This window comes from Pelophylax lessonae, assembly GCF_965119305.1.
Source record: "Pelophylax lessonae genome assembly, chromosome: 9".
Lineage (NCBI taxonomy): Eukaryota > Metazoa > Chordata > Amphibia > Anura > Ranidae > Pelophylax > Pelophylax lessonae.
Genome location: NC_138776.1, coordinates 172748601 through 173026613, shown reverse-complemented (window position 1 = coordinate 173026613; position 278013 = coordinate 172748601). Strand labels below are relative to the sequence as shown.

Here is a 278013-nt window from a genome sequence, read left to right as displayed (position 1 = left end):
AGACTGCTTTTGGAGACAATCTACTCAATTCCTTGCCTCTGATATGTTTTGTCCCCTTCTGGGATTTAGTCGTAAAACCTAGTCATAGAAGGACTAAGCCCATGTAGGAGGTGAAACATGTCAGAAAAAGGAGTGGTGTAAATCGTCTTCAGAAGCTGCCTATGCAGTAAAGTTTATTGAAATGCAGTATATGCAAAGCAGTGTAAGTAGTTAACTTCCATGAATCTACAAATGGATGGAGACCAGGGCATTGCTGGCAACCATGACGGGAGAGAGAGGCACAAGACCTGATACGGTGTCTGAGAACTGTAAGTGCATAGTAGAGATCCAGGAATAATTTCCCAGAAGGATATTCTCAGCCATGTTGGGGTTATGCTAATCATATTCTTTCCCTGTAGAAAAATTTGTGTACTTTTTTCATGGTGGGACTTCACTATTTTTGATCTTCTAAATCACATATTAAAAAAAAATGATGGTATCCTTATTGATGTTTTATTTGAATGACCAACCAACAAGATATCAAAATGCTAAATGCAATTCATAGTATATGATGATTTCCCTTTAAGTCTTGTCAGACAACAGAGCTGTATCCTCGTTGTCTGACTGTGGATGGAGAGTTGCTGACCTCTCAGCACTGAAGGTAGGAACTTGTTAATATCTAGCCAGCTGCTTTAGCTGTACCTCGGAGATACTTTTCTTGGTAGATATGAGACACCAGTTCTTTTTGTTGTTTTGGTTGTTACGTTTCTCTTCTTGAGCAGAGGTGAAGTAGTGAATATAGGTGTAATATAAAGGGCTTCCAAGGCTGGTGGCAGCATGGGAGACCTATATGTGTATCTACCCGTTGAAAAAAGTTACATAGGGAAAAAAGGAACATATCAGGATGTATAACTGTTGTAAAAGTTAAATGTTAGATAGTAGCATCCTGGGAAAGAAACTTTAGTTTGATCAGGCCTTCAAAAACTTTATAAGCAAGATTTCCTGTTATTTGAGTTTCATTGCTTGACTAAAACAATGATCCTGTTTTCACTAGTAGAATTATTGGCAGGAATGTGCATCATCTGATATACTCATTCCAAAGACTTGAGAAAAAAAATGTCAATTATGAAAATTGTTTTCTTCTGGTTTAAACCAGACCATGATAAACTTATGAATTTCTCCAATGAGCTTGGCAATTTCAGTGAGATAACAAATCCAACCAGATCCAGATATACAATTTTGCAAGCCATAGATATCCAAACAAAGAAGATGGATCAAACCCTTATCCAGACCTTTTATATTCTAGCAATGCGTGAAGCCTTGTAGCTCTATTCTTACTGGTCTACTGCAAATTCACATTTTCCAATCAGTAGTTACCTAGTATGCTTTCTAATACTGCTTATTAGTAATCTGATACTGGGAGTTGTGGCTCCATTGGTCATCCCTAATCTTTTGCTTATCTGCTGCTGTCCTGTGGCTGGTAGTGAATTTGAACAGTAGACTATATAAGTGAAATGACCAGTCCAGGATTTATAAAACTATTTATGGACTACTTCCTAAAACCTACCTTTTTTTTACAATACCAAAATATATTTAAAATGTTTGACATAATAATTGACATAAACACACACACCCACACACCATAGGTTGAACTGGATGGACTGGTGTCTTTTTTCAACCTATGTCAAATGACCACGTGACCACCTTTACCTCTTCTTCATAGGTGGTCCTAAAGCGTTTGTTTCCCCAACACTTGGGTACTTGTATGAGAAAGTATCCTGGTCTGTTTGTATTGCTTCCTTTATGGCAAATCCCTGGTGTTCCTGAAAGTCCCTCCGCTTTCCTATTAAAAACTGACCACACTAAGCAGGAGAGCACACGTGGTCAGTTCTCTAGCTATTCTGGGAACTCAACCATTCTCTCCTCCATTGATTAAACTTGTCCTGACATGTCCCTGCTGCACAGTTATTCACTGGGAGGCCCAGTGTGCTGCTGATTTTCCTCCCCAGCTATTTTACAGCTGAGAACAGAGGAAATGTGATCACTTAAAAAAAAATGGGAAAAAGATATTTATACTTTTTTTATATCTATACACAAATGTTTTGCCTTTCATTTCTATTTGAAACTGAATGGGTTGTTTTACAAGGTGATTGTTTACAATCACTTTAAATTGTACTTCTACGTTCTCACCTTTCAAAGTTAGGCACTGTCGGAAAGGTATTTTTTTTTCTGCACAAACAGATGGCAACTGGTCGAAATGTGGGGGGGTGGCTAGGTTATGTAAAGTATTTTTGGCCTTGAGAAATGTTGCGATGCTGCCAGGGCCATTATAACACAAACATGGCCTCAGCATGCACAGGTGGAGGTGGAGGTGGAGATGCAGCACTGATTTTATTATTGTAATAACAATGGTGTCTGGAATTCATCTTGAAAGTGTGTTTTGCAGTGGACCCATAGGAAACATTTATTACACAACAGCTGGCAAGGCTAGAGACGGTCACAAGCTAGAATAAATAAATCCGAGCAATATCCAATTAGATGGAGTCAGTTAGAGGTGGAAAAATGACTTCATTTTTATAATCATGGCCAATGCACTTGCATGGTTAATTAGAAATGTTCTAAATAATAAAAGAAAAGAAAGCAATGAAATAAATTCTCATCATTTGGAAACACTGTCTATAAAAAAATGTCTAGTAGTGGTATTGACCACACATTGTCTTTAAGTGATAAGGGGTGAAGAAAACTACTGAAAAAAGGCATAATGAATTACTATGCTATGCCAGCATCAGTAAGTGCTAATTGTAAACGTAACCAGAGTGAAAAATGTTTCTTGATAATCATGTCTTTATAAGTAATTGGTGTAAGATTTAATAGTCAAGAATGACTTTTGGTAAAAGACCAAGAAACCTGAAATGCAAGAGGGCCAAACACCCTTGCCAGTTATTAGTTACTGATTTCTGCGTGACACATTATAGTCTAATTTACTATGTATGATTATTAAACTATTACTATTGTATGATGAAAGGTAATGTGACACAATGATCTCAATAAATTATTTTAAATGAAGTATAACTATCTGGGACTTAACACTCTAGTATTCATTAGTCATTTACCCTGGTTCACACTGATGGGATTTTAGATACGCTCCAGAACTCATGGAATCCCATGACAAGTTAAGTAACATGAATTTCTGTGGAGGCTGTCCACATATACTGTATGCAGTGCGATTCTGATGCAATTTGAAAAAGGGTCCTGTGCGTGATTATTGCAATGCAGTGCGATTTTAAGCTTCATAGACTCTAATGGAAGCTGCAGGCAGATTGTCCTAAAGTATTACAGTTTAGCACATTTTCTAGTACTGTTTGTTGAGAGAGAGAGAGACCACAAAACAGAAATCACAGCTGTATCCAAATCACATGAAAAAAAGATCAAAATCGCATCTGAACCACATTAAATCGCACTGTGGCTGTTCCTTGAAATCCCACTACAAAATGGCTTCAAATCGCACTGCATCAGTGTGAACCTAGGCTTAAACACAATTAAAATATACAGAAAACAAGCACTCTAAAATATAGTAAAACACTGCATACAAAATACTTGAAGTATTCTTATATATATTTTTTATGACATTGTTCCAAGGCTTAACAACTATTTGGCAATGAAACAAGACAAACTAAATGGCATAGATGATTGGCACAGTAACTACCATCCTTCTAAAACACAGGAAACATTATCAATAAAGCTATTCTTCATGGTACTTATTTATTTCATTCACCCAACCTTTGAAACCTGGCCCAACCTTTATGTAATGCAGCCATTTTAACAACTGTTGCATGGAAGGCCTAGTTTTAGTTCAAAATGGTTCCTTTAATTGTACACAGCCATTTTAAAAGTCTGTATTTTTTACAGGAGCTCACGTCACTGAAATGCAATGGAAAAAATAAGGAAAAACATGGCTTTAAATGATTCCAGTTTAAAATAAATGTGATCATTTAGAAATTATTTAATTTTTGACACAAGATACACATGCTGGTCTGGCTGTGACCCCCCAAAGCTGAAATATGAAAATGTAGTTAGATGTTGAAATTTTCCATCTCCGCTAATAAATATCCTGTATTAAAGAAAATTCAGGTGTTTAAAAGAAAATAGTCTAGGAAGAGCCCTTGTTGATTAGGAAAATGCCTTGAAATTTTTAAGTGTATCAAGCAATGCCTCTTCTTTTTGTAGGAAAGAAAATGGCGATGAACCTAAAATTGACTTAAGAATTAAAGGTAAGGTAATCATTAGTTCAATACAAAGTTATAAAATCCTCACATTCACAGGTGCTTAAATGGCTTTGTCTTGTATTTTAATGCCTGTAGAGCAGATTTTATGGTTGAATTATTAACACAAACATTTGGCTTATTCCATAAAGCAGTAATGAGTGCATTAACATGCAAGTTGAGTAACCCAATACATTCAAACCTCAGTTTATTATCAGTGCTTATTTTACAAAATGTAAATAAAACTACCACTGCTAACATCAAGGCAACTCAATCACTTTTTTTTAAAAGTCATCAGCAATTTTTTTTTATTTTTTTTACATCTTGCATAATAAGCACATGTAAAACCTTTTGACATTTAAAATGTCACCATCTGTTAAATAATGTTCCAAGGAACTGCTGTCACAGCTATTGCATAGAACCTTTCTGCTCTAACCATTTATCAAGAACGGATCTTGTACAATGACCTGTTGCATGAGAATGAACAGTAAACAGATATGGAAACACAATCAAAACATGACGCAAAGAAGCAAATGTATACCTAGACTGTGCAGAAATGGCGCTAGATATAGTGGAGGCTGCAGCAGATATGTTCTTAGCGCCCAGGATGGGTTTGTTCTGTGAAGGAGAGATGCTGGCAGCAGTTGGAGCTCTGCAAATGACACAGCAATGCATGAGACACAAAACAGACAGACGGATGAAATGCAGCTGAGACCTCTCGTTTACCACAATTCCATGAAATGTCCACAGCAAGGCATTTACTAGCAATGAAAGTTCCAAACAACAAATATCACTAGATACTGTTCTACTTAATGCACTTTGATAATCATTGTTAAAATTTGCCTCCTCCTAATATTCTATTTCTTACTTTTGGCATATTATATATTTTATGAATAAACATAAAAATAACCACACATCACAAAATAATACTAAAAATATTGCTGAATATTGGTCATAAACATGGCAAGAGAAAAACAGGGGCTGTCCACCATTGCTGACCTCCTGAAAGTGCTAGTTGCCTGGTTGTTATCTTACTCATTGGGGTTGATTTACTAAAACTGGAGAGTGCAAAATCTAGTGCAGCTTCCAGTTTCTTTGACAAAGCTTAATTGAACAAGCTGAAGTTAGAAGCTGATTGGCTACCATGCACAGCTGTACCACATTTTGCACTCTCCAGTTTTTTGCAAATCAACCCCATTGACTTCAGTACCTTCTGAATCACTGACTAGGAATAGGTATGCAGCTCAGAAAAAGCCAGATCATTATTTGTACATTTGTAATGTAATATTGGAAAGCCATTGGATCAGCATCACTTCCAGACAACTAGCATTTTCAGATGGGGGGTCAGTAGTGGCATCCATGTTCCTCTCATGAAAAGTTGCCTTCAAGGCTCAATTAATCATAAAAATCCTTGATTCCATATCGCAATGGGAAATATATTGAAATTCTATTGGGTAAATTACATGGAAGCACTACACTATACGTAAATATACAGTATGTAGTAAAAGTTCTTGTGTGGCTTATAGAAATGCCTGACTTTTGGTCAAAGAGTACACCAACTAGACTTTAATGGTGTAGCAAAGCCCTTACAGTGGTCTAACTGTTCTATAATAAAACTTTAAGGATGCTCACTTGGATTGCTTGAAATAAACCTTGCCCAAGTTTGGCCGTCCCCCGTATCCACTCTCCAACTGATCTACATCATCACCCTTGCTAACCAGACCACAGTGATCCCTGCTTCTGTACGGTCATCTATGGCGATTTATGAGCTCTGGCACAGTTTGCACTCAAGCTAAACCAAACTGTACCAGACCACAAATGAACCGTGCCTGGGACCACATCTGGTCCAGGGCACAGTTTGCCTAAAAAGGTTGTAAACCTCAGACATGAAATATGAACAAAGCATATCCCTCTATAGTGTGTACTTGTCTCAATTAAAAGCACTAAGTGCTTTTTTGATCTGCTGCTTCTTTCCTCTGCTATCAGCGTGGATCACTTGTGACAAGTTGTCCTGACACCAAGAGAAAAATGGGGACAGGGGAGGGACCTCCAGGAGATTGACAGCCTCAGCTCTGTTCGTGTGAGCTGTGTCTCTTTCCTCCATTCAACTGTCAGAGCTCTCCTCACTGATCTCTACAAAGTGTAATTTCAGTTCTCCAACCCCTTTATATGATCTCACAGAGAAGCTTATAAATTCAGCAATTTAGGCGGATGTAGAAAAGAGAAGACTGCAGATAGACAGGTATAACACATGTAGGTGGATTTGTTTAATCTCTGTGTATCACCTGAGGATAGTGACTTCACTGGGTATATGTAAGGTAAGTGTCTACAACCACTTTACCTGATCCCAGGGGTGGTTCAGAGCTCTAATACTACACAAATGAACTAGACCGAGGTGAACTATGCCCAGTATGTGTTAAAACTGCCAGTTTGAGTGCACCCTTGATGAAAATTAAATTACAATTTTGGGTGTTGCATTTTTTGATTATTTGAGTAGAATAATTTTCTTGGGTTTTAGCTTCCCAGGATATTTTCTCTTGCGCTTAGCAAGCTACATGCTTCTTGTTTTTAGAAACATCTCTGCATGGTTGAGATGACCTTATACTATTTTGTATTGTGTGATTACTCAGAATGTTTTTCAATGTAATATTGGCTGCTAAACCAGCGGTAATTTGTATATGGCAAAGTAGAACGTGATCTTTAATGATTGCATGTCGTTAGTAACACACATAAAATACACAACATACATGTTAACATATATTACATGGTAAAAGAGACCAGACTATTTTACTTCATGGGCATCTTAAAATAAAGTTAAAAGCTAAAAAATCTTAACTCTTATTTGTGTATCTATATAGAATTTCCTAAACGTCATCTAGTGCTAGCTGCCTTTATCCCTAAAAGTGTCATTTAATTCCTAAACAGTGTTCTGAAAGCAGACACTTGTTCTGGATCCACATTTTTCTCTTTCTAAATAATGGCCATGGCTCATGCTCAGAAAATGGTTGATTGCACTCCTTAATTTATGTAAACATGACTTGTAAACCAACAAATGCCTGCTAATGTAAAATTTGTCATTATGGCAAGTTGATTTGACCAACAACACAATAATAGCAGCACTGCAAGGTGGCATTCTTTTTTTATTAAATGTCTTGCTGCTGAGGGATGTGGAATGTAAACAAATTCCAGCCTGGTCAAAGTTCAGAACTTTCCCCAACCCTGAGCAGAGACTCCTAGGTGTAAGAGGGGTGCAGACAAAATCTGTGTAGACACCTTCTGATACCTGCTATTAAGCATTTGGCCTAATCCATTTGCCATGGTGACATGCTAATTTTACAATAAATTTTATTTAATTGTTTTTTGGAAATATTTGTATTCTTCATAGCAAAATATAAAAAATATAAGCAAATAAAAAGCGTTACCTCTCGCTGAAAGGTGGGAAAGCAGCAGGGGGGGCAGAGGAAGGAGCCGCAGTTGGAAGCGGTGATGCTGGGTGTTGGGCTGTGTATAGCTCAGCAGTAGCAGTTTGATTTGCAGAAGCGGCAGGTTTGTTCACAAATTCTGCGTTGGCTGGTGCTGGTGCATGCTCAACTTGGCTACTGAGTAAAGTTAAAGCAAATAAGAATACAGGACATTCTAGGTTGTATGCTTTAGATGTGTTAAAAGCTAAAAGCGACTGCTGCTATCATACACAAATACATTTTATTTCACATATTGCAGTTTTCTTTATTATTGTCCTTTTGTATGAGTTTAAAGTACTTGTGAGAAGCAGCAAAAATCTAAGATAACTCTTTAAACCAGGGATTCCCAAACTACGGCCCTGCAGCTGTTGCAGAACTACACATCCCATGAGGCATTGTAAAACTCTGACATTCACATACATGACTAGGCAGGATGGGAATTGTAGTTCCTGAACAACTGCAGGGTTGTAGTTTTGGAATCCCTGCTTTAAACAATTAGGCAGGTAATGTTCTGTAGTTGGAAGGAAATATGAATACAGGATGCAACCTGAAAAAAATAAGGTTAAGGTTAATATAATCAATCAGATGTCAGCAGTATCACTGTACTAAACGGATTGGATTCTCCATGCAGGTAATTTGGAAAATGAAAAATTTACAGACCTTAGAATTTTTTTTTTTAATGAATGCAACGTCTAATAGATTCTATTCTGTCTTAGTAAACAGTACAGTCATACTGGTTACATTCATGATTCATAAGCATTTAGTGCAAAGCCATTCCAAGTATCCCTGCAACACCAGTGTTTTTTTCTACTGTAATATATATGGTATTCCAGTATACAGTAGATGGTTGTAGAATAACATTTATAGTGTTTAAAAAGGTTTAAAAAGTTGTAAGTTGGCATGAAATGCCAATTCTAAAACAAATTCTGTGTATTTAAAAAGCTATCATATTCTTTTTCGGCTGGGCACCAATAGGTTGAATCACCTGCTGGCTTTTTAGCAATTGATTCCACAAGAGACATTTCTTTACAGAAGTTTTACTGTAGCTCATTTTCACAGAGCCATAATGAAGGTTGCACTGACTGTCAACTATTTCTTCTATGAAGAATCTTTCAATGGCTCAACTCTTCCATTTTCACTAGCACTAGAAATGTTAATATTGCTGTTAACATGTTAAGTGCGGAGAAAAATACAAAGGCTGGGATTGCTGGCCCCGCCTTCTGAAAATTGGAGTTGCTTGACTCTCATGCTTATACAGTGGTTTCAATACTTTTTAATCTTTGAACAGGAACAATTATGCCGATGTGGTGTTTTGACCTTCTTTTCTGCTTCCAGTACTTGTTCCAGAACAGAGCAGATATTTCTCTCAGAACAGGCCTCCTTTAGGCTCGGTTCACATATATGCGAACCGGATATGTAATAGACTGCATCTGATTTGCATAACATGTGAACAAGACCAGTTTTTAATGCAGCTGGTACACATATATGCGGGTCGGTTGAGGTGCGAAATAAAAAAGAGTTCTGTGAGTTTTTGAGTCTAGTTTAGGTGCGATTTCAGTGTCAAATGCGCACCTGAATCCCATTTGAACAGCTGAATGGAAGCCGCACTGGACTCTGCACGAAAACCAGACCCACGCATATGTGAACCCAGACTCAATATAACCCCATTGCAGTTTTCGAACAACACCCTTTTCTATTAATAAAAATCAAATGATGCTATTCATACTTTATGGAATGTCATAGCTGAGCAGCTTTGGTTAAGGAACAAAACGATTTTGCTCCCACAAACTAATAGGAGCTTTAATTCTTGTTGTTCCATAGCAAAGCTTTGTCACTTAATGGTTTTAAAGAGTGGGAATCAGTTGCATAACACTAGCTATAGATGCTTACATGGCTGCTATGGGGCATGGGGTTGGAAGAAGGCCCCTTATGAAAGCTATTGGGGTACATGAAACATAAAAAAATTTGTATGCATGTGGATTTAGCACAATATCATGAATTGCTGCAAAGGTTGCTGCTGACATTGACCCTTAAAGTTACACTCTGATTTATAAAAAAAATAACAAACATGTCATACTTACCTGATCTTTGCAGTGGTTTTGCACAGAGCAGCCCCCATCTTCCTCTTCTTGGGGCCCCCACCGACATTCCTGGCTCCCCCCCTCTTGACCAGTGCCCCCAATAGCAAGCCACTTGCTATGGGGACACTGGTGCATGCTTGCTTCCGAGGCCAACTCTATGTCCATAAGACAAACAGAGGCACTGCCCAGCCCTGCCCCCGCTATCTCCTCATTGGCTCACTGGCTGTGATTGACAGCAGTGGGAACCAATGGTGCCCACTGCTTTCTCAGCCAATGAGGAGAGGGAACCCTAGGACAGCCAATCTCTCGCAAACATCACTGTATCAAGAGGCGGCTCAGGTGAGTATTAGGGGGACTGTGGGGGAGCAGCACACAGAAGGTTTTTTACCTTCATGCATAGAATACATGAAGGTAAAAAAAACCTTCAGCCTTTACAACCATTTTAACCTTGTGTGACATTTCCAATCAAGAATAGCTGATGTCAGAGCAAAGGAGGAGATTTAGGAATTGTCAATGTTCATAACATTGAAGTCTATGCAGTTCGCTCCGGGTCGCCCCAAAGAAGCTTCGGACCCTTTTTCTAAGTCGGAGCGACTTGTGTTGCTCCTATTACAACGGGTCCGCAGCTTCTCTATGGAAGGCGACCTGTCAGGAGACCAGGTCGCCTGACAGGTCGCCCCAGTGTGAACGGGGGCTTACGACATTTGTTTGAGGGTTTTAAAGTAATTGTGTCTAGGATGAGTACTACAGCTTCTGTGTTTTAACTTACTATTGGGCCAACTCTTTCAGCACTTGCTTTCTGTGGTAGTGGAAGTGGTGGGAGGACTTATAATGTACATCAAGTCCCTGAGATATGAGATTCTTAAAAAGACTGGAGAGCTACTGAGGACACAATAGTAATCTTCTGTCCACAGCTCTGGTAGTGTACTAATTACACTGACAGCTCTCCTGCTTCCTCTTCACGATATAGACATACTTGTTAAGAATAATTGTCAAGACATGTTAAAAGGAATGACAGTAGAGTAATTGCTTGGGGGGTGGTACCATCAAATTATTGTTTTGGGGCCCCATGATCTATAGTTATGCCCCTGTTGGAAACAAACAACAAATTGGATTCCTAGCCTATAAAATTATAAGTTGGTTATCCCATCTTCACAGACTGAGATAAAATATGTTACTACAGAATTGTTTTTCTGTGCAGTAGGTGTTTCTCCTTAAGAAAATTATAGATTATGGGCATGGGGCGAATATACCATTTGTGAGGATGATGCAGTAGCACAATGGCCCTATGGGACTTGGGGACTTATTTGTTGTAATTTAGATTACTGCTGGAGCCCCTCCCACTGTCATGTTGACCTATACAATCACTTTTATCCAGCTGTCAATCAATACATAGTAAGTTAATATTTTTACTTAGTCAATAGTTGACTAGGGGCTAAATGCTGGTTGTACACATGGGCCTTTTAGTGACTTTTGGGGTTTGGGAGTTTGTTGGTTTAGGGCGCTACCACCGTGCACAGGCAATTTTGTGCAAACACTATAGATTATAGAAAGTGCTCTGTGCTTAAAAAATTTTTTAAGCACAGAGCACTTTTTATAATCTATAGTGTTTGCACAAAATTGCCTGTGCACGTTGGTAGCGCCCTAAACCAACAAACTCCCAAACCTCAATTATCCTTTACCCTTAGTGGTAAGTTGGAGGCAGCACAACCACCTTTTTCCCCTATGTGCATGTATTTGTGTTGTATACACATTCCATAGCGCAGGTATACCCCATCTTTTTTCATTACTTTTAGTGACTTTGTCATCCGCTGCATGAACAAAAAGGAAAAGGTAGCAAACCATGAAAAGGTTTCAGAGTGGTCTTTTTTATTATATGTTGCTTCTGTAAACTGTGTTCTGTTGTTGGGGAGATGATGAGTACTAGATTAGGAATTATGTAAACCAAAGGCCATTGAGAGACTAGAATGGGAGAGCTTAAAGTGATACTAAACACGCACTGTTTAATTTACATTATCCCTTCTCTTTCTGTATGTGGATGATGGCACTGTAATTTTTTTAATTTACAAAAAAATAGACTTGTAAGTACCTTTTTCCTAATCAATAAACAGCTGTCACATAACTTTTTCTCAGCCTGTCTGCAAGGAAACATAAGGAGGAGGAGCTTCTAGTCCTTTGGGGTACAGAGTAAAAAAAAAAACAGTCTTTGGGATACAGAGTAAAACATAAATAATATCAAAAAAGGGTTTTAAATGATCATACAAATATATGTTTGAAAAATCTTTATTATTTAATGACAATGACATGGTGTGGATAGATTTCTGTCAGTCACAGGCTGTGTCATGCCCTTCTAGCCTGTGTCTTCGATTTAGAGGGAAGAGAAGCTTCCATCAATCAGTAATATCAGGTGATAAAGCATTAATTAGCTAAAGGCTGCTGGCAAGGGTGTTTGATTATTTTAAAGTAAGTAGTTGGGGAAAGTGGCCTCAATAGTAATTTGTGAATTAGGTTAGGGGGAACAATATTAAGATCCCATTTGAAGTGTCTTGGTGGCGTTAGGGAAGTAGTAAGAGAAGTCTTGGGACATTATCATGTGTGTGTGTGGGGGGGACCTCTTTTTTCCTTTTTTTTTTTTTTTGTCCTGAGTTGTGTTGGAGGGAGGGAGGGTGGGGAAGGGATGTTTTAAGATATTCTGTGTATGTTATATTGTGGTAAATAATAAAGAATACATTTTAAAAAAAACTGTGTTCTGTTGGAAGCAAGTTTAAGAAAAATAGGAGACACAGAAAATCCATGTAAATTATGTAAATGTTATTAAACTACAAAACGTAGAATTTATTATACATGTAGCACTGTCCCCGTAGGGCTTGCTGTATGATGATGACTTCTTGGGCTTTTTATAATTACAAGCATACAGTCACTAAGGGTACAGTTCACACATTTATCCTTACTCCCAATGGGGAGAAGGGAATAGTGGGATACTCTGACGAGAACTATATACATTTGATAAGGACAACCCTCACCAGGTTACTTGTGGAAGCAGTCTCACTGCCTAAACCATACTGCCACATGTATGGAAAGGGTTAAGTCTCCTTGCTCTTTCTCCAGCTATAGACTTGGTAATCTACTTTATCTTCAGGATACTCTCTAGCATTCCCTTTACTGACACCCATCCACTGACTCTTCTAGCTGCAGGGGTGGCCCCCCTCTGGTCAGGCCCCTTGACACAGATCTGTACTTACTGTACTGCAGAATCAGATTTTTCCAGTGTCTCCCATGCTAGTCAGCTTTACATGACCTCCGGGTTCAGTTCCTGTCTAGCTCTTTAGGCCCTCAGGATGGCCACCTGAGGCCACATGACACTTCTACAGAAGATGAGGCAGCTGCCCCCTCCCTCCAGAACTCTGCTCTCCAGCTGAAAGACCCAGAGCACATGTGCTCCTGGCATTTATACAGTATCCCAGCCTGCACTGAGGCATTTTCCTCTGAAAAATAACCAGGATTGTACCAAATGCCTGTGCACTCATTTGTCAGGTTTCCTCTCACTGTCCAATTTGCCTCCCTATTGGACCAGTGTGAAACACTCTTCAGATAGACTGAGTTGCACCTGAGCCAACATTGAGCAGACCTCACTAGCAGATTCTGCTCTCTGGTAGGCAGAGAACAATATAGATTTACCTGCAATCCTTCTGGTAATCAGGATTCAAAACTATACTCTCTTTAGCACCTACCTAGGAGGATGCTACATATATTTTCACCATTGTTTAAAATTATGTAGTAACTACCATACATTGCAAAATGAGAAATATTTGATAGGATATTGTAGTAGTGCGAGGCCCTGCTACGGTGAAAAATGTAGGAGAAAAGGACAAAGGGTTTCCAACCCAGGGTTCGGGTTTTGCCAGTAGCCAGAGGGCTAAGCATGCAGTAGGTTTTAACCCTTCTAATCTGGGACTTGACCATAGTCCAGGGCTCCAGCCTCCCAAAAATTCCATGTGTGATTACAAGGGAGCAGCCAGAGAGGTGTGCATGTCTGCAAAGTGCTGTCTGGGACAGGACAGACAGAAGCCTGAGCCTAAGAAAAAGAGCAGCAGGGAGCTGCAGGAAAGAGACAGAGAGCTAACAGAGCTATTGTGTTTGTATGAGATCACATTGGGGTTTTGTTAGGTGGTCAGGAGGACCAAAGCATGAGGCCTGAGCAGTAGGGCTGCCAAAGAAAGCAAGAAGGCTGAACATTGTTAATTTTGTATTGATGGTGGAAGACGCCTGCGAGGGAAGCTGTTTATTTGTTGGATTTTTCTTTGTGTTTAAATAAAAGTGGGCCAACATGTCCTTAAATGGCATATCTGGTGTGGACTAAACTCACTGCAAAGCACTACCAATGAGCTAAACAACCCCCAAGTTGTCACGATATGCATGGCCAAAATCTTTTTTTTTTTTTTTTTTTTTTTTTTTTTTTTAGTAAGCATGGGCAAGGATTACAACTTTCTTATCTGGTAAAAAGGTTGTTCCCACATCAGAAAGCTTGAGGAAATATCTCTAACAGCAACACATTAAGAAGTAATGTTTTGCATTGAGTAGGGGGAATTCTAGAAACCCTGTGAGCTTTATATTGATGTTTCTTCTCACTTCCTGTCTTATAAAACATTGCTCCCAAAACAGGAGCAATGTTTTATGCCTGCTCTCTAGGCTTGGATAACCGTAAAACCTGACAAGAGTTGTAATCTGTACCCATTCTTTTTAAAAATAAAAATAAAAAAAAAAGCTTTGGGTATAGTTAAACTTTAATTTAAGAGATTTTGGTTTCTAACAAATGTTGGAAGGGTTTGAAAATCCATACCTATGTTAACCCTAAATGTATGCTGCAATGCTTTTTAAAAATAACTGTGGAAACATAAGCTGTGGGACTTCTTAGTGATTACTTTATTTTTGAAAAGAACAGGAACTAGATATACAGTATGATAACCATGAGACCAAATATTTATCTGGTAGAATTTGCAGAATGTTAAATCTTTACACTCATAGATGATGACAAGATGGTTACATTTCTAAGAGCAAAAACTGTCTAAGGAAACTGAAAATAGAAAGGTACGAGAGTCTGGAAGGCAAAGATGGCATGGGTAGGGTGGGGAAAGCATAAAATACAGACTTGTACAATGTAGCAGGGAATGGAATGCTTACTGTAAGGCAGGTGTATGATATGAGGCAAATGTAGAAATCTACTGGGATGAAAAAGCCAAAAGCTGAAATGGCAAGGAAGTGCTGTGGAATAGAAAAGGCAAGTGAGCCCCATGCTGTGGAATGAAAGTGATAGGACGGCAGTATTATTTAGGAAAAGGACGGGCAAGCTCCAACTGTTCTCCCGGCCAGAAAATAAAACTGATAGGAGTGCTGAAATGATGACATAGGAATAATAGTTACATTTGATGACAGAAAAAAGAAAGGACAAGCAGGCTTCATGCTAGAAAAAAAAAGAAATGGAGAGTTCATGCAATAGAGCCCCAAGCTAGAGAGTAAAAAATAGAAGGGACTAGTGGCCTACAAGCAATAGAGTAGAAAGCGCAGGTGTGAAGCTAGAGAGCAGAACAAACAGGTGGGCTCTAAGCTAAAAAGTAGAAAGGACAGTTGGTTTGTAAGCTAGAGAGCAGAAAAGACAGGAGTGCGCAAAACTAGACAGTACAAAATACAGATAAGCTCCATTCAAGAGAGTAGAAAGCACAGATAGGCCCCAAGCTTTAAAATAGAAAGGACAGGTGAACCCCAAGATTGAACGCATAAAGGAAATGTGGGTTCCATTGTAGAAAGTAGAAAAGACAAGTGAGCTGAAGGCTAATAAATATATCAGAGTTGAGTATTATTTTATAGATAGAACAATGGAATATATGGAATAGGATAAACAGCATAGGAGAGCAAGACTAAGGAGTAGAATGAATAGGAGAGTTTCAAGCTGAAAACAACAAAAGGACAGTTGAGTCCCATGCTGTGACATAGAATGCACAATTGATCTACAATGTTCTCTATGGAACAGAAAGGGCAGGTGTTTTCTACACAACCAAAGATTATAGGGGAGATGGACAAAAGAGTCAAAAGAACAAGTTCTTTTCATTCTAATTAGTAAAATACTTTAATAAGTTACATGCCAAAGACTTGAACGTACTCCTTGCTATATAGTACAGTAGAAAGGGCAGGTGAAGTCCAGGCTTGGAAATAAAAAGGACAGGCATGCTATGTGCTTGGAAATAGAAAGAACAGATATGCTACATGCTTGGAAATTAAAAACTACAGGTATAATACAATGTGAGGAAATGAAAAGTATAGAGGCGCAATATTATGAGGAAAGAATAAATGGTATACTTCATGCTATAAACTAGAAAAGAGAGATGAGCTTCATGCTACAAAGGAAAGGAGGGTTCCGTGCAGTAGAGCCCCCAAATAGTAGAAAGGGCAAGAGAGCTCCAAGCTAGAGAGTTGAAAGAGCAAGTGAGCTGCATGCTAGGTAGTACAAATGGTAGGTGGGCTCCAAGCTAGATAGTAGAATAGAAAGGTGGGCTCTAAGCTAGAGAGTAGAAAAGATAGGTAAGCTGCACACTATAGAGTAGAAAGGACAAGTAAGCACCATAGTAGAGAGTAGAAATGACAGATGAGCTCCATGCTAGAAAGTAGAAAGTACAGATGGGCTCCAAATTAGAGTAGAAAAGGGCAGAACAGCTGCAAGCTGGAAAGTCAAAAAGGAAAGATGAACACCATACTATAGAATAAAAAGGTCAGATGAGCTCAATCCTAGAGAGTAGAAAGGACAGGTGGGCTCAATAATAAAGAGTAGAGCGGACATAGGGGCTGCATGCTAGAGAGTAAGATACACAGGTGGACTTCAAGTTAATCGATAGAATGAACATGTAAAGGCATGCCAGAAAATTGAAAGGACAGGTTAACTTCATGCTAGAGAATGTACAAAGGACAGATAAACTACAGAACAGAAAGGAAAGGTGATCTCTAGATTATAAGGTGGAAAGTGGAGTTAGGGTGTAGAAAAGAAAAGTCAGGTCGAAGCTAGAGAGTAATAAGGACAGATGGGTTGCAAGCTAGGTAGAAAGGGTAGGGTAATTTCCATGCTAGAAATTAGAACGTACAGGTAAGTTCTAGGGTAAAGAGTGGAAAGGACAGGTGAGCTCCAAGCTAGAAAGCAGAACAGGTGGGTGGACTTCAAGCTACTCAGGAGAAAGAGAATGTGATAATCACACTAGAATATGGAAAGGACAGGCGAGCTCCATGTCAAACAATATTGAGAAAGGACAGGTGGGCTCCAAGTTAGAGCATAGAAAGGACATGATATAGAATGGAAAGGACAGTTGGGCTCCATGCTAGACAGTAGAAGCGACAAGGAGATCGATGCTAAAAAGTAGATAGGACAGTAGAGAAAGCTGGAAAGCAGAATAGTCAGGTAGACTCCATGCTAGAGAGTGGAAAGGACAGGTGAATTCAAAATTAGGAATGAATTGGAGTTTGGCATTAATTATTAGAAAGGGCAAGTGAACTCTGTGCAATTAAAAAGACAATATAGGAGAGCAGGGCTAGGGAGTAGAAAGGACAGGACAGCTTCATGCTTGAGCACAGAAAGGACAGTTGACCATTCTGTGAAAGATAATGCACAAGTAAAATTGAAGTGAGCTTTATGGAACAGAAATGGCAGACCATTTCTGCACGGTGGAATGAAAAGTATAAGGAAGATAGGCAATGGAGTAGATGGAGATGTTCTCTTAATGCTAGAAAGTAGGAACGTAGATACATTCTATTCTACAGACTGCAAAGTACAGTTCAGCTCCTTAATAGTTAGTAAAAAGGACAGGTGAAATCTATGTTTTGAAATAGAGAACAGGCATTCTTTATGCAAGGAAATAGAATGGACAGGTGTGCTCCGTTATTGCAAATAGAAAGGATGGGTAGAATCCATGTTAAGAAATTAAAAGTGCAGGAAAGCTAAATTATAAAGTGGAAATAAAAGGTAAACATTGTGCTAAAAAGAAAAAAAGACAGATGAGCTCCATGGTAAAAAAAAGGAATAAAGGAAAGGAGGGTTAGAGGGTAGAAACATAGCTAAGATCCAAGTTAGAGAATAGAAAAGACAGGTGGGCTCCAAGCTAGGGGGTAGAACGTGTAGATGAAATCCATGCTAGAGAGCAGAAATGATAGGTGAGCACCATACTAGAGAGTAGAAAAAGTAGTTGTGCTCAGTGTTAGAGAGTGGAAAGGACAGGTGGGCTCGAAGTTAGATAGTTAAATGGGAAGCAGAGCTCCATGGTAGGGTGTAGGAAGGACAGGTAGGCGCAATGCCAAAAAGTAGAACAGTACAGTTGAGCTGCAAACTAGAGAGTAGAATGGACAGTTAAACTGAAGCTACAGAGCAGAAAGGCCAGATGATCTTTACATTAGATAGTAGAAAGGGCAAGTGGGTTTAAAGCTAGATAGTAGTGAGGTAAGCTCCAAGCTTAAGGGCGGAATAGACAGGTGGTCTCCAAGCTACAGAGTAGAAAGGCAGGTGAACTACAAGCTAGAAAGGAGAAAGGACAGGAAAACACACATACTAAAGAGTAGAAAGACCAAGTATTAACTGTGCTAGGGAGTAAAATGGGCATGTGAGAACAACTCTAGAGAGTAAAAACAAAAGATTGTGCCATGATTAAGAGTGAAGTGGACAGGTAGGCTCCATGCTAGACAGTATAAAGGGCATATGGGTCTTCAAGCTAATCAATAGAAGGTGACCTTCATGTCAGAAGATAGAAAGGACAGGTAAGCTCCAAGCTACAAAGTAGAAAGAACAGGTGAGCTTCAAGCTACAGAGTATAAAGGACAGGTGAGCTCCAAGCTAGAAAATAGAAAGGACAGATGGTCTCCAAGCTAAAAAGTTGAAAACACAGGTGGGCTCTGTGCTATAGGGTAGAATGGAGAGGACAACTTCAAGCTAGAGAATAGAAAGGGCAGGTAAGCGGGATGCTAGATAGCAGAAGGATGGATGAACTCCACACTAGGCAGCAGAAAGAACAGCTGGGCTCCAGGCTAGGAAATGGAAAGGACAGCTTAGCGCAAAGTGTTAAGGGCTGGCGGGCTCCATGCTAGAGAATGTAAAGGACAGATCAGCTCAAAGCTAGAGATTAAAAAAGGGTGGAAAGAACAGGTGGGCTCTATGCCAATTAGTAGAAGTTGGGCTTCAAGCTAGGGAGTAGAAAGGCCAGGTGATCTCACACTAGAGATTAGAAAGGACAGATGAGTTCTAAACTAGACAGGAGAAAAGACTGGTCAGCTCAAAGCTAGAAATGAGAAAGAACGGGTGGGCTTCATGCTATGGAGTGGAAAGGACAGGTCAGCTTCATAGCTAGAAAGTAGAAAGGACAGGTGAGCCTTAAGCTAGGGAGTCAAAAGGATAAGTAGGCTGAATGCTAGAGAATAGAAAGGACAGGTGGGCTTCAAGCTATTCAGAAGAAAGTGATCTCTATGCTGGAAAGTAAAAAGAAGAAAGGATGAGTGGCCTCCACATTAAAAAAAGCACAAAGGACAGGTAAGTTCTACGCTAGAGGATAGAAAAGGGCAAGTGGGCACCAGGCTCAAAAGTAGAAAGGACAAATAGCCTGCATGTTGGAGAGTAGAAAGTGCAGATGAGCTTCATGTTAGAAAGTGGAAAAGGCAGGGGGGCTTCAGGCTCGAGAGTAAAAAAGATAAGTGGACTTTTTGCTAGAGAGTAGAAATGAAAGGTGAGCCCCAAGCTAGAGAGTGCAAAGGAGAGGTGGGCTACATGCTACATGGTAGAAAGGGCACATGGGCTTCAAGCTACATACTGTGTTTCCCTGAAAATAAGACTGGGTCTTATATTACTTTTTGCTAAAAAAAAAAAACACACTAGGGCTTATTTTCAGGGGATGTCCTATTTGTTTAAGATATGTAAAAAAAAATTCCTGTGTCCCCTGTCTTCTCTCCTCTCTCCCCCTCTCCCCCTGTCAGCTCAGGAGTCAGCATTATGAAATTCTGGAAACCCAAAAATAAACCTTGGTTAAAGGCCTTGTAAAATCATGTAATCCGTTCTGTAAAAAGATTATATAATGTGCAGTTGTCTCCTTGTGTAACTTTATGGTGGAAAATACCTTATTTACAACACGTGTATGCAACGTGAGCCACTGGAGCTCTTCTTCCCTGCTCCAAATAATGCAGAGGGAGGGGCCAAGATCCTGCTGACATCAGAGGGAGGGGCTGCTGACTTTAGCCAGGAGGAGAAGAAAAGAGCTCTGGTCACATGGGCCCCCAATGGCGCTGTAAATAAGGTATTTTCCACAACAAAGTTACACAAGGAGACACACTGCACATTACATAATCTTTTTACAGAATGGATTACATGATTTTACAAGGACTTTAACTAGGGCTTATTTTCCGGGTATGGCTTATATTGCAGGCATTCCAGAAACTCATGCTAGGTCTTATTTTCCGGGTAGGGCATGTTCAGGGAAAAACGGTAGAAGAAAGGACAGGTCAGCTCCAAGCTAAAACAAAGTAAGGATAAGTGGACTCCAAACTACAAGGTAGAAAGGACAGGTGGACTGCATACTAGAGAGTAGAAATATCCCTGTGTTTTTTTCATAGAGATGACAGGTAATGCCCATGCTACTGTAAAGAGAGTGCAGTTGTCCTCTGTGCTAATGAAGGGTGCTGTGCAGTGGATACAAGAGGTTGGTAAGCTTTGTGCTATGGAATGGAAGAGACTGGTGATTTTGGTTCTGTGGAATGGGAGCAGAAGAAACAATCTCTGTTACAAAAAGAAGGGACAGGTGAACTCAATTATGGGGAGTGGAAGGGACAAGTGAGCTCTGTTCTGTGGAATAGAAGGGAAAGGGAAGCGCTATAATGTGGAATGGAAGGGACAAGTGAACTGTGTTTAGTGGAATAGAAGAGGCAGGTGAGCTCTGTGCTGTGGAATGGAAGGGGCAGGTAAGCTGTGTATTGTGGAATGCAGTGGACAGGAAAGTTGGGTACTATCAAACAGGACAGGTGAATGCCATACTACAAAATAAAAGGGTGTGTCCAAAATGGAATATAACATATAAGTGTGTTGTGGAGAACAAAGGATGGCAAGCAGATTATATGTAAACTAGGTACTGTTAAAAAAAGATGGCAGGACACCTTGCGGAATGATTGGATGACCTTCATGCTATTAAATGGAAAAGAATGCACTTTACAGACATTTGATGCGCAAAAAGACCCCCTGACTACCAGCTCCTGCCTATCGGGAGATTTACTGGGAGGCAAAACAATATATGGGCAGAATGGATATACTACTCTTATGAGATCAGACCCTTGATAGACACACACCTCATCAGTATTAGCCTTTTAAAGAACCCATTTTTTTCACCCACCGGATATTGATAACATAATGAAGTTCACCCGCATAGATCCTCTAATATAGCCATTGGGTTATGGTTTTATAGCTCCTCAAAATGATTTCTGGCACACGTTGACAAGTGGTTATATACCTGTGTATCTTATTACTATTGGACACTGATGTTTCAATGTACAATTCTAGAGCAAATGTTTTATGTGTTTCTTGTCTTTTTACTATAAATATTGATTACATAAAAATAAAAAAACAATGGAACAGAGCTGTCTATTCTCTAGATCAAGAAATAAGAAGCACAGCAGCTTAGCACCTAAAGTTAATAATATATATATTTTTTCCTTTCCTTTTTTTAACAGGCTAAAATAACAAAGTATGTATACAGTATAATATATTAGACCTGACTTAAACGATTTATGCTTTTTTCCCCAGAGGATTTCATTCATATTGCATGATTTACAATTTGTGATTAAAGCAAATTAGTTTTTTTTTTTACAATGGCTATTTTAAATCAATAGCTGGCTAGTAAGGTGGTTTATACATCTTTTATTTGATATAACATAGAAGGGGTAGTCAATAACTCCAGAACTTTGACTATAGTAAATTGTGTTGCTTGTAGATCCATCAAAGATATCCCTCTTACTGATATAGTCCCTAACGATGAAAATACCTCACTATTTTGAATGTCTTAGGCATAAATTATCCTATTTAGGAGAATTCTAAATATAGAAAAAAATCACTAGAATTATTCTTCATGACCATTTATTTGTGTTAAGGGATACTAGGAAAGTGCACACGCTTTTGAGCAAGGGGTGGGTTTAATTACTTTACATATGCAGCAAGATTAATTTGTGAAATCAGCAGAATTCTGTGTATTTTCACAAGCATGGTCTGCGAGCATGGAGTTTTCCTTATTAAATGTGCCAAAATGTGCTATAAAATATATGTTGGTTAAAATATATATATAAATATTTTCTGTCCATAGTTTCAATATGTTCCTATGACTAGCCATGTGCCTTGCTTCTGTGTAGCAAAATAGACTATAATTGGATTTACTAGTAATCATATTTCCACATATTTGACATGAAAGCACACCTGACAAAGTCCACCCAAGTGATGAAGGAGTTATTTTTACAACTCTTTCAAATTCATGAATGTTTGTTGTATGTTATCAAGCTACCAGATGAATGAGGTGCTAAAACATAATATGACTTGGAGATTTTGTGAGGGAATATTATGGGCTTTATTGGAACTATAATGACTAGCTGATGTAATAAATGTGTTGCTCTGTACTCCATGTCAACACACCTAAGAGAGATCACAGATAAAAAACCTAAGTTTAGGACATGAGAGAGAGGACAATGCTGGCCAATGCAAAAAAACAAAACAAAACAAAAAAAAAAACCCTCAAAACGTCATGTTTTAGGAAGATCTAGAAATTTTGATAACTTGTTTCCTTGCAGATCTGGACAACCTACTTATATGCCATGTAGTCTCAGGAGGTAGATATATCTTTATAGAATAGGCTTTTGGTGCCTAGCAGGACATTGTCAATTTCTAGGTATACTGAGCTGAGCATATGGCCTGTTTGATCCACTAAGCTTTTATTATCTCATGCATCCTTTGCCTCTGCCTTGAAATTGTATTCATTTTTTTTTCTCTGTTCCCTTGTCTCTGTTCAGAGAATTAGGGAGTTCTGAAAATGGGCAAGGGAGGGATCCTGTAATTTACCTGCCCCTGCTGTCTACTTGCCATTTTCAGCGAAAGGTAAATTAACAAAAAAAAAAAAAAATTACTTGAGTCCTGCTTTAGGAGGGTCAAAACGATTTATGCAGCACAGGTTCAGGACTTTGATCTCCAAGCCTAAGCAGCTTCATCACTTATATCTGGTCACCCAACTTGTAGATCCTAAGTAAGAACCAGGTGCAGGTCTGCTAAAAGCAACCATTGGGGAAGGGCTATTGCCATCTGCAATCCCCCACTCCATTAAAATGGACATTAAACTAAAGAGGGCTATCGGGAGCAGGTGGAAATATTCTAAAGCGTGCTGTCATGGACTACATGCAGAATAATAGCTTTGGGTTATTATCTCAAAGTAACTTAGGTGAAATTTGTTATATTTTTCTACATTTTTTATTATTTTTAATTTGAGATCACATAATTTACTTGGATACAGTAGATGCAAAATAAAAATCCTTTATTATATAAGATGAACTTGTATAAAAGCTTTGTCTATTTATTGGGTTGTGTGCTTATGTGATTTCTGATTATACTGTAAGATTTTTCAAGAGAGGAATATGTGCAGAAATGATTACAGCTTAGTTTAAACAAAATATACTACAACATGCATGATACTAATACTGATACTATTTCTTAGATTGTAACATCTGGAAAATTAAAATGGTGGTCATTATTCATTATGTCAGTAAAATAAATGAAAAAGTTCCTATACAACCAATGCACTTACATGTTATGTTTTAAAAGGGCCTAATTTTGTTAAAATTAAGTCCTGAGACCTTGTTTTTTTATCACAGGTCTGCACCTGTGTAGTGGAGAACCAGATGACTTTATGCAGAATTTTATGCCTTAAAATTATTATTTCGGTCTTCTCAATTCTTTGTCCAAATACCAAAAATACATTTTAAAAATGCTTGTATCGATTAAAAAAAAAAAAAAAAGCAGTAACCAATTAAGGCCATCAGGTACTACACATTTATTCCTAGTGGAAAAAATAATGCAATTTTAAAAACAATATATGTAAGCTAAAGAACTTGAAAAACGGAGGCAACTGCCTTATGTTGTAGTCATAATACTCTTTGAGAAAGATGAATCTTGTAAACCCTAGTTAAAGTGGGGCATTTGTAGTGTGAATTGATGGGCATATTCTAAAGATAAAATTATAAGAACTTTGAAGCATCACTAGAAACTCCATAAGCACATTTATTTGATCTAAATTTCAGAAGCTCTACTATAGAAGCATCAAAGAACTCTGCGATTTCAGAAACATTAGCAGTGTACCCCTAAATATTATACTTGTACTTCTCTGATGTGAGCATGTTGGGTTTTCATTGGTTAAATCATGAACTAAATTTTAAATATAAACATTAGTTGTGTTGCTGTTCAGTACATAATACGACTCACAACTTTTTACATTCAACTTTCATTGTTAGGAAGCTATTATAAAGAACTTCAATCTGCAAAACATTGATTATTATGTTAATATCTGTTACCTTAATACCTTAATACCTTTTATAAGAGGAAGTAATTGGGGGTGAGGGCTTAACCACTTTCTGGCTTGTATAAGTGGGTTTTCTTGGACTTGTGTCGGCACCAAACCTCACAGAATAACCTCTGGCAGACATTTCATTTGTTTGGGCAGGGGTAGCATTCATGGTAGTTGGCTTAGAAGGTTGCCAAACCTTTGAGGTGATACTTGGTGACACTGATGTACCTGCAGGCCTGGGTGACAGAAATGACGATGTGCTTTCAGCACACTCCAAAGAAGGGTTCAAATCATTTAACTATGACAGTTAATACAGGGTCGAGCTTTTGTAATAGCGTAACTAACCTATTAAATATATACATTTCCAAGACTGTAGCTTGGCTTGACTTTTTTCTGATAGTAGCAATACTGTTCAAAAGGACTATACTCATTAAATAAAAAAAAAATAAAAAATTGTATGACAACTCCATACCCCCCAGTAACATTATGGAGAGCATCCATTCTCTCCAACATTGTCAACCTAAACTAGAATATTTGCAATTACATATTTGAAATATAGCGAAAATGCCGGGCGCATGTAGTCATGCAAGGCAATATAAAAATCATATATTCATAAACATGGAAGAAATGGGCGCTTTGTGCTCCAAATGTGCAGTGGGACTAGTAGATAACCCCTTTATTCTTTGTCTATATATTGTAGAAGAATTTATCAGATTTGAAAGACTTACCAAGTGAACATCAAAACAATTTAAGTACAGTCTTTTGATCTTTTTTTTTTTCCCCCAAACATTTAAAGCAGCACATGGTTCATTTATCTAAAACCTTGACTAAAATAATTTGTAAATTATCACTAGAAAGTAAGGTAATGTTATGGCACCATTATGCCATTTGTTTTTGGTCAGTGACAACTGATATTTCAGTTATGGGTGAATACTGTTCAGATAAAATGCGCACAGATCTTGGGGACTCCTATCAGATTTAAAGGAACAGGAGTCTCTGCTGTGATTTGACCCCTTCTCCTCGGGGCCATTAGGTTACTTGTCATTTGCTCTGCCTCAGTAGAATATATTTGTATCATAATCAAGGTATATTACATACTGGGGCTGATTTAGGCAAACTGTCTGTTTACTTTGCAAGAGAGTTTGCCTTAGAGCCGGGTGAATGTGGTTAAGTTTCACTTTTCAAACACAACCCAATCACTTGCGAGGAAAATAAAAAAACAGCGTTTTGCTTGCACACAACTGGATGATGTATATCAGCAGAGCTTAACTTAGCTCACTAAACTCAGTGCCAAAATCTCTTGTGCAGTGAATAGCCTGTTTGCCTTTAGTTAATCAGTCACACTGTATATTGAAGCTTAATGTAAAGTTGTAGTGCCTGTGTGATAGTGCAGATCTTACTGCAGCTGAAAACCCTACAGTTAGAAATGTAAGAAATCCGCACTGATGGAGAAAAAGGGGGTGGGGGGAAGTGGGCGGCTGCGGCCTACCTTCAGTAAAAGTATATGCCTCTAAAAGGGGCAATATACCAAATATAGGAAGTAAAAAGGGAAGGTACTTGGTTCTGCCACAGTGATATTGTGTAAAAAAATAAATTAATGTAGATAGGTGGATATAAATAACATGTACTAATATCTCTCCAAAAAGTGGTATATTAAGATAATAAAGTGCTAAATGCAATAATAAAAACTGAATGCAATAGAAGATGAAAGAAGTGCAATAAATCATATACAAATAACCCACAAATTAATAGCATAGTGTATAGCGGTCATAGCGACTTGTTTACACACCGCTAATTTGTGAGTAATATTTTTATTTTCAATAAAGAATTTATTATACAATACTTCACTATATGAGCCTTTCCTCCCCATATATGATCAGGACCTCCAACCTTATTTATGACCGCTATACACTACGCTTTTAGGGTTAATGGAATGAAGGAGACGGTGCATATTCCCCTTTGATGCTGTGGAGGAGACTTACTCCTGATACATACCACGCCTGTCACCCCTGTAGGGGTACCATGATCTGGTGAGTGTGCAATTCACTAGGGGGACACAGAATTCACCTGCATGCGTTACCTTCTAAAAGTTCCACTTTAACCTGTGAAAGCTTGGGATCGGACGGTTGTCATCTTCTCCAAATTATGAACTTTTTATTTTTACACGGACTCATCTACCTAGCCACTTTCTTTTGATTTGACACTTACCACTTTAGGAGTGTCATTGGACTTCACCTGCTTGTCATTTTGTTATATTGACATTATAATTTATTTTCTTATTATTGTACCAGGATTTTTCTTCTTTTACCCCCTCTTTCACTTGGGGCACACCTTATTAATTTCTCTACACCTTTTTTATCACTCATCACATTTATGTGATTTATTGTATCCACTGCCCTGGCACATTCCCTTTGCTTGCCAATTTTGGGGACACTTCCACCCCCTCCTCCTTTTTTAAGGAGCACTGTCACTTTAATTTATTATTGCACCTCTTTGGAAGCACACTGTCACTTTATATTGCAACCACACTTATCACAGTTGCACTTGATTCAATTATTCATTTGTGGGATATTTGCTGCACTTTACTAATGTATTAATTTGTGGGTTATTTGTATATGATATTCATTTGTTTGTGCACTTTCATTTATTGCACTTCAGTTTTTATTATTGCATTTAGCACTTTATTGTCTTAATATACCACTTTTTGGAGAGATATTAGTACATGTTATTTATATCCACCTATCTACATTCATTTATTTTTTTTTACACAATATCACTGTGGCAGCGCCAAGTACCTTCTCTTTACTCTTTACTTCCGAAAACCCTACAGTGTCCACTGATGTCAAGTCTAATGTCTGACAATGACTCCAGACTCACCAAGTTCCCATCTTTCTTACACTATGGCATTTGAAATGCACCCTTGCACAACAGCATTACCAGCCAACAGAAAATAGTGACTGGTCATTGGAGTATTTCTTTGTATGTCTTTTTGCAAAGACATTCTTTGTATGTCTTTTTGCAAAAAACAAATTTACTTCTGCCAGCAAAGACGTTTGTGGGGTAAGTCTGCCATAATATGCAAGTATCCTCTACATACTTGCATATTATGACAAATGCTGTGCTAATCCTCAGTGGCTTTAGTTACACTTTAAACCATGCCTTTGACTTCTATGAAAATATTTAGCTGCTTAATTTCTTTCACACTCTTTCTACTCCTTCAACAACTGCATTGTAAAATAAAAGAACAGAAGAGATCATAATGGTTGGTTGACGTATAAACTAAGACAAAGATTTGTTCATTCATGATATCTGAGAAGACTATGTACAATTCAGTCTTCCGGTATCTAGTCAAAACTAAAATTTCAGGCTTGAGTGGACTGACATTTCTAGGAAGTGGAATAGTGGGTGTACCTAACTTCTTGAGTGTCTTTTGAATATTAAAAAAATTATTAGTGGTTTGATTTCCATCTTAGCAGTATTTTCTTAAATTGTTTAAACCAATTAATCAGTAAAATGTATGTTCATTTGATGGACTGTCACAATGATTTTGATTATTGTATTATAAATGTTAAAAAACATAAATGTGATTTTTTTTTAACACTCTTGTATTGGTAAACTAAGTGCATTTTTTTCCTTTGCTTAAATCTGTATTGTGGTGTTGTATAAGTCCCAGAGAAACAAAGTCCATTGTACAAGTTACCTTGCTTCAGGAGATTTGGGTACATTTTCCTTGCTGCTGCGAAAGAAGAGGACACAGTGAATGTGTTTCAAGATACTCAGATTATATCAATCACCTGTTCAGGGCAAGAGTCCCCAGTCGTGATGCCACTATGGATGAAGATGGATGGGGACATCCCTGCTATGTGTAATTAGCAACAGAACCATGACTCACTCACTTTGCCATTTATAAAATGTTTTTGATAGGAGGGGTCAATTTTTGTCCAAATTATAACTTTTTTTAGATAGTTTTAAAGCCAATTAGGATGTATAATATGTAGACCTTTAACTGCTAGTCAACATCAAAACACAAACAAAACGTTACCAAATTTATATTTTCACTTAGACCTTTAAATATTTTATCTTGATTTGATTTCTGTTTCTCAACCAAGGCTAATGGTGAGTCACGGAGGTAGATTGAAGCTGGTGGAATGAGAGATTACATAGTGGTAAAAGAGAAGTAAAAACAATAATATACCAAGAACCTCAAAAGTACATGCAGTGAAAGTTAAAGATCACTCAAAGCAAGAAAGTCAGAGGCGTGTCCAATAAAGCAAGAAGATGCTTCAAAAGTCCTAGAATCTATGTATAAAGCAAGCAGTTGGGTAAGGCTTCTAGCAGCATTAGGCCTTTAGTTATATACTCTACTTTTAGCTTAAAATTCAAGTTTCCCCAAACAATAGTATATCCTTTTTTTCCATTTTGTTCACCTATACATAATGTGGGACTTTAGAGACAGTGGCAGGGGAGTTGATTTGTGTTAAGAGAAAGAGACAGGATGGGAAGAAGAAACAATATTGGTTAATACACAATGATGACAAAGGGAATTTTTAAGGCCCAAAACACTGAAACCTAAAAAATTGCCAGTCATTTGTTAAAATATTATGTTAATACATAAGTAGCCTACTTTAATTTACTACAGATTCTTTTTAGGATTTAATATTTCATTTGTGATGAAAATATGTTATGATGCCTACTATGCAATAAGCATAGGAATATTTTTAGAAATAAATAATATCCAAATCTTTATTGTAAGAGTACTACCTTAAATTATCATTCCAGCTTATTTGTTAAAAAAATGTTACTATAGCTGAATCAAAATATTGTTTGCCTATTGTTATTACGATTATTATACTTAGATGTTAAGGAAGAACTCCACCAGAAAAGGGAAGATCTTTTTAACCCAACCCAAACCCCCTGGTTCTATCACTATTGGGAATTTTTTTTTTTTTCCTCAAGTGGGTACCTATTTCTGACAAGTACCTGTTCCCACTTCTGCTCAGCTCACCTAAGCAAACCAAGCAAAAGTTGTACCCACTTTTCCCCGAAAACCTGCAACCTCCTGGAACATGTCTCTTGTCCATTTAGAAGCGCAGATCAACTCGCACAGTCGGGAAATGGCTGTGCAGCCACAGGAAGTCACAGTTGCATTCCCACAAGCAAGATGGTGATGTCAGCAAAGAACTGGCCTGGGTAATGACAGCCCTGGTTTCCTGGGTTGGTTAGTGTCTTCTTATTAAAAGTCAGCAGCTAAAGTATTTGTAGCTGCTGACTTAAATCTTTTTTTTACCTGACCGGAGCTCCTTTTTAACAAATATTAATTATTATATGTAACATTAATTCAATTTAAGTTCTTCTTTGTAAGCTATTTTAAAATTTAAAAAATGAAATACCTCTCTACAAAACAATGAATCAAGTTACATTCTTTATTTTTAAATCAATTATTACATTATGGAAAACAGTTCAAAACAGCTAAATCAGGGAAGGTTCATTTATTTTTTGATAATAAAAATCGAAATATTTATATACATTAATTGTAACATGCTTTTTATATGGTTTAACTGGAAAAATCGAAACGAACAAAGTAACCTTTATTTAGCCAATCAGTTTTTAAAAGAGAAATATTTAGATGAACAATTGTGGCCCTAATTTCTAAAGGATTATCAGATTACTAAAGTTTAGTTCACTTCAAAAAGCTTCTTTAGTTAAGAAAATTTGAATATAAGATTACATTAATTTGTCTGGATTCATGCTATAAAGAAACTTAAGAAGTGTTCATTGGATAATGTTAAATGTTTCTGTATTATGAAAACAAATTATCCTTGAATAGAGACTATAACTAAATCTATTTAAAAGGAAGTTTAACATAAGCACATTCATATTATCAATTTATAGGTTATTCATTTTCGTTTCATCCTTTTTTTTACAAAGTCAAAAGTATGCACTTGGTAACACAGTTGTAAGAAAAATGAAAATAAATTATGCTTTTGATTGTTACATAGTCTATTTACATGCATTGCTAGGGGGAGGGGGGACTTTCTTATGAAGCACATACAGTCACTGTGCAGTGATAAAACCATGACAGTATAAGGTGAATTTTTAGAACACATCAAAACTCTTATACACATATGTATGTTAATGCACCATAGATGCTTCTGTTTTTTAATGCTCCAAGTAAATGGATGCATGTGTATTGTACAGTGACTGAACAGCTGCAAAAGTGTGTGCATAGGATCAGTGTATGGATTACATGACAAAAACAAGGCATTCTCTCTTCTCAGCCACTTTATAAAAACTAAAACAGCCCACGCTACAGGCCTTGATGAAAAAAAAATCACCTTTGAATTGACCAAATAAGGTGTACTTGCAAGCTAAACACAGGGACATATTCTTTGTACACTGTTATTAATATGAAAGCTCTAAACTACCGAAGCTTGTGATCATTTTCTTTAATACAGGCTATGAAAGTTTGTCTATCTGGCTAGGGTAAATTTAGTTTCTATTCTATCTATGCTGATTTAACTCCGGAATTTTTATGCAGTTAAATAAAAAGCATAGCTAAAAAATTTGCAATTTTCAGTAAGCTATCCTATAATTTCTTACATCCAATATATACGAGTGCCTGGCAATTGTGGTCTATTATATTAAATAATGTTTGGTAGGATTTCACCTATATCTTGTGGAGTATCTCTCAGATCATGTTGGTAACTGAGCAAAGAACAAAGCCCGACTGCTAGAGAGAGCACTGTGCTGCTCTTTGTATGAGCGCAGTGGTCTCTCAGTAGGGTTCCAACATGCTCACTGCTAAGTCAAAGTTAAAGCTGTGCAATCAATAGTGAACATAAGCACTGCTGACTGCCCAGGCCTATCTCTGACTCAATTGGTTGTCAGACCGATGCAGAGAGCAGCAGACCTCTCTACAGCTAAATGCCTGGGGACAGGTTGGGTTTCTCCTAAAGAAGTACAAGCATCCTTAAGATAAATGGTAGGACCTCAACAACTTAATGTTTGGCTTCTCTCTGGGTCCATTTATAGCAATTTATTAGAGACACACGTGTCCTTTTGAAAAAAAAAGGGCAATCATTATTTGAATTAAAGTCATAAAATCTTAAAAATTGATTTAAATGCATAGCTTAAAGTCATAAAATCTACAAAATGTCTAATCAAATTTATAAGGAAATGACGTATAAAGAAAAGAATTAGGCTGGAAAAGGTTTGCTTACAAAGCTGAAAAGTTAAGTTAAAAATGCTAACCTATGTTTATCAGGGTGAAAGATAATAAAGGATATGAGCCAAAAGCACAGAGAGAGAGAGAGAAGATAATCAGGAGATCGGTGTACATGATTACTGGATAGGGATAATTAGGATAGCTAGGAATATGTTTAATAAACAAATGTTTAATTAGTCAGGTTATGTATTTGATGGAATGCACATTTATGTATAGGCTAATGATTTCACATACAAGACAAAAAAGCAAAGAGGTTGAAAGTTTTTTGAAGCAGTTGTGGCACCTGTTGTATTTGCTTCAAGAGTAAATTTTTTTTCTTATGACTAATCTATACAAGTCCCTTGCCACCCCATTAAATTGATATGACATTTCTCCTTTTCGAAAAACAAAACTAAAGTGCAAAGATATTTGTCACAGGTTTAAGGGTGAAAGAGAGGAGATAAGACTAGTAATATTAACGTCTGTTGTTAACGTCTATTCTAGAAAGAAATCTTTGTGCAGGCATATTAAGCACTGTTAAAGAAAAAGGAAAGTATTATGGCAGAGCACATTTCAAGATCCAATGCAAGTGTCAGTGACCTAGGCAAGACAAAACTTAGTTATGGTAGATCTTTAAAGCAGGGAGCAGACACAATTTGGCTTCAAGGTCAGCCATGGAATACACTAGTATGCTATCAGTTCCAAAATGATAAATACAATTTTACTGGTGTATAAAGCATGCAGTCTTACTGCATTCACCACGTGCAATATATAAATTCAATTATATTGCATATCTAGCCAATGTAAAGCAAAAACTGGACAGCAGGATAGTGAGGAAAGAGGAAGGGAAAGGATAAGAGGTTAGTCCAATTAAACAAGCGCAGGCCACAGCAGATAAGGGTGTTTTCTATACAGGAACCAGTCAAGCAATTTTACCTTGTAGGTAGATATTTTTTTTGTATAGATTAACACTGGAAGCCCATTGGTAGCATCTTCATGGATGCACAAACTTGCGGCTTATCAGTTCAGTATGGGATGGTAGGATGGATTGGTTGCCCACGCGCTACATTTTATCTACTGAAGCTATTTAAGATTTCAAGGCCTGCTTACTCAAACTGGTGCGTTAAACAAACCCAGAATACTGGGCAGGAAAAAAATTCAGACTTCTAAAACTGAGCAGCTTGATCGTACCAGAAATGGTATTTACCCCAACAGAAGTGAAGTTGCCAAACCATGTAATCAGTATCTTGGAAAGCAATAAGGTCTTAATGTAGTAAAGACACACTGGGGCTCATTAATGGTGATACCCAAAGCAATTCATCTCACTGCTTACTATTGGTAGCATCTCTCTAATGTATTGTTGTAATCTCTTGTAAAAAATGTTTTAAGGTTTTTAAATTTTCCTTTTACACAGATTGTGACCATTAGAATAATTATTCAAATATAATTGGTAGGTACTTTATCTACTACATGATCTACTAAAATCAATCATATCTTTCCTATGTTCCTGTTACTGTGTATTAGGTATTTAGGGCAATATATGAAATGGAGTTAAAACAAAAAACATTTCAGCTATTTTTTTCTAACAGAGAAATAGAGCAATTACTGTATAAACAGTAGTTATTAGACTCTGCATAAAGTTGTGTAGTTGCCGTGCAGCTTTATGGTGGTAAATACAACTGCATATGCGTTAATTATAGTTAAAAGCTGCATGGAAAGTTGAAGCAGCTTTGATCAGGTTATTAGAATGTTGCAAGGATCAGAGCTAGCACTTTTGTATTTAAAATAAATAAATGTCCCATTATTTTATATAATATTTATGTCATAACCTTTTCCGAATGCAAGGTTGGCTGCTGAAGGGTAAAGAAAACATCTGCATGTTTTTTACCCACTATCTTTAATGGAATTTACACCTTGCTTTTGGATTTGTGATGGAAGCGATGCCTTTTAAATGTCTTAGGTTTTAGGAAGCCTTATGGAAAATAATACAATGTATAGAACGGTGGTGCACAGCAACCCATAGTAATCACACCAATGATGAAAAACAGTACACTACAAAAATGCCGATTGATGATTTGTTGCTTTACACTACTGCTTATTTTTGCTTTTTTCACCTTTTTGTTTTAAAAAGGTACTTTTAAAATTGTGACAGTTAAATATTAATGAAGCAACAGTTTAATGTTATGCAAAAACAAGGACCGCATTTGACAACTTCATGGAATTTGCTATATTATAGATTTTTTTAACTAATTACCTAGGTCTTTTTTTCTCTTTATAATGTTTAGTAAATTCAGCTGACGTACACTAATAAATGTTTAGTAACACTAGTAATGGATATAGGGCTTTTATATTTAAACATTTTGCATATATATATTTTAGTAAGATTAAAATACTTGACAAATGGTTTATCTATTCATTTGTGACTTTTGTTGACTTTTAGGTCATCATCATAGAAGCTCCGCTTCTCTAGTTCTCTTTATCACAATTACCCCTACTGTTTAATTTAAGCAAATACAGCATGATGTTTTTATGAACCACTTTATTATCACAACACAAAACACGAACAAATAATGTGGTTCTATTACAGAAAATCATCATGAGGAAAAAAGAATACAGGAAATGTAATTTGCAATTCAAACATCAAAGCAGTACAACATTGAATGCAATACATCTTATATTACATCATCCATCTTGGATTCCAATCATATAATGTCTATGAATACCCTAATGAATGAACCCTTATGTAACTATTACCTCTAGTCTAATTTTTAACAGTTACAAAATATATAATTGTTACTGAAGAGAAATATCATGTCTCTATTATATCTAGAAGCTTAAGCAATGCATACTGCCTTTAGCATTAGGTATATCAAATGTGTTAAAGTTTCTGTGGCATCTTTGCCATTGAAAAGAAACTGTGACCTAGATATCATCCAGTTAATCAATTATCATTTTAAGTGACAAATGAATGGATAACTATCAAGGCATGTCCATAAATCTTTGATATTTACTATATGTGAAAATTATGATTATAGAATCTATTTAGGTTCAAACAGTAAAACCATACACACACTATACAAACTAAAGGCTTAACCACTTCTTTAAAATTGTGTGCACTGTCATTAACATGGCTCCCAACTGTACAGATATTGCCAACATCCACCAGAAAAGGGATCAGAGAGTTAAAAGGGTGGCTAGAAAACTGCATTTACAAAAGAAAACCCAATCTACTACTATTTTACCTGTACAGGAAAGCAATTAAATAATTAAGCAACTTTATAACTGTTGGGAACTGCAATTCAACAACTAAGCAGGACCTGTTCCTCTACTTTATTTCACAATACACTGTGTAATATCTAAACTACATGAAAAAAACAGTCCCATCTACCTATATTTTCGTCAAGCTCGGCAACCTTGCATCACTTCCACTAAGATAGTGTCGATCATACACCTGCATAGCAGGCACGCATCCTACTGAAACCTACAGCAATCCCTACTTTCCAAATCATTAATGTCTAACAAGATCACACAACACCTGAAAAGGTTAGTTTTTTAGATTTTTTTTTATTCAAAGGAAACGAAATACAAGAGCAACTTGATTCCAAACAGCAGTTTTAGGATCTAAATGCAACACAAAGCAAATGCCAATAACTATTATATTATATTTATTTGACAATGGTGGGTTAAAAGGATAACAGGAAAATAAGGTAATGACAGGCACTAAAAGAACACATCCCTGTGGTTTATTTTTTATTTTTGTTATATTTATATATATTTATATTTTATGTATATGGTAGTTTGCCTCTGCATAGTGATGCAGAACATATTATTGTTTCATTGCTTTTCAATAGATATTGTGTTACACGTGGGCATTTAACTTTAAACATTAAGGATTTGTGCTGAAAGGCCATGATGCCAGGTGCGCAATTTGGCAAAGCGTGGGCTGTTACGTTCCGTTTCAAACTTTTCCCTGTGGCATGGAGAAACAGAGAGAAAGAGAAAGAGAGAGAGGAGGAATAAAGAAGGGGTTAGGGATAGTGAGCTTCACTCCCCTGCCTAGAAATACAGCAATTTATTTGGATAGTCAATTGTCAAGATGCCTCAGTAATTGAGAAGTCATTTTTAAGACTGTAACGCTGGCACACTGCTAAATGTTGCAATATGTTCTCTACACTAAGATTTTTGGTTTACTGCTGGGGTCTATAAAAATGTTTAGGGATCAGTTTTCTCTACCTACAGCAATTATGTTTCAGATAAGGTAAATGTAGGTTTCTGTAAAACAGGGAAAACGACTACAATTGCAAGCACATCACACAACCAGCCATCACTCCCAGGGATTCATTACAAAAGTAACAATAGATAAAGGGAAAAAAAGGAAGAAAAATAATCCAAAAATTGTAATTGGGGTGGTAAATTTATCTAGAGATATTTGATAAACACCAAGGAGATTAGCACTGCAAAACTGCATGGTAAGATAATACACGTCACTATTGTTGTGTTGCATTTCCATTCATTTTGAATGGCACTACAATGCATCTACACAGTGTACCACAATTCACATGTGGTTTCATTGTTTATTTAGTTTTCATAGCTAATTAAAGAAGGTTTCTACTTTAAATATGTAACATCTGCTGTACAGACTGAAATTAGTTTTTTTCTTATTCAAATGCACTAATCATATATTTTACATTGTGGCCTATACCTATTCTTGCATAATGGTTTACATTTCTTTTAGTTTTCTGACTGAGGAAAGAGGGAAACTGTTATTTAATAATAATTGCATTTTGGAAGATAAAAATTGTGGTCAGTCTATTCTACCCATTTGTCTTGGTAAACCTTGCTGACACCTCAACTGTATCTGCTACTATTTACAAAACCATTCAGAGTAAAGGTATAATAAATGAAGCAAAACACTGATTCAGAAATATTAACAATTTTTCACAAATTCAGAGGCTGCACATGTTCCAGAGCAGTAATTTAACTCAGTTAATGGCTGGTTATATCAAGGGATTCTGAGATTGGTATTTTGCTTCATGACAGATTATCCTCTATCGTCATAGGTGATGGTAGTAACTGAAGTGAGAACCACTACAGTCCTCTATACTACAGATATGACTTCTCCTGTATATGGTTCCTAAGTAACAGAAACAGGACACTTGATTTACGTGTAAAATATTTACCCGTTGTAAAATATGTACTGTATGCACTGTTAAAATGATAGCATGTGTATTTACATCTTTTTTACATTAGTGAGGGATTAGTGAGTGATGATTCAGTAGAAAATGCACAGCAGTTCTTCTACAATCCTACATATGTTCTTCTACAATCCTAAAATATGTGTGAAACCTTCATTAACTGCATGTCAGTATATTCTTGTAGACCTGTGTACGTGTACGATAATATTATCCAAATAAATTGCTCACATATCAACATGCCACAACATCATTTATAGATGAATTCTCTAAATTTTTTTTTTTTTTTAAATAGATCATCAATCGTTTGGGTGTACATAAAGTTGCCAATTTAAAAGCCAATAGCAGATTAACTTAGGTGTTAAATCTGATTTTAACTTTGCTTATTATTTTTGCTTCAGAGCTTTACGCATTTTGTTATCTATTAAGATGGCCACATAGTTCTGCTGCTAGTTGCCTACCTTGATCTTCTCAGTGCGTCTTCATCAGGGTCTTGCACTGTAGGAGGAGAAAAAAACAAAAATTATTTCTACATATCAGATGACTAACAGATAAATCACACATTGAGCATGGCATGACATTCTGATCTAGTCTACTAAGATTTTTGCTAAAAATGGTAGGCCAGGATAAGATAAGTTTCACCTATGTGATCTATATAGAGTGTTTAAAAAAGTTAAGAATTATCAGAAAAACCTAAAAATGTAACACAACTGATAGATCACCTGTACCAAAATATATTGCCTTTATGTTCAGCTAGCAAAACTGTATTGATTTCACAATAGGGATCCCAGCAGAGTGAAACCAAACCGTCCTAACTGGCACTTGCCCTCTGTGTCCCATTGGGGAGATTTCCCTTCACTTCCTGGCCCATAGTCAAAACAGAAAGTTAGAGGATATCCCTCAAAAGTCAGCCAATCCTGTGGTGTCACCATCGTCACCAGAATTTGTGTCCCCTTTCAAAGATTTCCCCTCTATTCTTGTTCTGTTGTCAACCTACAGCAATAAACACCTGTGTTTAATTATACTACAGTATAATAAAGGGGAAACTTACTGCTTTGTGTACTTAAAACATTTTTGTTTGGTGGTCTATTCACAACTGTTTTTATGCACACACTGGGGTTGATTTACTTAGGGCTCTTTCACACGGTCCGCTCGATCCGCGATCCCCGCTGAGCTGGGCGGATGACAGCTCCATCTCCGCTTGCAGAGCGGAGAGGGAGGTGTCTCAGCACCCGCTGCCCTCTATGGGGGATCGGATGAGAACGGACCGCTTGTCCGCTCTCATCAGATCCGCTCCGATTACTGAACGGATGGAAAAAAAGGGTTTCCATCCGTCCAGATTTCACGCACAGGATCGGATGCGGATGGCAGCGTGTGTCAGCGGAGGTGTCTCCGCTGACACCCGCTGCCCCATAGAGCTGCATGGAGGATCCGATCAGATCCGCCTAAAAAACTGACAGGCGGATCTGATCGGATCGCCCGTGTGAAAGAGCCCTTAGGGCAAACAGGTTGTACACATTGCAAGGGGAGTTTCCTTTAGCTAAGTGAATATAGTAAATATTCACTTTGCAAAGAATATCCAATCAAGTGCAATGTAAATATTAAGACAGTTTTTTTTTTATTCCAATTTTTATATTTAAGTTTTGTCAATAAGAGAAAATTACAAAAGTACAAAAATACTACAGATCATCAACCATTCACACTGTTGAAAAAGAGCTTCATAACAGTTTTGCATGGGGAACCTTGATGAAGTTCCTCAAAACATAGGCTAAAGCATATGTTAGGTCTATCTTTGCCAAGAAAAACATTTTTTTCCTGCACATGATGGATAATGAAAGTCAGCAGCTCTTCCATTCATCCTATAAGCTACTGGAAAATTCCTTTGCAAAGCAAAAATTCCCTTGCAAAGTGAACAACCTATTTCCCTTTAGTAAATCAAAACAACCATATAGGCTCTCTCTACTTTGTGTCGTAATTGTCTATCTGAACTTCAACAATGAGAATCTTGAATTAGAATTTCAGCTGTCCTTGCAACTATTGTCAGTAGTTGGCATGAATCAGGTGGGTCTAGCACTCTTCATCAAGTAGAAATCATTAAACCATTTCAAAATATAGTGTGCTTCTTATCTGATTGAGTAAAACGTGTGCACTAAAAGCAAGATATTAGCAGGTCTGCTCGTGAGCTTCCAGTGTTCGCTTTATGTTTTTAATGTCAATTTAATATACTGTGATACACTTTATCCAACTGTATAGTGGTAATGGTAGGCATAGAACAGGGTGACCCAACATATTTACTACAATAGACCAATAAAAAGTACAACCAAAATTTACTAGCATTAAAATATTTTTCTGCCACATTAGAGTTTCTACTTACTGTATTCTGTTCCTGTAATCTGCGCAAGGACACGGAATGACTTGGACTGCAGGTTGGCAGCACGACGTGCCCATTCTTCAATTTCACTTTCACTTTTGCCCTGATTTTTAAGCACAGCCTGATACACTGGAGAAGCAATGTCTACATGAGGATCTTTAACTGGGAGGTTACTGCAATGTAGAAAGAGGGGAGTTGAAGATCTGCTACAAAATGATTCCGGTCTCCAGTACATGCGGGTAAAAGATTATCAGTAAACACATTCACATACGCGATATTTTGGAGAAACATTAACAAATTAACTGAACAAATAAGAAGAATACAATTAGACTTTATCTATATAGGTCAACACAATTACTATCAAGGAAGAACAGATCCAAGTTTTGTATTTAGACAGGTGGCAAAAAATTTTATATAATATAATAATGGTTGGATTTAAAGAAAATGCTTTACTTTTTCAGTGTTTACTTTTTTAAAAGTAAAACATCCATATTGGTGTACTTTCTTAATATGCTGAAATTAAGTATTTAAAGATATATTTCACTTACTAAAGATGATTCTATAATAGATTGAGAATCACATTTACCATTTACAGATATGACGGAATTCCACTGATATTTTTTGAAATCTCCCTTTGCTTTTTTGGAATGATGAAGAAGTAGGTAGTTTTCACAGTTCTGCCTATTTACTAATATTCTATATTATACAACCTTAACAAATATTTAGCAGCATTTAAAAGGGTAATTCTGAATTAGTTTGTGTTTATCTTATGGTGCACATGATGACTCATATACAGTAATAAGTTTATGTTTTTTAATTTTGGATAGAGTCGTGATTTTGTTTTTGCAGTTTGTGTCCTGTGATCCTCCTTCACTTCCTGTCCCAGATATACAATAGGAAATGAAGAAAAAGGTGAAGGGAAAAGACGCAAAATCCTCTTTTAGCTTTTGCCAGAACAGGCTTTCTCAATAGAGGATTTCCCTCACCTACCTATGACAGCTCCAAAATTGTATCAAAGACAATGATCACCAGTCACAAATAAGCCAGAACACACAGCAATAAAAATTGGAGGATTTGCCCTTCCACACACTATCAAATACAAAAAAGTTTTGTTTTTAAAAAGTTTTAATTTTACATACATTTTAAAGAATGAAACTCAGCAGTGTTCTTACAAATAGGTTGTTATAAAGGAGTAGGATGGGGCATCATGAAGGACCACCATGCAAAACCCTCCTCCTGTTTTGGTAAAGTTGCACAGTTGCAATAAATTTTTACTACAGCAGAGAGATAACTGTCTATATGACCTACTCCGAACCAGTTCCTATACTTTTTTTTAATTCGTTTAATATGGCAAAGCTTCTCAGATACAACATAGCAAATTCTCACTGTACATTGTCTTATCAAAATAAAATTGCAGTGATTCAACGCTAGTTCGGGAAATAAATCTGACAGATAAACCCGAAGTAGAGGTTTACAAACCATCTGTATACAGCTTTGCATGAACTACAGAATGTAAGACAGTAACATCAAGGGGGCGCAAGGCCCAAGAGGGATCAAACCAAAATCTCACATTGAATTAAGGATAAATAAAACTAGATTTGATACGAAAATCAAGAAGAAGAATTGAGAAAAAAAAAAACTATAACACAAAAAGACCGGTATACTGGCACATCATGCATTTATGAATTATTTGTTTATCGATAAATATTGTCAATTTTTCTTCTCTTTCTATTATCTTTGTCTCTCCCCTCAATGATATCGCCCAGTAATCATTGTTGTTCCAAAAAAGTAGAAGTTAAAAAAAGACAATAGATGTGATAAGGGGAGTAAAAGAAACAGGGTGTGAAAGACAAGTGGGTAGCTGTCAATTCTTCCATACGGTGGATATCGTTTATTTTAGAATACCACAAAGCTCTGGTTGGCGGTTGGGTCTGCCTCCACAAGGCAAGGATGCAAGCCTTTGCTGCGTTGAGCAACTGCATAGGAAGTGATTTCCGGAGAGGTCTTTCCATCAGGTGGGGTAGGCATGCAGCTGGATTACCTTTCAAATCGACAGGCGTCAGGTGTTTTACGGTGTTCATCACCACCTCCCAAAAAGGCCCCAGGACAGGGCAGGACCAAAAAGTATGAAGTAACGTGCTAACTTCTGAATTACACCACTAGCATGTGTTGGGGATGGCACCGTCCATCTTGTGGAGTATGAAAGGTACCCTGTACCATCTTGAAAGAATTTTGTGCCCGACTTCCTGGTATTGGTTCGCTATGGAAGATTTGTCAGCCAAATAGAGAATTTTCTCTGTTTGTTTGGGCGTAAATTGAATGTTTAGGTTAGCTTCCCAGTGGCGGGTAAATGTCAGGGTCATTTCATCTATAGGGTCTTTTAAATGGCTATACAACAAGGACAGTGTGTGTGTCTGGAAGTTTCCCCCTTCCTACATAAGGATTCAAATAGATTATGAGGAATGTAATGTGCTTTCTGAAAATTTTGCAGAAAGTGTCCAAGTTGGTTAGTGCTCAGGGTATCCACGGGTGGATCAGAGAGCCTGGAAATGTCTGCAAGGGAGGGAAATCCACCCTGTGGCCACACATCCATCAGACGGGATTTCCCTTGTTGGTTCAGTCCTCTAATCTTGTCACTAGTGAGCCCGGGAATGAAATCGGGGTTACCTACAGTGGGCGTCATAGGGGAGGGTAATGGTGATATATCCATGGTGCAGAAGATAGACCTACCCTCTGCCAGTGTAGCGCCGATCAGGGGGTGTTTCTGCATGTCCCCAGGGGGTGGGAAGGTGGGCCATGATGCTCCCAGTAGGGGAATGGGGGCATCCTCAATCTCCATAGTCACTCACTGCCTGGAACTCATGTTACAATGCCAATCCTCAAAAGATGCCCTGCCATATAATACTTAAGTATGTCGGGGAGGCCAATGCCTCCTTTCACCTTGGGCAGAGATAAATACTGCAGTTTTATCCTCGGAGCTTTATAGGACCATATGAAGTCTAAAGAGGAAATGTAGCTGTTTGAAGAAAGTCAAGGGGATGCAGATTGGCATGGCTTGAAAAACATAAAGTAACCTTGGGAGAACCATCAGGGAATGCCAGTGTCGGAATTTGGATTTCAATACTTGAAGCATGGGCAGCAGGTTTGCAGAGTACAGGTTTGCAAGGTCAGGATTAATGTTTATACCCAGGTATCTTATAGATTTATCCACCCACTGAAATGTGAAAAAAGACCGAAGGCTATGAACATTTAGCGCTGTGGACTTGGCCAGATTTATCTTGAAATTTGATAATTTCACAAAGATACAAAGGGCCTCAAAGGTATTGGGAAGGGAGACATCCGGATTGGAGACAAAAAAGATCAAGTAGTCTGTGTAAGCTGCTATTTTATGGTGTCCTGAGGGCTTCTGTATACCCACGATATTGGAGTTGCCTCTGATGGAGCAGAGAAAGGGCTCCAGAGTCAAAATGAAAATATGGGGTGAAAGGGGGACAGCCCTGTATCATCTCATTTGCTATGTCAAAAAAAGTCAGAGCGCCATTCGTTTACCCGTATCGCTGCCGAAGGTGTGGAGTAGAGTGAGAAGATCCATCAAAGCATCTTAGGGCTCAGGCCGATATGAGACAGAGTGGCAGGCATAAAGTGCCAGGCCACCCTGTCAAAGGCCTTTTCTGCGTCTGTGGAAAGCAAAAGGAAGGAGCGTCTCAAAGTTCGGGCTGCGTGTTTTAGGTCAAAAACCCGAGTTGTATTGTCCCCCGAGATGGCACGAAGCCTGCCTGATCTAAATGTATCAATTTTGTGATGTGCAGTAGGAGCCTGTTTGCCAGCATTTTAGAAAAGAGTTTTAGATCTACGTTTAGTAAAGCGATTGGGCGGTATTTCCCGCAGTGGGCCGCGTCCTTTCCTTCCTTATGTATGAGTGAAATATATGCTCTCAATGAGTCTACTGGCATGAAACCTTCCCCTATTAAAGAATTATAAGCTGTCTGGATGGTAAGGGTCAGGTTACTCGAGAAAGCGTGGTAGTATGACAACTTGAATCCATCCAGCCCAGGCGCCTTCCGGGGTTTTGTTAAGGCTCAGTCCAAATTAAATTCCTCAGCCGTGATCTCAAAATCCAATGAGTTACTGATTTCATCAGATAGTGTGGGCATCCCCGAGGCTCAGATGTATGCACTCGCTTACACTGTCCGGTCCGCAACGGTCTCGAGGGTCAACTCTGAATGTAAATTATACAACCCCTGATAAAAACTACAGAATTCCTTCGCTATTTCTTTAGAGACCTTTGTTCCCTGTCTGGTGGTGATATGTGGGATAAAGGTATGTTTCCTCAGTCCACACAGGACTCTTGCTAGCATAGATCCCAGTTTATTTAAAAAATCAAATATGGAATGTCTGGCCCAGGCCAGGCGTTGTGTGGTCTTCCGATAAAGTAGACCATTCAGTTCTTCTCTGACCTTCAAGAGAGAAGTGTGGTGGGATTCTGCCAGGGATCGCTTATGCAATAAGTCGAGGGAATGCATCTGGGTAACAAGCTCATCAATCCACTGAGACTTCTCTCGTTTCCTTTGGGCATCTTTTTGAATCAGCGTGGCCCGTACAATGCACTTGTGTGCTTTCCAACGATTCATTAAGCCTCCAGGTCGGAGGACTGGACCAAGCAGCTTCCTATACCAAGGTCAAGTGTATTGGTGCATGATCAGAGAAGGAGATAAGGTCAATCTAGGAAGAGGCGACAAGCGCCAAATCTTTGTGTTGGATCAGGAAAAGTCAATCCTGGAATATGTATGATGTACCGAAGAATAATAAATATAACCCCTCTCTTTTGGGTGTATTATTCTCCAAGGGTCAACCAGGTTTAAATTTAAAAATTCAGTTTTTAACTTTTTAAGGTACGAATAAGAGATGTGAGAGGCTCCTGTCGATGCTCCTATACTTTAAAGTGATTACTACTGAATCACTTTTACATTTTATTAAAGCTGCAAAATGCATTTAAAAATACTCTATTATCTAGTATTTCTACTATACTATATTATCAATATTTCTGACCTTCAGCTTGATTGTGGCTGGTAAAAAGCTAATTTCAGAAAATAAGGCTAAGTTTTGTTCCATGGTACAGTTATTTTCTATCTACTTAGGGTTTTTGACAGTGATCTTACAGAGGCTGGAAAATACCACTTCACAATCCCTTTCAATTTCTACTAGTAAAAAAAAAGCACATTGGACAACCTGTGTCCTTTGTACTGCTGACCACTAATTGGATGTGGTAGGCTGTGGGGTCCAAAGTACCCCTTTATGTGTTCACAAAATAATAAATTTATTTTCCATGGTGAACCTGAAGTAATCATTCATTTATACCTAGCTGGGGTGATCCAGTGTAAACCAATCTCTAGTTGGGGATCGTTTTATTTTTTCCAAATGATGCCAGTCTAAATACAAAAACCTGACATTATATTAGTTGATACAAACTAGCATTTCAGTTTCTGAAGAAATGAATGCATTTAATATGCAAATAAGGCAAATCATTTAACTAATAATGTGTTATTTTACTATTTGTCATATTTTGAGAATTTGTAGCCATACATTATGCTTGCATGACATGCTTGCATATGTTTATAAAGTTCAGTATTATAATACATTTTTTGTAGAAGCCTTTTTTGCATATTTCAACAATCTTACCAAAAAAAAAAAAAAAAATCAAACCTCTAATAACTACATGTACTGTGTTATGACCATGCAAGATAGTACAAATTGTAAACATATTGGAATACATTTTACATTATGCATTGAGAAAATATAATTAAGTTTATGACCCATATTATATTTTTGCTATACAGCAGAGATCCTTATCCTTTGTCAGCTCAGAAGTCACATGCATAAATAAAAAAAGAAAGTGATCCACTATTAACATAATTAAAAACAGATAAGGAAACATTTTTAATAATGAAACTACATCATTTTAGGAACGTCTATTTGACCATCTGATTACTACTAGTGTGTAATGCAGCAGGTCTTGAGACAATTGTACAAAAAGATAAGCACCCATTGAGAGGCCTTATCATGAGAGGTAACTAAAAGCCATTTGTAAATTCTGAGCAACTGGTTGAGGATCTTTGCTTCAGAGGTTTGATTCAGAATTGTTCAGCATATCAGAATATGACACTGACTGTTGGTTCTTGGTATATATTGTTATATGTTCCATTGCAAATTGAAAATACATTTTTTTAAAAAATAATTTTACCCAAAGCACATTTAATTAAAAAATTCCTGGCATGAGCATGTGAAATATACTGGAATCACTTGAATGTATTAAATCACAGTGCTACTAGTAGTAAAGAAGGGTCAGAGCTCATTGACACCTCTGGACAAAAAAATGTATAATACAAGCTAAAAAGGGAAATGATTTAGGATGCACTTCTCTAGTTTGAAAGAATCTGATTTTTACTGTAAACACTACTTGTTGCGTTTGTAGGTTATAGACAATAATGCTTTTAAAATAAATCACACTTTAATTGCACTGTGTTCATCAGAGTTTGGAATATATTAATGTCAAGATCGCAAATAAAGACTAGCTGTACATATGAACAACTGGATTATACTAACATGAAGTTGAAATTACATTTACCAAAGCCTCTGGAAGGAAAACATTGTGGATTGCTTAAAACAACTGCAGTTATATACAGAGGTTCTATATATATATATATATATATATATATATATATATATATATATATATATATATATATATATATATGTATATACAGTATTTTTTTTATCTTGATCCTAAAAAGGGAGGAATTATATTGGCGAGGGTCAATACAGATTTTTTTATGTCTGAAATTTCCATACAAGATGTACACTATGACAATTTTAAATTGTTACCTTGTATCATTGTTTTCTTTTCAGTAACATAATGTTTAAAATAAAAAAAAAACACCAACTTTCATTCAATACTTTTTCAATAATCATTGATAGATCTGCACATATTTTTCTGGTACATTAAGTGCATATTCGAAATGTGCAGCTGACTATTTTACATCCCGAAACAAAGCAGAAGACTTTTGATAACATTTTTTCTTATGAACCCTCAGAATAATATATATGATATATCTATTATATGTGTAGGTAACACAAGAAAAGCACAGAGGCCAAAACACAGTTAACAGTATGCCAACATATGACAGTCACATACAGAATAAAGCAAGCACATGGAGTGGCCCCTGTACTGTGCAAGATGATGAAAATGACTGTAAACATTTATTGGAATCTTGCTATGACAGTATGGATCAAACAAGTCATGGCTTTTATATGTTCTCATCCACATGAGCACTGTATACAACTTTAAAATTAAATGTGAAAATGCATTGCTCTTCTTCTACTGTTTTGTGACCGTTTCATTCTGTTAGTTTAAAGTAAATACCTTTTATATTTACCTTAAGCTCCTTCAGGAGTTTAACCCCTAGGCGCCGACAGTACGCAAATATGCAGCCTCTTGGCAAGTGGGCCTTGGCGCCGAGCGGCGCTCCCGACACAGTTATGGGCAGCTAATGGAAAGCTCCCAATAGCTTTTTGTGATCAGGAGCTTTCCGCTCATGTGATCACCATGACAACCAATCACGACGGTCACATGATCATAAATCCTGCCCCGACTCTCAGCATCTGAAACTTCTTAAAGGGCCAGGAGGCGCCGGCGCAAAAAGGGTTAAAGTAACTAATGTTTTCGTAGTCTAAAAATCTACTTAAACATTACCCCATAAAACATTTGCTAGCCAATAAGCTTTACTACAGGCAATACAGCCTAAGGCCCCTTTCTCACTGATGTAGTACGGTTTGACCACAGGTATAGCACAGTGTACCTGTGGGTTTGGTGTGGTTTGCTCTGCTTTTCCCTTAGTTTTATTATGTCCCACAGTTTTGGTGTATTCTCTCTGAAAGCATACCAAACCTCCTGCATGCAGGAGGTTTGGTGCGTTTTCAGAAAGCACATTAAAACCACAAGAGATAATAGAAGTCAATAAGAAAGAACAGCTAACCCTCACCAAACCCATGGGTACACTGTGCTGCACCTGCGGTGCGGTCAAACCGCATTGCATCAATGTGGAAGGAGTCTAATTCCTGATTAACCTGCTTGATTTAACCTGCTTGATATGCTATTTTTTTACTCCAGCCACCTGCTAAGTTAAAATCTGGTAGTGTATAGTGTATAATATAGCAGGAAAATGATGAATTTTAATAGCAGGTGAGGAAGATGTAAGTTAATAATGCAGGGATACTTAGAATGGCTACTAGAACAAAAACACTGTGGAGAAAAAAAAACAGTTGAAGATTAATCTGAAAAGATGAATGTCCACCTAGGAAGAATAAGCCTATTCTTTGTAGTGATCAAGTTAGAAAATGTTTTCTACTTACACCTGGTTAGCTTCAGGGCCACTGAGAGTGATACGACCAAACCCAACAGACCAGTGCATTGAGGTTTGGTACCCAGCAATGTGATGATGTGATGGGCACAGAATAATGTTAGTATTAGAAGTGAGTTAATAAAGAAAGAATGGATAAAGAGGAAAAAAAGAAGAACATAGTCAGTAAAGGAAAACATAAGCATAATTAACATATTAAAGATACCTTAGTAAAGGAAACAAGATTGTCAAAACATAAAGAAAAGGTCAAAAGATCTGAAAAACCGCGATTACGTGACGATGGGGAAGAAGTTAAAGGTATAAGAGGAACAATTGAATAAAATGTTTTTGACAGATGACTGTATTATTGCTCTTTGAATTTTGTATTTCATCTTTGTATTGGGCACTGTTATTGGGTTAAAATAATGGGATTTTGACTTACCATAAAAACCATTTCTCTGATGTTCATTGATGGACACAGCTCCTTATATTTTGAACATTGGGGTTATACTGCCCCCTACAGGAGTAGGACACTAGGAAGGAAAAAGCTTGACTATGCCTATGGGGCAGTCCCAGAGGGTATACTCTCCCTTTCTGCTGTGTCCGTCAATGAACATCAGAGAAATTTATGGTAAGTAAAAAATCCCATTTTCTCTTCATTGATAGACACAGCTCCTTATCTTCGTGACCGTTTGGAACTTCCCAAAGCAGTGTTAAACATGAGGGGTGGAAACAGCAAGAAAAAATTCCCAAGGCTAAACCGTATCTGCCGGGTACACCCTGATTGCCCAAACCACATCCAGGGAATGCAAGGCAATTTCCTTAGGATGTTTAGGCCTGGGACATATGGAAGGCAACACAATGTCTTTATTCAAATGGAAATCAGAGATGACCTTTGGAAGGAACAATGGACAGGGAAGAAGAACCACCTTATCTCTGTGAATCACCAGGGAAGGTGAACGATAAGACAATGCCACCAGCTCCGACATCCTGCATGCAGAAGTAATAGCCACCAAAAAGGCCACCTTCTGAGACAACATAAGTAGGGGAACCTCCCAAAGAATTTCAAACTGAAGGCTTCTGAAGAACAGACGGCTTTAAATTGAGGTCCCACGGCGGCAATGGAGACTGCACTGGAGGAGCCAAGTGTCGAACTCTCTGGATAAAGGTGCACATCAAGGAATGTGTGGCCAATGGACCTTGAAAGAAAACCGCTAAGGCTGAAACCTGGCCCTTGATGGTACTAAAGGCCAGGCACTGCTCAACCCCCCCCCCCCCCCGTTGGAGGAAAGCCAATATCCGAGCCACTGATAAGGAGTGAGGGTGAATCCCAAGAGACACACCCCACACAATGTATGTCTTCCAAGTACGATGGTAGATCTTCCTAGAGGTGGATTTTCTAGCCTTTAACAACATAGGAATCACTGATTCAGACCTCTATCATTCAGCACCTGGCTTTCAACAGCCAAGCTGTTAAAGCCAGCGAGTGTAAAGCAGGGTGGAAGATTGGCCCTTGGGACAGCAGATTTTCCCTGAGAGAAAGTCTCCAAGGAGCATCGGCAACCAGCCATACCAGATTGGCGTACCAAGACCGGTGAGGCCAGTTTGGAGCCACTAGAAGGACCAGAATCGCTTCTGCCTCAATCCTGTGCAGGAGTCTTGGCAGAAGTTTGAGAGGGGGGAAGGCATAAATCAGATGATACTGGCTCCAAGGAGCCACTAAGGCATCTGTGGCATTGGCTAGAGGATCCCGAGACAATGCCACAAACCTCTGTACCTTCCTGTTGAGACGAGAGGCCAACAGGTCCATCTCTGGAGTACCCCACCAGAGACAAAACTGATGAAACACTTCCGGATAAAGCGACCATTTCCCCTGGTCCAACGCCTGTCGTCTGAGATATTTCGCTAGCCAATTTTCCACCCCTGGAATGTGTATAGCAGAGAGGGCTGGAACGAATTGTTCTGCCCACCTCGGAATACTGGCTACCCTCTGAGCACAATCTGTGCCAAGGACACCTCCCCACCCAGACAAGCTGGCATCCATGGTGACAACCGTCCAGTACAGGAGTGAAAGGATTTTCCTTGTCGAAGTGCCGGAGAATGAAGCCACCAGATCAGGGACCCTCTCGTACCCTCTCGTACCCCGGCTCAGCAGAATCAGGTTGTCTAGAGACTGAGAATTCTTGTCTCATTTCACCATAGCTACAAAGTTAGTCAGGTTGAAAAAAGAAACAGGACCATTTGGCTCAAACAATAAAAAACAAAAAAACAGTAAAAAAAAAACCCAACCATACAGTTCCATATACACAATCCTATACCCGCAGTTGATCCAGAGGGAAAAAAAAAGAAAACCCCCTGCAAGGCATGATCCAAATTGCTACATCAGAGGAGAAAAAATTATTCCTGATCCCCTGACAGGCAATTGGATATTCCCTGGATCAACTTTACCTATAAATATTAGTACCTATATGTATATGTATATATATATATATATATATATATATATATATATATATATATATATATATATATATATAGTACACCTAGGAAAGAATCCAGGCCTTTTTTAAAGCAATCTAGTGAGCTGGCCAGAACCCCCTCTGAAGGGAGTCTATTCCACATTTTCCCAGCTCTTACAGTGGATCCACCAGGATCCATCAGGATCTCTCTTTGCAGAGAGATCTTGTGTGGAACTGTGCAAATGGAACCGCCTCGAATGTAGACACCATCATACCCAGCACCCGCATGCAAGTCTGGAGGGATGACTGTCAGCTGGACAACAGAAGCCGGATTGCCTCCTGCAATTTCTGGAGTTTTTCCAGAGGAAGAAACAGAGGAAGAAACACTCTGGATGAGGCCAAGTCCAGAGTCAGTCAGTCAGACCCAGATAGTCCAGTCTCGTGGACGAAACCTGAGCAGACTTCTGAAGGTTCAGAATCCAACCGAACTCCCTCAGCGTTCGCAGAGTAATCTCAGAGTTGTCCATCAGAGCCTCCGCTCGCAGAAGTTGATCATCCAGGTACCCCAGTACAGCGATCCTCCGCTGACGAAACAATGCTAGTACCAGGGCCAAAACTTTTGTGAAGTCTTGAGGAGCAGAGGCGAGACCAAATGGTAACGCCACAAACTGATAATGCTCCTCTCCCACGGCAAAGCGAAGGAAGCTTTAGTGACCGGCACATATTGGAATGTGAAGGTAGGCGTCCTTGATGTCGATAGAAGCGAGAAAATTCCCCTGATGTAGGGACGCCACTACTGTGCGAATAGACTTCATTTGGAACCTCTGTACCTGCACAAAGCAATTTAGCGCCTCGAGGTCCAGAATTGGGCGTACCTTGCCTTCCTTTCTGGGAACTGTAAACAGGTTTGAGTAAAACCCCTAAAAATGTTCCGAAGTCGGAACCAGGACAATCATCCCTTGAAGTAACAAGTCTTGCACCGCCCCAAAGAGACCCCGTAGCGATCTGGGGACAAGCGCAGGTTGGAAGGGAAGAACCTTTCCTGAATATAAGACCGAAACTTAATTTTGTAGCCGGACTGAATGACTTTGTGGACCCACTTGTCCTTTACCAGGGAGGTCCACGAATTCCAAAACCAGCGAAGACATCCCCCCACCCCAGATATGGGTGAAGGTGCCCCTTCATGCAGAGGAAGCTGCAGCCCACTTGTGACTTGCCAGATCAGGTCCTTCTGGAACATCCGGTGGTGGCTCTAAAGGGCTTAGATCCCTTGTCTTGAGTCTCTGAGGGACGAAAAGGCCTCTTATGAGCCAGGAAGAATGGCCCCCGTCTACGACAGGGCTTCTTACCCTTGAAAGCCTGTGGAAGAAGAGTACTCTTCCCCCCTGTGAAGACCGTGATGATGCCATCCAAGGAAACTCCAAACAGGCGATCCCCAACAAATGGGAGATCAGACAAGGCCTTCTTAGAAGTCTGATCCGCAGACCAGCATTTCAGCCAGATAATACGCTGAAAGACCACAACTGAGACAGACAGTCTAGAAATCAAGGGAGCTACATCCAAAGAGGCATCACAGACAAACTGTAGACCCTGGACCAATTGATCTGCCAGCTCTGCAAAGGCAGGGGGAAGATTTCCCCCCTCTAGGTCCCAGGGTAATAGTTTAGTCCACTCGGTAAGAGTTTGCTACACCAGGGCAATTGTAAATAAGTGCTGAACAAGCCACTGTGAACATATGGCGGGTCAGAGCCTCTGAACTCCTATCAGCTGGATCTTTAAAAGCCGGGGACTCCTCAGCCAGAATTAAGGTGGCTTTAATGTTAACTGGAAAACGGCGAGTCCACTACAGGTGGGACCGTCCACTTTTTAAGCCAGGAATCCTCATACGGATACCGCATCGCAAAACGCTTAGGAACCGCAAAAGTGAATTTTGGACAGCCCCACTGTTTAGTGACAATATTATCAAAGTAAGGAAAGAGGAACATCCTCGCTGCCTTGGAGGGCCTGTGGGTGCCAAAAGAGACCGGCGCCTCTGATGCAACATTTGCCGCATCGTCCATCTTTAAAGTTTTACGCACTGACACAATCAGCGCATCCACCAGCGCCTTTTCATGCGTGGCTAGAGGAGCAGAGGAACTATCCTCACTAACTGAGCACGCAGGGTGCGTGTGCTCAGACCCAGAAGGGTAACTCGCATCCGCGGTGGCCCAATCAGATTCAGAATCTGATAAAACAGATGAAGCAGGTGAAGGCAGGGGACGCTTTTTGCTAGCCTGTTTTCCCAGGACCAAATCCACCTTGAACACTAAGGACTCCAGGACCGGAGTCAGTGCAGCCAGGGATTGGTGGGACCCAGAGGGCCCAGCAGCCTCTGAGAGGGGATCTGGTGGGGAAATGTGCTCCAGGGACTCCATTAGAGAAGAGGAGGACCCACGCACAAAAAGTGTATAACACTGCTAGAGACACACCCACCATGCTTGTGGTACCACAGGGTCCAGCACAGAGCACTAACACTGCTATAGCAGAGGGAGGTAGTGAACCGGGAAGAGAAAGATCCAGGAGTTAGCATTAGGGGATGAGGAGGGGCTCCCACCGCTGAAATCACCGCCCATATAGCTTCAAACACATGTTCGCAGCTATTTGTAATGGGAAAACCACAAGAAAATGGCTGCTGAGGCTAAACAAACATGGCTGCCCATTCACACCCCAAAAGGCTCCAAGAAAATGGTGGTGCCACAGCTCCCGGGGGCCCAGGGTGGACCCCAGGAGCACCGAAACAGGATCCCAGCAGGAAGGGGGGCCCTGGCAGGAGCCCTCACCATGCACTGCCCCCTCCTAAAGTTCAATCATCTGGTCGCCGGCAGCGCTTTTTTCACCTCACCCCCATTGCCAGCTCGACACACCAGACCAACCTAAAAGGTATGGGAGGGTAGGGGGGAGGCATGGTGTGGGCAGATGGGGGGCAACACGTCCGCAGAGGACCACCGAGAAGGGAGGGACGCTGAATGGGAAGGAGGGGAACTCAGGGGTCTGACCGTCCCAGGGAGGGGCCCACGTCCACCCCAAAAACCTCCAGGGTTAGAAGGGGACACCTACTTACCATACCAGGAATAGGGTGGGCACTGCTCCTGACAGACTAATGCTCTATCAAAATAAGGGGGCTGTCGGCCAGGAGGAATGCTGTGACTCAGGCTGAGGCCAGGTCATATGCACCCTCGTAAGGCGATTAATTAGCAGGCCAGCCTCTGCCCAGTGGGACAATGCAGTGGCTGACCTAGCGCAGGGCTGAGACCTGCGTGCGTTTGCTGGCCAGGCTGGGGGGGCCCTCTGGATCTAGATGATCCAGTCCGGCAGTTGATAGTAAATTCTCATAGGAACAAAATAGCAAAAGAAAAAAATTCCATTTGAAAGGAAAAAAATTGCCAGGACCAGAGATCCCAGCAAGGAACTAGGTCCTTACTCCTGACTAGGCAGGAAAAAGCTGAATGCCTATAGCTGAGAGTGGGAGTATACCCCCTGGGACTGCCCCATAGACGCAGTCAAGTTTTTTCCTGCCTAGTGTCCTACTCCTATAGGGGGCAGTATAACCCCAATGGTCAAGAAGATAAGGAACTGTGTCCGTAATGAACGAAAGAGAAAGTAGTTTTTTCCCCCCTCATAATATACAGTTTATTTATCTTTAGCTTAGTTCCAAACATACTAGACAGCTAGGATTTTAAAATACTAACATAGTGTGGTTGTATATATATATGTACAAATATTTTTTTATAAAATCATTGAAACCCGTGAAATACTTGATTCTCAATCTCTTGGTGGTACTTTTAAAAAACATGTCACATAGCACAAGGCAGGTCATGAGACCAGGTTCTCTTTATCCCACAGAGAGCCACAGTGATGCTGAAGTCTATATGGTAAAGCAGTCAACATTTCCACCATCTGGGGTCACTGCAGGATTGGGAAAATTGCAACCCACAGTCTTGAAGAAAGTAGGAATAATGTTAAAGTCACTGATGTACCACCAATGGCAGTGCTGCAGCTATTTCAATAACATTACCTTTTGAATTTTTGGTATGCCAAAAAAGTAACATAAAAAGTTAAATCTAATGTATTGGGAAAAAAATTAGATTAGATTTGGGCCACATAATTGTCCTCCTACTGAAAATTTCTCTTGTTTCCAAAGGTATGCACACACACGTGACACTTGTCTGATGAACTTGATGTACAGAGCACAAGCAGAATGACAGTGCTTTCATCTGCCATCGAACATACAATACAAGGGGGACTGGATGATTGGAAATGTGATCATCCCACTTTAAAAATGTTGCACACATATCTTGTGTAGTCAGAAATTATGATTGCATTGTGGAAATTGAATCATGAATATAGATACTTTTCTTCATTTGCCAGGCTAGTGAGGTGGAAGCCAAGTTGTAAATTTTATGTGTTTTACAGTTTCAGGCTTATGTAATAAAGCAATGAATATGTGCAAAGTGTAGAAACTCATAATACCCAATTATAAGCTGATTGACTGGACTACCAATAATTGATAGCTATGGGTTTGCTGTATTTATATAATGTGGTTTGCTGTTTACAGGACATCCACAAACCATATACACTTGAAAGTTGGACACACAGAATATACAGTAACACTTATTGCTACAGAACACATTGACTTTTGACCTTTGTTGTCTAGTTTGCTTTGCTGATTTGTATGAAATAAAGAAGCTCAATAGCAGACAAAATATACCCTTCTCAGCTTCGTGACACAAAAAAAGTTTAGAGATTGCTTTCCTGACACTGGGGAATATGTACCTATTTATGCTTCTGCTGCTACTTTACTATAGCTGTGACATTTATTTTTGGGTATCATTTTACATGCCTTTTCGCATCTTCAGCTTGTCTACATGGCTATTAGCTCACTATAGGCCTCTATTTAAGCAACATTAGGATGTTCACATGACTGATGGACGTGTCAGTGTTTTATGAGTGTACTTGTTTATGAGTGTACAGCTAGCATGATGACACTGGCCAACTCTGCTCAGCCTATTTCTGGCTCTGTACTTGGCATGAATTGCTGCATTAATAATTCAACAAATTAAAATAGTTCCTGAGAATTTGTTTATAAGGTAGTAAATGTGTAAATTCCAAGGTAAGGTAGTTCATAACTAAAGATAATTACAAAAAAAACTTTTTTTTTTTTTTTTTTTACAGGATCAATAGGGCAAAAACAATCCAATGCTGTAATCAGTCAGTACTAATTGTCTGTGTCTTCTTTTCAATTCATGCAATCCAGCTGATCACTGCCACAAATGATCCAAAAATAACTACTCTGTGATTGGATGCTGTGAGTGCCATTTCATGTCTATGGCCATCTTTAATAAAACAAACCATGGGTGTTAAGGGCAATCACACCACAGGGTAAAGTGTGATTTTATGTTTTGAAAATTCTTTAAAGCAAACATCATAAAAATGGATACTTAAATTTGAAAATATGATGAATAAAATGCATAAGAAGAGTTTACATTTAACAAAACACTCATGTCTTCAGGGTAGGGACTAATGTGAATGTACAATAAACGTGTAAAGCACTGCATAAATTGACAGCTCTATAAGTACCTATAATAAATAAATGTCAATGCAATCAGTCAATGTAGAGATAAAGTCCTAAGGCCTCCTGGAAAGGTTGTGCCTAACGAATCTCACCTTTAAACACACATACACATCTTGAACCTCCATATTGGCCTCTTAATGTAAAGACAAAACAGAGAAGCTGAGCAGGCAGGGGAGCATGAGGTCAACCTCAATCCTTATGTTATTGTTTCTTTTTTTATTATTAAAAAAAAAAATTGTAGACATTTCCTTTCTCAAGTATTGTTGGAAAAGAATTAAAGCCAAAACTTAATTTCCATTTTTAAAGTCTCAGATTGGGGGGGGGGGGGGCAGCTGGAATCTATTAGATTTAAATTGTTGTCTGTCTTCCAACTAGGGATATTTACTCTCAATTCTTATCCTAATGGAAGATGCTTACTGGGAGGATGTAAAAAGTAACAAGAATAAGAACCTGGGAGTTGGAAGAAAGAACAGCACCAATTTAATCATAAAAATAAAACCCATTAATTAAGGATTGCGCAGTAACCCCCTTTTTCTGGGCTTAGGAAGCTAATTGGGATTAAAATGGCAGACCCAATTACTACTTTATCTAAAGCAGAATTCAGTAGCTGTTTGAGTAAGAAACAATAAACCTGGCCTTACACTAATAGCTTTTCGAACAAACGTTCGTACAAAAATTCTCAGTACACCTAATTCCTTGACAAATGTCGTTCAAAAGTACATCAAAATTTTGTTTGCTTTTAATATTCAATCTTGAAATGATTGGACTTTACTAAATAAAAACAAAAACTGTTAGGAATTAGTTTAAAAAATAATTTCCATCCCGCTCCCTCCAATTTATTTATTATGGCAGTCAAAAACTAGCATCAATTTGACTCCAATAATGCTTAGAAAGCGAAATTAAATTTTGGAATTCAACTAAAAATTTAAAAAACTAGAAGCCTAAACACTTTAAGCTACTAGCATATGGCCAGCTTTAATATTTGACAAACAAGTGTTTAATTGCTGGTTGTGGTCCTTTTGGAGAGATTTTCAAATGTGATAAAGACAGAACTCTTCCCTATAAACACATTACTTTTTGACTGGAGTTACACGCTATTTTTCATCATGTAAAATAATGAAAAATGTATTTTTTCAAAGGAAATATTTTTTTTTCAGAGTTGCTATTCCCAAAAGAGGGAAGATATACTTCAATGTATTTTTCCACCACATGATAGAAAGATAAGATAAGAAAAAGAAACATGATTTATAAGCTAACACAATTTTAATTCTTGTGTTTGTACTGCACTTAATAAACTGTAAAAGCGCTATTCTGGAGTTTCTAACGGCTTCTTGGTTTTTGGACATATACCATTAATCTAGCTTGTCTGTACTCTGTCTTCTCTGTGGGAGTGTAAATGACAGATTATTTATGAAGTGATAGCATTTAAACAGGAGCATCTTAATGGCCAGGAGCACAGATCTAATCCTACCATCCAAACATCATCCACACATTTTTTTCATTATTTATATTTGAAAAATGATTTATGAAATCATCTAGTTACACGCCCTCAAGGTTTTCTTTTTTTGCAAAATCATATTAACAGAAGTAAATCTGTAACAATTGTGACAACAAGATTTAATACACAAAGCAAAAATAATCTGCAGAAATGTGATGTTCTTCTTAAGTTTAGCCACATGAGGGCAGGCAACATTTACGATTTAATTTTTCATACTGGACTGAAATTTTTTCAAATCTTAGATCATCACTGACAACATTTCTGCAACAATTTCACAGATGTAATTACTACAATAGTCTGTCATAAATTTTAGGCTTAACCATTTCATAATCCTACATTAGCTGAGCTCCTTCTGCATTTTAATATATACATTACAGTTACACTTGCCATATTCTTGTAACAGTGTGATTGTCATTCAGAACTGTTCGTAAATTTAATGTGTATATGTGGATTATCTGTAGTATAGGGTCATTTTGGATCTACTAACTTGCCAGTAATCAGCACATATGTGGGAGGTTACCAACTTTCACTTCCGATTTTTAGGGTGATGGAAAATGTTATCGCTTGAAGATTATATCAGTTATTATATGTAGCTCTGAAACTATGGTTATCTCTTCAATGATATGAGCTTATCTATGTTTGGGCTGACAAGCCAACCTTGCTGCATTTCAAGCAACTGGCAAAATCATATCTTGGGTAGCCCCATCTGCAGAAGTAAGGGCATCTTTTAGGTGTTTAGTAGTTTATGGCTTTCAGCCAGGCTTATCTTGTGGATGGGGCCAGTTAATAATAATGATCACCATTAAAAGAATCCAGCAAGACTGACCACTGTTCTGCCTCCCCTGACCCAATATACTTCAGGGTGTGTTTGTTCACAGTCAGATGTTACCCAAAGCCATAGAAATTGTCACCTGTTCTTACTAAAACTGGGGTGACCTTTAATGCCTGTGAGTACCATCAGTTCATCCATAGTTGTTTCCTGAGTTTTAGGTAGACCATATTTGCTAGTTCTGAGCTTAAACAAAGAAATATGAAGAAAATATTCATTATAATACATACTACACTTGTTGGGTATGTGCCACAGAGGCTAATAATTGGGAGTTGTATTTACCATTTAAAATGGCTAAATATTAAAATTGAATATAGCTGGGAAAGCATGTTATATATGACTGCACCATTAAACTATACCAAATCATAACAATTTATAATGTGACAACAGAAATCAGTCATTTGTGGTGTGTAGGTAGGTGTGTAGGTCTCTACAGTGCTAGTTTAACCAGCATGCAAGAAAGAGTTGTATATTGCTTACCCTGAGAGATCACTGCCTCTGGCCTGTGCTTGGCCGGCAATAGCATCCATAATGGCATCCTGGGAATACATGCTGATTGGGGTGTTATACTGGGCGTGAATAATTGTGGCTTTGCCTCCAGGACCCTTGACCTCAATTGGCTTGTGGGTAGAAAGTGCTGAGTCTTTGAGCGCATTGGGGTTGAATTGGGGCACAAACTCAGAGCTGACAGGAAGTGAAGGGAGTTGTGAATAGTGAAAAAGTGAAATGAGAAAAAAAAACAGGAAGTGTTAAACGCAGAGAAGATCATCAATCCATAGCCACATTGTAGGTTATGGTTTTCAAGAGTAAGCGGACAACGTATGGAGGTTAATGCATGCTTTGAATGTACACAAGTCATACCATGCATGTTTTCCAAGAACATTATCCAGACTGAAAGCATTGCAATAACTTAATTCAAAATTGGTATTGTGCTAATTTAGCATAGAGAAATATTACTCATGTTTTGAGTATTATTTGGTGTACCACATGGCAATAACTGACACCTAAAAAGTAGAAACATAGAAGAGTGATAGCAGAAAAAAGACCAATTGGTCCATCAAGGCTGCCCCATTATATATTAATATTTTACCTTTTTTATCTGAATATATATCTGTGTTTGTCCTAAGCGTGTTTGAGTCCACTTACTGTTGACTGAATCAGATTTCAGTTTACTGTATTAAGATCAGTTAATTATATCTTCTGATTGAATTCTAAGACTTACTGCATTTTCCACTGTTCTATTATTCACTTTACTTCCTCACTGAACAAGGCCAAATATCTAGTGTCAGCTAGAGTTACTGCTGCTTGTGTTGGTTTTGGTGAGGTACCAATTCCCTGTTACTGCAATTCCCCAATATTCAGATCCCTATGTCATTTCGGCTCCTGCTTAGATCAAAGAAAATGTATGTTGGGAAAAAAACTTTTACTGATAACGCTTCTGAAACACTGCGCAGGTTGAATAAAATGGAGGCAGAAAAACAAGAGGTAATATTAACCTATGCATGTGTCTTTACATCTCACCCAAAAAACTTTGGTGGAGTTTGCTTATAAATTTCTGAAGCCATATTTCCCACTATTTATTTCTAATACTAAAATAAAAATGTTACCTATACATTTGTTTTGGTTTCCATTCGAACATTTATATCTCATGTGTAATTCCTTTTCCATTTTGAAGTAAGTCCATTCATGCCCTAAATGCATTGTTTGTATTTTATCCAAACGGAACTGTTAAATTAACAGATTATTGAGCAGGTAAATATTTAAAATTGCCAGGAAACTTTCCATCAACACCACTAGTGTAATTCATAAGAGATATACAATACTTTAGGTAAAATTTAATACCTAGGGGATTTGAAAATGTTGAAAATACAATAAATTGTGTGAATATTCCCTTGAATGGTCCAAATATTTGCAGGTGAAATAAGTAGAGAGATTTTTTTTCCATATGATTGGATAATTTAGGTGAACCTTCACACAATTTATTGTTTGACATTTTAAATCATGTCGTAAATTAGTCTCATTATGTCTATGCCAAGTGGCAACTAAAGTGTAACTGTTCTTTTATGTAAATTTTAAATCATAAGCCCAGGAACACAGACAATTAAAATGCCTTTCTTTAATAGGTATAGCAGAAGACTAGAACCCTGGTCAGCTTTTTTTTTTTTTTTGCTGTGTACCTATTGGATATAAAATATCCTTTTTTTTCCCCATTGTATCTCCTACACTTCTGGTTCCTCTTTCACTTCAATAATATGGAAAGGTCTGTTCATAACTGTGCACATAATGGCTACAAATACATTGTGGCCCTAAGGAACAACTAATACATGCCCATCATAAATTTAAATTCTCATAACGGAATGTTTAAAAAAGAGAAGTATGGCCAAAGCTTTTTTGGTTATACTTCTCATGTGGCTCACAGGAGTGCACACACGTATGCTCTCCTGTGACCCAGAATCAGCTGACAATGGGACGCTCAGGATTCTGGAGGGATCCCAACAATAATTGCCAAGATCCACCTAAATGCCTGACCAGCAGCATGCTGCTGAGAGCCTGAATCAACTGCTCCCACCCCCTTCCCAGCCTTGCGTTCTAGGGAGCACTGGAGGGGCAGAGAAGAGGGTCAACGTTCTCTGCTCAGAGTGGACTGAGAACTGAGGGATCATCGGCCATGAGACTGCTCAGCTTTCAGTCTTAGAGCTAGAGGGAGACCGCTGCAGCATCAGACCGATACTGCAGCAGGGAGTAGAGTATGTATGTTTGTTTTTTGTAAGTCCACACTTCTTTAATTAATATACAGTTTTAACTGTAAAATACAAGAAATTGTGCCCTTGCCAGCTTTTCCAAATTAAACAGTCTGTGTTTTTACCAATTTTTGAAAAGTTACAGTGACGTGGATTGGGTTTTTCACAAAAGGGTTGTTAAAGCGGAGCTCCACCTAATAGGGAAAGCTCCACTTGTTTACATCCTCCATGCTTGCACTGCCACATTTGGCACTTTTTTTGGGGGATCAGGTGCCTAGTTTTGACAGGTACCCGCTCCCACTTCTGATGCAGATCGCCACGGCAATCCCTGAGCATGTTCGGCCCCTCCTCCTTCCGCCCGCAGCCTTCTGGCACACACACAGTTTCAGAAGGACCATTCACAAAAGCACAGCATGACTTGCGCATGCACAATAGGAAACCATCTGTGAAGCCGGAAGGCCGGTTTCCCTTACTTGCAATGCCGGCACCTGAACCTGAAGCCAATTGAAGAATCGACTCTGGTGCTAACATCACTGGATCCCTGGAAAGGTAAGTGCCCTTATATTAAAGGCCGCAGCTACAGTATTTTCTTTTAATTGTTTGTTGGGGGAGACTGTAGCACCTCTTTGATGATAACCAGTGCCACCTGCGACTGGCATTTGTTTTGTTAAATAAAAACCAATGAAGAATGATCATTAAAGGCTTGCTCATTACATGCATATTTTGTAAAGGGGTAATTGACCTGCATTCTGGCATTCAAATTAATTGAATAAAACATTAATGCAACACAATATGCATCATTGTTACCAGTTTATGACATGAACATGCTGGAGATATATTTGTGAGTTTAGCTTATGATGACCTTACTTAAATCACCTCTGATCAACTGCCTGTTTTGGAACACATGGCTTTTTACTTGGTAAAGTTCACAGGCAACTTTTGTCCATGCAATCATGCATTGGTATGCAGTCAGTAGCACAATGCTCCATTTTAGTCACATTGTGGTTGTAGTGGCATTTTTTTAGCAGCTTTCCAATAGTCTCCTTTTCCATAAAGGAGCCACTATAAGCCATTGAATGCCTGAACAAAAATTGTGGAAAAATGCATTCTAATCATATCACAATATTATGTGTTTGCGCTGTTTTTATTTTTTTTTTAACTGTATGATCAAATTTTTTTTTTATAACTGTAACCTAAGAATTACTCTGCAGCCTTATTTTTGTGGGTCTTTCCTGGCCCCCTAGATTCCAAGATGGACCCTTTTCAACACAGCTGCCATGATAGCCTTAAAGGTAATTGTGTTAAATATCCACAGCAGGCCTTTCAAGAGAAAATGCTAATTTAGTTATGTAACGTTAGTACTGCAACTGATGCATCAACTACTGGCTTAACATTAGTGTGAATTACTCCTCTACCCACGTAAAGCTCTGATAGTAGAGGAGAGGAGTGTTGTACCTTGTCTGTACCTTGTTTGAGCACAGAAACCAAATAGAATATTTAATACTCAATCTTTCACTTTGTATTGTAGCTTTGAATTATTGGCTCATAAAGGAGAATTACATATATCCCAACCTTTGCTCACAGAGATCATACCACTAATGTAAGCTTTAACAGCATCTGATTTACATGTTAAGGCTAGCTGTACAATACTAATTACAGACCAAAGTTAGCATGGCTAAAGCAATCTGCACTGCTGCACCTACAGCTGAAATTTAGCCAGATTTAGCAGAAATTGGACGAAATTAGAGCTGTGTATGACTAGCATGACGAGCAAGTCACATCCTATTTCTGTTATGTTCTTACATCCACACCACATACCATGCCGACTAAAAAAGGCAAACAGCAAAGAAAGGTACCAAACAACACATAATAATGCCTTTATACTAACTTGGCAACAGTGTTGGCTATGACCTGCAGAGAGAAAGAAGAGAGGTGAATCAGTCGAGATAGATTTGTTATGAGATGGTAGAGTTATATTAATGATTTTCCTTCTCACTGTAAACCAGTCACAATGATGGTTACAAAAGCATGTAAATAATCCACATCCAATACAGCAACTTGGAGAGGTATCAAATATTTCTTACTTTCCAGAGGTGTATCGAGAATGATGGAAGAACCACACTGCAGTGGCCATTACAGTATTTAAAATCATATTTTATATATTTTATTCTTTGGGCAAGGCTGGTTAGAAGAACGACATGAAATGCATATTTTATGGCAAGTAACAAAATGACCCCCCTGTCCTTTCAGCATTATTTTGAAAGAAGATAGAAAGAAGAATGTCAAATGATTTTTCAAAGTTTTGGATAGATTGGGAAACAGTTAAGCCCCTGCCAAGTGTTTTGGTAATCTGCGTTTCACTGGAGAGATTTCTCTTTACTGCATGAGCTGTACACTCATTAGAAAGTAAGAAAAAACATTTCCAAAGTGGGGAAGATCCTTTTTAGATAGTTGTCACTGTCCAAGGTGTCCCCATTGGAAGATGTCCTTTCTGTTCAACTGTGACAACTCATTTTTTGCCCCTCTTTTTAGTCCTGATGACAATGCTCACCAGGACAAATTTAGAAACCTGAATCACCCAAGTGAGGGCTCCGATACCAAATCAAAAATACTGACAGAATTGATAAACCTTATTTACTTTTATCCAAAACTAAAAATAATGTTTTGGCTTTTAAATAACTCATTGTAAGTTAGTGTTCTTGATATGTACTGATGATGGTATTATCTTCTCTATAAGACAGTTTAATAAGAGAAAAACACTAAGTGATGATTTCAGTGGCTAGTTAATACTAAACTATGGAAAAATCCTTTTGAGAATGCATTTTGGCTATAGTATTTTTTCTTCCAAGTTTTTAATTGTCAATCCACATGTCCCTGATTTCTGTTATACTTTATTACAGTAATGTACAAGGATATTTTATGAGGCGGAATTGAAAAAATGCACTTCATGCTTGTATTTGAAGGCACTTGACATTAACTGAAGCTTTCAAGCTGTTTATATCTGTCTACAAATAGAAGGAGAAAACAACTGTATAACTAAAATACTGATGTGAGTAATAGACATAAAATGTGTGGATTACAATTTATCCAGCAAGACTTACAAAGGTTTCATGTCTGCTGGATGACTTCTAAAAGTATTTTTGTGCAGACCTTTTTCCCCAAGGATGCTGCATGTCATGTTAATCCCAGTATTCCAAAGCATGAACATTTTGTGTCACCTGGTATTTCTATACTTTAATCCTAAAGAGTGAATGCACAGAGATAGCGATTAACTGCCTCTGGCTAAATGAGAATACATAATACATATAGACTGAATGCACATTTAGGAAAAGGGTCAATGCCAGCATTACTGACATTGTTCTTGGGGAAGGGATCCTCTTTTGCATCACTTAATGCTTTCACACATTCTGTTGACATCTGTCAGGATTTTATAGCATGTATGATTCAAAAATTGCTGCCATGCTTGTTTATATCCTAGATGAAACTGGACCATAATCTTTGGTAAATTTTTCCAAGGAGACCACAACCGGCTGCTGGCTTTGGCTTACACTGCCATTTTCTGAGTGTTACAACAGGGCTAGTGATGCTAAATATAAAACGAGTTATCCTTTTAAGGAACTGGGCCATTCTAACCCAATATGGCCATTTATGCATACAGACATAATACATATTGACTATTTTTAGCTGTAGGTATTTAAGAAAATGTAATAAATGTATAGTCAATTTAATGGATGTGACAGTTTTTTTTTATCTTTATATGCTAGTAGTCTTGCTGTCGTGCTAATCTAATGACATTACTACTAGGAAAAATTTTTCAGAGAGTTTAGACATCATTTTAAATAAAATTTGTTCCAGAAGTGTTCCATAAAAGGCAGAGGAGCAACATGAATGGCAGATAACTATCATTCTCAGTCCTCAGGTTCAAGGTTTCCTATATTAAGTACATGACCCATTGCAACAGAACCATTTGAGCCCTCCACAGCACTGATCATAGTTACCCTACATAATGCAAATCCACTTGACTAGGTTCCACCCAGCCATTTTTATTTTGTGTGAGTTACTGCTGGGGATCTTCACTGCACTTGGGGCCTTCTTCTAGAGCTTTGCATCTGACTATTGCTCATTTGTTTGTGGCTCCTCTTCTTGCTATTCTCTGCTGTCTTTTTGCATTTGCTGACTTCATATCAACTGGCTGTTCCACATCCCACAATGTCCTAAGCCCTGCATGTCCCACTAGTTTACCTTCTAGATAGGTAAGCTTACAGATGAGAGTTTGATCAAAATACAGATAGGTTTGCAACTAGTCGTACACTACAGCCTTGACAATACACTCCACATACTCCTCCAATATAGCCCCTTTTACAGCACAGGATTGGCAGGCAGTATGTCATAATTAGGGTTTGCTCACACCTTGATATCTATATAGCTTGATACACGTATACACTGCCTGTAACAAGCATAATAGGTTATGTACCATGTTTAACTGGTACAGTTTACATTATTTACAGTTTAGTATTTTAGTTCCTGTGTTCTCTATTGTAACATATTTAGTAGTGTATTAGGTGGACTGCAAGTGTGTGTCTTTTATATAACGAAAGTCACATATCCAGTCATTGGCTAAATACATAACTTAAATGTGAACTTTTTTTTTTCTGCCAAACGATTAATGACTTAGTTAAAGCGTATCTATGGTCAAAATGTAAAATCATATATTAATTTCCACATCCTATTAATCCAAACAATCTTGAAAGTTGTATATTTGCTTTGTGAAGAATCCTACTACTCTGCATTCTATGACACGTATTCACTATGCCCTGTGAGTAAGCACTGCTGTGTTACACAGTTCATAGAGCCTGCCTTCTGAACTATAAAGGTGCTCAGGAGGAGTTTTATGAGGTGGAGTCACTACAGGAATCACTGCTTGCAAGCAGCAAGGTACCATGGGATATGTAGTCCTTCAAAATTGAAAGCAGAGGAGAAGCTCAAAATCATGCAGGGAATTCAGGAAGTTGTGAAATGAGATGACCATCAGGCAGGCAGCATTCATAACATGAAAGGAGATTTTCCAGGTAAGCTTATATTGAATTGTCAAAAAAAAAAAAAAAAGTTTGTATTGCTTTTACAGTGCTTATGTTCTAAACTTAGTATATATAAACTTTACAGTTTTAAAGCTGATGTTTAGCTTTTCTGTTTTCTCCACAGCTTTAGTGACCTAACTTACCTGTAATTAAGGATGTGCCATTTCTTGCAGGCCGCAGGATCCTGTAGAAATCTTCTCTGTAGGTTGCCTAGCCCTCATCTTGATGATCGATTTTTGTAGCTACAATGGTTAATAGCTTTGGGTCTTTGGGCTGAACTGCATTAGAGACAGACAGATGGGGTTCCACTCTTCCCTCCTTTCTCATTGAGAAACGTGCTTTCATTTTTTACACTGAATGGTGGAGATGATCCTGTCATTCATTTGACTCTTCCACATTCAAAGATTGTGGTACATTCAGTGTAAACAATGAAAAACAACTTCTCAATGGAGAAGGAAGGAGGAGGAGGTCCCTATTGGACCAACTCCAATGCAGTTCCCCCTGAAGAACCACAGCTATTAACCATCTTAGTGCCAAAAGCTCAGTGCCAGGAAGAAGACCGGGCAACTTGCAGGGAATATTTCTACAGGATCTCAAAGCCTGCATTATGTGGGACATACTATTTTTTCTTCCTTATTTACTATTACAGGTAAGTAAGAAGAACATTTTTTTTTAGCTAAACCAGCTTTGAAATGCTTGCTATTTGAACTTGCGGTCTTTAGATCCTTCTAGGGTCACCCCAGACTTGATTTAATTTCTTTGTTTTATTCTCTCTTTTTTTATTAATTTAACATTATATTGTTGAAGCTGTAGTAATCTCCCAAATGGGGACACAGTCAGTCATAAAAAAACTCAATAAGGGTTTCTATCTTTTCCTACTCTATCCAAAACTAAAATAAAAAAAAAAAAGTTGGCTTTAGATACATCCTTATGACTCTTCCACTTGCTTTACTTTGTGCAGTGAAAATAAGTGAAAATCTAATTGTACTGTATCATAAACAAATTGATGTGTAAAACACATGAGCTTCTCCTTTGTGCATTCTGACAAAAGTAGAGATATCTTATGAAAGTGCTAGGGTTATTTTTTCTACCACTTTTAATCTTTAACCAAAGGCTTTGTAATGTACAGAATTAAAGCGTTAGTTCTTTCAAGCTAGTAAAGTGTACAATTCAGCATTTTATATATAAAGAGTAATTCCTTCTTTAAAAGATTCTACTTATTTTTGCTTTGTGCTACTGTTCTACCTCTACCTTATATCTTTCTACTGTCAGTCTCTCATTATAGCTTCCTTTGCTTACTGCACCTAAAAAAAAAATGGATGTATTTTAAATAAGGGCTGTTCTGTTATTTCCCGTGAAAAGAGAGGATCACCTATTTCACTAGGAGACACATTCTGCCGTTTCTCTTAGCCTCTGAAATATCTGCCTGCTATAGTATCTAGTGAGATATATTAGGAACAAGCTGGAGTCTGTAAGCAGATAGTCATATAGCCATTTTTGGTATGTGTTCAACAGCTGAGCATCCCCTTACAGTCAAACACAGTGTAACAGTATCATTTGGTAAAAATGGTCCCTGTGTCTGTTTTAATCCCCTGAGCTTCATATGACATTTTTAAGGTAGAACAGGAGAGTAACAAAATCAAATTTATTACTCAGAGGAGAAGATGGAAAAAATGCAATGTATTTCCAAAGTGGAAATACATTCAGAGTTGAATGAATATATACAACTTCACATTCTCCAGATGTTCATGTAACTGCACTCAGCCAGCAGAAGTAATACCCATATGCAGTAAACAGTTAAGTCAGCAGAGGAATCCTTTACAACTTTCCTGTACAGAAATTAAAGCAGTGCACACTGAATGATGAAAAAAGCCTGCAGTACAAAAGTACTAATAGAAATTGGTCCTTGTTGTTCCATGAATGGATATGTTGAAGAAGTGGAAGGAAGGGGCCAACAACCTTTAATTGATAATTTAGCAATTGTGATGATAGAATGGGAAAAAAAAAGTTTTTGTTCTTAACAGAAAAAAACCTATTCATACATATATTGAATATGTATATATTTATGAATGATACATTTAATTGTATATATGCAGCTGGTAAAACAGAGCCTAAAGTGTTAATTGTCTTTACTGCTGCTGACCTCATGGGAATGGGAATAGGAATAGGACATGGCTGTTTGTAAAGTTGCAATCATCAAAATGTTCCTACTGGTGAAAGAGCAAATTAAGTACTGTATCCTAAAGCTGAAGCATTATTAGGACCATTTGTAATGCCAGAAGTCAGATGATGGATGAAAATGGTGTCAAATCAGAATGACAGTCAGGGAAGTCAGATGAGATACCAAAGTGCTCAGGAACTGACAGAAGCTGAAAAGACCTTTCTATGCCTAGGCACTGAATCGGGGCACTGAATAGATCTAAGCCCATGCTCACACTTAAGCATTTGTACTTTTATACTCATTTTCCTGTGCCTAAATAAGCTCAACATGCACAATCCTTCTTTCTCCTGGTTTACACCTGTATGCTAAGTCGTCCCCATGCTCGCTCAAAAAAGTATATAATATTTTTTTTGGAGCATATCCTTCAATGGGTGTGCCTATAAATGCTTGACAAACACAATTGCATGCATTTTTGTGCATGTATTCGCTCCTGGAAAAACTCAGCTTCTCCTCTAGAACTGCACTTCTCCCCTTGCACAGCCAAGCAAACAAATGCCTAAAGCTTGATACTTATGCGAAAACTCCCGCACAAAGCTTGTAAAAGGCTACAAAATCAATATGCTCTGTTCGGATGTGAATGCAGGCTTAAATCCAGGTGATATCATAGACACATAGGCATTTAATCTATATGCAGAAATAGATTGAAGCATTTCAATTGCTTCCAGGAAAAGCCCATATGGCCTGAAATAGAAGGTGTTGAAAAAGGTTCCAATAAGCAACATGCTAGGCAGGAAGTCCCTCACAAGTGGAAGCAATTTACTTGATACTTGTGGGTTATTTGTATAATATATTTATGCATTTGGACATAACAGAATTGCCTTTACATGTCCAGATTGTGCAGATATTAGTTGCAACCATTTTTGGTAACCCCTTTATGCCTAAAGGTAAAACAAATATTAATGCTTAAGCATAATTTTGAAACGTTGACATGTGTTAGTAAAACTGTACAAATTTTTTTTTTCTTACACACACACACACACACACACACATACACACAAACACTTTTTATTCTTGTCAAAGAGAGAGAGAAAGATACAATGTATCTTTCCTCTCCATTCACAGAGAGAGAGAATCACGGGGGGATGCTTCACAGTGACTGATCACTGTTAGCCAATCGAAGGCTACCACAGCGATCAGGTGACCCGGAATTAGGAGATACAGGACCCAGTCTCTGTGCTTGAAGCACGCTATGCGGCGCGCTCTCAGCACAAAAGGGAGATACGCATTTACATTATGTGGCCCCATGGAAAAAAGCACAGTGCAGTTGTGCTGCATATATTTGTTACTTCGGCATTAAGGAGATAAAAAAGCAACCAAACATTGCAGATGGCATCCATTTTTCTCATCTGTAAAGTTAAACTGTAAGGACTTTGATACACTTATACTTTTATACTGAATCCCACTGCTTTGTATGAAAAGTATATAGTACTTCCTCAGTAGACACATATGAGTTAACTTCCTAAAGGCAAATAGGCTGTTAACTTTTGCAAGGAAATTTTCCCTAGAGATTAGTGAATTCACTGTGCAAAGACTAACCAATCACATGCAAAATGAAAAAAGAACAGCATTTTTGCTTGCACATTATTGGATGCTGAACGCCAGCAGAGATTCATCTAGTAATTAAGCTCTGGGGAAAATTTCTTTGCAAAATAGAACTTCCCTTGCAAAACAAACAGCCCGTTTGCCTTTGGTAAATTGACTCCCTGGAAGTGAAACAGGAGGATGTGCCACTGTGTGTAGCAGAGCTTGATTTGGCACTGACATAGGAGGAAGCAGAGGGCATCACTCTCCAGTGGTCTACATGTTTTTCTAAACCCCCCCCCCCCCCGGGCTCAGAGAAAGTTGAAATGTTACAGAGAAAACATTTCCCTAAAAGCACTACCCCTGTTGCATTATGTACCATTTCCCTTGTTACAGATCAGGTTTACGAATATTCTTCTTTAAAGGAGAAGTACAGCCAAAGCTCTCTGTGGAACCTGTTTTCAGCAGACAGCAGGCTGAAGCTTACTGTCAGCTGACCTCACAGAGCCGGTCCGGGCTTGGGAAAGATTGAGTCCATTAAATCTAGGAAGCTTGTTTTCAAATTATGGAGTATACAATTCTAAGGTGATAGATGGAATTCTATGTGGTTTGGTGTAACTATTCATGACACCAACCTGTATAAACAAAAAGGCTGAACCATATAACTGCTACTTGATATTGTAAATTAAAACATACACTTATTTACATGAACCTTTTTTCTATTTAAATAAAAATCCAAGTTATTTTATAGATATCATAGCAAAGCTGCCTATACACAAGGTTAAAATTTGCCTTGATTTTCTTAAGACAAATAGACTTTTCACTTTACAAAGACATTTTACCCACAACTTGGTGAGTGTGGTGAAATTTCACTTTACACAATCACATGCAAGGAAATAAAAGGAAATACAAAAATTATATTTTTGCTTGCATATGATTGGATGATGGAAGTCAGTGGGTCATTACCTCATTAATTACGCCCAGGGGATATTTCCTTTGCAAAGTGTGATCTCCTATGCAAAAAGAATAGCCTATTGCCTTTAGTAAATCAGTTTTCTATTCCGAAGTTGAGAGTAACTGTTAAACATGCTTATGGGTTGATATGAAAACATTATACACAATCTCTACTTCTGAAGTAAGGTAACACTTATAATTCTGATCTCAAGAGATACCAAAAGGTTACCCGGAGTCTTTTCTTTCTTTGCAGTAATTTGTCCCTCTACATTGACAATACTGTGACATTCAGTAAAGTTTCAGTTTAACAAATACCAAATAGCATTATGACTGGGACATGTACAGCTGTTCAAAAGAACAAGATGGGTAGCCAGAAAGGTCAGTGTTAATGGCAACGTTACAATGCTCATTGCTCATGCCAGGAATGAGAAAGCAGACCTACTCCAAATAATATAACCAACCACCAACAGTTACTGTCAAATGCAGATCCAGACATCAATATGAAAAGAAAAAATGCAGCCAAATTCATCATGAGTACTGTATTAAAATTCTGGGCCAAATGGCAGCTCTTTAAGTTGTTTCAAGGTCCTTTTTATTTATTACTGACCTCCTGAAGAATAATTTTTTGATTGCCAGTACAATTGCACGTTTTACATACAGGCAACGTGTCTTGTATCTGTAATTTTTTTAATCAGTACATTTTTAAGAATTATTATTAAAAGCATACTTAAGATTCCGTCCACTGAAAACTGGAACTTCAATTATGGATGGGCTTTTATGGCCTGAAGTACCCACAGGCTTTTGATTTCACAGAGACTCTCTAAAAAGTCTTCTTCCCCTGCTGCAGGTTAATGAGTCTCACTGCTCTCTGGCTGCAGTTTCCATAATGGTACACTAAATTATATATTCAATGAGAATTAATTATTTTTATAACGGCCATGGCATGTTGGAAAAGCTGTGAAGTCCTAATAAAGTTTCTGCAATATATAGCTTGTATGTAATCGAGCCCACTGGTCTAATTAGGAGTTGAAGACGTCAGTTTTGGGTGGACCCTTTAAGTACACTGAATCCAGCCCTATGGTTATATTGTAAAGGTACGAATTTGTGCCAAGCAGATATATATGTGAAACACTTCATATATAATAATTACAGTTAAAAAAAAATATCTTACGTACCCTCTAAGAAGAAAGCTTTCTGAAGCCCTTCCCTTGAGACTTAGCTTATGCATTCCAGCCATTTCATTAAGAGTCTCAGCTGAATATAGGCCAATGGGATTGTTATAAAGTCCTTTCTTAGGCGAACTAAACTGGTTTTGATCACTCTCAGCATTTACTAAAACATCTGATGTTGCACTTATGCTACGCCTGATAGGAGATGTTTCAGAAGTCACAGAGTAAGAAGACCAAGAAGGTTTCGGAGATGGCTTTACAAAAGATGAGCTATGCGATTGATGGATCTCTTGCTTGTTCAAGTAGCCTGAAATTGTCCCGTTGGTGGTCGCTCCACCACCCAGAGGCACAGCTGATTGGCTAGACAGAGCACTTAAGTCAGTTCTGCCATTTATTTCCAAAGCGTAGTCCTGTAGCAGCATACATGCAGGCCATAAAGGAGAAAACAGCAATCAGAGTAAACATGCAAAGCACACAGCAAAGAACATGAGATTTAAATGATGTACAGGCAAAGCATTCTATAACTCATCTAACCATAAATGTCATTTCTTCTCCATAGCAAATAATCAAGCTGTTAGTTTCATATGACAGCACATTGTTTAATGCAGCACACAGAACACATAAGTTAAAAGGCTTTTTAGAGACATTTATTCTAGTCCAAGGGAGCTGATTACATAATGGAATAGGAAAACAACACTTTATGAATGAATGAATGTAACTGTTGCATTTTAATTATTTAGAGATGTTGTAATAAAGTGTCTGGAACCTATATCTTCATTAGAATAACAAATTTCACTTAAAGCGAGGCTTCACCCTAAAGGGAAAGTTACATTTTAAGGTCTCCCTCCCTTTAAGAAATGGCACTTTTTTGTTGAGGGGTACCTGGTTTTGACAGGTACCCTTTCCCACTTCCGCTCTGATGGCCTAGGTCAGTGATGACAAACATGGGCACCCCAGATGTTTTGGAACTACCATGATGCTCAACTACACTGCAGAGTGCATGAGCATCATGGGAAATGTAGTTCCAAAACATCTGGGGTGTTAAGGTTCTCCATCACTGGCCTAGGTGTTCTGAGCAGATGTTCTCCTCCCTCCCTCCCTGCAGTCTTCTGGAACTTGTCACAGACTATAGAAGACTGCGGGACCATTCATAATGCGCAGCGTGGCTTGTGCGTGCACATTGGGTAGCCTGCTGTGAAGCTGCAAGCTGTCACAACCGGGTGCCTACAGTTAACATACCAGCATCAGCTGGGGTGAGCACATTTTACAGTTTTTGTAGCTGTTGACTTAATTTTTACAAAAGTGACTGGAGTTCCTCTTTAAAATTAAGGGCATTTTTTTTTTTTTGGATAGCATAGGGAAAAGTTGCATCACAGTCCAGCCCTTGCAGCTAAGTGAAACTAAATCAGCGAAGGACACAAAAGATGTGTTTCTGGCTAGTATAAATAATTTTTTGTGTTAGCTCTGTGTTGTGTTTACTCTTTGGGCAGGCTGTTTACTTTAAAAAGTTTATGATGAAGTTAGAACACAGTGGCCCAAGTCCTAAAAAGTTTTTTATCTGCCATTTCAGAATAGCACTCTAGACCACTGTTAAAAAGTTAATCCACATAGACTGAAGCAGTATTTAAAAGATGTGAAAATAAAATATTATATAATTTAACGTTGACCTAAAATGCACTACACTGAGAATATACTGGACACTCTTCTTCTGTTGACAGTAATCAAAAAGTGGTTAAAAGCTTTGCAAGTTACATTTTTGGATGAAAGTGTGACCCAAAAATTGAGGTTAAAGCGATTTTTATGTTTTCTTGTTTTTAACTAGATTATTATCTTTAATAAAAAAACATAAAGTGAATATGTCAGCAAAGAGAAGAATCTGGCCACTCAGCAACAGACTGATTAAATTAAATGATTTCACCAAGTGCATCGCTGCCCAGATTAACATTAATATGTTATGCAAAATTTACAGTTATACAGAATAAGTATCTGCAGTGTCCAGGGCTCCTGACTCAATGCAATTTAATGCAATAGATTAAGATATTTAAAGGGAACCTGTACTAAGAGATGCTGTTGCTGGCATTAGACATGTTGCAATTCAACTACTCAGACTACTGAAGTCTGATGAACCGCCTGAAGGTCAAGCAACCGGTATTTTTGGCTGGAAAATATATATTTTAGCACAGGGTTAAATTATAGGTGTACCTTTGTTTACAAAAAAAAAAAAAGACCCTAGAAGGCTTTTCCCATCCCCCATACCAAAATTACCCTAAATGTTGTTTTACACTGTCTGGCTCTCCTCTGTACTGGGCATTGTTTTCATAAGTTTTTTTTCCTAGGTGCCAGTACTCCATCGCACAGACGTGACTCTCCAATTCCCTTCTTTTGACCTTGTGATCATGTCTGTTTCAGTGCACCATCCACCAGGGGAAAGAGGAATGTATAGTGGGACTAGGGTGCATCCGATACCTTTTTTTGGGCATAATAGATAAGGGCAGGGCTTTTTTTAGCTGGAGCGTGGCAGAAAGTTTCCTGCTCACCCCCTCTTACCACTATCACTTGTAAACACAGAAGCCCAGCTTCTGTGTTTACAAGTGCAAGCACACCTCTCTCAGTGGGTCCCACAGAATAATTCATGGTGGGAAAAGGGGAGATACAGGTGCCCTAGGTGCAGTACGATCATGGGCGGACAGGGGGCGTCGCTGCGTAGGTGGCCCCTCTGTGATCTTAATCAGTTACCTGGTGCTCACATACTAAAGGCCCCACTGGATGATCTTGTGCAAATGAGAGAGGAGGAGCTGCCTACACTGTGACAGTGTGAGGTACTAAAGCTGGGCCGGAGATTCAGCTTAATAGAGCAATAAAGGTAAAACACATGGAAGATGGTGGAGCTTTTATGGGGGGAGATCAGGGCAGTGGAGGCGTGTGTGTACAGGGGTCAGAACCGAGAAGAGGTAGAAGTGAGATGTGGATGTGGGATGCAGAGTTAAGGAGTTGTGAAAGAGGGCTGAACACTGCACCCTTTGCACTCTGTGTGTAACACACCCATGAACCCTGCACCCTGTATGTAGTGTACTCCTGAACCCTGTACTCTATGTGTAGTTTACTCATGAACCCTGCACTCTCTGCGTAGCGCACTCCTGAACTCTGCACTATGTATATACCACAACCCTGATCCCTGCACTTTGTGTGTGGGGCACTCCTGAATCCTGCACACTTTGCACAGCACACCTCTGAACTCCGCAAACTGCATGTAGCACACTCCTGAACCCTAGCTTCTGTACATAGCACACTTCTGGACCCTGCACTCTGTGTGTAGTGCAATTCTGAATCCTGCACTCTATATGTAGGGCATTCCTGCACCCTGCACTCTGTACATAGCGCACTCCTGAACTCTGCACCCTCTGCGTAGTGCACTCCTTGACCCTGCACTATGTGCATAGCACACCCCTGAAGCGTGTACTCTGCACTCTGTAAGTAACACTCTTGAACTCTGAACTTTGAACATAGCACATCCGTGAACTCTACACTCTGCACTCTCATTCTTGATCCCTGCACTCTGTGCATATTACACCCCTGAACTCCACACTCTATATGTAGCGCACTCATGGATGATGTACTCCTGAACCCTGCAATCTATGTAGCACACTCCTGAACCTTGCATTTTGTTTACAGTACGCCCCTAAACCCTGTACTTGGTGCAAAGCGCACTCCTGAACTCTGCACTCTGTAGGTAGTGCAGTCCTGGACTGTGCACTCTGTGTGTAGCACACTCCTGAACCCTGCACTCCGCACATAGCGCACTCCAGGTTTTTTAATCTCCTTTAAGACCCTACAATGATTAGTGCTATTTGGCCACATACACCATTTGATGCAGTTTGGTGGGGGGTTCCGATGGGGTTAGGGGGAGTGTAGTTGAGTTCCTAAAAAAGCACTAAATAAGGGGAAATGCAGGGGACCTTTATGGGTTTTTTTTTTTTTTTTAATTCAAAGGCACATCCATACCTTAATTTAAAGGAGCCAAATTTTCTGATTAGCATGATTGCTACATAGTTCCAGCCTGATATACAGCTTTGGTCTTCATTTATAAATGACAGATTTGTATAGGCCTAATACACATATAATTTGCTTTTAAAAAAAAACAAAGCAAACATTGCTTAACATATATTTTCAGTTGTGGTACTGATAAACTTTAGAAGCAATAATTAGTAATTAGTGTAACTCTTTTTGTTTACAATAACTTTCTCCACCTACAGCACTTATTGGCTGCCGTCATTGAAAATAATGGTCCTTATGGCAAATAGTGATCATTATACTTTAGCAAACTGAACCTTTTATCACAATTTGTGTTAGATTTATTCTGGCTTTTTGCATGAACTTTTTTATTAAGACTATACATTTAGATTATGATTATAATTATGTGAAATAAAGATGTTAAGAAATGAAGTTTAGTCCTACAAAATATACATCTGCACACTAAACCAAAGTATTAAACAGGCAAGGGCAGATAAAAGTTCTTGAATAAACTGATGGAGGATTTTTTATATTCAGATCAATATCCACCTAATAGATGAGACTACCTTCTAATTAATGGGAGTACAAGTTATTGTATATACTCACAGACAAGTGAAATTGGATAGCACTGTCTGTGCTCCAAGAACAGTAAGGTAAAGGTAAAGATTTTCTGTTTCCCTCTGCCAAAATTCAAGCAGTATATGGCCCTATCAGCACTGTTAAATTGAACAAAAGACCATTTTCGCAGGAGCCCGACGGAAAACTCACAATCAAACAGTGTCTGCATCCAATCAGATGCAGGCACTGTTAGGGAATTCTAACAGCTGGCAGTGTCAGCTGTCAAAATGCAATAGCCTGGTAGAAGAGGTTCATCCATTTGCACTTTGAGCTTGGAGGGAGGAATCTGTTTAATCCTATATGTGAATCTGTAGGTGTATTATCAGCTTATCTCCAAATGGCAGATACAGCACTGTCTGCCATTAAAGTATAACTAAAAGCAAAACTTTTTTTGTTTTGAATATAGTGGAGATGGAATAGAACACCTTTTATTAAGTGTATTCATTTGTTATTGCTGTCTGTGTCCCAGTTAGAGAGATTCCTGTTCTGGGGTTGTCCCCAGAACAGGAATTGTGGGGATATTCTCCAATGGGGATGCTTGTTCCAGGGACCTTGGTGACAATCAGGGATTACCTCACTTTAGAGGGATTTCCTCTCACTTCCTGTTTTGACTATAGGACAAGAAGTGAAGGGAAACCTCCACAATGGGTTGCAAATGGCAACAAATTAACCTTACATGGGTTAATCCCTCCCTTACTCAATCCAAAATGAAAAAAAAAAAAAAAGTTTTGTCTTTAGTCCTAATTTAAGACTGATACTATACATTTTGTAACTCAAGTATTTATAACATTATAGTAAGGATCTGATTAATGGCTCCTGCATGTGGCCAGGTGTATGCACCATGAAAGGCACACCTTTACATCTGGTTACAGCAGAGGCAGTCAGTTAATTTTCAGCTTGTTAACTTTGAAACAGCTGTTTTGGGCACATACAGTTCGGTGCCAATAACTTTTCACAGCCAAGGAAATAATTTGTCGCCCTCCCACGGTAAATCTAAGCCAGATCCTACCAACCTTTAACCTTAGCCCAACCCCTATAACCAGTGGGTCACCTCAAACTAAACCTTATAGAAAACCTGCCTTGAAGGGAAATATGGAGGCTGCCACTAATGACTGGGAACAAATATAGAGATATACTGTAGAAATCTCAGTTTTACCTGACATTTACTTTTGCTTTTCACTTGATCTGTTATGTTCCCAAGCCGCGTACAGCCAGGCAGCTAGTACAGGCAGCTGGTGACCCTGCGTTTACTAAGTCTGGCCATACATGTCCAACTAACTTGCACAATTTTCCTTTAGATTTACCAAAAATACATATAAAATTAAGGTCAAAAACTAAACAACTTTTAAGGCAAGCCCTTGCACTGTAAAGTTTAAGGTAAATTTAAGCAAATCTCCTAATGCTAGCTGTAGCTCTACCCCCTTTTGAAGCCCAAATTATGAGCGTTCTTGTAGGGAAGGTACATCCAGCATAGAGCCCCACACCCTCTCTCTAAGTGATCTTTTACTATTATGAAGTCAGTGCCACCTGTTCATTGATAATAAGTAAAAGCTTTGGCTCTGTGTAATTTATTTGACTGTGCCCTGTATTAAGTAAAAGCAGCCACCAATACTTTACACAGAGACATAGCTCATATTTTACCATTATGAATGAACAGGCAGCACTGATTGATCATTAAAAGGGGTTGTAAAGATTTTCGATTTTTTGCATAGTTTTGCAGGAGTTTTGCATAGAGCAGCCCTGATCCTCCTCTTCTGGGGTCCCCCGCCGGCGCTCTTAGCTCCTTCTCCTTCACTGGGTGAATCCCCCCCCCCCCCGTCCCGCTCCTGTATCACTGGATTTGATTGACAGAAGCGGGAGCAAATGGCTCCTGCTGCTATCAATCTATCCAATGAGGACAGAGACAGCAGCTAGAGCAGCTGGGCTCGTGCACATCGCTGGAATGGATGGGGCTCAGGTAAGAAAAAGGGGGGCTCTGGGGGAAGCTGCAACACAGACGTTTTTTACCTTAATGCATAGAATGCATTAAGGTGAAAAACCTTGAGACTTTACAATCCCTTTAATAATAGTGACAGCACATGTAGAGCTGCAGCTCTGGTTTGTCTATTAGCTGCTGCTTTTACACATACACAGCCTGGCTCATGGATCACACAGCAGTGGATGATCTGCGATATCAGGCTGCTGTCATGTATGGTACAGCCCAACATCGCTGATTGCTTATTCATATAACTGAAATATCACTCTTTTTTTGTGAATGGCAGTGCTGCTCTCCAGGGTGACCCTTGCTGCCAGAGACCAGAGCTGTCACTTACAAATACATCTCCATTCTAGCAGCATTGTTGGGCAGGGGAAGGGGGAAAGCTGTCCAACCATGCTGATGGGAAACTTATTAGAAACTAAGGGACATATTTGAATGGGACTGAATGCTATATGCATTTGGTTCCCCTTTTGAGTTAAATAACATTAAATATGTTTAATGATACTTCTGTAAGTTGTAAGGCTGGGTTCACATATATGCGGATTTAATGCGTTTTTAACCGCATCCAATTCGCATAACATGTAAACGTGACCGGCTCCTAATGGAGCCGGTTCACACATGTCCGGAGTGGCCGAGGTGTGGTTTTGAAAAGGGTCCTGTGCATTTTTGGGTCAGGTTCAGGTACGAATTCAGGGGAAAATTTGTCCCTGAATTGCACCTGAACCGGTGAACCACAGCCGGACATGTGTGAACACAGCCTTAATCTGGTTGTACAATCACCTTTTGGCACCAGTGTGAATGGGCATTGTTTTCCTTTATATATCAGACAAAGGTCAGCAGATTCCTGTTCACTTCGATGGTGCAGTATGTAAAGAAAGATTGCGAGGATTATTTAGGAAGATGTTGGTATAACTAAAAAAAGGCCGTATGAACAGACACAACATGGATGGACAGCTTTTCCAAACATTGTATAATACAAGCGCCTATCTAAATGGATAAATTAAATGGATTCTTTAGGTAAGCCCTCATGCTACAAAGTTGTTGGTAGATCTAAAGGAGATCGTATAGACAGAGTTTAATGTGGGTTACTGGTGTTTTATTACAGGCATCTATAAAAAATAATCCTTAAAGTTTACATAATAATAATAATTTTGTTTTATAAAAATATATTATATATTATAATATTTTTTTAAAAAAAATATTTTTATACCAAAACGTAATACTTTCCAGATTACATCAAATACTTTTTTTTATTTTTATGAAAATGTTGGCTAAATTATATAGGTTTGCTGGTAATGATACTAGTGCACCTCTCTAGGCTACTATTATATTATATCTTTTAAAGATGAACCAGACAAAAATATTTTTCTGAAATTCCTACCTGCAGCCCCGGCTATCCTATACTTATTCACCCTTAAATCATCTCTAGGTAAATTCTACCCCAAGAAAAAGTGTACACAAACACAAAAAGTTTTTGTTTTCACCCTTTTTAAAGAATTCATTTTCGAACGAATGCAACACTTATATGAGTAGTGATAATGTAGAAATGTTATGTGATGAGGGGAAAAAGGAAAACTACTGCAAGAAGGCAACTACCAAAATGCATAATTTATAGCTACGTGTAATTAAAATGTGTACGGTGCAACAGTGCCTAAACTGAAGTTTTCCCACAGCTGGCTGCTTGTTCCCAATTACAGCAGTCTAGGGCTCAGGAGTTTATCGGCAAATCAATTTGCATTGTGTGCAGTGGCTGGTGTATTGAACAAAGGTCTCTCCGGCAAGTGTGTGCATTTTTCTATTATGTAATGCCAATAGGGAGACTTTTCTTTATTTTTTATATTTAAAGAAGCAAAAAAGGGAGCGCAAAGTCAAATAATTCACATATTAGGTTTGACAAAACATTTCTCTGTGCATGCCCATATCCCATCAGACTTATAAAAAGTGTAGAGGGTATTTTTACATTTTTCATATAAAATTACTTAAAATTTTGGAAGGTGGATATAGGATCAGCACTATACTAAATGAAGAGTGGCCTAAATAAACTTCTCTCAATACTTAAAGTATATGATTATTGGTAGAACCTTGTTCGCATTTAAGGAGAGAAAACTTATATATATATATATATATATATATATATATATATATATATATATATATATATGACTGATAACCATTTTTCTATTCTGACAAGTTTTCTCAATATCTCATGCACGCTCTCTGTAATATCTGTGATCCTACTAATCATCAAATGATCTCTAATAAACCTTCCAAACAAGACAGGAGCAACAAATTTCATGCCTCCTCCCCACACCAATTTTACTTAACATATTTTGTCACAAAATCATGGCAAAATCAACTTGTTTATATAGCGTCCTATTGGCGCCCTTTTTGACATGACGCACGTCAATGACATCATGACGTCACATTGCAATCTCACACTCCTCATTTCAATACCACCAATGTGGCCGCGCTTTAGCAACATCTAGTGAGATATATAGATCTATGTGCACCCCAAAAACAAAAATGCGTCTGTTAATTTCAACATTACCCGAATATTTACCAACCAGCCATCCTAAATTTTTACCACATTTATCTTCACTTTATTTATTTTTTTTACAAGCTTGCCTAGTTATTTTTTATGAAAACAATAATAAAATAGATGAAGTCCTCATTAAGGCCCTTATGGATTAATTGGGGTGGATTTACTAAAACTGGAGAGCGCAAAATCTAGTTCACCTGTGCATGGTAGCCAACCAGCTTCTCACTTCAGCATGCTCAATTAAGCTTTGACAAATAAACCTGGAAGCTAATTGGTTTCTTTTTTTTTAGAGCTGCACTAGATGTTGCACTCTTCAGTTATAGTAAAACAACCCCATTGAGTCTAATGGAAAAATCTATCTGACATCATAACGTAGCAATAGCATATCCAGACCTCCCTTTCTTGGGTTTCACCAATTATAATCCCAAAACAGAAGGCCATTGACTTTACCTCCATGCTTCTCCCACATATGATGTGGAATTGTTTTATCCTATTCATTATATCACCTACATGTTCCAATATTCTCCTTTAAAGTTGTTTCATAGTTTTTTCCCCACATAGAGTAATTGAAGAGGACATTTCACAGCATAAGTGACTCCTGTCAAACTGCAATTTTTTAATTCTTCTATTTTGATGTTTTCCCCATTCTTTGGACTAGTTGAATTCTTCACAGTGGGCATACAGTATATTGGCTTACCTTGCAATGTCCCTCTTTGGGGTAACAGGGAGCTAGTTGCTCTCTTGTACCATCTCAACTCTGCATTTTCTTTCAAAATGACCAATTGATCACACAAATATTTTCCTCTCCGATTAGGTTATATTGTCCTCTAGGACCTCTTTTAGGTTCCTATCTTGTAGTAATAAAGGCTAATATTTCTTAAAAATGCCAAATATGCTTCTTGATTGTACCAATTACCTATTACCCAAATTATTTTCTGATGGTTCTTCCACTTCTATTCATCAACAGATGTTCCCGTTTTCTCTTGTTTTGTTTTGTAAGATAATTTAATAAAGTTTGGTGGGATTCTGATTGGATATGGACATGCATCAAGGAATGTGTGTCACACCTTATATGCAACTTATTTAGAGTTTTACATTTTTTAATATATGTTTAGATTTGTGGTCAGGGAATAGAGCCCAGATGGATAATATAGCATAATTAAAAACGACAGAAGTAGTGTGCCAAAACCGTTGTTCGGGCAGTCCTGTGAAATAAAGAGGGCCCACCAAGAAGGAAGGCTGAAGAAGGAATGTTGTAGAAAAGGGGCAGTGGCGGGAGGGATAAACGATCCCAGAGGCAGCCCAGAAGAGGCGGGGGGGCCTGCCTCTAAATAGGCGGCTCCTCCCCTCCCACAACTCCAGGCTCCGCCTTCCCATTTATGCCTGTGATAAGTTATATGGGTCTCTGCCATCTCTAAAAATGTTTTTCAAACAAATGTAGAAGGAGAAATTAGAAATGCCAGAGTTACCATAAATGAATAACAAGAGAGAATCTTAACATAAGAACCAGAAGTATCTATGAAAACAAAAATGGATGTACGTTACATGGCCTGTATTTTGTTTGAAATATGTGTTTTATTACAATATGATCAGATCTAAAAGTGCATGTCATAGACAGACTGGGGTAGCACAATTACCTTCTGATGTGGGATCACTGGCATGGGTGAGTCCATTCGTGGTGTGGCTATTGGAACTGGTCCTGGACGTTTAGATCTGTATAAAGAAAAAGAAAAGTTTTAATTAGTAACAATATATACTGATACGGTTAATTTTCACTCATGTATTTTAATTGCTGCCTATGGGAAAAGTTTAAAAACATTAGATTGTTCTTCACCCTTTTTTACAAGGTAAATTGCTTACATGTCATTGATCCAATTTCCTTGTTTCCGCTTATATTATCAATAGCAAGTGTGGCCTGTATTACTTTAGCTGCTGAAGCAAATGACCGCCTGCAGAGTTCTCACAGTGACATCACAGGATCACATTCTTGAACTGTCAAACAACTCCCCTTTTCTCTATATTTCAACTTTGTCCTGTCTTTGAATTGACCTTATATTAACCCATTCATTTCCCTTATCTTGTACATCTATACATTAATCCCTCCCGTATGTGACTTGTACATTTACCCCTTTACTTCCTCCTACCTCTGCGTATGACCTGTACATGTAATTATGCACTTTATTAGTGCACTATTACCGAGCTCTATTTTTTATCCACTTGAATATCAGCATGTTTCTTCATTTTCAAAAATTTTTTTTTGCAAAAAATGAGACCTTGGGGTGTCTACTTTCCAAAAAGGGTTTTTTATAACAGATGTACCCCTTCGTTATTCTCCTGGGAAATGGGGGCATTAAATCTGCTAGCTTCTTAATTTAGATTTCTATAAGTCCCCCTCTCACACACAAGCAAACCCCACATCTCTTTAAGGGACAGCATTTGTGAAGAGTTTCTTATTCCTTAACATTGGGACAAGATGCCCTGCAAAGGGCGATGGTTGGACACCCTACTTGCAAGGTTCACCCCAATGATGAAAGACAAGTGGCCTGGCATGGTTTAGGAAAGGGGTCCACACACCATTGCCCTCCCTTTTCTGGTCACCAAGGCTGCATGCCTGGATAAGGGTCTGACTTCAGTTTTAGGGGAAAGCCTGCACTGTTTTTTCCCATTTTTTTTCTTTTAATTTATTTTTTTCTAAAGGACTACATCATACTGTCCTGAAACTTCACATGTAACATCAATGAATCCCTCAAGAATGTAAAGAATGTGTGTATTTTCAGCATTGCCCTTTAAGTCGCATTAAAAATATTGAAAAAACTTTGAAAAAAGGCCATAAATACAATACAGGTTTCACCTGCCCTAGACTCCGGTGGGCTTTGGCACTAAGTTCAGGGTTCACAGATTTATGCAAACTAAAGCCAACCCAGTTTGATCATTCCTAAATGCCAAGAGATAGAGCATTGTAATATAAACCAATGCCAGCTCAATATACAAAGGCATTGAGCACCATTGAATGATTTTTACACAGCATGTATTCCTAAAGCTTCATGAAATCTTCTTGACACCTGGGTACCTTGATTTAACTAATGTGTGTAAATGGTCTTAAGAAACCTTTAGATACTCTCAACATAATATGAGGCATTATATAGGCACGAAAAAAGAATACTTTGACTACTATGACTACTAATAGATACGTTTATGACTGTATCCCTTCTATGCAACAATGGTACATAGCTTGTGTTGCAGTAGACAGTGCACTGTTTAAACCACATGTTCATACTCATAAGCATAATCACTGTATCACCTGACTGGTCAGCAGCAACCCCACTTTCCTCTGCAAGAGATTATGTGAACCTCTGTATGCCAATTTGCTAAATTGCTTATTACAAATAGGGATGATCGAACGGTTCAGGTCGACCATCGGTTCGACCCGAACATTGGCTGTTCGAGGTTCGGCCGAATTTCGAACTTTTTGCTGAAAAAGTTCGGAATTCGGCAACCAGGACCGACCAAAATGCAATGGGACAGGTAATGGGCTTTAAAAGCCCATGATTGAACCAGAACCATCAGTAAAAACCAATTGAGGGGGAAGGAGAATGCTAGGAATGTGAGTGGAGTGACTAGGGGGTCCAGAGGCCAATCATTAGTGAATACGCCCCCCAGTATATAAGATAGCCCCCGCCAAATTCCTAGCATTGTAATACAGGGACATGGAAGAGAGTGGAAGCAGTTCTGTGACTTCTGATACAAAGTGTCATTTAGTAATTTTTAGTGTGAGGAAAGGGATATCTAGTGTAGTTAGGGTGCTATTTTCCACTTTAGTTAGCTTTAATAATCTAGTTTCTGTAGGGAAAGTTTTAAGTGTAAGGGGACCGTAGTGTAGTGTAGGGTTAACTGACTCTGACTGCTATGGCAGGGTGACAAAACCCTTCCATTTCAGGGTGACCACTATAGAGAAAAGATCATTTCTCTTTTGTCACTTACAGAGCAGGGATATGGCTTCTCGCCGGTCAGCCTGCGTTTTGCTGCAGGCATTCATAGGGCTTTTTTGATTACAAGTTTGGAGTCAGGCATGACATCTGAACTTCTGAATAGGGGTATATATACACACACATGTTTGTATATATACACCTACACATACATAGGTGTGAAAATAGCAGAACACTATGCTTGCGCTAATGAAATAATTAACAGGCATATGTCTCCGCTCCTATTACACCTATATATGTGTATATATACATATAAGTGTGTGTGTATATATACCCCTATACAGAAGTTCAGATGTTTTGCCTGGCTCCAAAGAACCCAAAAAAATGCCCAAAAAAACGCCTGCGCCAAAAAAAAATGCCCAGGTGTGTTATTGCAGGGGTTTTTTTTGGGCATTTTTTTGGGGTCTTTGGAGGCAGGCAAAACATCTGAACTTCTGTGTAGGGGTATATATACACACACACTTATATGTATATATACACATACACATATATAGGTGTGATAGGAGCGGAGACATATTGGTGTTAATTATTTCATTAGCGCAAGTATAGTGTTCTGCTATTTACACCTACACATACATAGGTGTGAAAATAGCAGAACACTATGCTTGCGCTAATGAAATAATTAACAGGCATATGTCTCCGCTCCTATCACACCTATATATGTGTATATATACATACATGTGTGTGTATATATATACCCCTATACAGAAGTTCAGATGTCATGCCTGCCTCCAAAGACCCCAAAAAAATGCCCAAAAAAACGCCTGCGCCAAAAAAAAGCCCAGGTGTGTTATTGCAGACTTTTTTTTTTGGGCATTTTTTTGGGGTCTTTGGAGGCAGGCATGACATCTGAACTTCTGTATAGGGGTATATATACACACACATGTATGTATATATACACATACACACATATAGGTGTGAAAATAGCAGAACACTATACTTGCGCTAATGAAATAATTAACGCCAATATGTTTCCGCTCCTATCACACCTATATGTGTGTATGTGTAAAATACATATAAATGTGTGTGTATATATACCCCTTTACAGAAGTTCAGATGTTTTGTCTGCCTCCAAAGACCCACAAAAAATGCCCAAAAAAACGACTGCGCCAAAAAAAAACGCCCATTTTTTGGGGGTCTTTGGAGGCAGGCAAAACATCTTAACTTCTGTATAGGGATATATATATATACACACACACTTATATGTATTTTACACATACACATATATAGGTGTGATAGGAGCGGAGACATATTGGTGTTAATTATTTCATTAGCGCAAGTATAGTGTTCTGCTACTTTCACACCTATATATGTGTAGGTGTATATATACATATAAGTGTGTGTGTATATATACCCCTACACAGAAGTTCTGATCTTATGCCTGCCTCCAATAACCCCAATAAAAATGCCCAAAAAAACGCTTGCTACAAAACCGGCAAGGTGTGAAAATAGCGGAGCCATGTCCCTGTTCTATAAGTGACCTAATACAAACAATCTTTTTTTTTTCTGGTTCTGGACATGCTACAGAGCTGAAACTTCACAGGTACACTTTTAGACCCCCCAGACACTAAATCCAAAGTCAAAATAAAAAAAAACTCATTTTTTTTTCAATATTTTTTTCAATAATTGGTTCTCTATCAAAAATGACAATTTTTAAGAACTTTCTTTTGTGTGATTAATAGTCCCTGGGGCATGACCCAGAACCCTAGGGCTTCAAAATGGTGTTTTTTGATTACCAAAGTTCGGGTCCCATTGATTTCAATGGGGTTCTGAAATCCGGGGCGAACTTTTGGGAAGTTTGGGTGTTCTGGTCGAACCGAACTTTTGAAAAGTTCGATCATCCCTAATTACAAACTCAGACCTGGTGTAAGCCCAGATGAGCAAATGGAAATCATGACTCTTTCTCCCCATCTCTGCATAGCACTGGAGACATCAGATATCTCTTTGGACCCACAAGGCCTGAAAGGGTTTAGTGCACATGTATTAGCATGTAGCATGGAACAGAAGAAGAACACAAGAGAGAATATATTTTCAGGATTTCTCAATATTTAAAGAATATTTTGTAGGTGCATGTAAAAACTGAAAAATAAGCTTAGCAACTGTGGGGGCAAAATGAAGAAGCAGGTCCAAAGCAGCAAAACATTTTAATTAGATATTTATCACTATTTGCAATTTCATAGATTAGACCAGTAATCAAGTCACTGGTTCAAAAAATTGAAGGTAGAAGCACAGAAAAATCAAGTATTTTTTACATGCTTACTTGAAGTGGTTTCTATTTCAATAAACAATGTTTTATTAATCTGCAATGTATCTTTGAATTTACTTGCCAACTTCACTAGTCAAGTTCCTAGCACAGGCCCCCAAAGCTAGTAGGCTGCCATGTTGTAGCTTTCTCTTCTTTATATAGAAGGAAATTATGAAGTCATTGCTGGATTGCATGTAATCTAGGTTAAAATAGCTATTTAACCCAAACAATTCTAAACACAATAACTAAGACCTACTGGAAGCACTGAATGACCATGTCTTTTATTGTAAAGAAAATTACATCTGAACTATGGATTTTTTCTGTCATAATGCACAGTGACGGGTAGATAATAATACCTTTGTAGAGTACAATTTAGTAAAGTCTAATCTCCCTCGTATAACTTTTGTACACTAGAAGGCCATTGAGTGAAGTTAATACAATGTTTGCAACAGGCTCTATTCATTGTTTCTCATCTATGTTTTATTATGGCACCCTATGGCAACATATTTCTATTGGAGGTTAGGGAACTTCAATTTTTAGCTACCTAACCCAATCTACTCTAGTTGCTAGCAAACTAAGGCTGTCAATATAATAATTTATGATGAAATTGGTTGTATTTACCAAGTGTAAAAAAACAAATCCATGAAGTAACTCAAAGAAATGAATAAGAAATACATTTTACTGGTTTAAAGGTGTTGTAAAGTCAGGAAGTTTTTTTTTTTTTTTATCCTAATGCATAAAAATGCATTAGGATAAAAAGCCTTCTGTGTGTAGCAGCCTCCCTAGCACCCCCTAATACTTACTTGTGCCCCCTCTCTGTCCAGCGAGGTCCACGAGTCCCTCGGCCATCCTGAGACTCTCCTTCCTGATTGACTGAGATACAGACGTGGTGCCAATGGCTCCTGCGTCTGTCAAAGTCAGTGAGCTAATCAAAAGAGAGAGGGGCGGGGCCAAAAGGCAGCTCTGTGTCTGAATGGACACACAGAGCTGCCATCCGTCTGGATTTCATGGATAGGATTGGATCAGATAGAAGCGGGTGTCAGCGGAGATGTCTCCGCTGACACCCGCTGCCCCATAGGGATGCATGGAGCATCCGATCAGGTCCGCCTGAAAAAATGACAGCCCGATCGGATCACCCGTGTGAAAGGGGCCATACTAAGTAGGCACATACGGATTTGTGATTTCTTGTTTTCTGATCCGCATGCTTGTTCTGGCTCAGCTATTTATAAAGATTTTTAATCAGTGGGGCAGATTTACCAAAGACAAATGGAAAAAATTCCCTTGCCATGCGAATAGTCTAAGAGCTTAGCGAATGTGGTAAAATTTCACTTTGCAAAAAATACCAATGATGTGCAAGGAAAATTAAAAAAAAAGTATATTTTTTATTGCACATGATTGGATGGAAGTCAGCAGAGCTTCACGCCATTCACTAAGCTCTGGGGCAAATCTCCTTGCAAAGTGCACAGTCTATTTATTTATATTCATTTATAAATGAACTCCTGTGGGGTTGATTGACTGACACTGGAAAGTGCAAACTCTGGTGCACCTGTGCATGGTAGCCAATCAGCTTCTAACTTCAGCTTGTTCAATTAATTTTTGCCAAAAAAAACTGGAAGCTGATTGGTTTCTATGCAGAGCTGCAACAGATTTTGCACAAATCAATTTTAGTAACATCAACCCCAGTGTGTCAAAATATATGTAAGATAACAAGCTTTTTCAGGAGATCATGTTACCTGCAATATGCTATCAGATATGAGCAATAAAGTTAAGGAAAAATAAAGGAAAAAAGTAAAAAAAAAAAAAAAAGTATAATAAAATAAAAACACTCCTATCCCTACATACACAAACATACAATGCAAACCCATGCTTCAGGCGCACACATGTTGGGAAATATTGCACTTTACATATTAGGCATGACCACACATGTCAAAGTGAGAGCTATAAATGAGAAATATAAATGTAGGGCCATCATTCTTCGTTAATTCTAAACTGATTTTCTTTAAAAGCTTTTAGCCACTTCCCGACCAGCCACCGCAGTTATAAAGCGGCAGGTCAGCAGGTTCCCGTGAATTGCTGTACCTGTATGTAGGTTCGCGGGAGCGACCCTGGGGGCATGCACCCATGCCCACTCGCTAGCAGGGAAGCCGAGGCGTGGGGCACCTGCGATCACTCCCCTTGAAGAGAGAACGGCGGTCTGCTGTTGTAAACACAGCAGACCGTTGTTCTCTCTGCTATCAACACAAAGCCCCTGTGTTCCTGCTATTTAGGAACACAGGTCTCTGTGTTGATATTACAAGCCCATCCCCCCCACAGTTAGAAAACACCCCCTAGGCTCACATTTAACCCTTTGATCGCCCCTGATCTAACCCCTTCCCTGCCAGTTTCATTATTACAGTAACAGTGCATAGTTTTAGCTCTGATCACTGTAATAATGTCACTGGTTACCCCAAAAGTGTCAACAATGTCAGTTAGGTGTCCTATCTGTGTCGAAGTTCCGCTAAAAATCACTGTTCACAGCCATTTCTAGTAAAATAAATAAAAATGACACAAATATTTTCCCTAGTTTGTTAATGCGATAACTTTTGCGCAAACCAATTAAAATACACTTATTTGGATTTTTTTAAATCAAAAATATGTAGCAGAATAGAAATTGGCCTAAAATGATGAAAAAATTTGATTTTTAATTTTTTTTTTGGGAATGTCATATAGCAGAAAGTGAAAAATATTGTTTATTTTTCAGAATTGTCGCTCTTTTTTTGTTTATAGCGCAAAAAATAAAAATCGCAGAGGTGATCAAATGCCACCAAAAGAAAGCTTTATTCATGGAAAAAAAACCTCATAAATTTTATTTGGGTACAGTGTTAAATTATTGCAGTGCCGAATCGCAAAAAAATGTCCTGGTCAGTAAGGGGGTTAATCCTTTAAGGTCCAAAAGGGGTTAAAGCACTGCCTATAGACAATTTTGGGTACCGTATTTTTTCCCCGCAATTCTTAGGCTTCACATGTTTGGTACCTCTTAACTTTAAGCAACATCATCTTTTATATTTTACCAGCTAGGGATTATATTGTGTTTGTGTGCAGTAAAATAAATGAGAGCATTTTTTATTACTGAAAATATAGATTTAATAAAAAGAACAAATATTGTGCGACATAAAAAAATTGCCACTACTAACATTTGTTTCCCTCAGGGCCTCTGCTTTCAGAAATGATATACTGTTTTGGGGTACAAGTGTGTTTTATCATGTGTGCGCAAAGAGAAAAATGTCTCTGGCAAAGGTTTAAGATTACAATGGTGTTGCCTCCCTGCTTCCAACCTGCTAAATTGTGCAATGCAATAGAGTTGTAAACCAAAATGAATGACTTGAAGCTAATTTAATGACAGGTTAAAGAGGAAGTAAACTTCATTTACTGCCTTTTGCCTATAGGTAAGCCTTGTAATAAGGCTTACCTATAGGTAGTGTAAATATCTCCTAAACGTGCACCGTTTAGGAGATATTTAACCACTTCACTACTGGGCACTTTTACCCCCTTCCTGCCCAGGCCAATTTTGAGCTTTCAGTGCTGTCACACTTTGAATAAAAATTGCGCAGTCATGCAATGCTGTACCCAAATTACATTTTTATCATTTTTTTAAACACAAATAGAGCTTTCTTTTGGTGGTATTTAATTACCGCTGGGTTTTTTACTTTTTTACTAAAAAAAGACAAAAAACCCAGCGGTGATTAAATACCACCAAAATAAAGCTCTATTTGTGTGAAAAAAATAATAAAAATGTAATTTGGGTACAGTTGTGCATGACTGCGCAAGTTTTTCTTAATTGCAGTAAATTTTGTAAATAAGTAATTTTTCTTCTTCACTGATGTGCGCTGATGAGGTAGCACTGATAGGCTGCATTGATGGGCACTGATGAGGAGGCACTAATATGCCGCACTGATGGGCACTGATTGGTTTCACTTGTGGGCACTGATTGGTGCCACTGATGGGCACTGATTGGTGTCACTGATGGACACTGATTGGTGTCATTGATGGGCACTGTTTTTTCTTTATTGTAATTAGGGCACTGATGATTAGGGATGATCGAATGGTTCGGGTCGACCATTGGTTCGACCCGAACATTGGGTGTTCGAAATTTGGCCGAATTCCGAACTTTTTGCTGAAAAAGTTCGGAATTCGGCAACCAGAACCGACCAAAATGCAATGGGACAGGAAATGGGCTTTAAAAGCCCATGATTGGACCAGAACCATCAGTAAAAGCCAATTGAGGGGGCAGGAGAATGCTAGGAATGTGATTGGAGTGACTAGGGGGTCCAGAGGCCAATCATTAGTGAATACGGCCCCCAGTATATAAGATAGCCCCGCCAAATTCCTAGCATTGTAATACAGGGCTGTGGAAGAGAGTGGAAGCAGTTCTGTTACTTCTGCTTCAAAGTGTCATTTAGCAATTTTTAGTGTGAGGAAAGGGATATCTAGTGTAGTTAGGGTGCTATTTTCCACTTTAGTTAGCTTTAATAATCTAGTTTCAGTAGGGAAAGTGTTAAGTGCCAGGGTGACCGTAGTGTAGTGTAGGGTTAACTGACTCTGACTGCTATGGCAGGGTGACCAAACCCTTCCATGTCAGGGTGACCGCTATAGAGAAAAGATTGTTTCTCTTAGGTCACTTATAGAACAGCGATATGGCTTCTCGCCGGTCAGCCTGCTTTTTGCTGCAGGCGTTTATAGGGCTTTTTTGAGGACATGTTTGGAGTCAGGTATGACATCTGAACTTCTGTATAGGGGTATATATACACACACATGTATGTATATATATACCTACACATACATAGGTGTGAAAGTAGCAGAACACTATGCTTGCGCTAATGAAATAATTAATAGGCATAGGGCTCCACTCCTATCACACCTATATATGTGTATGTGTATATATACATATAAGTGTGTGTGTATATATACCCCTATACAGAAGTTCAGATGTTTTGCCTGCCTCCAAAGACCCCAAAAAACGCCCAAAAAAAAACCGCCTGCAATAACACACCTGGGCATTTTTTTGGGCACAGGCGTTTTCTTGGGCATTTTTTTGGGGTCCTTGGAGGCAGGCAAAACATCTGAACTTCTGTATAGGGGTATATATAAACACACAAACTTATATGTATATATACACATACACATATATAGGTGTGATAGGAGCGGAGACATATGCCTGTTAATTATTTCATTAGCGCAAGCATAGTGTTCTGATATTTTCACACCTATATGTGTGTAGGTGTATATATACATACATGTGTGTGTATATATACCCCTATACAGAAGTTCAGATGTTTTGCCTGCCTCCAAAGACCCACAAAAAATGCCCAAAAAAACGCCTGCGCCAAAAAAAATCCCCAGGTGTGTTATTGCAGGTGTTTTTTTGGCCATTTTTTGTGGGTCTTTGGAGGCAGGCAAAACATCTGAAATTCTGTATAGGGGTATATACACACACACACTTATATGTATTTTACACATACACATATATAGGTGTGATAGCAGAGAAGCCATATGGGTGTTAATTATTTCATTAGCGCAAGTATAGTGTTCTGCTACTTTCACACCTATATATGTGTATGTGTATATATACATATAAGTGTGTGTGTATATATACCCCTACACAGAAGTTCTGATGTTATGCCTGCCTCCAATAACCCCCAAAAAATGCCCAAAAAAAAACGCTTGCTACAAAACCGGCAAGGTGTGAAAATAGCGGAGCCATATCCCTGTTCTATATTAATTCTAATACAAACAACCTTTTTTTTCTGGTTCTGGACATGCTACAGAGCTGAAACTTCACAGGTACACTTTTTAGACCCCCCAGACACTAAATGCAAAGAAATCTCATTTTTTTTTCAATAATTTTTTCAATAATTGGCTCTCTATCAAAAATGACAATTTTTAAAAACTTTTTTTTGTGTGATTAATAGTCTTTGGGGCATGACCCAGAACCCTAGGCACTTTTTAGGGGCATTTATTGGGTTTTATGGCTTCAAAATGGTGTTTTTTGATTACCGAAGTTCGGGTCCCATTGATTTCAATGGGGTTCTGAAATCCGGGCCGAACTTTTGGGAAGTTCGGGTGTTCTGGTCGAACCGAACTTTTGAAAAGTTTGATCATCCCTACTGATGATCAGTGCTCTGATTACCTGTCCTGGACTCCCCTTTGATGTGGAGCCGCTGATCGGCTCTCCTCACCACACACTCTGACAGCGTGAGGCGAAGAGCGCCAATAAATGGCACTTCCTCATTTACATGTGACCCTCTGTGATTGGACACAACTGATCACATGGGTTAAGAGCCACGGCATTGGCTCTTTACCAAGATTGGGGTCGCGCCGTGTCCTAGGAACATGGTGTGGCAGCGATCGCCGCGCTGCACACCACTGCGGGCGCACGAGAGCGGCAGTTCTGGGGTGCCATCATATGACGTCCTCCAAGAACGACAGCAGCACTGCTCCGCCGTCATTTAACGGTGGGCGGGCGGCAAGTAGTTAAATTACATGCAGCCAGTGACACCACTGACGAATGCGCTCTGAAGGAACGGCAACCCACGGCATTGGCTCTTTACCAAGATTGGGGTCACGCTGTGTCCTTAGAACATGGTGCGGCAGCGATCACCGCGCTGCACACCACCGTGGGCGTGCGAGAGCGGCAGTTCTGGGGTACCATAATATGTTGTCCTCTCAGAACGACAGCAGCACTGCTCCGCCGTCATTAACGGTGGGCGGGCGGCAAGTAGTTAAATTACATGCAGCCAGTGACACCACTGACGAATGAGCTCTGAAGGAATGGCAACTCATGCTGTTCCTTCTGAGCCCTGTGCTTTGAACAGCGGTTCCCAAGCGCAGGAGTGATGTCATTGCGGCTCCAGCCAGTCACAGAGCTGGAGCCCACGAACCTGGAAGCAATATGGGTAAAGATGGAAGCAGCTGCAGTGCTGACATCTTGATGCTGGAACAGCTTCGTTTTCAGATAAGTTTTTACATCTAGTGCAAGTATGCAATGACTTTACTTTGCAGAGAGAGAAAAAAAAAAAACGTCCAGCGGTATACAACTGCTTTAAAGAATCAAGAGAAAAAAATTATGATATCTTTATTTATAAAAAAAAAAAAAACACATGTAATTATTTTTTTTTCCACATTACATAACAATGATTAAAGGAGAAGTTCACTTTAAAAAATAATAAATGCACATGTTTTTGCATATAATGTGCTCCTTGAGCAGGGCACGAAGTGGCAAATTTTACAAAAGTTACATCCTACACTTGATCTAGCCAAAAGGCCGAGAAGCGATTACAAGTTACATCCTAAATACAGGTGTAACATAGGGGACGCACTCACATGCCCTGAACCCGAAAGCAGGGAGCAATGTACTGGTACGTCGCTGTGCCTCTAGGAGCCACTCGTCCGCAGTACAATGCAGGCGTGCACTCTTGAAGTGGTTAATATAGAAAGATATTATGAGATGGCCAAGACATTGCTGGATTACCTGTAATCTGGGTTAAAATTGCTATTTAACCCAAACAATTCTAAGCACAATAAACACAGACCTCCTGGAAGCACTGAATGACCATGTCTTTTATTGTAAAGTAAATTACATTTGAACTATGGATTTTTTCTGCCATAATGCGCAGTGACAGGTAGAGAATAATACCTTTGTATGTTACAATTTAGAAGAAGTCTAATCTCCCCCGTATAACTTTTGTCTACTAGAAGACCATTGAGTGGAGTCAATACAATGTTTGCAGCAGGCTCTATTCTTTGGAATCATCTATATTTTTTTTCTGGCACTTGTAAAATCAATCAGTGGAACATATTTCTATTAAAGGTTAGGGAGCTTCAAATTTTCAGTTACCTTACCCAATCTACTCTAGTTGCTAGCAAACTAAGGCTGTCAATAAAACAAGTTATGATGAAATTAGTTAGGTTTAACAAGTGCAAAAAAGAAAAACAAATCTATTAAATAAACCAAAGATTATTTTTACTTGTTTAGGTACACTGCTGAAAGTTATTATCCAATTGCTTTGGGTTAATGCACCCTATAGATCACTGAAATGTATTATCCACCATAGCTTAAAGTCAAGTGGGCCTTTCTCTCCTTGGGTGCTGATACCGCAATAATGTGTCATTCATGGGTTTGCACATCTGAAATGTACACAATCCCACAGACTGACCTCATGAGTTGAAAATTAGGGAGTAAAGCCCCGTACACACGTACCGATTGTCGGCCGTAAATATTCGGCCGACGACCGATCGGCCGATTGTAGGCTTGTTAGTATGATGCTTCCGACAGCCGATAGCGCACTTTAGGTCGTGCAAGCATTAAAATTTTTGTTGGCCAACACCAGAACAGCCGATTGTTCGCCAGTCAGTACAGAATTCGGCCGACAGACAGCAGATTTGCAAGACTGGGCATGCTCAGAAAAGAAAAAAGACAAGGAAAGTTAACTATCACATGACATCACTTCTGCAGTCGGCTGTTGTTGGCCGACAAAATTCGTGTGCAGTCTTTTGCAGATTTCAACAGACACGACAGCCCTGGACAAAAGACGGCCGATCGTTCGGCCGACGATCGGTACGTGTGTACGGGGCTTTAGTCAGGTTTTGTCTAGCCTAAAGTTAACCTATGCTTGCATATAAAGGTTCACTTTAACCACTTGACCACCTCTCTTGACCAGGCCATTTTTTGCTATACTGCACTATTTTAATTGACAATTGCACGGTCATGCAACACTGTACACAAATTAAATTTATATCCCTTTTTCCCACAAATAGAGCTTTCGTTTGGTGGTATTTGATTACCTCTGGGTTTTATATTTTTTAAACTATAAATGAAAAAACCAAAATATTTTGAAAAAATATATATTTTTTTTACTTTTTGCTATAATACATATCCAATAATAGAAAGAATGAAAAAATCTAATTTCTTCAAAAATTTAGGCCAAGATGTAATTTGCTACATATTTTTGGTAAAAAAAAAATGCCACTAAGCATATATTGATTGGTTTTGCGCAAAAGCTAAAGCGTCTACAAACTATTGTATATATACTTTATTTTTTTTTTTAATATTAGTAATGGTGGCAATCAGCGACTTTTAGCGAGACTGTGATAGTATAGCGGACATTCTGACACTAACTGACACTTTGTGGGAACCAGAGACACTAATACAATGATTAGTGATAAAAATATGATCTGAAACAGTTCAAATGACACTGGCTGGGGAGGAGTTTAAACATCTAGGGTGATCAAAGGGCTAATTGTGGGGCTAACCATTGTTTATGTTTGTACTGGGAGCTGCTTTCACTGTGCTGGTTTTTTATTACCTGCTGTGCTTTTTTACATAGATAGTGATCTGTCCTTGCTGGCGGTCATCCATTTTCCGACACCTGCTGATCGACTTGTATTGTGACTAATCACAGCACAGGCAGTGCACCGGTGGCGTGCACGCGTGCCCCCCGACCCGGAAGAGCAGATTAACATACACATATATATATATATATATATATATATATATATATATATATATATACACAAGACTCTGTGGAGCTGGCCGCACTGTAACAGTAAAGCTACAGTCCATGGCGGGAAGTGGTTAATGCCAGTTTCTGCAGCTGCTTATACTAGCCTTCAATTTGCATGTTTGAAGCCTGCTAGCATCTTGTTTAAAGTGGCAATAAATTCTCCCATTATGATCTATAGCCAACATTTACAAACTGGAGCTGATTGGTACTTTAAGGCTGGCCATACACTATACAATTTTCTTGTTCAATTTCCTCTAGATTTACCTTCAACTGTGTATTGCAAGGGCCTGCCTGATTCCATACAAAGTGTTTAGGTGTGACCTCATATTATATGGTTTTGGTAAATCTAAAGGAAAATTGATCAAGAAAATTGTATAGTGTATGGCCAGGCTAAAAGCTTCAACAAAGCTTGCTGAAAGCTTTGTAAATGCTTTGCCAAAGCTGGCTGTTCACTCTGCTCTTATACAAGCTGAAGTCCATGTGAAACAGGTCTAAAGTTAAGTAAAAATAAAGTAAAAAAAAGGAAAAAAAAAATGTAAGTGTAATAAAATAAATATAATAAAAAACACCCCTACCTATACATACATGTATTTACAGTGCAAACACGTGCTTCAGGCGTGCACATATAGGAAAATGATTATACCGTACATATTAGTCATCACTACACATGTCAAAGTGGGAGTTATAATTCTAGGGTCATCATCCTCTGTTAATCCTAAACTGATTGCCTATAAAAGCTTTAAAAGTATTGCCTATGGACAGTTTTGGGTACCATAGTTTTTTCCCCGCAATTTTTAGCCTTTACAGATTTGGTATCTATTTACTTAAAGCAACATCATCTTTTATATTGTAATAGCTAGGGATAATATTGTGTTTGTGTGAATTCAAATAAATGTGAGTGTATTTATTACTGAAAATATAGATTTCATAAACAGAACAAATATTATGTGACATAAAAAAAAATGCAAAATTTATATTTTTTTTTCCCTCAGGGCATCTGCTTTCAGAAACGATATACGGTTTTGGGGTTTCAAGTTTGTTCTATTATGCAAAAAAAATGTCTCTGGAAAGGGCTTAAGATTACAATGGTGTTGCCTCCCTGCTTCCAACCTGCTAATTGTATAATAAAGGAGCTGCAGCACATATATAAGCCAATCTTTCTCTCCTGAAAACATGTTCAAAATGTTAGACTGTCCAATGCAATAGAATTGTGAACCAAAATACAAGACTTGAAGCTAATATAATGACAGGTTACCTAATCTAGAAAAAAACAAAAACAAAATATATCTTTATTAGACATGTGCAATTAATTTCAGTCGAAATGTGAATTTGGACACATTTTTGATTATTTGGAGATTCAGATGTATCCAAATCTCCAAATGAAATAGTAACAAATTTTGTTGGAATTTATTAAAATTTGTTTTGTTTATTCGTTTTCTAACAAATTCCAGATTTTTGGCACAATTGAGATTGGTCGAAAAACGAGCGACCGATTCAAATTCTGTTTAAAGAATAGGCCTGGAAAGCTGGCTGCCGCATCCTTATCAACCGGTGACTCCTCAACTTTCAGCGGGCTTCCCCGCTGAGAGCTGAAATGTAAACAAAAGAATGGCAGCAATAGAAAATTAAAAAAAAAAAAAAAACAGTGTGGGGTCCCCTCCCCGATCCATACCAGGCAATTGGGATCTGGTATGGATTCTAAGGGAAACCTCACTGCAATATAAAAAAGCATCCCCTCCAAAATCTATACCAGACCCTTACCCAAGCATGCAGCCTGGCAGGTCAGGAAAGGGAGGGGATGAGCTAGAGCCCCCCTTCTGAACCATACCAGGCCATATGCCCTCAACATGGGGGGTGCTTTGGGGCAGGGGGGCTCTGGCCCCCCACCCCAAAGCACCCTTACCCCATGTTGATGGGGACAAGGGCCTCTTCCCCACAACTCTGGACTATGGTTGTGTCTGTCTGCAGGGGGACTGCCAGATATTGCCCCCCCATGTGAATGAGTATGGGGTACATTAGTACACCTACCCATTCACCACAAAAGTGTAAAAGTTAAACAAAGACAGTAAGGAAGTTTTTGACAATTCCATTATTAAAAAATCAAAAACAATGGCCCCTGATGTAGATCCATTGTCAATCACACTGCCCGCCGCACTGTCAAACCCGCCCCCCCACCCAAAAAAAAATAAAAAAACTCTGGCCTGGGAGGCTTCCTGCCGACTGCCTGCTCCTCCGCCTGACATTTCTTAAATAGGTAAAGGGCGGGCTACCTGATGACGTCAGTGGGAGACCCTGCCCCCTTGTGACATCATTGACCCAGCATGCCTCTGTCTGTGATATCACAAGGGGGTAGAGTCGCCTGCTGACATAATTTAGTATGAGGTTTTTTTCTTTTTCTTCTTTTTTCGGTCCGGCGATGCATGATTGATGATTGATATACACTGGGGTACATTGTTTTTTATTTTTTTATTTTTTAATAAAGGAATTGTCAATAACTCGTGTACTGTCTTTATTCACTTTTTTAAATCTTTTTGGTGAATAGGTAGGGGTACTATGTACCCCATACTCATTCACGGGAGGGGTGGGGGGTTGGGATCTGGTGGTTCCCTTGTCAAAGGGGACTTCCAAATTTCATTAAGCCCCCCCGCCCGCAGACCCCAACAACCACAGCCAGGGGTTGTAGAGAAGAGGCTCTTGTCTCCATCAACTTGGAGACAAGGTGCTTTGGGGTGGGGCACCCCCATGTTGAAGTCATGTGGCCTGGAATGTTTCATAAAGGAGGAAGCTTGCTTGTCCTCTCCCTTTCCTGGCCTTCCAGGCTGCATGCTCAGATAAAGGTCTGATATGTACACTTGGGGAGACCCCACGCCGTTTTTTTTTTTATTTTGGCGTGGGGTTCCCCTTAGAACCCATACCCGACCTGAATGAGTAATCGGTTGCTAAGGACGCAGCGGCCAGCTTCCCGACCCTCTTAACAACCAGCTATTCTTCACACAGGATTGGAACAGGTCGATCATTTTTTGACTGATCCGAATTCGAATCGTTTCAAAAACATGGAATTCATTAGAAAAAAATAAACAACACAAAGATAAATGAAAGCAAAGCTAAATGAATTGCTTAATGAATTAAGTAACGTAACTAATCTATCCAAAACAAAACAAATTTGTCCGTTCTGCACATGTCTAATCTAGATTATATTTAAAAAAAAAAAAAACGTAATGATTTTTTTCTTCTTTAGTTTCAATACATTATATTAAGTTTTTGCACATTACAGAACAATGATTAAAAGGAGAAAATCACCTCTTAGGAAAAAAAAATAATAAATGCACATTTTTTTTTGCAAAAAATGTGCTCCATGAGCGGGGCACAAACTGGAACATTTTACAAATTACACCCTGAATACAGGTGTAACATCTTCCAACGGAGAACTTAGTCTTTCATCATGGGGACAGTAAGAGACCTGACATTCGCCAAAAATATGATCTTAAACCAGCAGGTTCATCAGCCAAAGTAACAATATATCCACATCAGTCCGATCATCATAAGTGGTAAATTAATTACTTATTGGGTGACCCAACTGTCAGGTTGTTGCCGTCATCTTGTAATATTTTTTTCTAACACCTACATAACTGCATTTAATTATGGCATAATTTATATTTTCCTGGTATTCAGTTTTTATGTAACTTCTTTTGAAGTGCCAAGACATGAATGTTATTTTTCTTCTAGCTATAGTACTCACAATGCTTTCATAAAGGCTTTGAACTATCATCAGTTTAGCAATTCATAAAATGAATTGAAAGACATTTAAAATTGGATGTAATTTAGCTTGTCCTTTCAGTTGTCTTGCATTGTGTATTCAATTTCTGAGCTATCTTTTGGAACTAAAATTGACTAAGAGAAAAAGCTCTATCTTTTTTCTATACATCAATGCTACTTCGATGAACAGAAAGAATGAACTTCACTACTTTGTCTGCTTTCAGCAAAATAGCTCTTTAGTGATCTTGCAGCATATACTGAAGCTTTCCCGTGATTTATCTACTGATGTATTGATTTTTTTCGGTGTTTTGTTGGCTGACATTTTTTTTTACGTAGATGAAGCTTCATTGGTATTTGAGTAAGCCTGTTGCAGTCATAGGCAAATCAAACTCTACATATGATAAAAAAAAAAAAAAAAGAATAAGAAGGGTTTTTACTATAGTGAAAATGGCATATCAGTTGACAAGTTGAATAGGAATATTAGCAACTAAGCTTATATGGAAAACTCAACTTTTCTTGTGTAGCGTTACCCCCTAGGGGGCTGCCGGATTTTTGGGTACCCCGATACCTGCACAGCCAGGCAACACGCATTTTCCAACATCCACACATAGTCAGTAACCAGTGGATGGGCTTGTTTTTGTTGTTTTACTGAGGGAAAACAGCTTGGATGTAGATGAGGGGTTGTAGGATACTGAACTTGACTTGGTAGAACAACTTGAGGACAAACTTCCTTTACTACGTACACAACAATGCAGATCCTTGATTGTACTCCCTCCAGAGTGATATCAATCTCTGATGGATCAGTAGCAAGATTTCCTCTTTTCTCCTTTCACCTTCCAGGACGGCAAACACATGAGAGATGAGAAGCTCCACCCTACAGGAAACATAATCAGTTCACAGCTGTTAAAAGGCCCCACCCTTCCCCTTGTCCCTCCGTATTGATTGTGTTTCTCCTACAGCAGAACGTTCATTTTTTTTCTCTGACCTGAAGACTCTGTGTTGGATGGTCATTTTTTTTCTCTGACCTGAAGACTCTGTGTTGGATGGTCCCCCTGTGAGGCAGATTCAGCAACGCCTGTGAAGGCCACACTCTACCTGCATGCCTCTTCTAGGCTTCTCACAGGTCAAAGTGGTGATCCCTCTAGAGCCTGTGGCCTGCTATTCAGTATGGGTCTCCTCCGGTCCTCCCAGCCATTTAGCTGGATCTTGCATTCGGCAGGAATTAAAAAAATAATACCGCTTTACAGCGCGCTCCAAGCCTCATTTTGAAACCAGAACTTCCGGTTAGTGCAGGAAAGGCGAAGCATGTGCAGCGTGACCTGGAAGAGGGAAGCGAGTACGGAGGAGACGCCGGACCCGCATGGTGGCAGTAAGGCAGACTCTCCAGCCGAAAAAAGCCAGAAAACTGCCAAAGATATAAAACTTGCGGCAACCCACTTCATCGAGAAGGAGGAGGGAAGGTCGGTTCAGGTGGCTAGAGGCAAATGCAGATTGAAACCCGGTAAGTGCCGTTTTCTTTTCAGGTTGGGGCTAAAACCAATGTCAGGCTTAGTCCCTGGTAGTTCCCATGCTGTCCCTCAGTGGGGCCTTTAGCCAAGTTACTTACAGAATCCCCAGGTGCAATCCGCTGGCACTAGCTCCTCTAAAAAATGTGGTAATTGCGGGGAGAGACTGCCCAGGTCTCACACCAAGCCCTTTTGTTACTGGTGTATTAACAAACTGGCTGTAAGGAGGCCTCAGGATTGATGAAAGCTTTCCTTAAATCTATGCAGGAGGAAATGCTAGCCACTATCTAGTCCTTTTGCACCTCTGTAGCTTCCCCCCAGGTAACAGAACCGGATGAGCTAACCCCTAAAGAGGGCCCTTCTTCTCAGGAGAGTTTACTTTCCAAGGCAGGCCCATCTGCTGTTCTGCCTGGTTCACAGGATCTCCCCCCTGCTCAAGCAAGGGAAGAGGAAGACCTAGGGAATGGAGAAGGTCAGGCTAAGTCTCAGCTTAGCTCTGGGGATGAGTTTGATGTGGATCCAGATAGTGAGGCAGAGAAGACCAAATTTAACAGAAATCTGTTTGGTCTGGAAAATCTGGAGGGACTCCTTCAAGCTGTTTATTCTACAGAAGAAATCCCAGAACCCCCCAAGGAAACCTCGGCACAGGATAAGATGTATAATGGATTGGTTAAAAACCAATCCAAGGTATATTACCTGTTCACCAATCCTTAAAGATTTAATTATTCAAGAATGGCAGTTTCCTGAAAGAGGTCTGGTTAGACCAAAGACATGGAAAAGGAGATTCCCCTTTAAGGAGGAAAAGGTGCAAAAATTCCTAAAGAGTCCAAAATTGGACGCCTCTCTGTCTCAAGTGACTAAGAGTTCTGACCTCTCTTTTTAGGACACAGGGAATGTCAGAGATGTCAAGGACAGTAAGTCAGAATCTCTGTTAAAGAAAGCCTGGGATGCCAACTCATCCACTATGGCTCCAGCACTGGCTGCAACCTGCGTGACTAGGAATGCATATTTATGGATAGAAAAGCTTACAAAGCTTCTTTCACGGGGAAATAAGTCCCAGGACCTGCTGGATTTCCTTTTAGTTATAGGGAAAGCTGTTGCCTACTTGGCCGATGCAGCAGTCGAGTCAGTGATAGCCTCAGCTAAAACCAGAGCTCTCATTAATTCAGCACGTTTCTGAAGCACTACAGAGTGGAGGTGCTGTCTCAGCAAGACCTAGCCTTTGCCTGAAAGGTACTGCGGGTGGTGGTCCCACCCTAAGGTAGGCCTGTGGTTACTTTATTATCCTTTAATGTGTTTGCCGTCCTGGAAGGTGAGAGGCGAAAACCGTTCATTAGACTTACCGCCCTGTTAAAGGGGGTGAGGAAAGAATGTATACAATAGGTGGTAAATACCTAAATGATTGTACATCCCTTGTGAATTGGTTGGAGAACTACTTTTTTACAACTGAGGGACAAGGGGAAGGGTGGGGCCTTTTAACAGCTGTGAACTGATTGTGTTTCCTGTAGGGTGGAGCCTCTCATTTTTTATGTGTTTGCCGTCCTGGAAGGTTCGTAGAAACACTGTTACCGGTAAGTCTAGCGGACAGTTTTCAGGAGCTCTGTGTCCCCCGGGGTGAGATTAGCAAAGTCACAACACTTATAGGAGCTCTATGTCCCCTTGGTGAAACCAGAAAAGTATCAACTGTATACAGGAGCACTGTGTCCCCTTGTTAGAAATAGCACAAAGTCCCAAACTATATGCAAGAGCACTATGTCCCCTTAGCAGAACCTGACTGTATGTAGGAGCCCTGTGTCCCATTAGTAGAACCTCACAAAGTCCCAACACTTGCAGAAAATACCAGCCCACCTGGCTGCCTTGAAAGTGTCCCAGAGCAAGGGATTCAGGTTTAGCTGAGACACTGCCCCTATGAAAGCATTCTTGATATTGCATCTGGCAGCCTTCTCCCTTATAGGCCCTGGGGGTGTAGAGATACTCTGTCCCTTGAATCGTGTTGCTTTAGATAAGACTGCTGTTCAGGCCTCCTGCTAGACAGATCTTCCATGCTGGACAAGGTGCCTCCTGGATGAGACTGACGGGTGGTGAAGGTCCCTCTCTTCAGATTCCTCTCCTTATTTCCTCAGCTACACCCTTGAGGCAAAGCCCCCACGCCCCAAGGTCCCCTCCCGGGCCTCACAACATCAGCCTCAGCACTCCATCTTCCACCTGACAATAACAACCTGACTGGCCAGACTTTTCAATATTTATGAACCAGTCTTACCATCCTGCCAGGCCTCCTGCCTGGGGATTGGTCAAAATCCCCTTCAATATTCAGATCCCGCCTCCTTACCATCACCCACTAGTTTCTAGAAGTTTCCATGGACCCCCAGAATCAAGGGAAGATGATAGAGGCCTGATCTGCAGAGCCTTTCAGGCTGACCTTAAGCTGAACCAACAGGAAATTCAGACTCTCACAAACTACTAAGAATCAGCATAAATTCACCCCACTGTAGGCTAGAGGGTGCTAAACTTGTAAGATTTGAGCCTGGCCCACTAATTTTCAATTCTTTTCCTTTTGTCCCATAAAATGATGGATGACCTTAGTCACAAAAAGAGTTGGGCTTTATTCAACTTTCACAAACATTATTAGGGTTTACATAAACATTCACACATTTATTTATAAGTTGAGCTTTTTTGCTCAATAGTTCACTGTGTTCTAAAACGTAACAGCACTACAGAATACCAACTCAATTTAGTGTGTGGGTTTACTCAAGACATATTTATATATATATATCATTCAGTAGGTACAGGGACATTCTTTTTTCTTATTTATGGATAATTACTACAGACTTTTGCTTTATTTGTCAGGCCCATGCCACCTTATAACGTGTTTGACAGCAACAACAAGAGCAATGAAAAGTCTGACCAAAATCCCTCATAAGATGTGTGCAAAACTGGTCACCAACTACAAGAAACATCCTACCTCCTGTGCTTGTCGACAAGGGTTTCTCCACCAAGTACTAAGTCATGTTTTGCTTGGGGATCAAATACTTATTTTACTTACTGAACTGAAACTTAATTTATAGCATTTGTTTTATGTGTTTTTTTCTGCATTTTTGGTTGATATTCTGTCCCTATTATTTAAAATACACCTATAATAAAAATGATAGACCCTTCACTTCTTTGCATGTGGGCAAACATACAATATCTGCAGGGGTCTAAAGCTTGGCATACACTGACCAAAATTGAGCTGGTTCAGAAAGGAATGATCAAATTTTGGTGAGTATGTGGGATTCCCCGCTCGACATAAGTCTATTGCCTAATTGACTCATGTTAAAAGGGACATTTTGGGAAATTGTCCATCAAGCCATTTAGCTGCAGCTGCTGATCAGTGTATTCTGACAGCGGCATGTGCCACAGTTAGAATATAATATCCCAATGGGGGAACCTCTTTGTTTTTTTTTTTTTGTACAGCCCGCTGGCTGAAGAAAAAAAAAAATCTAACCGTGAATGGCCAGACAAACACAAATAGCCCTTAAGATTTACAACTGTACTAAATGGGTTATTGGTGTTACGGCTACCCAATTCTACTGATCATGCAAATTGATACAATTAATTTACACACTGTTACACAATGTTCACTTCTATCACTTCAAGTGAAGCTTACTTTTGTAAGGTGAGACCAAGGTTGTAGCTAGCTGACTTGATCTTGTTCTGGGCCTCTAAATGAGTCATGCCATCTGTGTTTACTCCATCGATGGCCACCACCAGGTCTCCCTGATTTACATTGGATTGTGCTGCTTTACTGCCAGGTGTTACCTGGAAATAAATGGAAAAGAAGAAAGAGGAAATTAGAAATATGGACAACAAGCTACATTTACACAATGTGAAAACATCCTAATGAAGCCAATATAATTTCTCTGAAATTTGTTTGTATCTGCTAATTTGTGCCAGTCTTTGCATCCAAATAAGCACAGTTTCAGTAAGCTTATGTCCTAGGGATTTGTTTACCTTTATATCCATTTTAGGGGGTGAGATACTGTAAATGGAGATGATTTCAGATGAAGATAGATCAGTTATAAAGAGAAATTTCAGGCAACAACTGAAAACTATTGGTGAGCTACTAATATACCCAGTAAATTCAGCAGTACAGTGGTGCTAAAGTCAGAAACTCCACTAGGTTTATTTGGAAAGTAACCAGTACTGAGAGAAATATGGAGGTTGCCATTAATAACCACTTTATGTTAATGCTAATTGCCTGACTCTCTCTAACTTCAATACTATCAGAGTCACTGGCCTAGAACAAATGTTCAGCAAGTGAAGGAAGGATAGATCGGAATAGCAGCTTCCATATCATATCCATAAAAATATCCTTATCAGCACTGGTTTCCTTTACCATAAATTCTCTGTAATTGACAGGATCCAGGGTGCACGTCACAGTCTCATGTAATGACTTTTTCTGCTTCCTGCATCACCACTCATTTTTACACTGTGGGGATTTGTGGGAACAGCTGTCTCTTACATCAGTGGTCTCCAAACTGTGGCCCGGGATTAAATGTGGCCCTTTCCTTGCCTTTTCTTGCACTTGGGGCACTGTTCCATCAACTGACACCAATGATGGGGCACCATTCCTCCTACTGACACCATCAGTGGGGCACTATTCTTCCTGTTGATACCAACAAAGGGGCACTATTTCTTCCATTAAACAGATGATGTGGCACTGACGCCGGGGCACTTTCAACTCCCAATTGCCATAGTCTGCCCCCCCCCCCCTAATACCTGAAGGACAGTAAAGTGGTCCGTTGCTTAGAAAGTTTGGAGACCCCTGTTTTACATCACAAATAACATTTCTCACACCACCAGCACTAAGCAGAAAATATGTTTTTCCTATAAGCATCTCAAAAGTTTTGGCTGAATAGTGCCTGCATTCAATCAAATGTAGCCCCTGTTTGGGTATTCTTACAGTCACCACCAATAGGGAGATTCATCCCTCCGTCCAGAGGTATAGCCCAACAGGGGGATTTAATTATCTGTGGTCTTTAGCGCTTGGAGGAACCTGTTAGATTCCTTTCATTCAGCAGACAGGCTGAGCAAAAGAAATGAAACCATGTTTGGCCAGCTTTGGTCTGAGCTCTCTGTAATCCACTTTGCCAGAATTCATGGAGCACTTCACAGGGTGACTTGGAGTGCATTTCTCAAAGCATGGGCAGCTTCTTGCAACAGCAATCACCTTCAAAATGTTTGTATCTGTTTGGCAGCTGTGAGATATTTCTTAGTGCTGATCCTTTTTACAGGTCTGTTCAATGTGCAATATAACAAAGTGCATGCAGTAGGAGTATTTAGGAATAGGTCTCCTATACCACAAACAGGTTTTTTTTAGATTAATGGATTGCAAGGTTCAGCTGAAGTATACCATTAATATCCAATATCTAATTTTTTTGTATACTGTAAGTACATCTACTTTTTTGTACAGAGAAAGGAGGCTAATAGCAAATGTGCATTATTTGATCTGAGGGTATTCTCTTTTAAATGCTTGTCTTTACTGTTTAAAGTGACGATAAACAATATCCTTAGTCTTCGAAAATAATCAAAACACATCTTCTATTTAATAGCCCTGTTATCTATTTTTCATTAAATGTTTTTCTTGCTGTGTTTTTCTGCCTCTTTGAGCTCCTGAATCTTTTTTTCCCTCTCATTTCCATTTGTTTATAACCAGCAGTTCATGTTAGTTACAGTCATGTGTACTGCCCTGTGCACACTACAAATCCCATTGTTCATAGTCCCCAGATCATCTTGGAAACAAGAGAGGGTGATTATGTTAATACATACAATGGGACCATGGAGAACAAACATAGTCACCCCCTAACAGGAAGTCATATCAGAGTAGCAAAGCCTCCCAAAAAAAAAGGGATTTGGAGGAGCCTGAGAGCAACAGAAGGTTCTTTTTTGAGTTAAGAATACATATTTGGTTGGAATTTTTTTCTAAACCAGAGTTCAGTGTCATTTAGAAGAACAACTACATTTTTCTTAAGAAAAAAAAAATTCCCCTGGGTGATCAATGTACATTGTAGGGATTTTAACAAACTTTATTGCAGAGTCCTACCTGTTTCTGCTCTGAATAAAAAGCTGTTGTGTGCAGAATGAATCTGAATGGGAGTGACGTTTTCATTATCAGCAGATGCACTTGCAGTGTTCTAATGAGGAACGTTGTTGTGTCAGCATTCCTTTAGAAGTTAGTGTCACAGCCAGGGGGTCCTGCTCAGAGATCAGTAGCTAGAGCAGTAGAGAGGCTCCCACCAACCAGCTGGTTAAGTAAAGGTCACCTTGGAAGCTCACCCAAGATGCAGAGTCTAAGTACTACCTGGTGTTCACAAGAGTTCCTAATGGTAGAGATGGGTTTTGCTGTGTGTTAGTACCAGATCCCTCAGGATTGCTCCACCAGGATGTGAGTAAACCAGGGTCCAGCAGAAGATATAGCAGGTAGAAACATAGTCAGTAACCAATGCAAATGTTAGTAACAAGTGGTTGAAGGTTGGCATCAAGCAGATGCATAGTCAAGAAACAAGCCACAGGTTGGTAAAATGTGGTAGCAAAGATACAGACGTCAGCAAAAATGACAAAAATTAGATACTGGCTAGAAAGCGCATACTAATTTAGCAAACAGGAAGTGCAGAGACATATCTTAAATACAAAGTTCGTGGGAGAAGCAAAGGGTTAGAGATTCTAGAGAAACAAGGTTCAAGGCAAGATCATTCATTCAAGGAATTGTCCAGGGAGCTGCCCAGCATCCCAAGTGGTTTAGAAAGAAGAGACACCACCTGACACAGCAGAAGTTGCAGGTTCAACCCTGGGTCCTAAAACTTAGGGAATATCTATCCAAAAATTTGATTTTTGTTGCAGGGGATGCCTAAAATTTGATTTGTATCTTAGTGCAGACTTCTGGGAAAATAAGCTAACCAAACACACTAGCAGGAAATGACATTTCTGGAAAAGTTTGGCACACCTACTGTGTACAGTATGCCCGCAGGTTGCCATATTGCATTGAATTTTACAGAAAATTACAGCACTGCAGATTTAACAGGTCATCTTTATTAACATTTAATTAAGTTTTTTAATATGTTTTTTTGTAGAAATTGCATATGCTATATTATTTTTTTTCTATATGCTATATTTTTTTTACTACGAAAGTGGAATTACTCTTTAAGCTGTAAGTATCGTATCTTGTTATACCAACACAAAACAGTAAACTAAAGCAGTCATATATAGTTTGAGCTGGATCGTTCAAACTTTAGGTTCTGAAAGGATGTCTTTGATGTGCATGTGTTGTACATTTGTTACTGAACATCTCTTGATGAGCCACCTTAAATAGCAATTAGTGAGCAAACAAAAGACGGCCATGCAGCCCAGGGAGAGACAGAAAGAGGGAGAGATGATTAGTGTCTCAAATGTAGCCAGCGCATTAACACGTTTGATTGGATGCCTAATGTTTCCAAGACAATGGGGTATTTAAATATCTTGTTTCTCACAGATCACGCAAGAGCATCACTGTATAATGCAAAGGGTGATTCCTTTCCCTTTCATTACCGAGCAATCTGCTATATACACACATTATCTGTACTGGCTGTGATTACAAAAGTAAACAAATTGCCCTTATGTCATCAGAAAAGTTTAAAATACAAATTGCCTAAAGCAAACTTGTCACAAACCTGGGTAATTGAAACTGAGCAACGGCACTCACAGTTATGCCATGTTCTTTCCATCTGTATTATTAGATTTAGCAGTGCATCTGTAGGTTTACTTCTTTTAAACCCAACTCTGATTTTTCTAAAATTTCTTCAGTTTGTTTTGCTACCACTTTGGTCAGGTTTTGGTATGGAATGTACTGGAATTACCAGCATCATGAAGAACAGTGTGTTTTTTTAAAAACAAATCTGAGTATGCCTTCCAGAAACAGGTGTCTATTCAATGATCATAGGACACCTTTATTGCACACAGGTAGACTTCATTCATCTAATTTTTGGACTTCTGCGGTCTGAGCATATTTAGGTGTTTTACATACTTTTGTAATGTAGACAGTTTGTTCTTATTTGTAAATTTAAACATCTTAAAGTTGAAATTTCCCAGGGGTCAACATTTGTGTAAACAACTGTACATGTGACCCATCCTGGTTTAGACGTCTTATCAGGGCAAGGTGTTTAAAACTGGAGCTTATGGTGGCAACAAAATCCACCTCTTTACCTCTAACCAGAGTTGTATAAAGTACTCGAAACCCATACTTGAGTAAAAGTACAAGTGCTCCATCAAAAAGTGACTTGAGTAGAAGTGGAAGTGCTCGATCAAAAAGTGACTTGAGTAGAAGTACTAAAGTATTCAACATTTTTTGTACTTAAGTATTGCAAGTAGTTTTTTTTTAAAAATGTTGCTACTCAAGTACTGAAAGTAAAAGTACCAGTAGTTTTGAAAAAAAAAATCGCTACTCAAGTACTGAAAGTAAAAATACAAGTACAGTGTTATGTAGTTATTAAAGAAAGAAGTCAAAAGTTTGAACATCATATTGTTTTTTATTATTTCAAATGCAGCTTTTATTTATACATACAGTAGCATTTATTTTCGTATGCGCTGATAATACACATGTTTTGAGCCTTATGAAACCTGCCATCTACTGTTCTGGCAGTGGTAATTTTTATAATTGTAATGAGTAACTATGCAGCACAAAAAAAAAATATCGGAGTAGAAGTAATGAAATCATTGAAAAAGTGTAGTGAAGTAAAAGTGGAAGTAGGAGAAAAAAATTCTACTCTAGGAAAGTACAGATACCTTTCGGTACTTAAGTACAGTAGTGTAGTACTTCTACTTAGTTACTATACATCTCTGCCTCTAACCCAAGATAATCTCTAACTGGAAATGGGTTTATATGGCCCAACAATGTTTTTAGGCACAGGCCTAATGGTACATCCCACAATGAGTTTAAAAGAGAAGTATGGGACTTCCATCATCCAATCATATGCAAGCAAAAAAAATTATTTTTTTATTTCCTTGCATGTGATTGGGTATCCTTTAGAAGTTCTGGGAACAATTCCCTTGTAAAGTGAACAGTCTATTTGCCTCGAGTAAATCAGTTGAGTAGAAGTTACAGTATCTCACAAAATGCACACCCCTCACATTTTTGTAAATAGTATTATACAGTTTTTTACAAAAGTGAATACACCACTCACATTTTTGTAAATATTTTACTATATTTTTTCATGTGACAACGCTGAAGAAATGAAGCTTTGCTACAATGTAAAGTAGTGAGTGTACAGCTTATAAAACATTGTAAATTTTCTGTCCCCTCAAAATAACTCAACACTCCGCCATTAATGTCTAAACCGCTGGCAACAAAAGTGAATACACCCCTAAGTGAAAATGTCAAAATTGGGCCCAATTAGCCATTTGCCCTCCCTGGTGTCATTTGACTCGTTAGTGTTACAAGGTCTCAGGTGTGAATGGGGAGCAGGTTTGTTAAATTTAGTGTTATTGCTCTAACTCTCTCATACTGGTCACTGGAAGTTCAACATGGCACATCATGGCAAAGAACTCTCTGAGGATCTGAAAAAAAAAATAGTTGCTCTATATAAAGATGGCCTAAGCTATAAGAAGATTGCCAAGACCCTGAAACTGAGCTGTAGCATGGTGGCCAAGACCATACAGTGGTTGAACAGGACAGGTTCCGCTCAGAACAGGCCTCTCCATGGTCGACCAAAGAAGTCGAGTGCATGTGCTAAGCGTCATATCAAGAGGTTGTCTTTGGGAAATAGACGTATGAGTGCTGCCAGCATTGCTGCAGAGGTTAATGGGTTGGGGGTCAGCCTGTCAGTGCTCAGACCATATGCATCACATTGGTCTGCATGGCTGACTTCCCAGAAGGATTCCTCTTCTAAAGATGATGCACAAGAAAACCCGCAAACACGTTGCTGAAGACAAGCAGACTTCTTTGGTTCATATGGTGTCAACCAAGTGAGAAGTACAAAGACAGGTGTGTCTTGCCTACAGTCAAGCATGGTGGTGGGAGTGTCATGGTCTGGGGCTGCATGAGTGCTGCCGGCACTGGGGAGCTACAGTTCATTGAAGGAACCACGAATGCCAACATGTACTGTGACATACTGAAGCAGAGCATGAACCCCTCCCTTCAGAAACTGGGCCGCAGGGCAGTATTCCAACATGATAACGACCCCAAACACACCTCCATAATGACCACTGCCTTGCTAAAGAAGCTGATGGTAAGGGGGTGATGGACTGGCTAAGCATGTCTCCAGACCTAAACCATATTGAGCATCTGTGGGGCATTCTCAAATGGAAGGTGGAGGAGCGCAAGGTCTCTAACATCCACCAGCTTTTTGATGTCGTCAAGGAGGAGTGGAAGAGGACTCCAATGGCAACCTGTGAAGCTCTGGTGAACGTCATGCCCAAGAGGGCAATGAGGGCAGAAAATAATGGTGGCCACACAAAATATTGACACTTTGGGCCCAATTTGGACATTTTAACTTAGAGGTGTACTTACTTTTGTTGCCAGCAGTTTTGACATTAAAGGCTGTGTGTTGAGTTTTTTTGAGGGGACAGCAAATTTACACTGTTATACAAGGTGTACACTCCCTACTTTACATTGTAGCAAAGTGTAAATTCTTCACTGTCATCACATTAAAAGATATAACAAAATATTTACGAAAATGTGAGGGGTGTGCAACTTTTGTGAGATACTGTATATGGTTCAGCCTTTTGGTTCCATCCATCACCTAAGAATTGTATACTCTATATTTTGGAAACAAGCTGCATAGATTTAAATTGATCAGAAGGTAAATTTAAAGCGGAGTTCCGGGCACGAAAAAGGACCTTTTTTTTTGTGCCCATCCACTTGGTCTCCTTCACCTGAAAAGGAATTAGATAGTTAGGCATTTTTTTTCACTCACCTTGTATTTGTAGATTGAAAATACTCACCTCAGTGAACTTCCTCCCTCAGCACCGCGGCTCCGCCATCACTTCCTGTCTTGCGATGATTCCTGGGAGCTGAACGTCATCGCTCCCAGAAATCAATGAGACGGCGCCGGCCCCGCTCGTCACTTCCGGGGCGACGCCGCATTCCCCCGCTAAACAGCTTCTGGGCATGCCCAGAAGCTGTGGAGGAATGCGGCGCCGCACCGGAAGTGACGAGAGGGGCCGGTGCAGGCGCATTCTGGGACAAGAAGACGCGGAAGAGGACGCCGAAGAGGATCGCGCTGGCTTCAGCTGCCCACAACAGAGATAGCAACGCTGTGGAAGAAATTTTATAAGTGAGTATTTCTTCTAAAAGGTAAGTGCGAACTGGGACAGATCAGAGGCTAGCCATTGTGGAATGTACTAGCCCTGACTGTCCCGGGGGTATGTTTGTTGAAAAATGGTTTCTGTGCCCGGAACTCCACTTTAAAGGTGAAGAATGGGATAATTTTTTTATGGAATCATACTTACCTAGGTGGATGCAGCATCGATCCAAGCACTGCCTATCGCTTGGTTCTCAGAGCTCCCTGAGCATAGAGCGCCCCCCCCCCCCTGTGCTCACTGGAGTGCTATGCTGTGGAGGGGGTGGGAGCAACAGGCTCAGGCTTGCTGAAAGGCTGAGCTTAGTGGCAGTCCAGGCTTGTGGGAGGATCCCGACTAAATGGTGTGACCAGGAGCGTCTCTGGGGCACCTCAGAAAAGGAGGATCGGGGCATCTCTGTGCAAAACTCTTGCACAGAGTAGCTAAGTATAACATGTTTGTTATTTTTAAGAAAAACTAACTTTTACAATCACTTTAAGCTTATGCAGTGCCAACACACCACAATCCCATCACCAATTGATTAAAAACAATGTCACTGGTAACATTTCCGGACATCATATTTATATGTAGCATAATTCTCCAGCGCGGGCAATCAGCGCCGGCGCCTAATTCATATCAACTTGTTTAAAGCCGGAGTCTTTGGAAGATATAGGCCCCAGAGCTCAAAAAAACTATCCTCTCAAAGGTAAGGTCAATAATAAATAGGGTCAAAAGGATGTCCTTTAGAGCTCTAAGAGAGGCAAGCTGTATGAAGATGAAGATCAAAGTTAATTCAAACTCAGATGTGAATGCATAGCAATTTTATTGCCCAATGTGGTAAAGCTGCTGTTATGTCCAAAAATATGGAAAGTATTTTGACTTCCACTTAGAAAGCACCAGTGTCATAGACAGTCTGTTTACCTAAAAAGTTGACTGTGGATAACAGCATGTCAAGTCCATTCATCACTTGCATCTCATCTCATTAGTTCATAACTCAAATCAATAGTGTTTCACAGAAAGAAGATCCAGCCTCCCAAATTGACCTAGGAGGTACTAGGTAATAAACATCCATATAAGAGTGTGGGTATAAACCAGCTTGGAAGTAAAAATGACCACTTTATTAAGAGCGAGCTGCCCTTTCCACACCAGCGTGAGTTCACCGTCTTTATGATGCCGCTGCATCTATTGCACTGTTGGCTGATGGCAACTGCTGGTCTCCTGTGGTGGCTCCAGCTCTAAGTTCATGCTGGTCAACCTGCCGCGCGGTCCCCCCTATACCCAGCAATTTGTGTATAGCATTTCACCGCATAAATATATAATATAGCTGTGATAGTATGTACAGTACTTTACATAACATTTCTAGAACAATTATTTGTTGTGATAGCATTCACTTTATTAAAGCTAGGTTTATAATTTGTAGCTATTTTGTAAAGCTGATTTATTTATAACCTGGAGTATTAACGTCAACTTGTATCTGGAAGGAGTGAAAATGATTTTTGGGGGTGGCAAAAATAGGATAAGGAGGGTGAAAATGGCCAGGATGTGGACAGTATACACATTGTTAGCGTTCCAAGAGAGGTTGATTTAGGTCCAGTGATAGGTAATGCATAACTTATGGATTATGTTGATCATTTTTATTTTTACATTTATTGTACATCTGGGGAATTCCTTCGCCTCTTTTTCCCTCTAGTTTTCCTTAATTACGCAACAGCTCAGCCAGAAATATCCTCTTCCTGTTGTTTTAGAGCTCCCACTGATTGCCGCATAGCAGCCAAGGAGTCACGTATTCATTCATTAAACCACTATGATCTCTATCTGAATTTTTTTCATTTACAGCAGCTAAACTCTGACTGTTTTTTTATATGTTTTTTTTTTTTTTTTTTAAGTTTTCACGAGATGAAAACTGCCTCACGAGATGAAAACTGCCAAACCAAGAGCTGTCATCGCAACATTTTCTTGCCGCTAAAACCTCTTCCTGTTGTTCATTGTATTATTTTGTTGCTTTTAGTAAAAGTGTTCAAAGTAGAATTACAATATCAGAGGAATATGCATCACAATGTCATATTAAAAGTAGTGTTTGAGGATGTTGTTTTTAGATTGCTTTTTAATAGAGGTTTGCATAATGCTTATTGTGTTACACAGTTATTGGTTGCATAAATCACAATTCTCAGTACAGTGTCTGCTACCATTATGCAGATATAATATGAATACTTGGCTTTTCATTTAAAAAAAAGTAGCTCTTAAAAAGAGTAGAGCTGTGGGACTGCTACGAGAAGTTAGGTAAACCTAATCACGAAAACCTCATAAAACCTTTAACATTGATATTTCAAAAGTTGGGTATTTCAAAATGATGTACAGTGTTCAAAAAAAAAAAAATGGGGTTTATAGGGGGGAAACTGAAAATGTGATTTAATATGGAAGGAACTGCTTGATATAAATAAAAATAAAGGTTATTAAGATCATGGTTGCTAACTGCTCACTTTGTTTGTGTTTGATTAAGGATATTTATTTTTCTTGAATGTTGTTTTGCATTCCTTTTTTTTCTCTCTTGCTTTTCTGTTGGAAAAAAATAGCTGACTCTACTTAGATAATTTTTTCTCATGAAACATGATATGGACACTGGTGAATAAAGGTTGTTCTGCACAATGTGCACTCTTTATGCATTTTCATACAGTTACAGTATATCTAAAGCCCAAACTTTTTATTTTATTTTTTTTTTAGTTTTGGATAGAGTAGAGAACAATCAATTTTATTTTAATTTTTCCCCATTAGGAAGATTTTCTTGTACTTCCTGTCTCGTCAGGAAGTAACAGGAGATCTCTCCAAACTAAGGGAATAATTGTTCCTATTGGAAATTTTTCTCTTAGTAGGGCTAGGTACACCCAATCCAAATATTGGCTCGTTCAGCAGTATCTACACCTGCCTCTTTGGCAGAAGCGGATATCAATGCTGGCTTCTGTTGAATGGTCTTGCTGGAAAACCAGTATCTGACCAGCAGCCAATCAACACTGGCAGCCAATGGCTGCGAGTGCTGATCAGTGAACACAATAGCACAGTGAGGGAGATCCCTGCACCAACATGGCTTAGTTAATATAGCGCCTTCTCAGTTTTTTTTTTTTTATTCAGCCTGTTGGGTTGAATGAAAAAAAAAAAAAAAAAAACAGCCTTTATGTGTGTACCTAGCCTAAAGCTTTCTTTTTATGAATCTCAAGGCAAGTATGAAATACTTAGACATAAGCTGAAAATTCAGTTGACATCTCCAGGTTATTTGTCAGAAATCTATCTTAGAATAATGAACTGTTTTCTATGACTAAACTGGATCTATGCAGAACTAACAATGACAGTTCATAACTAGAGTTGAGCGGACACCTGGATGTCCGTGTTCGGCGGGTTCGGCCGAACTTGAAAAAAAAGTCCGGGTCCGTGTCCCGGACTTTTTACGAACTTTACTCGGACACCGAACCCCATTGAAGACAATGGGGACCCGAACTTTCAGGCACTAAAATGGCTCTAAAACACCAATGGAAAGGGCTAGAGTGCTGCAAATGGCAGCAAAATGTAGTTAAGAGCAAAAAAATTCCCCTTTAAATTAATGTTTTAATAGCAGATTAGAACAGCAATCTGTAGTGAAATATAGCTGAACGCTGCACATAACAGACTGATAAAAATAGATTTTTTTCTCCCTCCTCCTCCTCCTCCTCAGTGGGCTCAAGTGAGGGCAAAAAGATTGTTCACTTCACCACCCCCCACACAGCAAAATCGATGTAGACTGTCCCTGCCTAATCTCCAGCCTGGCCCTAATATGCTCAATAAGATCATTCACTGCACCACCCCCCCACACAGCAAAATCAATGTAGAAGACTGACCCTGCCTAATCTCCAGCCTCGCCCTAAAATGCTCTAATAACTTTCCCTGCCTGCACTCCGACCTGTCCCTGCTTTCTTTTCGGACACAATTTTTCACAGAATCACTGTCTGTCCCTAATCAGCAGCCAGCACATATGATGTGTGCTCTTTCCCTAAACTACAGCAGAATGACGCGGCGCGCTGGGGCTCTCGAACTTATAAAGACATGGTCACATGCTTCAGATGGCCAATCACAGCTACTAATACATTAGTAGGCATGGCTGTGATGGCGCACACCAGTTAAACGCTTGTTGATTGGCTGTTGAAAGCCCGCCATTAAAAGCGCGCCATTACATACAAAACAGGAAATAAAATGACCGAACACGGATTTTAAACCCGAACATACAGTAAAGTATTCGGGTCCGTGTTCGGGTAACAAAAATCCAATTATTCGGTACGAACACGAATAATACAGTCCGTGTTCGCTCAACACTATTCATAACCACTGTCTGCAAAGTCATAGAACATTTGGACCACACTAAACCAGATATAGGTAATGGCGCTGCCTGTATTAAAGTGTTGATATATAAATAAATAAATAAGTGCACTATAAAATGTAAAAAAATATATAGTGTACAATGAATCAGTGTGGCAAATCAATATGCACAATAGAAATATAAAATTGACGTATCAAAAAATATAATAAAAAATTATTTATTTATTATTTATTTATTATTATATTTTTTGATACGTCGATTTTATATTTCTATTGTGCATATTGATTTGCTACACTGATTCATTGTACACTATATATTTTTTTACATTTTATAGTGCACTCATTTATTTATTTATATATCAGCACTTTAATACAGGCAGCGCCATTACCCATTTCTTCATTCATTATTTTATACAGTCTTTGGGCTGTAGTTCAGGGTAGGCTGCAGCCTATTTACACTTACACATCCTTTGGATACCCTTAGCGCGGAGTTCACTTCCTACTAAACCAGATATGTTTCTGCTACAAGGATTTACAATATTAATGTAAGTTAAGATAAGTTTCTGCTAGAAGTACATAATATATAATTCTATACCTATTTTAGCTCTACTGGTTTCCTGTCTTGATAAGAACTAGCATTAAGACTTTTCAGTTGTATGTTCATATTTTCTGTCATGTGCAGACAAATTATTTTTCTAGTGCCCATGTTTATAGAACAATCTACTACTACTTTATCAGTCTCTAAATAAACCAGGCATGACTCTCTATCATTTCTGACTTCAAGCCAGAAAAAAATCCAACTAACTACTAGTTTCCCCCTAGGGAGTGATCATGTAACACATTCTTCAAAGGTCACACATGATAACGAAGACTTAAGGGTCTCCCAGAGGGCATCGGTATGATTGCTTTTTATCAGCTGTGCTCTTTTCCACGCATTCAGCTACAGCCTTGGCATGACTAAGACTTCCAATTTAATAGGGACCTATGAAAGAGGGCAAGCAGTAAAGGCCATACTAATCTACCATTTTTACTAAATCCTTCTTTTAATGGACAACAGTACTGTTGTCCTGTAACCACTTGATCTCTGGAAAATGTACCCCCCTTCATGACCAGGCTATTTTTTGTGATACTGAACTGTGTTACTTTAACTGACAAATGAGTGATCGTGCAACACTGTACCCAAATAAAATTAAGGTCCTTTTCCCACAAATAGAGCTGTCTTTTGGTATTACTTGATCACCTCTGCTGTTTTTTTTTGTGCTATAAAACACAAAAAAAAACTGACAATTTTGAAAAAAAAAAAGACATAATTTTTTACTTTCTGCTAAAAAACACAGCCGATAAAAAAATGTAAGAAATCAAATTTCTTCATAAATGTAGGCCAATATGTATTCTGCTACATATTTTTGGTAAACAAATCCAAAATGAGCATATATTCTTTGGTTTGTGCAAAACATCTGCAAACTATGGGATATACAGTATCTCACAAAAGTGAGTACACCCCTCAGATTTTTGTAAATATTTTATTATAACTTTTATGGGACAACACTGAAGAAATGACACTTTGCTACAATGTAAAGTAGTGAGTGTACAGCTTGTATAACAGTGTCAATTTCCTTACCCCTAAAATAACTCAACACACAGCCATAAATGTCTAAACCATTGGCAACAAAAGTGAGTACACCCCTAAGTGAAAATGTCCAAATTGGGCCCAATTAGCCATTTTCCCTCCCCGGTGTCATGTGACTCGTTAGTGTTACAAGGTCTCTGGTGTGAATGAGGAGCAGGTGTGTTAAATTTGGTGTTATCACTCTCACTTTCTCATACTGGTCACTGGAAGTTCAATATGGCACCTGATGCAAAGAACTCCCTGAGGATCTTAAAAAAGTATTGTTTCTCTACATAAAGATGGCCTAGGCTATAAGAAGAGTGCACGTGCTCAGTGTCATATCCAGAGGTTGTCTTTGGCAAATAGACGTATGAGTATAACCAGCATTGCTGCAGAAGTTGAAGGGGTGGGGGGTCAGCCTGTCAGTGCTCAGACCATATGCTGCACACTGCATCAAATTGGTCTACAGGGCTGTCATCCCAGCGGGAAGCCTCTTCTAAAGATGATGCCCAAGAAAGCCCGCAAACAGTTTGCTGAAGACAAGACTAATGACATGTATTACTGGAACCATGTCCTGTGGTCTGATGAGACCAAGATAAACGTATTTGGTTAAGATGGTTTAGAGCGTTTCAACCAGGTGAGGAGTCTAGCCTACAGTCAAGCATGGTGGTGGGAGTGTCATGGTCTGGGGCTGCATGACTGCTGCCTGCACTGGGGAGCTACAGTTTATTGAGGGAACCATGAATTGCAACATGTACTGTGACATACTGAAGCAGACTATGAACCCTCCCTTCGGAGACTGGGCTGCAGGGTAATATTCCAACATGATAACGACCCCAAACACACCTCCAAGACGACCACTGCCTTGCTAAAGAAGCCGAGGTTTAAGGTGATGGACTGGCCAAGCATGTCTCCAGACCTAAACCCTATTGAGCATCTGTGGGGCATCCTCAAACGGAAGGTGGAGGTGCGCAAGGTCTCTAACATCCATCAGCTCTGTGATGTCATCATGGAGGAGTGGAAGAGGACTCCAGTGGCAACCTGTGAAGCTCTGGTGAGCTCTGGTGAACTCCATGCCCAAGAGGATTAAGGCAGTGCTGGAAAATATTGGTTGCCACACAAAATATTGACACTTTGGGCCCAAAATGGACATTTTCACTTAGGGGTGTACTCACTTTTGTGTTGAGTTATTTTGAGTGGATAGCAAATTGACACTGTTATACAAGCTGTACACTCACTACTTTACATTGTAGCAAAGTGTAATTTGTTCAGTGTTGTCACATGAAAAGATATAATAAAATGTTTACAAAAATGGTGAGGGGTGTACTCACTTTCGTGAGACACTGTATTTAGGGAGTTTTATTTATTTTTTATTTTTTACTAGTAATGGCAGTGATCGGCGACTTATCGCGGGACTGTGATAATGCAGCAGACAAATCGGACACCAGCTGATACTTTTGACACTTTTTGGGGACCAGTGACTCTAATACAGTAATCAGTGCTAAAAATACGCACTGTCACTGTACTAATGACACTAGCTGGGAAGGGGTTAACATCAGGGGCGATCAAAGGGTTAACTGTTTGCCTATCCTGTGCGTTCTCACTGTGGGGGAGGTGCTTGAACTAGGAAAGGCATTGATCCATATTCCTGCTTTGCATGTCTGAGGCCTTGTTGTTCATACACTGCTCAAAAAAATTAAAGGAAAACTTTGAAAACACATCAGATCTCAATGGGGAAAAATATCATGCTGGAAATCTATACTGATATGGACTGGGTAATGTGTTAGGAACAAAAGGATGCCACATTGTTTAATGGAAATGAAAATGATCAACCTACGGAGGGCTGAATTCAAAGTTACCCCCAAAATTAAAGTGAAAAAATTATGCAGCAGGCTAGTCCATTTTGCTGAAATTTCATTGCAGCAACTCAAAATGGTACTCGGTAGTTTGTATGGCCCCCACATGCTTGTATGCATGCCTAACAATTTCGGGACGTGCTCCTAAAGAGATGGATGGTGTTCTGAGGTATTTCCTCCCAGATCTGGACCAGGGCATTACTGAGCTCCTAAACAGAGTGAGGTGCAACCTGGTGGCATCTGAGGGACTGAAACATCATGTCCCAGAGGTGTTCTATTGGATTTAGGTCAGGCGAGCATGGGGGCCATTCAATGGTATAAATTCCTTTATCCTCCAGGAACTGGCAGCATACTCTCACCACATGAGGCAGGACATTGTCGTGCACCAGGAGGAACCCAGAACCCACTGCACCAGCGTAGGGTCTGACAATGGGTCCAAAGATTTCATCCTAATACCTAATTGCAGTCAGGGTGCTTTTGTCTAGCATGCAGAGGTCTGTGTGCCCCTCAATGGATAGGCCTCCCCAGACCATCACTGGCCCACCACCAAACCGGTCATGCTGAACAATTTTACAGGCAGCATAATGTTCTCAGCGGCTTCTCCAGACCCTTTCACATCTGTCACATGTGCTCAGGGTGAACCTGCTCTCATCTGTGAAAAGCACAGGGTGCCATTGGCGGACCTGCCAATTCTGGTGTTCAATGGCAAATGACAATCAAGCTCCACGGTGCAGGGCAATGAGCACAGGGTCCACTAGAAAACGTTTGGCCCTCAGGCCACCCTCATGAAGTCTGTTTCTGATTGTTTGGTCAGAGACATTCACACCAATGGCCTGCTGGAGGTCATTTTGTAGGGCTCTGGCAGTGCTCATCCTGCTCCTCCTTGCACAAAGGAGCAGATACCAGTCCTGCTGATGAGTTAAAGACCTTCTATGGCCATGTCCAGCTATCCTAGAGTAACTGCCTGTCTCCTGGAATCTCCTCCATGCTCTTGAGACTGTGGTGGGAGACACAGCAAACCTTCCGTTAATGGCATGTATTGAGGTGCAATCCTGGAGGAGTTGGAATACCTGTGCAACCTCTATAGGGTCCAGGTATCGCCTTATTCTACCAGTAGTGACACTGACCCTAGCCAAATGCAAAACTAGTGAAAAACAGTCAGAAAAGATGAATAGGGAAAATAAATTTCTGTAGCCACAACCTGTAAAACCATTCTGTTTTGGAGGTTGTCTCATTGTTGCCCATCTAGCTCACCTGTTAATTTAATTAACACCAAAGCAGCTGAAACTGATTAAAAAAAAAAAAAAAAAAAAAACCTCCGCTAGTTATGACCAGATCAATATCCCAGGAGTTTAATTGACTTGATGCTATACTCTGATTAAAAAGTGTTCCTTTAATTTTTTTGAGCAGTGTATTTACCTTGACTTTCTGTTTAACCCCTTTAATACCAGGCACTTTTCCCCCTTCCCACCCAGGCCAATTTATAGCTTTTAGCGCTGTTGCATTTTGAATGACAATTGCGCGGTCATGCAACACTGTACCTAAACCAAATTTATGTCATTTTTTTCCCACAGATAGAGCTTTCTTTTGGTTGTATTTTATCACCACAAGGTTTTTTTTCCCTCTTTACTAAACAAATAAAAAAAGACCGAAAAGTTTGAAAAAAAAGAAAGTGTTTTTGTTTGTTATACAATTTTGTAAATAGATACGTTTTTTCCTGCACTGATGAGGCCGCACTAACAGGCACTGATGAGGAGGCACTGATGGGGTGGCACTGATGGGTGGCACTAATATGCGGCACTGATATGCAGCACTGATATGTGGCACTGATAGGTAGCACTGATATGCAGCATTGGTGGGCACTGATAGGCGGCACTGCTGGGCACTGATAGGCGGCATTGATGGGCACAGATAGGCGGCACTGATGGGCACTGATAGGCGGCACTGATGACCACTGTTAGGCAGCACTGATGGGCACTGATAGGTGGCACTGATGGGCACTGATAGACGACACTGATGGGCACTAATGGACACTGATAGGCGGCACTTGTGGGCGGCACTGATAGATGGCAATGATGGACACTGGTGGGCAGCACTGATGGGGAGGGCACTGGCGGGCAGCACTGATGGGGAGGGCACTGACGGACTCCCTGAGCCCTGATTGCCATCTCTGGTGGCCATGGTGGGCATCCCTGGGGTCATGGGTGGGCATCCCTGGTGGTGCTAGTGGCACCCCCCCCAAGGGTCTGCACTAGTAATCAATGCTCTGATTACCAGTGCAGACCCCCCCTGTCAGGAGAGCTGCAGATTGGCTCTCCTCTACTCGTGCCTGTCAGGCACGAACTGAGGAAAGCCAATCAATGGCACTTCCTATTTATAATGTGACCAGCTGTGATTGTACACAGCTGGTCACATGGTAAAGAGCTTACGTATTGAGATCGGAGATGCGGCATGTCAGAGTGACACACTGCAGCACCGATCGCCGGGGGGCACGCAGAGCGCATTATCCTGCCACCGTCATATGACGTCCGGTCAGGATAATGCAACCACCTTCCCGCTGTCATTTGCCTATAGGGCGGGCGGGAAGTGGTTAAAGCGTTTAATACCCCAGCACTTCATATTTCTGATATGTGCCTGCTGTATTATGTACTTGTATGAAAAAGTATCCTGTTCTCTTTGTATTTTTCCTATGTGTGAAATCCCTGGTGTTTCTGCCATTCCCTCTGCTTTCCTATTACAAACTGACCACACTAAGCAGGAGAACACAGTGTGATCAGTTCTCTAGCTGTGCTGGGAACTCAGTGTGCTCTCCTCCAATGATCAGACTTGTCCTGATACGCCCCTGCTGCACAGCCATTTACTGGGAAGCTCTGTGTGCTGCTGCTCCTCCTCCTCCAGCTCTTATGTAGCTGAGAACAGAGGGAATGTGATCGCTTACAAAAAAAATTGGAAATAAGGTATTTAAAATTTATATCTTTACAAAAATGATTTGACTTTCATTTATATTTTTAAATGGAATAGGTTTTTTTTTTACAAGGCGATCATTTAAAATCACCAGGCAGGAAGCGAGGTGAAATCTTCCCATCGGAGTTCCAGGCATTTTCCATGGGTCTTTCTTTAACAATCAATTTTCTTAGCTGACGTTAAAAATAGCCTTATGTAGCCTAAATTCTGTGAAAATATCTTAATCCAAAACATTACAGAGAAACACATTCTACCTTCTCCACTAGGACCCACCTATAACTTGCTTATACTGATCCTAGGCTCATTAGTATTACATATAGTACTACTATGACAATGCACAATTAGAAAACAAGAAAATAGGGGGAAAAAAATGTGTGGCTTAAAAAACTAACTTTGTCTACACGAAAACCTTTAGAGGCTTTTCTCCACTTAGGAAATGTTTTATGACCTTCAGCATAGTAATGCTAAAAACAGAGCAAGCTTGTCATCACAACCAAGTGAGACTTCACACTGCAGCGCCCACAGACAGTCATAATGTAATGTACCTATTATTGTGATCTAGCTTTAATTTAAAATAAAAAAAAAAAACTTATTAAAACATCTGCTGTATTTTGAGGGCTCCACAAAAAAAATACATTTTTACATTTTGAAATTGCCAAAAACAAACTATAGTCTTAGTGAAATTATGAGCATCTTGACCTGTGATTGATTCTCTACACAAGCTTGTCTTCTATGTTTAATAATCAATTATTTATGAAGAAAATATCAGACTCCCAGGGTATTCAATGGATGTATGGTAGTTAAACGCAGCCACCCTCGAACATCCATTTTCATTTCTTAGAAAGAAATGAATTTATATAATGAATTAATTTATATAATTTCTTTATTTTTAGGTTTACTATTTCAAATGCCTCAAAAGCACATTATACGAGAATCAACTTTCATCTTTTTTTAATAAGTTTGACCCTCTCTGTGAGGTATATATAAAAGAGTTGTATTTCTAAGACTTCCTAAATTAAGTGGTGCCTGACTATGACTGAATGAATTAATTCCATGTATGTACAGGTCATATCCTCCTGCCATGGTGTTATCTAGCTAAAGTCAAACCCTAACAATGATTGTAAGGATATTATTTGCTCTCTTTTTCTGATATGTTGAATATACCATAAAAGCACTTTGTCATATATAAAAATACCAGTAGATACTGTCACAAATTCCGAGCTGACCTGTGTCCTCCCAAGAGATAAGGGGGGGGGGGGGATGGAATAATTCTTTAATTTGGCAAAGGGCAACACCTGGGCGGGGTTCACACCATTTCTTGCAATATCAACCCAGAAAAAGCAATGTATTGTCATCCCGCAACAGAAGATTAAAAGGCAAATATATTTTTTTTATCTGACAGATAAGCAAGTATTTTGTGCACTTGCAGAGTCTTTAAAATGTGTACTGCAGAGATGTACTGCATTTTCTTTTGCTCAGATATACACTTTGAAGAACATCTACAGTATTGTATCCACCAAACTGCCTATTTCACCAGAGTTCTGGTTTCAGCATTCTCTTACTTAATTACCTTGCCTCTTTCATGTTACCATCCCCATACCATCAGTCAGGGTCCAAAATTGTTTGGGGATCTGAAGATGCCCAGATAAGAATCTTAGGTAATTAAGGGTCTCTTGGCCTATTACCACCACATGGCTCTAATGACCAGGGTCGCTGATAGGGGGGGACCACCAGCCCTCTTGTAGGGGGCCCGAGCACACAGGGGGACCCACACAGTGAAGGGGATTAGTGATGGACAACAATTACAGAAACCTTCCTCCAGCACCTGAATCTGATCTGTCCCTCCCCTGCTATCAGCTTTTATCTGTTGAGAAAGAGACAGTTGTCCCTCACTAATCCCCCTCCCTTGTGTGGGCCCCCCTCCCAGCACTTGTCTCTGCTCAGGAGTTTATTTGTAAATTGTAACTTTGTTTCTCTCTCTCTGTCTCTCTGATCACTGAGCTCCAACTGCCCAGCCTGTATATTTTTCTCATCTCATCTTCTTTTTTAACATAGTTCTTTTTTTAGATTAGATAGCAGGAATTATACGAGTTATGTTATATTTGTGTCTGCTAATAGTGATTTTGTTGTAATTTTAGCTAAAAATATCTTTAATATTTTCTTGGGGGGGCCCTGCCAGGTAGTCTGTACAGGGCCCCTCGATTTCTAACAGCAGCCCTGCTAATGACTCTTTGTCCCTTTAGTGTATACTATTATTTCCTTCATAGAGCCACACAATGTATTAAATAAACTACAAAACAGAGTGTTTTTGGACCTATAGGTATCCACAGTTTTCCTTTGTTCAGTAATTTAATTTCTATTATATTGTTTAAACCTATACTCAGAATCTTCCTTCTGCAAATGTCATATATACTGTAAATAAAAAAACAATGAAAAGCAAAATGGCAGGCAAATAGCACAAAGCAATATTACCCTTTTATAGGACACAGTAATATTTCATATAGAAACCTTTAAAGCTATTTAAATAGTTAATAAAATGGAAAATAACCATTTTTATTATTTTAAAGTCAACTAAAGGCTTCGATAGAAAGGGAAGAAAGTACAAACATGTGAAGGAAAAGGAAAGGCTGGTATAGAACACACGTAATGCAGTATTTGGTTTGTAACAGGCTTTATTTACATGATTCATTATATTATACAGAATAGATTACTATTTTGTGTTTAGATACACTTTAAGGTATTAAAAGATTATGATAAGTGATGAACACAAAACAAGGGAATTGAATAAGGGATTGCTAATACAAGAGCTTCATGGTTCAACTTGCAAATTTATATTTTATTCCATTTAGTATACTCCTTTAAAAAGCTTTTCACTTAAAATTCCTAAGTCTTCTCTGCATAGCAACATAACACAACTCTGTGCAATATTATGTTGCTATTGGTGACATCTGACACTCAAGTTCTGGTTACTGTTAAGGGCTGGGTGGTCCATGGAAATGTCACAAGTTGGGATCCACTCTTCTATCCAAAGTGGAAAACCCCTTCAAGTGTATTTTATAGCACTCTAAATATGTTTGTTTTAACCACTTAAGCCCCGGAAGATTTTACCCCCTTCCTGACCAGGGGGTATTTTGCGATTCGGCACTGCGTGACTTTAACGGACAATTGCGCGGTCGTGCGACGCTGTACCTAAACGAATTTGGCGTCCTTTTTTTCTCACAAACAGAGCTTTCTTTTGGCGGTATTTGATCACCTGTGCGATTTTTTGATCACGCGCTATAAACAAAAAAAGAGCGTCAATTTTGCAAAAATAGCAATATTTTTCCCTTTTTTTTTATATGAAATTCCCCCAAAAATAAATGTAAAAATCAAAATTTTTTAATATTTTCGGCCAATTTGTTTTATGCTACCTATGTTTGGTAAAAAAAATCGCAAAAAGCGTATTTTGATTGGTTTGCGCAAAAGTTATTGCGTTTACTAACAAAGGGAAAGATTTTTGTCATTTTTGTTGTTTTTTTTTTTAACGCGTAATGGCGGCGATCTGCGATTTTTTTTGCGGTACTGCGACAATGCGGCGGACAGATCGGACCCTTGACTGACATTTTTGACACTTTTGGGGTTACCAGTGACATTTCTACAGTAATCAGTGCTATATATATGCACTGTTACTGTAAAAATACACTGGTAGTGAAGGGGTTAACTTTATTTGAGAGGGAGGGGCTGTGTGTGTCCCTAGGGGCGTGATTCTAACTGTGATTGGCTGGGGCTTCAACTGTATGCAGAGTGATCAATGGATCTACATAGTAGATCCATGTGATCATCTCTCATACAGAGAGGAGAATGACAGGCAGCTTGTTTACACAAGCTGCCTGACTTTCTCCCTCTCCCCCGCCGATCGCAGAGTGGCCGGCGGCGATCGGGTCCGCCGGTCACACGCGCGGGGGGGTCCGTGACCACGCGGGAGTGGGAGCGCGCCTCCGGCGGCGCGCGCTCGCTCCCTAAACCCTTACAGGCGAGCGACGTAGCCCTACGTCACTTTGCCTGTGAGGGGCTGACCGCCCACGTAGATAATCGTGCGGCGGTCGGCAAGTGGTTAAAGAGTAACTCCACTTTCATGGGTAAAATAAAATAGCAAATAAAAGAAGAAAAAAAAAAACAATATAGCGTATACAATTGCGACACAAATCATATTGTAAGTGAATGTTATTAAAAGCTACCTTTCCTATTCAATCTGCAGCTGTTGTAATTTTCTGAAAATGCAATACAATGTGGCTACCTGGAGGTGTTCTGTACACAGCATGTATACTGACTACACCCCAGAAACATTTCCTGCTTGTGTGATTGGCTCACCAATTTTCCCAGAAGTCTGCCTAAGAGACAAGTCAGATTTCTGGCATCCCCTGCAACAAAAATGTGATTTATTGTGAGATACTCCAAATAGGAACACGTCTAAAGGGATGCAGGGCCAGCAGATTTCCTCATTAGAGCCCTGAAGCTGCCACAGCTGACAGATAATTATGAAATCACTCCCATTTGACCCACTCATCACAAAGGCACAGAGGAACAAACAATGATTTCTTCAGAATAAGAAAAGGTAGGAATCTGCAACAAAGTTTGTTAAAATCCTTGTAATGTACAGAGGGCACCCAGTGGGGGGAATGTTTTTTTTCTCAACAAAAGTGCATTTATGCTTTAAGGAATTTCTGAAAGAACTTAAGACTTCCTGTTAAATAAAAGCAAATTAAAAAGAGATCATCCACTCATCTTTCATTAACACATTTGTACTTAATGTTTTTTTACATTTATTTGGAGGAAGGTATGTGTTCGGAGAATACCTGTAATGAGTGGAGACCAATGGCTGAAAATATCAGGCAAGCTCAGTTCTCAGGTCTGCGAGAAATAGGAAAGTCTGAATTACTAGACCAAAAATCCGTGTTGGGGGTCAAAAGCCAAGTTCGGCAAGCTCTGTGGTTTTTCCCCCAGAAATAGAGGAGGTTTTGGTGCTCCTGATGTCCTGAAATATTACTTTGCATCCCACCTTCGTTCGATTGCTTCCTGGACCTCACAGGGTACACCGAATAGATAGTCAGAGATCAAAATGGGTTCTCTATATCCATACCACCCTTGCTCTCTGATATGGTCTTTCTCTCCTCCCATAGACCATAAACTCCAGAGTCTCTGCCTAGCCTCCATGTTGTTTTCTGTTAAGATTTGGCGCACTTGTGTGGATCGGTTATCTCTCTCCTTACCATGCCCTCCCTTACCTTACGTACTCTTCAACCCCCTTCTCCCTGATAGCTTGTCCCTAACATGTGTATTGCCTTGGGCACAGGCGGGTCTTTTTCAACTTCGCCAATTTGTTCACCCAATCACCCGCAGGTTTCTCACCTTTACAGATTTGCAATCTAAACACCACATTCCAAAACATGCCTTCTATATGTACCTCCAAATTAAACATTTTTTCTCTTCACTATTGCCCTCTCTGGTTTTGTCCAAACCTACCTCATTTGAACTTCTTTGCTCTCACGGCCCACATCAACTTCGTCTTATTTCTTCTATTTACAAGATCCTCCATGATGCTACTTCACTGACCACGGGGACTCACTCCTATATGGGTAGGTGGTCCTCCATTCTACAGTGTCCTATTCCCCTCCCAGTTTGGGATAAAATATTGTCATCAACATCCAAGATCTCTAGATGTGTGGCGCAGAGAGAGACAACCTATAAAATATTGCTCTTCTGGTATAGAACTCCAGAGGTACTCCATTGCCAAAATCGTTCTCTTTCTCCCTTATGCTGGCACTGTGGCAAAACCAGAGGTACGCATTTTCTTATTTTTTGGCAATGTGATCTTATTGTACCCTTTTGGTTCTCAGTTATGTCCCTGCTCCAACAGGTACTGTATTCGTCTTTGCCATTGGATCCGCTACATTACCTCTTGGGCCTTCCCTTTTCCTCCATAGGAAAATTCCCTAACAAACTAGCCTAGTTTATTCTGCTGGCAGCTAAGAGGTTAATTCCCCTACACTGGTTATCCACTACCCCACCCAATTTAACTCACTTACTGAAGGTTATTGCTGAAATATGCAGAATGAAATATTTGACTGCTTTGGTGGGGGATACCGTACCTCACTTTAATAAGACATGGGATGCTTGGGACACCTCCACTTTTGGTTCCCCTCTGGGCCCGACCTTGACAGAGGCCGCAGGGGACCACATTTCCCCATCTTGCTGACTGCCCCTTGCACCCCATGCATTGGCTCCCCTTGGTAACTTGTGATTTTCCGTTATCTTACCCAAATATCTTTCCGGTCATACTGCTATAGATCCTGTCTTTGATATTCCCAAGCTCTCGTTCTTTATCTACTTCTTCCTTTCATTGTAATCTCTTACTTTCTTACTTTTCTTCCTTTTCCTCCAACTCTTTTCTCTTTCATATTATGTGCAAGGTTTAGGCTCCTCTGAGTCTCATTTGTTTATGTTTCGATGTATTTCTATTAATGTTTAAAATGTCCCTTTGGGATTTATTTTTGTACCTGTTTCTTAAAATTTCTCAATAAAAATACAATAAAAAAAAAGCCAAGTTCAGTGCAGGAGAGAGTTTCGTAGTCGGGGGCACAAGCCAAAGTAGTTTTCCAAACAGCAATAGAAGTAGCTCAAGTGCAATGCAGGATCAGACCACAAAAATCTGACAACAGGAAATGCAGAGGCACGGCTTATATAGGAAGTTCATGGGAGGAGCACAGGGTTCAAGATTCAATAGCAATCAAGACACAAGGCGGGGTTGTCTAATAGATCAGGCAGGATTGTCCAATAGATCAGGCAGGGAGCTGTCCAGCATCCCAGATAGCTCAGCAAGAAGAATCAACGCCAGACACAGAAGAGGTTCGAGGCCAGGTCCTGACAGTATCTTAACATTCACTGCATCCTTCTGAAAGGTTAGGATATATCTAACAGGCAAGACACTTGAGCTCATTCAGGCAGGATTCATATTGCATAAAAGGCAAAGTGTCCACCTGACTTGATACAAAATAATGTTGTCACCCTGGAAGATTGTTCATATCAGTACCCGGCCAAGTTGTTTTCTTAGAAGTTAGATCACGGATATAAATACAAATGGTTACTTTTGTATTTCAGTGGTTTTAAATGGCAAGTGCCATTTTAAAGGCATGTTGGAGAATGCACAAGCTATAACAGCATGCAAACTCAGTATTAGGCCCCTTTCACATGGGCGTTCCATCTGTCTGGTTTTCATCCATTCTTAATTGGTTGAAAATCGGGCAACAATTCATTTTTATGGAAAAACAGATGTAAATTGATAAGCATCCAATTACATCCATGTATGTTCAATTCCGTTTTTTAAATGGAACAGGCAACATCCAGATCCATTAACATGGATGACGACATCAAAGCACATCTGTTACTTTAACCACTTGAGCTCCTGAAGATTTTACACCCTTCACAACCAGACCATTTTTTTCAGTTAGGCATTGTGCTACTTTAACTGGCCATTGCGCAGTCATGCTATGCTCTACGCAAACAAAATGTATATAATTTTTTCACACAAATAGAGCTTGGTATTTGATCACCACTGGGTTCTTTTTTTTTTTTTTTTTAGATATACACTAAAAAAGACTGAACATTTTGAAAAAAAAATATATAATTTTTTTCACTTTCTGCTACAAAACATATCCAATACAAAATCGAATTTCTTCATAAATTTTGGTTAAAATATATTCTGATACAGAGTATGGTAAAAAATACCAATAAGTGTAGATTGATTGTATTGTGCGAAAGTTATAGCGTCTACAAACTATAGTATACATACTGGAATTGTAATTGATTTATTTTTTACTAGTAATGGCAGCAATAAGCGACTTATATTGGACTGTGATAGTGTAGCGGACAATCTGACACTAACTGATGCTGGGGGGGGGGGGGGCGGACCAACTAACTGCCACTGACATCTCCAGTGACACTTATATAGTGATCAGTGCTAAAAAATATAGGTAAGGGAGAAAACAATGGCACATCGCTGCTGTATGAAGAGAGCTCTGTATTGCTTACTAACACAAGGCTCTATTCTGTCATTCCCGGAGCTGATCAGAGGGTGCTGGCCATAAATTTTTGGCCGGGATATGTTGGTCAGCTTGTGCTACAGCGAATGGCATCCACGAGTGGCCCCAAAGAAAGCCATGACATATATGTACGTGATTGTACCTTTTACCCCTGTACCCTCAGTCGGTATTAGCAAATGTAGCACCACCCCTGTAAGGGTCGCTGGATGATAACTGTCCCCAAAGGTTGCCCTGACCTTGCAAGCCTCCTGACACTTCTGATACCCTGGGTTCTGACATTATTTAAAGAAAGATTACGAATGCACAAGACACCAAATACATTTTAGAAATTGCAAATAGATACTTTAATGTATATTATTGAGTTAACAATGGAAAAAAAAGTAGAATATGGGATTTTTTCCCCCAAAGTGCAATTTTAGCATAAACAAACTACAGAGAAATACAAAGAAATGAAAATAACAGTGAAACTGGCGATATACACCAACAGATCAAAAGGAGGCCTATGACCCCAGGTACAAAAAGGGGAAGAAAAGGCCTTTTGTCCATCAGCTCCTTCTAAGCACTAATGCTACAAGGAAGCCTGACTAGGTGGGCTAGAACAACACATTACCATTTACCACATTCACTGAAGGGTTGTGATGGAATTAAAATAAGACTGAAGGACTCGAAGGTTGGAGACCAGGTTCACCTGATAGGTATCTCTAGACAAGTGCCCCAGATGTCCAGACTTAGTAACACTCCCCTTAAAGTGTAGCCTAAGCCTTTTTTTTTAATTTTGGTTAGAGTAAGGGAGGGTTATAACCCCTGTCAGATTTTTTTTGCCACCTGCATCCCATATGGGAGATTTCCCTTCATTTCCTGTCCCATAGCCAAAACAGGACGAGAAATCTCTGCAAAGTATGGGAATCCTGAAGGGTCACCTTGGTCAAGAGAACTAGTGTCCCCATTGAAGGATTTTCTAGATATTACTGTCCTGGTATCAACCCAAAATTTGGGGTTTTCTTTTACTTTTGATGATAATGGTAAACAGGACAGATAGAGAGACTTAAGCTCCTTAACAGGGGCACAGATAGCAATATAAACTGACAGATGTTTTAATCCATCTTCACTCCATATCCAAAACTAAAAAAAAAAAAAAAAAAGTTTTGCCATTAGTTACACTCTAGGCTCTAAGGGCAGCAGGAAAGTGATAAGCACATGCCGCAGATGCAATGCATTGTTTCTTGGCCAAGGCTAAAATTAGACCCCTGTCGAATTTGGTTGACATTACCACTACCAAACGTGACCCATTAAATCAATGGAACAGCACCGCTACCTCTCTGCCAGTTGTGGCAGTGTAGTGAAGGCTTAACAGGGTTAAATAAAGGTGCGCATCAATTACTCCAGTGCCTGATTATACCAATTACTCCAATGTCAAGTTGTATTACCAGCTCGCAAAATTGTAACCTGAAGACAAGCAATGTCCACCCATGTGTCTTTTCATCCATCAGATTATACTATCTGTTCTGCTCATGTACAAACATAACATACTCATTTGTATGAGATCCACCGCATAGCAAAATTCTCCCTAAATTCCACCAGTCTGTTGCAAGGACTAAGCATAACTTTATAATGTATGACCATTACACGTATTTGCATATCCCTCCAAATACATGCATAATATCTGCTTATATATGCAAAGCTGTCATATGGGGGACTGATAGTTGATTCATAAATAGCAAACTGTACTATAATTTCCACAATATTTGTCCATATGTTCCACCATCCAGCCGATCATGCTTATAAATAAGGAATTGGATATTTCATTGGTGATGAAAAGTTCTTTGAGTGCAGTTAGACTTTTTCCACTTTTCCCTCGTCAATTTAACTCTATTGACATCTTAAACATATTTAGCAAATTATTAAATGAACAGTAAAATCCTGTTTTTAGGCCAATTAAATATCAAAAAATGTAAAGACTTTCTCATGCACCCTGAATTAGGAATGCAAAAGTAAAGTACGTCTCTCTAACTATGTGCGTACTTCCTATCATCCAACTATCAAGCCATTGTTAGGTGAACTCTACTGACCGATCATACAGGGAAGTTTGGAGTCACAGGACATGGTCTAAGATGTTAGCATTACTTGGGTAAAGCTATGAATGTGAGTAAGTCTTTGTTAGGCTTTCTGAATACAACCGCCTAGGCACTTCCTATCTTAAAAATGAGACATTACTGTTAAGCATCAATATACCAATTCTTTACAAGGGATCATTTTTTTCTGGTGTGACTTCAAGAAAAGAACTGACCAGAACATGCATGCATACTTAGTTAGGTTTCTGGAAATGACGTCAAACCAAGGATATGTTCTCCTATTTGCATTTTTAACCTATCTATGAACTTTAATGACTAAAAATTATGCTTGTAAAACATTAGATCAAGCAAGATTAGGCTGCATACATCCCTACATTTCAAGTGTTTCTAAAGCCATTTTTTATAAAGTGCAGAAGGGTTAGAACATCTCTGTCTGTTGCTGGGGATTATTGTGAGAAAAAAAATCTAACATTTTGCATTATTATTTAAACAGTGATAGAGGGGGAAACTTTATTTTTGGGACATTTTTTTTCCAGAAGGGATTTCCCTTCCTTTGCAGAGCTTTCCTCCTAGGTTTTGTTGTAAATTGAGAAAGAAAATGCAAACAGGGATAGATGAGTGACCCTGAATGTAAACTGTCTGCACCCAGGGGTGCATATAAAAAGTTTTGCCGTTAGATATGCTTTCAAGGAGAAGTTTTTCGTTGTAAAAAAAACAAACATGCATACTCACCTCAACGCTGCAACATCAGTGCGATGCTGCAGCTGTCCCTCGTTGGCTCTAAGGCTGAGAACTGAGTGATTACATGACCTCTGATTGCTCAGTTCTTGGTCTTCATATATGGTTAATCACATCATGAGAGGGAAGTGTTATACAGTGATGTTACTGAGGGACTCCGCCTCTGTTTACTTTTACAACAGGAGCGGTCAGGTGATGGTGGATGGCTGTTTTTTGTTTTTATGTGGTTCCCCTGCCATCATTTATTGTGATTATTGTTGACTACATCTCTGGATAACATGATTGATGATGGATGTACATCAGGGGGCATTTAAAAAAAAAAAACACTTTTAATAAAGGACCTGTCAAAAGCTGTCTTTATGTTTTTATTTACATTTTTAGGTGAATTAGTAGGAGTTCTACAGTATGCACCCTTTACTCATTCACATGGGGTCTTCCAGATTCTGATAAGCCCCCCATCCACAGACCGCCACAAATACCAGGACAGGGTTGTGAGGAGGAGGCCCTTGTTCTCATCAACACAGGGACAAAATGCCTTGCCTGGCAAAATACCCTCCTATCTTGAAGGCATATGGCCTGATATGGTTCAGGAGGGGGGTACACACACTCGCCCCCTCCCTCCCTTAACTGGCCTGCCAGATTGCATGCTCAGATAAGGGCCTGATATAGATTATAGGGGGACCTCACACTATTTTTTGTTGTTGTGAGGTCTCACTTAAAATCCATACCTGAAGGGTCTAGTATGGATTTTGGAAGAGATCCTACACCTTTTTATTTTTTTTGGTTTGCGGACCCCCTTTAAATACATACCAGACCTAAAAGGTCTTGTATGGATTATGAGGGGGGGGGGGGGGCATGCCATTTTTTCACATTTTGCTGTCAGCTGGGTGTCCCTGGCTGATAGCAGAGATGAGACACTGGTTGTTAGGACGCTGGCAGGTGGCGGCTCCTTAACAACCTGCAAAGACAGGGCAAAAAAGTTTTACATGATACTTATGTTTTAAATGCATTTTTTGTGCCTTTCCATTAAAGTCTTTAGTGCCAACTCCAGGCTGCAATCGCAGCTCGGACTGGGATACAAGGAGGGGTGCTGTGAAGGGGATTGAGATGCAAGTAAAGGGGGGGCTGCATGGGGGACTGAGTTACAAGGAAGGGGGGCTGTGAAGAAGACTGAAATGTAAGGAAGGGGAGGCTGATGTAAAGGGTGGAGGTCTTTGATGTAAGGTGGGGGTGCTGTGATGTGAAGGGAGACAGAGGACATTTAAGTAAAGGGGACGCTGTGATGTAAAGGGGGGCTGTGATGTAAAATGGGAAGACTTGGATGCAAAGGGAAGCTGTAATGTAAAGCAGGCACTGTAGTGTAAAGGGGCTGTATTGTAAAGGCGGTGCTCTGATATAAAAGGAGTGCTGTATTGTAAAGGGGTTGCTGTGACACGAAGGGGGGCACTGTAATGTAAATAGAGGCTGTAATATAAAGGGGGTTCTGTGATGTAAAGGCGGTGATCTGCAATGTAAAAGGGGTCACTGTGGTGTAAAGGAGGGTGTGATGTAAAGGGAAGGACTGATGATGTTGATGGGGAAACTGTAATGTAAGGGGGAGAGGCTGTGGTGTAAAGAAACTGAGTCATAGCACAAAGATGAGACTTTGACCTCTGCTGGATGAAAATTTTAATGGCCGCACCTCCTTAAATTTTAATTCAGAATCAGAACCATTGACATATACCATAGTTTGTAGATCCTATAACTTTCACGCAAACAAATCAATATACACTTATTGGGATTTTTTAAAATCAAAAATACGCGGCAAAATACATTTTGGCCAAAATTTATTAAGAAATTCGATTTTTTTTTACATTTTTTTGGATATGTTTTATAGCAGAAAGTAAAAATTGTATCTTTTTTATATTGCTAAAAATAAAAAACCCAGTGGTTATCAAAAACCACCAAAAGAGAGCTCTATTTGTGTGAAAAAATTATATAAATTTTGTTTGACTACAGCGTTGCATGACCACGCAATTGTCAGTTAAAATAACAGTGCCGAATAGCAAAAAATGCCTGATCATGAAGGGGATAAATCTTCCGGAGCTGAAGTGGTTAAACATGCAGCTCTGGGGAAAGGAAAAAAATCATCTGAAGCAGGTGGAAACATACACTCTATTACCAAAAGTATTGGGATGCCTGCCTTTACATGCACAGGAACTTTAATGGCATCCCAGTCTAATGCCCCATACACACGTGCAGATTATCTGCAGACTTTTGTCTGCAGACTTACCAAAACCATATAATATGAGGTCAAACCTAAACACTTTCAATTTGTATACATTCCGGCAGGCCCTTGCACTACATAGAAAAGGTAAGTCTGCAGACAAAAGTCTGCAGATAATCTGCACGTGTGTACGGGGCATAAGGCCCCTTTCACACTTGTGCAACTTGTCCTGCGTCTTGGGACTGCAAAGTCGCATGACAAGTTGTACTTCATAATTTCCAATGAGTACCGTTCATATTTGTGTGACTTCAAGTCGCAACTAATTCAAAGTAGTCCCTGCACTACTTTGATCCAAATTTGATGTGTTTTGAGGTCCATAGACCTCAAAACTACACAGGCATTGCTTCCAGTGCAGTCAAAATCGTGTCAAAATCATGGCAAAAAAATTGCAACAAAATTTAGGTCGCACAAGTGTGAAAGGGTTCTTAGGGGTTTATTTAGGAAAGGCAAATCCACTGTGCACTACAAGTACACTGCAAGTGCACTTGGAAGTGCAGTTGCTGTAGATCTGAGGAGAAATGCAAGGAAAATTAAAAAACAGCATTTCTCTTACGTCCTCTGACAGTCGCCGCCGATCCATATAAGCCTTTATCACTATTGGGTAATGGCACCCTCTGCAGTAGTAAGCTAGGCAGATAGAAATGTTAATACAAAACTTTTCTATACTTAGACACACCTCTAGGGGGCCGTCCCCAGCCATTATCCCTGATCCAGTCACAACTGGTCCTCAGTTTTATGCTGCCTAGCTTAGGAGTAGGCTAGCTTTTCTAGCCGGGACCTAGTGTCTCGGTTTTTCTTTCTGTTTTTTTCTGACAATACGTATTTTTCTTCTGAAAATAGGTTTTTATTTCTCTCACTATCACTAGTTAGTCAGGGACTTTTTCCTGGAGGACTACAAGTGACTGCAGAGCTGGGCCTCGCACTGGGTAATATAGATCCTTATGGAGTCCAAGCCTGCCAACGAGCGTCGCATGTTACTGGTGCGCCCAGGCCTTGCAACGACAGTGCTACTTGGAATGGGGACGAGCCTGCGGAGCTGCGTCTTCGCTGAGGGTGTCTCAACTCGGAAGGCCCGCATGTTGCCAGCATCCCTCCTTGGCTGACGGCACCCCCACTTAGGGTGGGAGGTCTCCCGTATCAGAGCAGTGCCCAGTTCCCTGGACTGGTCAGTACTGATACCCCCTTGTCCCTGGGGACTTTTGGGGGGTTTGTGGGCCCACTCTTAGGGGATGGCAAGGCTGGTGGTCTCTGTGGGATCCCCCATCTGGCTTGGTGTTATTTCCCTCCCTCCCTGGCCCTGTTGAGGTACTTTTGGTACCTGGGTTTTTTTGGGAGGGGCTCCATAGCGGTGTGGGGTCCTCCTAGGGTCCCCTGTGGTGGCCAGACCGCATGTGTATGCTTAGTTTGGCGCTGTTTTAGCGTGGCTGCCATTTTAGGTGAGGGCAGGTCACTGGGCTCTGTGTGTGGGCAGCAGCCATGTCATGTATACTGCCTTGCTGCCGTTCGGTCACCATCTTAGGTAAGGGCACATGCCTAGTAAGGGCAAGCGGCCATCTCGCTGGTGCCTTTTTTACATAGAGTTTTATTAGGCACCATTTTATTGTGGCTCCTGGGCTAAGCCTCTAAGGGGGTGAGATCACTTCCTCACTTTCCCTCCATTTTGCCTCAGAGCAGTCTGTGACAGTTTATGAAACTGTGGGGGGATTTTTACTAATGCCAAAGGCATTTTTCTGCCAAAACTGTTATTTTTTGTGGATTTTGCATTTTCTGAAGGAGCTCTTTCAAACAATGCAGGCTGTGGCGGGGTTCCGCAGGAATCGCCGATTTAAAGGGCCAGCGTCCCATTTTTTTTATCTTGGCTTTCTGGACTCCCAGACCATAAATTACCCCGCAGGCCTGGTGGGGGCTTCGGGTATTCCTGAAGCCTCTTCCCTGGTCTCCATTTTCTGCTGCTCTTGCACTTTTTTTACATCCATGGTGGATCTGCGGAGTGCTCTTTAAAAAAAAAAAATGTAAAAAATTAACGGCCTGTGCCCTCCCAGTCCTCAGATTCCAAGCCTGAATGGTTGCCACGGACGACGATGTCCCTCCTGTGGGGTCCATGTCCTTCGCTTATGAGGAGGAGGGGTGGAAGAATCTTCCTCCTCGGTAGCGCGGGGACGCGCTGCCATAAGCTATCTTTATTAGCGCCATTACGGAAACTCTCCATCTTGACGATGAATCCTCTCAGTCAAGTACAGGGGCTGCTTTCGGGTTCCGAAGTGCCTGGACATTGGGTCAGGTTTCCCTGCCCTGTGAATTTTCGCAAACTTGTGCATGACCGGTGAAATCTGATTACACATATACTGGTGGTGCCTGAGCGTCTTTTCCCACCACTATCCCTTTTGGGGTTGGGAAGTTCGTGGCCGGACCTCGCGATCCTCTGGCGGATGCCACGGATGCATTAGGGGTGCATTTGGCACTGGTATTGGCTGTTGTATGCCTTCCCTCCGGTTCGACTGTTGTCCAGGTTCCTCCACAGGTTGGCATTGGAACGGATGTCGGCCTTTCTGGTGGCCCCAGACTGGCCATGTCGGTCCTGGTATGCGGGCATCATTCAGATGGTCGTCGGGCCTCCCTGGCGGCTCCCTGTCTCAAGGACCGATCTTCCTTCCTGCTTTGCAGTCTCTGGCTTTCACAGGGTGGCTGTTAGAAGCCAGGCCTTGAGGGGTAGGGGTCTTCCACAGGCGGTCATCCCTACATTATTGAAGGCTTGTAAAGCTACCTCGAAGGAAGATTTCTCATCGCACCTGGAAAGTGTATATGCCTGGTGTGGATCGCATGCATTCCATCCAAAAGTTTTTGGCCTTCCTGCAGAAAGGAGTGGATCAGCGTTTGGGGCTGAACGCGATCAAGGGTCAGTCGTTGGCTTTGGCCCTCTTTTTCCACGTCCCTTCTTTGCTTTGCACCTTCCTCATAAGGGTGCGGTGTCTGGCTCCTCCGAGGAAGGCTCCCTTGCCTCCCCGGGGCCTGAATTTGGTGTTGTCTGTGTTACAACTACCTCCCTTTGAGCACATCAGAGTTTTTCCTCTGCCTGTGTTGTCCCAGACAGTTTCTTTTCTGGTGGCTATCACGTCTCATCGCAGAGTGTCTGCATTGGCGGCTTTGTCTTGCCGTTCTCCTTATCTGGTGTTTCATAGGGATGAAGTGGTTCTGCGACCCTCTCAGTCTTTTATTCCCAAGGTGGTTTCTTCCTTCCACCTTCACGAGGATATCGTGCTGTGAGAAGCCTGAGCATCTCCAGGAGATGGCTTTGCATTCCCTGGATGTGGTCCCCGCAGTCAGGGTTTTCCTGGCTGCAGCAGCATCTGTTTGGCAGTCTGATTCCCTGTTTGTTCTTCCTGAGGGACCTTGGAAGGGCTCGGCCACGTCTGTGGCTACCTTCTCTCCGTGGATCAGACTGACGTTTTTTGTTTCAGGCCTCTTCCATCGAGGGTCAGGTTCCTCCTTTCCCTGTAAGGGCCTTTTCTCTTTTCTCTTTCTTCAGCGTCTCTTGGGTTTTTCGCCATCAGGCTGCTCTGGCTCAGGTGTGCAAAGCGGCAACCTGGTCGTCTGTGCACTCTTTCACACAATTCTACAGAATTTATGTTTTGGCATCCTCGGATGCTTCCCTTGGCCGCAAAGTTTTGAGGTGCGGTGGTTTTTTGCAGAGACATATTTTTTTCTGTCTCTTCCTTGGGGTGTTTTTTTGTTATCTTTTCAGTTGGTTGCGTCTTCCAACCCCTCACACCTGCACTGCTTTGGGACGTCCCAATAGTGAAAGCTTTTATGGATCACCAGCGACTGTCAGAGGACGTAAGAGAAAATAGAATTTTTGTAGGAACTTACCATAAAATTATTTTCTCTGAGTCCTCTGACAGTCGCCGCCCCCGCCCCTCTGGTTTTTTGGATCTAGGGGTTATTGCCTTCCGGTACTGCTTGCTACAAACTTAGGACCAGTTGTGACTGGATCAGGGATAATGGCTGGGGACGGCCCCCTAGAGGTGTGTCTAAGTATAGAAAAGTTTGTATTAACATTTCTATCTGCCTAGCTTACTCCTGCAAAGGGCGCCATTACCCAATAGTGAAGGCTTATATGGATCGGCGGCGACTGTCAGAGGACTCAGAGAAAATAATTTTTACGGTAAGTTCTTACAAAAATTCTATTTTTTGCTTGCACATGATTGGATGATAAAATCAGCAGCGCTTCCCCTCATTTCAGATCAGGCAGGCTCTTGTTCTACATCAGACTTTCTCAACCATTTCAACACAAAGGAACCCTTGAAATACATTTCTGGTCTCAGGGAACCACTGCTAAAAAGTCAAAATCTACAACTCATGACACATTAGTGTAACAGTCAGTGGGAAGAATGCTCCTTACTCTTGTCATCATTGGGAAGAATTCCCCCTTACAGATAGCTAAAAGGAACAATGGTGTCATTGGGAACTTATCTGAGAGGCAGAAATTGCTCAGTGCTCAAGGAACCCCTAGCACCCTCAGGAGGAACCCTAGGGTTCCATGGAACCCTGGTTGAGAAACCCTGTTCTACAGAGTTGAAGGTAAATCTAAAGGAAATTGAACAAGAAAATTGTATAACATGTGGCCAGCTTTACCCAGCTCATGGACTATGCCTTCTCTGACACTCTTATAACTCAACAGATTTTTCTTTTGGCTCAATACAAATGGGCACCAAGCCACATCACATTAATACAAGGTTTCCCCAACAGGATCTGCCAATACTAGTACAAATGCTTCGAGATTCACACAAGGGCCTTCGTATACTATGTCACCACAGCTGTGCAGTGTCATTTTTATTTTACATGATACATTCTGTTTACTGGTACACTACAACGTAGCTCAGTACCAAAGTTACTGTTAACAGTAAACACTCAGCAACTAGAGACAGAGGAGAACTTGAGATGCATGCAGAATTACACTAGATTGACATGACAGGTGGTTGTCTAACTTTGTGTGCAGGTTTGTTACAACCAGGATCTTTTTTTCACTGAATTAATGTTCAAGTAAAAAAAAAAAAATATATAATGCATTAATATTCACCGACTTTGGTGTAAAATCCCACTAAGTTCAAGACTACCAACTGATTTCAGAAATGACATGATTAGTGGTATGGATTCCACCTGTGTGCAATTTAAAAAAAAACCCTACTAAAGAACAAAAAAAGTAAATAAAAGCAATACATCCTAGGCGTCATTTAGATGTGCAGTGGGGGGGGGGGGGGGTTCGGGCAAACTGCATGGTTAAGCCACATTTTTTCCGCCCACCAACCACCCTTCCCCCTTAAGCTGCAATAGGCAGCGGACAAGGGTGTTTACATGCTGCAGTCACAATGCTTTGCGTCACATCCACAGCTAAAGTTTACCCAACATGTAGTAATCGGCAGACAGCAAGTCCCCTGAACGCTACACATTCAAGCAAGTGGGGAAGCACCACAGATGCCTACAAAGCGTGCAATGCATGCAGTTGTGGTGTGTTTGTCAGCAAAAATGGTGCTTCCTCTCCACCTGTCAGTAGCCTCTGAAGCACGATCTGAATGCAAATCAGGCTTCAGAATAAGCATATCTAAATCTACCCTTAGGCTACGTTTCCACTATTGCACCTACAAAGTCGCGCAATTTCAAGCGCGACTTTGTAGTGCGACTTGTTTGCGGCTACTTCTGGGGACTTCAGTGCGACTACCTTCTATGAGGGACAAGTCGCACTGAAGTCGTCCAAAAGTAGTGCAATAACCTTTTCTCAAGTCGCTGCGTCTTGAGTCGCAGCAGTTAGAACTGTCTTAATTGAAAATAATAGGTTTTGACTTGTCATGCGATTTGACGTGTCAAGACGCACAACAAGTCGCACTAGTGGGAACGGTGCCTAAGTGAATGTTTGGTGAATGTCAAATTCACTGCTGTATAATATACCCCTTAGGCCCCTTTCACACTGGTGCACTTTTGCTGTGCTTTTCTGGGGAGACAAAAGTGCATGAAAACTTTTCCCCATTCAATCCTATGCTACTGTTCACACTGCCAGTGCGCTGTGCTTCCTGCATGCTACCTCTTTGGTGCAGTTTTTCAAAAGTGCACAAATAAGCACCTTACATTGTAAGCAAATGGGAATGCATCAAATGCACATCAGTGTGAAAGGGCCCTAAACTGCACAAAAGTTCATCAGTGTGAAAGGGCCCTTAACCAACTACATTAATCAGCTATATGGGGCTTAGCCTCTCAGCATAACTTTGGGTCTTGCTCTAATGCTGGCCATACATTATACGAAAAATCGTCCCGAAGTTTAGTCATTTGGACAGTTCTTCTATTTTTTGGGCAGTTATTGGGCACGAATCTGTTCTCGGTTGTGACGTTTTTGAGTCGAAAAAACTAAGGACAAGTTTGGAAATTTTCTGCCTAACGAACAATAAGTTAAAAGGTAAGTGTAGAAACTACTTTTGGGTATCGTTGTGGCACTGCAAAGTCGGCATCGCACTGATTTGGACAGCGACAATAGGCTCCAATTTGACATGTCAAATCACATATCAAATCGGCCCAATGTGAATGTGGGCTCAGATTGGTTACACACTACTGAGCTGCGGTTTGGCTGTAACACAGGTGTATCTGCAGTTTTTGCATGTTTTAGCTATGATGTTAGCCATGGTCCTATTAAGTTGTGTGTATTAGGTTTGCGTTTTTGATGCTTTTTCTAAAAGCACAACAAAGATGCAGTATGCAGGACTTTTGATGCACTTTCGGAAAATGACCAAAAATGCACCACCTAATAGAAAGTCTACAGGATTGCAGCTTATACCCGCTGTTAAAATGGGGATACACACTGCAGCCAAACCGCAGCACAGCAGTGTGAAACCAGCCTAATTGCTGTCCAAATGGGGAAGCAAGATAAAAATCTCTCTCTCACCTGGTTGTCTGACCTCATTAATTAGTCTCAGCTGTTTACAGGCTTTTTTATATGTGAGCAGAATGGTGCTCAGAATTGCTCGCTAAATAGGTACGTGTCCTGCCTGTTTGTTTTGGGGAAACCATTAGTGGCAATGCTGTTAGTCAGAAACTGACAAAAGTTTATTTTTTGACTCTGTTGACTGAAGGTCTTGCTGTACAAAGCCCCCAGCATTGAACTGTGTTTGTTTACTACCTTTCTGGAAAAAAGTGCAGGACAAAAATGCTTGGACTATTCCTGGGTGTCCATGTCTGGTGTAAACTTTACTACCATGAATACTAGTTCAATTTGTCCCCCCATAAAACTTGGTGGTTTATGGCAGCGCATTAAAGAGACATGGACATAATATTAAAAAAATGGAGCAACTTGTAAACCACTCAAATAGGCAAATGCTAGTGACAGTAAGTGACAAACAGCTTAATTGCCCAGTAGATGCAGCAGCTGACTGGAATCCCACCAGGCCTTACCTAAAGGGCCCGCAGCAAGTGAATCTTTTTTTACAGTAGCAGATACAGACCCTATAAGAGAAGCAGGTGTTGACTCAGGGGCCTACTGACGTTTCAACAGCTAATACAGAGGTCTATGCGGAAATTGTCTCTGGAGGATAATGTTGAAGCCTATCTTGGCATCTTTGAGAGCATCGTAGAATGTGAGTTGCTACTGATGTACTAAAACCCTTTTTATCAAGGGAGCCCAAAAAAGCCCATCTTTGACTTTCAGCCCCAGGATGCCAAGTTTTTTCATGAACTTAAAAGTGAAATCCTAGCCAGGTTTAGGATTTCTATGACCATCCGAGCACAGCTGGTGTTCACATGGGAATATAATCCAGGGAAGCCCATGAGGTTCTGAATGTATGATTTGTTCCACCTTACAAACAAGTGGTTATAACCAAAGGTACTCAAGTCTGCTCAGGTAGTGAAGTAAGTGGTCTCCAAACGTTACATCAGTGGCTTGTCTATTACAGTGCCATATTAGTGTGGATGAGCTGATGTCCCTTGAGGGGTGACATAGTGCTACTGAACACTATCTCCAGAATCTGCCCTCAAAGCCAGTAATCCCTGATAACCGGAAAACACCAACCTCAGGTAAGACTGTTGCTTTTTATCAAATGGGTAATTCGACTCTTATGGAGGAAGCTGTGATACCCTTGGGTGCCAGATATGAATGGACTGCTAGCCAAAAAGAAGTCTCTTTGAGATAGTGGCTACCAATTGCCCCAAAATGCGTGATTCACGGGAATGTGGCCTGGGAGGCGAATGTCACTATTTACCAGGTTGGCTCTTGAAGCACATCAAGGAATTGAGATTGGAAGGCAAATAAATATGTCTTATTATCACAGAGGGACACCTGGTGGAGGCATTGTTAGACTCTGGCTTTGGTCCATGCCAGTCTAGTGAACCCAGCCAAGCTTGGCTAAGACCATATGGAAGTCATTAGTTTAAATGGCAATATCAAAGACAAATGTGGTAATGTCAAAATGTGGTGTTATATGGGGTTGTTTTTCAGTTCTGAAAGTGTGTCAGAAATAAATTGTCTTACTATTCTGCCTGAACTTCAGAGAGATGTTTCGTAATGCTTTGTCAGATGTACCTGACAACCTCCACTGGTCATAGCTGAGGAATCAGAGGAAACAGCCTCAGTGTCAGACTTAATAGAAAAACCAAAAGCTAGGGATGACTTTTTTAATGCTTGTAACTGTGATAACGTAGTATGGCACAAACCTGTGGCATTTCTGCACACTCCTGGGGGTTTACTGTGCATGCACACCAAAGCTATTGAAAGCCCAGATGTTAGTGTTGTGTGCAAATGCACGGGAAGCCTCATGCATGTGCAAATGTGCCACAGATCTCTATTGGGCCCTAAAGACCTAGCAGTGACTCCTGGTACATTTGTGCAGCTGTGGGATATTCAAAGAGGAAGGGGAAGGACAAACTGAATTTTCTCTTTAATGCAACCCATCCACACTTAGAAAGTTCGCCAGTACCCAATGCCTATAACTGAGTTCCCTTTAGAGGGTTGCTATGCATCTGGGCCACTGAGGAAATCTACTTAGGGGCACTAACACATATTGGAAGTCCTTGGTTATGCCACTAGGTATTCAGTACCAATCCCTCTAAGGTCATAGTGAAAGAGCTGTCTCACATGTTTTCCCATACAAGTATTCCAAGCTGTGTGGGTTATTGAAAATTACTCTCCTACAAACCTTAGTGTACTGCCTCCAAACCAATGGGCCAGTTTGAACAGTTCAATAGAACCCTGAAGTGATGTTTTCAAGAAAGGCTATTCTGTGAGTAAGGTAGACCGGATTACCCCTGGTAGATTTAAAGTGTGGTCTTACATAACCTGGTTAGGATCCCACAGGGGAACATGCATTATGTATGGGACACCCTGTAGGGAGGTCTTCCACATGTAGTGAAAGGCAAGTCATCTCTGAAAATGGAACTGGTAATGGATAAGTTCACCTTCTAAAAAAAATAAAAAATAAATTCAAATTTACTTGCAGGTAAGAAAATGTGCATTTACTAATATATATATATTTTTTGGAGCCTGGAAAGCATTGCGCCAGTAATTAGCAGATCGCTGATGCCATACAGGACTCCTGCAGACTGTCAGTGTAAGTTATCTACCCGTAAATCATGCAGGCAGACAGTTTCACATGGACAGGAATAATCAATTAACTACCAGAGCGCTCAACAACACCATGGTAGTTCAATTAGAACTACAAGCCAACAGCTGCAAAGGATGTCGGTACTTGTAGTTCATTTATTTATAAAATTCTGAATGGATAATGCAGCCATGTGGGCGGATCTCTGTACAGCCGTGCCCTTTTTAAAAAGTGATAGTTGGTACAGGGAACTCCTCCCCATGCTGCTGTCACACAGAGGCAGTGGATCGCCATAAAAACAGGTGTAACGTGTCCCCGAAGGTAAACTTATCCTTTAGGGTCAGAGATTGACTATTGACAGCACTCAGGGCCAAGCACTGATTCAGGACCAAACTGGAGAAAAGACAGGATTCATCCTGCAGAGAACTTCTTAGGTTGGAATGTTTTACAAGTGCTATAATAGCCTTTGCGAAAAGTCAATTTCTAAGCTTATAAGAGTTTAGAGATGAGAAAATTTGAAATGCCCCCATCTCTCAGGACTTGGACTTTAACAGCCAAACTATTAAAGCATAACTCCCCTTTTGTTGCGAAAAAAGCATTCCCCTCTGGGTGATCTATGAACTATAGAAGGATTTTAACAAACTTTGTTGCAGATTCCTGCCTTTTGTTATTCTGAAGAAATCATTATTTGTTCCTCTGTGCCTCTGTGCTGAGTGAGTCTAATAGGAGTGGTTTCATTTTTAGCTGTGGCAGCTGCAGGGCAATAAGGAGGAAAGCTGCTCGGTCTGCATCCCTTTAGACATGTTCCGATTAGAAGTTTCTCACCAAAAATGAAATTTTTGTTGCAGGGGATGCCAGAAATTTGACTTGCATCTTAGGCAGACTTTTGGGAAAATTGGTGAGCCAATCACACAAGCAGGAAATGATGTTTGTGGGGTGTGGTTAGTACACATTCTGTGTACAGAACAGCTCCAGGTAGCCATATTGCATTGAATTTCCAGAAAATTACAACAGTTGCAGATTGAAAAGGAAAAGTAATTTTTAATAACATTCAATTACATTATGATTTGTGTCGCAATTGTATATGCTATATTGTTTTTTTCTTTATCTGCTATTTTTTTCCCCACGAAAGTGGAGTTACCCTTTAATGCCAGAGAATGAGAAGAAGGGTGATAAACTAGGTCTTGAGGTCTTGAAAAGGTCCAAGAAGAATGTCCTTCTTGGCTGTTTTGGTGCAGTGAGAATAACCAGCATACCCCCATCTCGATTCTGTTGAGCAGGTGAGAAAGGAACTACATCCATCTAGATCTGTTGCCACCCTGCTTAGGTTGTTTTTAACCCTTAAAGGAGGATCATGTCTGGTGTCCCCCACCTACAGAAAAGGTTCCAAAACACCTCAGGGTGGAGTGACCACACTCCAGACATCAGACACTGATAATAAAGGAAATCTGCCTGCCAATTTTTCATGCCTCTGAAGTGCATGGCAGGCAGAATTAGAATGAAAAGTTTATCCCAAGCTGTAATCAGATTCGCTTCTCTTTGATCTACAAGACATCTGATTCCTCATTGATGGTGGAAGTATGCCACTTCTGTGTCATTCTCAGACTGCATCCTGCCCAGATGACCTTGCAGATGAAACAGCCAGCATTGAAGGGATAACCAAATTGCCCTGAGTTCAGAATATTGATTAGGAAACAGGAATTCTCTGATAACAAGGTTTCCTGAACCAAGAGGGTACCAAGGACTCCTCCCCTATCTAACTGACTGGCACTAGTTGTGAGTACCTTCCAAACCATTGAGAGGAAGGCTTTTTCTAAATCCAGCAACAAACTTGTGACCCATCATGACCTCCTGTTGGTCAGGAATATGGCGCAATCCAGAGACTGCACTCTCTTGTCCCACACTGCCAGAAGGTTGAGTTGCAATGCTCTGGACTGAGATTGGGCATAAGGAACTGCCTTGAATTAGGCATGATTAGGATTATTAGGAAGGTAAAATTCAATAAATGGTTGCAGCCCTCAGTTCCTGCTGCCGGAGAGTGACCCAAACAGTCGCCGTCAGCACTATTTAGTTTACCCTTTAGTGGATTCAGAAGGTTACCCCTAGCACACCCAGATTCCAACAAGGGCCTTAGGGTCACTCTGATGGATGTGGGACATACGTAGTGGCATAACCCATAATGCTTTAATCCAGAATATCTTATCCTGTGTTCTGTAATAAAGGATTAAGAAACAAACCTGTTTTTTCAGAGCTAATAAGATCTGGTCTAAGTTTTGGAGCTTTCGGTGGTATAAAACACTGCTTTCCCAGGTCTATATCTTACCTGTTAGTCAGAACTCATTAGTTAGTCTCAGCTGTGCATGGGCCTTTTTATTTGTGAGCAGACTGGGGTTCAGAGGCTCTCTCTCACTCTCAATGCTGTGGGAGCCTGCTGCTTCTGGGTGAAAAAAACTGACTGCTAGCAGAATGCTACATATGTACATGTCCTGCCTAACTGTTAGGGAATCCAATTCATAGCATCCTGTCAGTCAGGAACTGACCCGTACGTGTATATACATTAAAAATTGGGAAAAAGCACATCATCCTCACCTAGGCACCTAGGATTGCAGAAGTGGGTATGGGTACCAATAAGCTCATCTCTCCCCTCCCCCAAATAATTCAGTTACAGGCTGGAGGAGAGATTGGCCAGTGGGGCTTCACTTTTAGAATGAAAATCTGTTTTAATTCAAATTATTTATAAAAAGTGCTAACTACTGTATATATATGATCTCAATACAATCTCACTGCCTTCTTCTCCACTATCAAGCCCTATTGACTACTCTTTTCTTTTCCACAATTCAATTTCACGGAATCAATAATTCCTATTTGCACTTAAGCTATAAAAAAAAAAAGTTTAAAAAAAATTGTGGGGTATTGGTGTTCTCTGGAGTTGTCTCTTCCAAAAAGGAGCAAAAGTCTATCCCTGCAAAGTACAAAAAGTATTTTCTTTCTCTGCTATATTTAGGCATTGATTAAAGTTTGGCAGTGCAGAGTATGTTCTCATGTCTTTCTAAACTGGCTCCATGATATAAGTGTCTTGGACACCTATCAGTAGTTAAATGCCCAACATTCTCTACTTCTTCTAACAGACGTCCTTACAATACTGCTTGCGTGGCGGAGACAGAAAAATTGATTAAGTCAATGTCTTAATATACTTTACATAAGCATATTTTGCATATTTCATCTCGGGTATTTTAGAGAGGTAGAAGTAGCAAAAAAGATAAAGTAAATATGGCAGAATATAGTGCACATGGAGGAATGGCAGTCATTATGGCCAAAATATTCCAACTCGCTTCAATATTTCTCTTGCAAATTGGGACTATCATGAATTTATATATAAAACATAGTAAAACCTAGCTTTAGGGCCTTGTTCACATTTGTTCCAAATACTGATACTTAACAAACATGCCTATAGCTTTAATGGGAGTTGTGAGTTGAGTTTGACATGCGTAAATGCGCATTAAAAACCCTATGTGGGTTTGACATGCAAATGCCTGCTGGTGCCTTTGTGGTTTGTTACAATAGACTTGAATGTTACGAGTTAAGATGTTTCAACTCCTTCCATTTTTGAAGCTGCACCACACAAACTCTATGTTTTGATAATGTGAACCGCACTTTGTGCTGCCCATATTATCAATTGCAGACTGCTTTATTAGGAGTTTAAGGAGAGGTAAAATCATGCCCCAAACTTCTGCTTTTAATGCCAGTGTGAACAGGGCTTTATTCCTCCAGTAAGCCTTAGAACAAAAGACAAATCTTGAGCGCTTTTGTGTTATACCTCATTGGGAGAATTTGAAAGTATTTATGCTTTCTATAAACCAGCACTGTTTATGTCAGGTGGTCTAACAATATCTGATACAGTACTTGTAACCTGAAACATCACTGTAGAAACCACTGTAAATGAAAATCACTGTTTATATTAATGAGATCAGGGAGAGACCATATATTCAAGGCGTACCTAAAGGAGCACTTTTTTTCAAAGCAGAGCATTATTTAAGTGAACCTGTCATAGCCAACAAAGTGCATACATTAACAATCCTGGTAAATATTTTGTTTGTTTGTGCATGGGAAGACCCTGAATGCTAGGCCCCAGCTGCATATAGGGTATCAGTGTCTCTACAAGTTAATATTAATGCTGGTCGTACACTAGATAAATTACGTCAGTTTGCTGACCTTTAATCAGCTTTCAACCACAATAACCTCATAATTTCCAGTAATTATTTGTGATTATATGGCAAGTTTAAACCCATGTGCTATCTCAGAGCTAGCTAAAGTTCAAGTGCTAGCTTAAAACGGAACTTCACCCATAAGGGAAAGTTCAGCTCGCCCTCCCCCCCCCCTTCCTCTGCAATATTTGGAACCTTTTTTTTTTTTTTTTTTTTTTTTAGGGGGGGTGGTGTTGGTACCTAGTTTTGACAGGTACCCACTTCCATCTAGGTGATCTGAGTGAAAGTTCCTCTCCCCTCCTCCCTGCTCGCAGCCTTCTGGGACATGTCACAGGTCCCAGAAGGCTGAAGGACCATTCACAAAGTGTTGCGCAGCAGGCTGTGAACGAGTCATAGTCAACTCCCCACAGTTAAGATGCTGGTGCCAGGGACCTGAAGTCCGGTGAAGAACTGGACCAGGTGAGGACAGCATGGGATCCCTGGATCCCTGGATAGGTAAGTGTCTATTTAAATATCAACAGTTACAGTTGTAGCTGCAGACGTTAAATTTTTTTCAAAACTGACTGAAGTTCCTCTTTAAGATCAAGCCATAAGTTGGGAAGAAATTGAAGGCCTCTGAGCTATTTCGAATGCCCTGATTCTATTTGTTAATTTAGAGTGCCTCAGTAGATAGTGCTCTGGTTGTATAGTAGGTTGGTTAAATTCGCGACAAAAATAGAAATTTCAAATACAAATCTTTCTTCTTCATTACTATTGAAAAATTCTTGTATAGCCAGAGCAAACACATGGCAGGAGCGCTAGGGTCACACATTGAATGATGATTTATGAGAAGACCCACAACAGGCAGCTCACTACTTATGAAGGTGTATGAGGAATCTGCAAAACAAAGATGTTCAGGAGCACCACATGTTGTCTCCAAGGTCACAAGAATGCCAGGCATAACAGTAAAAAACAAGTTTATTTATCCAAATGGTATAGTAAATATATTGAACATAAAATGTTAACAAAAGTATTATTAGCTTGACAAATAAAAAAAAAAGCAATTACATACCCTCATACAGCGGAGTAAGGGGTGTATGCAGACCCGCTCTCATGGTATGGGGAACTAATCCTGGAGGTCCCCTCTGTGACTGCCGACAAGCAGAGGAAAATCTGGTGTCTGCCAGGGTGTGGACCTTAGCTAACTGTGGACTAAAAATGACATGGGTGGTGACACGAATGTGACGTCACAGACTGGTGGAAACACTCCAAGGGAAAACTGCTGGAAGGCCAAATCGCTGAATGGTCTGGCAACAATCAATCACAAGTAGATGAAACTAAAGGCATGCCCCAAAACATTTAATCAAGACAACTGGCTGTTCTTATCATTCCATCTACTTGTGATTGATTGCTGCCAGACTGTCCAGCGATTTGTCCTGCAGCGGATTTCCATTGGAGTGTTTCCGCCAGCCTATGACAACACATTCGGGTCACCACCTACATCACTCTCGGTCCACATTTAGCTGCAGTTCAAGCCCTGTAGACACCGGAATTCCCTCTCCTTGCCTGCAGTCACAGAGGTGACATCCAGGATTAGTTCCCCAATGCCATGAGATTGGGTATGGATACACCCCTGACTCTGCTGTATGAGCATATGTGATTGCTTTGTTCCGATTTGGCAAGCTGGCAATACTTCTTCTACCCTTTTATTTGCAGTATATTTGCTACACCATTTACATAAATAAACTGTGTTTTTTACTGCTATGCCTGGTGTTCTTGTGACCTTGGAGATAACATGTGGTGCTCCTGAATAATTTTGTCTTGTGTAGCCAGAGTAGGTTTTTCTCAAATAAGCCCGTGATCTTTGGGTCTTTCAGAATCCTTTCTCTGATTCAAAAATATGAAATAGGTAAAGATCTCTAACACCTGTGTGCAGAGGTCAGCGGTGGCACTGGATGTTCCTTGGCCCAGCAGACAAACATATGGACCACCAAGCCTTATGAATCCCAACTGCAAGGGGAGAAGGCAGTTTAAAATTCAGAGATGACTGACAATGTAATGTGAGCATGTTGCCTCTGTTGGAGATAAAGATATTTGAAGCATACAGAGCCTCTAGACACTGTAGCACTGCCTACTTGCTATCTATGGATATCTGAAGCTTGTGCATTATTTTCATGCTTCACATTTAATCTGCATTGGGTAGCTCAGTCAAAATATTGTATTTGATCAGTGTTGTCTTTCCATATAAAAAAAGTAGACAAGAATAGTTTTGGCATGCAGACTCATTTTTTACTGAAGGTCCTGCAATGGACTGATTATTTTTTTTAATTAGGAGTTATTTTCTGCAAACAGGTTCTGAGGCTGGATGGCTGGTAAGACGTGAAATGGCAAAGTGTAGACCTCTGCTATGTTGCCTGTTTAGAATTATCCAGGCCCAGAACCTTTACAGATCATTTAGGAGACTAAGCCCTCAATTAAAAAACACATCAGATCAATGTACCCAATAATGGCTGCTTAGGCTGATGACTTCATGGCATTAGTTTCTGTACTGGCACATATCCTAACTGTAAAGCAAATGTAAATAGAATATCAAGCTATACACATCCTGCCAAGTTATAAGTAGGCTTGTGAATGTTAATTACAGTTATTTAATATTTACTGACTGTATGTATGTATAGTGGTCTGTTTAAACTGGTTTTGGCACATTACCAACTGTCTACCTTCTGGCATCCTCATGACACTAGAAGCAATAACTGTATAACAAGTCTATTTAGAAGGATGAGAGAGGGATGTTTAGTGCTAAGTAGTTTACAAGAGCATAACTAATCATAACACAACCTTTGCATCATTTATTTTATCTCTGGCTGTTGGTTGTATGTCTGCATTATTTCCTCTATCTGACATTTTCATATTTCCATTGCAGCACCATAAAACAATGTATACATTTTTCCACATTCATAGAGGAGTAAAAAGTTGTAACTCTGCTCTAAGCTCCTGCAATTCCTCAATGTTTTACAGATGGCTGTAAGAGAAATTACTTGACTGTCAACACCATATCCAGGATAATACACAGTTACAGGGTAATCATTAAAGCGCTTTTAAAACCAAATCCAAAAATGTAATATATTGGATCTTACCAATCATTAGATGTGGTGGCTGCATCTGTTTTCCTTTTTCCCTCTGTTTTTACCTGGTGATCTGGCCAGTAACACACTTCCTGTATTACAGTGCCCCCGCTTCAGATGAAGGAGCACAAGGGCACAGCAGATGACACCATTGTTAACCTGCTGCCACCCGTGCTATAGCTGAATGGTGGTTACAGTGCGGGCTTCCTTTGCCAGGAGGGCATCTATTAACATTCTCCCGTGATCGTGCCCCCTGCAGCACGTGGGCGGTGAGCTCTGTGTTTGCCAAGTCCGAAGGACTCAGCTGATCACAGATCAGGGTAAAGGGCCAATCACAGTGGTCCTTTGCCATGTGATCAGCTGTGTCCAATAACAGCTGATCATGGATGTCAACACAAGCTGGTTATCGACTTTTTTCTCTTCACACTGTCAGTGTGAGGAGAAAAAATAAAAAGCCAATAGCCGGCTTGTGTTAAAGGGACATCGGCACTGATGATCCTGGCACTGTTTAACGGTGTCCTGATTATCTGTGCAGTTCCACCAGTGCCCATCATTGTCACCTATCAGTGCTGCCTATCATTTCCTATCAGTGCTGCCCATCAGTACCACCTATCAGTACCTATCAGTGCCAATCAGTGCTGCCCTCATCAGTGCCACCTCATCAGTGCCCATCAGAGCAGTCTATCAGTGACTGTCAGTGCAGCTTCATCAGCTTCATCAGTGAAGTTTAAAAATTAACTGTTGGCAAAATTGAATAACAAACTATGACATTTTTTTTTTCAAAATTTTCAGTCTTGTTTTGTTTGTTTAGCAAAAAATAAAGAAACACGGTGGTGATCAAATGCCACCAAAAGAAAACAGTGTTGTATGACCGCGCAATTGTCATTCAGAGTGTGACAGCGGTGAAAATTGGCCTGGGCAGGAAGGAGGTAAAAGTGTCCAGTAGGCAAATGGTTAATTTTGAGGGGGGAGGGTAGATTTAGATACAATGAAACATTTAAGCCAAACTCCAGCTGACATGTTGTAAGCAGTTATATTGAACATTTTTTTTTTTCCTTTTGGGATAAATATCTTCATAAGTTTTGCTACCGCCTTGTGATCCAAGGTGTCATAATACCTGGCTCTACCTTCTCCTGGCAAATCTGAAAACTGGCCTACCTTGTACGCCTCCCTGGTTATTAGTGAGGCTACCCATCACAAAAACAGGCCAATAGGGAAGCAGGAGAATGCATAAAAGGTTTTGGCTTGTCCCAATCTGATCATAACATCTCATATCTGTATTAGCAAGGGAAATAAAAAAAGGGTCCCAGTCTGATAGGTGAAAATCCAAAGTCCTATGGGGAGTGATAAAAACATACTAGACAGCTTGCTTAGTCTGGCATGACAAGAATAGTCCTACTGGAAGCCAGTGCTGTAGAAGTCATTCTGTGGCTATGTCCTTCTGCCCCTTTCTCTTCATAAAGTTACATTGCATCCCTGCCAACATGGTAAGTTTATGCTGAAATGTGTTCTTTTGACCAAGGGTGGCATAATCATGCAGCCAGGTTCCATGTTTAACCATACAGTTAGGTAGTTGGCCAAAGTCCATTTATCTTTTCAAGGAAATAAGGTTAAAATATAGTGGAAACACTAATAATGTAAGCTTAACCTTTATAAAAAATACCTAAAGTAGACAGAAACCTAAATGACATTTAATTTTATAGATTACTGTGTATCATACAAAAATAATTAAATATTAACTGCAATTGAAAAATAATGTACAGTTTTCACCTTCTTATTCAAAGCTTTTCCAATGCTTTTCCCTTCACGTCCTGTTTTGTGGGCTCAACAGGAAGTGAGAGGATGTCTTTCCAATGTAAAGGATATCCATTTTTACACAGTTGTCATAGGAGCAAGTGTCCCTATTGTGAGTGTCCATTTCACAGGGGTGTGGTGGATGATTCTGGAGCACTGTACTGGATCACTTCTTCACTTTTCAAGTCACCACAAATTTTTGTGCACAGTTCTGCACTGAACTTTGTGCTTTCATCAACAAGTTTATATTGCTGATCCTTTCATGGGACTGTGCATTAAATCTATATTTTTCACTATATTGGTTATTTATTCTTGATTTTCATTTATATATATATATATATATATATATATATATATATATATATATATATATATATATATATAATAATTTATTTCACTTTAGCACTTTTTTGGACTTTGTTTCAATGTGTTGTCTATTGTCTATTTATAACACAGTATTCACATTTCATTGTTGTTCATTTACTTTTGGCACTACACACTTTTTCTTATGATATTTATTACAGTTTGCTAATATAGTTCACAAACGTTTTGAGGGCCCCTGCTTTGAAAGCTGTAGGCAAATCAGACTATTTTCAGGCAGAATCTTAGGATAAGCACAAAATAAGGCAGATGGTGTTCAGACAGAGTGATTCCACAGGCAAAGTTCAGGGCTAGTGGCAGACAGGTGAACAATAGCATCCAGAAGGATTAAAGCCAGAATAGCAGTAGACATTACAAAAGTACAAAAGGACCACAAAAAAAAAAAAAAACGCAGGAACCTGTTTGCCCCAGTGCAAAGCAGAAAAAATAGTTAAGGTGTGGTGGCATCGCACACTTGAGTGTAATCAAGCTGCAATTGCAATAAATGCTACCAATGCTGTATTTATGCCTAATAATAGCATGCCTAGCCATACCAGAGAGATGATGGCAGCAAAGTCAGCCCCAAGAAGGCAGGATCATTGACTGCCTGTGAGGTGTGAATGGGATTCACCAATTACTGACAGTTATTAAGAAAAAACACTGCATGCCGTATTCTATAATTTTAAAATGTCACACACCCCAATTTTAATATTTTAAGAACAGCACATTTTACATTTGGGGAACCTAAAAAAAAAAATGTTATGGCTGAAAAAATAACAGGAGATCAAATGCTAAACATGTTGCATAATATTTTATTTTACTTTTATATTGGCACAAAGAGCAAATTCAGATTCTGTTAATTGATTTGTTATTGGATAGCCATGTGTGTTACTGGATGTATCCACAAAGGTTTAAGCAGGACATGTATTTAGTATAAAATGTCCTGTCCTCAGCATACATTCCAACAGGGTTATGGAAATGACTAGCAAGTCCAAAATAGACTTCTGTGTACCAGCTTTCATTAAAAATAGTCCAAGGCTCTCCACTATATGTCTAACACATTTAAATCCACAATACGACACCTTCAAGCCCTATGCTGTCATAGGTTTCTTCTTAATTGCTATTATGGGGCAAATGATTACATCACTGTGGTGTGCTCATCTCCTGAAACATTCCTCCATATGTTGTTTAAGAACACAAAAAAAAATGCATGAACAGCGATGCTTGCCATTTCATCACCATATAAATAATCTTGAATATACATGACACGATAGTATATTTCAGCTATATAAAAAGACAGTATATTGTAAATCAGATTCACAATTCTTAATTTTGTGAATACTAATTCAGTTTAGATTTTGAGAGACATTATTAAATACTCAACCACATTTTCAAAGGAATATTTAAAGAAAATCAAGCTTCTAGATCCCAATAGAAATGTTGAAATAGGCAAAGACAGCAAAGATTGTGCAATAACATAGAACTATATAAAGTAAGTCCACATATTCTCTTTGTGCTCTTGTGCATTTATTCCAGCCTAAATGTGCTCCAACCGAACCACTCCAACACATTGCACTCACCAGATCATATTGACATCTTGTATGCAACAAGAAAGGCCAAATGTTTCACAAGCTGGATCATGTTGTACTCGGTATCTTGCTGTAAGTACCTAAAAACAGATCCTCCATCACACCAGGAAATATCCCCATGTTTCTTTAATTCCTCTTGGACCTCCATAACTTTTCCAGCATATTATTCAAAAAGAGAAGAAAGAGAAGCCTTTCGAAGTGTAATAAATTTATTATAACCCCATGCAAAAAAAGAATAAGTATGCAATTCCAATATGAGTGTAAGTTTATGGCCCTTTAAAAATGAAACCCGGAAAATCGATGTGCCCTCAAGTGAAGCGGAAGTGATGTACCAAAAGTCATGCAGTTTAGAGCGGTTTAGAGTGGTTGAGGTCCCTGCAGTACCATAGAATGAATAACACACAAGCAGATAGATGTAGGTAGATGCTTGCCTTGTAGGCAATCAGCATAAGCAGCTTCTTCTGGCCTTCACTAGATAAAACGTTGACTTTAGCTCTATCTAGTGAAGGCCACGAGCAGCTGCTGCCGATTGCCTGCAAGGCAAGCATCTACCTGCTTGTATGTTATTCATTCTGTTAATTCGAGCTTTAGTAGGCTTTCTTTTTGCTTCCTGATCTCCTTTTACAGAGAGACAAAACAAAACATGGTTGGGCTCATCTGATCAATAATCATTATTGAACCTTAAATTTTCCATGACAATCAGCAGTGCACCTGGCAAAGGCTGCAGGGACCTTAACCACTGTAAGCTTCTATGATATAATGCGTAGGGAGGGACTTTCGGTACGTCCGAGAGGATTTAAAGAAACAGAGGAATATTTCCTGATGTGATGGAGAATCCATTTTAAGGTGCTTACAGTAGGATATGGAGTACAGCATCATCCAGCTTGTGAAACCTCAGTCTTGAAGTGCATTTTGACTTTTTTGTTGCATACAAGAGGTCAATATGATCTGGTGAGTGCAGTGTGTGGTGGAGTGGTTCACGTATGGTTGGAGAACGTGTGGCCTGGATTAAATGCACTTGAGCACACAAAGAGAATATGTGGGCTTTATAAAGTTCTATATTATTGCACAAGCTTTAGGGTTGTGGTTTGTGTACGTGCAGTCTTTGCCCCATTTTATTGGAGTCTAGAATCTTATTAACAAGATTACTTGCTTGTGTAACACCCTCCTAGGTAGGTGCTAGGAAAACTATAAGGGGGGCCCTGTCTGCTTATCAGAGGGGCCTGATTGTTCAGCTAGGCTGTCATGTGTTTCCAGGTGTGTCTGTTGAGCTTGGGGAATCTCCCCACTGTATCCAATGAGGGCTCTTATTGGACAGTGGAGGAAACCTTGCCAATAGCACACCAGGGCTTGTATCTATCCAAGAGGGCAGAATCTGCCGCAATGCATCATGGGAGGGGGTATAAGTCTGAGGGGAGCACATGAGGGGGGACTTTGGTGGGAAGCAGAGTCCCAGGAGGAGGGTGACGGCTGTCTCTCCTCCTGTCAGCGGTAGTGAAGGTGTCCTTGGCGGTCAGTGTGCTGTGGAGCTGCTGGGCAGAGGTTTCCAGGAAAGTAGTGTTGTGAGTACTGTAAACTGCCCAGGGGTCTGCCTAGGAGAGGGGACCACTCCAGAAGGTCAGAGGGATCTGGGAGTCAGCTAACCAATAGATAAGGTTTAGAAAGGGGGTGCCAGAGTCTAAGCCCTGAAGATAAGTGTGTGAAAGAGGGTGCTGGTGCGGGCCCTGAAGCGTACAAGTGTTCAGCAGTGCAGCAGTGATAAAGTAGCTACCTCAGCAAGGAGTGCTTAATGGAGCTTCAAAAGGACTTTGAGTCACATGGAGGTAATCAAAAGTCAGTTCAGTGTTAACAGGCAGTAGGCCAGCATTAACCGGCGTTGACCGGCATCAAGCCAGCATCAAGTCATTGCCAACAGGCATTTTTCAGTTATCCCCTTTAAATTGTGAATAGTTGAGCCAAAGGAGTATCCCACTCATCCCTTCTCCTATCCAAGTTCTCAATAAATATAATAACCCAAAGATACTGGACTGGTCATTTTTTTTTAGTGCTTACATTTGGAAAAAACATGCACAAAGGTACTTTTGTTGCACCCGGTGACTCAGGGGGACCCATATCCAGGAAAACGGCTGGGAATCCTGCTTCACTTGCATAGTAATAGTAGCGTAGTAGTAGTACTGATAGTAGGGCCAAAAACCACCATATTCTACTTTTTAATAGTACCTCTTTTACTTTTTAGAGCTTCAGGCATTGAGCTAAAGACACTCAAATGTGAATAGGGGCAAATTAAAAGCATGACGTTTGGCTTGGAAAACATTTTGGAGCTTTGAGCCCTGAGATACAGAATGCTCATGTTTGAATGTGGCTTAGAGTGGACCTAAACCCTAGTACACCCTACTATTTTTTTGTTTTTTGCTCAACCCAGCAGGGCTGACTGAAAAAAAACTGACCGCTCAGGAGGAGCCACTGTACTAACTATGCAATGTCCCCTGCTGTGCTTTTGTGTCCTGACAGGAGAATGCCCCCACCAGAACACTCCAGTCAGTGCTCTCAGCCATTGACTGAGAATGCTGATTGGGAGCCAACCAGCAGACCTTTTTTCGGCCATGCCCTTCTGCCGGACAGGCTGCAGTACACACAAGCCAAATGTCAGCCGGTTTCTATTGAATGCTGCTTGACATTTGGCCCATGTGTGCTATGCTTTACCTCACTATAAACGTTTACCTTCCTGACCCACCCCTCAATGCTGCTGCAAATCCAAAATGAGTACTATAATCACTTAGAGGGTTATCTGTTGGCAGGCCAAATAACTGGTTGCCTACATCTAAGCAACCAAACAGTTTCTCTGCCTCACACAAAGCCTGCACCAATCAATGGCTTACCCCTGAAATCATTTGAGAATCAGCAAGCGAATGGTGTCCGGAGGGAGCTAAGCATTTAAGGAGTACTAGTGACACTTTTGGATAGGTAGCAGTAAAGAGGTGGTAAGGAGGTGAACTTTGATAGTAGGTCCTTACTAAGTGTAGCAAGTTTAACTTTTGCATATGTAATCCTACATTCGCAGCAGAAGCAAACACAATTCAAGCCCTGCCTTTGAACTGAAATTCTGGCATTAGCAACATTTAGGCCACCGAAAATGTGTTCACTTTTACTAATTATTCCCCTATTTGCAGTATCAAATTCACTAGGGAATTTGTACATGTTTGAATGCATTTAAGTTTACTATTTCAAGTTTTTTCTTTCCATTATAAGTCTTCTGTTTGACTGGTACTTCTTTTGGAAAGGCATTATAACAACTGTACAATCCCTAGGAAGCATAAGGATTGATTTACTAAAACTAGAGTGTGCAAATATTTTTTTTTTTGTCAAAGCCTAATTTAGCAAACTGAAGTTAGAAGCTGATTGGCTACCATGTATAGCTACACTTGATTTTGCACCCCACAGTTTTAGTAAATCAACCCCATTGTCTGAAGTGTCCCTTACTGACAACGAGCACCTAGTCCTTGCTGATGGTAGGCAATATGAGTCTCAAAAGACTGTCTGATGCTCTACCACTCTACCACCACTGGTGGGTAGGACATTCCCCAAAGCTAACCATACAAAAGGAGAATTATGTTTGAACATTATAATTTTGGGAATGTTTGCTTGATTTTCAAATGGTTCATGGGGTTAAATCAATGCTCATTTTGAACCATAGTAATGTGATAATTCGAAGGAGCAGGTTGGAAATTTTTGCTTAAATGAAATTCTAGCTGTGATTGTCTTTCATTCAAGAAAAAAGATCATACTTATTGTATTTTGCATGTTCTAGGCAAAAAATAAACCTGCTTAACTTGTCTGGGATTCCATTTAGGTATCAAGTCTGGACAAAATGTTAAGGGCTTATGAACAAAGTTATGCTCTGATGAACGATTTCTCAGTATTTCTGTACAAATGTTAAAGTGAAATTCTGATGGTTTTTGGTCCGTTTTACAGATCTTTCATGTAGAAAACTTAAATACCCAAAAGTTGGTCTTTTTGTTGAATGGGCTTTTTTGCACATACAGTATTTTCCAAGAAGAATTACTCTGAAATGTACTAATTGTACTTAGAATCTTCTATGGTCTCTTTAGAAATAAGAAATTTAAGAACAATTTAATAAAAGGTGGGAAACAGACATTCAGTATTGGAGAAATATATTCTGCTTTGCAACAGAACAGTAATATAAAAACAAGTAAGTAGAAATCAAATTTGTTTGGCTAGATTTCAATGTATGAAAAACTTAGTCCTATGCTAAATTTAAATCAGATTTTAGTTTAGAAAAAAAGTTCAGAAGCACAAAACCACTTTAAAAGTATTTTAATGTCACTCCTGGGATTTAAAAAATTTGACACAACTGCACTGTCAGGTTACTCTCTAACCCAGGATTATCAGATTGTGTCTGTGATAACTTGACAGTTAGATCACCAGAATCATCTTGCAAGGTTTATTTATAGATGGAGAAAAGAAGGGACAATGCTGCCTCTGACTGGGACACACAAATGGTCCATCACCTGTCACTGTTTGATTGACTATGACCTCCTGCACTGACCGTCCTGGGACCTCCTACAGCTTCTTTAATCACCTGAACCTAGTCTAATCCTGGGCATCTATAATTAGGAGACAACAGGACTTCAAAGGGATAGAGAAAAAGGGCAGTATATAAAACTAAGCTCAAAACTTTCTGCATCTGTTCACATCTTTCAGTATGATTCTAAATCACACTGTACACAAAAACACATTTGCAGGATAAAAATCTAAAACTACGTATACTGTATTAGAAATAAAATTTGTGTGAAATAAATTATATTAACAATATGAAGTTTGCAGACTGACATGACTGCTTCCTGGTGCCAATCATGACTGCCACTTGATCATGCTTAGCAGGAACAATCAATAGGGTAATTTAGAAAATCTTTTCAATCACTATGTGTTAATCTAGTGCCAGTGTCCCCCAACCACTTACAGGCAGGGCCAAACAACTCCTTGTTCATGAATTTACCATTTGCATTTTGGGGCATTCTATGTTCGAGCTTCCATGATTTGTTTAATAATGTGGGAACTTTCCATGTCTGCCTGCAGTTTAGCAGCTTTAAAATTAATGACTGGTTGTATGGGTGTCTATGCTATGTTATGGGTAAATATACTGTATTTATGTTATGGGTATATCTGTCTTCAGTAGTTTAAGTTATTGATCATGTGCTATCTTAAGCCTGACCCATATTTTGCACAGAGGCTAGATGGCTACTGTTACCATGTGCTCCAATTTTAATAAAACGACTTAGATTTTGTTTTACTTCATAGCATTTATGTTTTAACTTTTATTATTCTACAAATAATATATATATATATATATATATATATATATATATATATATACTGTCACTGCCCATCTCTTTTTGAAAGTGCTAATTACTTGGCCTTTAATACTTTCTGAATGAATGGCTTGAAATAAGCATGCAACCAGCAATGTAAAGCCAGTGCATGCATTTTTTAAATAAAAAAAATTAAAAAGTATTTAAAATGTATATATAGCAGATACTATTTTGGCTATATTTGGCCAAAGACGTCTGTAAGCCCCCTGACCTGGTTTGTTTAAATTTAGCAGCTGACCAGGAAAATGTAGTTTGTGATCAATTATCAGCGAGTTATGATCACCATGGGACATTTACTTCTTTAGACAATATTTTTTGGACATTGTGAATGTGAATGAATAACCAGGGGTACATAGTGCCCATTACTCATTTATGTAGGATCACTTATTTTTAACATTTGAGATCACAATACCTCCCCTCTCCCCACAGACTGTCATAACCATCACACCAGGGATGTGGGACAAGGTGCTTCATTGTGGGGGCTCTATGTTAGGGACATGTGACCAGGTATAATTCAGAGCCAGCCATTATTGGCCAGCCAGCCTGCATGCTCAGATAAGTCTAGCAGGATTTTTCTTTTTCTTTGGGGAGGCACGCTTTTATTCATGGGGTTTCCCTGAAAACCTTTACAATACCACATCCATAGCACCTTGATGATATGACAGTGCTGGGCATAGAGGTGGGAGGGGGGTTAGGTGTAATGTCCTTTCATTTAGTAAAGCTAGTCATACACTGTAAGATTTCTTTTGATCATCTCAGTGGTAGCTTCATATGATTGGATGCAAGTGCTGTTAAACTGAGCATTTTCTGTCTGGCCGCTTTAATTTTTTATATCAAGGGATGTGGGGCAGGTGGGTGCTGACAGAGGTTCAAATATGGCTCGTTCCTCTGGCGCCAGCCAAAATTCACTCTGTGAATGGCCAGCTTTACTCAGAACATCATGGAGAATGCTCTTTATTGCTCTATCAGTAATTAACAGACAACAGCTTCTGTCATTTTTATTGGTTGAGAGCATTTTCGCACTCGGATGCCAGCCCAGATAGCAAGAATACCTTGGCACAAATTTATGGCAGTGCCGATTTGTAAGTCTTGTTAACTTGCTGCCCATTTTCACTGGCAAGTTGTAGAGTTGCAGAGCAATTGAAGCACAAGTTCTAGTTGACACTTTTCCAATTTGTAGCAAAATGGCAAGTCTCTAGCAGGAGCAAAGTTACAATGGTGAGTCTATGGCAAGAGCTCTGTAAGTCAGAGTGATCCCTGTGGTGGGATGACTATTGCACAGCATAACGGAGCCAGAACGTGCAGCAGACATGCAGAATGTTTGCTAAGAAAGTTGATCTGGAGTCAAGCAATGTGGACTTGCTGAAATTGTGCAACACACTTGTGAAGCCTGGCAAGTCTAGCAATAGCTTAGCAAGTCATTTTCAAGCTTGCAGTTCAATTGCTTGCTATCTGGGAGGTGCTCAACCAAGTTCAGAGTTCACCCAAATTGCTAGAATGCAATTTTTCTATTCATGAAGACCATTAAAGTCTGCTGATTTGGTTCGTGCTTAAAGTGTAAGTCCACCCTAAAACTAACATCCCTGCATCTATAGACATCCACAATCTAACACTAACCTATCTAACCCAGTAAAGAAGAAATTAGTATAAATGCCTTGTTTTAAGCTGGTCTGATCCAGTCTCTAGTGGCGGAAGCTCTGCAGAGGAAACAGGCGTCAACGGCTCTGAAGTGAAAAGTCACTCTGTCCTCTGCTCCCGCCTCCACAGCGAAGACACGACTGACAGCTCAGCGCGGGATCGGTCCGGATCGGGCTTCAAAAAATTTATGTATACTGATTTCTTCAGGGCTAGATAGTTTAGTGTTAGATCTTGGATGTCTGTAGATGCAGGGATTTTAGTGCTAAGGTGGACTTCTACTTTAAGGATGTAAGAAATACAATATTGTCAATCAGATATGTTTACTAATGATTTTATATAATTTAATGTGAGATTGTCTTATAAAAGAATGCATATGTGTGAATTCAGCCCTGTTGCATACACTATCATTCTGGTCTAGTTTAAGCTGTTGCTTTCCCATTGATGATACGCCACCACTGAGGTCAATGCTTTGGACTGGGCTGGCTTACTGTCCGGCTGGGGGTAATTTGTTCCAACATTCTCTACTAGCAATATGGAATACTTTTAGGAGATTACTTAACAAGAGTCGTTTAGAGTACAAGCATGCAGAACAAGCCAAATAACACCTTAATGGTCTGTCCCAATGAGATTATTAATCTTTTTCTCAAACTTTCTGCTACCTACGATAAATATTGTAAATAATTTTTCTAAAATATTGCTCACTAAAAAGCAAGCATACTGTGGTGTCAAGTGGGATTTAATGTTTCAAAATCCATCATAAGCTTATTACCAAATGTAATGTGATGTACAAGTGTTTTTAAAATAACAATGCTAAACACAGGGTATTACATTACAGAAAATGAGGAAAATCCTGCCAATCAAATTTCCTCATAATTATGTGTAGAACCTGAGCTTGTTAGCTGCATGAATGCACTCCAAGTAATTAAACCTCCCACATGACATAATGATTCATGGCTCCTGAAAGTTGGGAAATTTTAGTTGACATTTATTGAAGCCTTCTATGCAGTTTTTATGTAAACAGGTGGAGCTTTGTGGCCATTTGGCATAGTTGTGACTTTATCAAGGCCATAGTAATTTTCAAACTAAATGTTAGTTTAAAGGAAAGCTGTAGCATTCATAAGGTCAGGTAAGCACAATATTCTACGCTTGTTACTCTAAAGCTTTTGAAAATACTGGGATGTCAGTGGCTGAGCCTGTGGAAAAAGTTGTTGCACAGTCAAATTATTTTCTAAGCCCAGAAAACAAAAAATGAATATATTGTAGCTTACCAGTTCTTAGATGTGGTGGCTGCATTTGTTTCCCTTTTTCACACTTTATGTCCTTTTGTAACACTCACATACTGTATTTATGAAAGAGCAGCCTTTTCACCCTAGCCTGGTCTCTTGATATGGCATGCAAAAGCCTCCAACTCTCCTCATTTACATTGCATAGAGGATAGTTTATTTAGGTTCACAGAAGATTGTTGGAATAGCCGAAAACTAGGGATGGGCTCTGTGTTCAAGTTGAACGTAAGTCTCAACATCAGCTGTTCGTGTATTCTCAGAACACACAAACAAGTGGGGCGCTCAGTGGGAAGTTCGCCCGCCGATGAGCGCCCCATAATGCAGTGCGTTGTTGCAGTGCATTAATTGCTGATGATTGGCCAAAGCATGCACCTGACCTGTATGATTTGACCAATCACAGCACAAAGTCCTTTTAAAGCCATTATTGGCCAAAGGCAGGGTGCAAGTCCACGCCCCACACTTTATAAGGCTGCTGCTTACACGGCAGGCGTGTATAGTGCGTTACAATATAGATTAGACAGGTAGTTAGTGGATAGTGTGTTAGTGCAGTCAGTGTAGTGTACAGGCATACTCCACTTTTAAAATGTATGGATATGTTGTAGTCCTGGGTCCCCTCCCGATGCTCCCCAAGTTTTGTGTCCCTGTCACTTACTTATAATTCAGGAGCAGTGCCATGCCAAGCTGTCCAATATTTCCCATAGATGCCAAAGAGCACTGAAAGCTGAAAATTCATCTAGGCAGGAAGGGTGTGAAAGTGCCCTGTATTTAAGTGGTTAAGGGGAACCCTATGACAGATTTAAAAAAAAAAAATGCACAGGGCCCACCCCAAAATCCATACCAGACCCTTACCTGAATATGCAGCCTGGTAGGCCAGGAAAGGGGGGGACGAGTGAGCGCCCCCCCTCCTGAACCATACCAGGCCGCTTGCCCTCAACATGGGGAGGGTGCTTTTGGGTGCCTGACAACCCTGGGCTGTGGTTGTGGGGGTCGGCAGGTGGGGGGCTTATCGGAATCTGGAAGCCCCCTTTAACAAGGTGGCCCCCAAATCCCGCCCCCCATGTGAATGGGTATCGGGTACCCCTACCCATTCACCAAAAAAGTGTAAAAAAGTAAAATCCACAGAACACAGTTTTTGACAAGTCCTTTATTAAAAAAATAAAATAAAAATAGTGTCCCTCGATGTAAAGCTATCATGAATCATGATAGAAATAGAAAAAGAAAAATAGAAAGAAATTCAAAAATGCTTCACGTAGAGCTAGTATACAGTGGGTAGCCTCAGAAGAGGTGAAGCGTTTTTAAATTTCTTTTATATTTCAGGTCCGGCGGGCATCGTTATTGATGATGGATTTACATCGAGGGAAACTATTTATTTTTTCTTTTAATAAAGGACTTGTCAAAAACTGTGTTCTGTCATTTTTACTTTTTTACACTTTTTTGGTGAATGGGTAGGGTACCCGATACCCATTCACATAGGAGGGGGGGGCGGGATCTGGGTGCCCCCTTGTTAAAGGGCGCTTCCAGATTCTGATAAGCCCCACACCTGCAGACCCCCACAACCCCAGCCCAGGGTTGTCAGGAAGAGGCCCTTGTCCCCAAACACATGGGGACAAGGTGCTTTGGGGAGGGCATGCGGCCTAGTATGTTTCAGGAGGGGGGGGGGCGCTCGCTCTTCCCCCCCTTACTGGCCTGCCAAGCTGCATGCTCGGATAAGGGTCTGGTATGGATTTGGGGGGTGGATCCCACACAGTGGTTTCTTTTTGGCGTGGAGTTTTCCTTAAAATCCATACCAGACCCAACGTTTTTGTTTTAATCTGTATTGCTGGGAGCCAACAATACATTACAGCCGCGAGCAAGTTTAAATTACATTTTTTCCTTTAGAAATGTCAGTATTTCTGAAACAGGATACATACCTCGCACAGATGTGCCACTTTGCAGGCACATTAAGGGGACTCCCCAGGCACGATATTTAAAGGAATTTTTCATTTTTATTGTTTCACTTTAAGCACCATTAAAATCACTGCTCCTGTAAAAACGATTACCCGGACCCCCATACACTTTTTATGGCATTAATTTGCATATAAGCCTTTAAAATTAGAATCTTTAATTTTTCATATTCGTGTCTCATAGACTTTAATAGGGTTCGCTAGAACTTTTTCCCTGTTCCAGATGTTCTGGTGCGAACCGAACAGGGGGGTGTTCGGCCCATCACTACCGATAACATTGTTTGTGTGGTCTGAGGATTATTTGAGGATCAACAGGTAATATTCTGTACTTGCCAAAAATGTACCTAGCCTGAAAAAAAGACAGTCATTGCAGCCGCCACATCTAAAAACTGGTAAGCTGAAATATATTCTTTTTGTTCTTGGGTTTAGGTTTATTTTACTGTATACGCTCTAGACAGATTTCAAAACTTGCAGTTTTACACTAAAACACACATGAAGCTGTGTGTCGTAATATGTTCCACTGATGTTCTCAACATAGATCCTCTCAGGAATAAATGTGGAATTGAGTCTAAAAATAATTACACTCATTTGGGACTTTAAAGCATTTAATAATTCCATCCTGTACTAAGTAAAGTAGTTTTGGTTTGCTCACAAATTACGGCCTTGTGCTGAGAGGCATTTTATTTTAATGCGCCTTAGGATTTTGTAGGCTTTCACAGATTCTGACGGTCCTTCTTTGGCATCTGTAAGACGTGCTCTTGGCATTTTACTACACACTGCTCTATTTTGTTGCCCTATTATAGTGCATATATTATGGGTATATGGCATACCCATATATATGTATGCTTGCTTGTTCAGTTTGCCAGCCACAATCGATAATGACCACTACCAATTCTAGCAGATGCTTACTAACTATTACATGCCAAAGTGAATCTGCTGTTAAAGTATCATGTGGGTTTCTTAAATCTGTGGAATTATTGGTAGTATTATGAGCATTTCATTAAATCTTAATGGTCAGAGAAACCAGACAATAGACCTCAGCTTAGAAGTAAGCATGTGCCATGTGGCATCTACCTGTCCCTAGGACTGTTTGCTATTTGTGGGAAAATCAATATGATAATGTGAACACCACGTTTCTTTGTCAAAATGATATTGAGGGCTATGAAGAAGAAGAATATATATATATTAGCAGTAAAAGTGTATATTATGTGGAAAAAAGTAAATAGGCACTATAAAAACATTATCCCAGAAAAATAGAAGAGTTCTGAAAATGTAGGTCCTAAAACATGTCCTGGACCATAGTATGAAAAACAAAGTTATTTAAAGTGGCATAATCTTCTATTCAGAAATGGTCTGCGTCACATTTATAATAAATGTAAAAAGTACTGTATCTTACTGGAGGAAATAAAGGCCTAACTTGCAGACTTCTATGGACCACTCAAAAAGTATTGCAAGGAGTTTAAAAAAGTACTGAAAAAATGACTGGAGCTTGCTCTCCATAAAAGGTCTACTTATTCATTTAAAGTCTGAAACACATCCCATGGTAAAATTAGAAACAACTGGGTGCCTGGTTCTATGAAATTCACAGAGTCACAATATATGCATCAATATATGCCTTGACTGCCATAAAATTAAAGTACTTTTTGTCAAAATCCATGGAACCAACTCTGGGAGCCCACTAAGGTCCCCTCCTGATTGTTATAGGAAGCAGAAGAAAAGGGTTTCCCTTTGACCGAAGTATGTACTGTATAATAATATACGCTAAATTACCACTTATTTATCCACAGGTGGCCATTTATTGTATATTTTTAAATATTTTGGGGTTGAATTACTAAAACTGGAGAGTGCAAAATCTGGTGCAGCTGTGCATGGTAGCCAATCAGCTTCTAACTTCTAACAAGTTTCAGCTTGTTCAATTAAGCTTTGACAAAAAGAAAATGGAAGTTGGTTGGTTTCTATGCCGAGCTGCACTAGATTATGCACTCTCCAGTTTTAGTAAATAAACCCCACTTTGTCCTAGGCAGAATACCTTTTATTCTGTATCCTTTGAAGATGAGGAAGGATACTGGTGGGCTCACGGAGTTGGAATTATTAATTTTGACAAAAAGTACACATTTAAAGAAAGTCTTTTTGAATTTTGTGACAGTCTAGGCCAGTGTTTCTCAACTCCAGTCCTCAGGGTACACTAACAGGCCAGGTTTGCAAGAAAACTGAAATAGAGAACAGGTGATCTCATTTGCTGCTCTGTGATTGCACTATTCTAGTCTGCATCTCCCCAAGCTAATACTTAAAATCTGGCCTGTTAGTGTGCCCTGAGGACCGGAGTTGAGAAACACTGGTCTAGGCATATAGTAATAGATAAAATGTGTCTCTGTGAATTTAATAGAATTAGGGATTCGGCTCTTTAGAAATTCTTAGGTTACCGTGGTACGTATTTTCAATTTTGCATGAATAAACACTCCTGTTATGGGGAGTAAGTTCCAGTCTTTTTTTTAGAACTTTATTATAGCACTTCAAAAAAAAACTTTTGATTGGTCTGTAGAAGTATATAAGAGAGGGCTTTTTTCTCAAGTAATATGTATTGTTAGGACTGAGGACTATTAGGTAAAAAAATCTGTTTTGTTGAGAAAAATATTGGGAATGCCCTTCCAGTCTTCAAGATGTCACACAATGACAGATTATATACATCTAAACATACTCTTTAGCATATTGTTTTTAGCATTCCTAGTAATACCCCCTTGGTTTGGTTCACACCAGAACTCCAGAACATGGAAAAAGTTCAATCAAACCCAAACCCTAAACCCTATTAAAGTCTATAGGACCCGAACTTGAAAAACTCTCAATTTTGAAGGCTTATATGCAAGTGATTGGCCATAAAAAAGGTATGGGGCATAGGTACTGCCCTGGGAAAATGTATCAATGCAAAAATTCATTTTTTCTTTTTTTAAAGATCGTTTTCAAAGAAGCAGTGATTTTAATGATGCTTAAATTGGTGGTGTATTTGTACCGTGTATAGAACCTGCTGCAGCAAAACTGACACAAAGAAAAAAAAAATTACATTTGCATTAATTCTTTCCAGATACAAGCTTTCTTGGGGAAAAAAAAACCATAGCCGGCACTACAAAAATGTGAAAAAAATACAGTGGGAGGGTTCCCCCCTTCCCCCCCCCCCCCCCATCCATACCAGGCCCTTTTGGGTCTGGTATTAATTTTAAGGGTAGCCCCACCCCAAAATTTAAAAGAAAAACGGCTTGGCCGCTCCATCCCCAATCCATACCAGACCCTTAGGTCTGGTATAGATTTTGGGTGTGACCCCAAGCCATTTTTCCTTAAATTTGGCATGGGGGTTCCCCTCAAATTCGTATGGATTTCAGGGGGGACCCCATGCTGTTTTTTTTTTTGGCGTGGGGTTCCCCAAAGGGCCTAGTATTGACGGTGGGGGCGCCCTTTTTTCACATTTCTGTATTGTCCCCAATGTTTTTTTTATTTTTATTCAGCTGTCATTGGGGAAGCCTGACAGCTAATGACTCATCCGCTGTTAAGGACGTGGTGACTGGCTCCCTAACGACTATTTACTGTACCCTGATTGGGCAAAGCCTTGCACTTGACCAGCGGTCAGGTGCATTGCTTCAGCCAATCAGGGCTTAGAATGCAATGTGCAGCTCACAGTGAATTGTGGGGTGCTCAGCAGGAGAACATCCCACTGTGCACCCTTCAAATTCTGATTTTCACTGAACACACAAACAGGTGATGTTCAGCCCGAACTTTATGCTTGATCCGAACTACTCACCCAACACTAATATACAATAATTTAAGAAATTTTAAATATAATATCACTTAATTTTTCAAGAAGTGCACTGCTACTATATATTTAAATATTTTTTTAGGCCACATTATTATTGCCTTTATTGCCTGTTAGCTAAAGACTAACATTTGACCCTTTTAATTCCAAATATTCAATTAAAGTTCCTTACAGAACTATATTTCCATTTACACATCACTAAGTAATAAAGGACTGGTTGTGTTAAAGCTGCACATAGATCTTCAAGGGTGGTTACATGCACATGCAATATCAGACTAGGGCAACATGGTTGGTTGGTTGGTGCACAAACATGTCAGGTGTCCATATCTGCTTTTCCAGGTAGGGGTGGAAATGAGTAGAAATGGCAAAATCAGGACAACTTTAAAATCATTTTTTTTCTCTCGATAATCTACAATACGTGAATGTAGATCTGTAAGATCTGTGGAGAACCAGGTATCTTAAAAATCCAGGCAATTAAGTCTTATGAATTGTATGATTCTCTGCAAACTACACAAATCTGCATCATATATTCAGGAAAAAGCAAAAAAAAAAATGGTACTTTGCTGATTTCCCAGTTTGCCTTGTTTTAAAACCGATTTTCTCACAGAAAAATATGCTTGGCGGTGGCAGATGGAGCCCACTGCTACTCATCTCATAGGGAAACAATATTGTTTGAGACAGGTTTTCTAGTATGCCCCATCAACTGTTTTGACCGCAGTGTCCAGCTGGCAATTTTAGGATCTGTCTATAGCTATGAGATCGTATCCAGATCTAGCTGCAAACGTTATCTCATGTCTGTGGGTACCCTAACGCAGGTCACCATTGCACTGTTCTGAGAAAAACTAGTGATAATTTCTACATGTATAAGCTAACAAATGAGCAATAAAAATAGATTTTATGCGATGAATATCCTCAATATTCTGTTCTTACAGAATTTTTATGTAAACTTAAGAATCTCTAAACTGTGTTAAGAAAAAAAAAAAAAAGCAAAGAGGAGGCGAACAATTAAAGGAACAGATTGAGCCCGCTGCCCCAGCATTTGCAGTGAGGTACATGTCAGATCTGTCATCACATCTGATTAAAGATCTGGCTGGGCTGCTTTAGACAAGTGGTGTGCATAGTGCAATTTTTTCTAAATTGGACATCACAGGCTTCAATCTTCATGGTGAGCTAATAACTGAACATAAGCTCAGGATGAGTTTTCCCTGAGATCTCCCTTGTCAGAAAAGTGTGAGCAGCAATGTTCCCTTACAGGAAAGGCTGGAATCAACTATCCCCATTGTAACCTATGTCAAGCTGATGTAGATTCCGTCTGCCTTCTATGAAAAGGAACATTTGCTATCTTCAGTGAAGCAAATTGTGTTCTGCTATCCTACTCATGTCAGGTCACACTTGCTTATGTCATTTATCAAGTGACCTAAGTCTTAGACACACAGCCCAGGGCTTGAGAGCCTAATGGGGTCCTAGAGTATATTTCTGGGGTCCTTTAGGTTGTCACAACAATATCAAACATTTCCAACACATTTAAGGGTCCAAAAAAATAAGTCATTTTATATTTCATATAACGCAATACACTGTGGCTAAAGGTGACAACATAAAAAATGGCTCTGTAGAACAGTATGCAATTTTTCATCAAATCAACACATTGCAAGTTAGATAAACCGTAACAATGCGTGCATATCCATTACATTATAATGGCCTCAAGCTGTTCACTATAGCATGTAATCTCCTGCTAAGTATTGCTCTGCATTTGTTTTCTGTGTGTTTGAATGAACACATTTCACACATTAGCATTTTTTAAATATTCTTATTCATTCAACAGTCAGCAGCAAACACAGTTTTACAATGAATACACAGTTTGCATTTTTAAAATCAGGATTAATATGCAGCACAGGGTTAAGCAGATTAATCTGGAATCTTTACAACTAGTTGGTACAGTTCAAACACTATTCACAAATATCCCTTGAATTTTTTTCAACCCTTGACACTTCTCACCCTCTGGAATACCATGCATTTATATCACACACATACATACGCACACCATTTGTTCAAGGTGATCTCAGCACTAAACAGCGTCGGCGTGTCGCCTCTTTGCACTTACTCTGGAGATGGTCAAGGGCATGTTAAAGTCCTTTCCTCCTTGCAGCCGGAATCCCCATGGGCCTGGTCCAGCGAGGGATACATTGTAAGCCATTTTTTCCCAACTTTTAGCACAGCCACTAACAGGCTCTGAGAAAAAAAAAAAACAGACAATATAAGCGTTTTCACCAAGGTCAGATTAGAAAGAGGCAAGAACGCAGAAGAGGGGAAAAAAAGCATGTGCTTCACACATTTATAAGGTTATTGTAATCTTGCCTGTTCACTCGGCTTGAAGTGCCACTAAGAATAGAAGAGAGGTATAATGCAGATACAGATATCCCAGCTGAGCAGGGCCCATAAAAGGTATGTAACCAAATACCTCCCATGGAAGGATACTGTGACTCAGAGATCTATTATTGCCTCATAGCAGTCAAGAGGATCTTTCCAAGCATCTCCCTCCCAATTTGTGTTCTACAATTTTCTGTAAAGCTAAATGCTTCATAACTTTATTAAAAAGAAACACGCCAGTAATACTATGCATAACATTATATAACCATGTGCTTATACTAGATAGATAGATAGATAGATAGATAGATAGATAGATAGATAGATAGATAGATAGATAGATAGATAGATAGATAGATAGATAGATAGATAGATAGATAGATAGATAGATAGATAGATAGATAGATAGATAGATAGATAGATAGATAGATAGATAGATAGATAGATAGATAGATAGATAGATAGATAGATTTTACAGGTGGGATTTGTATCTAGCAAACAAATTGAATTCTACATATAGAAATTGAATTCTACATATAGAAATTGAATTCTACATATAGACTTTGGAGAAGTCACCAGAGCTGACCGTTTTCAGGCTAGGCAGTAATCTGTTTTAAATATAACACAACTACTCAACATGAATATCTACAAGGATAAGGAATAGCGTAGCTTTCCACCTTATGCTTTCATTTTAGCCTGCAATGGCACCAATTGTACCAGCCTATCCCACCATCTGAAGTCTATAGAGAAAGCACATACGTAAGAGGGTAGTTGTAACGTCCAACAACCAAGATCTTTCCTCATTTAGAACAAACATGTATGTTTATGTCCCAAGCATACACCCATGGCAGTAGCCTTATCTTTGAGAAATAATAGCAATCCTTTTAGAACATATGCTCTTAGATAAGTTGTCAAGAGGAGGCTGCAGATTTTGCAGTGCAGGTTCATAGACATGCAAGCAATATTGTCCTGATTAACTGAAGATCATCTCATGTCTATAGGCAACCAAACCTAGCAACCTAAGCGTCACTTGATAAACAATCTTCTGACTGGATATTTGCTACACACCCTGGTCTGACACTAAACCCTCGTACACACTACTATTTTTTTTTTTTTTTGTTCAACACAACGAGTTAAATGAAATAAAAACACTGACAGCTCAGGTCAGAGCCAATGTACTAACAAACCAACGTTAGTACAGCAATCTCCCCTGCTGTGCTATTGTGTTCTGTCAGAGGGACCCCCCCCCCCCCCCAACAGGGCACCCAGGTCATTGGCTGGTCGGCAGACCTTTTTCAGTCATGACCCTTTGACAGAAGTCGGCTGAAAACACGGACTGAATGTCAGCTGGTTTCTATTGAACCAGCCGATGCTGCCATACATTCATTCTGTGTGTACTAGGCTAAAAGCCGGCTATAGATGGTTCGAATCTCAGCCTGTTCCTGCAGGAACTGACCAAGATTCGAACCATGTGCGGGCAGGCTGAATGTACCAAGTTGATTGATCGATCAGCTTGGGTACAACCAGCCTGCTACATTTTACATGTGGTTATCGCTAGCGGCTGATCTAGGCTCTATCAATAATCACTGTATTCTCTCAGCAGGGAGGGCTTCCCCACCAAGAGAGTACAATGTCTTGGCAGGAGGGATTGATGTGTTGATGGGGGAATCAAGCTAATTTTGTTTCCTGCAACCTGTCTGTGTATGACCTGCATACATAGACATTTTGCCAAGTCATCTATCTCCATATATTCAATTCAGTTTTTTTTACATTTTTTTGCCCTTATTATTTGCAAGTTTCTTTTGGCTTAAATACTGAAAAAAAAAACAGTCCATATAAGCTAATCTATGCATGCATTGGTTAAACATACATCCTTGATCAATACAATTCTGCCTTTTCATGGAAACATCTTTTGGTTGGCTGTTACAACAACTGACATCTTGCCTTGCCTTATTGACTTCAGATAGTGGTGGGATAGGCTGATACAATTGGTGCCATTGTTGACTAAAATGAAAGCAGATATTGCTTATTACACATATTTCTCTCAGCAGAGTTTTTTTTTTCAAAGGAAACACATATACTCAAGAACTATGATGGCTTCCACTGTTGACATTCTTATCTAAAAACACTAGTTCCTTGCCTGTCACTGTCCCTTTGTTCCAGCACTTTGTGTGCTTGACCCAGAACAAGGATGGGGATAACACAGTCAAAATACACATAGAGAACCCATATACAATCAGAGCACACATAATAAGCACAGTCAGAGTATACAATCACAAATGTACTCCTAAAAAGTTCAGGCGCTGTTTGGAGAACCAACGTATGGCAGTCTGTAAAATGGATGTTAGCCCTCTGCAGCTAGAGGGGAACCAGAACACCAGGGATGGTGTTGAACAAAAGAACAAACCACAAATGATTCCTCCTAATCCAGTGCTGGGGGGTGACTATTACAAACCACTTGAGGCATACCTCGGAAAAGTCATAAAAATGTATATGCTATGGTTTGTGATTAAAAGATTTATTGTGAAATCAAAGTCAAAGGATTCCAAGAATAGAAAGGGTTAAAATATGGCTGACAAACAAACAATGTTAAACGTCATGCTTGATTATGAACCTTGATCTCACTCAAACCTCGGCAGGCTGACTCAGGCATGTTAGGGCCGGTGCTGGGGGCGACCAAAAGGTGTGCAGGTGCCAGATGCTGCATGGGCATCCACCCAATGGAAAGGATTACAGGCCATTGGTTTAACCTGTAAGGATCAATGATGTACTGTAGAGAGGCGTCCAATGGACTGAGCAGAGGACTCCAAACCGCTGACTTATTAAAGGGCCATGCCTGAAATGTGTTGTCATGACTACAGCCTGCTGACAGCCTTCCATCTGCTCTACTACTGTATCTGCGTTTCATCCCAAGTCTCATTGCGGTGAGTAAGTCCGACTTTGCTCCTTGTTGGTGATGTCACATCCGGTGCATTGCCTGACCACACCAGCTGCACCATCTGGCAGTTTGGAGTCCTCTGTCCGGTCCATTGGGGGCCCTCCCTATATCACTGACCCTTACGGGTTCAACCAGTGGTCTGTCATTCCCTTCATTGGGTAGATGCCCAAGCGACATCTGGCACCTACACATCTTTTGGCAGCCCCCAGCACCGGCCCTGATAGGTCTGCCGAGGTTTGGGTGAGATTGAGGTTCATAATCAAGCAGGATGTCTAAAATTGATTGTCTGTCAGCCATATTTTAACCCTTTATATTCTTGGAATCCTTTGACTTTAATTTCACAATAAAATCTATTAATCACAAATCATGGCAAGACATTTTTATGACTTTTTCGAGGTATGCCTCAAGAGCTTTGTAGCCATCACCCCCCAGTGCTGGATTAAGAGGATTGTTTTGTTGTTTGTTCTAGAGCATACAATCAGAATACACACAGAGAAAATATACACAATCAAAGCACACATATTATGCACAGTCCGAGCATACACAGTCAAAATACACACCGAGAACACACATACAATCTGAGCACACATATTATGCACAGTCAGCACACAGAGAATACATAACAGACAGAGCGCATGCAGTACTCCCACGGACACAGCATGTCACACAGTCAAAGAACACATGATCAGAGCATGTATTTAGAGCACACATAACTGAGAACATGCAAGCAGAGCACACTGACAAACAAGGAACATGCATTCAGAAAACACGAGAAATAAAGCACATAAATGGAGAACATACAGGGAGATAACATAGAGTTGAAACAGACAGACCACATATAAACAAAATCATACAGCACACAGGGAACACGCAATTTAAAAATATACTGTACAGAACACACAAAACACTTCCAGTCTCAGAACACACTCAGCACGCAAAGTTACAGCACAAAAACAATTTATAATATACATATTTTTTGTGGTATGTGTTGTCTGAAAAGCATAGGAGAATCACAGTATTTGCTCATTGTGTAGCACTTGAGTTTGCTTTGCATTGATATTCCAATATAGGAGATGTCTCTATAATATGTCTGCAATGTGACAACTAGGGTTTAGTAAATTATGACAACTTGCTTGGTCCATAGGCACAATGCTCCCAATATGTATAGGAGAATAGGAGATAAGCGGAAAATAGCAGAGGTCTGTGCAATCACTAACAATTATTTACCATGCGGCTAAAAGAATTGATTTGCAGACAAGCAATTTGAGGCTATTTCAATGATCACATGATTGCTTTATGCATACAAGGAAGCAAACTCTTGTCTGAAGATTACTACACTGGTATCTAAGGACCCAATAGGGTTGCAATGCACCCCTGAGCAGCACATGGCATGGTGTCCAGTGTGCTGAGCTCCACTGTTAAAAATGCAGACAGCACCAATTTATTTTGTGGTTGAACTGCATTTCAGCCTATTCAGTTTTTATGGGCTGCCTAACAGTATGCCACAATGCAGAAAACTGTATGTGCTGTTTTGTGGCATGAAATTAGTTAGCACAGAGTAAATGTCTGCAAGAGAGACTCTTGACAAAAAAGCAGGTTCAGGTATAATACATACCTGCAGCTGCCTCTAAGACCCTGCTGTTATGACTGAATCCCAGGCTATTCTAAAGAGCCAAGCTCTGACACTTCAGGTACGCAAAACCATAGTAGAAAACGTGCTGGCAGGTATAGTCAGATGAACGACATACCAATCATCCTAAATGACTTGCTGCACTAAATCTGATACTGTACAAATACAAAAGGTGAGTAAATTATAAAAAGTCCAAAAGTGAAATCACAAAGTCTACTAAATGTTTGTAATACGTGATGAGAATTTCAAGTTACTGCTTTCCAAGTCACCACTGTGTCAATAGACAAAAAGCTGTGTTCAATCAAATCTTGCAATCACCACGTGAACCATCACCACCCGTGAGATATGGTCTCTTACTGGAACAGATAGATCCCAGTATAGAGTCACATCAGCGTAGGAATGACAATCACATAAGGGGATCCAACCCACACTGCTTATTAGGGTTATGTGGTGTATCCCACTCTCCAATATGTGGTGGCATCAATGGTAACCATATAGTTAAGTTAATTAAATTCAACATAAAACAAAAAATGGAAAAATCCACATAGTGTTAATCCCAAAAAAACTTTATTGCACTTCAAAGTGTATAAAACCTTTTAATATTAGTACAATGACCAATTGCTTGAGTAAAAGAACATTCCTGGGCTGTATAACAAAAGTTCCAAACAGTACAAACATTTACTGATCCAAGGAGGTGTGGCGACGTCAAGTGAGTTAGCTCCGGCTCCCACTCCAACAACCTCCTAATGGACCATTACTGTGACTGGCTAGTGGGAAAGGCAAAAAGGGGCAGGCAAGCTTTGTTACTACCAGAATGTGTTAAAACACTGCCTGACAGATACGTTGGGTATTTGACCAAAACATGGTGCAATAGCACTAAAGTTTTAATACAGCTTTTAGAAAAAAAAAAAGATTTACCTTACATCACTATGCCTTACTGCTGCATGCTTGGGAATTTAGATGTTTGAAATCCTGTGAGAATGCATCCAGCATAGTGTAGAACAGTGGTTCTCAATTCCGGTCCTCGGGACCCACTAACAGGCCAGATTTTAAGTATTACCTTGGGGGATGCAGACTAGAATACTGCAATCACTGAGCAGCAAATGAGATCACCTGTGATGTAATTTAGTTATCTTGCAAACCTGGCCTGTTGGTGGGTCCCGAGGACCGGAGTTGAGAACCACTGGTGTAGAAAAACTTTTCTGTGGGATTTCCGGTACCAAGCTCCCCTAGTATGGATCCTTGGTGCTGTAACCCGCACATCCCTGAAAAGCAGGACGGCGGGTTCTGAGGGATGTCATCTCAGCAGACTTTCCATTTTCACAAAATGTCTGCTTTGCCCTTAAACAGAATAGGTAACTGGCCAAATGATCTGACAGGGAGTAACTGTAATTTGCAATTTACTAAACAGGAGCAAAGTTATAAGTAATACCGCAATCATGTTCAGGATGGCAGAGAGTTTGTGTACACTGCAAAATTATACAAAATAGATTATAAAGGTTAACAAACAAGGACTCTTCACAGCATTGTCTTTGTAGCTCAATAAGGATACCATGTGGCTACAAAGCATAGTCTCTATAAGACTCTATAAAACAGAGTGTAGCTGAAAATCATTACTTCAGAAAATAAACTGCTAGTTTCACTTATTCCCATGAACAGCATCCCTTTTAGTGAAGTCCAGGGATCAAAGGCCCAAGGACCACACACCTGGAACTGGAGTACTCTGCTAGCAATCAGGGATGTCCCCCCCCCCCAGTTTATGGCTTATCTGGAGAAGCTACATGCTATTAGGATCCTGCTTGGTTGCCCACACACCAGTTCTGAGAGTGGAGGCCTTCTCATCTAGCTGCAGGTAATTTGCCCAGCTATCTATGCCTCATTGGCTTTGGCCTCTCTGAGCTGCTGGGGTAGGAAATCCAGAGTAACTTGTGATCTTTTGGTGCATCCAGGAACCTAGGGAGCTGTGGGAAATTGGGTTAAAAGGGCCTTAGCCTGTATCTGAGCATGGTTAGTAAATAGGCACACCACGTAGGCTGTGTGGATTTCAGTCTTTCAGTCATGCAGGGGAAATTCTAAATTTAAATTTCCTACATGTAATTGAATATTCAAAAGCAAAAAAAGCTTTACTGAGCCATCTGTCCTCTTCCTTTAGTAGATCAATCTCAATATGTCAGACATGTTTAAACAAATATTTGTTTTCTTTAGCTAAAAAAATACTTCAATAGAATTTTACTTGTTTTTGATATTATTAAGACTCAGAGTTAAATGGCAATTCCTGAACATTAAGTACAGATTGTAGGTTGCAGGTTATTCAGAATTGTTTATGTGACAAAGAAAAATCTTTGTTGGAGTATTTTGTGTCTTGAGAAGTCTTAACCCCTAGCCAAACGATAGAGAGTTAATGAGTGCTAAGGATTAACACTCTATAGGAAATCTGTAGTACATGGTCAGGTTTTATAAACCTGTGGTCTATGCAGTACATAAATGGTGCCCAACCATTCTTGGCACTTATATCACTTATATCATATTTAAGTGGGTAACCAGAAACCTGTAGAATATATCTTTACAAGGTAGCACGTATGCTTTGAAATTATTCTTTAAAGGCTATATTAAAAAGTTCACCATCTCGCAGAGTTCTCTGCCACAACTGTGACAAATCCACTATGCTGAAAATAAGTGGGTTTTAAAAATAATAAACATTTGTACTGCCGCAGCTGTCCACCACCACCTCTACATCAAGAACTGAGTGATCAAACAACTCATTGCTCAGTCCCCGGTCTTCAGTGAGCAAAGAGTCAGTGACTATCAGTCACTGGTTCTTCGCTCTGGGGTGGGCGCGGCTGGCTCTGCTCTCAGCAGTGTGCTGAGAGGCTGAGCCAGCTGCCAGTCGGGAATCTAGGCAAATCCCAATATTATTGATGGGATCCTTGCAGAACTAATATAGTTAGTGAGGTTGAAAAAAGACACCAGTCCATCCAGTTCAACCTATGATGTGTGTGTGTGTTTGCTGTTAACCGTACATTGTATACCCCTGTATGTTGTGGTGTTTAAGGTGCCCATCTAATAGTTTTTTGAAACTATCAATGCTCCCTGCTGATACGACTGTTTGCGGAAGAGAATTCCACATCCTTACTGCTCTCACAGTAAAGAACCCCCTGCGTTATTTAAGGTTAAGCCGCCTTTCCTCTAGTTTTAGTGAGTGGCCACGTGTCTTATTGTATTTCCTTTCTCTGAATAGGTTTTTCCATATGCTAGGGTTGCCAGTACAATATTTGTACATTAATATCATATCCCCCCTCAATCGTCTCTTCTCCAGAGAGAATAAGTTCAGTGCTTGTAGTCTTTCCTCATAGCTGATGTCCTCCATTCCCCTAATTATTTCTGTTGCCCTTCTCTGGACTTTCTCCAGTTCCAGCACATCCTTCCTGAGGACCGGTGCCCAGAACTGGACAGCATACTCCAGATGTGGCTGGACGAGAGTCTTGCAGAGTGGGAGAATAATCTCTTTATTTCTGGAGTGAATCCCCTTTTTTATACATCCCAGTATTCTGTTGGCTTTGCTTGCAGTGGCTTGGCATTGCATGCCACTGCCAAGCCTGATGTCTACCAGTACCCCCAGGTCCTTTTCAATTCTAGACTCACCCAGAGGTTCCCCCCCTAGTGAGTAGCTTGCTTTCTGGTTTCTGACACCCAGGTGCATTACTTTACATTTTTTAACATTAAACCTCATCTGCCATGTAGTTGCCCACCCCATTATTTTGTTCAGGTCCGCTTGTTTCCACATCCTGCCCAGAAGATATTGGCATGCTTAGTTTAGTATCTTCCGCAAATACTGAGATTTTACTCGATATCCCCTCCTCTAGATAATTTATGAATAAATTAAACAGGATTGGCCCCAGGACAGAACCCTGGGGGACCCTGCTTTCCACACCCGCCCAATCTGAGTACTCCCCATTAATCACCACCCTTTGCAACCTCCCCTGGAGCCAGTTCTCTATCCAGTTACTCACCTTATGGTCCATACCTACCTTCCTTAGTTTGAACAGTAAGCGTTTGTGGGGAACGGTATCAAAGGCCTTTGCGAAGTCCAGGTACACCACATCCACAGGCTTACCTTTATCTAGGTGGCAGCTAACTTCATCATAGAAGGTTAATAGATTGGTTTGGCAAGAACGATTTTTCATGAATCCAAGCTGGCACCATACCCGTCTGTAAAATATCCTTAAAGATCAAGAATAATGGTCTGGCAATCACCTGGCTGAGCTCTTTAAGAACCCTCGGGTGCAAGCCATCCGGTCCCGTGATTTATTTATGTTAAGTTTCTCTAGTTTAGTTCTAAGTCTATCTTCTGTTAGCCATGACGGTATTTCCTGAGGTGTGTTGTTTAGTTTGGCCTTACAAGCTGGGTTAGTGTAGCCCCCCAATTCTTTTGTGATGACTGAAGAGAAGAAATTATTTAACACTACCGCCTTTTCTCTGTCCTCTGTGGCCAAAACTCCCTTATCGTCTTTTATGAGGCCAATGTGTTCTGGCCTCGCTTTCTTACTGTTTATATACTTATATACTGGAGCGGTTCTGTAATGTCAGCCAACCGCGGGCTTTAGCCCACTGTTAGCTGAATCTGGGTCAAAGGAGTGCAGGAATAAGCACACTTCTGTGACCCACAGGAGAAGTATGGCTAAAAGAGCTTTGGCCATACTTCTCCTTTTAGGCTGGCCATACACTATACAATTTTCTTGTTCAACTTTCCTTTAGATTTACCAAAACCATGTAATATAGGGTGAAACCTAAACACTTTCAATTTGTATGCAATCAGGCAGGCCCTTGCACTACATAGTTAAAGGTAAATCTAAAATAAATTGAATAAGAAAATTGTATAGTGTATGGCCAGCCTTAATTGTAAAAAATGAAATATGTTAGTGGGTCTTCAGCAATAACAAATAATACTGAACTATGAAAGACATTTAAGGTGACTCTTTTTCTTGAGACGAGCACTGGGGCTACCATTGCTGGCCTCTTTCTGATAATGTTAGCTGCTTGGCTTTGTCTAACCTAAAGTGGAACTGAGCTCAAAAGTAAAGATTTGCTACGTTATATGTATTAACTAGTACTGCTCACCTCTGCACCTCCCTTCCACCTTTTCTCTCCTACTGACATACAATGCATTCCCCTACTGCCTCTTAATCTCACATATCAGGGCTGGATCTAGCCTGTCTGATGTAGGGGTGCAGTAAAAAATGTCAGGGGGGCAGAAGATGTAAGGTCAGCAGGGCAGTGTATAGGAGTAGGTAGGGCAGTTTACAGGGGATCAGCAGGGTAGAGAATAGGGTCAGCAATTTGTAGGGCAGTGTACAGAGGTCATTAGTTGTAAGGCAATATACAGAGGCTATTCGTTTGCAGGGCAATTTACCAAAGCCATTCGGTAGGACAGTGTACAATGGGCTATCAGGGGGTTGTATGGGGATTAGCAGGGCCGTATAAGGTGGCAGCAGGGCAGAAACAAGGATTCATCAAGGCAGTGTGCAGGGGGTCTGCAGGGCAGAGGGTGAGAGGCCAGCAGGAAAGTATACAAGAACCAGTAGGGCAGTGTACAGGGTGTCAGTATGGCAGAGGGCATGAGTCAGCTGGGTGGAAAGCAGAGGTTATCAGGACAGAAGATGGGTCAAAAGGGCAGAGGACAGGGGATCAGCAGGACAGTTTACATGGCTCAGGGTCAGCACGGTGGAGGACTGGGGTCACAAGGGCAGAGGACAGAATCAGCAGAGCAGAGGAGAAGGGTCTGCAGGATGGAGGAAAGGGGTCAGTATGACAGAGGACAAAGGTCAGCAGGGCAGTGTACAGGGGTCAGCAGGATGGAGGACAGGGATCAGCAGGGCAGAGGTAAGGGGGTTAGAAGGGTAGTATACAGGGGTCAGCAGTGCAGGGTACAGGGGATCAACTCCCCTCCATTCCCCCTCTTAGCCAAACCCCACCCCCCTACCCCTCCTAGCACAAATTCCCCTCCTGGCACATATCCCTCCAGCATTCCTTTTCCTAACACAAACCCTCCCCCCTCCAAATTATCCTACCTAGCACAAATATACCCCCTAAAGACATGGATGAGCGAGTGTGAGGTGGAGGAACTTAAATTGGCCTGAAATTATCCCACTAGAACACCTTTAGGATAAATTAGAGCGCAGACTGCGAGCCAAATATTCCCATAGACACACTCCTAAAACTCGTGGACAGCCTTCCCAGAAGAGTTGAAGCTGTTATAGCTGCAAAGGGTTGGCTAACTCAATATTGAACCCTACAGACTAATACTGGGATGCAATTAAAGGAGTTGAAAAGGCAGAAGGTCTTTTTTTCTTAATGTACTCTATGCATTAGGATAAAAAGCCTTCTGTGCGTAACAGCCTCCTCACCACCCCCTAACACTTACCTGAGGTCCCTCTCTGTCCAGTGATGTCCACAAGTCCCTCGGCCGTCCGGGACTCTCCCCCTCTGATTGGCTCCCGCAGCTGTAAATCAAAGTCAGCCAATCAGGAGAGAGAGGGGGCGGGGCCAAACAGCAGCTCTGCGTCTAAATGGACACACAGAGCTGCAGCTCGGCTCGGGTGCCTCCATAGCAAGCTGCTTGCTGTGGGGGCACTCGATACGAGGGAAGTGCCAGGAGCAGCAATGAGGGACCCAAGAAGAGGAGGATCCGGGCTTCTCTGTGCAAAACAAACTGCACAGGGAAGTATAATGTTTGTTATTAAAAAAAAAAAAAAAAAAAAGAGACTTTACAATCACTTTAAAGTTCATGTGCGTGTAAAAGCAGGCATCCCAATACTTTGTACAATATAGTGTATGTGTGTAGACATTAGATGAGAAAAAAGTCAATATAAAATTCCCAGAGAAGTGAAACTATCCCTATTCATACTTATATCCCGTACAGCAGCTAGGACACTTATTTATTTTATTTTTATAGATTTATATTTACTTAGTGTGGACTAATATGGTGTATACAGTATATACTGTAGATTCCCTTTAATTCCCAACTTTGGACAACATTTTTTCAGCAGAGCAGTAATAAAAACTCTGCCAAGTTTTATTGAGCCCATTATATGGAACACTCTCTTCAATTCCTGTCCTGGTGACTGGGGTTAGAGTGACAGGAAGTTATGTGAAATCTCTCCAACAGGAATACCAATAGCAAGGAAAAAGAAAAATAATGAGTAAAGGTTAAAGCCCCTTTCAATTTTAATGCTGCCTGCCTTCCCCTGTCCCAGTGACCCCATTACCCTCCTTTTTCTCTGATGGAATCATAGACAGCAATAGAAAAGGTTTACACTGCAAAAATAAGCTACGTTTTGACAGGGGTTGGGTTTTAAATCGAGATGGTTATGTTCTACATCGTCCTATAGATAAAAGCAATCAGCCATATGGCACATAAAGATAAAACCTTGCGTACTGATTATAATCTTCAGGGCAGCTGTTAATCAAGAAGATTGTGTATTTTACAGACGTTCAGATTACAGAACTGTGCTTTCTTTAATCAACGAAATGAGGGGAAACTTTGTATTTTTATATTTTCCTATGCCATACGGTATGTCATTTTAAAAAGGCATTTTAGGCAAATGTATTTACTGAAAATCACTAACAAGAAGATTGGTATGGTAGATATGATAGTAACCGACGTTGTTTGTAGTCAATTCATGTGTATGGCTTCTTAGTGGCCCAGATGTTCGTGTATAGATAAATTTGGATCTAACTGATTATAATATAAACTATGATTCTTAATGACTGAACGTTTTGGAATATACTTTTAATTATCTCCTCAAAAAAAAAATCTATTTCTATGTATGTGCAAGAAAAAAGTAAATCATGTAACTAACATGTAATGTATAGTGGCACAGATAATAGGCCCTGTTCTGGTCCCGCCCCGAATTAACCTGTATTCTATACCTAATGACCTTATTCATTTTCTTAAAGTGTTACTAAACCCGCAACCGTAAAATCAGCCTGTATATGCAGTAAAGCATGCTTGATATACCCACTGTGGAACCTAAGGGATTAATCCTCTCTATTGAGGGAAAAGGCTGTTTGATTCTGTCTTCTTTGATCTTCCCCTTTTTTCCACAGTCCCCACACCATCTCCTGATAGTGCAGGGCACTCTGCACATGCTCAGTTTGGTGTGTATTGCTAGAGAGTTTGTTTTTTCTTGGGAGAGTGCATGTGATCTGCACAGGGTCAATCAGCACTGTCCAGATGGACGGTCAGGGGACCAGAGGCCCGAAGCAAAAAAATTTATAAAAAATAAGGGAAGGGCTGGCATAACAGGGCAGCGGTTAGAGGGTTTAAAATATAGGAAAGTCAGCAGGGATAAAATACGTCTAGAGATGGTGATTGGGGAGAAGTAAGGTGTGGGTGGAGCAACGTATGTTCGGAGTGGGAACATGAAGGATCAGGATCGAGGATCAGATGAAGAAGAAATTTGAAGAAGTTTCATACTGGGCAGGACCTAGAGTCTACTTTGTCCTCGATCCTGCCAGCGTATCGAGGGAATTGGGAGCTGGCAGCCCCTCCGGCCTGGGAGATGGCCCAACAAGGGTGGAAGTCACCAGCGGGCGCCGACCCTAATTCAGTGGGGCCGGCGGCCCTATCAGGTGGCCTCCATCGGTGGCGGTGGGCAAAACTTCGGCTTTTTCAGACACACCTAATGGACACCTAGTGAAAGAGAAGAGGAGGAGGACATCCCTGAGGTCGGAGCCCTCATCCTGGCGGCCGGGTAATAGAGGCAGGTGGCTTGGACCCTCCTCTGCTGGCCCCAGCGAAATGGGCCAGCCTTTGTAAGCTGGCAGGGAAGGAGACAGGGACCGATCTAAAGGGGAAGTATCCAGCTCTGAAGATGGTGCCCTGGGACATCCTGCAACAGGGGATTTGGGAGAGGCGGCTGCTGGGTCTGATCTGGTGAGGCCTGGTGAGTGCAACTCTTCTACTTTCTCTTCTTTGTAGGTGCTGTCAGGCCTTCTGAGTTTAGGGGCATGGGGGGGGGCTCGGGACCACTGGGAAGCCTTTTGCCGGCCCCTCAAGCAGCGGACCTTGGGTTCATCCGGGATGACTGGTGATTTTTAGGGATTGTTAATGAGTTTTAGGTCTCTGGTGCGGCACTATGAGGGGGATGCATGGTCTGCTGAGGCTCCAGTGTCGGCATGGGTTCCTAGCCAGACAGGAGTGGGGAAGGCCTCCCTAGGGTAAGTATCTCCATACAAGGGGAGCAGAAGCCCGGGTTGGCGAGGATACAATGAACCCGGCAAGTCCATCGGGGACTCCGTCTGCATCGCCGATGGAGGCGGGGGATGCCACGCCTACGGCAAGGGATTTCGGCAGGGGCGTCGATGTTGTCCATTTGTCCGAAGCAGAAAAATGTGAGAAATATGTGTACTTTGAGGGCCCCCTCAGGGCGCATCTCAAACCGGAGATCCATGAGAAGATCTTCAGAGGTGAGTACACTGAGGTTTTCACTCTCCTGCCATTGAAAAAATTCTATCTGCATAGGATTAGACAAGAGGAGTCCAAAAAGGAGGATGAGGAGTGACGGCGGTATCGTTAGTTCTTATGCACATTTAGCAATTAGCTGCAGGCATTTGCCATTATGGCGAGGGTGATTGGGGAGAAATACCCGGAGGATTGTTCGACATTTTTTTGCTACCTGGACTCCATTAGTGAGGCTAATAGAGTATACGGGGGTATGGCATGGCTTTGCTATGACGTGCAATTTCATCAACATAAAGTCCTTTCGAGATGCTTCAAGAAAAAGGGAAGACTCCGGTGATGGTGGAAAGGATGCTCCCTTTTCTAAGTAGGTATCCTGACCACTCTGCTGCGCGGTTGTGTAACGCTCCTGCGTTTTATGTATGATGTGGATTTTCAGCTGCAGAAATATTCCACTTCAGTAGTCATGTAGAGAAACGCTGAGACACCAATCCCAACTCCCAATGACTCATCATGTGTGGATGATCTCAATTCAGCAAGTAAATACACACACTCAATAAGATGTTTCCTAGAGTGACTTATGTATATACTAACACAGTGATGAAAGGCTGAAGAGATAGGTTGGGTAGAGATGGTAGATGACAGACACTTGAAAGGAAATGTTCTTGAAAGTAAGATAGTAGCAGATGGGATGCAGATAGGTTTAGCAATCATGTATGGTAGCAGATGACAGAGTAGCAGGTGGACATACAGGAGAGATCAACCCAGTGCAAGAACAGGTGGTAGTAGGCTCAAGAGCTAGCAATCTTAGATAATGCAGATGTAGTAATAGTCCTTAGTATGCAGAGCTAGATAGTGTAAGCTTTAGTATGAAGGTTATAGAGGTTTCCCCTGTGGGGTACTTATCACTAATAGCAATGTAGCAAAGGAGAGGTTCGGCAAGAGCGGATGATCCGGTAGCGGGATACAGGGATCAGCGCAGCGTGGTTCCGACAGCGAGGTATGCTTGCAAGCATGAGAGCTTCAAGACAGGTTAGCATCAAGGCACAAAGCAGTTTGAACGAACACATGTGAGTGAGAGTCGGCGATCTAAATAGCCATCCAGTCCGGCGCTCAGTGATGACAGCATCAGTCTTAAAGGTGTATGCGCACCTTACCAAAAGAGAATGGTGGGGCGCATACACTTATGAAAGAGTAATTAGGGTACCCAAAGGTACCAGAACATTACAGTACCCCCCCCTTAAGGCCGGCTCCTGAAGGCCTCTGGAGCTGGTTTGTCTGGGTACTTCGCATGAAAATTGCAGATTAATCTAGAGGCATTTATGTCAGAGGTGTTTAGCCAGGTGTCGTCGTGGGGCCCATAGTTCTTCCATCGAACCAAGTACTGAAGTCTTCCTCTGTGGATACGAGAATCCAGAATCTCTTTTATCTCATATTCTTCTCCACCTTCAACTTGTACAGGAGGAGGAGGTGGGATAGTAGGCCTTATTCCTTGGTCAGGAACATGGGGCTTCAGTAGCGACACATGGAAAATGGGATGTATTTTGAGGTCTATTGGCAAAGTAAGCTGTACTGCAGCTTTTCCAATAAGTTTCTTGATTGGGAAAGGTCCCAAGAACAGAGGTCCAAGCTTTTTGCTAGGGATTTTCAGTCTTAAATTTTTTGTTGAGAGCCAAACGAGGTCTCCGATAGCGTACTGAGGAGAAGGTCTTCTGCGAAGATCACAGTACTTCTTTTGTTGACTATGAGCGTGTGCAATGGTAGTATTAAGCAAACCCAGAGAGTCCTTTATTTGGGTAAGATAGTCTGAAGCTACTGGGTTATTTGAAGGAAGGATGCGTGGTGGAAGAATAGAGGGATGAAACCCATAGTTCAAGTAGAACGGACTCTGCTTGGTCGTACTGTGGGTTGCGTTGTTGTAGGCAAATTCTGCCAGAGGGAGAAGATCCACCCAATCATCCTGTTGGTAAGAAGTGTAACAACGTAAATATTGCTCGATGCATTGGTTGACACTTTTAGTCTGTCCGTTGGTCTGCGGATGGTAAGGAGAAGTGAGCTTCCGCTCGATCCGTAGTATGTGACATAGTTCTTGCCAGAACTTGGAAATAAATTGTGATCCACGGTCAGACAGAAGAGTTTTTGGGATACCATGTAACTTAAAGACATATTTCACCAGGAGTTCTGCCGTTTGTTTGGACGAAGGTAGTCTGCGAATAGCAATGAAATGTGCCATTTTTGTCAGATGGTCCACTGACACTAAGATGGTATTAAATCCTTTGGAAGGAGGCAATTCCACTATAAAGTCCAAGGACACAACTTCCCATGGAGTTTGGGGTATTGGTAGACTGCATAGTAGACCGGATGGTCTCGTAGTGTCAATTTTGGACCTGGCACAGACATTGCATGAAGAGACAAATTTTTGTATAGATGTTTTCATGTCAGGCCACCAGAATTGCCTGGTAATCAGATTAAGAGTCTTTGTCATACCCATATGTCCTGCCATAGGCACATCATGCGATAATTCCAAGATCTTGGTGCGTATGGTAGGTGGTATGTAAAGTTTGTCGTTGTAGTAGAGGAAGCCTTCTGCATCAGTATTTAGTTGTGGTGGGGGTGAATCCAAACTTATACCATGCAAAACCTCTTCCTTCAAGGAACGGACAACTCCAATAATGCGTTTGTGAGGTATTATAGGAACGGAAGGGATTTCGAAGTAGTTTTCTTCAGTTAGTCGTGATAGTGCATCCGCCTTTTTGTTCTTATCTGCAGGTGTGTAGGTCACTAGGAAGTTAAACCTTAGAAAGAATAGTGACCATCGTACCTGTCGGTGAGAGAGAGTTTTGTTAGTCTGAAGATATTGGAGATTTTTATGGTCCGTGTATATAAGTATTGGTAATTGGGTGCCTTCGAGTAGATGTCGCCAATTCTCCAGAGCCAATTTTATAGCAAGCAGTTCCTTTTCACCCACGGGGTAATTTATCTCTGGACTGCTTAGGGATTTAGAAAAAAAGGCGACTGGATGAAGTGGTGAAGTGTGAGTTGGTCGTTGGGAGAGTATTGCTCCTACTGCCATGTTTGACGCATCTACTTCCAGAATGTATTGGAGGGATGGGTCTGGATGGCGTAGTATGGGAGCAGAAGTAAACCTTGTCTTTAACAGGTGAAAAGCTTTATTTGCTTCATCTGACCATTTGAATGGTTTTTTAATGCTAGTGAGCTGTGTGAGGGGTCTCACAATGGCAGAGAAGTTTCTAATGAACTTCCTGTAGAAATTCGAAAATCCAAGGAATCGCTGTAGCGCCTTGCGTGTGGTTGGTGTAGGCCAATCCTGAATGCAGGATATCTTACTCATGTCCATCTCGATTCCTGTTTTGGATATGATGTAGCCTAGAAACAGTACCTCTTCTTTATGAAACAAGCATTTTTTCAGTTTCACATAAAGGTTGTGTGCAAGCAATCTCGATAATACTAGTCTTACATGTCTTATGTGTTCAGACAGGGATCGTGAATATATAAGTATATCGTCCAGATATACCACAACACAGACATCTAGTAAGTCTCTGAAAATATCGTTTATAAATCGTTGAAAAACTGCAGGGGCGTTGCATAGCCCGAATGGCATTACAAGATATTCGAACAATCCGTATCTGGTTCTGAATGCAGTCTTCCACTCGTGTCCATCACGGATTCGAATGAGATTGTATGCTCCTTTCAGGTCCAATTTTGAAAAATAGGTAGCTCCACGCACCTGCTCAATGAGCTCAGGGATAAGCGGTAGAGGATAGCGATCTTTTATTGTAATAGCATTCAATTGCCTATAGTCGATGATAGGCCTGAGACTTGAGTCCTTATTGCGGACAAAAAAGAGTCCTGCTGCTGTGGAAGAAGTGGAAGGTCTAATAAAACCTTTTTCCAAATTCTCATCCAAATAGTCTTTGAGATGGGAAAGTTCATCCTGTGAAAGAGGATAAACATGACCGAACGGCAATTTGCTATTTGGGAGTAGATCAATGCTACAATCATAGTCTCGATGGGGAGGTAGTGCTTGAGCATTTTTCTCAAGAAAAACCTCAGAGAGATCCTGATAACATAGTGGTGCAATCTCATCTGTCACCACAGACAGGATCTTCCCGAAAGACGGGAGGTTACACGTACCCTCGCAATAGCAAGAGAGGAAGGTCAGGGTCCGTTCCTTCCAATCTATGGTTGGTTGATGTGTGTGCAACCAGGGAAGTCCCAAAACAATGGGAAAGTGGGGTGAAGGTATTAGATCGAAGGTAGTGGTCTCCATATGAGACCCGTTAGTAGTGACTAGGAGTGCCTGTGTCTGATCAGTGATCGGACCAGAGGATAAAGGAACACCGTTAATAAGACTCACTGAGACAGGTTTAAGTTTAGAAATAATAGGAACTTTATTTAAAGCAGCAAAACGTATGTCAATATAATTTCCACAAGATCCTGTGTCAATCATGGCCTTAGTAGTAATCCTGTTCTGGTCCCACTGTAATGTTAAGCAAACAGAAAGGTAAGGGTTAGTGATTGAAGTTGCCAATCCCCCTAGGAGGACATGTGAACACTCACCCTTCTTTTTGTAGACTAGGGGACAGACGTTTATCTTGTGATCCGGGGATGCACAGTACAAGCAGAGATTACCAGATCGTCTTCTGGCTCTTTCCATAGTTGATATAGGTGGGCGTATGATTCCTACCTCCATAGGAACGGGGTCAACGGCCGAAATCCGAGAAGAACTGGATAATGGCATTCCCATTTTCTCAGCCTTTCTTTCTCGTAGTCTTCTATCTATGGTGATACTGAGTTGTATCAATGCATCTAGGGTTTTTGGCAGATCCGCTCGGGCGAGCTCGTCTTTAACAGCCTCTGATAGGCCAAGCCTAAATTGGGTTTTCAGAGATGCATCATTCCATTCTGAATCAAGGGTCCATCTCTTGAATTCTGCGACAAAGTCTTCTACAGGTCTCCCACCTTGTTTCAAGGATCTTAATTGAAGATCGGCAGTACTCTGCCTATTGGGATCATCATATAGGCTAGTGAGTTCTGCTAGAAACAAGGCATAGGAGTTGAGAAGCTGATCGCTTTTCTCAAAAAGAGAGTCTGCCCAGGCCCGAGGATCGCCTGTTAGGTAAGAAATAATAGTACAAACCTTAATGTGATCAGTAAGGTAGGTACGGGGTTTTAACAAGAAAAGTAACTCACATGCATTTTTAAATTCGCGAAATTTTTCGCGATCGCCTGTAAATACCAAAGGAGGATTTATTTTGGGTTCAGGGGACTGAGCAGTGGTAAGTTGTGTCAGTCTAATTACCTGCTGCGACAGAGCCTGATTGTCTTCTTTTAATTCAGCAAGTGCGTGTATTAAAGCAGTTACTTGCTGTTTTAATTGTGTCATCTGAGTGGTTATTTCTGCTGAATCCATTTGTGGTTTGTTCAATCTGTAACGCTCCTGCGTTTTATGTATGATGTGGATTTTCAGCTGCAGAAATATTCCACTTCAGTAGTCATGTAGAGAAACGCTGAGACACCAATCCCAACTCCCAATGACTCATCATGTGTGGATGATCTCAATTCAGCAAGTAAATACACACACTCAATAAGATGTTTCCTAGAGTGACTTATGTATATAGTAACACAGTGATGAAAGGCTGAAGAGATAGGTTGGGTAGAGATGGTAGATGACAGACACTTGAAAGGAAATGTTCTTGAAAGTAAGATAGTAGCAGATGGGATGCAGATAGGTTTAGCAATCATGTATGGTAGCAGATGACAGAGTAGCAGGTGGACATACAGGAGAGATCAACCCAGTGCAAGAACAGGTGGTAGTAGGCTCAAGAGCTAGCAATCTTAGATAATGCAGATGTAGTAATAGTCCTTAGTATGCAGAGCTAGATAGTGTAAGCTTTAGTATGAAGGTTATAGAGGTTTCCCCTGTGGGGTACTTATCACTAATAGCAATGTAGCAGAGGAGAGGTTCGGCAAGAGCGGATGATCCGGTAGCGGGATACAGGGATCAGCGCAGCGTGGTTCCGACAGCGAGGTATGCTTGCAAGCATGAGAGCTTCAAGACAGGTTAGCATCAAGGCACAAAGCAGTTTGAACGAACACATGTGAGTGAGAGCCGGCGATCTAAATAGCCATCCAGTCCGGCGCTCAGTGATGACAGCATCAGTCTTAAAGGTGTATGCGCACCTTACCAAAAGAGAATGGTGGGGCGCATACACTTATGAAAGAGTAATTAGGGTACCCAAAGGTACCAGAACATTACAGGTTGTTGGGGTCAGGTTTCTCTGAGGGTTTTCGCATTCCGTGTTCTCTTTCACACATCCCGCCCATGGCAGACAACTTGCGTTCGGCATGTTTACACCCTTCAGTGGTCTCACACGAGCGGCCATTTTTCAGCCCCTCCTCTGGAAAACTTAGTGGTTTCTCCTCTGGAGGTTGTCCCCAACAAGAAGCCCAAAAGGTTCCGCTTGATTCACCACCTTTCCTTGCCGAAAGGTGGGTCAGTCAATGAGACCGTTGACCCAGCGGCTTGTACAGTGTTTTATAATTCTTTTGATGCTGCTATATTTTGGGTTCGCCTTTATGGGCAGGGTTCACTCATGGCCAAGACGGACATAGAGGCAGCATTTAGCTTACTGCCAGTTCTGCAATGTTTTACATTTTTGGGTTGTCGATGGCAGGATGCCTTTTTTTGTGGATCCTTGCCTGCTGGGCTGCTCTATTTCTTGCGCACTTTTTGAGACCTTCAGTTTCTTTGCTGAATGGGATGTCCGGGATGTGTCTGGGGTGAATTAGTTCATTCTCTACTTGGATGAATTTTTGTGCGTGGGTCCGCCATCCTCCAACTTGTGCGGCATCCTCTTGGCGACCCCAGATAAGACTGTTGGCCTGACTTCTGTTCTGAGTTTTTTGGCTATCATTATCAACTCCCAGGCAATGGAGTGTCGTTTGCTGGAGGATTAACTGGTTGCACTTCAGGCAGAGATATGCTTGGTGTCAGGACGGCGCAAGATTTAATTGCATCAGCTTCAGCTTCAGTCATTGTTGGGTAAGCTGAATTTTGCCTGTCGCATCCTGCTGATAGGCAGGGTGTTCTGCTAATGCCTTTCAGGTGCCACTGCTGGGGGTAGCTCGCCCAGGCACTTCGCTCGGCTAAATGGGGATCATAGGGAGGACGTTTGGGTGTGGCATGTTTTTCTTGAATTCTTTATCGGCCATTCACTCTGGTTGGATGGGACATTTCGTATTTTTGATCTGGAGATAAACACGGATGTGGCGGGTTCCACAGGCTATGCAGCATACTTTAGGGGCGGGTGGAGCACGGAGCACTGGCCTGATGCTTGGCGGGAAGCAGGTTTCCTGAAGAACTTTGGAACTTTTCCCGGTTCTGGTTGCTGTTGAGTTCTGGGGCACATCCTTTGGGAATAGTGCAGGTGATCAATCAGGTTTCTGCTTCATCTACGCCAGTTATTTGACTGTTGCGGCACCCTCTTTTGTGGAACAAATTCCAGAGTTGGGAGCGAAGCGACACAGAGTTCCTTGTCCTTAGAGGCTTTGTTAAATTGCCTTTTGAGTCACCGCTGGATTGATCTGGAGTTCGTTAAGTTAGTCCACTTAGTTGGCTTATTCGAAGGTATGGAGTGAATAGGTGGAACTTTTACAGTGTCTTACCATTGACATGGTTAGTGCAGAGATGGGCTACATTTTACATTTTCTATGCTTGAATTATGCACAGAAGGTCTCGATTTCTGCCGTAAATCGGGAGCTGTCCGGTCTGGCCTTCTTGTTTAAATTAGTGGGTCTACATGATTTCATCAAGGATTTTCTGGTGAAACAAGCTTTGAAGGGATATAGGAGAGGCCACATGCATCATGACGCACGCCGTTCAGTCACCTTTCTTATGTTGCGGGATCTTTTTGTACAGTTGAGTTCCATGTGCACTACTATGCCTGAAGCCCTTTTGTTTAAGACTGCATTCTCTATAGTTTTTTATGGGCCTCTACGAGTTGGCAAATTAGTTAACCCATCAAGGGTGTCGAATGGGGTAATGCAGGTGAGTGATGTTTGCTGCTCTGCTGATACTGTGTCTTTGTTCATTAGACGTTCGAAAATGGATCAGGCTGGAAAGGTATGTATTCACGGGTGTGCTGAGTATTTGGCTCTGACTTTTGTCAAGTGTCAGCGGTGGAGGAGTATATGAGATTTCATCCAGCTTGGGGGGGTCCTTCTTGATGCATCAAGATGGATCAGCTTTGTCGGTTTTCCAGTTTCTGTCTGTTTTTCAGCGCTGCTTGATGGTTGCAGGTTATGACTCCTGTGACTTTTCTTCCCACTCCTTCCACATCGAGACTGACCTTGAGTTGGGGGATATTTTTTTCTTTATCTCAGTTTTTTTTTTTTTTTTTGCATGCCTGTTTTGTCCTCTGTCTTGGTTTTCCTCTTTGTATTTGTGTATGCTGTATTTTCTTGTTCAGATGATGTTGCCTGCCTTGTTTGGATCCTGGGCCATTCCTTTGTATATTGGGGGGGGGGCTAAGCGGGCAGATATTTGGCCCAATGGGTGCCAATTGGGTGTGTCTGGGGATCTGGCTATGGTTAGGTGGATAGGCATCCCAGGTATGCTTTGGGGCAGGGTGGTTCCTGAGGCCCATAGTTTTCCTGTTTGGAAAACTATGGCACCTGATATCCTGGTGCTTCATGCTAGCGACAATGACTTGGGCATTCGGTCAATGAACCACCTTATTCGGGATATAAAATGGGATTTCCTCAGACTTTGCACATTTTTCCCCAAAATGATAGTAGTTTAGTCTGACATCGTCGGCTGAATGTCATGGCATTATACCCATTCTGTTGAAAAACGTATTATATCGCACATCAAAGTTAATTCAGAGGTTGGTACGTTTGTGTCTCAAAACAGAGGTTTCATGTTCAGGCATCGGGAGCTGGAGGTGGATGGAGGTATTTGTGCAGTGATGGGGTTCATTTGAATGCCGTCAGGACCGATGTGTGGTTCCTGGGTTTGCAGGATGGGATACAGAGAGCAGTTAGGCTGTGGAGGGGCTCACAGGTGTAAGGGGTTATACCTGTGAGCTGTCCTTGGAGGCGTGCAAAATTTAATGGGTCATTTCTGAGTATGGACCCATCTATAGTATGGTGTCCGAGTTAATGGTGGGTTAACAGGAATTTGTGGAAATGGAAGTGTCTGCGGGATATTTGGTATTGTCCTTGAGCTGGTGTTCTGTGGCCCTTAAGTGGTCCTGAATATACAATTTTTGTTTTGGTTCGGTAGTGCCTCCAAGAATCGGCAACCTAGGGGGTCATTACCGTTATTGTTCTATATTTCTGTTCTAAGGAATTTTGTTATATTGTTTTTTGTTAATAAATGGCCAATACCGCCAGTTTTCACTCCAAAAAGTGTGTTGGTTGTATCTTTTTAGGTATAAGTGGGAAGTGGGGTTAATATTGGACATTGAGGTTTACGGGAGCATAGTGGGGCAATACCTCTGATATGCCCTAGTCATGAAGCCTCATAGAACAATCAGGGGAGAACGAGAACTCCTCCTACAAGCTTTAACTAGACATTGATAAACATCACAAAACTGTTCTAGCTGCTAATGAGAAAAGGTATTTAGCAATTTATATTTACTAAAACTATTGCATGTCCATGTTCTGTGCGCTGTGGGAGACCAGATTTAGTGAATGCAGGGTCCTGGGTTTAGTAACACGTTAAGTACATTATTGAGGGGAAATATAACTATTTTATAGACTTGAACTTAGCAGAGTGGATTCTTATGTTGCTCTAGGTAACTGCCTTTAAGAAATATCACCTAAGTGCGGTATATGTAAACTCTGACAATGAGCTTCTCTTATTTGCTCCCATTTGGTCTGTTAAAGCGGTTGTAAGCCATTGGTGTTTTTTTTTTTTTTTTGTTGACCTGCAAGGTAAAGGCATAATGTGTGAATATGCATTGCATACTAGCACATTATGTGAAACTTGCCTGAAAACCAAGCCCTCCAGCAATGCAATGTAATCATTGGAGGCAGCATCCATCTTCTCCCGGTCTTTTTTCCGGGTCCGCGGACTCCAGCTGTGTGACTCCCGTGCATACACAGAGGAGCTATCTGAAGGAACAGCACAGGTGGCCATTCCTTCAGAGCGCATGCGCCGATGACATCATTGGCTGCATGTAATGTAAATATCTCCTAAAAGGTACACGTTTAGTAAATATTTACAGTAAGCCTTATTATAGGCTTACCTATAGGTACAAATTATGCCTTAGAGTTTACTTCCTCTTTAAATATACTTTGTGGGCATGGCCAAGAGCTGTGTTAGCCAATGAAGAGGAAACACTAAAGGGTGAACACTAACAGACTAAATGGTGGTTTTTGTGTTGGAAGAAGTAGTTATCAAGGTAAATTGTAGTAACACTTGTAGTAACAATGGAAGTAACTGGTACTCCATTCCTACACAGCATATATTTAGGTAGTGCAAGCATTCAGACATTACTGGCACAGGTTGCAGCATAAGGCATACAGCGAGGTCAATAATTAATGCAGCAGCATTCCTATTAAGGCACTATCCCAGGCAAGGCCTACTTCTTTACCCAGGACATCTGCTGGAGGGGTGGCTGACTGGAAACGTAACTAGTGGCTCTACTCGACTGAACAGAAAACTGCAGCATTGGCTCTGGTGACCAGAAAGAAGAAGAGTGTAAGCGGTGTCCCTATGTTTGCCATCGAAGAAGGAACCTTTACTTACACGCGGTCTCACCCCAACAAGCGGGGACCCTTTCCCTAACCTAGCCACTCATAAAAGCATCTCTAAACAAATAGGTGCGCTTCCACAATTATGGTGCTATAAAGTTTCAGTACTAAAATCAAATAAATGTACAACAATTATTTCATAGAAAAAAATTAGAAAATAAAAAATCCATCCAAAAGTGCATGTGCAGACCAAATCAGAAAACATATACATAAAATATCTCCATAAATTAATTTACATAGAAAAAAAATGTGTTGAAGTGACCAGTAATTCATGCTATTAAATAAAATAAAAACAATAAAGTCCAATAATCAATAAATGTGATTATCAGCCCATGCAGCTTTCATCCACCATGTGCTGGAAAACAAAAAAAAACAGATAAGTGCTTCGTTCGTGACTCCTCCAACAAAGATCACCAAGCCTCTTACCAGATCACACTGATCTCCAAATTAAAGAGAGATCAATATGGGCTAATTGTGGATGAATCCTTTGGAAGATCTCCTCCTCCAGTTACTATTAACCACCCAAGTCACATCAAAGGTCAAAAGCATGCCACACTGGATAAACTCATCCTCAAAAGAAACCAGAAGCAGCTGACAGTGTAATACCGCCCGATGAATCACTTTATTTAACACAGGAGAGGTACTTACAAACAGATACAAAGAAACACAAGCAGAGAATGCTGTCTCTTCTGGGAGAGCTCACCGGCCAAGCCCCATCTAACGCATTTCGCTACCAACATCCCCTGACAATGTTTGTTGGTAGAAAAACAATTTGGGATAGTGAATGGGAACATACATATACATAATGCAGTGTATAGATGTAAAAAGTGTTATTGAAGGAATTACGAGGGGCAAATAAATGAAAAAATAAACCTTAAAGAAAAACAATGTAGACACCTCTTCAAAGGACTAGTAAGCTGCAATATATAAAATTTGTTTTTGGGTTTAGATATGCTTAATTGTAATATGATTGTTTTGGTCACCATAGGATGACCAAAAAGCAGTAGTGTCAAGATGGACATGGGACACGAGGGCAGGGTTCAGATGTCACTGCTGAATGTTTTTCTTTGTTACACACAAGTGACCAAACAAGGCCAAACTAGATGGAACAAATGAAGAGCAGAGACTGTTGTCCCCAACATACAGTCTCAAGAGAGGGGGGGGGTTATGGTTGGACTTTCAGGTACCTTGGCTCGGAAATTTGATAACAAAGTTTTTTTTATAAAAACATACAAATTTTATTCAATACAAACTATTAGTTTAAAAAGAATATTGACCGATCGTCCTACAATTTATTTGAATTCAGAAAACTGTTAAATCTTTATAATTATCAGAACAGAGTGCAAAGATTCATTGTTGGGCGTATATTCCTTAGAGTTTACTTTGTGGGCATTCAATTTAAGCCCAACAATGAATCTTTGCACTCTGTTCTGATAATTATAAGTATTTACCAGTTTATTGATGTCAAATTAATTGTTACACCCGTTTTAAAGGAAGCTTGTGCTAGAGAAACTTGGAGGCTGCCATTACTGCCTTCTTATTCTAAAAATGGTAATAGCCACGATGATGATCTAATAGCTTTGATTCTTTCTGAGCCACAGATCTGAAAGATTTGACACATGCTAATTTCAGGTCAGTCACCCAGAATGTATTCAAGTGAGATTCAACTAGCAGGTCAACAATGGCATCTCCTAGGTTTCCTTTAACCACTTGCCTTTTTTTTTTTAAAGTTTTTCTTAGTTTCCGTTATAAAATGTTCTAAATAAGTAATTTTACTCCTTCACTAATGTGCGCAGATGAGGCTGCTCTGATGGGCACTGATAGGCTGCTCTGATTGGCACTGGTAGGCTCCTCTGATTGGCACTGGTAGGCTCCTCTGATGGGCACTGATAGGCTGCACTAATGGAGAATAAACTGAATGGATATAAAAATTCTGTACAGTAATTCAATCCCCTTCCTTCACTACTGTTAGTTCTACCTGTGTGGTTGACATAACATCCTTCTGTTAAAGTTAATGTCAGCATGTTACGACAAAAGGGAAAAGCAAGGAGGAGATCATTGGAGGAACTTCAGTGGATCTAGTCAGAGAGGATGCATTTGGTTTTGAATGCTAGTTCAGTATTTTTGGAAGGAGAATTTTAACTGTCAGGTCACTATTCTACACGTTCAGCTGTCATGCCAAATAAACTGACATGTCTATAGGTAGTGGGCAGTTGACATATACAAAAATATCTTTACCATAATGACTAGGGGTAGCAAGTTTGGTGGTTAACGATTTTTAAAGACTTATTTAAGTAAAGTGACTTGAATTTCAGGCACAGGAGTTGTTTAAAGTGTGTTTTATACAGTTCTCATCCACTCTTGTCACATAGTCTAGCCCTGAATGCGTGCTATGTGACAGGTGCTGTTGTAATCAATCTCTCTGTACAGCTTTCATTGCTGGCATTGATTGTGGAGGAAGTTAGGGAGCAGATCTCAATGAATCCAGCTCTTCAGAGTTGTCCAGAGCAGCTGGTCAGACCATTAGGTCTTCAGTTGGGCAATGTGAAAGCTGAGTCCATGCCTGCCTGAAACAGGGCTGTCTTTACCTCCTGTCTAAACTATGCTGTGAATATAAATAGCTTTGAGTGTTAGTTTTTGGTTTTATTGTACAAAGATGTCCCCAACATGTTGATGGGCAGTATATTAATATTATCTGTACAATTAAACACCTAATAAAAAGTTGTATAGTTTTTCATTCTGCAGTGGGATGTACATGAAATTCAGTGGTGACCACTAGGGATGGGTGAATGGTTCGACGAACATCCAAATTATCGGGACGTTTGACCATTTGCTCGGCCTGCCGAATGACCACAATGCACTGTGCCACCGCACAGTGCATTGGAAGCCCTGATTGGCTGAAGCAATGAAAGTTTTGCCCAATCAGGGCACAGAGCACTGTCAGAGCCATGACTGGAGAAAGTAATGATGACGCTATCCAATTATGGCTCGTTGCTCTTATTCCCACCCCACACTATAAAAGTATTTTTTCAAAAGTGGCAATTTGTAGTGTGATATCAGTGTGGAGAGAGATAGAACAGGGCTCTGTTCAGTGCTACTAGAGAGTTAGTGTGTTATAGTGTGCTATTCTGATTCTATTGTCAGTGTAGAATATCAACAACTGCCCCCACCTATAACTGGCCTTCATAGCAAAGAGCACATGGAAGGGCAACGCATGTGAGACAAAAAAAGAAAAAATTCCCAGCTCAAATTCCCAATTTACCGACTAGTTTTCTTACCAACAGAATTAACTTGTAGAATATCAGTTTATTGTGAATCTAGTGATGTTTCAGTCAGTGTGAGTGCAGAAAACGATCATTTTTACTTTAGTGTGAATTGGGGGTGTGGCTTGCCAACCAAATTAACCTGTCTAACAATATGCGTTAAAAACAGGGGTTTAGGTAGCCTAACCTTCCCAAAAGGCCCTTGGGGGCACAGTGAATGCCCAGCTCATAGAACAATGGCTGCAAAGGCAGCCAGTGTGCCCACTCACCAGTATACATCAACAACAAACAAAATGGCCCCTGCCCCCACATATAACTGGCCTTCATAGCAAACATGGAAGGGCAACACATAGGAAGGGCAAGACAAAAACAGAAAAAAATTCCCAGCTTAATTCACCAAACAGTTTGCTTACCAACAGAATTAACCTGTGTAGAATATCAGTTTAGTGTGAATCTAGTGATGGTTCAGTCAGTGTGAGTGTAGAAAACATTCATTTTAACTTTAGTGTGAATCAGGGTCGTGGCTTGCCGACACAGTGTATGGCCGCACTGTGAGAAGGCTCCCTCTCTCCACGGGCCTTAACACTGTACCCCAACTACTCAGAGCACCGGAACAAAGCTCCATCTGTCCCTCACATCCTCCTCTGCACCCTGGGATGGCCGCTGGTCAAACCAAGAAAGATGCCGGACTTCTTCAACCAGCACCGCTGCCAGGCAACCTAAGATGGCGCCGGCGGCCTTGCAGACGTGCAGCGCGGATCCCAGTCTCCTCACAGCCCAATAATTAGGCTGCCCACGCAGTGAATGGACGCTCGGCACACCACTCTTCTTCATCCAGCCCTGCAAAAAGTAAGCCCAGGCGGTCAGCATCTGCAGATACTCACCAGGAGGTAAGCCTCTTTGATTCTACACTAGATGACATCAGGGAATTGCAAGATTCCATATGGGATTTCCCCACTGCAAACAAGCCAGTAATGGACACAGTTTTAAAGCACATGCTTGTATCCCTGAGATCTACTATACATGCAGACATCCTGGCCCATCAGTTTAAGTCTGAGGTCTCAGCAGTCGCTGCAAGAGTCACACATATAGAGGATAAAATGGGGGTATTTACCTCCACTTTTAATGACATGGTTGATGCCCATAACGACAGGGACACTGAGATTTCACAGATTCAGAGGAAACTGGCTGACCTGGAGGATCATTCCCGCAGGAACCATGTCAAAATTTGCGGAATCCCTGAGTCTGTTAAACCGCAGGAATTAAAGGAAATAAAATAAATATTTCACTGATGTTCTCAAGGAGACCCTACCCGAAGCTCCCTTGGAGGACCTCATCCTGGACCGTATTCATAGGCTACCTAGGCCTAAACATATACCTACCTACTCACCTACCCAGGGACACCATCGCCCGTATACATTTTTATCACGTGAAGGAGCAATTTATGTCCGTTACCAGGAGGCGTGAAGATTTACCCCCCCCAATCTGCAAAATCTCTAATTTTTTGCTGATTTATCTGCGTATACTATGCAGCAACAGAGACAACTAGCTACTATAAGAAAGCCTCTCCACAATCATAAAATCACTTACCGCTGGCTGTACCTGGCTAAACTTCTCATATCTAAGGATTGTGTCTCACACGCTGTCACGTCAGTTAAGTAAGGGATCCGTCTGCTGAAACAATGGGGTCTACTTGACTCCCCTTACAAACGACTTGGAGATCCTCAACACTCCTCCACACAATCAAGGGCTTCCTCAGATGCAGAAGACATGTGATTCTGAAGCTCTCATGCTTGGCGTTTACATTATGTTTCTGGCCCAGGAGAAATGCTACTGGTTAGATATCTGATACCCCCATTGTATTAGCGATAAAATTCTATTGCACAGGTTCTTGCTGAATCGTCACTTTACTGTGTTTTCTTTGCTTTTTGTTTTGTTTTCTGAGGTTTTATTTCTTTTCTCCCTTTTAACTTTTGGTGCTCGTACCATCTGGATGCCTGCTCAAGTTTCGCACCCCACACTTTGGGACCTACCCCATCTCTTCCATCTGTAGGACCTCTTGTTTGGATACCGTTTCTTCATCTACGATTCTCCATCTACAGTATCACCGTTGAAAGATACCACCTTTTCCATACCTTGCACCTTGACATTTACTTCTCTTACTGCACCAGAGTCATGGCCTTTACAATCTCCTCTCTCAATGTGAGGGGCTTGAACAGTCCATACAAGAGACAGTTGGCTTGGAAAGAAGCCATCAAGCTACGAAGCGATATAATCTGCTTTCAGGAAACGCACTTTGCATCGAGTAAGCCTCCCGTTTTTCACAACCCACAGTTTCCACATATCTTCACGGCAAATGGTCCGTCCAAAAGAAGAGGAGTTGTTATAGCTGTTAAGGAACTCGGTACACAACCAGTTGGGACTGTATTTAGACCCGTCCGGCCGCTACATTATTCTTCCCTGGACTATAAACAATATCACTTATATGCTAGTATCTATCTACTTGCCCAATACAAAACAGTTGTCGACCCTGAAACAAAATCTGGAAAAACGTATCTAAAATGCAACAAGGCCATGTTATCCTTTGTGGTGACTTTACTTTAGTGTGAATCTAGTGATAGTTCAATGAGTGTTGTGAGTGACCATTCATTTTTACTTTAGTGTCAGCTTGTTTTGTCAGGTTTACTGCATTATAGATCAGTGCGTTAGTGCAAGTTTAACAAAGTATGCAGTATATTTCAGTGTGTTATGTCCTGTTTAGCGCAGTATATTTCAGTGCGTTACTGCACGTTTAACGCAGTATATTTCAGTGCGTTGTGTCATTTACCACAGTATATTTCAGTGCATTAGTGCACGTTTAACACTGTATATTTCAATGCATTACTGCATGTTTAATGAAGTATATTTGTGTGTTTGTGCACATTTAACGCAGTATATTTCTGTGCAGTAGTGCACACTTACCGCAGTATATTTCAGTGCGTTATGTGTCACAGTATATTTCTGTGCGTTACTGCACATTTAGCACAGTATATTTCTGTGTGTTATGTGCTGCTTAGTACAGTATATTTCTGTGCAATACTGCACGTTTAACGCAGTATATTTCTGTGCGTTAGTGCATGTTCAATGCAGCATATTTCTGTGCATTAGTGCAGTTTTACTGCAGTATATTGTAATGCATTGTTTAACACAGTATATTTTGGTGTGTTGCATGCCGTTGAGTACAGTATATTTCTGTGCATTAGTGCATGTTTAACACAGTATATTTCTGGCATTAGTGCAGTTTTATTGCAGTATATTGTAGTGGGTCAGTGGAGTGTGTCTGTGTAGTGAGTGCTCAGGATAAAGTGCACCAAACACCACTTTCTGTTGATTAAAGTGCATCAACATACACATTTCCACATCTTTATTACATTTTGTTTAATAGGAACACCCCCCCCCCATCATGTCTGGGAGGCCAACATACGTTCCCATGGCACTGTGAGGGGGCATAGCAGTGTATGTGTCCACTGTCCAAGGTGGATGTGGTCAGTCCTCAGCAGGGGCAGACTGGCAACTTTCGGCCCAGGGGGTAAGTACAAACCAGAGGCCTATGGTGCAGCAACTCAGCACCCCTTCCACTTTCCCTCACCCCTCCCTTCTACTCTCCCAATCCTCCTCCTGACCCCCATTCCAAGCTGAAGCCCTGCTCTATTTAATCTCTACTTACCAGCTGAATCCGGGTTCCCAACCTGGCCAGCAGGGGGCGGTTGGGGGGAGCTGGGACAGCTCGGTTGGGGATGGCCGGGGCAGAATAGTCTCCAGCGGGGCATGGAACCGGCCTCTGCTCAGACACAGCTTACACCATCCATGCTGGGGGGGCAGCGCTCTGTCCTTGTCTTCACCCCGTGCTGGGGACTTTTTTCTTCTCTTCACCAGGAATCCTTTAGGCATGTCTGTGGCAGAAGCGGTGCAGCCTTTTTACAGGGCATCAGAGCAGCCCTGGGGGGCAATTGCCCCCCCTGCCCCCTGGCCCAGTCCTCCCCTGGTCCTCAGGCAGGGCATCATTTGCTCTGTTTAGTGATGTTGCTATCCAGCCACAACATTCAGAGGAGGTGGTGGACTGGCTTACTAAACTATCCTCCTCATCCTCCGTCACCCAAGCAGAGACTAGTGCGCAGTCCACTGCAGTTGCTAGAGTGGCTGAATCTGCCTCCTTGCCATAGCCCCAGCATCAGGCATGGAGGAGTCAGCTGAGTTATTTGAAAACAGCATTAGCCACTTGCTCCTTGATGATGCACAGCCATTACTTGATTCAGATGTTGGTTCTGAGGTTGAGGAAGGTAGGAGCATGAGCCTACAGAGAGGGCAGAACACTGGTACACAAATTGGCAGTCATGTTCCCCCAGCCGCAGGGTATTGCCAAGTTGTCTTCAGGGGTAATGAGGATGGAGGAGATGATGATGATGAGGTCACTGATGCCTCTTGAGTGCCGGATAGACCAGAGGAGGAAAGCGAGGGTGAGGCACAACCCCAATGAGGCAACCATCATGGAAGAGCAGAGAACAGCCATCCTATTCCATCACATTATAGAGCTGTTATCTCCCGCTACCCTTCCCACAGCTCAGCTGTCTGTGCCTTTTTTAGCTCATGTGCAGCCAAATGCACTGTTGCAATTTGCAAACTTTGTTTCAGGCATGGCAAAAACACCAGCCATTTGGGTACCACATTCTTCACAAGGCACTTAACCTCCCACCACTCAGCCCATTGGCAAGAACACCTGAAAGCCACACAAAAGGGATGCAACCCTGTTCCTCCTATTCCTATACCATCTTCCCTGTCAGTGGAGGCTGCTGAGAGGTCATGAGGTATAGTGGGGGTAAACTGAGGTGAGTCTACCCCTGCTATACCTCATGACCTCTCAGCAGCCTCCAGTGACAGTGATGATGGTATGGTGCAGGGTGTCCCAGGTCCTTGCAGCACATCTTTCAGTAGCACAACACCAGCTGTAGACTATAGCTGGCCCCATCTGCTGCAGCGAAAAAAAAAAATATAGTCACTGCAACCCACAGGCCCAGCATCTAAATGCAAGCTTGTCAAAGCTGCTGGCTTTACAACTTTTGCCTTTCCGTCTGGTGGATTATGCCCCCTTCTGTGAATTTGCAGAATGTGCTGTACCACAAAGGCAGGTTCCCAGTCTGTTTTTCTTTTCACGTAAGGCCATTCTAGCTCTGCCCCATCACGTGAAAGGCAATGTTGTGGCATTGTTGGGCAAGGCAGTCGGGCACAAATCCACGTTACTGCTGACACGTGGTCCAGCAAGCATGATCAGGCATGCTATATTTCATTCACAGCACACTGGGTAACTCTGCTTGCAATTTGAAAGGATGCAGGACATGGCTCAGAGCTGCAGCTTGCTGTGCCTCCATATCTTCATACACCTAGTGGTGATGATGCAAGACTTGTCAGCTCTACCCCCTCCTCCTCCTCCTCCTCCTCCTTGCAGTGCTTCAGTTGGTGTGTCTGGGGGGACAGGAACCACACTGGAGCAGAGATTCTTGCAGCTCTGCAGGGGCAGGCCCAGAGGTGGTTCACGCCAGGCCAACTGGAGCCAGGAATGGTGGTATGCGATAATGGCACAAAACTCCTGTCCGTGCTTAGACAGGGAATGGAAGGGTTGGAAGATCTGCAGGGTTGGAAGATCTGCTAAAGCAGGCCAGAAGAGTCTGTAGCCATTTCAGGTGGTCAAACACAGCCAGTGCTAAAAATCTGCGGGAATTGCACCTGCCCATAAACCACCTGATTTGTGACATGCCCATCATGTGGAACTTGACTTTGGCAGTGCTGCAGCGGCTACACATGCAGCAGAGGGCCATCATCCAGTACTTGTGTGAGTATGGCACAACAACAGCCTCAGGATGGCTTTGCTTTTTTTCCCCACACCAATGACTGCTGATAAAGGATGCATGCACTGTATTGTCGGCATTTGAGGCAACAAGGATGGTGAGCCCTGACAATGCATGCATCAGTGACACAATCCCTGTTGTGTTCCTGCTGGAGCAGACTCTGCGTGGCATTATGGACAGGGCACTCGAGGCAGAGTAGTTGGAGGAAGAGGAGGACTTCCTTTCCCCTCAAGGCTGCAAGGGTGGGGGGTGTCCCTCTGTCAGAACACAATGGGTGGGGGGGGTGCCCCCCTGTCAGAACACAACAGCCCAGTGGGGGAGATAACTGAACCAGCCTCGCATGGTTAGTACAGTGGCTCTGATCGGAGCTGACCATTTTATTTCATTCAACCCTGAACTAAAAAAAAATAGTGTGTACCAGCTTTAAAAGGTAAAATGGTCTTGTAATGCTCAGTCATGTAAGCTGGTCATATAAATGGATATTTATGCGCTTAATAGTAAGTCACCCAGTAGTGTTAAAAGTCCCATCTATATAACCCTGGAAAAGTCTGGTAGCAAGACCTCAGTAGCAATGCACATTGTACTATGGTTTCCTTTTATATAGATAGATGGTCATAATTTCCTATAATAAAGAAATATTGCATCTAAGTTCATAGGAACTATTGTGAGCAGCTCATAAATTGTACAGATCTACTATATAGAATTCCCCAAATTAGGCAACAGTGTCTGAGTGGACTTCTCTGGAAGCAAGATTTGTAAAGCAGTATGTTAAAGGAGAGCGTTATGAAGTAGCTTCAGAATTATTTGATAGATTAGGGGAAATATCTTCAGCTGGTGGTGCATTTTATAGTGTAATTGAACAATCTCTGTGCTATCTCCCATACATTTATCAAAGCTATGTAATGTCAGGGCCTACCTGCAGATCTCAACTGACAATCATAGAGGCTATTGAACTACAAAGCTGTTGGTAGCAATAAAGGCCCCTTTCCCACAACTGGTTTGTTGGAGCCACAGGATTCCTGCATCAAGAGGCTGTGGATTCTTGCTGCTGGAATGACCAGATTATCCGATCAGCATCTGCTGCTCAGCCTATTTAAACAAATGGGGGGGCTGACATCAGCCACATGTAGTCGCACACAGGGTGATTACCTGCAGTTAGGGACAGATGTCAAAGACTGCACACAGCTGACTGCATCCAGGCTCGGACATCTGTCCTGAACCACAGCTAATCACTCTGTGTGAAGCTACATGTGATCAACAGCAGCCACTATCAGCCCGCCATTCGTTTAAAAGGGCTGAGCTGGTGATGCTAATCACATAATGCGGTTGCCCCTCCTCGAATTCGCTTTGTTACAGTGACTTTTCACTAAGAAATCATAATGATTTTCTATGGGAAATGTTTAACGCAATTCACTCAGTCACTGAGTCACAGTCACTCTGTCACTCAGCAATTAACGTTCATCAGGGTTTTGGCTATGTCAAGTCACTATGTCACAGGTTCGTCAGGGTTTTGGCTATGTCAAGTCACTATGTCGCAGATTTGTCAGGGTTTTGGCTATGTCAAGTCGCTATGTCGCAGGTTTGTCAGGGTTTTGGCTATGTCAAGTCGCTATGTCGCAGGTCTCTCAGGGTTTTGGCTATGTCAAGTCGCTATGTCGCAGGTTTGTCAGGGATTTGGCTATGTCAAGTCGCTATGTCGCAGATTCATCAGGGTTTTGGCTATGTCAAGTCACTATGCTTAGCTGCAATTACTGAAGGAGAGCGATTTGTAGTAGAGCATAACCCACTGCTGTAGCAAGTCGCCAGCACATCTATCAATTATTTAATAATACTTATAATAATAATTAAATAGCTACATACAAGTCACTATTTATCACTGACATTAGCGATTTGTAGCAGCAATTAATTTGTACAAAAGAAATTGCCTGTGCGTAACCAGACTATTTTAATCATGCTGGTTCACAGTAGTGTACAGTTAGCTCTTAAAAGACGAAACAAGGCAATTCTAAGGCCTAAATTGGAAAGAATTTTAATTTATATAATTTACTTTTTTTAAATCTATTTTTAGATTATTTTATTTTTTTTATTGGTTGAACTAGATGGACCGTGTGTCTATTTTCAACCAGAATTACTAACTATAGTATGTAACTATGTAAAAGATTTGCTCATTTTGAAATGTGTGTAACAAAATTTGAAGTATAAATGAAACATAAGAAGTATTTGAATACACGTGCATCATGCAAACAGGATATGTGACATTTATATACTGACACATGGACATTTTTTAAATACTATTGTACAAAGATCATTAAAGTTTACCAAAGCACAGAAAACACTATTTTGGCTTTCTGCAGTATAGTGCAGTCAAAATACTGAGAACTAAAATGTGAACATTTGCTCTGTTATCTCCAATCGTCCCCTTTACTGTTTGTCAGATAAGTGAATGTCCTTTAAATAATCTCACAATGATTACTGCAATCTACTGCACTTATTGTTAGGTGTCATCATATTAACCCCTTCATCTGAACGTTAGTGCTGCTTTGGAGGAAAGATCCTGCATAGTTTACTAAAGTAGTTTTGCTAGTTAGACAAGCTAAAGCCTAATGTAAAGAGCTGATATTGATGTTAATACTATGTAAGTGATAATACTGCTGTACTACACAGCAGCATCAGTCTCTATGCAGTCTGCTAAGAGCTGATCCCCTGTGATTAGGGAACAAATGGGCTGCTGTAAGTCCCAGCTGGCACAGCAAGCATAGGCAAAGAAAAAGCAAACAACGTGAACTGTAAGGCACTGTTTAGAAGAATAGAAATGCTAAGAGCTGCATAATGCAACTAGTTAGAAGGGAAAGTGCTGGTGGTAGATGTCCTATGTTCCCTCTGGAAGAAGTGTTAGTATTGTCAGATAGACGGTAATGCATTAGATTCTACCTGGGAGCTGTTCTGCAGATCCCTTCTGGTGCTCTTGTGGCTCAACAGTTGCTCCATAAGCACATTTATCTGATCCCTGCATCCAGCGTGACGTCATGTTCATGTAGAGGGCATGAGGAGGGGGGAGTTCTTAAGGTGGACTCTTTACAGTTCCAACTTTATCTTCTAAAATGTCCTGGCCCTATTTGAAATAATAATTTCTGAAGGGCATGAATGCAACTGGTTTTATGTTTTTACCTTTATTTAAGTATTGTGACAACAAATGAAAAAAAAGAAAAAAAAAAGACAGGTAATTGGTACGACAATTCCAAAGCGCATAAAATATATAAAGGTGAGAGATGCGATTAGGGTAACAAGACATGGATGTATCTGTAGAAGTAGTGTTATTGTGACAGGAGCAAACCAGGGGGTTCAGTAATGTTGTCTGACAGTTTGCCGCATGCTTGCGTGCTAAGAAGTAGGGCTAGGGATGCACCAGTCAATGTAACAAGTTTGTATACCTTGTAAAATTACATGCTCAATATAGAGGATGCAACACTAACCAACAAGAGATAAAACCAATTATAAGGGTGAATGACTGAGATCATCAAGTTTTTCTATTTAGAGTAAGGAAAGAGATGGAGGATATAGATCAGGCCATGTACAGCAGAGGAGTGAAGATAACTCACAAAAGGGGGGTGCTTCTGGTATCCTGAATCCAAAGTTCCCAGTATTTTTGGAATTTTGCGAGCTGAAGCTGAATTTTTGCAAAATCAGATTCCATGAGTTAGTGTTGGTTGAGGATCTGTAGGGTGTCATGGAACAGTGGAGGAAGAGTATCTTTACATTGCAGCAATGAGAATGTGTGTCAAAAGAATATGGTATTGGGTAGGGTAGTCCACTAATACAACTGGTTTCATTTATTTATTTATTTATTTATTTTGCTTAGTTATACTAGTTACGTAAATAATTTGTTGTGTGCTTATATTTGCTGATACTTTTTCCATATAGTTATAGTGCAGTAATAATGTCATTCAAATCTAGGGAGTTAAACTATTGGTACTTATGTCACATCAAAGAATACAATTAAATAAAATCAAATTAAATGTTAAGAAATATTTCCCCTTTTTGAAAGTGAAAGCAGATTGAGAGAAATGTACAGTGAACCCATGTAGTGCAAAGCAACAGTTTTAGCGACTTTGAAGTGTTTGGCTCAGTCAAGAAACAGTCCAGGGGTTTTGTTTTTTCGTAGTTTATTTGAGAACTTGGATAGGAGAAGGGAATGAGTGAGATACTCCAACTTGAATAAACTATGCACAATTTGCTTGAACATTTAGATACAACTGAGTGCGGCAAGGCCACTGCTTTACCTTGTCACTAGCAGTGAAGAAGAATTTTTTCTGGACTTGTATTATTCTGTGAATCGCTCTTCAGGGCCCAACTAGGCACCCCCTTTATCCCTATTCTTCAGGGTTCTACACGCCCCCCCCACTTTACTATAATTCTCTCTGTGTGAGCTAGCTCCTGGATCCCCTGACTTCACTGGAGTGGTCCCCTTCCTGGGCCGAACCTTGGCAAGTCCCTGAGTACTCACGGACACTGTTTTTCCCGAGAGACTCTGCCAGCAACTTCACCATCAGCTACACTGGATCCTCTGCAGCTCAGCTCCCCACCTAGTTCACTAGGCCGACTGCCTAAGACCACCTGTCTCACACACAGCAGGAGGAGAGACCAGCCATCTGCCTCCTCCTGGGACTCTGCTTCCCGCCAAAGACGCCCTATCCCATGTCCCCTCTGCTTTTATGAGCAATCCCAGGATGCATTGCAAGAATGCCCTCCCACTGGGACTCCTATAAAAGCTAATGTGTCACTGGCTGGGTTTCCTCCACTGTCCAACAAGCTCCCTCATTGGATACAGTGGGGACACTCCCTCAGACCCAGTGAATCACACCTGGAGACATGCAACAGGCAACCTAACAGATCAGGCTCCCCTGATAAGCTGAAGGAGCAATAGATGCTTTTTCCTAGTACCTACCTAGGAGGGTGCTACACATATATACAGTTAAAGAGGAAGTAAACCCTCCTCTGCAACTTTTACCTATAAGTAAGCCTATGATAAGGCTTACCTATAGGTACTGTAAATATCTCCTAAACATGTACTGTTTAGGAGATATTTACCTTACATGCAGCCAGTGACATCACTGGCGCATGCGCTCTAAAGGAACGGCCGCTGGTGCCGTTCCTTCAGAGCCCCGTGCAGTGACCGTCGGCTCGCGCGGGAGTGACGTGACCTCGGCTCCGGCCAATCAGATTGGCCGGATGCCGCGATCCCAGAAGACGGGCGACTGCACATTTATAGAGGTAAGCGGGCGGCACGGCGGGGGCTCGTTCTAAGGTAAGTATTTCATAATGAGCTAGTATGCGATGCATACTAGCTCATTATGTGTTTCTCTTTCAGGTTGAAAAAAAAAAACATTTTTGGGTTTACAACCTCTTTAAGTATATATATATTTGGACACAGGCACAATTTTAGATTTTATAGGTATTTACCAAAACATATTCAAGCTATAGTTATATAATATGGGCTGAAAGTGCACACTCTCAGGTTTAAGTACATCCAAATCTGAGCCAGGGTTAAGGAAATATAGCTCTTAAGAATAGCGTCACCCCTTTTTAAAGAGACCAATAGTAATTGGACAATCGATTTAAAAGCTGTTTCATGGCCAGGTGTAGGTTAAACCTTTGCTATTTCTTCATCAATTAAGCAGGTAAAAGGTCTGGAGTTGATTCTAAGCATGGTATTTAAAAAACAAATAAAACCTGCGCTCAATAAAGAATAGCAATAAAAATAAATAAAATAGAAAGCAGCTAGCAAAAGTCAATAGATAAACTTATACATAAATAAATGGATAAAATGCAGCGCTAATAAATGTTAAATTGATAAACATGATTAAAAAATGAAAAAGTTCATGTGAAAAATTCATAAGTTGGTGATACGCAGGAGCAGAGGAGCGTCCCGTACACCGAACCCATGCTGCATTTACTGCATGAAGGCATTTGATTCTAATGTTTGAGTAAGTGCAATTTCATTAATAAACCCTAATTATCAGAACATACTACACTATTGGAGTTTCCTTATCTTTCTCCCCACAATATCCTGAAATACTTGGAGTTCCTTATGCGAGCTGAGCCATATATCAAGGGACCTGAAGGATAGCTTGGAGGCATTTGTGGACCATTTACGCTGCTTTAGACCCCCTGTAATCAAGGGGTCCACCAGCTTTGGTAAGAAGTATTTACCCCGAGCACTGGGTGGAGAAAAGTCTCTTAAGGTGGAGGTCCCTCACTTGAAGTTGGAGTGATATTCAGTCATTGCTGAGAGATCTGTATTGCACTGGGCACTTTAAAGACTGTTGATATTTATTTACCAAGGACTTTTTTCACATTTAGGATTCTGTATATATTTATTTATTTATAACCATTTATTCACATATTTATGCACACAAGCACTTTTTGGTTGTGTTTTAAGTGTTGAGCGCAATTTATTCCACTCTTTTCACAAAAATTCATAAGTGTCCATAGAAAACAGTTAATAAATCATGATCATATTGTGCAAAATTCATATAAAAAAGTTCAGTGAAGTGTCCATAAAAAATTGTGCAAAAATGTAAACATGGTAAATAACCGAACAAAGTCCATGAAGAGAAGCACCACAAATCCCAGCATGCAAAGGATGATCCTCCCCAATCCTTAATAAGTGCAATCAACGACACTAAAACAGGGAGGGAGAGTGGCCGCTTACCAAAACCAGATGGCCTCCAAATCAATGGAAAAGCTCAAAAAGCCCAAAACGTTTTGTCAGTTAAGTGTCCAAGGCATATGGAGATATCAATAGTACTCATTCAAATGGATGTCCAAAGAGTATAGGAATTCCAGTCTTAAAATCTTGATTAGCAGCACACAGGAGCCGAGGGAAGAATGGCAGCATCAGATGGAACATAGGCTGCACTCATTTTCCATCTGATGCCGCCATTCTTCCCTCAGCTCCTGTGTGCTGCTAATCAAGATTTTTAGACCGGAAGGGTTAGAGATTTAAAGCGGAGTTCCGGCCACAAAATCGACATAATAGATTTTGGGCCATCCGCTTGCTCTTGGTCACCTGAAAAACAAATGGATAGTTACGATTTTTTTTTTGTTTACTTACCTTGTTATTGAAGAAAATATCCTCACCTTTCTTCCACTTCCTCCCTCTGCGGCTGCGGGCCGCGCCGTCACTTCCTCTTTGCATTGATTCCTGGGAGCTGAACGTCATCGCTCCCAGGAATCAATGCGCCTGCACTGGCCCCGCTCGTCACTTCCAGTGCGGGCGCCTCATTCCCTGCTAAACAGCTTCTGGGCATGCCCAGAAGCTGTGGAGGGATGACGCGCCCGCACCGGAAGTGACGAGCGGGGCCGGTGCAGGCACATTCTGGAAGAAGAGGACACGGAAGAGGACACAGAAGAGGACGCGCTGGCTTCAGCTGCCCACATCCAAAATGTCAGCGCTGGAGAAGAAATTTTCAAGGTAAGTATTTCTACTAAAAGGTAAGTGCGACCCGGAACAGTACAGAGGCTATCCATTGTGGAATGTACTAGCCCTGACTGTCCCGGGGGTATTTTTAGCTAAATTTCACCCCCCTGGCCGGAACTCCGCTTTAAGTAAGGGGTTCATTATATATTTATTTATTATTACTTCATACTCATTTATTGAATGTAATTGTTATTAATTATTTATGATTGCTTTTATTTATTTGTGTATTTATTTTACATGTATTTATTTATTCATTTATTATTATTAAATATATATATATATATTATTGTTAGCAATGGTAGTGGTATTAACACCCTAACAGCAAAAAAAATTGTAATTTATAACCCTAACTCCTAATCCTAACTCCAACCTCAACTCCAAATCCTAACCCTAACCTAACCCTAACTCTAACCCCTTAGCCTAACAAAAAAAAAAAGCTAAAAAACCTAAAATGCCTAGTAACAAATGATGCAACCTATAATAGTTTTCTCTATTGGCTAATAAAAAAACGCCAAAGCTCAAAAATGCTGTATAAAAATGTCTAAATTGTGCATAAAAACACGCCAAAATTGCACATAAAAATATACGAAAAAACACTCAAATGCGCTACGCTCAGGTGTGAATGCAGGCGGCCTGTCCTATAAGGCTGCATGACCCCTGCTCCCTGTTTGGACAGTGCCGATAAGCCCTGTGCTGATCACATGCACTCTTCCACGAAAAAAAAAAAAAATTCTAGCAAAATTCTACACACCATACTGAGCATGTGCAGCTTATCCCCTAGCCTCTGTTACCAGAAAGCAAGCTACTCACTAGGGGGGGAACCTCTGGGTGAGTCTAGGATGGAAAAGGACTTGTGGGTACTGGTAGACAACAGGCTTGGCAGTGGCATGCAATGCCAAGCCGCTGCAAGCAAAGCCAACAAAATACTGGGATGTATAAAAAAGGGGATTCACTCCAGAAATAAAGAGATTATTCTCCCACTCTACAAGACTCTGGTCCGGCCACATCTGGAGTATGCTGTCCAGTTCTGGGCACCGGTCCTCAGGAAGGATGTGCTGGAACTGGAAAGAGTCCAGAGAAGGGCAACAAAAATAATTAGAGGAATGGAGGACATCAGCTATGAGGAAAGACTACAAGCACTGAACCTATTCTCTCTGGAGAAGAGACGATTGAGGGGGGATATGATATCAATGTACAAATACTGTACTGGCGACCCTAGCATAAGGAACAAACTATTCAGAGAAAGGGAATACAATAAGACACGTGGCCACTCACTAAAACTAGAGGAAAGGTGGTTTAACCTTAAAGTGCGTAAGGGGTTCTTCACTGTAAGAACGGTAAGGATGTGGAATTCTCTTCCACAAGCAGTCGTAATAGCAGGGAGCATTGATAGTTTCAAAAAACTATTTGATGGGCACCTTAGAGACCACAACATACAGGGGTATACAATGTACGGGTAAAAGCAAACACACACACACATCATAGGTTGAACTGGATGGACTGATGTCTTTTTTCAACCACACTAACTATGTAACTATGTAACTATATCAGGAGATGGTTTGCGGACTGTGGAAAAGGGGAAGGATTACCCCTTAGGTTCCACAGAGTATAAAAGGCATGCTTTACTGCACATACAGACTGATTTTTCTGTTGTGGGTTTAGTAAGAGAGTTCACAGAACACATGGGCTTCCCACACAGTTTTATCTGCAATCCACAAACAAATCCTCAGCCTCTTGGCTTATTCTTGCAGTGCCACTGCTCTGGCCCACAGACTTGGCCCTTGACAGTCCTCAAACAACTGTGAAATTTGCACCTCTATCCTAGAAGGGTTGCTGGGAGAACATGGACCCAGGATTGGAGACTTCATCACCAAGTCTCTATGAAGGCTCCAGAACCCATACCAGGATTCACTAATCCCAGAGGACTCTAAACAACCATTTTTTTCTGTACTAAACGTGCATCCTGGAGTCTCTCGACCTTTTTGGATGAGAATTCTTAGGGCCATTTAACCTTTCTCACACCTTGACAGGTTATGGTACTGTCACAGTATATTTTCATCCAGATCTGGTTTTGTACTGAAATGTACTGAAATATAATATACTTTAATTTATAATGAAATATTTAACTTTTATCTTAGCATGTGCCTGCATCTTAGGCTTATATATGTGTCAGCCTAGTAGCCTACTTTGAGAGAGTGATTTGTTTTTCCTTGTGGTAAACTATTTTTGTCTTAGGGCTACTATGAATGCCTAATTATATTCCTTTCCTCTGTTTTGTCTCAAGTGATGTGCTGGAAGATTAACAGCAATTTTCCGGTCAAGTACTTGAAGAAATACCACAAGAAATCCCTCAATAGTGTGGTAGAATTTGGAATGAGGCCATCAGAAGCACTTTACACCTCTCCAAGTCCCCTGAATCCCAGGCGCACTTGTTTTTTTTTTTTTTATCCCTGACAGATCTTTATATACAGGACATGAAAAATGTAAATGCTTCGCTTGGCACTTATGTCTAACATGGCAGGTTCTCTCTGGCTCCAAGCAACCAGAAAACCACAACAACAAAAAAAAAAAAGGATACAGTGAAAACGTACTTATGTACACTTGCAGAAATAGTCACAGTTTTAATGCTTATCAGGAATATTGATATCAGATTCTTCTTCTCCTATGACATTACTGACTTCCCCATCGCCCAAGAAGCAGAACGAGAGAGAAAACCTATTTATCAGGTTTAGAATCTGTTCAATTTTTTTTATATTTATTTATTGGTGTACCTAGAATCTACAGGAATTCAAGTTGGATTTCTTGATTTTTATCACAAATTGTCTGAAATTTAGATACTTTGGCACCCTGCTACCCAACAGTCATCAATTTGAAAATTTGAAGGAGCTCGGAGGATAGTTCCCAACTGAAAAGTGACTGCGGCCAATCCGCTTCAGTCCCTGTTTGGCTGCACCCATTGTACTGTGACAGCCGCTGGTTTTGGCTGTCAGAATACAATAGCCTCAGCAGAAGATTTTTCCATCGGCACTGTATCGCAAGCTATATTCTCAATTATGTAATTTAAAAATATGAATACATTTTCTTAAAGGCATTCATAACAAAACAGCCTTTTTTCCGGTTCGGTAAAAAAGTTACAACTTGCACTTTATGGTCTTTTGCCAGTATGCACTGGCACCCATTGGCTGTATGGCTTTTGTAGAGTCAAAGGAGTTGATTTCTAAAGGCAAATAAACCGTGCACTATGCAAAGTGTAGTTTCCCTCTGCAAGTGCGGTTGCTCCAGAGCTTAGTAAATGAGGTAAGGCTTCACTTTACAAAGAATACCCAATCATGTGTGTAGCACAATTCCCAGCCGTTTTGCAGGATATGGTTGCCCATGGGTTACCGCTAGCAACAACAGCACATTTAGGCATGTTCTCTAAGTGTGAGCACTGAGACAATGACCAGTCCAGTATCTTTGGGTTTTTTGTATTTATGTGCTTACTTGGATGGGAGAAGGGATGAGTGGGATACTCCTGGAACTAAACTAGGCACATTTGGCGGAGACACTTGAATATCGCTGTTTGGCGCTGACTTGACGTTGGCTGAATGCCTATCAATGCTGACTTGATGCTGGTTAACGCTGGCCGGATGCCTGTTAATGCTGAATTGACTTGGGACTGCTTTCTGACTAGAGAAGTCCTCTTCTAGCTCCCCTAAGCACTCCTGCTGAGGTAGCCACTTGAATACACTGCTGCACTGCTGAACACTTCGGGGCCCGCACCGGTGCCCCCTTCTTTCTCTAACCTTCAGGGCTTAGATACTGGCACCCCCCTTCTAAGCCACCACTGCTGGCTAGCTGTCTCCCGGATCCCTTTGACCTTCTGGAGTGGTCCCCTCTCTCAGGCAGACCCCTGAGCAGTTTCGAGTACTCACAACACTGTTTTTCCAAGAAACTTCTGCCCAGCAGCTCCCCTCAGTACACAGCACTCTGGATACTTCCTGTAGTCCAGCTCAGCCTCCGGTCCTATAGGCCGACCGCCCAGGACACCCTCGCTTGCTCTGACAGGAGGAGAGACAGCCGTCAGCCTCCTCCTGGGACTCTGCTTCCCACCAAAGACCACCTGTCACATGCTCCCCTCAGACTTATATCTGATCCCAGGGTGCTTTGTGGTAACCTCTGCCCACTGAGACAGCTATAAGCCCGGGTGTGCTATTGCCAGGTCTCCTCCACTGTCCAACAAGAGCCCTCATTGGATACAGTAGGGAGACTCCCCAGACTCAACAGACCACACCTGAAGCACATGACAGCCTAACTAAATAATCACCCCCCCCCCGATAAGCAGATAGGGCCACATATATACTTTTCCTAGTACCCACCAAGGAGGGTGCTACATGTGCAAGGAAAATGAAAAGAAAAAAAAAAACAGCATTTTTGCTTGCACGTGATTGGATGATGGAAGACAGAATAGTTTCTGCTCATTTACTAAGCTCTGGAGCAGCTGAACTTTCCAAGGGGTGCAGTGTTTTTCCCTTTAGTAAATCATCCCCAAAGTCACAACATATTACATGCTGACTGAGATTTGTATAGATTTTTTGCATTTATCCTTTGCACTTTGGGGAGGTTCATTTTATCGTGATATACAATGTACTTGGTGTTGGTATGAATCAGGCATCACTAAATGGCAAGATGGTGGTTCTAACCCAGACAGAGTAACAGTCCTATCCAGACTGGAGATCACCAGCTTGTTACCATGAAAAGTTGGATAACTCCCATCCTCCATCCAGATCTGCTACACCTCCTGCCCTCTGTCATGATGTGTAAGGTAGGACTGTGAAAGAGAGGAGACTGTGATGGGAAGGGGTGGGGAGGTTGATTCAAATGGGAGTTATGTATAGTGATATCGGTATCAGCCGATACTGGCTGATATTTTCGTACATTAACCACTTTCCACCCGCCCTATAGGCAATTGATGGTGGGAAGGTGGTTGCATTATTCTGACCTGCCGTCATATGACGTTGAGCAGGATAATGTGCAGAGCGGCGATCAGTGTTGAGGTTTGTCACTCCAACACACCGCATCTCCGATCCCGTTGAAGAGCCTACTAATGTAGGCTCTTTACCATGTGACCAGCTGTGTCCAATCACAGCTGGTCACATAGTAAATAGGAAGAGCCGTTGATCGGCTTTCCTCAGTTCGTGCCTGATCACGAGTCATGAGTAGAGGAGAGCCGATCTGCGGCTCTCCGGACGGGGGGGGGGGGGTCTGTGCTGGTAATCAGAGCATTGATTACCAGTGCAGACCCTTGGGGGTGCCACTAGAGCCACCAGGGATGCCCACCCATGTCCACCAGGTATGCCCACCCATGACCACCAGGGATGCCCACCATGACCACCAGGGAGGGCAATCAGGGATCAGCCTGCCAGCGGTGCCCTCCCCATCAGTGTTGCCCACCATTGCCAAGTATCAGTGCTGCCCACTAGTGCCCATCATTGCCATCTATCAGTGCACCCACCAGTGCCTATTATTGCCCACCAGTGCCGTCTATCAGTGCCCATCAGTGCCGCCTATCAGTGCCCATCAGTGCCACCTATCAGTGCCTATCGATGCCGCCTATCAGTGCCCACCAATGCTGTATATCAGTGCTACCTATCAGTGCCCATCAGTGCTGCATATTAGTGCCACCCCATCAGTGCCTCCTCACAGTGCCTGTCAGTGCGGCCTCATCAGTTCTCATCAGTGCAGGAAAAAACGTATCTATTTACAAAATTTTATAACATAAACAAAAAACTTTTTTTTTTTTCAAACTTTTCGGTCTTTTTTTATTTGTATAGCAAAAAAGAAAAAACCTTGTGGTGATCAAATACCACCAAAAGAAAGCTCTATTTGTGGGAAAAAAATTACATAAATTTGGTTTAGGTACAGTGTTGCATGACCGTGCAATTGTCATTCAAAATGCAACAGCGCTAAAAGCTGAAAATTGGCCTGGGCAGGAAAGGGGTATAACTGCCCTGTATTGAAGTGGTTAAATTTTTTTTTTATTTTTTTACAGGTACTCTTGCAGAGGGATCTTGGGGTCTAAAAGACCCCAAACCCCTCCTCTGCACTTAAAAGCATTCAAAATGCCAAGTTTGGCTTTTTTGAATGCTGTAATATTTTTAGAATTTGGTGCGAAGTGATATCATGACATCACTTCCGGGTTTTTACATGGAGACCCGATCAGAGCCGAATGCGGCTTGGATCGGGTCTTCCCTTCGGCAGCCATGCAGGATGGTTGCCCGGGTCTCCCAGTGTAATGGGAGACCCGGGCGAGCCACGGAAGGCGACTGGAGGGGGGGGACGTCCCCTCCCTCTCCATGTAATGACAGCCGTGCGGCCTCTAGTCGCAGGCATCACTCCGTTACAAGCACTTTCCCGAAATATTAGCAATATCGGTCACCTTGGTGGCCGATTCCGATATATCGGGGAAAGTGTGTATCGGCCCTCGATATATCGGCTTTGCCGATAATCGGTCGATCTCTAGTTATGTACATTGAAATGAAGGGAGGGCTGTGAAGGGTGTGAACGAGGAGCTGAGAACACTGATGTAAAAGGAGGCCCATGATGTAAAGGAAGGTGTGATGTGAAGGGGGGCCTGAAGTCACTGATGTATGGGGGGCAGTGTGATGTAAAGAAGGGGCTTTAATGTAATGAAAGAGTGTGATGTGAATAAGGTAGCTGGAATACACTGATTTTAAAGGGGGGACTGTGATGTAAAGGAGGAGCAGCAGTGGCGTCACTGGGGTTGGTGTCACCTGGTGCGCTAAAACATAGTTTTACCACACAGCCGTGGCTCTCTCCCTCTGCCACAATGCTGTGGAGTGACAGCAGGAACAGGACAGAGCAGTGGGCACTTGGGAGGTTAGTGCATAAGGCTCTCTCTGCCAGAGTGTCTGTCTAGAGGAGGGGATATCTAGTACAATCTCAGTATTTGCGGATGATACTAAACTAAGCATGCCAATATCTTCTATGCAGGATGTGGAAACCTTACAAGCGGACCTGAACAAAATAACGGGGTGGGCAACTACATGGCAGATGAGGTTTAATGTTGAAAAATGTATAGTAATGCACTTGGGGGCCAGAAACCAGAAAGCAAGCTACTCACTAGGGGGGGAACCTCTGGGTGAGTCTAGGATGGAAAGGGACCTGGGGGTACTGGTAGACAACAGGCTTGGCAGTGGCATGCAATGCCAAGCCGCTGCAAGCAAAGCCAACAGAATACTGGGATGTATAAAAAAGGGGATTCACTCCAGAAATAAAGAGATTATTCTCCCACTCTACAAGACTCTGGTCCGGCCACATTTGGAGTATGCTGTCCAGTTCTGGGCACCGGTCCTCAGGAAGGATGTGCTGAAATTGGAAAGAGTCCAGAGAAGGGCAACAAAAATAATTAGGGGAATGGAGGACAACAGCTATGAGGAAAGACTACAAGCACTGAACTTATTCTCTCTGGAGAAGAGACGATTGAGGGGGGATATGATATCAATGTACAAATACTGTACTGGCGACCCTAGCATAAGGAACAAACTATTCAGAGAGAGGAGATACAATAAGACACATGGCCATTCACTAAAACTAGAGGAAAGGTGGTTTAACCTTAAAATGCGTAAGGGGTTCTTCACTGTAAGAGCGGTAAGGATGTGGAATTCTCTTCCACAAGTCGTATCAGCTGGGAGCATTGATAGTTTCAAAAAACTATTAGATGGGCACCTTGGAGACCACAACATACAGGGGTACACAATGTACGGTTAAAAGCAAACACACACACATCATAGGTTGAACTGGATGGACTGATGTCTTTTTTCAACCTCACTAACTATGTAACTATGTAAGAGTGCACTTGATGGTGTCACCCAAGGCCCAACCACGCCCCCCCCCCCTACAACCCCCATACTATGTACAAGGTGAAAGGATCACTATGTACAGATTGCAAGGCTCAAGAGTTCTCTATGTACAAGGTGCAAGGATTGCTATGTACAGGGTGAAAGGCTCAAGAGTTCTCTATGTACAAGGTGAAAGGATCACTATGTACAGATTGCAAGACCCAAGATTTCTCTATGTACAGGGTGCAAGGATGGCTATATTCAGGGTGCAAGGATTGCTATGTACAGAGTGCAAGGCCTTCATTATTTTAACCTTCTTAGCGGTATTCCCGAGCGTGGCTCGGGGTTAAATTTCAGAGCCAAAAGCGGTAACCCCGAGCCACACTCGGGGTACCGCCAGAAGCATCGCTGGATTCTGTAAAAGAGGTTATTTACCTTGTCACCGGGATCCAGCAATGTATGCGGCGGCGGATCTTCCTCCCGATCCTCTCCGTGCCCCAGCTTCCGTCTCCTGCGATGTGACGTTCGCAGGGGGGTGGAACCGGAGGCAAATTCAAATGTAAAACACACCAAACACACTGATACCATTCAAAATAAAATAAATTCACATTACATTGCCCCCCAGTGCTCTTTCCTGCAGTTTTACTGTACTTTTTATGCATATATATATATATATATATATATATATATATATATATATATATATATATATATGTATATATATATATATATATATGTATATATATATATATGTATATATATATATATATATATGTATATGTATATGTATATATATATATATATATATATATGTGTATATATATATATGTGTATATATATATATATATATATGTGTGTGTGTATATGTATATATATATATATATATATATAGGTATATGTATATGTATATATATATATATATGTATATATATATATATATATATATATATATATATATATATATATATATAATATATATATATATATATAATATATATATATATATATATATATATATATATATATATATATAATATATATATATATATGTATACATACATACATACATACTTTAACTTATTTATAGTTTTTATTATATTGTAATTTATGATTTTGTGTTTCAAACTTTATCATACCCAAGATGTTATAAAGAAGAACGCAAAGTAAAAAAAAGAAATATGTAAATAGTTGGTTTGGGCTGCTCATTCTCAAGAATTACATGCAAAATAATGGTACCGCTTTTAGCACCTAAAATCCAAAAGAATCATACCGCCAGGGAGGTTAACAGCGCTCTACCACTTTACAAGGCATTAGACACTACGCCACCACCCCCAGTGATAGTAATGTGCCTTAAGAGACTACATCAACCAAATATCATCAACTGGATGGTAGTGGTACGAAGTCCATAAAAAGTTGTTTCTTATCCCCTTAAATGCCTATAACCACCACCACGCATAAAGTGAGTCATGGTCCCCTCTGGTCACCTCACTCACATATTATTGCCTCTCCTTTTACAGATCGACATAAAGCACTTGTTTATCCAATCAGTGTAGATGAAGCCTCTGGTCAGTACTCCCCACTCAGATGGCCTTCACTGGGACTCTGTGCCTGCCATTGGAAACGAAGGTAGGTAACTGCCTAACGCAAAATGTGTAAATCTTTTGTTGCTCTGTTTGGTAATTTTCGTGTGCAAAGTAAACCTGAATGGGAGTGACTTTCATTATCGATAATTTTGTCCATCATGTCATTGATTTTTTGCTTTAAAGAGTTGTGTTATTCAAGTATTTTGAACAGCACACCATTTGTGTTGAATTTTTGGATTTGTTTGTGACGCAATTTATGATCAGGTTTTTTTTTTTTTTTTTTACAATATTATGTCGATTTTTTTCTGATGTATTGTAATTCTTTGAAAAAACTGGTGAGGTGTAGACTAAGGTCCATAAACCAGTGAACTGGGAGTGAGCTAAAAGTAGTCCAAAGTAATGGAGATCTTGTCTAAGGAATGGGAGCAGATAGAGAGGAGGGATGATGGTGGGTGAAGAAGAGATCAACCAGACATCAGATGCAGCATCTGCCCAGCCATCTTGAGAAACCAGCCTCAGAACAAAGAAAACAAGTTGCAGAGCTCAGGGCGATATCAATATCAAAATTCCATTTATTAAGAATAAAGACAGCATCCAATTACATTACAATAGAAAATGTCCAGCCTAGTAATGAAGCAGCATGTCAGCTCTTGTAAAGGCACATCAGCACCAGTGGAGTGAAGTAAATGGGTCCAAGATCCGCACACTGCCCATGCTGTGTTAGCATAAGGGACCGGAGGATGACAGGCAGCCAGAGGAAGCAGAAGGCAGAGCAGCTGCCTAAAGGAGACAGAGGGCAGTGTTTCAGTGAAAGCAGTCTGCAAACGTGCCTGTGGGCAGCATGCAATGTGTTTCCAGGTGAATATGCCCCTTTATCAAGCCCAGAGACCACCGGAGGAGAAGGAAATTTAAAAGTTAATTGAGGAAGAGAGCCACCAAAATTAAAAAAGTAAAAAAAAAAAAAAACAGGTATTTTACTGAAAAATAAACTAAAAATAATTACAAAAGAATGGGAAAAAAATAGGATCAAGTGGAATTAATAATAAAATTATTAAAAAAAAAAAAAACAAATGTGAATCCTGGATCTTTTTGCACATATACAGTGAATGGAGGGGTATTACCAAAAAAACACTAGCAGGGTCAGTGAAAATACCAACCATGTATATGCAACTTATTGTGACAGACCAGAGGAAACAACCAATAACAATGAGCAATATATTTATAGTGAGAACTCCACCTATATCAGCAGCTAGCGCCCAAGGTGACTATACGACCCTTGTAATCCGTATATTCAAACAATGTGCAGTGCTTTAACAAGGTAATATAACAATGAAAAATCTGTATAAAACGATCCAATAAGAATAATTGACACGTTTCATGCCACACACTAGGGATGGGCACTGTGTTTGAGTCGAACGTAAGTTCAACTCGAACATCAGCTGTTGGTGTGTTTGCTGAACACACAAACAAATGGGGCACTGGCTGGAAGTTTGCCCGCCGATGAGCGCCCTATAATGCACTACGCTGTTGCAGTGCATTGATTGTTGATGATTGGCCAAAGCATGCACCTGACCTGTATGCTTTGGCCAATCACAGCACAATGTCCTGTCAGAGCCATGAATGGCCAAAGGCAGGGTGCCTTTGGCTAATTTTGGCTCAGGGGCTAAGTCCGCACCCCACGTTATATAAGGCTGCTGCTTACACGGCAGCCGTGTATAGTGTAGGATATTAGAGATTAGGCAGGTTGTTAGTGGATAGTGTGTTCAGTCAGTTTAGTGCAGTCAGTGCAGTCAGTGTAGTGTACAGGCATACCCCACTTTTAAAATGTATGGATATATTGTAGTCATGGGTCCCCTCTCGGTGCTTCCCAAAGTTTTGTGTCTCTGTCACTTTTATAGTTCGGGAGCAGTGCCATGTCAAGCTGACCAATATTTCCCTTAGACACCAATGGTAAAGACAGGGAGCAGTGCCATGCAGGGCCGGATTAACAGCATCATGGGCTTGGTGCTGAGGATTTTGAAGGGCCTTAGGGCCGTGCCTTGCCATGCACCCAGAGGAGGAAGGGTGCAGCCATGCATGCCTAATTCAACATGGGATGCTGTCTCTGAAGCCCATAAACACATCCATGCATCGCCAACTGTCCCTCCTTGTCCGGCCTTCACGCTGTGTGGGGAGGTTCTGAGGGTGCTGCCTGGGGAAGCGAGCATAGAAGCCAGACTTCTGTGTTTACAAGTGACAGAAGAGCGGTAACAGTGAATATGGCCAACCCGGGGCCTATATAAAAGGTAGGGGCCTGGAGCTGCAGCTCCAATAGCCCCTACATTAATCTGGCCCTGGTGCCATGCCAAGTAGACCAAGATTTCCCATAGACGCCTATGAGCACTGAACGCTGAAAATTGGTCTGGGCAGGAAGGGGGTGAATGTGCCCTGTATTTAAGTGGTTAAGGGAAACCCTATGACATAATTTAAAAAAAAATGGCGTGGGATCCCCCCTAAAATCTTTACCAGAACCTCTATAAATAACTTCATAGCTAAACATAAGTCCTTGTTAGATAAGGCCCTGGAGGACATTTGTCAAGCTCTTGACAAAGGAGAGCATATTCCTTCCATCTACTGAGTGTGCATGCCCCGAAGCACATTGCGAGCAATCCGTTGACTCCATCACGACCATTTCTGCAGTCCAGGGAGTATTCCAACCCTTGGTTCAGCTCTCCTCCATCACATCACCATCCAGTCGCTACAGCCTTTAGAACGGTGAAGACGGCTCCCAGCATGGATCAGTGCGATCCACACACCGCCGAACATCTGCTACTCATGATTTGCCTTTTATTGTCTTTTTAAATATGAGTTTCACTTCTTGTGTTTTACCATATATATTTAAAAGTCCACACTCAGAGAGGCCTGTATCCTACTTTCTCTTACGTCCTCCGACAGTCGCCGCCTCTTCATATTCGTCACTAATGGGGTTAATGACCTTTGCTCCGTAGGAGTAGCTAGGCAACAGAATATATTAATATCAAAGCTTTTAGCATATCCCACCCCCAGGGGGTGGTCCCCTCAGTCCATACCTCCCTGCTTCCTGCATTTCCAACTCAGTTTCTAATGCCTAGCTCAGGGGTATGCTGGCTGTTCCTGTGCTGGGGCTCTCAGCTTGTTTTCTCATTTTGATTTTATTTGAAGTTTTTTCTCTTTCTTTTACTTAGCTGTTTATTTTCAGTGTTAGTTAGCTTCTTCTGATGAGGATGATCGTGCGGAGCTGGGTCTCAGTCTGGCCACCCTGGTTCCCAGGGCTCAGGGCCAGGGGCTTCCCAGCCTGCCATCGAGCGTTCAGCTTAGGTTTTGCCCTGGCACATTGAACGACCCATCCCTGTTCGCTGCAGGGATGCTATCGGTGAGGTGGCTACCTCACTGGACGCCATTGCGGTTTCGCACCGCGGTTCCATTGCATCATGCTTGCGACACTCCCTGTCCTCAGTGCAGCGGTTTGGTCGCTGGAGCAGGCTTCCCACGCCAAACCGGACTGGTAAGTGTAACTCTATGTGGGGACCTGTCTATTTGGGTGTCAGTCTGGGACTGTGTGACCCTGCATGTCTGTGTGGCTGCTGTGCTCCCTGTCAGTTCCTGTGTGAACTTGCTGCCTGTGTGTGTGGGCTGTGAAGGGGGGGGCTCTCCCGCTCTGCTGGGTGTCATTGTAATGCAGTCTGATTTTCAGCATGCTGTGAGGCGATCGTTGCGGCGATCCGCAATTTTTCTGGGGCGAAGATCATGGTGGCAGGTCCTGTGAGGTACTGTACGGCGTTTTTGGCGTCAAACGCCGCCATTTTGGGCGGCGATCGATCAGGCCACATGTCAGCGCCATGTTCTGTTTGCCCAGTGATTTCCTCAGCCGAGCGGCCATGTTTGTGTAGCCTTGCATTGGCTTCATAGGGGCGGTCAGTCTTGCTTCACTTCCTTTTGCTCTGGGACAGCGATCGGTGCAGCAGCCTGTGTGATCTCTCCAGGTTTTATATTTCTTTTTTTCCTGTATTCCTTGCCCAGTTTCTTGTCCCTGTGGGGGTCAGTGTATTCAGTGGGTGCGGTGGGCTTGCGCTCGCCGCGATCTTAAAGGGGCAGTACCCTTTATTACATTTTTGTTGGGGCATGGATTCTCAGGATTGCAAGTTTCCTCCCACCTTGGTGGGGGGCCAAGGGGCTGCTGCTTCCCCCGAGGGGGCTGATCTGGCCACTATTGTGGCAAACTTAGCTGCTCAAGTGCAGATGCTGGTGGCTGATCGATCCACAAAACGGCCCAGGGTGTCTATTTCCTCTGATTCAGAGGGCTATGGGGCTGCTATGGCTGGAGTGCCCTTCTCAGGGTCTCACTCATCCCTAGACCTTGTGGGGTCTGACGGGGAGGCTGAGGTGGAAGGGGTAGATAATTCTCCCCCTGGCTCGTCTGAAGAGCTTGCAATCATGGATGAGTTGGTTGCTTCTATCAAACAAACGCTGCATTTGCAGGATGAACCATGTCCTCCTGCTTTGATGTCCTCTTATAGGATGCAAAGGAAACGCAAAACATCTCAGGTTTTTCCTTGCTCTACGGAATTTCAGCGCGCGGTGGATGAGCAATGGCGCAATATAAAGAAGCCTTTTGCTGTGCCGAGTAGGTTCAAGCTGCGTTATCCTTTTACACCAGCTACTGATGAGCGTTGGTGTGTGCCGCCTCAGGTGGATCACGCGGTGGCGATTTTGAATAAATCAACTGCGATCCCTGCTGAGGATATCCCGGTTTTCCTGGGACCCGACGGACAGGAGGTTAGAATCTCTGGTCCGTCATGCTTATACGGTTGCTGGTTCTATGTTGAAGCCTATTTTTGCTTCCATTATGGCAGCCCAGGCTATTGCGGATTGGATGCAGGTGCTCAAGCGCACTCTGGTGGCTGACTCTGCCCCGCCGACAACTTTGGCTATGGTGGATCAGATTCACCAGGGTGTCATGTATTTGTGTGACGCGGACTTGGATTTAGTCCCTTTGGCTGCGCGTCTTTCTAGTGTGGCGGTCTTGAACCGTCGCCTGATATGGCTGAAATGTTGGTCTGTTGATCATTCTTCCCGCAAGACTTTAGCTAATTTGCCCTATGCGGGATCTCGCCTTTTTGGCGAATCTTTGGATACTCTGATAAAGGGTATTTCTGCGGGTAAGAGTACTCTTTTGCCCCAATCTCACAAGACTAAGTTTGTTCGTGGTAAGAAGGATGCCTCGTTTAGACCCTCTCAGGGGTCCTTTCGTGCCTTTCGGTCGCACTATAAGGGAAAGCCCTTCAAAGGCCAAGGCTCCCAGAAGAAGCCGTGGACGGGTAAGCAGAAGTCCGGCCAGTCCGGCTCCACTGCCCACAACAATGCGGCCTGAAGGGGCGCCCTCACCCGCTTCTGGGGTGGGGGGACGTTTGCTCGGTTTTCTTCAACCCTGGCTGGACCGCGTTCGGGACAGGTGGGTTCAGGAAATCGTTCGATCTGGATACAAGATCGAATTTCTCTCTCGGCCGGCGGGCAGATTTTTCCCCTCAAACCTTCAGACTCCGGAGCGCTTGCAGGATCTGCACCTGGCGGTGCGGGACCTGCGGGCCCAGGGAGTGGTGGTTCCGGTGCCTCATCGGGACAGATTTCGGGGGTTCTATTCCAATCTGTTCACTGTGCCCAGAAAGGAGGGCAAGGTACGTCCGATTCTGGACTTAAAAGCTCTGAACCGCTTTGTGCGGGTTCGCAAGTTCTGCATGGAATCCCTGCGCTCAGTGGTGGCTGCCCTGGTTCCGGGGGAATTCATGGCCTCCATCGACTTGAAGGATGCGTACCTTCACATCCCCATTTTCGAGGGTCACCAGAGGTACCTTCGATTTGCCATTGCGGAGGATCATTATCAATTCGTGGCGTTGCCCTTTGGTCTCGCTTCGGCTCCGCGGGTTTTCACCAAGGTGCTTGCGCCGGTTCTGGCCTTGTTGAGGGCCCAGGGCATTTCTGTCCTGGGGTATCTGGACGATATCCTGATTCGGTCCGCGACCAGTCAGGGCCTGGTGAACGACCTGTCCATCACGATGCAGACTCTGCAGGAATTCGGCTGGACGATAAATTTTCCAAAGTCAACGTTGTGCCCGTCAGTTCGTCTTCCCTACCTGGGGATGATTCTGGACTCTGTTCAAGCGAAGGTCTTCCTGCCGGAAGACAAGCTTCGGACACTTCAGTGCGAAGTCAGGTCCCTCAGGGACAATCAGTGCTCGTCCCTCCGGACGTGTATGAGGTGTCTGGGATTGATGGTTTCGGCTTTCGAGGCGATTCCCTTCGCCCAGTTTCACACGCGGGATCTTCAGGCGGAGGTCCTGGCCAAGTGGGACGGGCGTCCGCAATCTCTGGATCTGCGGCTGTCTTTGAGCCATTTCGCCCGAAGGGGTCTTTTGTGGTGGCTCCAGTCCCCGGCGGTGTCGGGGGGCAAGTCTTTTCGTCCTTTGTCATGGACGGTGATCACCACGGACGCCAGCCTGTCGGGCTGGGGTGGTGTTCTGGGCGTTCTATCCGCCCAGGGAACTTGGTCGGAGGAGGAATCCTCCCTTCCGATCAAAATTCTGGAACTGCGAGCGATAAATCTCTGTCTTCTGCGTTGGACGGACATGCTTCAGGGCTGTCCAGTTCGGGTACAGACGGACAATGCCACAGCGGTGGCCTACATCAACCACCAAGGGGGCACCAGGAGTGCCCGAGCGGCTCGGGAAGTAGCCGACATTCTGTCTTGGGCCGAGACGCACATCCCAGCGATATCTGCAGTTCACATTCCGGGGGTGGAGAACTGGCAGGCGGATTATCTGAGCCGTCAAACCCTGGACCAGGGAGAATGGTCCCTTCACCCGGATGTCTTCCAGATGTTGTGCGAGAAGTGGGGGTCCCCAGATGTGGACCTGTTCGCGTCTCATCTAAACAACAAGGTGGAAAGGTTCGTGGCAAGGGCACGCGATCCTCGGGCAGACGCCTCGGACGCGTTGGTGACGCCCTGGCATCAGTATCGCCTGTTGTATGCCTTTCCACCGATTCAGCTGCTGTCCAGGTTCCTTCGCAGGTTGGCCTCGGAACCGAAAATGGTGATTCTGGTGGCACCAGACTGGCCTCGCCGGTCTTGGTACGCAGACCTAGTGAATCTGGCGGTCGACGCTCCGTGGCGTCTGCCACTGCGAGAAGATCTCCTGTCTCAAGGACCGATATTCCATCCTGCTTTACAGTCGCTGGCTTTAACTGCCTGGCTGTTGAAAGCCAGGTCCTGAAGGATAGGGGTCTCTCCTGTCATGGCCTTACCTTCTTGCTGTTCTCCTTCGTTTGACATGTGCTGGCGGCCATCTTGGTTTCTGGGTTTCTTGTAGCCTCCCACCCTGCGGCTCCTCCTTCCCACTGGGAGGAGCTGGATGCCTAGCTCATATATATAGGAGGTCTGTGGCTTCAGTTCCTTGCTTGGTCCTCCTGTGTTCACATGCTTCTAAGACTGCTGCTGCTTCTGGTTCCTGATCCTGGCTTCGTCTGACTACCCTGCTGGTTCCTGATCCTGGCTTCGTCTGACTACCCTGCTGGTTCCTGATCCTGGCTTCGTCTGACTACCCTGCTGGTTCCTGATCCCGACTTCGTCTGACTACCCTCCTGGTTCCTGACCTCTGGCTTCGCAAGGACTCTGCCTCGGTTTCGCCATCCGTTTGGACTTTTGCTTTACAGCTTGATTTTCAATAAAGCCTTCTTATTTTCACTTATCTGTTGTTGTACGTCTGGTTCATGGTTCCGTGACATTAGGACCAAGCCATGAATTCTGACGGTACAGGGCCATCCTCGCTACCCACGCTGGTTGCCAGACTTGATCAGCAGGATCACCTGTTGGGTCGGTTCGCCGTGGCGTTGCAAACCCTGCTTGAACGCACGGCTCATTTTGCTCCCGTTGCCGATGGGTCGGTTGTCGCTCCTGGGCCCGCTCCTACTGCCGCTCCGGTTGTTGCGCCAGAGTCTACCCCGACACCTGTTGTTGCGCCTGCGGTGTTTCGGGGTATGACCGGTTCTGCCCCCCTTCCACAGCGCTTTGGGGGAGAGCCAACTCAGTGCCGAGGTTTCCTTAACCAGGTGGGCATTTATTTCGAGTTGCTGCCACATGCCTTTCTTACTGAGAGGTCAAAGGTGGGCTTCTTAATTTCGCTGCTCTCGGACAAGGCCTTGGCCTGGGCCAGCCCTTTATGGGAGAACAACAATCCGGTGGTTGCCGAGTTTTCCGGTTTTGTTGCTTCTCTTCGGAGGGTATTCGATGTGCCGGCTCGTGCTGCCTCTGCTGCGAAGCTCCTTATGTCCATCAGACAGGGTTCACGATCCGTAGCTGAATACGCCATTGAGTTTCGTACCCTGGCAGCAGAGGTGGGCTGGAATAATGAGGCTCTGGTCGCTGCTTTCTCTCATGGTCTCTCGGATGCCTTGAAGGATGAGGTTGCAGCTAAGGACCTACCAGTGGAGCTCGAGTCTCTTATTTCTTTCTTGATTTTGATTGACACCAGACTCAGGGAGAGACCTTCCTTTAAGGAGAGTCTGCGGAGGCCTCCTAACAGATTGGCGCCTACCTTTGCTGTCCCACCCGTGCATCCCTCTCCTCCCACGCCTCCTGGGGATGACTTGGCTGGGGGTGAACCCATGCAGCTGGGCTTTGCTCGCCTGTCCGAGGGGGAGAGGGTACTCCGAAGACGCGAGGGTCGATGCATGTACTGTGGTCTCGGTGGGCATTTTCGGTTGGCATGTCCGAACCGTCCGGGAAACGCTCGCACCTGAGATCCTGTCGGGGGCAGATCTTGGGTGGAGTCTCCTCGTCCCCGGTTTCCCGTGTTGACAAACCACTGATCACTGTTGTCCTCTCCTGGGTCGGGGGCTCAGTGACGACCCAGGCGTTGGTGGACTCTGGTGCTGGTGGTTTGTTCATTGATAGTGTGTTCGCTGCCGCCAATTCCATTCCTCTGCAGGCCCGAGGTTCTCCACTGGCTCTTGAGGCGATAGACGGCAGACCCCTTCTGCCGCCACACGTGACTCATGAGACCCTTCCAGTGGGGATAGCCATTGGTGCCGTTCACAGAGAGTCGGTCTGCTTCCAGGTTATTTCGTCTCCACACTACTCGGTGGTCTTGGGTTACCCCTGGCTCCAGAAGCATAATCCGACTTTCGATTGGAGATCGGCCGAGATCCTCTCGTGGTCACCGCAGTGTGGGGCTAGTTGCATCCATGGCCCTGTCAAGTTGCTGTGTACTTCCTCGGACTCTCTGTTGCCTCCTGAATACGAGGAGTACCGGGATGTATTCGATAAGGTGCGCGCGGTTGCCCTACCTCCGCACCGCCCATACGATTGTGCCATCGAGTTACAACCTGGTTCCGTTCCTCCTCGTGGCAAGGTCTATCCACTGTCGGTAGCGGAGAATGAGGCCATGGAGGAGTACGTGAAGGAGGCGCTTTCACGCGGACACATTCGCAAATCCTCGTCCCCGGCAGGGGCTGGATTTTTCTTTGTGAAAAAGAAGGGCGGTGAGTTGAGGCCTTGCATCGATTACAGGGGTCTCAATCGCATCACGATCAAGAACGCTTACCCGATACCCTTGATTTCCGAGCTGTTCGATCGCCTTAAAGGGGCCACGGTCTTTACCAAACTCGACCTGAGGGCGGCATATAACCTTGTAAGGATCAAGGCGGGCGATGAGTGGAAGACCGCGTTTAACACCAGGACCGGTCATTATGAATCCTTGGTTATGCCCTTTGGGTTGTGCAATGCGCCCGCAGTCTTTCAGGAATTCATTAACGATGTTTTCCGTGACCTGTTGCAGCAGTGTGTGGTGGTCTATTTGGATGACATCTTGGTATATTCTGAATCCATGGAGACCCACATTCTGGATGTCAGACGAGTGTTGCAACGGTTACGAGAGAACAAGCTGTTCGGTAAGCTTGAGAAATGCGAATTTCACCGATCCCAGGTAACCTTCTTAGGTTACATCATTTCCGCTGAGGGGTTCTCCATGGATCCTGAGAAGGTTTCGGCTGTCTTACAGTGGCCCCAGCCCAGTGGTCTTCGCTCCCTGCAGCGCTTTTTGGGCTTCGCCAATTATTATCGTAAGTTCATCAGGGACTTTTCCATGCTAGCCAAGCCTCTCACGGATCTGACCAGGAAGGGCAGTAATTCCCAGGTCTGGCCGCTCGAGGCCATCCGAGCTTTTGAGGCTCTAAAGTCCGCCTTTGTGTCGGCTCCGATTCTGTCGCATCCCAACCCTGGGTTGCCCTTTGTCCTCGAGGTGGACGCGTCTGAGACGGGAGTAGGCGCCCTTCTGTCTCAGCGTAGAACACTAGAGGGTCCTCTGCTTCCTTGTGGGTTTTACTCCCGGAAACTGTCTTCCGCGGAGTGCAACTATCAGATTGGTGACAGGGAGTTATTGGCCATCGTGCAGGCCCTTAAAGAATGGAGGCACTTGCTCGAGGGTTCGGTGGTTCCGGTCCTCATCCTGACGGACCACAAGAATCTGACCTACCTTTCTGAGGCCAAGAGATTGACACCACGTCAGGCCAGATGGGCTCTGTTCTTGTCACGTTTTAATTACGTGGTCTCCTACCTACCCGGTTCCAAGAACATCAGGGCGGATGCCTTATCACGACAGTACTCCGACCTGTCCAGGGAGGAGTCGATTCCGACTTCGGTCATACCTCCGAATCAGATCCTGGCCGCCATTCGCACCAGCCTGACCTCTCCCCTGGGTGAGCAGATTTTGGCGGCTCAATCTGGTGCTCCCTCTGGGAGACCCAACGGCAGATGTTTTGTGCCTGAGGAGTTGCGCACTCGGTTGTTGCGAACCTACCATAACTCCAAGACCGCGGGGCATCCTGGAAAGAATCAGCTGTCCTGGGCTGTTTCACGTCTGTTCTGGTGGCCTTCCCTACGTTCCGACATCGCCGCATATGTAGCGGCATGCTCCGTTTGTGCCCAGAGTAAGTCCCCTCGGCACCTTCCGTTGGGCCTTCTGCAACCCATAGCCACCGGGGAGCGCCCATGGTCACACCTGGGGATGGATTTCATTGTGGACCTCCCTGCATCCCGAGGCCATACGGTCATTCTCATGATTGTGGATCGATTTTCCAAAATGTGCCACTGTGTTCCTCTCAAGAAGTTACCCTCTGCACAGGAGTTGGCCACGATTTTTGCCAGGGAGGTCTTCCGGTTGCACGGTTTGCCCAAGGAGATTGTGTCGGATCGGGGGAGTCAGTTTGTGTCCAGGTTCTGGCGCGCCTTTTGCTCCCAGTTGGGGATTCATCTCTCCTTCTCCTTGGCCTACCACCCTCAGTCCAATGGGGCCGCAGAACGATCCAATCAGGCCTTGGAGCAATTCCTTCGTTGCTATGTCTCCGATCACCAAGACAATTGGGTTGACCTCCTGCCTTGGGCTGAGTTTGCCAGGAACACGGCGGTGAACTCTTCCTCTGGGACGTCTCCCTTCATGGCCAATTATGGGTTCCAACCTGCCGTGTTACCGGAGGTATTCTCTCCCCAGGATATTCCGGCTGTGGAGGATCACCTTTCCGTCCTACGTGCTTCTTGGGTACAGATCCAGAAGTCCCTTGAGGTCTCTGCGCAGCATCCAGGCTGATCGCAGACGAGCGCCTGCTCCTTCCTACCAGGCCGGAGACCGTGTATGGTTGTCCACCCGCAACCTCAACCTTCGAGTGCCCACTCCCAAGCTGGCGCCTCGCTTTGTTGGTCCCTTCCGAGTGCTTCGCAGGGTAAACCCGGTAGCCTATGCCCTTGCGCTTCCTCCTGGCATGCGGATCTCCAACGTGTTTCATGTCTCCCTGTTGAAGCCACTGGTGTGTAATCGTTTCCCTTCCTCGGTTCCTCGGCCCCGTCCGGTCCAAGTGGGCAATCGTGAGGAGTATGAGGCGAGCAATATCCTGGACTCACGCCTGGTCCGCGGTCGGGTGCAGTTTTTGGTTCATTGGCGTGGTTATGGTCCAGAGGAGCGTTCCTGGGTTCCCTCCGCAGATGTCCATGCTCCTGCCTTGCTCCGAGCCTTCCACGCACGCTTCCCTCAGAAACCGTTCTTTACTCCGCGGAGGAGGGGCCCTTGAGGGGGAGGTACTGTCATGGTCTTACCTTCTTGCTGTTCTCCTTCGTTTGACATGTGCTGGCGGCCATCTTGGTTTCTGGGTTTCTTGTAGCCTCCCACCCTGCGGCTCCTCCTTCCCACTGGGAGGAGCTGGATGCCTAGCTCATATATATAGGAGGTCTGTGGCTTCAGTTCCTTGCTTGGTCCTCCTGTGTTCACATGCTTCTAAGACTGCTGCTGCTTCTGGTTCCTGATCCTGGCTTCGTCTGACTACCCTGCTGGTTCCTGATCCTGGCTTCGTCTGACTACCCTGCTGGTTCCTGATCCTGGCTTCGTCTGACTACCCTGCTGGTTCCTGATCCCGGCTTCGTCTGACTACCCTCCTGGTTCCTGACCTCTGGCTTTGCAAGGACTCTGCCTCGGTTTCGCCATCCGTTTGGACTTTTGCTTTACAGCTTGATTTTCAATAAAGCCTTCTTATTTTCACTTATCTGTTGTTGTACGTCTGGTTCATGGTTCCGTGACATCTCCCCTGAGGTCATTCCCACTTTGATCAAGGCTAGGAAGGCCTCTTCGGGGAAGATTTACTACCGTACTTGGAAGGCTTACTTTGCCTGGTGTGAGTCCAGGGGGTATTCCCCTCGTTCGTACTCGGTGTCGAGAGTGTTGGCTTTCCTTCAAACGGGCGTGGACCAGCGTTTAGCGTTGGCCACGATTAAGGGTCAGATTTCTGCACTGGCCGTTCTCTTTCAACGCCCTGTGGCGTCTAACTCTTTGGTTAGCACCTTTGTTCAAGGGGTGCGACATTTGGTCCCTCCTAGGAGGGAGCCTTTGCCTCCATGGGATTTGAACCTTGTTCTGTCCGTGTTGCAACATGCTCCCTTTGAAAATATCAGGGAGATCTCGTTGTCTTTGTTGTCCAAGAAGGTTGCCTTCTTAGTGGCGATTACTTCGGCTCGCAGGGTGTCGGAGCTGGCAGCCTTGTCCTGCAAATCTCCGTATTTGGTGATTCACTTGGATAAGGTGGTCTTGCGACCTAACCCGTCTTTTCTTCCGAAGAGGATCTCGGAATTTCACCTCAATGAGGATATTGTTCTGCCTTTGCTTTGCGCAAAGCCTAAGCATCCGAAAGGAGGTGGCTTTGCATTCCTTGGATGTTGTTAGGGCGATCAGGGTTTACCTGTCATTGACTAAATCCTTTCGCAAGTCGGATTCTCTCTTTGTCCTTCCTGAGGGACCTCGGAAGGGCATGGCGGCGTCGGCTGCTACCATCGCCAAATGGATCGGACAGACCATTGTGCAAGCCTATGCTTTGAAGGGGAAGGTTCCTCCTTTTCCTGTGAAGGCGCACTCTACCAGGTCTCTGAGTACGTCTTGGGCCTATCGTCATCAGGCTTCTGTGGCCCAGGTGTGTAAGGCGGCGACTTGGTCGTCCGTTCACACATTCTCAAAAATTTACAAGGTGGATGTTCAGGCATCGGCAGATGCTTCCTTTGGCCGCAAAGTTCTTAGTGCGGCAGTGCCTTAGGGTCCCTTGTTTTGGGCCCTTGGCTGTTGGGGTGTTTTTACCCCTAGGTTACTTGTTTTTTCCTGGGTTGTTGCTCCTGTTGAGCACGTTTTTTCCTGTTGCCCAGCTGGTTCTCTTACTTTGGTAAGGTTCCTTTCTCTGATGTGGGTACTGCGTTGCTTTAGGCGCGGCTGCTTTTTTTCCCACCCCTCATGTCTACACTGCTATGGGACGTCCCCATTAGTGACGAATATGAAGAGGCGGCGACTGTCGGAGGACGTAAGAGAAAACGGAATTTTTGTAAAATCTTACCTGTAAAATTCCTTTCTCTGAGTCCTCCTACAGTCGCCGCCCCCGCCCCTCTTTTGGGGTTTGTTTATGTACTCTACTGCTATGCTACAGAAACTGAGTTGGAAATGCAGGAAGCAGGGAGGTATGGACTGAGGGGACCACCCCCTGGGGATGGGATATGCTAAAAGCTTTGATATTAATATATTCTGTTGCCTAGCTACTCCTACGGAGCAAAGATCATTAACCCCATTAGTGACGAATATGAAGAGGCGGCGACTGTCGGAGGACTCAGAGAAAGGAATTTTACAGGTAAGATTTTACAAAAATTCTGTTTTTTTTTGCATGTTTTTAGATCACTTCCGCCCCCCCACGTAAGGCTAGCCCTGTATCAGTGGACTTTTTATTTTTGGACTTTTTGGACTTTTTGTTCCAGCTATACAGCAGTATTCCTAAAAAAATCTTTTCTATTGGACTTGTAATAGCAGCAGAATTACCTAAATTTGTTCCACAAAATGTATGTTTGCCTCTGTGGTTAGATAAAAAGAACTGACCTGGGAGTGGCTCGCTCTCTTGGGACACAGGAACTACAGATGCCGGAGCGAGAGGTTATCCCCCCTGGCCAGTGTGAGTGGGCGCCGCCGCCTGGATCTGCAATTTATGAAATATTTGCAATTCACATTCTTTTTTTTGTTAACTCAAGAATATCTAGTAAATTATCAATTTGCAATTTCTATTGTTTCTTTGGTGTCTTTGGCATTTGCACTCTCTTTTTGAATTATGTCAGAACCCAGGGTGTCAGAGGTTTTGGGAGGCTTGCAAGGTCAGGGCAACCTCTGGGGACAGGTATCTTCCAGCATCCCCTGAGAGGGGTGGCACTACACAACCTTTTGATTATTGAACTCCCTTCTTACATAAAAGTCTATTTGGACCTTCTATGATTACAGATGGGCACCTTCCTATAGCTGGCTGTCCCTGGATGTGGCCTCGCTATAAATCTCCATTCCCCACGAGGTACAGTACGGTCTAGTGCAGTCCATTATTTCTTCAATGCTGCTTCTCTGTTGCATTACAAGCAGGTTTAGTTTATAGCCAAATGTATGAAATATTAACTAGAGCACAATTACTTTGTTTTTTAATGGGGCCTATTACCTACAGACCCATGGCACTGCATAGGGTGCCAATTTTGCACCCAGTTTTTTCTTGGCCATGGATCTGGAACAATAATACTTTTCTGTCCCAGATTATATTTTATGGGCATTAAATCAAGGATATCGTGATTATATGGGACAGTATACTGTCTTCTGATATACCCATTGTCACCTAATGTAATAATAACCCCATTGGCCTCAGATTTACTTTTGTGTGATTTGGATCTCATGCTAGGAAATGATGAACACACTGTAATTAAAAAAATCTGTGCTGTGTAACATTGATCCTCTGCTCAAGCCGTCTGTGAGCAGAGATATGTGAAGCAGTTCCTTTAAAATGCTTGAGCACTGCTGTCTCAGTGTCCTGTAACCCACGCCCTACAGGTTTAGTCACCTGACTTCTTCTCGGGGCGGTCTCCAGAGGATTATCCTCTGGACAGCAGTGACGGCTTGAGCAGAGGATCAATGTTACACAGCACAGATCCCTAGTGTCTGGTAGACACCATCCTTCAGCAATCACCACAGATCATTTCTGGCTGTATGGACAGCCACGGATAGCTGCAATCACCGTCAATCTGTCATTGAAGAGTACAGGGCTCAACGATCACAGCTAGCCAACCACAGGTGGTGAAGCCAGCTGCAGAAATCAGGACATTCTTGCCACTTGCATTGGGGCTTGACAACTGTATAAATGCAACCTAAAGGGGCATCCTTTACCATTCGAGATAAGGAACTTAGGAGTTGTGAATTTATGTCCATTTAACACCACTTATGAAGCAAGTGTGACAGACCTGGTGCCAGACATCATTGGGGATATCGCTTATTCTGGGTTTCTGTGATCTATGCCCGTTTGACCTTTCCTTAACCGGGGGTCAAACGTTTCGGTAAGGAAACTACTTTACTAGGACACGTGGTTCCTCCAAGATCTGGGATTTCAGTCATATGGTGTTGCAATTTTTCTCTTTCCTTTACTCATTACTGACCCTTAAGCACCTGGTCTCATGGACTTTTTGGACTTTAGTCTATTTTGAACTTCTGTTGCATGTCATTAACTTTATGAAGTTTCTGGCGCTGAACACCTCTTTCTTTATTTATTTATTTGATATTTTTCTTGGTCTTCCCGATCTTGCTTTAACTTCCACTGTTCCTGATGACTGCCATTTCTTAATTATATTCCGAACAGAGGATATTGAAATCTTATAGCCTTCTCAAGCTTTGTGAGCGTCAACTATTTTCAGTTTCAGTTTTCTAGACAACTGCTTAGAAGATCCCATGGTGCTGATTGTTGGGGCAAGGTCAGATGAGTCTGGGCATTTAAAACCTTTGAGATTGAAATCACCTGGTCTTCCCAGACGATGATTGAGAACAATCCATGACACTGGCAGGTCTCAGCCTTGCAAAGGGGGCAGTGCATGCTATAAATTCTGCAGGGTGCCCAAACTTTTGCAGATGCCATTTTTTTGTTTTCTGTAATTCTCCAAGTGTGAATGATGGAAATAAAATCTAACATTTGTTGACATATTATAAGAATGTCTAATCTGTAATTTGATTCCTTTTGGAGATTTTACCATCTTTCCTTGGCTTCTTCATGCACATTAATAGAAATTTTTACCTGGGGTGCCCAAACTTTCGACCCCCACTGTATATCTTTTATATGATGAATTTTATCCATCCATCTATCAATCAATCCATCCATGCATTCATTTATTCATCAGAAATTTATTATCACTATTTTTCTCAGATATATTTCGTCTGGTGTTTTTCTGATTATTACTCATATATCATTTATGATGATGATGATGACAATTATTTCTGGGTTCATTTATTTTTTATTTATTATTTTTTATTTCTGATTTTTTTAATTATTTTCTATCATTGTTATTACCATTTTACTTATATGTATATTTTTTTATATACCACATTAAGTTAATTTTCTCTGGTTTATTTTTTTATTATAATTGCTGCCATTGTTCTTGATTTTTTTCAACAATAGGTTACATATACGTGATTGGTACTTCCATTTCCCTGCTGGTGTTTTTTTTTGGATATACTCCTCTGTTCACTGTATGTACGTATAAAAAAAAAGATCCAAGGTACACATTTGTTTTTTAAAAATAGTTTTATTAATAATTGCACTACACCTTATATTTTTTAGTCCTCATATTCTTTTGTATTTGTTTTTAGTTTATTGTTCAGTGTTTCTTACTTTTTTAATTTTGGCAGCTCTTTTTCCTGCTGCTCCAACCTATTACATTTTTTAATGTTCTTCTCCAGTGGTCTCCAGGCTTGATAAAGGGGCATATTCCCTCGGAAATATGTTTCCTGCCACCCCTCCCCCCCCTCCCTGTCCCCCCTATACCTCAGGTGTGTTTGCTGGATGCTTATACCGAAACGCTGCTTGCCGACCCAGCTGTTCCGGTCCCTGCTCTCTGCTCTCGCCAACTGCCTGTCATCCTCTGGTCCCTGCTGCTTCCATAGCATGGGCATTGTGTATTGGACCCTTCTATCAGCACTCCACCGATGCTGGTGTGCCTTTCTAAGAGATGATATGCTGTTTCATTACAAGGCTCAATTAATTACATTTTGATAGAGACATTGCCCTGAGCTCTTCTTTTTTTTAAATGTATTTAATTGTAATCCCCTAGATATTAGATTCTAACTTGGTTGCTTGGGATTAGCACAGCACTTTGTGTATTCCACACTACAGTACCGCCTTGAAATTGATTACAGTGCATTGCAAACAACTGCAAAAATGCATTTTGCATAGAAATGATATCTCAGTTCATGACATTTCAGTAATAAAAGAAAAAAAAAAAGGTAAAAAGCGCCTTGCATTGTGACAACACAAGGCACCCCCCCCCCCCCCCCCACCACCACCATCATCACACCACCACCCCTGTACACAATGGACACTAGCCTGCATGGTAAAATGGCTTGTGTGAATGTTCTCCTAATATTCATCACATTGTATATTGACACAGCACAGCAGTTGGCAGCACCATGAAACAGGTTCATCATTGCTATGCAGTATTTTTAGATATTTAATAAATTCTCAGTGGAAGATAGGAAAAGCCAAGGAAAGCTCATTTCTCAAATTGGCGCCATGTAATATAAAGTCCCAAGAAATTAATAAGTGTCCTGGATCCAGACACATCTGATCTTGCCAAGCCAAAATCATCAATCTTCACATGGCCAACACTAACCAGGAGGATGTTGTCTGGCTTAAAGAGACACTAAACTTCCACTCCAGTGATGCAACATCTGTGAACTCTCTCATTGGCATCAACATGTGCTACCAGTCTTCTTCCTGGTTCAGCATTTTCAACCATTTTGGTTATTACACTAGGAGAGGTTATTCCTTTTTGCATATGTCCGATCTTTAACATCTCGGTGAGGAGGAGATGGTGAGAGGATCGTATATAAATCATCTAGGTGAGGGGGACATATCATTTAAAGCGATATTTGTCTAGTCCATGAGAGTGGAAGGCATTTTGTTCTGGTGAGTGGTTAATTTATCGGGAGTGTGATTACACATCGCTGGTGAAGTGTGAGGTGTTCTTGTAATTTCAAATCGGGATACCAAGGTTTCTTCCGAATTACGCTTCTCACATTTGTCTTCAAATTTGTTGATGGACTATTATTTAAGAACTATTTTTTAAAATCAAATTTATGATTCTTTATATTGTTGGTAATATATCAGAATGCGCTACTGATTTCCCTTATGTGTAATTTTAGTATTCAGTTGCATGTTGGATCTCTTCTTTGTATGATATATGTGCATTTAGGTAACAGCAGTAAAACTAGTATATATTCAAGGTTCATTTATCCTAGCGCGGGGGATTACAATATTGTATTACGCTATATGGTATTATTTTATTCTTAACTATTCCGCAATGCACAAAAAGTTAATTCATCCTGGCAGGCATGCTGAGCAGAGATGTATAGTAACTAAGTAGAACTACTCCACTACTGTACTTAAGTACCGAAAGGCGATATCTGTACTTTTCTGGAGTAGAATTTTTTTCTCCTACTTCCACTTTTACTTCACTAAATTTTCTCAATGATTTCAATACTTCTACTCTGATATTTTTTTTTTTGTGCTGCATAGTTACTCGTTACAATTATAAAAATTACCACTGCCAGAACAGTAGATGGCAGGTTTCATGAAGCTCAAAACATGTGTATTATCAGCGCATACAAAAATAAAAGCTACTGTATGTATAAATAAAAGCTGCATTTGAAATAATAAAAAACAATATGATGTTCAAACTTTTGACTTCTTTCTTTAATAACTACATAACACAGTACTTGTACTTTTACTTTCAGTACTTGAGTAGCAATTTATTTTTCAAAACTACTGGTACTTTTACTTTCAGTACTTGAGCAGCAAAATTTTTTAAAAAACTACTTGCAATACTTAAGTACAAAAAATGTTGAATACTTTAGTACTTCTACTCAAGTCACTTTTTGATCGAGCACTTGCACTTCTACTCAAGTCACTTTTTGATCGAGCACTTCCACTTCTACTCAAGTCACTTTTTGTTCGAGCACTTGTACTTTTACTCAAGTATGGGTTTCGAGTACTTTATACAACTCTGATGCTGAGAGCTTATACTTTATAGAAGTTTGTTAGGAGCATTTATTGCAGAAAAGTCACAGTATGATTTGTCTCCCAAAAAAATCCCTCCCTAAAATCTATTTATTTTGGTTACAAAAAATTCCACTTTAACCACTTGCCGACTGCCTAATGCCGATTTACGTTGGCAGTCAGCCCCTCACAGGCAAAGTGTGAGGCTCTAGGGAGCTCGCTCACAGACCCCCCCCCCCCCCCCCGCCCACGCGTGTGCCCGGCGGACCTGATGTCTGCCGGGCACTCGCGGTTGTCCGTTACAGCGGGAGAAAGGCAGGCGGCTAATGTAAACACAGCCGCCTGTCATTCTCCCCTGTGTAAGAATGGAGATCATACGGATCTGCTATGTAGGACCGTTGATCTCTGTTCTTACACGTCAAGCCACATCCAATCACAGTTAGAAGCACGCCCCTAGGGACACACTTAACCCCTCCCTCTCAAATAAAGTTAACTCCTTCCCTGCCAGTGTCATTTTTACAGTAAAAGTGCATATATATAGCACTGATTACTGCAGTAATGTTACTGGTAACCCCAAAAGTGTCAAAAATGTCAGTCAAGGGTCCGATCTGTCCGCTGCAATGTCGCAGTCCCGCAAAAAAAAACGCAGATCGCCGCCATTACTCTTTAAAAGAAAAAACAACAAAAATGACAAAAATCTTTCCCTTAGTTAGTAAACGCAATAACTTTTGTGCAAACCAATCAAAATACGCTTTTTACGATTTTTTTTACCAAACATATGTAGCATAAAACAAATTGGCCTAAAATGTTAAAAAATTTTGATTTTTAAATTTTTTTGGGGAATTTCATATAAAAAAATGTGAAAAATATTGTAATTTTTGCAAAATTTACGCACTTTTTTGTTTATAGTGCATGATCAAATACCACCAAAAGAAAGCTCTGTTTGTGGGAAAAAAAGGACGTCAAATTTGTTTAGGTACAGCGTCGCACGACCGCGCAATTGTCCGTTAAAGTAACGCAGTGCCGAATTGCAAAATAGGCCCTGGTCAGGAAGGGGGTAAAATCTTCCGGGGCTTAAGTGGTTAAGGTCTCTGTGCCCGGGTATACCCCGTTCACCCTTTGCATCACAGATTCCCCATGTTGCCAATGCCTTTCCCCTGCAATGTTTCCGGATAGAGAGCAGGGAAAGGAGATGGTAAATGTATAATTTATTGACCCTTTACTTTTCTGAATGACCACGGTGAGTGATCGGTACTGTTACCTTGTGAACAGCCTTCCAAGAAGAGTTAAAGCTGTTATAGCTGAAAAGGGTGGGCTAACTCAATATTGGACCCTACGGACTAAGACTGGGATGCCATTAAAGCTCATGTATGTGTAATGGCAAGCGTCCCTATACTTTTGACAATATAGTGTATATATACACACACACGTGTGTATTTCAGCCTTGGAGCTTTGGGGTGCACACCTTAATGCAATAGGCTGTGCACCCCTGTGGGACAGATGTTTCCATGTGCTTGCCACTTAGGATTTCTGCAGTGATGGATCTGCTTGAGAAAACCAAAAGATGTATCATTGTCAGTCATGTTGAATGTTAATCTACACCAAAGATTAGCAAATAACTCAAAGATTGACATATATGTTAATATAGACTTGTTGTCACTAAAGCATATTGCATGATAATGTTGTCAGCAGGAGCAGTATTTAGTACTCTACATGGAGTTCATTCTCAGTGGATGTGCTTTGCGATTTTGTACAGTAAAATTTTCTGCTTAGTAAAACTGGTCACAAATGTTACAATCTGATTTAATTAAGATTTATCAGAAAATCAGTAGGGCATATGCCCACCAGATATTAATTGATGTTTTTGGTGGGCCTCTCATACTTCACAGTCGTTTGTGAAATAAAAGGAGATTATGTAATTTGACTGCATTATGTATGACATGTTTGAATCTTTCACTAGATCAGGGATGTCAAACTCAATTTCATCGTGGAACACATCAGCGCTATGGTTGCCCTCAAAGGACCAGTCTTATCTGTAAGACTAGATGTCCAGAGCAAGAAGAGTCCATCAGAAGTCAAAAGTCCCCCACCCTCCCTTACCTTGTGCTGCTGCCAGGAAGAAGCTAGGGTGGAACTGGGAAGCAGAAAGTGTAGGGTTTGGAGGAGGATCAAAGGAGGGCAGGAGTCAGCTGCTGGAGTTTACTGAATGCTGACACCAGGGGAGGCGGAGACAAGAGGGTGCTGAGGTTGCACAGAGAGGCGCAGAATCTGCAGGAGGAGTCTTGTCCTCTTCTCTACTGCCGACTGCTGAGGCGGGGTTGTGGTCAGAGACGAGCCTCTCTGTGGCTGCACAGAGGAGTGCAGGATCTGGTGGAGGAGTTGTATCCTCCCCTCTGCTGCCGACTGCTAAGACAGGGGTTGTGGGCAGAGATGAGCCTTTCTGTGGCTGCACAGAGAAGTGCAGAATCTGGTGGAGCAGTTCTATCCTCCCCTCTGCTGCTGTAACGCTCCTGCGTTTTACGTATGATGTGGATTTTCAGCTGCAGAAATATTCCACTTCAGTAGTCATGTAGAGAAACGCTGAGACACCAATCCCAACTCTCAATGACTCATCATGTGTGGATGATCTCAATTCAGCAAGTAAATACACACACTCAATAAGATGTTTCCTAGAGTGACTTATGTATATAGTAACACAGTGATGATAGGCTGAAGAGACAGGTTGGGTAGAGATGGTAGATGACAGACACTTGAAAGGAAATGTTCTTGAAAGTAAGATAGTAGCAGATGGGATGCAGATAGGTTTAGCAATCATGTATGGTAGCAGATGACAGAGTAGCAGGTGGACATACAAGAGAGCTCAACCCAGTGCAAGAACAGGTGGTAGTAGGCTCAAGAGCTAGCAATCTTAGATAATGCAGATGTAGTAATAGTCCTTAGTATGCAGAGCTAGATAGTGTAAGCTTTAGTATAAAGGTTATAGAGGTTTCCCCTGTGGGGTACTTATCACTAATAGCAATGTAGCAGAGGAGAGGTTCGGCAAGAGCGGATGATCCGGTAGCGGGATACAGGGATCAGCGCAGCGTGGTTCCGACAGCGAGGTATGCTTGCAAGTATGAGAGCTTCAAGACAGGTTAGCATCAAGGCACAAAGCAGTTTGAACGAACACATGTGAGTGAGAGCCGGCGATCTAAATAGCCATCCAGTCCGGCGCTCAGTGATGACAGCATCAGTCTTAAAGGTGTATGCGCACCTTACCAAAAGAGAATGGTGGGGCGCATACACTTATGAAAGAGTAACTAGGGTACCCAAAGGTACCAGAACATTACAGCTGCCGACTGCTAAGACAGGGGTTGTGGGCAGAGACGAACCTTTCTGCGGCTGCACAGAGAAGCGCAGGATCTGGTGGAGGGGTTCTATCCTCCCCTCTGCTGCCGACTGCTGAGACAAGGTAGGAGCGGAGATGAAGGGGTGCCACATCTGCAGGAGAGGTGCGAGGGCCACATGAAATGGCCTGTAGGGCTGGATTCGGCCTGCGGGTCTTGTGTTTAACACATGTGCATTAGATGATGATCACTCATTCTTGCAAATAATGATTGGATTTGAAAACAAGCATTTGTCTACAGACACTCTGTATCATCTGCCCACACCAACTGACAGTTCAGTCTTGGTATACATTTCATCATACAAAATGGATTTTCCCAGAAGAGAGCCAAAACACATGATCACTTAAACACACAAATGTGCATGTTTACATATGTAGATCATTCATAAGACTTCTACCTCAACTCCAGGGTTATTCCACACTTTGATGTCATCTATCCATAATAGTTTATTCTACCCTCTGCCCCACTACCAGGATATCCCATTGCCAGTCTTACCTGGTGACAGTGGTATCCTGGGGAACTCGAAAGGCCATTAAGTTTAGCACTTCTCCATGATTCAAGCCCCATTCACACTCAGTGCTTTGGAATCACGAACGGAATCGGTGTGATTCTGCCTGTGATTCCAAATCACATTCTTGCAAAATGCACAACACACATTTGGGTGCCATTCAATCACAGTGCGATTTTTGCTGCAAACTTTCTTGCGCCAATCGTGGCAAAATGAGGATTTAAAAAACGTGTGAAACTTGACACTCAAAAAGGAGAAGGAGCTTATTTTGGACGACAAACATGCATAGGGTATCCCAAATGAAGTGAAAGGGCTGTCCTATGTGTGACATGCAGAATCACATGAAAACCACCTAAACAAAAATGCAAGCTTCAAAGTGAGTTCCTGCGGCTAAACGTGTGATTGGGGCCTCAGGTAGTCCTCCAGAGAGAAGATATAATGCTATAAAGGTGATAGAGGGGTACATTTTACAATACAGATATTATCCACTCTGTGAGTCCATATGCAGTCTCTTACACTTAGTTATTTCCTTAGAAAAACGTCACACCTAATACATTTTCACTTACCTCTGTGTAAAAGTTAACAAATTCAGATGAGAAAAACTGACTGGTACCTACTAATTGGGCATAATAATAAGTCGCTTTTCAGGGATGCCTTTCTCTTATTAATAATTTTCACTGCCAGCTGCTGATCACTGGCAGTATGCGACACCGGCACCATCTGGAGGAGAAAGAGTGTTAGTAAATTATTGTTGATGATTAAAGAATAGTTTACTCCTCTCTGATACCTGAAATGTATGTAAACCCAAAAACAAAGAATTACATATTGCAGCTTACTAGTCCTTGGATGTGATAGCTGCATTCGTTTTAATTTTCTTTTCTTATCACCTGGTGATCCTACAAATAACACATTTCTTGTCCTCACTCTTCTATATTTATAAAGGAACAGCATTATCACCCTAGGCTGCTCTCCTGATTTCAACCACGTGTCTTCATCTCCATTACATAGGGGGCAGGGGGATATTGTAGTTTATAGTATACAGCTTGAAAGAGTGATACCACTGTTTGAGATTTCAGTTCAGTTCACAGGAAGGAGCATGGACATTGAGTATCTGGCAAGATCAACAGGTATTCTCTGTGCTTGCTGAAATGGCTGGTAGCATGAGAAATTAAAGCGAATGCAGCCACATCATCTAAGGACCTAAAAGCTGCAATATATTACATTTTAGTTTTTGAGTTTAGAATCAAGCAGGCAGTTTTATATGTAGCACCCTCCAGGGTAGGTGCTAGTTAAATTATAGTTGGGCCGCGTGTGCTTAACAGTAAGGCCATGTTTTCAGTAGGCTGTCTTCCCAGGTGTGCTGGTTGTGTTGGGGAGTCTCCCCACTGTGTCCCAATGAGGGCTCTCATTGGACAGTGGAGGAAACCTAACCAATAGCACACCAGGGCTTGTATCCATCCTGGAAGGGCAGATTCTGCCGCAGAGCATTCTGGGAGGGGGTATAAGTCTGTGAGGAGCACATGACAGGGTGTCTTTGGCGGGAATTCCCAGGAAGGAGGATGTGGCTGTCTCTCCTCCTGTCAGGAAGAATTGGGTATCCCAGGCGGCTTGCCTGAGGGGATACAAGGCTGAGCTGAGCGGCAGGAAGGATCCAGTGTGCTAAGGACCAGCGGAGCTGTGGGGGTCGAGTTCCAGGAAAGCATTCGGAGTAGTGAGTACTGTGAACTGTCCCTGGGGTCTGCCTAGCAGAGGGGACCACTCCGGAGAAGGTCAGAGGGATCCAGGAGCTAGCTAGCCAGTGTGGAGTAAAGAGTAAAGGGGGTGCCAGAATTTGACCCTGAAGAGTAAGAGGGGGTGCCAGTGGTTGGGCCCTGAAGTACAGTGTGTGCAGTGCAAGGTACACAGAGTTGAGTGTTGCAGCAGCAGTAACAGTACAGAAGGCTACCTCAGTCAGTGAAGACTATAGGGAGCACTTTAAAGGACTTTTGAGCTAAGAGGAAGTGTCAGAAGTCGGATTCAAGTTCACAGACAGCAAATCAGTTTTCCAAGCGCCAACGGGCATGGACCGGCATTCTGCCAGCGTCAAAGCAGCGCTTGCAGGCATTTTTTTACAGAGTGTCGCAAGTTGTACCTAGTTAAGCCAGAGGATAATCCCACTCATTCCCTTCTCCCATCCCTATACAAAATAAACAAAACAAACCAAAGATGCTGGACTGTTCATTGCCTCAGATCTCACACTTGGGGAATCAGCTCAAAGTGGCTGTTGGTGATAACGGTACCCCTGGCAGACTTATATCAGGCCCAATGCCTGGACATCCTGCTACATATACTTGGTAGCAAGTTATGAAAAGGAGTTGGCAGGATGCAGACAGTACAATGTGCTTTTTATTTTGTTGAGGGCCAAAAAGAACTAACAACTTCTTGCCAAAACTGGTTTGAACCATAAACGTTCCTTCATAAAAACTTGCTAGTCATTTATATAGACCCCCTATATCAGAGATGGCAAACCTTGGCACCCCATATGTTTTGGAACTACGTTTCTAACAATGCTCAACTACACTGCAGAGGGCATGAGCATCATGGGAAGGTTAGTTCCAAAACATCTGGGGTGCCAAATTTCGCCATCACTGCCCTATATGCATTGCTTGAAGCTCTACTTATTTAACCACTTGCCGACCGCCGCCCGACTATATACGGTGGCGGTCAGCCCCTCCCAGGCAAAGTGACGTACCGGTACGTCACTAGCCTGGGAGCGAATAGCTCCCGCCCCCGCTCTTACGCTAAGAAGTCGGCGCGTGTGACCGACGGACCCGATGTCCGCAGGTCACTCGCGATCGTCGGGTAGAGAGGGAGAAAGGCAGGCAGCTAATGTAAACAAAGCCGCCTGTCATTCTCCCCTGTGTAAAAGCACAGATCACTTGGTCCTGCTATGTAGGACCGTTGATCTGTGCTGTTACACAAACAGCCACATCCAATGACAGTAAGAAACCCGCCCCTAGGGACACACTTAACCCCTCCCTCTCCAATAAAGTTAACCCCTTCCCTCCCAGTGTAATTTTTACAGTAACAGTGCATATGTATAGCACTGATTACTGTAGTAATGTCACTGGTACCCCCAAAAGTGTCAAAAATGTCAGTCAAGGGTCCGATCTGTCCGCTGCAATGTCGCAGTCCCGCAAAAAAAATCGCAGATCGCCGCCATTACTCGTTAAAAAAAAAAACAATAAAAATGACCAAAATCTTTCCCTTAGTTAGTAAACGCAATAACTTTTGCGCAAACCAATCAAAATTCGCTTTTTGCAATTTTTTTTACCAAACATATGTAGCAGAAAACAAATTGGCCTAAAATGTTAAAAAAGTTTGATTTTTACATTTTTTTGGGGGAGAATTTCATATAAAAAAATGTGAAAAATATTGTTAATTTTGCAAAATTGACGCTCATTTTTGTTTATAGCGCATGATCAAAAAATCGTACAGGTGATCAAATACCACCAAAAGAAAGCTCTGTTTGTGGGAAAAAAAGGACGTCAAATTAATTTGGGTACAGCGTCGCGCGACCACGCAATTGTCCGTTAAAGTCACGCAGTGCCGAATCGCAAAATACCCCCTGGTCAGGAAGGGGGTAAAATCTTCCGGGGCTTAAGTGGTTAACCTATTACAACTTATACTGGGTCTGCTTGGGCACACCCTAATCACTACGCGCAGTGCCGATTTCCCTTACTACCTAGGCTTCCCCCAGGTTGGCCCCCCCGCCCCACAGTGGCTTCCCTTCTCTCCTCTCCCCCATCTGTGCTGTGGGGATGTTTAAGGATGGAGAGTGGGGGAAGGGGTTAGTAAATATGTAATTCACCAGCACCTTCATTTTCTAAATGAACGCAGTAAACATAGTAAATTGTGTATACTATGCTTCAAATGAACAGGAAGCCACTCAGCACAGAGCACTTCCCATTCATTCACTGTCCTGTGTTTCTGAGGCTGCAGAGAAAGACATATGTATTTGAGCTTTATGGTACACACCCTAACGCAATAGGCTAAACACACCTATGCTCTCAAACATCTGTTTTGTTTTTTTGTTTTTTTACTTTGCTGAATGGCAATTTTACATTGCAGGACTGTGCTGCAATTGCAGGATGGCTGCCCAGCTCACAAGTGCAGTGTGACCCCATTGAGCTCAATGGGGCTACCTGCCAAACCTTTCAACCCAAGCATTGCAGCCGTGACATTTGTATAGCCCTGTATGATTGTATCATTACAATTCAGATGACTATGACTCATCCACCTGTTTTTACTGCCCCCTGGCTGCCCTTTTGAAATAGTGCAAAAGGTATAATTTCCCTTTGATTTTCAAATTTCCTGCCTAACTATTCTCACCTGTCTCCCAACAACATTGTATAGCTAGAGTAGAAATTGCTTCTATACACAGCATAGTCAGGACCTGCAAGTGTGCCTCTCCATGCAGCAAAGATATTACATGAGCCCGGACCAGCAGCTGTTCCATTTAATTTTTAAGTCTTCCCTAAAGTGTCACAGATGATCGTTTTTATATGCTGACCTGTCATCTCCTCTATGTGAGTTTTAAATAGTTTTTATGGAATAAACCACTTTTATATCTGCACTGAGGTGGCACTGCTCTTTTTCTCCCTTTCCTGTCTGAACGGCAGAGATCTCCTCACGAATTGTATCAATCTTCTGTTTGAAGTGATTGGCGATCTCCTCGGCAATGAGTGAGTTAGTGGGTGGAGGCAGTGGAGGACGAAGTAGAGAATTAAAGGTAGAGAAGAGTTTCCGGGGACGGGATGATAAGTTGTTAATGAGAGTGATAAAGTAGGTCTGCTTGGCAGTGTGGAAATTGGAATTGTATTTTTGGAGGGCAGATTTATATGGGTTGACATCATTCTGAAACCTATTCTTACACCATAGGCGCTCAAGAGCACGGCTATACTTTTTTAGACTTCTAGTTTTATCTGTTTGCCAAGGTTGAAGGGGTCAGGGCCCGATTCAATGTGTAGTGAGGGGGGCCAGTGTGTTCCGGGAGGCTATAAGTAAAGTATTGTAGACAGAAGTGGCTAGGTTGGTGCAGGACAGGGGTGCGATTTTGTCATAGAGGTGGTCAGCAGAGTAGAGAAAGGTTAAGATGGCGTAGGTTTTTACGGGTAACTGTAAGGCAGTTGGAGGGAGAGGAGGTGGAGGAGAGGGAGAGAGTGAAACTAATAAGGTAGTGATCAGAGAGAGGGAAAGGATAGTTTTAGAGGTTGCATGGACTGCATAGGTGGGAGAAAACAAGGTCAAGGATATTGCCTTCAGAGTGAGTAGAAGCATGTATCCATTGCTTCAGGTCAAAGGAGGAGGTTAGACTGAGAAGTTTGGAAGTGACCCTGTATAAACGGATGCCTCCCTCCAGTATCAGCCAGACCCTATACCGTGGGCTTTCTGGCCGAATTCTCCACAGACTCTGCTCTAACTATTCCTGCAACTTTAGTAAATAGTTTCTCAGCTCTTCCTGAGCTGGGACCACACACAACTTCATTCAGGCTTCTCTCCAGGTTGGAAAAAGTTTTGTGAGTGTATGTCCTCGCGTGCCTAGGATTCTAGTGAAAAAATTATAATGAAGAAATTATAAGTGTTGAGTGAATGTGCAACCAAAATAAATGATTCCTCTTGAGCCGCTAGTCAAAACAACGGAGAGTTGTGTGCGTAGTGAAATTGGGAAGGGGAGACAGCGCTCAAAGATATTTAAGTGTCTTAATATACACCATCAACTACAAATTATAAATAAACAATTCACATAAATTATACCAATGCACTTAAATCATAACCTATAAAGAGTGAACCCCCAACTGGTTCTTCAGAGTGCTAAAACTTAAAGTGTCAGTGCTTGGTAATAAATAGTTCAAATATAAGGTGCTGGTGCAAATGTGCAATAAATCAAGATAATTCCAAAGTGCTGGGGGCAATCCGTCACCGAGTTATGCACCAACTTACCAGACGACCCCTTGGGGTCTAGCTCGTGTAAATGGTCTTTGGAATGGTTCCTATTCTTCCCAAAGGCGTTCCCTATGTGAATCCCACTGGGATATATTTGAGGATCCGTTCCACTATCCTGGAGGAGCCAGATGGTATGTCCACTGTATGTCCTCTTGGTGGATGTGGTGGTCTCAAATGGGGCACAAGGAAGTAGGGAGACTCGGTGTAGTATGTACAAGAATTGTTTAATCAAAAATAGTAGTCACTTACATTTAAAACTCAGAAAGTTTGGCTCAAACAAGGAAACAATGCAATGGCCGGTATGCTTTCCGGCTGTGTTCCAGTAGCCGGAAGTGATGTGGGCGTAATGCGTGACCCGACGCGTTTCGTCATCAAACGTATGACGTCATCAGGGATCCAGGTTGGGTCACTCCCAAAGAGGCAACGGGCGCTGCTGTTCTAAACCCCAGATCACTTTTACCCCTTCAGCCCCCTGCTGGTCACTCTCTTGATTAAGTATTGGTTAAGGATGCATGAATAACCAGACCAGAATCTGCCCCTTCCAGCTCATTATGTTCCAGCACCTTCTGGAATACAGGGGAAAGTAGGTGAGCCTGCAGCCTATTAACAGCCTGTAACATGCCAACACTGAGCCCAGCTACACTGATTACAGTGAAGCTCAAAAAAATAAAATAAAATGTACCTACCACTATAGCAATTAACTAGAGGCAGCTACAACTATAAATACATATAGCAATAAAATGTGCTAAAGATACTTAATCTTGACTACTGAAAATCTTTGCATGTGAGTTGGTATCCGTGAGAACCCAGATTTCCAAATGTTGCCAGGTGCCTGGAGAGGGAGAGAAACACTGGCTGCAGCTGCTCTCTATAGCTGTTGCCCAGTGGTGCTGAACTGGTTAACAGTCACTGTATATCAGCAAGAGGAGGGAGCTGCTGAGCAGGAAGAGTTCAATGGACTGAGCCACGCAGCACTGCACTGTGGGAACTGTAGTTCAGAAGAGAGAAACTCTACTGTAATTTGGAGTTTTTGAACTGCATTTACCAGAGAACAATTATCAGGAGAAGGGGATAGAGCTGCGGTTTCTCAGGCTGTACAGGACAGTTTTCTTTTGCCATGAGGGAGACTATAGAGTGCACATCCCTTTCCAGTGTGCACAATCACTGCTAAGTGAAAAAAAAAAAAACACTCGCGCCAAAAATTAACAAATGAAAAAGTTGGACTGCTGCTGCTACAACCCACAGTGGTGTATATTGAGAAAATGTAATATACAATTACTAGCAGCGCAATACCCAAGTATCCAGTTGGGTATTGCGCTGCTAGTAATTGTACATTAAATGTCAGCAGCCTTAACAGAATCCAGAGTGCGGAGTTTGAGAGTGCTGTCAGCCAGAGTCACCTGGGTGCAAAGCAGAGAGTGTGACTAATCGCTGTGTGACCAGATGGAGAGCTAATTTATTTCTAGGACTGGTAAGCTACTGCTGTGGGGAATTATCTGATGCTAGACAGACTGAAGACTGAGTCCTTTAGGGAAACTGATCATAAAGCCATCTAGTACCCTTATTGCTGCCTGCAGGCTTGACTGGGACTTTTCTCATGTGCACCAAAAGAACAACTGGGCCCCAACGCTAGCCAGGTAAAGAGTTGGAACTAAAGACTGCCCCTTTACAGCTGCTACTCAGAGACCATCACTACTTATTGCTAATGCTAAGAGGTACCTCTCAAGAGACATTGCACCATATCCTTGCCATTTTCCTAGAGTGCAATCTAGGCTAGTTATAGTATTACTATTCACATTGTAGTTATTGTTTTATGTACTGTTTATTGATAACTTTGCTGATTCGTGAGTTAATCCCAATCTATTGGTACAAAATGATATTCTAATTTACCTTGGCATAGTGATTATACAGTCTAGTGGACTATATCTGAACCTACCTTCTATATTCTCATTTATGCTCAAACCACCATTTATTCTAACCTGTACCAATATATTTAGTTTCATAAATAGGTGTTTGTTGTAGAGATATAAAAAAAGTACCAATATATTTCGTTTATTTACCACTAAACATTTTAGTGTCTATTTCCTGGTGTTAGTTCACAGCCCAGTTAAAGTTATCTATACTCCTGTTCTTAGAAGTGTTTTCAGTAACATCATTCAACCAGGTGTGTCAGAGGGGCTAAGGTTTTTTTTTGAGTTGAGGCAAAGAACAGGGAACCCAAATAACTTAGCGGCTCCTCTGGGGCTAGCGCCAGACAAATAATAAAAACCAAAGGTTTGTTAGATTGTTGAGCCAAAGAAAACAACAAGTCATCAAATTAACTAGCTGCCAAGAGACATAGCAGCAGCTGATGTCTTTACAATGCTTCTTTAATGGTTGAAACAGGTGGTCCTTTTACAGTGGTCTAGCTAAATACAAATTCCTTCAGAAAAAAACACACCACAGTCAGGTTTGCCAAGCTAACATTTGTGCCCCTATGGACAACTGCTTTAAAAATAAAAGCCAAACCTTTTACAGTCACTTTACTATGGTAATAAGTCACTTTACTATGGTAATATTAGATTGTCCCTATTGTTTATATATTTATTTACCTAGTTTTTAATACAATTTTATGAGCACCTGACTGTGTCCAACCATGGACACCTGTCCCTAACTGCAGGTGAAATGCATTAACAAATATCAATCCGCACAATTATCAGAACTAGCAAGCTAGCACTTGGAAGTGAACTCTCCACCGCAATGTGTACCAATGACAAATATGTAATGCAGCGCTGCCCTCACTTAACTCAATTCACAGAAAAAGCTTTCAATAATGAAAATAATGGTGAAAAAAACTGTAAATATTAATAACAAAACAGCAAGGTGTGAAAACTAAGGCAAAATCATAATAAATGCAACAAGTCTGGTAATGTGGTAAACACATCTCAAAGTTCACATATAAATAATATAATTTATTGACATGCAATGGTATCCCCTAAAGATGTGATGTTACAAATTTAAAAAAAAAAATAATAAATGAATAACAATATTATGCAGCATAAGCATAATCCCAACAATATACAGTAATAAATCCTTTCTTTTTACCAAAAGTTTATTGAGGTTTTTAATAAATTCATAGACGAGTGCAAAAAAAGTGACAAGTGCTAAATAAATAAATCCAAAATAGTACGTTGGTATAGATGTGATCCCAGCAGTATAATGAATTCATAAACAAATATTTAAACAGAAAATAGACAAGTGCGAAAAATATGAGTCAATTTTATAGTGCTAAAGTGCTTCAACATCAGTGCATATTTCCACAAAATCATGCGATGCGCCAGTGTCTTTACTCCTGCTTCCCCCTCTTTTACGGCACTCACCAAAAGGCTCTCCCCACCAGGGGGTAAACAGCCTTCACAGCACACACTGGTTGTAAATAGGTCCCAGATCCAAGAATATGTCTCTCCTTCCTCCTTAGTTCCCCTGCACTAGCGGCCTCCTACTCTCAGTACCACTCAGCTGCTGTCCTGTCATAGCCTGACAACCAACACTTCCACGATCCAGCCCCGTCCCCTTCAGCCGCTAACAGGTACGTGTGACATAACACGCAGCCGGTACACGTATCACTTGTCACTTTTCTGTTTAAATATTTGTTTATGAATTCATTATACTGCTGGGATTGGGACATTGAGACATCAATACCAATGTACTATTTTGGATTTATATTTTTTAGCACTTGCCACTTTTTATTGCACTCGCTTATGAATTTTTTATATTTTTGGGATTATGTTTACAGTATACTGCATTATTGTGATTGTTATATATATATTTTTTTCCATATTTGTGAATTCACATCTTTAGGGGATATTATTGCACATATGAATTATAACATTTGAACTATTAATTGGTAAATATAGCACTTGTCACATTTTTGTATACTTAGCACTTTAAATTAGGTGGTTTATAAAGCTACATACAAGCATCCAGAGAGTATTAAACACATAATTAATTATGTTCCCTTTAACACGAGAAGTAACAGGTTTTTATATGATAAAGCAGCCCCACATCCACGTTCTATCCCCCATTTAATTGTGACTCTACCACGCTATTTGTACAAGTGGAGGCAGCAGCTTTAAGCATATACAGTATTTATATATATATATTTCTTCTAGTGTAAGCTATTTTAATTAACCATAGCACTACTTTTCTTTATTGTGTAAATAGCTTAACACCAGTAACAAGAAAACCATAACATGTCCATTTATCTTCAGCTCAAATGAAACCTAACGAGGTATCAGCTTCATAAGAGGTTTACCCACAGGCAGGACAGTCCCCGTAATCAGGGGTGTCGTTTTTTCCCACCCAAATATCTCTCTGTACCTCCAAAATTCTGGGTCCCAAATAAGAAATGATTAATGTGGAGAGAACTGTAAGTCAGTTCTCTCCTTTATGATTGCACTTTCTTGTAACCTCTTACCCTGCACAAGTGAGGACCTCTGAGTACTCTAAAACCATCCTCTTTAAAAGGAGCACATCCCAAATTTGGGTGTAACATCGCACTCGTCCAGGACCCATCCTTGGCATCCTGTACAATACCTTAAGAAATATTAACACTTTGCCCATTTGGGGGAATCGGGGGACTCAAGGACCCTTTTCACAAAACACTGACACTTTTTGTTATATGTGTTACATGCATATGTAGGAAGGTGTTCCCTACGGCCTCCATAAAGATAATTTTTTCTAAATCCCTTTTACCTGTCATTAAGAGTTGTCCTTGCTTCACATACTTCTCTGCTTAGCAAATCCAACATTGTCTTGCTGCTTTTCGCTGCTGAGCTGTGAGTCCCATGCCACCATCTTGGTCTTTCTCAGTCATTAGGAGCCAGCTGACTCTTTTAGGTTTATGCAGCTGGCCCCTGATGACAAAGCCAGGGTCATCCACCAGCCACTATGTGTCTCTGCTCCTGCAGCCTTCTAGGATATGTGAAATAATATCCTAGGGGGCTGTAAGAGCAGAGATATGCCATTTTCGCCTAGGCATCCAGGCAAGAATGGTCAAGTAAACAAACAGAAACAATTACATTGTTGCTTCACAGTTTTGCTGTAGTGCAGGGGTGTCCAAACTATGGCCCTCCAGCTGTTCAGTAACTACAATTCCCATCATGCCTAGTTATGTCTGTGAATGTTTAGATATTTACAATGCCTCAGGGGATGTGTAGTTCCGCAACCGCTGGAGGGACGTAGTTTGGACACCCCTGCTGTAGTGCATTGATTTCTTCAGTAGGATGTGCTCAGAGAGTTACTATGTATTATCTGCTAGAGTCAGAGATGCAGCAGGAGGTTACCTTGCATTTTGTGGGTTTGCCAATCACTAATAAACTTTTCTTCAGTCAGCTAGACTTGGCTTTAACAAATATTCTGAACAAACCACTCAAGGGTTCTTTTCTTTTGCCTACAGGTTGTTACCTGAGTTTGGAGTCCTGGGATGAAGCCACAGGCCCTAAATGCTTCACTCCTCTGGGGCCACTATGTGCTACATAATTAAGCAGACCTTAACCATGCTGATCCTGCTGCTAAAGGGATATCATTGGGGAACACCAAAGCCACACTTGAACCTCCATTGGTGTGGGACATCACCTATGCTGCTCCAGTAGCTGTAGTGATATCCCTGGGGATACTGAAGTAACATTTTAATCTAGAAAGGTCTGATGCCACAGTTACTACCTGGTACAGAGAAATCACAAGGACCACTGTAGTAATAGATTCTACTTCTGTCTGCTGTATACAGAAGAAGTCTGAGCTTGAACAAGGGATTGTCCATTTGAGAAGATGTGCTATAGTTTGGGTCCTCCATTCACCCCTATGTAAAGAACTTGGAGCGCCACTCAAAGCACAACAAAGCGGTAAGTGGCATTTCCATTTACTGGTTTTATTGGTTTTACTTGTACAGTACATGGATTGAAAAATTACCATCTGTTTCTAATTCTAAGCTAATTGTTTTTAACAAAACATTAAGCTAATCCACCATCTTTCCTTTCCTCCTAATAAGTCACTGAATAAATATAAATGGGATGTATAATAAAGAGGATTCACTCCAGAAATAAAGAGATTATTCTCCCACTCTACAAGACTCTGGTCCGGCCACATCTGGAGTATGCTGTCCAGTTCTGGGCACCGGTCCTCAGGAAGGATGTGCTGGAATTGGAGAAAGTCCAGAGAAGGGCAACAAAAATAATTAGGGGAATGGAGGACATCAGCTATGAGGAAAGACTACAAGCACTGAACTTATTCTCTCTGGAGAAGAGACGATTGAGGGGGGATATGATATCCATGTACAAATACTGTACTGGCGACCCTAGCATAAGGAACAAACTATTCAGAGTAAGGGAATACAATAAGACACGTGGCCACTCACTAAAAAGAGAGGAAAGGCGGTTTAACCTTAAAATACGTAGGGGGTTCTTCACTGTCAGAGCAGTAAGGATGTGGAATTCTCTTCCGCAAACAGTCGTATCAGCAGGGAGCATCGATAGTTTCAAAAAACTATTAGATGGGCACCTTAAAGACCACAACATACAGGGGTATACAATGTACGGTTAACAGCAAACACACACACACACATCATAGGTTGAACTGGATGGACTGATGTCTTTTTTCAACCTCACAAACTATGTAACTATGTAACTATGTAATAATGTCATTCATAATTCCTTCTCTTCAGTTTCCTATACTACTTTTGAGGCTGCTTTGGCAAGAATTAAATCATTTGAGCATAACCCTCTTTTTGAAAAAGCTGACCTAAAATCTGCTTGTCAGCTACTTCCAGTTTCTTCTGAGTCTTTTTCTTCACTAGGTAACCACTTTGATGATAAGTTTTTCTTTGATAGCTGTTTTACCAATGGGATGAACTTTATCCTGTTCTTACTATTTTTGTAATAGATAGTTCCTTACAAATATGGTTCTGATGTTATAGTACACTATTTAGGTGACATTGTCTTTAAAGATCTCATTATTCTATGATTTGTGGTGATTTCTCATTTACGTTTTTTACATGTGTAATTATTTTGGTATTTTTAGCTCATTAAGAAAATGTTTTTTCTTGTTTAATATTTCAAATTTTGGGGCGTAGATAAAGAAGTAATGACATTTAGGTTGTCCACATTAAGAACTGAAAAATGTTTTTTAATTAAATAAGTTAATTAAATAAGTTCAGTCAATATCAGGACTCCACTTTCATAACAAGGATTATGTCAATAAGAAGATATTTTTCCTTAATAAACTTGTGCTAGCCATTTCTGGATTAAAATCCTCCCACTCTATTTTTAGGCTTACTGCTGATGTAAAAGCAAATTTAAATGCATGGGAAGAGTTTTTGAACTCTTATAATGGCTGATTGTTTTTACAACAGACTTTACTTTGGACAATGCTTTCCACCTATCAAATTGCACTGCAGGTTCTAGAGGTTTTACGACCATTTAGGCTCGGTTTCCACTAGTGCGACTTGCAGTGCGACTTGACACATGTCAAGTCGCATGACAAGTCAAAACCCATTGTTTTCAATATGGACCGTTTCCACTGCTGCGACTCAAGATGCAGCGTCTTCAAAATTGCTTCTTGCACTACTTTGGGCCGACTTTAGTGCGATATGTCCCTCATAGAAGGTAATGTAAGTCGCAACGAAGTCGCAGTACACGGTTTTGAACGAGACTTCGTCTCAACTTCGTTGCGATTTGCACGGAAGTTTACAGTAAATTTTTTTTTATTGTTATGTTCCGCCCCAAATCACATGATCTCTGCACCTCCCAAGAACATCACTTCCCATAGTTAGCAGAGGAGAGGAGAGTGTTATATACAGCAAGCATGCCAAGATCCAGGAAGAATAAAAGAACATCTCATGATAATGAGGAGATCATTCGTCTGGTCAGAGCTCGCCCCTCAATATACGACACCCGAGACCCCTTATATAAGGACCATGTGAGGAAGGAGAGAGCATGGCTGGAGATTGCAAGGATCTATTTTGAAAATTGGGACTGTCTTACAAGTACAGAACGGACTGAAAAGGGTAAGTGTTTCATATATGCAATTTATCACATTGCTGCTTGCCCCCATATGTACAGTACAGTACCGTTATTTTCTTTTTTTCAGTGCACTCCTTACAAACCAGATGGAGAAGCATAAAAGACTGCTATAACCGCTATCTCAGAAAATTACGAGAAGCAAGGAGTGGTTCTGGGTCCTCCAGAATTGTCCCTTATGCGCATGCCCAGGAGCTGGAATTTTTAAGGCCGGTGTTGGAGATGCGAGAGTAAGTTGTCAGCATTTTTTTAGATACTGTAGTTGACATATAAAATATATTAATATTCCTAAAATTTGAAATGTATTCATTATATTTCAGAACCCAAGCAAGCTGGCAAGACTCCTCACTTGGTTCTGAACAGCAGGAGGGGTCACAGGAGGCGGCAGCGGAGGAGGAGGAGGAGGAGGAGGAGGAGGGATGCCAAGACCCTGGTGACCCTGATGGTGAGGAATCAGAGGGAGTAATGTCAAGACCATTGTCCATTATTGATTCTCCTGCTGCGGTGGAGGCTGAACCAGGGCCTAGTACAGAACAAAGGCCTTCACGAAGATCTTCCTCAAGGTCTTCATCAAGGGCGAATCCTAGGGGTGGTAAACCCATGGAGGAGGTTCTGAAGGTGGTGAAGGAAATGAACGCACACATGAAGGAAAGCATGTGTGATGACACTGCTTTCATGACCGTGCTGTTGGGTATGTGCAAGCAGGTCCCCCCTGAGAAAAAGTATGCACTAAGGATGGCTCTCATGTCAACCGCCCAATCTTTTGTGGTTGGGGAGGCAAGCTCTACAGCATGTATGGAAACCCCCCCCCCCCCCACCACACATATCCCCCCAATTACCAGTACCCACCACCACCACCACCACCACCACCAAGTTCACAGTATGGGCACCAAGTTAATCGCCCATACTACGATGAGTATGGCAACATGCCGAATATCTCCAGGCCCCGCATGTTGCACCCAATACCGCCCCCTATTGCCTCCACCCTTGGCACACCAAGACCTTACCAACCTGCTCCCATGCAGGTTACGCCTTTCCCGGAAAGGCAATACCGTCAGGGATCTGCAAGTGATTACCCAAGCCCATCTGGCCCATCAAATATTTCTCATTCTGGGTCAACTGAATCTCCAATTATATACCAGGAATTGTAATTTTTTTTGTTTTTGGTGTTGTTAACATTTTACCTGTTAATTTATTTTTTCATTGTTTTGGTGCTGGTATCTCCAAAACATTGGTGATGTTGTTATAAAAAGTTTATTTTTTTCTAAATTTTGAAAAAAAAAAAAAAAAAATTACCTTGTTACTCTACTCTGTGGTTTTTGTTTGGATTATTTTTGCTTCTATAGTACTGTCAATAATGTGTGTATGCTATATAATTATATCTACAGTAGAAAACAGCAAAACAGAAGGTTAAGCAATGTTTTTTTATTATAGCTAGAACTGGAACAATATGCAGACTTTGGTTATAATTGCACAGAAATATAAGGAAAACATAACAGAATTTTATTCAAAATTGGACTGTGTTGGAACGTGTGATACATTATGAAATAGCGTCCAGCTGCCAGGGGACAGAACCAGCAGCAGACATGAAAAAGGATGTGAATCCCTCACGCACAGTAGCACCATTGCTTGTGCCCCTACTGGCACTCAAACTTGCACCCTCCATGTCATTCATGCCACAATCTTCATGATTGTACCCATCACGAAGTGCAACATAGTTGTGAAGAACACATGCTGCTTTGACTGCACATATTGCATTATCCATTTTTAAATTGATAGATGTGTGCAGGAACCTCCACTTGTTAGCTAAAATTCCAAAGGCGCATTCAACAACTCGTCTTGCCCTGGTTAAGCGGTAGTTGAAAACTCTTTTTTCCACAGTCAGAGACCGATTTGAATAGGGCCTTAAGAGATGATGACTGAGAGCGAAAGCCTCATCTCCAACAAAAACAAATGGCTGTGGTGGTCCGTTTGTCCCTGGTCGTGGACAGTCCGGTGGCAGCTGAAGTCCATCTTCCCTCAACATTCTTCCGAATGTGGATCTCGCAAATATGCTCGAGTCTGAGCTGCTTCCATACGAACCTATGTCTACATAGCTAAAACAGTATTTGGCATCAGCCACTGCTAGTAAGACAAAAGAAAAGTATTTTTTGTAGTTGAAGAATTTACTTCCACTGCCAATGGGCTTCAATATTCTAATGTGTTTTCCGTCAATTGCACCAACACAATTTGGAAAATTGCAGTGGTCCCAGAAATATTCTGCTATCTTGCACCAGTCTTCTGTAGTGGGTTTCTTCAGGACCAAATCCTTAAGAACATTCCAGATGGCTCTGCAGGTATCATGGATAATATAGCTGGCAGTAGTTTTGCCAACCAAGAACTCATAATGTAAACTTGTAAAGGTATGTCCAGTTGCCAGGTACCTAAAAATAAAAAAATAATGTTAGAATGATGCATAAACTGGCTTGGACGAAGGTACCTGAGGAAATGAAGGAAGAAGATAGGCAGGAGAAAGACACTGTTGAAAAAAACATGGCAAACATAATCACAACCACTACTACATATATGTTACATGATAATTACATGATAATGTGTCTCTCCAAATGCCTCAGGAGGTAAGTAGGTTGGAAAATTTACCTCAATGTGATAATCAGTCTTTCTATGGGTGGAATACTCCTTCTGAATCTAGTGTTTTGTCTCTCTAGATGTGTGGAGAGCAGAGCCAACAATTCATCAAAACTGTAAAAAAAAAACATATATGGCATTTATCAACATTATCCATGTAAAAAATAACATACATAGAGACATATTTGTTAAAGAGTTGACATGAACATATGTTCTGACCTTTTAATTGACATCCGTGTGTAATTAAAGAATTTGTCTTCATGAGCACGGAGGTCATGATAAAGGATCCTGAACTGGCCTCTCTCTTCCCTTTGGGAGATGACAGGATGGATCCAGAAGCGATGCCTTCTCCTTCTCCGGTCCTCTTCTTCCTCATCAATAACAGCTGCTACAGCAGCCATAATTACTGCTGCTCCAACATACTGCATAGCCAACATGTTTCCTGCAACATACACTACTATTCCAAAACAGGAAATTACATCACTTGCAAGAAAAGGAATTACATCACTAGCAGGAAAAGGAATCTTTTATGTGCAAGTCGCATACATCAAAGTCGCAACAAGTCGTAGCCGCAACAAGTCGTTGTAAATTCGTACACAAGTCGCGCGTTTAATCAAAGTACAAAGTCGCTATTGAAGACGCGCGACTTTGAAGTCGCACTAGTGGAAACCCAGCCTTATGGTCATCATTGATGTGCATGCTCTTGCCATAGTTCTTAACGTGGAAAAAGTAAAACAAGGAATATTCTCCTATATAATTATTCCTTGTCCATGTGGCTATTAAAGTTTGGGGGACAGACTCCAAGTTTAAAAGATGCTTCTGTATACTAACTTTCAGTCCCCCACAATGACTTCTTTTTTGATAGGTAAAATCTGGAATACATTCAGAAGATTTCTTGGTCAAATAATTTCACTAGATCTACCCTTGTTTAAACATCACACATTTTCCAGAACTTCTTAAACTACAGAGTTTTTATAAAAAAATGGGATGTTTTCGTGCAACACTGTTCCTTAGGCTGGATACCATCTATCCTGATTCCATTAGAGTTTTGAGCAGAAGTGACGGTGTTTGAATCACCATTTGGAGTGCCCTGATATATTTGGTCTTTCTAAGACCTCCAATATCTTGAGGTATTAATATCTGGTAAGCAGTGAAGATTAACACCGAGGAGTGACACAGCTTTGGATGATACTGCACTTATGCTTTGCTGGGCACTTATTTTGGGTATTCATAATATTTTTTTTTGCGCAAAAGATTGACATAACTGGTGCACACTTTGTTTACCACTAACTTCTTTGATATATATGTAGCACCCTCCTAGGTAGGTGCTGGGAAAAAGCATTTATATGGCCCTGTCTGCTTATCGGGGGGGCTGATCATTCAGCTAGGCTGTCATGTGTTCCCAGTGGTGTCTGTTGAGTCTGGGGAGTCTCCCCACTGTGTCCAATCAGGGCTCTCATTGGGCAGTGGAGGAAACCTGGCCAATAGCACCTTAGGACTTATATCTATCTCAGTGGGCAGAGTCTGCTGTAATGCAACCTGGGTTGGGGTATAAGTCTGAGGGGAGCACATGACAGAAGGTCTTTGGCGGGAAGTCCCAGGAGGAGGCTGATGGCTGTCACTCCTCCTGTCAGAGTTAGAGAAGGTGTCCTGGGCAGTCGGTCTAGAGGACGGAGCTTGATCTTGATCTGCAGAGAGGGATCCAGAGTGCTGTGGACTTACAAGTAGCTACCTCAGCAAGGAGTGCTTAAGGGAAAGAGGACTTCTTTTTTCAGGAAAGCAGTCAAAAGTCAGTTCAGCTTTAACAGGCAGGAAGCCAGCGTTAACCAGCATTAACCAGTGTTGACCGGCATTTAGCCAGCGTCAAGTCAGCGCCAATCTGAGTTTTTCAATTGTCCCTAGCAATTTGTGCATAGTTGAGCCAAAGGAGTATCCCATTCATCCCTTCTCCTATCCAAGTTACAAAATAAATACAAAAACCCAAAGATACTGGACTGTTCCTTGTCTCAGTGCTCACACTTGGAGAACATGCTTAAATGTGCTGTTGTTGCTAGCGGTAACCCAGGCGGACCCATATCCAATAAAACAGCTGGGAATTGTTCTATATATTCTTTGTTGCTTTTTATTTTGTACTAAAATAGCATTGTACTGACACTTTGCAGAAAAAGGGACATCACAACACATTTTTTTATCCATAAGAAAAATATATGCATTCAGTCAGATGAAGTCCCTCTTTGTTAACATATTTATGTGTCATTTAGTGCTTAGGTGATTACACCTCAATATATGGATATTAGGCAGCAAGTAAACATGTTGCCCTGAGATTGATGTGTTAAAAGCATACAAAATTGCCATTGCAGTTAGTTGTGTATGGAGCTATGTAACCACAGATCGGTCAGGGTGCCCATACTAACCCATGTCCACAGCAAAAAATGTAGTACCATCCATGCCTCAATGTGTCAGGGCTGTTTTGGCAGAACAAGAGGCTGTTTTGGTGGTAAAAGGGGGACCTACTCAAAATCAGGTGTCACACAGTATAGTTACATTTGTTTCCTTTGCATTCTGTATCTAAGGATGGCCATACATGTCATATGGACATGTAAAGTTGCTATACATGTCATGGACATATTTCCCACAGACAGCAGGCATTGCGATCCATGCTTGTCAGTGCACATGACAGGGCTGTTGGTAGCTTTCCATGCAACTCCATTGAATTTTTATGGAGTTATAACCACGTTTAACACTTTTTTTTACCATTCTCCATAGAAAGGAAGTTAAAAATTCTCTGATGGCCTGAGGCATGGGCGTCCGCAGAACTTTTTTCAGGGGGGGCATAATTTTAGGGTCAACCATGCTCCGCCCCTTTTCAAAAATGTCATGAATGGGAGGGGCTTAGTCATTATACTTATTTTAAATATTTATTTTTAAAGAGCATACAGCAGCATTTATTTTTTTTAATGTCAATAAATTTTTATTGGAGTTTCAATAAAGGAAAGAAACAGATTGTATAAACATCAAGAAAATTGCATGACTCACAGGTCAGCATAACAGAGGAAAACAGGTACTAAATTGCGTGACCACATGTAAATTATGCAGAAAAAAAACGTTCATTATACATCATGGTTATCTGTCTGTGGGGAGCGCGGTCCCAACTCTCACCCGCCCGTGCCCTGGTCCCGAATCTCTCAAGGTGGTCGGGAAGACCAGGGCCCGAACGAAGCACAACCAGCTGAGACTGGGGGAGGCCACGCCCCCTCTTCTTACATATATATTCAGGTGTGAGAGCGTATGAGGTCTCCGCCTTCAAACTGATGGGTCAAATAAGGGGGGAACCGGGAGAAAGGAGAAGAAAAGGGGGGGAGGGGAAGGGAGTACACAGTCATGACTAATAGGAGGGGAATTGGGACGTCCAGGGTTCCCAGAGTTTAGCACATAGATGGAGTCTGTTCTCGGAGGAGGCAAACATCATCTCATACGAGGCATGCGTGCGGATGATTTGTATAGTTTCCTCTATTTGAAGGTAGTCTAGTGTTTTCCAGTGGCGTAAGATTGTCAGGTGGGCCGCCAGCAAAATGTGGACTAGAGTCCTGAGTCTAAAGTGCACTTTCTCGATCCCCAGAGAGCATAGCGCCATAGCTGGGGACAGAGGAAGAGTGATTCCTAGCGTTTGGTGAATGAGGAATACGATTTTGTTCCAGAAAGCGGTCAATTTTGGGCATTCCCAGAGCATATGGATCAACGATCCAGTGAGTCCACACCCTCTCCAGCAGCGAGAGGACTCCTGCGGGGAGAATCTAGCAATTCTCGTTGGAGTGAGGTACCATCTGAGGTTAAGTTTGTGGGTCATCTCCCATAGGTTTGAACATTTAGTGGCCTTGAACGTTATGGAGAGAGCTTTTTGCCATTCCGATGTGAGAAAGGGCTTCCCGAAGTCTCTCTCCCATTGGACATAGGGGGAGGATTTAGTGAAAGTGGTTTTATGGTTGAGGATATTATAGAATAGGGATATGCCTTTTGACATATGTGAGGGAGAAGTGAGATACCGGGCCACCTGCCAAGGCACCGACGCAGTGGTGTGGTCAGCGGACTGGAGGAAGTGGTGGATTCGAAGATAGCTGTAATGCTCCGAGGGGGGAAGGCCATATTCTATTTGAAGGGATCGGAAAGTTTTTGTCGCTGGGCCTATCTTAAGATCATTGATGAGGATAGCACCTGATTGTTTCCACAATGAGATATTGAGATCAGGGATAGCAAGATTAAGAGCGTCAATGGGTAGCGGGAGGGGTGTGTGGGGACCAAGGTCTCCCTCATGCAAGGTCAGAGCCTTCCAGGCTGCAGATGTGGCCAAGATTGTTGGGGAGAGATAGAGGGGGAGGCGAGCCAGATAGTGCAATGCTAGGAGAAAGGTTCTGAGGTTCCCACCCGGCACTTGTGCGGTTTCCAGTTGCACCCAGGGGTTGTTCATCTCCGAACGCATCCATGGTCTAGTTTGAGCCAGGAGGGCGGCTATGTAGTAATCTTTTAGAAGAACATGATCCACACCCCCTGCCCTCTTATTCGGGAAAAGTTTGCTAAAAAGCGCATCTCGCTCTTTTCCCTTCCTAGAGGTATTTGTTAAGGAGAAATTGGGCTCTAGTAAAGAAAAGAGCGGGGATCGGGATCGGCAGAGTGCGGAATAGGTACAGCAGTTGGGGTATAAGCATCATCGTTCACTTTGTAATACGACTATGGAACAGGGACAAAGCTGAATGAACTGCAGGTAATGATTTGTCTACGTTGGTGAGAATGAGAATGACATCATCCGCAAACAGACTTATCATGTGCGAGAGGCCCTGGACAGAGAGTCCTGTGATATCAGGATGGGAACGGACATAGATGGCTAAGGGTTCCATGAGCAGACCAAAAATGAGTGGGGAGAGAGGGCACCCCTGCCTGGTTCCATTGGATATGGGAAACAGATCTGACATTACCCCTGCGGTGAAGACTTGTGCCGAGGGGTGACGTATAGAGGCCCATAATCGCAGAATGTATAGAGCCCTGAAAACCAAAGGCGGACAGGGTATGGGCAAGGTAAGTCCAGTGGATCCGATCAAACGCCTTCTCTGCATCCAAAGTGAGGAGCAGAAAAGGCGTTTTTGACTGCTTGGCCATATGGAGGACATTTACCATCCTGCGAGTCGCATCTGAAGTCTGGCGTTATTTTATAAAACCCGACTGGTCGGGGTGAATCAGGTAGGGTGCCATCTCTCCCACTCTCCTGGCTATCAGCTTAGCATAAATCTTAAGGTCACAATTCAATAATGAAATAGGGCGATAGTTTTGGGGTAGCGTTGGTTGTTTCCCAGGCTTGGGTATCGCCACAACCGTGGCTTTCAGCATTTCTGAAGGAAAGGTCGAAGAGGCAGCAGCAGCATTGAATAGTTTCACTAAATGGGGCATCAGGATATTGTTGAAGTGACGATAGTACTCCCCTGAGAACCCATCCGGACCGGGGGACTTATTGGAGGGTAAAGCTTTAATCACTTTAGCTACCTCTATTCCTGTGAAGGGGGTGTTAAGAGCGGAGAGGCCCTCTGGTTTAAGTTTTGGAATTTGGAGGGTAGCTAGGAAGGCCGCTATAGTGTCAGGGGATGGTTGGACAGTGGTGTCTTCCTCTTTCAGATTATATAAAGAGCGGTAATAGTCACTAAAATCATTGGCTATCGCCTAAGGATGGAGTAGCTTTTGGCGAGTACTGTGGTGGATGAGGTACGGAGGTCTCACTTTTTGCCTTGCTCCCTTCAGGCGCCTAGCCTTTCCTGCTTTATTACCCAAGGCATACTGTGTCATTTTAATTCTCCTGGAGGCATACTTAAACTCCTCCAGGAGAAGAGCACGGAGTTCATGCCGTGCGGCCGATAGATCTCCAGACAGCGAGGGCGTGGGGAGGGATTTGTTGCTCCTTTCAAGAGCATGGATTCGTGAGATGATATCGTCTATTCGCTTTGTGCGCTGCCTCTTCTCCCTGGCTCCTAGTTTGATAAGGGTCCCTCTGATGACGGCCTTATGCGCATTCAACAATAAAAAAGGATCGCCATCAGAGGAAGCATTATCCGTAAAATAGTTGCGGAGGGAGTCCTCAATGTCCTTAGAGTATAAGGGGCGTTGAAGGAGCCTGGCATTCAGTCTCCAGATACGAGCAGTTTTAACAGAGAGCGCGTCCTCCAGGACCAGCGAGACCGGGGCATGGTCAGACCATGTGATGTCGCTAATCCCCGAGGACGAGGCCCTCATCAATAAGGCATGGTCTAACAAAAATAGGTCGATTCTGCTGTAACAACCATGAGATGCAGAGAAAAAACTGTAGTCTCGAGCATTCGCATTTAGGCACCGCCATGCGTCGTAAAGTTCATGGCGCTGAATAAGGGATTTCAGGTCTGGAGGCCGTCTTTTAGGTGTGGAGGTGGAGTCCATCTCGAAGTCAGGTGTCAAGTTAAAGTCTCCTGAGAGTAAAAGGAATCCCTGTTGCTCCTTCCGGACCACTCGCAATAGTTTATTGAAAAAGTGGAGCTGGCGAGAGTTAGGGGAGTAAGCATTAACTAGAGTATACACAGACGAGTTCAGTTCGCACACCAGGATATGGTATCTGCCACTGGGGTCAGAGATTTCCTTTACCAGGGAGAAGGAGACTGTATCCCTAAGTGCAGTCATGACCCCTCTCCGTTTAGTGTCGGCGTTCGCAAAGAACATATGGGGGAAGCCAGGAGGAGTACAACTGGGTGGATTTTCTTTACAAAAATGCGTCTCCTCGACAAACAGCACGTCACAAGTATGGGAGCGGGCCTCCTGCCACAATGCCCTGCGTTTAACCGGGTGATTTAACCCTTTTGCGTTGAGAGACAGGAATTTAAGTCCCATGGTGCAATAGAAGGTGTGTGCTACCTGGTAAAAAGTGCTCCAGATTACTCACGGTCAGAGGGTAGAAAACAGCAGGTCCAAGATGTAGAAGGAGGATTTGCCAGCTTGGAGGCACAGGGCGTCGTAGGTGCCGGGAGGAAGACTGCAGGTTGTCATGACTGTGAAAAGGAAGGAGAGAAAACATGGGTGCAGAACGACAAAACAGCATAGCAACATGTTCCACCTCCCAGGATGGAAAAAACATAGTGGAGGGGGAGTTAAAATGATTGTGGAAAAAGAAAAAAAAATAGTACAAAAAACAGAAGAAGTTCAGAACGTTAGTGCAGCTGTGCGCTGCTCAGGTTGGGGGGAAAAAATAAACAAGGAAGGCAGAGAACCAGGAATTAAACCTTCCAGAGGCTCAAAGTGAAGGTGGACATAACACTCAGCCATTACTTGTGACTACGGGAGTTCTTGGCTGTAACCATCTGCCATGCTTGGTCCAGGTGACGTGGGGATGTAGGAGATGCGCTGACAGCAGGAGCGGCAGGATGGATCTTCCAGGTTCTAAGAAGATCTAGACCTTTGTCCAGGGAATCGATCACGTATGTGCGTCCTTCCCGCGTGACCACCAATTTGGACGGATAACCCCAGCGATATGTGATATCGTGGTTGCGAAGGGGCTTAGTTATGGTGTTCAAACTGCGCCTTTTCTGTAGCGTATATTGAGATAGATCCGCATAGAACTGCAGTCCAGCAAACTGGGGGTCAAGCGGTGGCAGGTTGCGAGACAGTCGCATAATGAGTTCCTATGCGTTGTGATAAAAATGCAGGCGGAGGATCACATCACGGGGAACCGTATCTGGGAGAAAAGAGGGTTTGGGGAGATGGTGCACCCTGTCTGTGGTGAGGTCAGTATCAGCAGCATCAGGAAGCAGGGCCTTAAAGAGAGCGAGTACATAAGCGCGGAGTCCCTCAGGAGGTATATTTTCAGGGATCCCCCTGATTTTCAAATTGTTCCTCCTCGAACGATCCTCAATATCTGCCAACTTCGCTTTAACCCAGTCCATATCATCCTGATGTTTCTTATGGGCATCCACCAGATCGTTAATAGTGTTAGCATATTCTCCCATCTTTTCCTCCATGTGGTCCACCCTCCCAGTGACAGCCTGCATGTCTGTTCTAATTTGGTGCATATGTGAGGCCATGTCAGCCTGCAGTGAGCTGCGGAGGGACATCATCATGTCCTTAAGGACCTTCTCAGCCACCGGTCTATCGGACACGGACCCGAAAACGTTACTGTATGTTCGGGTAAAAATCCGTGTTTGGTCATTTTATTTCCGGGTTTGTATGTATTGGCGCGCTTTTAATGGCGGGCTTTCAACAGCCAATCAACAAGCGTTTAACTGGTGTGCCTTAAGCCATCCCAGCCATGCCTACAAATGTATTAGTAGCTGTGATTGGCCATCTGAAGCATGTGACCAAGTCTTTATAAGTTTGAGACCGAGAGCCGCTGCGTCATTATGCTGTAGTACAGGGACAGAGCACACATCATATGTGCTGGCTGCTGATTAGGGACAGACAGGCAAAAAATCATATTGTGTCCGAAAAGAATTGAGGGACAGGTCGGAGTGCTGCAGGCAGGGCGAGATATAGGCATTTTAGGGCGAGGCTGGAGATATTTAGAGTCAGTGTTCTACAATCGATTTTGCAGTGTGGGGGGGTTTGCAGTGCCGGCAGTGACCGATCTTATCGATCCTTTTAGGGAGAGTCTGGAGATAGGCAGGTGTCAGTGGTCCACATCGATTTTGCTGTGTGTGGGGTGGTGTGAACACAATCTTTTTGCCCACTGAGGAGGAGGGAGAAAAAAGTATTTTTTATCAGTCAGTTGTGTGCAGCGTTTTTCCTTCAGTGCTGCTGTGCTGACTGTGATAATAAACTGCTGTGTTCACACATGTGCTATTATTGAGTGATTTCAAAAGTTATACACTTTTTTCTATTCCACTATTCAATATACACCCTTGGGTTAAAAAAATGTAATTGTGGCATAGTCTGTACTAATCTAGTTAAAAATTACAAACTTAAAAGGGGAATTTTCTTTTTTTTTCCCTCCATAGCCTGCAGCAGAGCTGACTGATATAAGACACTGCTGTTCACATGTGCTATTGATAAATCACCAATTTTATATCATATTTTCTATTCCGCTATTCAATCTACACCTTTGGGTAAAAACAATTAAATTGTTTGATAGTCTGTAGCGGTACGTGTGAGATACACCTTTCCAATTTTTGGGGCGCATCTCATACTGCCGAGGATTTGAGGGTGCTGCCTGTTCCGAACTCCTCCTACTCCTCATCCTGCCTTTGGGGGTACAAAAAATAGTAATTTGGGCCTAGTCTGGGTCTCTACGTGTGAGATACATACACCTTTTGATATCATATTTTCTATTCCACTATTCAATCTACACCTTTGGGTAAAAACAATTAAATTGCTGGATAGTCTGTATCGGTACGTGTGAGTTACACCTTTCCAATTTTTGGGGCGCATCTCATACTGCCGAGGATTTGAGGGTGCTGCCTGTTCCGAACTCCTCCTACTCCTCATCCTGCCTTTGGGGGTACAAAAAATAGTAATTTGGGCCTAGTCTGGGTCTCTATGTGTGAGATACATACACCTTTTGATATCATATTTTCTATTCCGCTATTCAATCTACACCTTTGGGTAAAAACAATTAAATTGTGGGATAGTCTGTATCGGTATGTGTGAGATACACCTTTCCAATTTTTGGGGCGCATCTCATACTGCCGAGGATTTGAGGGTGCTGCCTGTTCCAAACTCCTCCTACTCCTCATCCTGCCTTTGGGGGTACAAAAAATAGTAATTTGGGCCTAGTCTGGGTCTCTACGTGTGAGATACATACACCTTTTGATATCCTATTTTCTATTCCGCTATTCAATCTACACCTTTGGGTAAAAACGATTAAATTGCGGGATAGTCTGTATCGATACGTGTGAGATACACCTTTCCAATTTTTGGGGTGCATCTCATACTGCCGAGGATTTGAGGGTGCTTCAGTGTGCCTCCTGCCTGTATCGAACTCCTCCTACTCCTCATCCTGCCTTTGGGGGTACAAAAAATAGTAATTTGGGCCTAGTCTGTGTCTCTACGTGTGAGATACATACACCTTTTGATATCATATTTTCTATTCCGCTATTCAATCTACACCTTTGGGTAAAAACAATTAAATTGCGGGATAGTCTGTGTCGGTACGTGTGAGATACATCTTTCCAATTTTTGGGGCGCATCTCATACTGCCGAGGATTTGAGGGTGCTTCAGTGTGCCTCCTGCCTGTTCCGAACTCCTCCTACTCCTCATCCTGCCTTTGGGGGTACAAAAAATAGTAATTTGGGCCTAGTCTGTGTCGGTACGTGTGAGATACATACACCTTTTGATATCATATTTTCTATTCCGCTATTTAATCTACACCTTTGGAGTAAAAACAAGTAAATTGCGGGATAGTCTGTGTCGGTACGTGTGAGATACACCTTTCCAATTTTTGGGGCGCATCTCATACTGCCGAGGATTTGAGGATGCTGCCTGTTCCGAACTCCTCCTACTCCTCATCCTGCCTTTGGGGGTACAAAAAATAGTAATTTGGGCCTAGTCTGGGTCTCTACGTGTGAGATACATACACCTTTTGATATCATATTTTCTATTCCGCTATTCAATCTACACCTTTGGGTAAAAACAATTAAATTGTGGGATAGTCTGTATCGGTATGTGTGAGATACACCTTTCCAATTTTTGGGGCGCATCTCATACTGCCGAGGATTTGAGGGTGCTGCCTGTTCTAAACTCCTCCTACTCCTCATCCTGCCTTTGGGGGTACAAAAAATAGTAATTTGGGCCTAGTCTGTGTCAGTACGTGTGAGATACATATACCTTTTGATATCATATTTTCTATTCCGCTATTTAATCTACACCTTTGGAGTAAAAACAAGTAAATTGCGGGATAGTCTGTGTCGGTGCGTGTGAGATACATACACCTTTTGACATCATATTTTCTATTCCGCTATTCAATCTACACCTTTGGAGTAAAAACAATTAAATTGTGGGATAGTCTGTGTCGGTACGTGTGAGATACATACACCTTTTGATATCATATTTTCTATTCCGCTATTCAATCTACACCTTTGGGTAAAAACAATTAAATTGCGGGATAGTCTGTGTTGGTACGTGTGAGATACACCTTTCCAATTTTTGGGGCGCATCTCATACTGCCGAGGATTTGAGGGTGCTTCAGTCTGCCTCCTGCCTGTTCCGAACTCCTCCTACTCCTCATCCTGCTTTTGGGGGTACAAAAAATAGTAATCGCGGGCTAGTCTGGTTCTGTACGTGTGAGATATATACACCTTTTGATAATATTTTCTATTCCGCTATTTAATCTACACCTTTGGAGTAAAAACAATTAATTTTCGGGATAGTCTGTGTCGGTACGTGTGAGATACATACACCTTTTGATATCATATTTTCTATTCCGCTATTCAATCTACACCTTTGGGTAAAAACAATTAAATTACGGGATAGTCTGTGTTGGTACGTGTGAGATACACCTTTCCAATTTTTGGGGCGCATCTCATACTGCCGAGGATTTGAGGGTGCTTCAGTCTGCCTCCTGCCTGTTCCAAACTCCTCCTACTCCTCATCCTGCTTTTGGGGGTACAAAAAATAGTAATCGCGGCCTAGTCTGGTTCTGTACGTGTGAGATACATACACCTTTTGATAATATTTTCTATTCCGCTATTTAATCTACACCTTTGGAGTAAAAACAATTAATTTTCGAGATAGTCTGTGTCGGTACGTGTGAGATACATACACCTTTTGATATCATATTTTCTATTCCGCTATTCAATCTACACCTTTGGGTAAAAACAATTAAATTGCGGGATAGTCTGTGTTGGTACATGTGAGATACACCTTTCCAATTTTTGGGGCGCATCTCATACTGCCGAGGATTTGAGGGTGCTTCTGTCTGCCTCCTGCCTTTTCCGAACTCCTCCTACTCCTCATCCTGCTTTTGGGGGTACAAAAAATAGTAATCGCGGCCTAGTCTGGTTCTGTACGTGTGAGATACATACACCTTTTGATAATATTTTCTATTCCGCTATTTAATCTACACCTTTGGAGTAAAAACAATAAATTTTCGGGATAATCTGTGTCGGTACATGTGAGATACATACACCTTTTGATATCATATTTTCTATTCCGCTATTCAATCTACACCTTTGGGTAAAAACAATTAAATTGCGGGATAGTCTGTGTTGGTACGTGTGAGATACACCTTTGCAATTTTTGGGGCGCATCTCATACTGCCGAGGATTTGAGGGTGCTTCAGTCTGCCTCTTGCCTGTTCCGAACTCCTCCTACTCCTCATCCTGCCTTTGGGGGTACAAAAAATAGTAATCGCGGCCTAGTCTGGTTCTGTACGTGTGAGATACATACACCTTTTGATAATATTTTCGATTCCGCTATTTAATCTACACCTTTGGACTAAAAACAATTAAATTGCGGGATAGTCTGTGTCGGTATGTGTGAGATACATACACCTTTAGATATCATATTTTCTATTCCGCTATTCAATCTACACCTTTGGAGTAAAAACAATTAAATTGCGGGATAGTCTGTGTCGGTACGTGTGAGATACATACACCTTTTGATATCATATTTTCTATTCCGCTATTCAATCTACACCTTTGGGTAAAAACAATTAAATTGCGGGATAGTCTGTGTTGGTACGTGTGAGATACACCTTTCCAATTTTTGGGGCGCATCTCATACTGCCGAGGATTTGAGGGTGCTTCAGTCTGCCTCCTGCCTGTTCCGAACTCCTCCTACTCCTCATCCTGCTTTTGGGGGTACAAAAAATAGTAATCGCGGGCTAGTCTGGTTCTGTACGTGTGAGATACATACACCTTTTGATAATATTTTCTATTCCGCTATTTAATCTACACCTTTGG

The 278013-nt window shown here is 41.3% G+C and overlaps 3 protein-coding genes across 4 annotated transcripts in view; all 3 read right to left on the bottom strand.

The window, feature by feature from the left end:
* The window catches only part of LOC309563240 (LIM domain-binding protein 3-like), a 107584-nt gene extending 79453 nt beyond the window's left edge, over nt 1–28131 (bottom strand). The window contains exons 1-5 of one of the 2 annotated variants that reach the window (XM_082267627.1): nt 28081–28131; nt 24404–24616; nt 7664–7840; nt 4783–4893; nt 682–837 (exon numbers count right to left, since the gene is read on the bottom strand). In XM_082267627.1, the coding sequence (XP_082123753.1) occupies nt 682–837; nt 4783–4893; nt 7664–7840; nt 24404–24549 (590 nt within the window). In that variant the 5' untranslated portion in view covers nt 24550–24616; nt 28081–28131. The remainder of the gene's footprint in view (nt 1–681; nt 838–4782; nt 4894–7663; nt 7841–24403; nt 24617–28080) is intronic. The other variant, XM_082267628.1, reaches the window with a different exon arrangement.
* Nucleotides 28132–35156: 7025 nt separating this feature from the next.
* On the bottom strand, nt 35157–211028 carry LDB3 (LIM domain binding 3). Its single transcript, XM_082267629.1, has 9 exons — nt 210945–211028; nt 173796–173923; nt 105448–105599; nt 82408–82483; nt 62570–62592; nt 58421–58624; nt 39151–39320; nt 37238–37274; nt 35157–35554 (listed from the first exon to the last, which is right to left on the bottom strand). Exons 1-9 carry the CDS (start codon nt 211024–211026, stop codon nt 35464–35466), a joined length of 963 nt encoding a protein of 320 aa, XP_082123755.1. The 5' UTR covers nt 211027–211028; the 3' UTR covers nt 35157–35463.
* On the bottom strand, nt 71537–72046 carry LOC309563242 (uncharacterized protein; the record flags this gene model as incomplete). Its single annotated transcript, XM_082267630.1, has 1 exon — nt 71537–72046. One exon carries the CDS (start codon nt 72044–72046, stop codon nt 71537–71539), a length of 510 nt encoding a protein of 169 aa, XP_082123756.1.
* Nucleotides 211029–278013: the final 66985 nt, after the last annotated feature.

What these genes read in the sequence shown, in the direction of transcription:
- LDB3 (XM_082267629.1), bottom strand. Translation starts at nt 211,026, where the DNA reads ATGCAGGGATCAGATAAATGTGCTTATGGAGCAACTGTTGAGCCACAA. An exon ending in ATCTGCAGAACAGCTCCCAG is followed by an intron (nt 173,924 to 210,944) that starts GTAGAATCTAAT and finishes TTTTTTTCTCAG; the next exon opens with AGCCTGTTAGTGGCTGTGCT. An exon ending in GACGCACTGAGAAGATCAAG is followed by an intron (nt 35,555 to 37,237) that starts GTAGGCAACTAG and finishes TCCATGCCACAG; the next exon opens with GGAAAAGTTTGAAACGGAAC.